Source organism: Pseudochaenichthys georgianus, chromosome 19 (assembly GCF_902827115.2).
Source record: "Pseudochaenichthys georgianus chromosome 19, fPseGeo1.2, whole genome shotgun sequence".
In the NCBI taxonomy this organism is placed as follows: Eukaryota; Metazoa; Chordata; class Actinopteri; order Perciformes; family Channichthyidae; genus Pseudochaenichthys; species Pseudochaenichthys georgianus.
The window spans coordinates 10,474,085-10,762,442 of NC_047521.1; the positions used below are offsets into that span (position 1 = coordinate 10,474,085).

The window sequence follows — 288,358 nt, forward strand, 5'->3', positions numbered from 1 at the left end:
ATTTTTCCATCAAAATATTAATATAAAATATTTAGAGTGTTAATATGCAATAAAAAGAGGTGTGTCCTATTCAGCCAGTGTAGTTCTTTGACCCAGCATTGATTTTGAGTCATTAGGTCACATGACCTGGAAGGTATTGAAGAAATAGGCTAATTTTCCCATAAATATATTAATATAAAATATTTAGAGTGTTAATATGCAATAAAAAGAGGTGTGTCCTATGCAGCCAGTGTAGTTCTTTGACCCAGCACTGCTTTTGAGTGATTAGGTCACATGACCTGGAAGGTATTGAAGAAATAGGCTCATTTTTCCATAAACATATTAATATAAAATATTTAGAGTGTTAATATGCAATAAAAAGAGGTGTGTCCTATGCAGCCAGTGTAGTCCTTTGACCCAGCACTGATTTTGAGTGAATCGGTCACATGACCTGGAAGGTATTGAAGAAATAAGCTAATTTTTCCATACAAATATTTAGAGTGTTAAAATGCAATAAAAAGAGGTGTGTCCCATTCAGCCAGTGTAGTTCTTTGACCCAACATTGATTTTTAGTGAATCGGTCACATAACCTGGAAGGTATTGAAGAAATAGGCACATTTTTCCATCAAAATATTAATATAAAATATTTCAAGTTTTAAAATGCAATAAAAAGAGGTGTGTCCTATGCAGCCAGTGTAGTTCTTTGACCCAACATTGGTTTTGAGTGAATCGGTCCCATGACCTGGAAGGTATTGAAGAAATAGGCACATTTTTCCATCAAAATATTAATATAAAATATTTCAAGTTTTAAAATGCAATAAAAAGAGGTGTGTCCTATGCAGCCAGTGTAGTTCTTTGACCCAGCACTGCTTTTGAGTGATTAGGTCACATGACCTGGAAGGTATTGAAGAAATAAGCAAATTTTTCCATCAAAATATTAATATAAAATATTTAGAGTGTTGATATGCAATAAAAAGAGGTGTGTCCTATGCAGCCAGTGTAGTTCTTTGACCCAGCACTGATTTTGAGTGATTAGGTCACATGACCTGGAAGGTATTGAAGAAATAGGCTCATTTTTCCATAAACATATTAATATACAAATATTTAGAGTGTTAATATGCAATAAAAAGTGTGTCCTATGCAGCCAGTGTAGTCCTTTGACCCAGCACTGATTTTGAGTGAATCGGTCACATGACCTGGAAGGTATTGAAGAAATAAGCTAATTTTTCCATAAAAATATTTAGAGTGTTAAAATGCAATAAAAAGAGGTGTGTCCCATTCAGCCAGTGTAGTTCTTTGACCCAACATTGATTTTTAGTGAATCGGTCACATGACCTGGAAGGTATTGAAGAAATAGGCACATTTTTCCATCAAAATATTAATAGAAAATATTTAGAGTGTTGATATGCAATAAAAAGAGGTGTGTCCTATGCAGCCAGTGTAGTTCTTTGACCCAGCACTGATTTTGAGTGATTAGGTCACATGACCTGGAAGGTATTGAAGAAATAGGCTCATTTTTCCATAAACATATTAATATAAAATATTTAGAGTGTTAATATGCAATAAAAAGAGGTGTGTCCTATGCAGCCAGTGTAGTTCTTTGACCCAGCACTGCTTTTGAGTGATTAGGTCACATGACCTGGAAGGTATTGAAGAAATAAGCAAATGTTTCCATTAAAATATTAATATAAAATATTTAGAGTGTTGATATGCAATAAAAAGAGGTGTGTCCTATGCAGCCAGTGTAGTTCTTTGACCCAGCACTGATTTTGAGTGATTAGGTCACATGACCTGGAAGGTATTGAAGAAATAAGCACATTTTTCCATCAAATTATTAATATAAAATATTTAAAGTATTAATATGCAATAAAAAGAGGTGTGTCCTATGCAGCCAGTGTAGTTCTTTGACCCAGCATTGATTTTGAGTGAATCGGTCACATGACCTGGAAGGTATTGAAGAAATAAGCTAATTTTTCCATAAAAATATTTAGAGTGTTAAAATGCAATAAAAAGAGGTGTGTCCCATTCAGCCAGTGTAGTTCTTTGACCCAACATTGATTTTTAGTGAATCGGTCACATAACCTGGAAGGTATTGAAGAAATAGGCACATTTTTCCATCAAATATTAATATAAAATATTTCAAGTTTTAAAATGCAATAAAAGAGGTGTGTCCTATGCAGCCAGTGTAGTTCTTTGACCCAACACTGGTTTTGAGTGAATCGGTCCCATGACCTGGAAGGTATTGAAGAAATAGGCACATTATTCCATCAAAATATTAATATAAAATATTTCAAGTTTTAAAATGCAATAAAAAGAGGTGTGTCCTATGCAGCCAGTGTAGTTCTTTGACCCAGCACTGCTTTTGAGTGATTAGGTCACATGACCTGGAAGGTATTGAAGAAATAAGCAAATTTTTCCATCAAAATATTAATATAAAATATTTAGAGTGTTGATATGCAATAAAAAGAGGTGTGTCCTATGCAGCCAGTGTAGTTCTTTGACCCAGCACTGATTTTGAGTGATTAGGTCACATGACCTGGAAGGTATTGAAGAAATAGGCTCATTTTTCCATAAACATATTAATATACAAATATTTAGAGTGTTAATATGCAATAAAAGAGGTGTGTCCTATGCAGCCAGTGTAGTCCTTTGACCCAGCACTGATTTTGAGTGAATCGGTCACATGACCTGGAAGGTATTGAAGAAATAAGCTAATTTTTCCATAAAAATATTTAGAGTGTTAAAATGCAATAAAAAGAGGTGTGTCCCATTCAGCCAGTGTAGTTCTTTGACCCAACATTGATTTTTAGTGAATCGGTCACATGACCTGGAAGGTATTGAAGAAATAGGCACATTTTTCCATCAAAATATTAATAGAAAATATTTAGAGTGTTGATATGCAATAAAAAGAGGTGTGTCCTATGCAGCCAGTGTAGTTCTTTGACCCAGCACTGATTTTGAGTGATTAGGTCACATGACCTGGAAGGTATTGAAGAAATAGGCTCATTTTTCCATAAACATATTAATATAAAATATTTAGAGTGTTAATATGCAATAAAAAGAGGTGTGTCCTATGCAGCCAGTGTAGTTCTTTGACCCAGCACTGCTTTTGAGTGATTAGGTCACATGACCTGGAAGGTATTGAAGAAATAAGCAAATGTTTCCATCAAAATATTAATATAAAATATTTAGAGTGTTGATATGCAATAAAAAGAGGTGTGTCCTATGCAGCCAGTGTAGTTCTTTGACCCAGCACTGATTTTGAGTGATTAGGTCACATGACCTGGAAGGTATTGAAGAAATAAGCACATTTTTCCATCAAATTATTAATATAAAATATTTAAAGTATTAAAATGCAATAAAAAGAGGTGTGTCCTATGCAGCCAGTGTAGTTCTTTGACCCAGCATTGATTTTGAGTGAATCGGTCACATGACCTGGAAGGTATTGAAGAAATAAGCTAATTCTTCCATCAAAAATAATAATAAAACTTATTTAAAGTATTACAATGCAATAAAAAGAGGTTTGTTTAACAAATGCATGCTCTAGCGTGGATTTGTTTCACATTCACTCGATCGGGAAGCTGTCGATTTATTAAAAAGAAAACATTTCTTGTGTAATTGAAAATTCATTTGTTGATGATAAGTGAAAGCCTCGTTTCGCGGAGAAGATCTCCCCGTCGTAACAATAGAGTCTGTCTGCAGACCGCAGCAAGGAGGCGTTTCCTATAGGGGCGTTTCCTATAGGGCGTTCCTATAGTGAACGACGGGAGCCGGCTCTCGCCCGCGAACGAGACGTTTTTTGTTTTGTTTTTGCGGAGGGATCTAGATCGGCATGAAGGCACATTATGCAGTGTGCAATGTGGACATTATCCCGCTTATTACACATGGCCACATTCTCAACAAAGTAACGACATGACTCCCAATAATAATTGAAATGCTTTTATGGATTTAGAAAAAGATTTTATTGATTTAAAAAATATTTTTTTGTATTGATTTAAATTGACATGCATCCGCTAAGAAAAGTAGTCCGTTGTTACTGTTTGAACTAACGTAACAACGGCAGGAACTGCTTCTATAGTGTTTTTGAGGAGCTTTTTGATTACAGATTTGAAAACATCGTTGCTTGCTTTAAAAGTAGCACAATTCATTATGTCAAACCTTGAAAGATATCCCTGCCCTAATGCAAAAAGTAACTGGCAACTATGTCGCCGTAGCTATGATGTCTATGTATGGACCGCTGCGTAAAAAGGAGGGTTTCTGACCCATTACTTCTCTTCCTACTTTTTGTCCCCCTCTTCTCCCCGCTGCAGCCTAGCAGTTGATCTCAAAGCACGCTCCCCTCTCCTGCAGGGAGAAAAACTATATTTATATACTTTATATAGGTTGATACAGTAGCCCCTTTTTTTAAAATAGTTTTTATAGGTGTTGCTATCTGTTTTGTGTAGCGTGGTTCTACAAGCAAGTCAATGCATTAATTGGGTGGTATCAGAGAGTTACACGGGTCTGTAAATGCAATGAAAACAATTGACCACAGCAAATAATTTATATTAAACATGTAATTTTTACTTTTGAATACTTTAGTACAAAGGATGTCTTGAATAATTTAAGTGATATATGTGTACACATATAAATCATTAGTCAAAACAGCGCTACATTTGATTTAATTAAAAGGTATAATATGTGGTAAACTGAAGAGCCCTTTGGGAGCCGAAAGAGCCGGCTCTTCTTGGTGAGCCAAATGATCCGGCTCAGCAAGAAGAGCCGGAATTCCCATCACTAGAACAATGACTTCTTCTGCGAGGATTTATAAAAGCAGCTGGATAAAAAAAGTTAGGAAACGCCCCTATAGGAAACGCCTCCTTGCTGCGGTCTGCAGACAGACCCATCTCCGTCGTAAGGGAAACTGACGCTGCTGGCGGGTCCGCGAATGTCCGTCGAATATCCAACCTAAAACTAAATTCACCGCGGTCCCTATGTAAAGTGAATGAGGCTCTTTTGTCGTGGTGCACACACGCATTTCTACAACGTCCTGCAGTGAGCTTTTATTATATAAAACGTTTTTAAAATCTACTTTATAGCTTATAGTAACTCGCGGGAGGCTTCTTTTATTTTATTTGTATTCATTATAATTTAAATGTTTCGTCAGAATGTATTATGGTGCATTATTTACGAATTTTTGTTCTCAAAAAACAGTGCATTGTGTGTAATACAACTGTGATTTTTATTAAATAAGTTAGTTTTTAAGGAAGGCCAGAGCTTCAGCTGTGTCAAATAGATTGTTCCCTTTAGTTAACGTTTTTTAAAAGAACATTATATTCCTATTTGATCATGTCCCCTTTATTGTATTACGGAGAGCAATGTGAGCATCCATTCCCATTGGATAACGGAGGATTTTACACCCGGAAGTAAGTATTCCCCTTACTGTCGATTGATTTTACAGTGCTATCTGCACTACTCATCAACTCAAAAACACCAGATTATCCTTGTTGATTACACAACATTGATTGGTTTAAATTGTGTACAATGCTTTTGTAATTTTCCCCTTCGATTCGGAGAAACAAATATGTGTTCAGTTTAGGATGGCCGAAGACACTACACTACCCAGAATCCTCAGCTATCGTTTGGGACTACACCATGTGCTTTGCTTGACAAACCCTGTGGTTTGTCCTCAAGCTCTGTGATTGGATGTTGGAGTGGCATTGCGCGAAGTTTACGCCGAGCGACAAACAGCATTTTGAAATGCAATAGGCTTGTTTGAGACAAGCAAGACCTGCGCAGACCTGCGCAGTTGCGATCAACGTCTTGCTAGTGCGTTGCATGATGGTTAGTCATTTTGTCCGACTTGCTCTGGAGGCTCGCCCACATGAGACTTTGAAATCTCGCGGGACAAAGACACCCGCAGCCTTGAGAGCGAGGCGAGGCGAGTTGGCGCAGTTGCTCTCCACGAGCTGCGGAAGCGAAATGCTTGATGGGAAACGGCTCGCTGGTATCTCGAGCTGAGCGTTCATTGGTGGTTTTTACCACGTGCTGCTGATGAAACTCTCCAATTGGCTCGGCAAAAGTTTGTTGTTGTTTTGTGTCAGTTTTATGTCGCCACATCCATTCCCATTTTTCATCATTGTTCCACAATGTTTATCATGATGAAATTAATATCTATATATTTTATACTATACTGCTTACCGTTTTCATACTTTATATATCTTAGCATATTCATACACACTGTTCATACTGCTCACAGGCTGATATCTAGTGTATTCATACCCCACTGTTTATTCATCATTCAATTCATTCTATATGTTATTCTGTAGATTGTGTACATTACTTTCCACTTCACTGCGTGTTGCACCTGGTTAGAAGCTAAACTGCATTTCGTTGTCTCAGTACCTGTAATATGTGCAATAACAATAAAGTTTCTCTTTAAGTTAAATCAAATCATTAAAATAAAATCTATTGTGATGTAATGATTTGGTTTAACCTTATTTATTGAATACATCATTTAAAATGGCAAGATTAAATCAAATTACATCCATGTTGTACACATCATAAAGCTTAAAGTGGCAGCTAAAGAATTAACACAGCAGCAGGTCTGTTCAATTCATGCTCATTCAGCTTCATGTGTGCGGATCTGAAGGGACTGATCATTTGTATCAGTTTTGCAAACATTAAGAGGGAGGAGCATTTCTAATTATGGAACCCAGTCACTGGTGTGGTTCATCATCATGACTGAATTAACAAAACTATATAAAGCAATGGAGATCACCTTTGTCTATACAGTGGGTAAAATGGAATTTCCGCCATTGCAAACCCAGCCAGTCAAGCCGACTCCGAGCTGTCCGACTTAAGACGAGCTGTTTGACACCTCCCCCGGCTGCGATCGGCTACTCTCGTCTACTTTCGAGGCGAGCCGCAATGTGTCTCAAACAAGCCTATGAAACCCATTGACTGCACACTATTCAAAACAGGAATCGAACGTCTCCTACCCCCCCCCCCCCCCCCCCCAAATCATTTCTAAGTAGCAGCCAGATTAATGCTATGGATGTTATTTCAAAGTGCAGGTGTTATGGCCTGTGGGATGAAACTGTCCCTGAGTCTGGTGGTTTTAGTACAGATGTAAGATAAGATAAAATAAGATAAGATGGTACTTTATTGATCCCAATTTGGGAAATTGTTTTTGTTGCAGCAGCATGAAAGACAAGGCATTTTACAATAAAACAAAACTACAAACAAACAAGAATAGAAAAAAAAGAAAATAGAAAATATAGGCTACGTGTTGAAATAGAAAACATACATGTAGATATTATATATGCAAATATACATATTCAAAAATATATGACAATGGAATATGGAATATCAAATATTGAATAGATTATATATGTGTAAAATGTACAGCGAGGTTGTATTAGAGAAACTATGGAGCAGAGAGTTCTCTTCCAGCCAGAGGTGATTTATTGTACAGAGTTATTGCAGTAGGCAGGAATGTGTTCCTGTATCGGTCCTTGTGACAGCGGAGCTGCAGCAGTCTGTTGGAGAAGGAGCTCCGTTGACTGTCCAGCTGCAGGTGGAGAGGATGGGTGGGGTTATCCATCATGGACAACAGCCTGTTCAGTGTCCTCCTCTCCACCACAGCTTCAAAGGGGTCCAGCTTGATGCCGATGACAGACCCAGCTTTCCTGATCAGTTTATTGATCCTGCTGGTGTCACCGGCTCTGATGCTGCCCCCCCAGCAGACCGCAGCAAAGAAGAGTGCACTGGCCACAACAGACTAGAAGATCTCCAGCATCTTGCTGCCCACGTGGAAGGATCTCAGCTTCCTCAGAACATAGAGTCTGCTCATCCCCTTCTTGTACACAGCGTCAGTGTTGATCCTCCAGTTCAGCCCATAAGTGCACTCCCAGGTACTATAGTCCTCCACAACAGCCACATCCTCTCCTAGAATGCGGCTGTTGTGCCAGATGGCAGCAGACAGAACAGTGTGTGGCTGGGGTGATGGGGGTCTTTTATAATCCTGAGGGCTTTCTTTAAGGTTAACCTGGTATTTTTACTCCACTACATTTATTTTAGTTACTTTACAGATTCTGATTAATGATGTGAAATATAAACAACCCTTAAAGCAGACTTTAGTTACACCTGACCGGAGTAAAATTCAGGGAAGGTGATTGTCAAGTGCCAACAATCAGGAGAGATATTTGATTGGAGGACTGGCTTATAAAGCCAGTTGAGTAGCACTTGAAATGTTTTTGCTCTATGAAACCTGATGTACTTATATGATTCTGTTTTCTTCAAGGTTGTATTTTGTTGGTCGAACGCACTTATTGTAAGTCGCTTTGGATAAAAGCGTCAGCTAAATGCAATGTAATGTAATGTAATGATTGTTGGTGCTTGAGAAGACTAAATATTTATCTGCAGATCCCTATAAATTATACATTACTCGTTATTCTCTACAAATAGTTAATTAAAAACTGTATATAATTGCTATTTTGGACATCCCTTTTCAAGATTTCAATATTACTCTAAACGTGTAATAACGTGCTTTAACCAGTAGGAGGTATGGGTTAAAAACATAGGTTAAAAAGCTGTCAAGTTTACAGTGTTAACATAATAAGATATACTGCTGTTTCTGGTTTAGTTTACGACGGATATATTCTGTTATTGTTTTGATATTTGTAACACAAAAGCGATGGAAAAACCCCACAGCAACACAGAAAAGATGGTCTTAACATGAGTAGTTAATATAAACCAATAATATCAAAACAAATTATTACTACTAACTTTATTGTGAAATTAAAACAGAACGGTAAAAGAATAGTTTCCGGTCTATTTTAAATAAAGAACTACGACAGATGTGTAATATTTACAATGCATTCATGTGATGACTTTCAAAGAGTAAAGCAAGCACTGCTGAATAAAGTATGATTTCTCTTTTACGAAACGTTTTTTTTCATATGGAATGCAGTTGGAGGTCAACCAATCACAGATCTTGAGGCAACGCGGAACAATAGCTGAGGATTCTGGGTAGTGTAGTGTCTTCGGCCATCCTAAACTGAACAAATATTTGTTTCTCCGGCCCATTCCCAAACCGCCCCCTACACCCTACCCCTACACCCTACCGCTCCGTTTGCGCGTTCACGCGGAGGGTCCGCCATATTGAGGGCTGTTCCAAAGCAACGAGTGTGGAGGGGGAGTGGGCTATCAAGCACTCAAACAGCGAGTCTGCAGCGGTGCAGACTTGAGACCGGTCTCTACCTGACTGGAATCACGCTGTGTGTGTCCGTCAGGAAACACGCTGTTTACAAGTAGTTCCAGCAAACATCCACTGATAAATTGCGATGTTAACAACCTCATGATAACCTCATATGTTTTTAACTTAGGATCATACCTGTGTTTAGTCTAGAAAAAGGTAAATGTGTGCATTTTAATATAAAGTTGTGTATATTTACAGACCGTTGCAAAAACTAAGAAGCTTATAAACATCAGGTTTAAAACTAAAAGAGCTTTGAAACACAATGAAAGATGTTTGGAGTTTTATTTGAGTTATTCATTTAAACTTTTGGTCTAAGAGATGCTGATTTGAAACCGTTGTTACATACAGTTACGGCATTTCCTGTTTCTGCCGGAGAGAGGGGAGGCCGTCCCAAAGCTTGCTGCGGTAATTTACTCCCTCCATCTGACAGGAGGGAGCCTCGTTGAGCTGCGAGTGTGGCTACAGACGGAGTTCACTCCATCACGGAGGGGTAGGGTCGAGGGAGTGGTTTGGGATTTACGACGCTGAAGTTGGCTTCCGATTCAGAGCATCCGATTCGGCAGTTAAGGGGAAAGTTAAGGGACATTTAATTTACAGCGCTGAGCGAACGATCCTCCGTGTTTGAACCTCTTAAATCGCTGCATAGCCGATTTATTTGGACTGGATGATCCCAGAGGGTCTAAAGATTCTTTATAACCCAGTTTGACATTTGTGAAACCTTTATTCTATTTTTGAAAATACAAACAAGGGAGATTTCAGTGCTTTTTTCGCATCCTGACCACATTAGACCAGGTCCTGATCTGAAACCACTAGACCAAGACTCATCAAATCTGGAATGGATTATCCCACGGAGGCTAAAGATTCTTTATAACACAGTTTCAGATTTGTGAAACCTTAATTCTATTTGTGAAAATACAAAAAAGGGAGATTTCAGTGCTTTTTTTTTACATGTAGACCACATTAGACCAGGTCCTGATCTGAAACCACTAGACCAAGACTCATCAAATCTGGACTGGATTATCCCAGAGGGTCTAAAGATTCTTTATAACACAGTTTCAGATTTGTGAAATCTTTATTTTATTTGTGAAAATACAAACACAGGTGGAAGGCTGAGGCTGCGGCCACACGAGGACGAATTCGGTCGTTTGCGTTACTGTTTAGTGTCATATAGACCGTTCGGCCACACGAGGACGACCGAATACGGCACTAAACGACTGAGGAAACAATAACGGGTCCCAAGGTGGATAGAAAGGCATACGCAACTCTCTGGGGGGTCAAACGGCTCCGTGTGTGCGCCCTATCCGAACATTTTCAGATCACTGATAGTGATTGCGCAATAGCCCCACCTCTTCTGCTCACCTCCGCTTACCCCGCGCCATTGCTGAAGTGTTTCGCCACCAACAACAACAACAACAATGGCGGATCGCAGAGTTGATATCGTGCTCCGGACGCTATTCACCATGCTAGTTGTTTGTGCAACATCTACAGCAATAATGATGAGGCAATAGCCCCGCCTCTCCCCACCTCTGCTGCTCACCCCCACGTCAAAGTAAACTGCACCCTGAATTCAGATTATTTATCTTTCTCTCGACATGGACCTAAACGCGAGTGAAGTCTAATCTGACAGGACGGAGACACGCAGCTCTGCTCCCCTGCAGCTCCTCCCACTGCAGCAAAACACACACTTCAAGTCAGATCATCACCCTTAGCTATTTTAATTACCTCTCAAACTCCCTAAACTAGTTATAAATATGTTTATTTTTTACTGTCGGCCGGGTCACTGATTACTGGATGAGCTGCTGCATGAGACAGACACTGACGCTGTCCGAAGAGAGGGAGGAAAAAGAGAGGCTCCGTGTATTTTATTATTATATTATATAGAGTCGTTATTCATTTGTTTTAAAGCTCAATAAATAACAAAGAAGACCTTTGACCGGCACTTTTATGATTTTGTCCGGAAGATTTAAACTTTAATACACGTTGACTGGCCAAAAACTCTGCCCGGTTCCCTCGGCCCCCACCGCGGAGAATAAACAGAAGGGCAACCATGACAACCATGCTTCTTCGCTGCTTTTGTGGAGGAAGTTACAGCGCCACGTACAGGCTCCTGCAGCTTCTCCAGCGGTTGGAGCTAAACGGAGCGGTCTCGTGTGGGCAGGCACTATCCGGATGACTATTGCGTGTGGACGGAAGCTTGTTTGTGATTGCGTTTGCGTTAATCCTATGCGTTTAGCCGTTTTCGTCCTCGTGTGGCCGCAGCCTGAGGTTGCTGCAGATCAGGATCAGAAAGTGAACCTCCCAGCGGGGGGCAGGGCAGGGCACAAACAGGACGACACTCCCTCCCAGTACCTGCCAGAGGACAGCAAGGCAAGGAGCACAGACAGGCAGAAGGGGGGAGGGGTCGTCACAACATGTTCTTTTGTTTTTGTTTTATTGTTCTGTCTTTGTATTTAAGTATTCCAGTAATGTATGTTGCATGTTTTAATTTGATTGTATGTACTTGTTTAAATGAAATTTGTTTTAGGTTCACTTATAAAATCTGTCCAGGGACAACAGATGAAAAATAGCCTCTTGGCTAACTCTGGCACATTTACAGGAATGTTAATTAATGTGCACTGTCCCTGTTAAACAAATGAATAAATAAATAAAAATAAGTGTATGCTCCTCATTTAGGTGATAATTCTTTAGCTACAAAGTTTTCGTATCTTAAATACTGTTTCATAGCAAACAAAAAAATTAAAGGAATTCAGGCTAACCTTCAGTCTTTCATCCATTTTGAACAGCTTCTGCTGCTTTGTCCTAAAGCAACATATGAATAGCAATTATTTTTCTGAGAGAAGACAGGATTACAATGAACCAACTTTCTCATACCATTGTTACCAAAGTGTTATTTTCTAATCTTGCAATGTTTTTCACATTCCAAGCAAGTACTCAAGAGGACATACTGTAATTAGGTAAACAAAGCTTGTTGCTTAAAGTAAACTTGAACAATGCTAGTTATAGACTATATTTAATTTCCTGTTGAAATGTTTTGCCTGCAACTGTAAATACATTACTGTAAGTTTATATAAGTTACTTATCTGTTGAATTTTTATTTGCAATAAAAAATTATAATAAATTTGAGAAGTAAAGACTTTATTCTTCCTTAATTAGCTGTCCAAACTTACCCGATTTGATTAGTGTAGGTCTAGTGGTTTCAGATCAGGACCTGGTCTAATGTGGTCTACATGTAAAAAAAGCACTGAAATCTCCCTTGTTTGTATTTTCACAAATAGAATAAAGGTTTCACAAATCTGAAACTGTGTTATAAAGACTCTTTAGCCTCTCTAGGATCATCCAGTCCAAATAAATCGGCTATGCAGCAATTTAAGAGGTTCAAACACGGAGGATTGTTCGCTCAGCGCTGTAAATTAAATGTCCCTTAACTGCCTAATCGGATGCTCTGAATCGGATGCCAACTTCAGCGTCGTATTGGACCCAGTGTGCGAACTATACCACGGTCACCGGGGGAGCCGGTGTTGTGTCACATTATGCCTCCCCGTCATGAAATGCCCCCCTTGTCACGGGAACGCGCATTTCTAAATGATACGTTTACGCCTCTAAATGACACGTTTACACCTTAAAAAGATGTTTAAAACGAAAAGTAAACGTTCAGGGTTTTTATTAATGGTAATATTCAGACTGTGAGTTGTTTAGTGGTAGCTCATAGTCTGATTCTTATGGTTTAACTTTCTCTCCGTATTTGAGATGTCGAAATTCATTCGTCACTTCCTTTTCAGTTTTTAATCATTATTGTTACGTCCTGTCTGTATAAACGTGCTTTAAAATGTATTGTTTAATTTTACATAGTTGTCATCTAATAATCAAAATATGTTTACAAATGTTACATAGTCTTTGTCAGCATATTATTATATACGCTATGCGTACAAAATAAAAGTGTGACATTCATGAAACTTGCTCCATTTATTGGTACCAGTCCTAGAACCATACCCTGAAAAATGCTCGAGGGTGGGATTCATAGAAACCTCTTTTGGGGGGGGGGCATTTTATGACAGGCCTGGCCATCACGATATGCCCCCCCTTGCTATCTTACAAAATAAAAGTGTGACATTCCTGAAACTTGCTCCATTTATTGGTGCCAGTCCTAGAACCATACCCTGAAAAATGCTCGAGGGTGGGATTCATAGAAACCTCTTTTGGGGGGGGGGGGCATTTTATGACAGGCCTGGTTTATCATCCGAGTCAGAAATAAAACCAATATGGAGTGAGTGCTAGTCCTGCAATTGTCCATACATTTACATACACAGTAATTAATAATACATGTTGAATGAAATAAAGAAATAAAGTGACCTATTATCCATACTAAAATTGTGTACATTATCCAATTGGGGTTGTTTGCGTGGTGCAGACACGTGAATGTAACAAAGTTAGTGACTCCACCACGCAATGCGGTGTTAAGGAGTCGTGCTGGAGTCACACATTCTGGTGAGATCAGGTTGACATTATCACACATAAAATAAACATTTATTTTGAAGATTTATTAGATTTTTATAGGCAAAGTTTAATATAAGAAACCTTGCAGTCTCCCTGTAGCAGCCAAAATCATATAGAAATAAAACGGATAATTAACTTTAAAAAATACAGCCGCTGAGGCAAGTTAGCAGATCTTACGCAGGGCAATGGTCATCCAAATCCAGACAAGAACCTCCATTTGTGCATTTTATTCCATTAACAAAGTACAATGAACATTGTTCCTTCCTTAAGCCTTTCCTATATGGCTTTCCTTTATGTGGCTTGAAACACCCTGCTAAAAAACCGTTTGCCTACTAGTGCTCTGGCTCCCACCACCCACCTGTCTCCAATATATACAATTACACCAGGTGCTCTAACCACCCAGTGCCCAAAACATGCCTTCAAAATAAAAGCATATAAATTACTTTAACGTATGAGACTAACTAAGAATATATTTACAATAAACACTATAAACAGCAAGAAAATAAATGTTAAACTATTAAATAATATTAAGAGATATATAGCTCCAACACTCCCCTTAGCCCAGATCAAGAAAGAATGTAATGCAGGTAATTGCTCCTGTGGGGATTGTCCTGAATGTATGTAAGTCGCTTTGGATAAAAGCGCCTAACAAATGACATGTAATGTAATGTAATAATTATCTAAAAGAGGTTTCTATGAATCCCACCCTCGAGCATTTTTCAGGGTATGGTTCTAGGACTGGCACCAATAAATGGAGCAAGTTTCAGGAATGTCACACTTTTATTTTGTAAGATAGCAAGGGGGGGGCATATCGTGATGGCCAGGCCTGTCATAAAATGCCCCCCCCCCCCCCCAAAAGAGGTTTCTATGAATCCCACCCTCCAGCATTTTTCAGGGTATGGTTCTAGGACTGGCACCAATAAATGGAGCAAGTTTCAGGAATGTCACACTTTTATTTTGTAAGATAGCAAGGGGGGGGCATATCGTGATGGCCAGGCCTGTCATAAAATGCCCCCCCCCCCCAAAAAGAGGTTTCTATGAATCCCACCCTCGAGCATTTTTCAGGGTATGGTTCTAGGACTGGCACCAATAAATGGAGCAAGTTTCAGGAATGTCACACTTTTATTTTGTAAGATAGCAAGGGGGGGGCATATCGTGATGGCCAGGCCTGTCATAAAATCCCCCCCCCCAAAAAAGAGGTTTCTATGAATCCCACCCTCGAGCATTTTTCAGGGTATGGTTCTAGGACTGGCACCAATAAATGGAGCAAGTTTCAGGAATGTCACACTTTTATTTTGTAAGATAGCAAGGGGGGGGCATATCGTGATGGCCAGGCCTGTCATAAAATGCCCCCCCCCCCCAAAAGAGGTTTCTATGAATCCCACCCTCGAGCATTTTTCAGGGTATGGTTTCTAGGACTGGCACCAATAAATGGAGCAAGTTTCAGGAATGTCACACTTTTATTTTGTAAGATAGCAAGGGGGGGCATATCGTGATGGCCAGGCCTGTCATAAAATGCCCCCCCCCCCCCCAAAAAGAGGTTTCTATGAATCCCACCCTCGAGCATTTTTCAGGGTATGGTTCTAGGACTGGTACCAATAAATGGAGCAAGTTTCATGAATGTCACACTTTTATTTTGTACGCATAGCGTATATAATAATATGCTGACAAAGACTATGTAACATTTGTAAACATATTTTGATTATTAGATGACAACTATGTAAAATTAAACAATACATTTTAAAGCACGTTTATACAGACAGGACGTAACAATAATGATTAAAAAAAAGATTAAAAAAAACAAAAACTGAAAAGGAAGTGACGAATGAATTTCGACATCTCAAATACGGAGAGAAAGTTAAACCATAAGAATCAGACTATGAGCTACCACTAAACAACTCACAGTCTGAATATTACCATTAATAAAAACCCTGAACGTTTACTTTTCGTTTTAAACATCTTTTTAAGGTGTAAACCTATGGTGTAAACGTGTCATTTAGAGGCGTAAACGTATCATTTAGAAATGCGCGTTCCCGTGACAAGGGGGGCATTTCATGACGGGGAGGCATAATGTGACACAACACCGGGATGCCCCCCCCCCGCAAATGCTGATCCGTGCATGAATAGCAACAGCACAGACATAGGCCTATTATATAGAGAAAATCTGTTGCACACGGGGTGGTGCCACAGGTCTACATTTACATGACACGTCCCGATGGATCATGTTCATGTCAACAGATTTCCCGAGCATGTATGGGCTACGCAAACTTCAATCAACTTGATAATAAGTAATCCACGGACCACCAATGTAACGTTTGACTGTTTAATTAAATCAACTTAAAATGTCTCAAAAATGTGATCCACTCACTCCACTGTTGGCTGGTCCAGCCAGCCGGCGGCCGCGGGACCACCGCAGCAACTTCGCCCCCCCCCCATCTCGAGCAGCAGGCGAGGAAGAACAGGTGGAGTGGTCATCAGTAGCATCATCATCATCTTCTTCCACATCTCCTTCGACCTCTACTATGGTAGTTGTAGTCATCAAGTTAGCTTCTCTTGGCTTGTCTTCTTGTGTCTCTTCAGCCCCCAAGTTAACGTTAGCTGTCAAGTTAGCACTAGCACTGACGTTAGCTCCCTCCTCTCTCGGTTCTGTTGTAGCAGCAGTCACAACGTACGATGTGCTACCACCAGCTACATTCGGTTGGTCTTCTTGATCAGGTTGTTTGGCCGTCTTTTTAAAGAAATTGCCCAAGGTACGTTTTTCTTTTTCTTTTCGACATGTCAGCAGCAGCAACAATGCCTGGTAAACATGCAGTGCCAACTAAACGAGCTTGTGAGTGACGGCCCGTCTACACTACAGCGTCGAAAGCTCCAAGCAGCTCCAAGCTGCCCATTCACTTTCAATGGGATGACGTCACGTAGCCGCGCTTTTTCGCCGAACTGAATTGTGGGTAGCCGAGCGAGGCGTCTCAGGCGACCAGAAGTTGAACATTGTTCAACTTCTGGTCGCCTGGACGCCGGAGTAGCCAGCGCCAGCCAATCAAATCCCGTTTCCCAAAATCTGACAGCTGAAGCGCTAGCCAATCAAACCGCGTCTAAGCTGGGAGAGATATCCCGCCGTTCATTTCTATATTTTCAAAAAAAGTCGGAGGAGAAACTAACTATCGCCGTAGCGAATCACCCGGTTTTGTATGACCAGACCCTCTTCACCTCCCGGGATACAAACCGGAGGAACCAGGCATGGAGGGAGGTGGCAGAGACAGTGGGGGAAACTGGTAGGTTTTCGCCTGTTTGGGGAGTTTATATATATATTGCTCGCATAAAATCCCCGGGGGTTTTTGCTTTGTATGTCGGGGGCGGGAGATTCATGTGATTGGTTGTTGGCCGCATAGACATATAAAGAGTAGACGCCGCATCGACCGCTACTGCCTATTGGCGCTGACGAGCCGTGGGCCCGCCATCTTGGACCGGTCACCCGCTCCACTCAGTGTGATCTGTCTGGCAGGCGCAATGAAGTGTCTGCGCATTTTATCAATCATAACTCGCTGAATACAAAACTGATTTTCACGGGGGGGGTTTTCTGCAAACGTCATATATGTAGGCATGATACCGGACACATGATTCGGCGTATTTTAATATTCATAGTAGGCTTAACAGCAATAGAATATTCTGGTATTTGATAGCCTATGTTATGTATGATAGGTATTTTGCAAAAGACACACGATATATAATATATACACACACACACATAAAAAAACACTAATGGTCTATATATGATAGTGAAGCAGATTGTGTAGGCCTATACTCAGCTATTTTAATAAGTTGAAAAATGAAGAAACAATAATACATTATACATAGACAGAAGTTATATATCAGTAAAAATGAATATCTATGTCATAAAAAATGAAAATGTACTTCTACATCTATATAAAAAATGTAAATGTTCAAGTTAAACACAAGAACATGACACCACCCCGCCCAAACCATATTTACACAAAGTTGCTCATGACACCCGAATGCCCCGTGCATGCGGCTCCTCCAAAGCATGACTGAGAACCTCTTTCTCATATCTTTGTTTTTGGGAAACCATCAAAATAAAAACGGGAGATTTGAGAGTCAACACAAAAACATTTTAAGAAGGAGGTCAAGCTTATTTTCTTCCTTCTTCTTCCTAGATAGATTAGATTTTAGATTTAGATTAGGACCCTTTGTGTTTCAGGTGACAAAGACTTCGTCAGGTAATATGCAATGGGAGCCTTCCAATGTCCGTGTAAGCCAACCACCATGAACACAAGAGCCTCAGTAGCAGCATCGGTCTCATTGTTTCCATCACCCATGTCTACAAAAGCAGACATTGACTGGTTATGTGGATTATATTGCACATGTTTTCTGATGGCCATGTCATCCAACATGAGTGAAACACATCCATATTTAGCCTGGTCGTCCTGGCATCTTCTCTCCAGCATATTCAGCATCATCTTGTTCAGGCCAGGCTTGCCATCCACCGAACACAGCCACCTGTAAAAAAATTGAGAAGTAGCTATTTAACGTACTTGCAACCGTAATTTCCAAAAATGAAATTGAACAACATTAAGACTACCTTTTTTTTTTTAGTCTCTCTGAGGTATTTGTATGCCTTTGGACCATGTAGATGGAGTGTGAGGGCAAACTCTCTGTGGTCCTTTGAGTACTCATGGCCCTGCTTTGCCTTGAAGTCTATTTGAAGATCTGAAATTGTATGAGAAAAAATTAATAAGTCCCCTTCATATAATAACAAAGGAGTTTAATAAAGAGTGTAAGAGTAAGATGTACATGAATTTCAAAGTGCTACTTTCATCTTACCGGAGTAGAAATCAAGCCTCTTTGAGTTCTTCATTAATGAGGTTCTTTTCCCTCAAATCCCCCAAAAGACTCCTCACTGTGGTCTCTGCCCTCTTTTCTCTAGCCATGGCATTCTTCCTCTCTCGCTCGAGACTCTCCACTCTTGCTAAAGCTTCATTGAGTCTGGCCTTAAGAGCAGTAGGAGAAGCAGGCGAGACATAGCTATGATCCTAGTAGAGGGATGAACATGGTTTGAGTGATGTTTCACTTCACACACAACACTTTGACACAACTAGAGTATGGCCCACATTCTTTCTTATAGTCATCACCTGTCAAAGCCACTGCCAGCATCGTGTGTGTGTGTGTGTGTGTGTGTGTGTGTGTGTGTGTGTGTGTGTGTGTGTGTGTGTGTGTGTGTGTGTGTGTGTGTGTGCCAGGAATGCATGTTCAACATGTCTTCAATTGTGTGTGTATGGGTTTATTTGTGAGTGTGTTTAATATGAGTGGTAGCAAACAAGAGAGATTTTACTTTGTCTAGGACCATTATGAATGATGTTGAAAATAGAAATACTCACATCATTAAGCTGAGGTTGTGAGTGTGAGGTTGAAGCTTCTGGGTCGTCCTGAGGGGCCACAGTGCAGGCTCTCTTCAGCTTTTCTGCCCTTTTCCGGCTAAAATGAAAAAGCAGACACACACACACACACACACACACACACACACACACACACACACACACACACACACACACACCCACACACACACACACACACACACACCACACACACACACACACACACACACAACACACAACCACACACACACACACACACACACACACACACACACAACCACACACACACACACACACACACACCACACACACACACACACCACACACACACACACACACACACACACACACACACACACACACACACACACACACACACACACAATTGATAATAGAATATTTACATTTATGAATGCTAATAACCGTATGATGATACACCTACTCTTTGGAGGTGAACCGGGAAGCTGAAGATGGAGGGAATAACACCATCTCTGAGTCGGACAATCTGTCCTGTCCTGTCAAACTCGTCCTGCTTAAAATGCTCACTGCAAATCACGGATGACTCGCTTGCAGTGAACCCTTCCCTCTTCAAAGCAACTTCCCACTTCTTTCTCATATCTTTGTCTTTGGGAAACCTTCAAAATAAAAACGGGAGATTTGAGCGTCAACACAAACACATTTTAAGAAGGAGGTCAAGCTTATTTTCTTCTTTCTTCTTCATAGATAGATTAGATTAGATTTTACTTTATTCATCCCACAACGGGGACATTCACTTGTTACAGCAGCGATTTATAAAGTCTCAGTTGGCCATGAACATAATGTTTGCTGGCTACGATTTCGCTGGCGGACATCAATACAGTACAATAATATTCTATTTACAAAATACAACCAATTATAATGTTGAATCTTACTTGTGAAAAGTAATCCCCCGACCCCTGTTCGCAATCGTCCACCGATTTGCACAGCAATATGCTGCACAGTGCTCTGGCATCTTGAAACCTCTGCTGTCTATGGGTAGAATGTCTGTAGGATGACCGGTCCAAGATGGCGGCCGTATTTCTTGCGCCCCAGCAGCCAATGCGGCGTCTACTCTTTATATGTCTATGGTTGGCCGTGTTGCTTGAATAAAATCCCCAAGCTCCAGACACGCCCAGCTCCAAGCTATTTTTGGAGCTGTAGTGTGGACGCTCCGTGAGTGGGTAGTGGGTGGAGCTGCGGGCAGCATACAAGCAGGCGACACTTTTTTCATGAATCATAAACTATAATTTTATTTCACTTATTTTACACCTTTGAAAAAAAAAACATGCCCAAAATGGAATTTATTTGGTCATCATATCAGTATTTTAGAGAGCTCCCCCCAAATTTCACAAACCATGTTCCCAGGGGAGCTCATGTCACCACTAGGGGAGCTATAGCTCCCCCTGCTCCCCTCCAGTTCGCACCCTGATTGGGCTTCCGAATCGAAGGGGAAAATTACAAAAGTATTGCACACAATTTAAACCAATCAATGTTGTGTAATCAACAAGGATAATCTGGTGTTTTTGAATTGATGAGTAATGCAGATATCACTGTAAAATCAATCGACAGTAAGGAGAGTACTTACTTCCGGGGTAAAATCCTCCGTTATCCAATGGGAATGGATGCTCACATTGCATCAAATAGGAATATAATGTTCTTTTAAAAAACGTTAACTAAAGGGAACAATCTATTTGACACAGCTGAAGCTCTGGCCTTCCTTAAAAACTAACTTATTTAATAAAAATCACAGTTGTATTACACACAATGCACTGTTTTTTGTGAACAAAAATTCGTAAATAATGCACCATAATACATTCTGACGAAAAATAAAAATTATTATGAATACAAATAAAATAAAAGAAGCCTCCCGCGAGTTACTACAAGCTATAAAGTAGATATTAAAAACGTTTTATAGAATAAAAGCTCACTGCAGGACGTTGTAGAAATGCGTGTGTGCACCACGATAAAAGAGCCTCATTCACTTTACGGTTGTTTGCGTGGTGCCGACACGTAAATGTAACAAAGTTCGTGAGTCCACCACGCAATGCAGTGTTAAGGAGTCGTGGTGGAGTCACGCATTCTGGTGAGATCAGGTTGGACAGCTCGGTTACGGCTGCAGATCACATGTGCTGCTTTCCATTTACTTTCCTTAAAGGCTAAAGAATGGCAACATATTTTCACACCTAATCTAAAAAATGTGCAACTAACCCCAAACGTTATAGTTCAAGCTATTTTGACCCTGGCATTTTATTTGTTATACCATGGCCAGATTAACCTGTTATTGAGCCAAGGGGGACCCTCCTGACCCAACAAATGATGACCCCCAACCTTAGAGTATCTCGAAGATTTTCATTTAAGTCACAGTCTATTGCTTGATTGAGCATGAGGAACAGATGAAGTATTGCCATATTTATACCTTAACAATTGTTACAAACTGGACATATTCTGAATTAAAGGGGCCCAATATCCTTATTGGGGGTTTCCCTTTCCTATAGTGTTTTCTCCCACATATATAGTTTTACTGCCCCATTAGTTCTGGGACTTATAGTATCAGCAGATGTGGAAGAAGTATTTGGAACCAGAGTACCAGAGTGTCGGAATATACTCTGTTACAAGTGAAAGTCCTGCATTCAAGTACAAAAGTATTTGCATCAAAATATACTGAAAGTAACAAAAGTAAAAATACTTATTCTGCAGATTGGTCCATTTCAGAATAATATACATCATATGTTTTAATTATAATTATTGATGCATTAAAGTTGTCAAAGCTGGTAAAGGTGCAGTTTTAATGACTTTGTATGCTGCAGGGTAGCTTTTGAATTTACTCCAGGTGTAACTAAAGTCTGATTTAAGAGTTAATTATATTTCACATTATTCATCCAAATCTGCAAAGTAACTAAAAGTGTTAAATAAATGTAGTGGGGTGAAAGTACTCGAATTATGAATTGTAGTGGAGTAGAAGTAAAAAGTAGCATAAATGGAAATTCTCAAGTAAAGTATCTCAAAATTGTACTCAAGTACTTACCCCACTTAGTATAAGACTGCATGTTGTTACCAACAGGGTGATGCCAAATCAATCATGACCCAAGTAAATCCCGCTGATGATAGTATGTTCTTTTTCTTAAAGCTTGGGTAGGAACATTTGGGGAATCAAGCCAGAGTGAGTTAGAGATTTAACATGACCCAACCGAAAAAACAATCCCAGTGTTGCGAACTGTAAATATTGGTCAACGTGAGATTTCCATATCTCGGATTATGATGACGCAGACGCCACAAATATGTCAGAACTGGAAACACTGACTAACCAGAGCCGTTTTGGGAAAAGGGCTTAAAGAGACAAGCACTTAAAACGGAGCATTTCAGACTGGTGGTGATGAGAAGTATGCTCAGATACAGTATGAGAAAATTGACGTTTTTTTAAAAACATTTATGTACTTTCTAGTACAAACTCAAAACTGTATGAACCTTAAAATGATATGTCAAGTGCAGTGAGTCAGCCTCTTGGCTACCGACATACATTAGTAATGCAGCTTTGATGTACACAAGCGGTCATCAAATATGTTAAATCCAACCTCATTCTGTCATAAATGCAGCATAATCACTCCTTTATAGTATCCAACTTCTGACAAACTCCATATAACCTAGTACAGCCTGTCCTCCTGTATATCAGATATATAGTGTACCATGACCTACATCTAGACATTTGGCATTACAACAAAAGAGACAAGCGAGATGTGCAAATATTTTATTGGCGGATTGACAGTAGAAGTATATTTAATGTATACACTCTGTGACAGAGGAATAAGTTGACAAGCATAGTAGATATATTCAGAATTATTCTTCAGAGCATGATTTTTTTTAAACGTGGGTGATCAACAAAGAAAATCCTCAAGCACCCACACAGGATTCAAAATAACAGACATCAACTTAAATCTGCACACTCACACCACAAATCACCACATGTATATTTCAGTAAACTAATAATAATGTTTTTATAAGGGCAATGTAAGGAAATAAGATATACTTGGTTCCACTATGAGAGTGAGGAATGTGTTGTTAGAGACCTCTCGGGTTTAAGTACGTGTTAAATGCCTGTTTCAGCTGGATATGCGAATAAAGAAGATGCAGGCAGGATGTAGGAAGCGGACACTTTCTACCGTGACTGTGCTAAGACCACGAGAAAACACATCTCTAAAGCCTCTACCTGTCATGCAGGTGTCTCCTAAAAAGCGATAGAAAACATCCGAGTCAGTTTCGGACAGTTTAAGTATACATTCCACATGTCAACGTCTAAAATAACAGTACTCTGATACAGAAAGAAAATTGCATTGTTTAGGCAGAGTTCACTACGATAATCGGGAAAAGTTTAAATATTCTCATTTCTGCGCTGCTGACCCTTACCACCCAGATATCGTTAGCTACGTTAGCTTCAGTAGAGCTGTCTCTTTCTATCTTTAATGACATTCAACAGTATTAATTTTCCTCGCTCTATTTGTGAGAGGAATCTAGCCAAGCCCTGTCAAAATACTTATTTTTCAGCGCCGAGGAAGCAGCAACAACAGCCATACAAACACTAAAGATGAAGAGCGGGAATACGCACTTTTTGCCTTGTTGAAGCTACACAAGGCATGGCAAAGGCTAACCACTATTTGTAAGAATTTACAAGCGTATATATGGTTAATTTTGTCAAAAATGTTGAAGCTAAATCAAAAGCCAATGGCAGAAAAAGCCAATAGGCGCATTCACACCGGAGTACTTTTCCCACTTTAGTTCCGATATAGTTCCAAAATGTCGCGTTCACACCAAAAAGAGCCGGAACTCAAATTAGTTCATCAGAACCTTTTTTACCTCCTTTTCCGTCCCTGCTAGAGAGCAGGTAAAAAAAGGTTCCTATGTCTGATTGGCTGGGCGGATTGCAAACCACGCAACTAAAGAGTTCTCATGAACTAAGTTATCATGCACCTTTGTGGGAAAAGTACTGCGGTGTGAAAGCGACTAATATCTATTTTCTCTCTGATGAACAAGTCCAAGAAATAAATCCTCTTTAGAGACATTGCCGTCTTATTATCGCTAATATCAGTTTCGAAATAACCATCCACCCTTTGGAAAAGTATTGAATTGCACGAATCATAAACATCTTTCTTTACATAATTTAAAATGTAAATCTAGACACTGGAAAGGGTGATATATACGCAGGTCATAATCTTAATATTCTCTTGACGTAATGTTTAAAAGTCAAATACATTTATTTTTAGAGCAGCGTTTCCCTGGCTCAGTGCGGAGCATTGACAGCTTTGCTCTGGTTGTCCTCGGCGATCTGCACCAGCTCGTTGACGGTGTGCAGCAGGCTGTAGCCGTGCTTCCTCAGCAGCCGCTGGTTAAGCCGCTGGTCTCTGAAGCCCATCTCCAGCAGCATGGCCATCAGGGAAGGGTCCTGCCGGGTGGCCGGGTCGATGCCTCGCTGCAGGGGGGAACCAAAACAGGGATGAGATGGTGAGATACAGGGACATACAGACAGAGTTTACTACGTTTGAGGCAAATATTCTACTATATATTTATTGGACAGCCTTAGTTACATTTATAAAAGTCAGATGTTTATTAAGATAAGATGATAACATGTACTTTTATTGATCCCAATTTGGGATTTTTTGCGTTGCAGCAGCACACACAAAAAAGGCATTGCACATAAGAGAAATTAAAAGAGTAGTAATAAACAATTCTAAAATGTAAACATCTCAAAATATAAATTATTTATAGTATAATTATTATTATAATATATGAATCATGTAATACATTATTTTATTATTATTTTACCTGTGGCTTATTATAATCAGCAACAAGGTATTGTTATATTATTATAATAATATAATGTGTATATTATGAGTATAAAATGCCATTCTACCTAATGAGTACCTTTTCTTTTTGTGCTTTACATGTACATGTAGATGCTGATGAGTACTTTAGTACTGTTAGAATAAAGTAAAGTTTTGAATGTAGAATTTTTACTTGTAACTGAGATTTTCAACATATTCCTATTACTGCTTATACTTTGTAAAAGGTCTGAGTACTCCATACCTAAAACAGAGCATTTGGTTAATGGAACGTGTTGGCAGCAGCTTTATACTTTATACTTATTGACACAATTCAGGGAAAATATGTGGGGTCACAACGGTTAATGAACTTCTGGTCTGACTCACTACACAGGCGAGTAGCTACTGAAACAATACCAATCATATAATTCCCGAGCTCTCAAATGCACTTTTAACTTTCATTTGATTAAATGTTAGGATTAACAGCAGTTTGTCAAAGTTGCATTCTTTTCCCAGCTGAGTTACAAAAGGGCAATGGAAAAAACCTTTAAATGCAACACTGACATTGTTACCTTCTAAAGCTGTTATGATGAACTTTGAGTTCTGACCAGGCTTGGATTTTCATCATTTTAGAGGCAAGGCCATTTGGCCTTTGGTGTCACACGTTATTTCAGGGCAGAAAGGCCACATGCCAGAGCACAAAGGCCATTGAGGGAAAAATTAGGATTTGGAGTTTACAAATAAATAACTTCACTTTCTGATAAGAAATGACATGGAAAACAAATGACTTTTTTAATATCAATAATGTCAAACATTATATCATATAGGCCTATGCCTCCTTAGTATTACCATATACTTTGAATAATTAGTGTTTGGTATGTTTTCCATCTACTACTTCTCCCATTCACAAATCCGAAATCAAATCAAAAATTCTAATAATATGTAACAAATATATTCCATTTCAGAGCAAAAGAAACAGCCTTCAAGGGTCAAACTCTGCACATACATCATTCAGCAGTGCACAGTGAAGCTCCAACATTCAACTGTATGAACAAGCAATACTTTGAAATGCAAAAGTCTGTGTGTGCGTGCGTGCGTCTCTTTAATCAATTCCTCACAGCTCCTCATATCTGTTCAGAAACTAGACAAAAGTTAAAGATGTACAAACCACAGACTGTCTGTGTAATGGCGAATACAGTCACTGCTTTAATTCCGTCTTTAGGACGTTGTTGTGAGTTTGGACGGAGCATCTACAACGTTAGTTTAGCCCAGTGGTTCTCAAAGTGGGGGGCGCAGAGGCATGCCAGGGGGGGCGAGAGACCAGGAGGAAAAATGGATATTGATATTGAAACACAGAGACCCAGACGTAATAGTACTGTATCATATTATTTTCGAATCAATAATTCGGGTCGGCCTTGGTCAAGCCCTTTTGACCCCCCCGCTCAAATGACACCATGGAGGAATGTAACGGGAGTTGACAGGGGACTCACAAGTGCCTATTTTCGGACACTTTTTTTCACTTTTCCCCGGTTTTATTATTTATTTATTTTTTGGCTATTTCACCCGGTTTCTACCGGGGACATTGCCCGGTCTCGGGTGTCCCCCCACGGCCTGTCCCCCCCCCCTCATCCATATATTAACGGATTTTGACCATTTTTGTTGCATTTTTCTCCTCTCCTCTCACTGATCGAATGGCAAACGCGACCCACTGTCGGAGGGCCTCCACGCCGGCCCGGCCTAGTGCCGGTGCTCTGGCGGTCGGTTCCTCCGAACTGCGGGTTCCACTCTGATGGCCAGGAGGGTGTGCTGCGTGTCTCTTCCTTCCCGGGCCGGCCGATATGAAGCGTGACCAAGACGCACCGTCCAGGGGTCCCACGGGTCCCGCAGCGGGGTGGAGGTTCCCAGCTGGAACCTCCCCACCTCCGCCGCGGTGCACCCGGCAAACACGGTTGTTTCTCGAACCTTCCACTGTTGTCTAGCGGGTGTAACTAAAATACAAGATGTCGTATTTATATATATAAATAAATATATATCTATATATATAGATAATAAGTGTCAGTACGATTTTATTTTGTATTTGCGTGCATTTCCTGTTCGGAGAGTGGCGCTGCGGCTGTACTGATAGTAACAACAATACAAGGTGTCCGTATATATATATATATATATAAATATGTATATAATAAGTGTCACGTTCCGATTTTATTTTGTATTTGCGTGCATTTCCTGTTTGGAAAGTGGCACTGTACTGATAGTGGTGATTTTATTTTGGAATTATTAGCGTACACTTCCTGTCCTGAGAGTGGAGGTGTCCTGAGAGTGGATGTCTGCACCGGAACTGTCCTGAGAGTGGAGGTCTGCAGGCAGACCCCTCTCCCTAATTCTGCCCTACGCTCCCAAAAGGGGAGGGGCCTGAAAGGACAGCTAAATGCACAGCAGTCCATTTCACCAGGCCCAACAACAAGAGCAAGGCTGCTACCATAGCATCTTATCGCATCTTATTCGCATCTCCTCCGTTGTGAACGCAGCATAATGCTGTTCAGAAACCACTGTTCTGACGCTTTTAAAGCAACTTCGAGATTTTAACAGTATGAGGGGCCCAAAGGCCATGGTGGCCGTAGGACGTACAATTATTTGTGGGGCATAACGGCCAAACCGAGGGGCTACGACGGCCATGGCCACCGTGAAAATCCCACCCTGATTCTGAAACAGAGCAGAATTAGCTTTCTTTTGATGTCCATTGATGATATTCACTTTCCTTTAAGCTCGGTTTGTTCTAAAAACTCCTCAGTGGATATATCTGGCTCTTTAGTTTCTAAACGCTCCACTAGTTTCACCAGCTGGTAGCTTATTTTGTCCCTCTGCTGTCTGGTGCTGCACAGGTTGTGTAAAGGGGATTTACCAGACATTGTTTGGTTGGAAAAAGCTGCCTGCTATTACTGGAAATGTGAAACAGAAAAAGTGAAGTGAGTGAGAAAACAATTACCTGTCTGATGGGGATCTCAAAATGTTGTTCATACATTAAATCTCTGTGGATTTGTCACACCTTTCATATTACACATATAAGTAGGAGCTGTTGTTATTATAACATATTCCTTCTTTAAATATTATCGATCACATTTTCGCAAAATTATCACACATTTTCTGGGGAAAATGCTGATGCAAAGATCATAAGATCCTAGAAATGTAATATCTCTCACGCATGTTCTCGCCAATGTGATTACATTTATCAGAGGGCCAACTCTTAAAAGGGGCCATATTATGATCATTTTCAGGTTCACATTTGTATGTTGTGCCTCTACTTTGACATGTCTCCATGCTTTAATGCTGCAGCACCTCTTTTCACCCTCTGTCTGAAACCAGAGCCCAGTCTGCTCTGATTGGTTAGCTGGCCGGCTCTGTTGTGATTGGTCAACTGCATAGACATGTCCAACCCCTTATATATCACGTACAATGTGTTGGAGCGCTAGCCGATAACATGTTACTATGTCACGGAAGAAAACAAAGGATTCCGATGGAGGTGTTTCAGGCAAGGGTTGGGGAGGGAACTTTGTGATTTCAGATTTTGCAGACAATTTACATGCACACAAATCTATATAACAAACTACAGAAAAGGGAACACTTTTGAGTTGAAAAAACTGGGGCCTTTTAACAAAACATTTTTTATAATATATTTTGAAATGGAAAATTAATATCATCCACGTGCCCTTCAGTGCGTAATCTTCCCACTATAACTCTGATATACTGTTTGTTTTGCTTAGCATTTATGATACACAAAACAAAGGGTTTCTGTGTGATGTACCTGTATTGAGCAGTTTGGTCCTGTGAAGAGAGCTTTATAAGCGGACGCTGCCACAGAGAGGGCCCCTTTGACAAGTCCCTCGGTGATGCCTCCTTGGCCCCTTGTATAAAGACAGGGATGTGGTTAAGCTGGGTTGTATAACAATATAGCAGAGAACAACATGTTCTAGTTAGACTTGTTTATAACAAAGTACATGTGCATCACATTTCTGATTATAGACTCTGTTAAAAGCCATCAGATCAGGTTGTTACACAAATAAAATATAAAAACAGATGTGTGTCGTCAACACAAAAGAGAAACCAAAGAAGGAATCTGCTTTATGAAAGTGAAATATATCAAATTTTACTCTTTGTTGTATTGCACCTTGGCTGCAAAGCGTTGCTGGGTCTGGGGTTGTATGTCTCAAAGGCACTGGATGCTGAGCCTGCTGATCTCGACAGACCAGATGATACTGCAAAGCAGATTTTTTTTTTAAAAAGAAAAGAAAAAAAGGAACAACACACACATGCAAACACAATATTAGAGGAGGAACAAAGCATTCTGCTGAAGCAACAGATTCTGAAAGCTTGTGTGCGCTCTCACTTCCTGTCTTCCCACAAAGGGCAACAATGTGTTTCCTTTCTGTGAGGCAACACTGAAGTCAATCCACCACAGTCTTATTTATATAACACCCAAAACACACTGGTGAAGATGTTGTGCTGATATTGCTGTGTCATGCCGAGTGGTTTTATGCTCCACGTGTGCCAGTTTGTACTATGACACTGATGTGCTTAAAGCTGGGCGGACAAACAGTGAAACTCACCATTTAGGTGGACCCTCGGTTGATGTGGCTCATATGGATCACAGGCTGGAGGACTGGGATCCTCGGCCAGGTACAGTGCCTCAGACCTGAAGCACAAATCAGTCGGTAGCAGGCAGAAGAAGAAGAAAAAACGAATAATTTAATGCTCTATTTAATCCCAAATTACTTTTTTTTTAAGTGGCAATAGACAAGTTATTTCCTTTAACTTATTGTGAAGTAAATGTTGATCGCAAAATGTAATAGGTAAAGAATAATGAAACCATCCGTGTTTAGATTGGTTCCCTAAAAGTCTAGCTTTCAAAATGGAATTCTGCCTGACCAGGTTTGATCTCTTGGGGAAATAAATGTACGCACAAAGCCGTGGAAAACAAAATGCAGAGTGCCGTGTGCAAAGTAGCATGCATTAGTTAAACGACGCTAAGGGAAGTTGCAATATATCGTCATTAATTAACTTTCATACTGGGTTCCCATAGGGATGGTCATGTGTATTTATACTTGACATTGTTAACGAGGAAAACGAAGACATTTCAACCACAAGAACAAAAAAACGGACAGAAATCGAGCTTAAATATTGATTCACATCAAAAAGTTAGTTCCACACATGCTAAAGACCATTTGTGTGATCTAACCTGGGTGAGTAGAGTGTGGGGGGGGGCAGCAGGGGGTCAGGCAGCACTGGTGGAGGCACCACTACAGGCGTGAGCGTCACGGCGTCCAGGGTTTGGGAGGCGCACAGCATCTGGTTCACACTGCTGTGGGGGGGGGGGACGGGCGGGGGCCACGTGTTCACAGACAAATCCTCTGCATCCACCGCCTCCTGCCTCTCTCTCAGCGGGGCCACGTCATCCGGCTCCGAGTTGGAGTCTTCCTCTTCTTCCTCCTCCTCCTCCTCCTCCTCTTGCAGTGCGTCCGGATCGGCTGGGGTCACATCATCAGCAGCAGTGGAAGTGGGGGGGGCGGGGTCCGGCTGCGACATGGCGGAGCTGTACATGGACTCCCCCAGAGGCCGGCTGGTGTCAAAGCAGTCTGGGAGGACGATGATGTAATCGTCGCAGGAGGAGACTGAGGAGGTCTGACTGCTGACCTGAGACACAGGAGGAGAAGATGGTGGATGTGATTACATTAAGACAACTGATGTGGTTAGAAGGGAAATGTGGATCTGAATTAATAAAGCAACTCTTAAGTTGCCAGAGAAATGTTTCAGTTTAAAAAAGGTTAAACCCTCACCTCCTCCCAGTCTTCTCCTTTAGTTCCACCCTCCTCTTTCTCCTCTTGAATTTCTGCCATGCTCTGCATGTCATCAATGACTTCTTCATTCTCGATATCACGATGTGAACTCGTATGCAGGTTTTCATTTGCTGGTTCCAGCAAAACTGAAAAAAAAGGCAAAAACCCCCACAAAATTAGCATCTAACAATTGCAGATATCAAACTGTCGGTGTGCAATTAAAACCACAGATGTAATACAAATAAGTTCATAAACAGAATCCTGGAAGTGTTCCACTAACCTGGTCTGGTCTCCTCTTCCTCTGTGATCTGGTTGAAGCCTGTGTTGACAGGCAGAGCTGAACTCTCCAGTCTAACAGCACAGATCTCCTCACTTCCCTCCTGCACTATCTCTGTCGTCTGCTCAGCCTCTACAACCCTCTCCAAGCAAAAGCTGGTGCCCCGCGACACAACTGGAAGAAAAGAAGGGAGAAAAACTAAGTGTGAGCACCTGATTATACTGCACAAAACAAAGAAACACTTAATTTCTGAGTTAAATTACTTTGGCAACAGTGTTTAATAATAACAGTAATGAAAATACGGATTATCAATAAAACACAATGCCATGATGTTGTAAAATAAATAATATCCTGTAAGCCTTACTTGTCAAAAAAAAGTAGATAAGATGGTGCAATGTGACCACACAGGAGGTTACCATTGATCTGATCATGGGTCTAATGCCCTTAGAGTCATGGGTCAGTAATATCATGACTTTGTTTTCTTTGTTTATTTTATTTAAAGGACAGTGCACATTAATTCACATTGCTGTAAATGAGCCAGTATTAGCCAGCAGGCTAATTTTCAACTGTTGTCCTTGGCAAGATGTTAACTGACCACAACAAGACTAGAAAATAAAAACATAATTAAATAGAGTACAGCAGACAACATCAGTACACCAATAAATAAATAGCAGTTCAACAATAAATAAATAGCAGTACAACAATAAATAGGAACAATAGTACAACAATAGAGAGGAACAAACAAACATGCAAACAGATGAAATATCATCATACCTTGATTCAGTTAAAAGTGTTCACATTTTTGATTGTTTAAAAGCCAGTTCTTATGATTGTGGTTAAATGTATGATAAGAGGTGTTATTCCTGATCTGTATTGGTATTGTGTTCCAGAGTGTAGATGCCCTCACAGAGAAACAGTGTTTGCCAAAGGAACTGGACCTAAGAGGGACTACACAGTCCCCTCTTAGGGCAGACCTTGTGGTTCTACTGTTTGAATTGACTCAGCTTGTATTCACTGAATCTGTATAAAAGCTGACTCAGTTTGAGTTGTTGCTCTGGGCTGTAGAGACTTTTGCTTTCTGAAAGCTCCAAAGTTGATAAAAGATTCAGAAGGACAACTCTTGGACAGTTCAATTCAAGGATTTCCACCACATAACACAGTGTGATTAACGGTCTCATTCTCACCCTGAGGTTTGTGGCTGCTGTGCTGGGCCCTGCGCAGGGGTCTGTGATCAGGGCCCTCCTCTAAGGTGAGGGAGCGGATGACAGTCTCACAGAGGAACTGGGCTCCACTGATCTCCTCCTCCCGGTCCTCCTCCTGGACCAAAGGCTCCAGCTGCTCCTTCTGCTGCCTCAGTTTTACTGCTTGACCAAATACAACACATATTAAACGAGTAATCCACAGATTTACCAATGAACTTCTGTAATGGACTAATGATGTACTGATTTATGTGGCAGAATCAGAGATATCTTCTTCTTTATTCCACACATTATTTTTCAAGAATAATGTGATCTAGCGACTCCATTAATATGTTATGCTAGCAGTGGCTAATGTTATGCTAGCAGTGGCTAATGTTATGCTAGCAGTGGCTAATGTAGCCTTCAGCCGCTAGCCCAAAGATAAAACATGCTGGATAATTTTTTTTACTTGAGTTGCATTTCCTTGGGAAGCAACAGACAACTTCATGTTTACAAAATTAAGAACACATAACTCAGGATTTTTTTTACACAATTATAACACAATCAGTCTTACCAAAAAGCTTTCTGACCCCTGTGACCTCTGCGTCTTCTTTAATCTGGGAATTTACGGGCTCCTCCAACACTGGTGGATCATGGGGCAGAGGAGATATGCAGGGAGTCAAATCTACATTCAGGAAAAGCAAACACAACACATTTTACACATTAATTTAGCGATTCTCAAACGTGTAAGTGTAGCCATTTTTTCCTAGCAAAGCTAAGGGACATTTTGGAAGGGAGGAAGTGGCACAAACTGCTCTCTTTCAACTAATCTTCTTTAAAATATTTCTCACCAACAGGAGTGTTGTTCGGAACCTTCTCCAACTCTTGCACAATATTTATATCCAGCAGCTCAAATGACAGTAGATCCTATAAAGAAACAAACGGAAGACATGTATGGAAGGCAAAGGCTGTTCTGTCAGTGTGTGCGATCACAAACAAAGCAGAGGTATTGGCTGAAAATACATGATACGGTAGATGTATGGCAGATTCTTTTTGAGCGTGCACCTGTGCAGTGAGCAGGTCCACGGAGGGGAAGTAGTAGTCTTCGTGGTTCAGGTCTACAGAAAAGACAGGGCCGCTGTCCTTTGACCTGACCTCCTCCTTCTCCACTGGACTCTCCTCCTCCTTCTGAAGCACACACACAAGCACCATATCATGAGTATCACTACAGTGTGCGTTCAGAAAGTTACCATTACATTTTAAAGAGTAACCCAGGTTTAGTGTCACTATGAATTTAAGGGTTCCACAATGAAAAACTCACAGACATCCTGTTTCTAATGAATACCCTAGAACCAGACACATCTGCTTTGAATTGGATTGTTTCTCTAATATTCGCTTTTTTGTGAAATAGTGTAACCTCTTTACAGCCCCCAACTAAAATGTAGGGGAAATCTCTCTTTGGTAGAACTGCTAACAACTCATCTGAAATGTGTATTTGTTTTTTTAAGTAAAACGCTAAGCGATTTGGATCCTGTGTCTTAATAAAAAAAATTATAAACCTAAACGACAATGTGGGGTGTAAATCTAATCATCATCGATTCAATATCGTTTATGTAAAGTGAAACCATTGAACGTCTTAAGATGCGCTTTTATTTTGACATTCCTTTGCCTGTCACCATTTCCGTCCAAGTGTATATATTTTACACAGAACCAACCCATAAGATTGTGAAATAAAATGTCAGCTCCCTTTTTTTATAAACAAATATAAATTATTATGTCAAACGTGAGTAAGATATCATCTCAAATCGAGCCCCTAAATCGGAAATTGTGGCAGAATTTGTGATTCTTCAAGCAAAGGATGGGTATTGTTGTCCAAAGAATACAAAAATATATTGTTGGTGTTAAAAATGTGATAACACCCCTCAATGTACCTTATCATTGTATCTGTCAAATAAGTCCAGCCGAAGTATAACGGAGCAAAAAATTGATATACTCAAGTAAACTACCAGAAAAATCGGTACAGCACTAGTTACAGATAATAGCAAATCTAGCATGCCAACAGTTAACATTCTCTCTGCAGTTGTACATTGTGTCATTGGTTATCAGACTTGCCAGTGGTTTGCTCTGATGCCCGGGTGCGTTCCGGCCGTCACCGAGGTCGACTACGATGCTGCACCAGACCCGGGGGCCAAACTGGCAGCCGCAGTGCGCCAGCCGCCAGTGGGAGGTGTACGTCCCCTCCATCACGGGGGCCACAAAGGCCACACTGACCACTCCCACTTGTCCCGGCAGCAGCAAGGGGACCGGCACCTCCTTCCTCTCCTCTGACGCCAAGCCGAGGTTTCCCCACATGAACACTAGCTGGGTGCACGTACACACATACACAAAACACAAAATAGAAATACACATGCGAAAAAGGCACAAGGACAACAGCATGCAGCCAAAGTCACTCAGCAGAAAAATAATAAACTCAAGTGAGGGATACCCACACACACACACTCTCAAACAATGACGAAGACTTAAAAACTTAAATAACAAAACTGAATTAACTGAATTCAAAAAAATCGAGATCTCAGGCGGAAAGGGCATTAGTAGGATTAGGCTGGGAAATACATTTTAGCTGGTGTTAGTGGATAAGAAGCTGAGTAGGGACTCAAAGTGGGAGTGAAGCAGAGGGGCCTGTCCTCTCGGCGGGGTGGAGCAGTACCTTAGTCTCTGAGGTCCAGCTGATAGTGCCCGAGTTCCTCATCTTCCAGTATTTGATGAACTTGGTAGCAGGCTCCAGACGGGTGCCGTCCGGCAGATTTTCATCCAGAAACAAGGCAGCCATAGTAGGAACCAAGGACGTGTTCGAGACCCCGGGACCCCTAGTTTCAAGTGTACAGAGCATTGTTGAAAATAGCCCTGGTTTCTTATAATACCCATCTCTTTTGTTCTCTATGAATCAAAAAGCAGGACCCCCAGATTTTTTTTTGCAGCTCAAAAGCAATTTTTCTTAGAAAATCTATGAAGCAGCAGCAGCAGCAGTTTCACATTGAGGTAGTTCCAACATTTTCCACCACCCCAGAGCAGCCAGCGACACACTCATACAGACTAGATTACAAAGATGGCATATTTTGATTTCTTTTCTTGGGAAAAAAGGACTTTTATTGCATCCATGCTGGGTTTGAGGTACCCAGCACTGGCGGACGCCCTTCCCACATGGCGCTTACTCTGGACTGGAGGTCTGGGGATCAGGGGCCGGGGCAGGGACGGGACCTTGGGCTGGACCTGAGGCAGTTTCTGTGGCAGCAGGGGGGGACAGGGCTGGGACCTGCGTGGACGTGGAGGCCATGTTTGTCAGGTTGGCTCTGCCTGAGGTAGAGGGCCCACTCCACTGCAGCCCCCTCTTCTCCAGTCTCAGTTTCTTCTTGATTTCCTTCACTTCAGCTCTGAGCTGCCTCCTTTCAGCTTTGAGGCGCTGTCGCTCGGCCTTGCGCACAGTCATGTCTCCTCGCCTTGGGAACCTGGTTTGAAATGTCATCAGGAACACCTATTTGTTGACTATCAAAAGTTTATTTTCCAAGAACAAAAACACATACACACTTAGAATTCATTATTTACGGTAATCTAGCTGCTAAAACATGTTTGCAGTCTTGCTCTGCGACTATTTCATATATATGTTTTCCTCCAATAATGCAGAAGAAGTGATAGCAAAAAGGGCTAGCACTGTTGCAAGTAAGAATGTCTTATAGTTTCAAGAAGTGGGAAGATTGATCCTCGCTCTTGGGCGTTTACCTCAACTCTCCCGACATGCCATGCTCAGGGATGGAGAGAGGTGTCTTGGTTCTCACGAGGTTGTGGCTGGGGTCATGGCTGTGTCTGCACATCTCACACAGGATGCAGGACGGGCATACACTGGCAGGACACAAGCCAAGAAAAAGCAATTATAGGGATACTCATAAAGATGCTTAAAGAGCACGGAATGCAGGAACAAGTTTGACGTAAACAAAGTGCAAACTTAGAAGAAGGCACAAAGGCCTAAAGGACCACTAAACATTGTGTATGACAATATCTGTGACATGTTAAGATCATCTCTGTTGACTCATCAGGTGAAACATCACTTGGCTCCTTCTCATTGTATTATCATGTGTTCCTACCTGCACTTGTAGGCCCCTTCAGAGGTGAGTTTTTTGCAGCTGCTGCAGTTGGGGGTGTAGCCCAGGGACCCACTTGAGGTGGAGGGGCCCGGCCCTGGCCCTAAAGGACCGCCACTGGCTTCAAGCGGCCCATCTGGTGATTTGTGGGTACAACACTGGCCAGAAAAGTCATTGCACATCCTTTCCACCACCTCTTTCACTACCTCATCTTTAAACTATGGAACAAGAAGGGGAAAAAAAGAGTTTGATTTATGTTGTTAAAAGCTGGAGATACAACAATATTAAGTTGAAGTTAAAAATGTTTTATTGATATCTTACCTTCTCCATGTACGATCTAAACCACATGGGAGGTGGTTCATCTTCTGGCTTGTTCCCCTTGTTGTCCTTTGCTGTGACCTGTATCAGAATACATCAGGAGGTGTGAAGTTAATTTTCTAGCATATTTGAGTTGAGCTTGACTTTCATTATTAGACACAAACTGACCACACAATTCCCTGTAATATGTCAATCATTGCCAGATAAATGCATAGGCAATGAAAGACTGTTATCTGTCCTTAACATTAATTGGGCTTTGCTGAATTGCATGGTCCCAACCGGATTCGAACCTGGGTCTTCTGCATGGGGACCAATCAAACAGAATAAAAAGAAATAAAAGGTTGTTTATATAAAATTGGAATCTAAAGGTTATGGCTGAAGCTTTAACATATAATGTACAGCCCGATAAAAGCTATTTAAATAATAATACTACAAGAGATGAACCACAGCGGGTGCTTAAGATGTGTTTCTAGACTATTACTGTGCCTAACAATGCTAACGAGACGCTGTAAACACTGCAAGTGTGAGAGCATGTAATGAGTAGAAAGAGGAAGGAGATGGGAGGAGGAGAATCTGTGAGTTTCCTTACAGCTTCTCGCTCCGGGGTGACCTGTGTGCCTTTATCCACCGTTTTGACCTTTGATGGATACGGAGGAGCAGGCCGGAGGTCTCCTTTCAGCTCCTTCACCTCCGTCTTCAGCGGGCCTCCACAGGCCTGACCCTTCATCTTGTACACGTTCATGTGCAACTGGTTCCCCTGCTTCTCTGCACTCTGTGTGGAAAACAAGAATGAAACACATACCACAGGAGACACAGAACATTTGATAAATTGAATAAAAACAATAAGCTAAAATCTTGACTATGCCAAAAATAAACTTATAAGGATAAAATATAAAAACACAGCGTAGTTGTTGTTGGCACAATTCCCCTGTAAATAACTATTGGAATGCTGCTAGACTGGTTTATGTCTTAAGGCAGGTCACACAATACATGTGATGCGTCACCTCATATTTTGTCACATGCCTGGAGAGTAACAGTCACGCAATGCAATGTTTTTTAATTTTCTCATTCACGCAATAATGTTTGACTGAATTCTACTTCCACTACAAACGTCACTTGATTCCCATATCCTGCATGATCTCTTCAATGTTCGAATGACTTGTGAAATGTGCCTTTAAATCTCATCTTGTCTTTAATATGCGACAGAAATAAAGCAATGCCATGTACCTTGATGGCTTCTTCATATTCATCTGAAATAAAAACGCAACAACAGAACATTGATAAGTAACAATTAGTTGCACACATATTTATGTAAAGTACACATATTTCCACTTTTTATATGAATTATTTATAAGTATTTGTATATTGTTGGTAAGAATTGTGTATTTTCTGTTGTCGTCTTCGTTATTCCGCAGTAAGAATTGTAACTTTAAAAAAGATCATATCAGGTATCATTGTTGCTCATATTCTACTTCAAATACATTATGAAATGAAAAGATAAGCAAACAAACGTTTTCTTACCTTGACTGTTTATACAAATCTGAAAGAAAAGAGTGAATGAGTTAGCAATATGTCAATGGATTACGCCTAAAGATCATGCAGGTCAAACATTATGATCATTTTATCCTAAGTCTACAAATCAGTGCTGGAAGAAGAATATAAATACTGTTTTACAGGTGAAATTCATGAATTAAAAATGCTACATAGCATAAATATTATCAGCACAATGTAAAGTAAGAGGACTTACTGTATAACAAATGGATATATATCATGATAGAGAAAGGCCCAATTCAGAATAATAAATTGTATAAATGATTGTCAGTGACACATTAGTATCCACATCTCTTCAGTGTTGTGGCTGGTTAATGTGGGGCCAGTTGTCATAACTCTATATATTGGGTAGCTTAATATATAATAAGTTATAATAAGTTATTAGTTGGTTTTATGTTTCGTATTAATAATCTAAATCTGGAAAGTATTTGTATAAAAGTGGTTCAAAATGTAAACAATGAAGTAGAAGTACCCAAAAAGTGTACTCCTTTACATTACTTGAGTATATGTACTAAGTTGTAGTTCACTACTGCTCCCTTACTTAGCTAATAACAATCTTACTTAAGTGTGAACTAAAGTATTCTTATATTTGTTAACAAACTACACGGTTTATTTATGCTGTCCTATTAATCAGAATCGAAGTAACTCAACCTTTTAAATAAATGAAGTGAAGTAGAAATGAGTATATTGCCTTCCCAAATGTAGACATAAAATAGCATAAATGTACATAACCAAGTATGGTGCACTTACTTATAGTACATTTACCAAGTAACATTCCTTCAGTGGTAAACACAACACAAAGGACACATACAGTATTTGTATACACTCCCTTACCTCTTCATTATCCTCATCAAAGTATTTGATTTGAAAGTGGTTGATCCCAAAAGACGCTTTGATCTGAAATGTATATATTTAAATAATTGATTATCAAACCCCGAGGAAAAATATATTTTTTGAATCAGATTTGTGTTCCTCACAAGTGTAAGGAAAACATCAATAATGGCAAGCCGAGAAATACCTTTACAGTACAGCTAGCTAATGTAATTGTCCTGTAAAACGCATAATAGCAATCCTAACCCTCATATTCAGGGTAAGCATTAAACAATAACCACGTATGAAAATGTTGTCGCAACAGTATTGCCTGTCCTTCAGGTGGTCTATTGTTTACGTGTCTAGGCCATGTCTGGGCCTGCTCTTCACCAAACTGCGCCAGCGTTTAGCCAGCACGCTCAGCTAGCAGCAGCTTACCCAGGCTTCAACGGACTCCCACTCCAGTTTGTCCAAATCCTGAGCCAGAAATCTCTTCACGTTCCCACGGAAATTTACTTTAATCGTAACAGGCAGCCCCATGTCAGCCGTTTATGAGCATATATTGGCTATCATTTGCGGTGACACCGGCCTATTTGATCCCTGTTGCCCTCGACTGTCTTTTCTTGTTTACATCGTCAGCTGCGTCGAGAAAAATACGGTGACGTTTTCGCGCAGGCGCAGTCCAAACATCGAGTCCCTTTCTCCTGTCGCGTGTCAACAACGTCATCTTTAAGCTCACAAAGTGTGTCTGACAGGTAAAATATCCACACACACGTTTCAAAGGCCAATTTAATGCTATTGGAACACTCTTTTCTTCACCTATTTGATCACATAAGATGTCTTCGCTCCTCAAGGTGGACAATGAAATTAAAACCAAGGTAAGGTTTGTGTTTCTGGAAAGCCCAGTTGAGGTTATACGACGTGTTGTTGCTATTGCCTGCTAGCATGTTAGCCACGTTTTGTAGCATGATATGAGAACTCAAGCTAACAGCAGCTAGCTATCTAAAAGCGGCTAACCGGCTTGTTGCCCGCCTGTTGGAATGAACTTGTCAAACCTCCTAACAGGTGTTGATACACAAAGACAATACGCTTCTTGTGTGGAAGTTAACGTTGCAGCAATGTTTGTGAAGAGGACATGCATTATATAGGCCTGAGCTCACAAGTGAGCCACTTAAACAAGCTGCCGCTCACATACCTGCGTTATGTTAACAAGGGATATAGCTTTAAATTGTAATAGTCTACTGACACACTTGCTACACCTAGACTGTGTATGGTCATAAGTAAAAAAACAGTGCATTTATTGATCATCCCAAACCTTACTTACCTATAAGTATTCATCAACAACATTAACTAAATGTATCGTATTCCCTGTGCAGTAACATTTTCTAATCATTTTAACTTTAAATTATATTAGGCTAATATTACTAATGCATTGATGTGTATGTTGCGTTTACCTGCTGTTGAAGTTTAAGGTTATGTACATTTGTGGACCCTTGTGTTGTGTTTTTGCAGGTCGATGCTTTCAGGGAACGTATTACTTCAGAAGTAAGTAGTGTCACATTAAAAAAAACACAGCAAACATACTGCCATCAAAACTATTCTGGTTTACAAGTATCTAAAATATTGCATTTCTTTTAGGCAGAAGATCTAGTTGCATGCTTTTTCCCAAAGAAGTTGCTGGAACTCGATCACTTCTTAAAGGTCAGTTGTACTGTATTTCCATTCAACTGAACACACATTGATGAGCCTTAGATCTGTGCACATCTTGGTTAGAAGTGGGAGATTTGGGGGTTTTCACTTACAAGGAATTTGCCTTGGTGTGTAACAATAAAAAACATACAACATGGCAAAAAGGGTTTTTGACTAATCAAGTAAGTAACATCAAGGTGTTTCATTAATCTCATCCAAAATGTATACAAAATCCAAGAAGCAGATATGTCATTACAAACTTGGAGAAAGACACTCATATAAAAGGTCAAAACTGAAAAAAATGGTTTGTCAAAATTATTTATCAGGCGATACATTTTTTATAGTCCTACAGTATATATTTGTATATCACCAAACCCTTGATGTTGCCAAGAGACCGATAATTATTTATAAAATAACAGCTAGTAAAATTGTTGATTTTCAGGATCCAATCATAAACATCGCTAATCTGAAGGAGATACACTCAGAAATAAACCTGACTGTGCCAGACCCCATTCTGCTCTCAAACCTCCAGGACGGATTAGAAGCTGTGAGTCTCCATTTTAGAGAATAATTAAATCCTCAATAACTAATGTGTGCATGGCAGAGGGGAGTGTGTAGCCTGATCCTGTTTGTATCTGTTTCTCAGCAAAATGCCAAAAAGAGAAAGCTTGAGGATGGAGGTGGGGAGGACAAGGGTGAGTACAAGACTATTAACTAGGTCAAATAGATTTAAAGGGAAATAATTCTACTTACTTTACTTTTTTTCTGGATCAATGGACACCATTCATTATTTTTTCTAGGATCAATAATAATAATTTAGATGTGAATAATTCTGCTGTAAATAACAGCCTTCTTATGTTTGGATATGAGTGGTGTCTTTACTTTATTAGCTCACATCAAAAGAGAAACTTTTTCTTTCTTGCAAGGAACTAAAACGCATTTTACAGTTTGTTTTTTTCTTTCGCTACGGTAACACTTCTTTGCTGATACATATACCAAATGTTCCTGCTTTCCTGTTTGAAACGTAAATATTCTCCCCTCCTTTCTCTCTTCCCTGTGTAACGCAGTGACTGGCACCAAGGTCTTTGTCATGCCTGGTGGGATGATGAAGAGCAACGGAACCCTTGTGGATCTCATTGAAAAAGTCAAACCAGAGATCAGGACACTCATAGAGAAATGTAACACAGTAAGTAATGTCTCTTATATCCTGTCCCAGGGTCATACTCCTGCGTCAGAAGCTGAATGTTAAAATACCAACAGTAAACCTACATGATATAGCTAGACATTTGTAAAACAAGTCTAAGACTAATATAAGGTTATTGATGGTGTGAAAACTATTCTGAGTTGCCAGGCTTTTCTTAATTCAAAACTTACAGTTGCTAAAGAGACTTCTAAAAGGGCAAGCTATTTGTCTAATGGCGCGTTTCCACTGCAGGCCTCGCTCGGTTTGGTTAGGCCTTATTAGGCCCGGCTCACTTTAATGCTGCGCTTCCATTACAGTTTAGGAACTGGGGTAGTTACTATAGTAACGCAGTGTAGGCGGAGCCGTGACGTCATCTTCAATGAGAGCCCCAGAAAAACAACACAGCCGTTAGCTCTTAGCACTCAGAGCTCACAGCTCTTCATATCTGTTCAGAAACTAGACAAAAGTTAAACAAGTACAAACCACAGACTGTCTGTGTCATGGCGAATACAGTCGCTGGTTTATTTATGTCTGTATAGGCCGTTGTTGTGAGTGTGGACGGTCGGAGCATATATAACGTTAGCTTAGCCAAGCTCCATTTAGAAAACACGCATTTAAAAAGGGTTTTTCGCCTGCCGTCTGTCTGCAGACTTGTCAAAGCATTAATTCATGGTTTTTACTAACCGGTATCAGTATGTTGTTACTTCGGCATCATTTAGAAACGTGTATTACAATTAAATCACGGTCAAATATGTTCATCTTGTTGTAGTTGTAGCCCCCTTGCCAGCGATTCTCTCTCTAGTTTAGCATACTCAGCCCGACTCAGCCTGGTTGTTCCTGGCCCTAGAACCACGATTTTATGGGGCACGGCTCGGCACGCTTAAAGCGAGCTACCCGCTGCAGTGGAAACGCGTCATAACTGGTTGAACAACTTGTCTAGCCTAAACGTATTCACATTCAACCTGTTAATGAAGAAAGTTATTGTTAGTATTTAGTGGCCACCGTTTCCAGACAGTTACTGCAACTGTTGTGGACATGATCAATCTACGTCTATACTTCACTGTGAGCCTTACAGATGTTGCATCTTTTTGTTCTTAGCATTTTTTTTGTTCTTCTGTAGGTCAAAATGTGGGTTCAGCTGCTAATCCCCAGAATAGAGGACGGCAACAACTTTGGAGTGTCAATCCAGGAGGAGACGGTAGCTGAACTCAGAACAGTTGAAGGGGAGGCAGCATCTTACCTTGACCAGATATCAAGGTCTTTCAAATTCCTAACCATATTGTTTGCTGGTTAATGTCAAATGACTTAGATGCTACAGTTTATTTTCCTGTGTTTGATTGTTAACTTGTTCTTTATAATTTATAATTTTTAGCAATGTTAACTGTCTTCTTTACTTCTAGATACTACATCACAAGGGCAAAGCTCGTTTCTAAAATAGCAAAATATCCACATGTGGTAAGTAAATATTTTTGTTAGCACTTTCTGTCTATGAAAAAGGGTTGATTTTGGTAGAGTTTCAACATTTTTAAACTGCATTTTCCTTTACTGTTGGTTCTCGACACTGGCATGCTGATAAAGTCACGATAAGTGTTTAATGAATCTTTTGTGCATGTGAATGCGGTTTTATTCCAGGGCGAGAGTGGCTGTCCCTCCCACAAACAATGAAAACTTCTATAGAGAGAATGTAAATACATTCAATGGCTATTACTGAAAAATTGTATAAGATAAATACATTTTTAAAAAATGGGTTTGTTACCCTGAACATAAAATATAAAGCAGTAAAGAAAACAGAAGTTGTCTGGCCCTTGTGAGATTGTGTCTAATTTAAGTGAATATGAGCATGAATATTGATATTTGGATAAACTTTATCTTTTTTATTAGGAGGACTATCGGCGCACAGTAACTGAGATCGATGAGAAGGAATACATCAGTCTGAAGATCATAGTTTCTGAGCTCAGAAATCAATATGTAAGTTATTATTTCTATTTCTCATATCCACTGAACAAAAATATAAATGCAACACTTTTGTTTTTGCTCCCATTTTTCATGAGATGAACTCAAAGATCTAAAACATTTTCTATATACACAAAATAACTATTTCTCTCAAATATTGTTCACAAATCTGAAAAAATCTGTGATAGTGAGCACTTCTCCTTTGCCGAGATAATCCATCCCACCTCACAGGTGTGGCATATCAAGATGCTGATTAGACAGCATGATTATTGCACAGGTATGCCTTAGGCTGGCCACAATAAAAGGCCACTCTGAAATGTTCAGTTTTATCACACAGCACAATGCCACAGATGTCGCAAGTTTTGAGGGAGCGTGCAATTGGCATGCTGTCAGCAGGAATGTCCACCAGAGCTGTTGCCCGTGAATTGAATGTTCATTTCTCTACCATAAGCCGTCTCCAAAGGCGTTTCAGAGAATTTGGCAGTACATCCAACCGGCCTCACAACCGCAGACCACGTGTAACCACACCAGCCCAGGACCTCCACATCCAGCATGTTCTCCTCCAAGATCGTCTGAGACCAGACAATCGGTCTGAGACAATCGGTTTGCATAACCAAAGAATTTCTGCACAAACTGTCAGAAACCGTCTCAGGGAAGCTCATCTGCATGCTCGTCGTCCTCATCAGGGTCTCGACCTGACTCCGGTTCGTCGTCGTAACCGACTTGAGTGGGCAAATGCTCACATTCGATGGCGTCTGGCACGTTGGAGAGGTGTTCTCTTCACGGATGAATCCCGGTTTTCACTGTTCAGGGCAGATGGCAGACAGCGTGTGTGGCGTCGTGTGGGTGAGCGGTTTTCTGATGTCAATGTTGTGAATCGAGTGGCCCATGGTGGTGGTGGGGTTGTGGTATGGGCAGGCGTATGTTATGGACGACGAACACAGGTGCATTTTATTGATGGCATTGTGAATGCACAGAGATACCGTGACAAGATCCTGAGGCCCATTGTTGTGCCATTCATCCACGACCATCACCTCATGTTGCAGCATGATAATGCACGGCCCCATGTTGCAAGGATCTGTACACAATTCCTGGAGGCTGAAAACATCCCAGTTCTTGCATGGCCAGCATACTCACCGGACATGTCACCCAGTGAGCATGTTTGGGATGCTCTGGATCGGCGTATACGACAGGGTGTTCCAGTTCCTGCCAATATCCAGCAACTTCGCAGCCATTGAAGAAGAGTGGACCAACATTCCACAGGCCACAATCAACAACCTGATCAACTCTATGCGAAGGAGATGTGTTGCACTACGTGAGGCAAATGGTGGTCGCACCAGATACTGACTGGTTTTCGGACCCCCCCAGACACCCCAATAAAGCAAAACTGCACGTTTCAGAGTGGCCTTTTATTGTGGCCAGCCTAAGGCACACCTGTGCAATAATCATGCTGTCTAATCAGCATCTTAATATGCCTCACCTGTGAGGTGGGATGGATTATCTCGGCAAAGGACAAGTGCTCACTATCACAGATTTTTTCAGATTTGTGAACAATATTTGAGAGAAATGGTTATTTTGTGTATATAGAAAATGTTTTAGATCTTTGAGTTCATCTCATGAAAAATGGGAGCAAAAACAAAAGTGTTGCATTTATATTTTTGTTCAGTGTAATATTTGTTTGAGTCAATGGAAGTATTTCAACAGTAAGCTGTATTTTCCACATGGTCTCTTTTATTTTCTGTGAAGGTAACGTTACACGACATGATCCTGAAGAACATAGAGAAGATCAAGAAGCCTAGAAGCAGTAATACTGAAGCGTTGTACTGATGTTCATACAGCCATCTCTGCCTCCTCCACCCTATCATGCCTGTTGAGCTGCAGTAGCCCTCGTCCGCAGGACTACAACTCAACTTTCACCGACGGTACAATCATCACCACCCAGTACAAGGACAAAGCATCCATACACGGACACATGTTTTTGTTTTAAATATAAAATATTGTTCTTGTTTGAAACCCTTTGATGGAAAATGGGGAAATAGATCATCGACAACAAAAAGCTCTATGTATTTTTTAATTTTAATTAAACATTTCGTCCTCAGCTCCATTTATATCTCTTAAAATAATTCAAAGCAAAGTGGTTTGTTTCATGTCCACTGCTTTACTGAATTGTCCTTTTTATTTAAGTCTTCTATTTGATTCTTACACCATCTTTCTTGTTGCACATCCATTATAGACTTGAGGATACGCAGCACGAAAGCTGTTTTAGTTTTTTCTCCGAATGTTATACAGTACACAGTATAATAGTAACATCTGAATACTAAGCAGGTTTTAGGTCTACATGCTTATTAGTTTTCAGTGAAAATTCCCGAATCACCAAAGCATCTCTTATGTTAAGGCATTGATGTTACTGAATAAAACCTTTTGATAAAAGAACTACGTTTGGCATTTATGTTTTTTTATATATATCCTTTTAGATATATAATGAAGATAATTTTATAGACACATGTAAAGAGGTTTTAATTAAACGTTCATACTGTAGTTATGGTTTAGGCACACAGTAAAAAAAAACATGTAGCTATGTTTTCTCTAGACCTGCAGATGTCACTGTTGCTCTCTTTGCATTAGCAGAAGACACAAAATATACAGTTTGTATCCAAGATTGAGATAATTTTATATTGTGCAATTTTCTTTGCAATAAATGCACATTTATCTAAATGAAAACGTTTATATTGTTAAATGCCTTGACATTTGGATGTAAAGCTATCTGTTGATTATAAATGCTCGGAGTTCGGGTCAATATTCTGTTGAAAAAAAGTTCCATCACATCCTGAATAATTGTTGAATGCAGTATCTTAAGAAGAAGCTGTAATAATACATCCATTAAAATGAAGGCACTAAAGCAAAGGACTCTTAGTGGTAAAGATTCAAACACTGCCTTATCATTTAAAAGTCAACTGATGTAAACAGGGTAGTGTTGCTCAATGTTTCTGACGCAGTTGTAGTGCCTGTCCCCCCTCTGTCTGTTTTACCCTCCCACAATCTAGCCTGCTCTAGAGCGTCACCATATAGATATGGCTTCATGTGATAAGCAGCGGAAACACTTAAGAGGGACCGCAGAGATAAGAGAAAACACACTTGGGATTTGCAGTTGGGAAATATCACTATCCACAATGATTATGTCACCAAAAGATTTCTCACTTTGACCCTGTCTACGGTATTGTGCACAGCTAAATTAAACCACATTGGCATAACATAGCATAGCAGACTAAATCTTACAATTTTGAAAATGACAATATATAACTTTGGTATTTTAAGAAATGTACATGATAGGAAATAATGTAATACTTGTTTTATCATTACTTCAATTACTTAAATTGACATCTAATTGCCCTCAGTTTATAATATTATATGCACACTTCCAGAGGTTCGTCTTTCTCTGCAATCCTGTTGATCTCACGTACATCCTTTAATAGCCCGAACGTGTTTCTTTTAGAGCCTGAAAAAACACACTGTTACGTATTCTGCCCCTTGACCCTCCATGTCCCACCCGAGAGCGCATGGCTGTGGTGAAAGGCTGTGTCACTATGTGGGACTGCCGAGTGAAGGGAACATGCTCTGGTTAATATGTAATGGTTGTTCCTGAAAGAGAATTAATCAGTAGGCTATTAGTCTGAGACATTCGGAGAAATCCAATTGGGGAGCCCAGCAATTGTAAAATAAGCACAATTCTTTATAGGAAACAAATGGTTATAGAACAGTTGTTAAAACATAATGTATTGATCATTTTGCTGATGAAGCACTTTTGTTTTCTGAATTTCCAACTACGTTTGTATAAAAAATCTCTAGACTATCCAATAAAAGAGCCTCCAGTGTAGAGCCCTTTTCAGGGAGAAAAGACAGTTGACCAGACCTTGAAGGCCGAATTTAAACAAAAATGAAACATCATTTTATTTCACTTTACTGTCTGCATCTAAATTGTTGAGCCTGTTAGCCTAGCTTAGCATAGAGATTCGAAACATGGGGGGAAAACTATATTGGCTTTATTCAGAAGTGAAAAAATCAGCCAACCAGCACCTTTTGAAGTTCAATTATAATACATATTTCATCTTCTTTGCTTAATCTACTAAAACCAAGAGTAAAAGGTAATTTGAGGTTTCACCATGAGGTTGATAACCAACTAGCGTATTACCAAAAAATGGCATGGACTGACGAAAATAAGAGATTTATATATAGTGATGCAAACAGGTATGGTGAGAAAAAAGAGAACTATTCGAAACAGCGTAATATACCATCTGACAAAGGCCTGTGCTATAATGCTTAAATTAACTGGCTATTCTTTATAATATACTCAGATCAATAGGAGACAGAGATATTAAGTTATAAATCAAGGGTTTTTATTATTATTTACAGCAGGGGTGGAGAACATTTTTCTTTTAAATTTTTACAACATCCTGCGAGGGCCGTACAAATGATTGAACTCAACCTCTGCTTAAAAAAACTAAAATCACAGCCCTTTCATTTGACCTTTCTTTCATGCTGTGCAAAGAAAAAGCAACCTCTTAATCCAGATATTTTACCATGATTCGCGCATGCATGCATGTGCACGGTTGTGGCATGACCACCAAAACAGAAAGATATGGACACAAGATGTGTGCAAATGTATTTAGTTTCCTGTCCATGTGGACATGATTTATCCTAACCTCCTCTAGGGGGGGTCCGGGGGCATGCTCCCCCGGGAAGATTTATTTTTTAAATATTGAAGTTAAAAGCATCAATCTGGTGCTCTTTGAGAGCAACATTATGAGATCTATGGATACATCTCAACACCCATGAAACAGAAATGTAAGCAGATTCTTCTTTTTGGATATTTTCCAAATCACTCCCCTTTTAAAGGTGGGGTAGGTAAATTTGAGAAACCGGCTCGAGATCGCTAGAATTTGAAAATACACAACCGGAGAAAATCTGCCCCTCCTCCAACACACACATGACCAATGAGGGCACGAGATAAGTTTGTGCCCCGATGGAAGGCTGACAGGCAGGTTGGCCATCCAATCGATTGGTTGTACTTTTTACAGTATTACGGCTTCTACAGAGGCAATTTTTTTATGGATTTTTTGTCAAAGCACTTCAGATATTCATTGCTATCGGGATGTTAAGAGCATTCCATGGAATATAACAAAAAGTGTATCTCGAGCCGGTTTCTGAAACGTACCTACCCCACCTTTAAACTCTATTCTTGTTATTTTTAACAACTTTTTTGTTACTGTCATATAGTATTTTATACCTGTTTTTCATTTAGTCTCTAATGTCTCATTAATAACTATAATGATCATATCAAGGTGTGCCTTAACCTCACTGAGCTTTGGTTATTTGAGCCTTTCAGGAGAGAGCTCTCCTCCGCCTGGTTGTAGAAAAGCTCTTTAAATTCGTTAGCATAGCTAGCTAACCAGATGCTAATAACAACAGATCGCTAGTGATGGCAGTTTGACACTGAAGCTTCGAACGGAGCTTCAACCCTGGACTTCCTATTCCATAGTAGCAGTGCTTCGAAGCTTGCTTCAAATCACGTGACATATGACGTTCGAAGCAGCAACTGCTTCAAATCACGTGACATGTGACGTCCGAAGCAGCAACTGTTTCATTTCCTGAATGAATCACTTGACTGGTTCGCGGTCCATTCACGCGATTCAATGCACTGCCTCGTCTCGATTCTGACAGGTGACAGGTTGAAACAGTTTCAAATGTGAGCGCTTCAACACTTTATAACCGCTCTAAACAATGCGCAATGTGTGGGTTGTTGTCGTAGTTTGCGTTGTTGCTGTTGAGTTGTTGGTATTGCATTTGAATTGTAGTATCATTATAGAGCAAGCCATTTCGAAACACTTCGTGGAGAAATTGTGAACAAAAAGACAATTATCAGTAATATAAAAACAGTTCAATATTTCAAGGAATATATAGCCCAGTGGGTAGAGCCGGCGGCCCGAATGCGGCGATGTCCTCGCGCAGCTGGTTCAAAGCCTGGAATAGATGTATTTTAATCATTGCTTTTCAACTTTAATAACTGATAAAAGGCCCTCTCCTCCCAAACAAATGTCCAGCACTCTCTAGTCTCTTCTCAATAACCCAATACACACAATTATCAATCTTTATTTGCAAATAGAACATGATATTCAGTCTTAGTGTGTGTGTGCATCGAATATTTTTCAAGGCAAAGATACGTTAAACCCACTGCAGCCTTGCACTTCGCCAGGAGAGGTCGCTGTAACTGAAGCTTCGAGAAATGAACCTATTTCCGACACAATTGTCCAAGTGGTTCGATGCTTCATTCAAAGCTTCATTTTGCCATCACTACAGATCGCCACTGTGCTTACAACTAAAGACACAGCCACGCAAACACTGTGGTGTGTACGGCTCCTTATGGGTACTGCAATATTTGAGGAGCTGGAGTGGCGTTCCGGTGCTCTCCGTCAGCACTCTCGTCCAGTGCTTCCCAAACGGTGTGCCGCGGCACACTGGTGTACCGTGAAGCAAGTCCGGGTGTGCCGTGGGATTTTGTGACAACCATACGTTATTATTGCAATATACAACTACACAGAAATAATATTTTTTTTATTTACTATATCAGTACTTTGTAGGTTTATATGTACGTAATCTGCGCGATTTGCGCGTCCACATCTCCACGTGCAGTGCTGCATAAACATGGCTGAGTCAGCAATAACTTTTGAGGGGTGGAGGTATGCCCATTATTTTGAGTTCGTCCGAAGAATAGACAGGAATGTGACGGTGAGGTGCAAACTGTGTCCAGGCCAGAAGCTGTTATCCACTGCTGGAAACACCACGTCAAACCTCAACACACACCTGCAAAGAACACATGCTAAGGTGAAGCTACCGCACACGCTATTTGTTGTTTGTTTATATAACGTAGTCTGTTCTTCTTCTCTGTCTTCCGGGTTGTTGCCTGTTTTGAATGACAAATACACACTACCGCCGCCTGCTGGAAAGGAAAGTTATTGCCACTCACGCATGCGCAGTTCGTACGTGCTTGGCGAGTAAAGTAACGAGTAAAGTAACGAGAAAAAGTAACGAGAAAAATGTAATATATTACATATTACTTTTTTTAAAAGTAATATGTAATATATTACATTTTTGTAGTAATGACCCCATCTCTGGAGTTGGCGTTCTCTACTCTGATTTACATGAAGAACAACAGGAGGTCACGGCTCTCTGTTGAACAGGACTTGCGAGTGGCCCTCTCCTCAGTGCCACCACAAAATTCTGCGCGCCCCGACAGGCATCTCACTAATTTGTAAGTCGGCAAACATATTTACAATAGCACATGTTTCAATGCTGATTGCTGAAATGTTACATTTATAATGTGTAGTTCAGGACCATGGACAATGCAGCTTCCTTGCATTGACAGTTCTCTGTGCTGAATTTCTGCTGAGTTTCCTTTGCCTCATTTTTTATTTTGTGACCTGTCTGGTTTAAATGAGTGTGTTGCTGCTTTGATTAAGCCTAATTTGATAAAGTTTCAAATAAATTTCTGAAATATTTCGTAATATAGTTGTCTTTGTCACATTTTATTTGGCATTAGTAAATACTTATGCACATTTACAGATATTTTATATGATATGAGTGATAACACGTGTTATAAGGGCTATTTTGCACAATCGGTGTGCCTTGAGATTTGTACTTGTCCTTTGGTGTGCCTTGGGCACAACAAGTTTGGGAACCACTGCTCTAGTCTACACTCCTTTCAGACGAGACATAACCACGTTACGCTCGTGTTGTGTTCATGGAACCTGTCCTTGGCCAGGAAAAACAGGTACTCGCTTGTTTAATTATTTTGCGGTCTAGATTTCTTCTTCTTTTTTGAAGTGAGAAGTTGTCCGTCAGTCGGACGGACAACTTGTTATTAGCATCTGGTTAGCTAGCTATGCCTCACTCCAACCAGTGAGGCAAAGGCACATATTTATATGATCATTATAGTTATACAAATAAAACCAGGTATAAAATACTATATGACAGTAAAAAACAAGTTGTTATTAATAAACAACAATACAGTTTAAAAGGAGAGTGAAAATATTCATAAAGAAAAAGTAAATCTGCGTACAGTTCTGTTTCATATGGGTGTTGAGATGTATCCATAGATCTCTTCATTTTGCTCTCAAAGTGCACCACATTGATGCTTTCAACTTCCCGGAGCATGCCCCCCCACACTTAAATCACGTTCACATGGATAGGAAACTAAATACATTTGCACACATCTTGTGTCCATATATTTCTGTTTGGTGGTCATGCCACAACCGTGCACGTGCATGCATACGCGAGTCATGGCAAGTTATCTGGACTAAGAGGTTGCTTTTTCTTTGCAAAGCATGAAAGAAAGGCAAAATTAATGGGCTGTGATTTTTAAGCAGAGGTCAATAATTTGTACGGCCCTCGGAGGATGTTGAACAAATTGAAATGGCCCTTGCGTGGATATCAGTTCCTTTAAGCCTTAAAGGAACTGATATCCACGCAAGCACATTAAACAAAGTCCTAAAAGTCAAAATGTCCTTGTGCATTAAACACGAGGTAGGCCTACACATAGAAAACAAATCTAATAATTGACTTTAAACAAGAAGTTGTTCCTGAATCACAACTTCTTGTCATCTCTATTTCCTTTGCAAATCCAGAGCATAGCCCAGGGAACCAGAGTGGTCGGGATTAAAAGTGCAACCGCGCTTTTAACAAAAGACAGGACATAGTAAATCATGTCATAATCAGAGGCAAATGTCCATCCATCCAACAGCTGGAGCATAAATAGGGAGACAATAATACATCCAATTTTAAAACCGGTGCTTGTATATTTCTTAGTCTCAGTGTTGAGGGGCGAGTGCAAGCCGAGGCCCAGGCCGAAAAGCGTGCCCATGTTACGCAGGAGGCTGGCGAAGGGCGTGGAGTCCATGTGGACCCACTCTGCCCTCACACACCACTTCTGGGCTTTTTCAAACGTCCACAGAAGGTCCACACCCACAGCTGTAAGCAGCAGGTAGAAGCCAACAGCAAATGAGGTCAAGAAGAGAGTTGTGTAGAAGTATTTCTTCATGCTGGCGCTGTAGATCAATTTCTCCTTCGAGACAACTTCAGCAACAAGTACACCTGACACAAAAACAGAGAAGGTGATCTGTTTAACAGAGGGCCAGAAGAGCTTCATAGGATTGTAGGTGCGTAATGGTTTGATTGCACATACTTCTCACTGATATTTTTTACCTGAACACATCCACACTATTATTTGTTAGATAACTGTAGCTACATTTGTATGGAAATCATGATAGGCAAAAACATAAAAACACGTGTCGGATTATGAAGTATTTAAAACAACAATTTGAATCCCTGTTAATTAATTCACCTTGAACCTTGATTTTAAAGGTCCCATGTCATGCTTTTCCGGTTATTACCCATCCCCTTGTGTGTTATGTAGCTTGTTCTGCATGTAAACGGTCTGCAAAGTCACAAACCCTCAAAGTACACCCTGCAGCGAGTAAAACGGCTCCAACAAGCCGTTTAGGACAGAGAGTGAATACACATACAGAGATGCTGTATGAGAAACCAATGTAATTTTAGAAAATTGCACAATATAAATGTATTTTAGTAGACCTCAACAATGGAATTATGATCAGTAGAAATGGCCATGACATAGGACCTTTAAGAGTGCAGGGATACATGAAAACTCACCTGGTAGAGCCTCTCCTGGCCAAAATGAGTATTACAACAACAAACACTTGATCCTGAAAGAAAAACACTTCCCAAAACTCCATCTATTTTCACAGATGGAATCAAAGTAGCTAAGAAAATGCATCCTACCTCTTAAGTCATAAACACAAAAGAGAAAACACTGAGGATCAGACAATATCTTTTGTATCTCACTTGCCTCTTAGGACTTCCATATGCCATACATTGTTCATCAACACAAAATGTATGACTGTTGAATATTTCTGGCAGACTTACCTGTAAGGACTCCAGCAACAACCTGGTGGGGGAAGTGTGCAGCCATGTAGACCCTGGACATGCAGACCACCAGCACTACCAGCAGCATGAGCGTCCACAGGCCTACCTGAAATAATCTGACAAAGAAGGAAAACTGAGCAAGAGTGCACGACAGATTATTAATGTTTCAAATAAATAATTGGTTGTATTTCCAAAGTCTCACTTGCACAGTAAAGGGGGGCATCGTTTCTCTTTGGCAATAGCTAGTAGCGCCGTCACCATCACATACCAGACCCCAGCTGCACCCATAGCATGACCTGAGGGGCTTCCTGTAGGGAACAGACTTACTGTCAGACTTCACCAAATCAATATACATCACATAATTTGCATTGGATTTTCAGAGAACGTTTTTCAAATTATTTTAAACTTAGATCTCTTAGATCTAGATTTACAATAATTTCAAAGTCAACGCCAGAACAACTTGTTTTAACCTAAGAATGATGATTAGATACTATTTGAAAAGGACCTTTGTTGTGTAACCTCTATGCATTAAGTGCGTTGTGTGCCGGATTTTCTTTTTTTTTAAATTGCGGAATCCAAAGTAATTTCCTTCACAAGCGTTTTAAGATACAAATCACTACAAAGTGCCAAAGGTAGTAGAGTACCTTTTTATAACCTATAGTTATCACATTAATTCAAAGTGCAATGCAATGAGTGTCTGCCAAACACTCAAGATATTATCTGGCAATCAAGTACTTTAAGTGGAACTATGCCAATTTTATAAATTCATACATGTTACTCCTATGGTCTGATAAAAGTATCTCGAGTCAAATCAAGCACTAGTGTGCTTAAACTCAAATTTGTTGTCGTGAGGTTATCGGGTATAAAGTATTGAATCCCTCTAAAGACAATTTTTAGCTCATTTGGGTATAAAAAAACGAACAAAAAACACTTTCTTTGAGTGAAATTAATTTGTGAGGATCTTCACAAATATTGATTGAACTCTCCTAAACCCTGCAGATATCATATTGGAGTTCTTAATTTAGTTGTGCTCCCCTTTAATTATCAACAAGGCTAATGATGACTTTGCTAGATAAACCATTCCATTGAGTCAATCGTTTTTTCAAGACAATAACAATCATCACGTGATCCACTGCAGGTCATGAAGTGTACCTGGTCCAGTCTCACATGTTATTGGAAATTGCTGCAGATAAGGGGCCGGTCCCGCTCCATAAAACCGGGTCTCATGGACCCACCAGTACGGCCTCTCCCCAAACAGAACCCTGTCATGAAAACAACAATAAACTCAAAATACAACATGTATTTGTATGCGTTTCAATAGGCATTACTTCCAACAGTTGTTTACCATTTCAGGACCAAGTTGAGCCAGTCTCCGAGGACGGCCACCCAGATGAGCCTGAGCCCCGTGTCCCTCCGCAGGTGGAACCAGATCGGGAAGAAGCAGAAGAACGTGGTGTGCAGGTCGGCCACTGTGGACGCCAGGCTGAACAAGCCCTTGTGTCTGCTGTGTGTGGTCTGCAGATGGACCACCAGCTCTACCCCCCAACTGTGGAGAAGATCCATGATATCACAACCTCCTGCCTGAGGCTAGTGCACTAAATCTGAGTCTAGGTTTCTAAGTTAGGTTGCTGCCAAGCTCTTCCCAGGCAGGCAGTCCCCTCTGTGCTGCCTGTGTGATCCCCATCGGACTTTAATCAAGGCTAGCACATTTTGTTTGCCTTTGGGACAGTGCAGACAGGTTCCTTAACCTTTACCCCCCCCCCCCCCCCCCCCCCTTGTTCTAAAATCCATCCAACACAAATCAGTCGCCGCCCCTCTGACATATCACAGATATCTAACAAAACCCTTTGTTTTGTAATCCCTCTGTTTATAAATGAATATGAAGTAGCTTCTGTTCTGAACTCATACTTGTGAAATCCATTGATCTTGGCTCACATTTGATCCTGGGTGTGCAGAGTGCGTAATTTGTGTCTTCCTACTGTAGCTATTTTAAAGATAAGATCAAATATGAGAGGCAGGTCTCTGCAAAACCTGTTGTCCCGACAGACTTGTACACAACCGAAAACCTGCCAAGCTGCTCCTTCAGTTTTATCAACAACTATCTCCTCCGCTTCAGTCCAAACCCAATCATTGAATCATTGATCTCCTTATGTAACCTACACATGGCTGCCTCCACCAGGAGATCAGAAATCACAATGACATAACTGAACCGTGATCATTCAGTGGCTGCATACATGAGAAATAAAGAAAAGGACATAGCTAATGTTTAATAAAAAAAATATCATGCAGTCAATTGAAAAGCAAATGCTGTTGTGCAAGTTCTTTGATTTGTTCACGATCCATTTATTTATTTACACAATTGTGAAATACAGCCATGAATTGACTTCCTCTCTGTGCTGCGTACAGTAGTTCCGTGTCTAAAAACTATTGACGATTTGTTTTCCCGCTATCTGTTCAACATGTTTGTGTGACAAACCTCCAAAACTCTCCTGTCTCCGGGTGTTTTATTACGTGTAAGGTCCAAAGATCAGTGTGAGCATGCGTTTAGGCGGTGCGTCCCTCAGGTATAAAACCTACCAGCTGTGTTACTGATAGTAACAGTCCTGTATTTGTCACTCACACAGCACCAGACTGAGATTTCTCTCCCTTCCTCTTGAGGTAAAGATGAACGCTTTAATGGACTCCATGTCAGGTTTTGGGGTGAGCACCACCCACTACCTGCAAACAAACTTTAAGGATGCCCAGGGTTTGTTTCTCTGGGTCTCCTGGGTGGCAGACCTTAGGAACACCTTCTTCATCTTCTTCCCTCTTTGGTTCCACCTGCGGTCTCCAGTGGCCATCAAGCTCATATGGGTGGCTGTGATCGGAGACTGGCTCAATTTGGTGTTCAAATGGTAAGTCAAGTAAATCTTTCAATTAGAAGTTTTTCAACATGTTTTTAGACCATGATGGAGTGTATATTTATGTCGTCTTCTTCAGGATTCTGTTCGGTGAAAGGCCTTACTGGTGGGTCCATGAAGCGGATTATTATGCAAACACAGTTCGTCCTCACATTGAGCAATACCCCATCACCTGTGAGACCGGGCCAGGTGAGAAATGTCCCTAATGGGTTGCTTTTATTACCCCAACTCCTCAGAAGTTCCTGGAATATCATCGTAGATTGGTTTTTACAAAATCAATGTACCCACTGTACTTGGGTGCAATATAGGCTGCAGATTTTGTTATTATTTAAGGACCCATCTTGCTGTCATTTACAATTGTGCTTCATTGGTGCACTTAATTAAATTACCCTACACCAGTTACCACACAGTGCGTTCTTAGGACCTTTGGGCAGATAACAGCTTTGTTCTGTTCTAATCTAGCCTTTTAATCATGCCCAGGTATTGTCTTGAAGGAATATGTAATCAAACCTTTTACTTAAGTGACAATAAAGCATTGAATAACATATTATTTTCCGGTAAAGTCATTCAAAAGTAAAAGTACACGAGTACTATCAGTTCAATTTTTAGGTTCTCCATAATATAAATAGAACTTAACTGATTTGAGAAAAAACCTATAATTGTTCTCAAATCTTTAGAAATATTTGAATAATTGTACCACTTTTGGTCATCTGAACAGTTAAGAGGTGAATTTAACAATATTACATGGCATATCCTTTATAAGCATAAGCTACTTCAGAAAAAAACTCAATTGTATTTTACAAGCTTAAATTGTGTAAGAAGAACTATAAAATAGCTTGGGTACAGAGTAGACCTTGAGTCCATGTACAGTACTAGGTTACTTTCACTGCTGTTTTTAAAGATGTTCCTTATTTTATTCTATTTATTAATTCTCTATGAAACAACCAAAAATGCTGAATGAACAATGTAGTCACTATACTTGAGTGAGTCAGCCACTGATACCCCCCTCTCTGTTTGTGTTACAGGAAGCCCCTCTGGCCACTCCATGGGAGCTGCAGGAGTCTACTACACCCTTGTGACCTCCATCCTCGCCATAATGATCACCAAGAAGAAATTTGGAATCAAGAAATCCAGCAACAAAGATTGGTGAGTCAAACAAATTAACATTGTACTCATCCATGTCTGCGTTGTTAACCATTTGATTCCACCCTGAGCTTATCATTGTGGACACACTATCTGTCCTGAGCTGTGGTTGATCATTGACTCCTGAGAACCATGGTTGGAGAGTGGAGATTATATGTGGCTTGTTTTGACGTCCAGGCAGCTGAAATTCTCATGACCAGCAAGAAAGCACTGAGTTAATTGTTATATTGCTTTAAAGGATTGACTTGCTGTCTTGAATCTAAATTGCTGATTCAAACTCAAATGAAATGTGTTTTTCACAGGTATCTGAAGGTTGTTTTGTGGACACTGTTTTGGGGAGTGCAGGTGTGTGTCTGTCTCTCAAGGGTCTTCATCGCCGCCCACTTCCCACACCAGGTCGTAGCTGGTGTTATAACAGGTCAGTGGCCTTCTAGGGATGAGTATTGTTTAGAAAAATACAATACCAGTACCAATACAAGTACTGATACCAAAAGAGTTCTTCATCTTATACAATTCTCCGCTAACTCATTTGATAGCCATTATGTACATGGAGCATTAGGTGTTGTTAAAAGCATCCAACTTATTGAAATATTACATTTTTACCATGCTCAACTTGACTAAACCCCACAGGGTTTTAGCCTCCTGCGGTTGTGGGCCAATCATACTTACAGTAGCATCTAATCAAAGAACGCCTGCGCTGATTGGTGGAGAGCAAAACCAAACAATTGGTAGATTCATTTTTTTCTAAAAACTATTGAATGCAGGTATTGTTTGACTAGTTTTGTTACTTGGTAATATTTTATTTAAATCGATGCATTGCGGTATCAAATACCAATGTTTTATTTATATTAACTGTATTGCGTACCCTATACCTTAGGATTACTGATATCTTAGTGGTATCCGGTACTTTATAACTCCAAATATTAACCTGGATATTCCATTGTTTTCTAGGTATAATCGTGGCAGAAGCCTTCAACAGAACTCAGTTGATCTACACCGCCAGCATGAAGAAATACTTCTACACGACTCTCTTCCTGACTTGCTTCGCTGTTGGCTTCTACCTGCTGCTTAAAGCTATGGGTGTGGACCTGCTCTGGACCCTGGAGAAGGCTCAGAAGTGGTGTGTGAAGCCAGAGTGGGTTCACATGGACTCCACGCCCTTCGCCAGCCTCCTGCGTAACATGGGCACGCTGTTCGGCCTGGGTCTGGGCCTGCACTCACCCCTCTACACCGAGACCAAGAAGAGCAGCAGCTCGGCGGTCAAAGCGCTGAGCGTCATCAGCACTCTGCTCCTGCTGCACCTGTTCGACTCCTTTAAGCCTCCCACGCACACCGCAGCACTGTTCTACCTGCTGTCCTTCTGCAAGAGTGCCACCGTGCCTCTGGTCACCGTCAGCATCATCCCGTACTGTGTGAAAGGAGCTCTGAGCCTGCAGAACAAAAAGGGACTTTGAGAAAAGAACTCGGATTGGACACACTTACATGTGAAGGAGTCTCTTCCGGATCAAGAAAGAATACGTTCCTCTGGTGCTTTTGTTTTTATATGTCCAACTGTTCCTCAGGGAAGAGCCAATAAGATGTGAATTGGTCACTTGTGTGATTTGGACACTCTTTGTGACATTATGTGAAGCACTTTCCAGGATGCTGAGTGGCACCAATTATGAGTTTAGCAAAATATGATAATTCAATTTGTTGAGTCCTGGAAAAAACAACAATGAACACACACGCTGCACTTGTTGTGTTTAACCTCATCTTAAAGACAATGGCCACCGCTCACAGCATGGTATTTCAACTGTATTAGTAATGTATTTTAAATGTTATAGAAAGTATTTTTGAAACTGTTTTAAATATTTTTAATAAAAAATATATAGAAAATGTATTAAATGACTTGGCTCATATTCTACTTTATCATGAGTATTTATCCATTACCACCATTAATTGATCCAGTCCCATGGAGCAGACTCCACCTCCCATGGTGAAAGTAAACAACATTACTATCACTGAATAATAAAGTTACTCAGGTCAAATAAAAGATAAATCAGTAGCAAAATTAACCAAATTATCAAAGGTGACCCTTTTCACAGTATTACTCTTTATTTGAATTATAACTATATCAACTACAAAATAAAGATGACTGCTGGGAAACTATACCTATCATTTTACATCCTTTTTCTATTTATTATTTCTATTTTGTTTCATTAAACTGGATCTGCAAAGTAACTAAAGCTGTCAAATATTTAAAATTAAATAGAAATACTCAAGAAAATAAACAGTACCTTAACATTGTACTCTATTACAGTACTTGTTTAAATTAAGCCACTTTACACTTCTGTTTATACAAATAAAAAAATGTAAAAGCTCCACCCCTAAAAAAACTAATTGTCACTCTATCTTTGACCCCCCCAAATTAATCCTTCCTTAGTTTAATTTGCAACATTTTCTAATTTCTTTAGTAAACAGAAATGAACACACACACATGGCCTTCTTCCAAAAATCCCTTTTTTAATGGCCTAGAACATTTGTAAAGATAAATATACCATTTTGGCACAGACAGAGTGTGATATAATCATTAACTCAGCACCAAAGCCCTGGCCTTTAGCCTGACCTGCTGCGATGACATAGGCGCACACGTCATAGGACTGTCTAAGGCTGACAGTGCAAGATGAACATTCAATATTTGTCTGTTTGTGTTTTTTCGAATGGACACAAAACATCCAACAACACTGCGTTGTGCAAGACTGTGTCACTACTGCTGTTTTTCAACCCCCATGGGCGTATAACGATAATTAGTTTCTTCTTTGGCACAGACATTCAAAAGGCCCCGCACTACCTATTCTGCATATATGAACTGGGGCCCTTTCTCATTTCATCAAATCCCCCTCCTCGACTCCTCGACTCCTCGGTCCTCCGGTAGTGACCCGGAAATGAATTTCAGCGCGCCATGTTGAAGGACATCTAATTTCTCTAAATGCACTTCGACGACCGAGGATCGGGCGTCATAAAAATATTTGATCATAAAAATATTTGATCTTTTCACCGCTGCTTTGACACAATCATCTGTAATACCACTTGTGAACAGAGGGTGGCGGTGTTTCACCATCTAGCTTTAGATTTACCATGCAGAGGAAGAAGAAGACCCGGAAGCACTGAGCTTGCTCTTGTTTGTGTTGTTGATAAAAGTGTGTCTGCAGGTGCTGTTGCAGCAAAACACAAATGTTTCGATGTTAAAAAAGTATTTTTAAGACTCCAGGATGTCCAAACTGCAGGCGGTGAGGGCGCTGCTGGCGGAGAGACTGTCGGCGGCCGCGGAGCAGATCTTCAGCTCTGAGGAGGCAGCAGGCATGTGAACCACACATTCAACACACACGTTATTCACCACCAAGTCAACTAATCATCATGAAATCAATATGTTCTCTTGTTATCTCCCAAAGGAAAAGTAACGTTAGTACTTTATTTAAAATGTTGAAGTTATAAGCTACATGCATTAGTTTGTAGATTATAACTATAACAAGTGCTCAGATGTTTTTCTTAAGCATAAAAGAGTGTAGAAATACACTACTGCGAGTCAAAGTGCTGCATTCATATGTTGCCTACAGAAGTAGTACAAAAAGCAGTCTTTATTATGCACATTACGTTCCTCAAAATTGTACTTGAGGGCAGTACTTGAGTAAATATGCTTGATTACTTTCAATTGCTGGGTGTTTTGCTTGAGAATGTCAATGTTCTGCTACGTTTAACTTCTACTCCACTTCATATTGGATACCAGTATAGTACTTTTTACACATTTTTGATACCATAAGTTACTTTGTCCTTCCAGATAATTAAAAAGGTGATGTATCAATCAACTGCAAGATAAACAGTAACTCATTCAAAGTTCTTCACCATATACAATAGTGCAACTTTTGTATTGATATGTAAGATATAAACTGGAACTGGATACGTTGTGTGACCTTTTTTTGTGTATGTGATGAAACTTTAAGTTAAGCAGTTTTTTAACTGCACCAAAGCTAAATATGTTTTGGAATGACATGATAAAATAAGTATTACAGTGGACATACATACAGATTTGTTCTGTTTGGAGCAGGAATGGTCAAGATCAAGAGCTTGGGTATATTATGCTCATCTTTATTCAAAAATGTCACCAATTTTAAGGATAAACGCATAACTTTTTAACTAAACCAAACTGTACTTTCATCCTAAAATCCACACAAACTTAAAAAAGAAAGAAAAGTACTGAAGTACAAAACAAGCCTCTCTGGTAAAGGGCAAATTAATGAATTATATATGGGGAGCAAGGATCAGCTGAATTATTCTGTCGTTTGTTTATACTTAAAGCTATTTCTTTCTTTTCTCCCTTTCTCCAGACATGCCTTCTGAACAGCACAGGGCAGCTGTACACAAGCGGCTGTCGATGGTTGCAGACGAGATCTTTAGGATCCTGGAGGACATGATGGGAGAATACGAGGCACGAGTGACCGAATCCCACCAGGAGAGCCAAAGCCAACCGCCCGACGTCATGCTTAAAACTGAGACAAATGTACCCAGCTCAGGTACATTACATAATGTTTAAACCAAAAAATGATTTATAATTGTACAGTTATATATACATACAATTTGTTTACCATCATCATTTTATTAATCATTATGCACAGCACAACAAACAAAAGTGAAATCATGAAGTTAGTTATAGATGAATTACACACCCATGCTAAGCATTTATGTTTGTGTTTTATGTAGAGTATGAATCTTTGATAATTACCATCCTTAATGTGTTAAATTTGCTTATTCATTTACTCAGACATTTATCATTGACTAGATTTTCTGGTAAACATTTGTGGACAGCTTTGCAAAGATAAATAGTAATCTGTTACATTTGTGATAGATCTAACACGCCTTTTTGAAATGATTCCAAAATATTAGGGCTGTCCCGAATACCATTTTTCGGGCTCCGGATATTCGGTAGTAATCAGCAGCGAATATTCGGCCCGCGCAGTAACCCAATTTGTGTTCTTTGAAATTGAAAAGGATATGGCATTGTGTTTGTTACTTTCGTTGCAGTTGTATATGTCTCCTATTTATGGACATGCTTTTATTTTGAAGGAGAGGTAGCGCTGTTGACAGGAAGTTGTTGTTGCTTTGGAAACAACGTGACGGAGATTAACGGAGAAAAGTAATATCTACATATAAAGACGGAGAAAGTAAACAATAACGTTTATGGTTAAGTGTTAGCACCCCCCGAAGAGGCACAAGCTCTTACGTTGATATTGGAGATTTCAATCAATTCAATTTGAAAAAAAAACAGGGAAAAAACAAACAAAACGAATATCCGAATAACGAAATTGAAACCCGAATAGTACTCCAACGAACGAATACTCGGATATTCGGGTACAGCCCTACAAAAAAGCGTGAACGTTTGACACAATATATATATATATATATATTGTGTCAAACGTTCACGCTTTGTCGACTTAAGGAAGTGTTGCAGAATAGAGATCTTTTTGTTGCTCATGCTCCCACAGCTACAAGGGAATATTTGTTTACGGTGTCTGTGTTTTTATGCAGTTTACAATACAACCATGCTGAATTTTCTCTCTCATTTCCCATTAGAGAGATTGACACTCCTTGGGTCAAACACTGAAAAGGATGTTTCTTCTGAGCAGAGCAGGGCATCCAGTCTGCTCCAGAAAACATTACATTTAAAGTTTAAAGACGCCTATACAGACACAGACTGTGATTTAATCCACACTGGGCACTCATATAACCATCAAGCACAGAGAGCAGAAAAGGGAACCTCGACTATGATGGAAACGGAGACACAAAGTAACCCTAAGGTTCTATCATCGAACAATTCAGAAACTCCAAGTGAAGATAATAACAGTGAGATAAATGAAAAACATCTCAAATCACTTCAGAGCCATAGTCGGGGCGAGGATTGTTGCCAACTGTGTGGAAGGTCTTTCCTCAATGGGGTCATTGGGAAGAAAATAAAAAAACATAAAAGGAACAATTTCACATCCAACAAGAGCCCGACTGCAGGACAGAGTTGTTGCAGAGTGTGTGGAAAGTTTTTCCACTACAAACGGTCTTTTCTGAAACACGTAGTTACGCACAAACAGAACTCCGATCTTTGTGGAGCCTGTGGGAAACATCTGGACTCCGACGAAAGCCTGGAGGTGCATTTACAAACGCACAAGGAAGAAAACATCTGCAGGGATTCAGAGGAGAAACAGTCAGAGGCAGAGGGCTCTGGGAATAAAGAGGACAGTGATGAGGAGTGGAAGGACAGTGAGGAAGGAGACAGTGAGAAGGAACAGATCAAAGACCGACCTTGTTTACGAAAGTCAAAAACAAAAGGAGCTAAAGATTACAAGGCTTTATCTAATCCGAAATACCTCTGTAAAGTATGTGGCAAGTCTTTCTCCTACAGAGCCTCGTTTGTGAGGCATGTGCTAGAAGATGAGGAGGATGCAGATGTTTGTGGCGTGTGCGGGAAACGTTTCAAATCCGAGGAAAGCTTGAGACGTCACCTGCAAACCTACATCCAGACGAATGATTGTGAAGTCTGTGGGAAACACTTTGACGGCCACAAACAACTGGAGATGCACATGAGGACCCACACGGGAGAGAAACCGTACATCTGCACCGTGTGTGGGAAGGCGTTCGCTCAAAACGGAAATCTAATGGGACACATGAGAGTCCACACGGGGGAGAAAAGGTACGTGTGTAGCGTGTGCGGGCAGAGCTTCAGCTTTAAAGAGTACATGATGGCTCACATGAGGATCCACACAGGAGAGAAACCCTTCCTCTGTAGCGTCTGTGGGAAAGGATTCAGGCAGAGGGGGACTCTGAAAACACACATGATGATCCACACAGGAGAGTCCACTCACCGATGCAGCGTGTGTGACAAGAAGTTCTATAAAAGCGGAGCACTAAAGATCCACATGAGATCGCACACCGGAGAGAAACCGTATCTGTGCAACGTCTGTGGGAAAAGCTTCACGGCCAGTGGCTCGCTGACCAAACACATGGGCGTCCACGAGGGGGAGCGAGCGCACAGCTGCAGCGTCTGCAGGAAAGGGTTCACAAGGAAGGAGGATCTGAAAAAACATGTTCAGACTCACCCAGAGGAATCCACACAAAGTCTTTAATGTTTAAGGAGAAGTTCAACATTTTGATAATACGCTAATTCACTTTCTTTTCAAGAGTGAGATAAGGATATCAATAACAAGAGCTGAACTCTGTAATTTTCCATCTTTTTAGTTGCTAGGAGTTGCATTTTTTTCTGTCTTTTGTGATGGTAAATATATAATATTGGTCTGTTCATCATAAAAAACCCAACTCTTCACTATTACCTACAGTTGTGTTCACAATATATTCATTACATGTATTGCTGTTATTCTGTTTATCTTGCTTTACCCTTTTGATTAGTTCTTAGTTATTCTCTTCATGTTTGATCAACATTAAGTGATGTGTCCATTTTCTATAATCTCTCTTTTATGTTCTATGCTGCAATCTTGTTCAGGACTTCTCTGGTTAAACAGAGATGTGGTTAGCTTTGTTTAGCATAAAACTGCTCGTGGGAAACAAATCCAACACATCCAAAGCTTGAGATTATATGACTGAAACGGAGATGGCAAGTTTTTCCTAAATGTTGAACTATTCCTTTAAATGGTAGGCTACATAGCAAAATGGTTTGATATTCAATTTGAATGTTATTTGTTTTACATTCATGAAACTGTGAAGGAACACCATCATTTCTAAAATAATATTTTACAATGATAAGTCCTGCTTTATTGGTATGCAGTATGCACACTACTTGAAGAAATAATTCAAAATCTAAATGATTTCGTTTTTTCTGGTGTCATTTGTAATCCAACTTTGCTGGTTTATTGAAATGGTTTTAACATTAACCTTGTGCCTCTTCGGGGGTGCTAATACTTAAATGTAAACTTTATCTTTTGATATCGCCGTATTTAAATGTTGATATCCGTTAATATCTAGATTCTGTACTTTATCTCTGTCAAGTTTTTGCTTTGGGAACAGTAACTTCCTGCTAATAGCGCAAAGTTGCCTTCAAAATAAAAGCATGTCTATATAAAACAGGAAGTTACGTTAAGACATGTATGCAATGAAAGTAACAAAAACAATGCCATCTCCTTTTCAGGTTCAAAGAACACAAATTGGGTCATTTACATATTCCTGCTTGGGGCGCAGAAATCTTTGGCCATTGCCAAATCGTTATAAGTGGTGCATGCGCAGTCCGCACCTCTTCAATACAAGTCATAGGAGCAGCTCGGGGCGCACCAAGCTGCGCCCAAAGCAGCTGTTGACACTGCCAACAACTAGGGGGCAGCAGGAGCACCAGAGTGAGTGATTGACGTTTGAATGAGAGAGAGTTAGATGGAGACGGAGTGTAAACAAAACCTAGATAGCGAATATGGAGAAGGAAAATGATGTTTAATCACTTAAAGAAACACCGTTGAGAGGAGGACACTTGGGGGAAAGCTGAGAGTAAAAGAGCTCGGACCTGGGGCCTCATTTATAACGCTGTGCGTAGGATTCACATGGAATGTTGCATACGTAGTAGAAATCCAAAAAATAGGTACAGACATTTCCTGACATTTTCCGATTCATCAAACATTGCGCACCGGCGAGGAAAGTGCGTACAGCACTTCCTACGCCGGTTTCCCTTTATAAATCACAACCGACTCGAAATGCGGTGCAGCTTTTGCGGGCTTCACGTAACGCCCATATTTGCTTATAAATAGTCAAAGAAACACCCATTCATTCATGTTAACTGACTGCATGAAGAAGATCGCAGGAAATGACGACAGAACAGCTAAAAAAGACATCTCACACCATGTCAGATTTTGGTTATTTTGGGGAGGTCGAGATAAATCATATTGTTTGGTGGATGCAGTTTGAACCAGAGTAGCAGCATGGAGGTCGGATCGTCACCAAAATAAATAAATAAATGGCCCGAAAAAGGTTAATGACAAAATAAATACTGGAACTCCCTCCCAGATCAGCTGAGATCTGCCCCTTCCACCGAGGTCCTCAAAACCGGCCTTAAGACCCTCTTCTTTCGGCAGGCCTTCCAATAAACTTTGAGCATGGTACACCTGGAGTACTGCCATTTTTATCGCTATCTCCGACTTTTATTTTTGTACTCTGTACTTTTATATTTTATTTTTTGATTTCTTATTTTTATTACAATTATTTGTTTAATCTCTCAAAGTGTATCAGTATCCCTTGTTGTGAAGCACTTCGAGATTTGTCTTGGCAGATGAGAAGCCCTATATAAATTAAACATATTATTATGAAATACACATAGGCCCTTTCTCATTTCTCGAACTCCCCTCCTCGACTCCTATCCTCGATACTTAGTCCCGCCCACAGGAGATGCGAGCGGAGGAGCCGAGGAGGGGAACCGAGGAAAGAGGAGGGGAAGCAGCAGGCGGTTAGAGAAATGAGAACTCCTCTCCTCTGAGCGGTCATATTAAAGAGACGTCCATCAATGATGACAGGAGGCACAGCAGCCCTCTGTCTGATGGACAGATGTGTTCATGATGACTTATATATTTACTTTGATTCATTCACAGTGCGGTATAATGAGACAATAACAGGCTACAGATGCGGACACGCACACACACATATATATGTGTATATATTTATATAAATAAATACAATTTCAGAATCAAACAGAGCACTCTCATAACTCGTAACACTATCAGAGACTGGATATATCCCCCCCCCTCTCCCCTTTGGTCGCTACAATGAGGAAAATAAATTACGGGCCAAAAGTTGTATTTACAAGTATTAAAAGTAAGCAGAGGACACCAAACCAACAGACCTGTCTGTCCGCTGCATCTACGCACACACTGTACCACACACACCTACACACTGTACCACACGCACACACACGCACGCACGCACATACAGCTCATAAAACAGGCTACAGCCGTTGTGTATTTTATTGTGAAGCACTGAATGGTTTTAGAAAAATATCGACTCTTTGTTTGTAGATATCTACTACTAAACTAAAGCAAATAAAGAGAGTAGGCCTGTTATACTGAGCGATATATATTATACACACTGCTCTGCTTTCTGCAAGGACCTCACAGCTGTTCTCTCTGTAAACATCGCGTCGCGATGAAAGCAGTTTCTAAAATAATATCCAGGGGATGCATGCAGAGCTGTCATTGGCTGAGATAAGTCCGGCCGTGCGTCACGACTCTTTGAAACATCTCTGTTCCCGGAAATGCATCCGCGAAGGAGCCGTGGAGGACCATGGAGGACCCATCAGTGTATCCTCGGTTAGAGCTCCTCCAGAGAGCCTCCTCGATGCTCGATGCTCGGTCCTCGACGTGCATTTAGAGAAATGGGATGTCCTTCAACATGGCGCGCTAAAATTCATTTCCGGGTCACTACCGGAGGACAGAGGAGTCGAGGAGGGGGATTTGATTAAATGAGAAAGGGCCATAGCCTTCCTCAGGCAGTGTGTTTGTACCGGGGACAGGAGACACCCCCTTGATGAGAAACTTTAAGAAGTGAACGGGGAATCCCCCCGGTGTGGAGTCATGACGACTGGATCTGAATTATGTTTTTGTATTTGGTGGTTTGTGTTCCAGCTGTCGATCAGCTGTGCGCAGCGTCTCCACTGCAGCCTGTGCGTCTCAACCCTATATCCACCAGTTAAAGGAAATACAACTAATGTGTTGTGTTATATTAGCTGTACAATTGACCACATATGGTGTTCTTAGTTTCCATACCTCCTGTGTTTTACGAGCGACTTATGCAAACGGCATAAAACACGATTAAACATGATAGTATATAAAACCATGCTCATATCTACAACCTGAAATGCAGAAACGGCGTCAGTTTAGACGTAATTCTGTCCTTCTGCTTACCGCATCATTTATGAGAAAACATTTCATAACATTAACACAACAATATTCGAGGTGGTTTTCAATAACATATCCGTATTTATTTATTTCTCCAAGTTATGTTTTTGTGTGCACTGAGGAGTCGCAAACAGGCGTTTGTTTAATCATTTTAATATTGGCTTTAATCAATTTGTGAAAATGAATTCTTCATATGTGATAAATGAGAGGTAACATTTTATTTATGGTATTATTTCCACATATTTCTCTCCATTCTTCCTTCTGCCAATGGTGTCGCAGTTTCTCGTCTCTCCCGTTTTTGTGCTTAGTGCGTAGCCTACGCATGGGTTAGAGTTTGCGTGGAGGGCCGCACATTTTCCCGTCAAGTTAGTATTTTATAAATCGGAAACATTGCGTAGAAACTGGCGTACGCCATTTTTTGAGCGTATATCCCTTTATAAATGAGGCTCCTGATCAGCCTGACATAGGCAGGAGTTAAGGACAGAGTTTGTACATGCTTTTTAGTTTGTTCTGATATGTGCTTTAGTCACTCACATCTGTCTGGATCCATGCTGGTTCTGGTCCTGACGTTTGAAAAAAGGAGGCAGGGGAAGCAAAATATAGCACTGGTGTTGCTACAGGTAGTTATAGCCTTCTTGCTAAACCAGCTCCTTGAAAAAGAGCACGTATACTGCCTTCCTCTGTCCTTAACTCCTGCCTATGTCAGGCTTGTGAAGCTGTCAATTTTGGCTCTGGGAAATTGTGATGGCATTTCTTACTGTTTTTCTCAAATTTCTACAAACCAAGCAATCGTGCTGCTTTTAAATTAACGTATTAGTCATAGTAAACTAATATAACAGTAACAGGGGGAATTCTGAGTATTGCACAGTGTAGTAGGGCTGCACGATTTTGGGAAAAAATCTAATTGCGATTTTTCTGACAAGTATTGCGAATTGCGATATTTATTTTTAAGCGACCCAACGGAAGTTTATTGTAAAATGCGGCCATAATATGGGCTCAGAACAGTCTCATAATACACCCATGCGCACAGAAGGATTCACACTTGTATTTCATGATCCGCAAAAGGATTCACACTTGTATTTCCGGATCCACACTTGTGTTTTTCAATGCACACACAAATGTATTCCGTTTCATATACATGTAAATAAAATCCAAATACAGAAAAAAGTTTTACATATGTATTTTTGATCCTCACATATTTGTTTTCCGTTTAAAACCTCTGAATCTGCAAACACAAACCGCTTCCTGTGCACGGATCGCTGTGCATTCGTGTGTGGGTTTTTTGAGACTCCCATGACGGTCAGCCGATTCGTACTTGTAATTATTTCTATCTATAGCCAATCAGATGTCTCCTCAATTCTAATCACATGAGCACGCCCCCACGAGGGTAGATTTCTTGCGTTCATGACGTAGCGCTTCATGTACGCATTTTGCGCAGTCCGGAGCTGACAGCTCCATGGAGCCTGCCTGCAGGCGCTAATCTCAGGACACCTCCACTCTCAGTACAGCGCCACTTTCCGAACAGGAAATGCACGCAAATACAAGCCTTTATATTATTAAGGTACAGCGTCACTTTCCAAACCATTGATGAATGCTTGTGTACACAAAAACGGCAGGCAAAACCGTTTTAAATGTGTGTTTCCTGTATGGCGAATACAGCTGCTTTATTTATGTCTAAGGCAGGGGTCTGCAACCTTTTTGACCAAAAGAGCCATTTCGCTCCTTTTTCCCCAAACATTTTTTGTCTGGAGCCGCAAAACATATTTCATAGTTTTTTATTGTTATATCTGACAAAAACTACAGTTTTTTTGCATTTATTAGGCTATTTATTACATGATATAAAACTGTTAACCTCTAATAAGAAACAAAGAACTTTTATAAGGAGAATTAAAAATACACAGGCCTACTTTAAAATAAATTAAACACAGCACTTGGGGAGTCCTCTGCACATTAAAATGGGCCCACTTTGAAATAAAACAAAACATATATCTGCACCCTAAAAAGAGTTAAAGGTAGGGTAGGTAAGAATGGAGAAACCAGCTCGAGTGCGCTAGAATTTGAAAATACACAACCGGAAAAAATATGCCTCTTCCTTCAGACTTTCTTACAGAGCCCCTCCTCCAACACACACAAACGCGCACATGACCAATGAGGGCACGACATAAGTTTGTGCCCAGATGGAAGGCTGACAGGCAGGTAGGCCATCCAGTTATTTTAGCCGGGCCCTCAGATGATTGGTTGTGCTTTTTACAGCGCTACGGCTTCCAGAGATACATTTTTGTATGTATTTATTGTCAAAGCATTTATTATATTCATTGCTATCGGGACGGTAAGAGCATTCCATGGAATATAACAAAAAGTGTTTTCTGAAATAAATTACATACCCCATTGAATTATGACTGAAGATCGTCAGCTGTCTTCCTCTCCCGTGTTGTTCTTCTATACGTAAAGGCTGCAGCACCTTTGACAACTTCTCTCACATATCAAACATACCGGTAAACCAGCATCGTTTGCTGTGAAAGCAGATAACTCTGTTGACACAGAATTAAATCCTGTGTTCCTCCGGTACTTTTCTTTGATTTATCCATAGTTCGCTCATCGAGCCGGGGGTCAGGTTATTCGCCTCCAAGAAAAGGCGCTCGCGCGGGACCGGAGCAGGATGTGACGCATATTTTAGTTGACCTAATTCAAACCGTTTTGTTTTTTATTTATGTGTCACAGTATCACCTCAAAATACAACATACGAAACATTTTCAACCATGCAACAAAATATAAATAGTCCTACAAATACTTTTATTTTATTTCCTTCTTATTTTTGTCTAAGCTCAAGGGAGCCAGAGCAGAGGGCTTAAAGGGCCGCATGCGGCCCGTGGGCCGCGGGTTGCCAACCCCTGGTCTAAGGTTAGCTTAGCCTAATTGATCAGTGCACTACGAAGCCAGTGTTAGACAGTGATCTGTCAACGGGGGGAGCCCCGCCGGTCATTATCAGCCGATATTCACTCTTAATAGTTTGATCGGTGCTCTCTATAAAGGCCAATCAGGAGAGCTGGATCTGATCGATATGGACATAAACGCGAGTGAAGTATAACCGGACGCGAGAGAGAGATCAGATCAGCTGCTGAGTCTGATGGAGACACGCTGCTCTGCATGATCACCTGATGCTCCACCCTCTGTTTAGCGAGCTGACCGGACTGCGCAAAATGCGTATATATGAAGTAATCTTACCCTCGTGGGGGCGCGCTCATGTGATTGGCTTAGAATGAAGGAGACATCTGATTGGCTATAGATAGAACAAATTACAAGTACGAATCGGCTGACCGTCAGGGGAGTCTCAAAAAACCCACACACGAATGCAAAGCGATCCGTGCACAGAAAGCGGTTTGTGTTTGCAGGTTCAGGGGATTTAAACGGGAAACTAATAAGTGAGGATCAAAAATACATATGTAAAACTTTTTTCTGTATTTGGATTTTATTTACATGTATATGAAACGGAATACATTTGTGTGTGCATTGAAAAACACAAGTATGGATCTGGAAATACAAGTTTGAATCCTTCTGTGTGCATGTGTGTATTATGAGACTGTTCTTAGCCCATACCATAACTCCGGCTAGGAAGGTCGTATCAACATGTTACGAGTCACGAGTGAAATAACTAAACTTACATGAAAACTTCCGTTGGGTTGCTTTAAAGTCAAGCTTCAGTTTAAGATTCACCCTGTCATAGAAACATGTGATGGAGCATTACTAACCTGACTCAGATGCTTTGTTTCACCAAACCATCTAGGAAAGCTCCATTGGAAGCCATTTGGAAAGGGCAGGCACTTTCAAAAATACTTGGCAGGTGATTGGATCAATCTGTCTATCACCTTCTATCATGGGTCACTTCTGATTGATTAACCTGGGAGGATCCTGCGGTCCTGTGTCCTGGATCGCGAGCGCTGGATCTTGAGTCGTGGCTGTGGTCCTGGATCATAGGTCCTGGATGGATATCCTCATGGATTCATCTTCCTATTATACACACTTGCATTTCCAAACATTTGGACTACCTATGTTGCAAATGTATTATCTTTTCAATTTACACACGGCATCTATTGCACGTCTGTCCGTCCTGGGAGAGGGATCCCTCCTCTGTTGCTCTCCCTGAGGTTTCTCCCATTTTTCCCTTTAAACTGGGTTTTCTTTGGAAGTTTTTCCTTGTACGATGTGAGGGTCTAAGGACAGAGGGTGTCGTATTGTCATACTGATATTCTGTACACACTGTGAAGACCACTGAGACAAATGTAACATTTGTGATATTGGGCTATATAAATAAACATTGATTGATTGATTGATTGATTAACAATGGCTATATGTGAAGCACAGCACTTCTGATTGGTGTGGATGACTGACACACAAGAAGAAAAAAAAAAAAGTAAAAAATAATCGCAGGCTTTGCGATTTGATAATTGCATCATTTCAAATTGCGATTTCGATTTAAAATCGATGAATCGTTCAGCCCTACAGTGTAGTACTCGTACTTTTACTTATTAAAGTATCAAAATACTTCCTCCACCCCTACCAGTGATAAATCCAACGCCCTCACACGAGAAAGGCTTTTATTGTGAAGCTTCTCGACGGCTCCTACTTTAGATTTTGACAGCTTCACATTTAAAGTTCAACTGTGTCTTGATAACAACCATGACATTGTAAAACATAACAAACACACAAAGATCAGTTAAACACCATTTATTTTTCTGCTTAAATAATGACTTGGATCATCCAGTGTAGGCTATGTTGGTTCGTCATACATGTTGGTACCAGATTCATCATTAACTTAATGCTTAAGGTGGTTTCGTATGAAAAAAGACATACAGAGAGAAGAAATTAAATTTCACAAGAACCGTAGATCAGATTTCTAACAATGTGAGATTTAGCCATTAATACAAATTGGATAATGGGGCTAAAAAAATTACATTCTGTGTTCTTATGTAAATACAACCTGTTAAATAAAGATAAAAGTCATCAAACCGTCAAAATAAAAGTCCCCTTTTTAAAATCACAGCAGACCTAAAAGCTTAAATGTAGACTCCTAGTGTGCATGATGGGCTTACATATAGACATTTGTATTTGATGTTTCACACACACAGGACTGCTAGCAGTTAGGAGAAAACACAACGCTCTGCAGGTTACATCGGGGACAACGTCAGCACCTCGCTGTGCGTGTGTTTACATTTTCATAAAAAACGGTTATAGATGACACATGGTTGGGTTATTATGAGTGCTATCAAAGACAGAAGTACCATCTCTCTAATTGTATTACAGTGTATTTGAATTAGGAGGAAAAATAAAGGAAAGCGTTTAAAATAAGGTGACGTCACATGCAGCAAAATATTATTTCTCTGAAGACAAATAATGTTCCACAGGAAGTAGATGTTGGCTTTTGAAGAAACGTCCTTTTAAAATCAAGCAAGTATTATTTTTTTTCCATTCCTTTCTCTTTACATACAGCTTTTTTTTGTTCTTTTTTAAATTCATTTAGGAAGAGCGTGTCCGGTCGCACTCTCAAGGCTACTCAAACAGTGTCGACCTCAATACAAACGCACCGACTCGGCAAAGCTTCCACTCAAATCAGTGCATAAACAATCTGTGAAGCTACTGATTTCTATTTTTTTGTTTTCATTTTATACAGTGTCATTTATATACAACAAAAATCACCCATTTACTATTATATTTCATTTAAAAAAAAAAAAAGAACCACATGGCACACCCCAATACTGCGGGTCCAGGAGGAAAGAATAGACCATATAAGGCGAGTGTCCGAGAGAGAGAGTGAATCCTTATCTGTCAGCGTTTAGTTTTCCTTGTTCATGCCATCTTTGGTCACACACGCCTTCCATTGGTTAAAGATCATGTGAGAAAGCTCCAGCTCACGTCCGTGTGTGTCTCTCCCGTGTTGTTTCCAACATTGAGTGAGTTGTGGTGACATGCTCATGCGAAATCAAAGAAAAGTTTAGCTTGTTGTCTTGCTGAAAACCATGCGTTGTAAGTGAAAGCTTCAGACACGTTTTTGGCCGATTGACGAGGCTTCCAGTCTTGTCTTTCCTCCCAGGGCGTGTTTAGAGTTGCAGATGGACCTCATGGACCTGGAGGGAGACACATTACATTAACATTTGAGGCTATACTGTAGTTATTCAATGCCCCAGAGTTAATAAGATCTGTTAACGGGCTGATATTCTGCAATCGTTTAGTAGGTCTTAAATTGGATTGAATTTGATCATTCATTTGGTTGATTTTCCAAAAATAAATGACATGAAATAGCTACTTCCTGCTTCTCAAATGTGCTGCTCCTGTTTTTTTATGAATATAAATGTAATATATTTGGCTTTCTGGTTGGTTAAAAAACGGCTATTTGAAATATAGATGTAATGCAATTTTATATACTTTCTGACATTTTAACACTAAATATTAAGGAAAATTAAATCGATATTGAAATTGAAAGCCAGTATGCTTCTTTTCTGCTTCTTTTTCAGCTAGTTACAAAATGTGTTGAACATTTCCAAAAATACTAATTTGATATAGGTTTAACACAGAGGGACAGTTTTGTTGTATATTTATCTAAAAAAATTCTAAAAATACATATCAGATTAGAGTGTCTTAAAGGTGGGGTCGGTCATTTTGGAGAAACCAGCTCGAGTACAATAGAATTTGAAAATACACAGCCGGAACAAATCTGCCACTTCCTTACAGAGCCCCTCCCCCAACACACACAAATGCGCACATGACCAATGAGGGCACGAGATAAGTTTGTGCACAGATGGAAGGCTGACAGGCAGGTAGGCCATCCAGTTATTTTAGCCGGCCCGGCTAAAATGATTGGTCGTGCTTTTTACAGTACTACGGCTTCCACAGATGACTTTTTTTTCTGTATTTTTTGTCAAAGCACTTCAGATATTCATTGCTATCGGGATGTTAAGAGCATTCCATGGAATATAACAAAAAGTGTATCTCGAGCCGGTTTCTCAAACTTACCTACCCCACCTTTAAGAGATTGATGTTTATTATTATATTCTTACCTGCTTGAGTTGAGTGCTCTACTGTTATGACTGACTCTTCTTCCCTTGTTTCTTATTGGCACTGTCTCCAGGCTTGGCGGGGGGAGAAGCATCGAGTTTGGTCAGAAGAGAGAAAAACAAAGAAAATAAAGTTAGAGTGGTGCTCCGACTAAACATGAAGTGTGTTAGTGAAGCGCAGTGGAGCTGTACTACTGCAGAGGAATCACAGGAGGCATGCTGCAAGAGAGGCGGGCTTAAGGAGAGAAAAGGATGTTAGTATTACTACTTCAAATCACACGTGCATAAGCACATCTTAAAAGAAAGAAGAACTGTATTAATTTCTCTATGGTAGTACTTATACACGTAATATTAGTATTTCTCAAACCACAGCAACCTGCCATGGCTGTTGTTGGACATCAAACACTACTGAAACACTGCAGTACAGAGGAAACACACACACTGCGACTCTATTACACAGCACTCGACACACAGCTCAGTTTAGTTTAGTACTGAGATCAGACTTCACAACAGGAGCCCAACCCTACAGATATGCACAACTCTTTATGTATTCTATGGTCAAGTTTAATATGATCCATAACCTGTCTTTGATACAATAGTTCCATCCACTATTGTATTGTATTGAATATTAGGAGTTATTTCAAGGACACGATCAGCAGGCGGCTCTATTCCTCTGGTCAGGTTCCATTGAAACCAATGCAGAAAGCGAGAGCTCGACCTGATGATACCATAATAAACGCCAGTCCAACCAAGTCAAATGAAAATGATGGTGGAAAACCTAATGGAAACGTAATGTGGCTTTTAAATAGATTGCTGTAGTCTGAAGTTTAGGTGCCATTATCTTCTCATTTGATGTAGTGGCTAAAGGAAAAATATCAAAGGAGAAGGTAGCTTAACTAGCCTGTAGCTAAGTTGTTTTTATTGTATTGTAAAAAGTGCTCTATATGCTTAAAGCAACAGGCCTGAGCTCGTCCTCATTTGCCTCCACTAGTTTACTTCGGCTCTTGACTGTGACGGATCCTTCCCATTCCTCTGAGTGCTCACACAGGTAAAGCTTCATGCAGGTGTAAGGAGGCGCGGATAGTTCAGGTGAAGACGTTTGACGGTTGGTTTTTAACCCCAACCTCAGTTTTCTCTCCAGATTTCTCAGCCTTGTTGGCATGCCGGGAGCGCTTCCCCCTCTTCTTGCTCTTCCCCCCCTTGGATCCTGAAGAAGAGGCAGCATCTGCTCCACCTGTGGCTACACCATCACCAACACCAGCTCCGTCTTCTGTAATAATATCGCCTTCACTTTCCCTCCTCTCAGCCGTGTTGTACACACGGCGCACCACCTTTCTGATCACCTGTAGGGCAGATGCATGTCATGGGGAGGGAAGCAGGAGAGCATTATGTGAGCAGGCATAATGAAAAGGAGGGAGAGGAGGAGTGTGTGTGTGTGTGTATAGTAGAGATGTTAAGATTCACCGATTCGCATCGGTGCACCGGCATAAACGTTCAAGATGCGAGTGCACCGGTTGAAAGAGTGCACATCGGCTACAGTTTGGGTTGAACCGGGTTGAACTCGCGATGCATCGATTGCGTAGCGTCTTTGCATCGGTAAAAAACCGATTCATTCATATAAAATCCCCTCATCTTGTCAACGCTCAGCAGAGACGATCTTTGATATTTGCTTCGCCACTACGGAGGCCGAGAGTCTACGCACACGGAAGTTGAGGAGAAAGAGAAACACAGCGCACCGAAAAATACCTACAAATCAAACGTTTGGCAACACTTTGGATTGTTCAAGAAAGACGGTGTAATAATCCTTTATGCTATATAGTTGACCGCAGGTCATGGAGAGTAATAAGGTATCCGTAGACCTTTGTATGAGGTATCTTTATTACTCAACAGGTCCACAGCCATGATACATAGATCCGTCCTAGATGCGGGCTTGCATACACACAGTATCACTAAATAAAGGACTGGCTTAGCCAGTTGAGCAGCACTTGAAATACTTGGCTCTATGAAACCTGATGTTCTTATATGATTCTGTTTTCCTCAAGGTTGTGTCTTCCTGGTCGAATGTACTTATTGTAAGTCGCTTTGGATAAAAGCGTCAGCTAAATGCAATGTAATGTAATCACTCCGCAGCCGCACCCCATCAGTAACGTCCTGATGGTATATGTGCGCGGCACTATATACTACAGACGGTCAACTTGAAAAATCGCTCGCAAATTGTTAAAGATGCCGAGCCGCTTTAAAGTACACACGTAGTACGAGGAACTTAGCGACGCACATAAAGAGGCGACATGGGGTCTGCGGCTGAAAAGAGAAACCTGAAAGTTAGACATATGAGTTAAATCACTCAGTGAGGTGTTCGGTCAGAGAGAGTGGTGTTTAGTTTACAGCAGCCTGTGACGGCCAATAATAATTTAAATGTCTTCCTCACTGTAAGCAGTTATGAAATACCTGTTTGTGAAAGGTTATTGGTATTCTTTATTGTTCATATAGAACCCACTGCTTTCTGCTCACTGGTGAGTCAGCCTATGAATGAGTGTTAAGCACATCAGGCTGGCAGCTGTATGGGCATGGCACTGTGGTAGTTGTTATTTGCACATTGTTAATCATGAGCAATGCATCCTGACATTGTTTTACTGTGAGGTGTTATATCAATCAATCAATGTTTATTTATATAGCCCAATATCACAAATGTTACATAATACAATTGTACTGTACTCTGGAGAGCTTTTAAAGGTACAAAAGTAAACGGCATGATGGGATGTGCAGTACCAAATACGTAAAGCACTTTTTTGTTAATGTATGATTTGCTGCATATATAGTAAGGAATAAAACAAAAATCCTCTGTCGTACCATATTGAAGTATCATTATGTTTGCATCGTGTTGACTCGCATCGTATCGCACCGAATCGCATAATGTTTAATCAAATCGTATGGAACTGTATCGCAATAGGGGTGAATCGTATCGTATCGCATCGCCTGGTGTTTCAAATGTATCGTTAATGTATCGTATCGTGGCAACGTATCGAGATGCGCATCGCATCGGCCTCAGTGATGGAGATGCACATCCCTAGTGTATAGTAACGTGTGATACAGCCTGTATGTTACTGTGTGAAAGAGGCTGTGTGTTTTCTGTTGAACGACTGTATTTCAACCCTTTTCCCTTTTCAAGCAGTTCTAGTTAAACGTTTACGTATCAATTCAAAAGAAAAACGGTCATGTTATGCAATTTAGTAACACCAGATAATAATAAGAACCATGATAGTGGTGCACGGCATCTTGTGGCCGAAATGAGTATTACGAAAACAGATATGATTTTTTCCTACCCGTTTTTTAGAGACCGTAAATGAAAAGATACACTTGCCTCTCGGGGCTTCTGTAGAAACACTTCTGTTTGTATTTGTGTGTGTGTGTGTAAGCTGTCGGGTAAAGAGGTGATGGATGAGGATGGGGATGGTTACTTTTCTGGTGACCAGATCCCCGTCTTCATCTGTGAACTGCTCCTCCGTCACAGACTCCCCAGGAGTGTTTCTGGCTTCCTCTCCCTGGATGAAGGGTTAAAGGATGAGTGAAAGGGGGATGAAAGGGTGGAGTACAGGTCGGGTAAAGTTTCGAGAGGTAATCTTGTTGACATTCATCTGGTTATTTAGAATAAAGAGAATATACGTCTGCCTGCTACAGAAGATGGTTTTCAAAGTGCAGTTTCCTTTTAATAAACTCTCAGATAGATAAAAACATATGCTATAAATTAAATCTTTGACCATGTTAATCTGTGATGCAGCACAGAAAACAGAAAACAGAAAAACATGACTTGTTACAATACTTTAAAGGTGTTTAAATTCAATAAAATGTTGATTTGGCAAAGTAATACTTTGGAACCAAGGGATGAAGGTGCATGATACAGGCTCAACATGTTAGCAAGGCTCTGAAAACAAGCTTCAAAATGCACACCTGCAATTTTAAATGAAGGTTCAATCTAGTTATGGATAACTAACTGTTAATCATGACACATCTCAGAGACCAACAGCATTAAAGGTGGGGGAGGTAAGTTTCAGAAACCGGCTCGAGATACACTTGTTGTTATATTCCATGGAATGCTCTTAACATCCCGATAGCAATGAATATCTGAAGTGCTTTGACAACAAATCCATAAAAAAATGTCATCTGTCGAAGCCGTAATACTGTAATGGAAGGCCTACCTGCCTGTCAGCCTTCCATCGGGGCACACACTGATCTCGTGCCCTCATTGGTCATGTGCGCGTTCGTGTGTGTTGGAGGAGGGGCTCTGTAAGGAAGTGGCAGATTTTCTCCGGTTGTGTATTTTCAAATTCTAGCGATCTCGAGCCGGTTTCTCAAACTTACCTACCCCACCTTTAAGTGGAGAACAAGTGAAAAAACCTCCTGCCATGATGATGAGTTCTTCCTTCAAACTCATGTCATGCACAATAAAGGAAAGCCATGAGTCACTGTCAGCTCAGCTGAGGCTCCATTCACACAGAGACAGATTGCCTGAGCAGCTAACTTTAGTCAATCGACAACAAAATGAATTGGTTTAAGTTATTATTTAGGAAGTTCTCAATTTCAAGCCTCTTTAGTGTCCGTACATGCTGGTTTTATTCATCTTATAAACTGAATATCTTTGGGTTTTTGAAGTTGTTGTTTTTATACACCAATCGATCGTTCCATGAATCTAGAAAATATTCATCAAATCAACTTTGAATGAAAATAATTGTTAGTTAGATAAATGTGTTTTGTACAATAAATGTAAGCATCAAGTTGATACTGTTATTGCTCTTGAATCAAGAGTGGGCAAACATCTGAGAGCTCTTGCTCCAGGGGCACACGAGCGTTGCGACCATCAAAGTTGGGTTTTTACATACTTTAAGAGATGTTCTGCTCCTGTGGAAATCTAGCCTCATTATACGCACACATAGTATAACTCTCTTGATTTGAGCCAAACGCACAGCACAACCAGGAAGAAACACCACACAGCTGGTGGATCGCACCAGCAAGCAGTGAGTAGCACTTCATGCTAAAGCAAGGCTACACAACCACATACACCAACCCCCCACATACACACTGGCCTATGCACATAGACAATGTTTCCATCCACACAAAGCAAATCAATTGGATCTATCATCCATAACTGTGATGTTAATATTAAGTGTTGGTGCAGATCCAGATAATAAGTTGAAGATGGTAATTCTCCTGTCGGGTGCCATAAAACCATTTCCTGAAGACGCAGGACAACAACATTATGTAATTGGAATCACGGTGAACTTGATGGAAATGTGGTATTTATTCAGGCATTTGTTTGACTTTTTTGTGTATTTTATCTTAATTCAATGCATTTAAAAAAAATCTGTGTGATATTTAAACTTCTTGAATTTGAACTCTCCAAAAAACTGTTGGATGGAAACACTGTGTATGTTACACTCTCTGCCACACAACTACAACACCAAGTAAAAAACGATCTACTTTCACTATAAAACACACAAATGCTGAGCACACACCAGCACAGCCTTTACATTTTTGTTCTGTTTCTGCAACTGGCGCCTCTACACACACTTGTTTCGGAAAGCTTTAAGCATGTTCACTCTGCCTGGAGCCGCCACACAGCAGGCTGTACACACCTTGAGTATGACCCGTCTGCGGAACACCCTGGTGGTGACAATGGTCTCCCCATCGGAGCCGGACTCATCTATAGCACTCCGCTGATGAGGGCAGTCCAGGAGCATTGTTACAATAAGGACCAAGTGTGTGTGTTTGTGTGTGTGTGTGTGTGTGTGTATGTTCTTTACTTTATGACTTAAAGGTAAGTTAAAGCAAAAAATTGGAGACATTTGTTTCCAAAAAAACCCTTGACCTTGAATTATAACAAATGCTATTTGGTCCACAATGACATGAGCTTTCTTCGGGAAAAAAACACATAGTTCAATAATGACACATGAGTCCGCTAACCCCTCTGTTTTAAAGAGCGACTCTCACCTGGACTTTGTGCTGGGACCCTTCTCCTCCCTCCTCCCGTCCTCCGCTTGGTCCCGCTGTGCTGCTGTCCTCCTGAGATCCCTTCCTCTTGGCTTCCTTTTCCTTTCCGTCCCTGACGGTGTCGATGTGACCTCCATTTTGTCGGTTGGCCTTAGCCGGGGGCTGCTCCAAAGAATCAGCCAGACTGTCGGGGCTGTGGGGGACACACGTGGGGAGGAGATTCAATCAGACCACCAAACTACTCACAACTCGGTGTTTACTAAACATTATTATATTCCATGATACCCACACTATATCATGTCATATTTGATTAGTCTTTTTGTGTTGGGTGGGGTTCCTTATCTGCTTCAAGGGTTTTAAGACAGAGGATGTAATATACTATATATAGTATTCCATAATATGTTTCTACACTATACTATGTTATAATATGTTACTACCTTTCAGCTTATCTGATGTCAAATCATAATTATGACATTAGCCCAATTATTTATAATATTAAGATATTATGTTTGCATTTGTATCTTTAATCAAACCAGTCACCTGTGCTTGGAATTGCTGTTCCCAAATGCTCTTGAGAAAGTTATATTTTGTGTTAATTTATTCTGCGGTATATCGGCCACGACACTCTTGAAGTATTTCTTTTTCCAGTCCAGTGACACATTTTAAGGTTAGACAAAAATACGTTACGTTAAAACTAAATAAAACCAGATAAAACCAGATCCTACCTGCCCTCCTCGGTGCCGGGGCTGAGGCCGGGGGCTGCTGACTCGGCGGTTGCGCCAGACGTCTCATTTCTCCAGCCTGGAACTGAACACACGTCTTTTTCTGCTTGGTGCAATTGATCGAGAATAGCATTCATCCTCTCCTCTGTCATCTCCTCGTCCTCCAAGCCTCCTTCCAGCTTTATATCGTCCAGCAGACTCTGCAGCCTCTCCGGGGTCATCTCCTCCTCCTCTTCCTCTTCTTCATGCCTTCCATTCCCATGAGGTGTTTCTGAGGCGGCATCCTCTCCCTGACGCTCCAAACACCTGGTTCTTCTGCCTTCAGTTCTTCCTCTAAGGCCTCAGCGTACCCCTGTGGTCCCTTTCCTGATTGCTCCACTGCCCTTCTGTCATTATCTGGCCTGTCATAATAAACCAGCCCTGTCTTTTCTTCCTTAGAAATCTCTACTTCTCCACTGGTCAACGCTGTATCTTCTGCCCCAACGATGGGGGGCTGAGCGACACTGGAGGTGGGGCCTGGGGCGACGGTGGGGGGGTTACTGCTGGAACTACTGGTGGTCTGAGTGAGAGAGAGGTCGCTAGGTCTAGTAAGCGTGATCTTGCAAGGGGAGTCTGCGCTAGCTTCGCCCTCACTAAAGAAGTCATCTGGGCGAAGAGGGGTGAGGGGCTGGGAGTTCAGTTCTGTGGGGGTTTGCAGTTCCAGGTCTATATTGTCGTATCCTGGGTGGATGGCAGGAGTAAAGGATTAGAGGGTGAAGGGATGCAAGAGGTAGGGAAAGACAAACACAGGGAGGAAAGGAGGGGAGGGAATGAGGGGGTAGAGCAGTGGAGGTGATGATATGAGAAACACTTGTAACATCTAAGGGTAGCATATGTTCAAAAGTCACACAGAGAGACCTTTAAGCTGCATTACCTTGTTTTTTTTGGCAACTTGGATCAGAAGCTATAAACAAAACATTGACCTTTTATCACCTTATAAAGCTGGAATTGGGAACTTGCTAGCAAACAGTTATCTGTCTACACATGAAGTAGAAACAGCGTAACACTAGCCCTCATTCTGAATCGTATTTATGCTCCAACCAATAGTTGGGTATCAGCAAGTGTTTAAGGTCCTTTCCCACTTGACAGCTTTGTAGCCATTGGATGCTCCACTTTGTTGACTAGTTGGCCGCTAGGTGCTAGCTGTCAGCTTTGGGCAGGTAGTTTACATTAATGCATTCACTCTTTCCCCCCTTCTTTTGATCTGGCCAATCCTTGAGAAAATACCACTAGGTGTTCTTTACCTGCTAGTTGCTACCTTTTCCTGACTGGTGCTAGGTTGGAGGCAAACAGTGGGTTTGTTAGCATTTTGACAATAATAGCAGCTGCCTTATGTTGACTGTCTGGGTTGTTTGTCCTGAAGAAACTTCCAACTATTTTCAAAAGAGTTTAAAAAAAACGTTATGTAAAGGTGAGAGGAACGGTAGTGGAGGGGGATTATTCTCTACTGACGACCACACAGCAAATATCTTGTGAACATAGTGGAGCATTAAGCAGCTAATGAGCAATATGGTGGTAGAGACCAAAAACAGAGTGAATACAAGCTAACTGACCATTAATACCAATCGACATGAATGGGAATGTCCCCCCATATTTGATTAATATGTAATAAACAACTGTTTTGCTTTGTTAAGAACTTGTTCTGATGCCTCCTAGTGGTCAAAAAAGCAGAAGAATAAATGCTGCTTTAAGGTTTTTCTTCATTCAACACATGGAGACTCCTGTGTGACTTCGAACTTTACAGAGTAGACACATGATCAGATCACAAGATGAAAACGGAGAAACCAAAGTACCAAAGACAGAATATAAACAAATAAGATTGAAACTTGATCTGTATCTCATTTATATATTTGAACATGAACATTCAGTCTGTTTTATGACTGTTTCACACTGTTTTGTTTTCAAACTGGAGCTTAATTCAGCCACACCTTTTGTTAAAGCACTTAACCCTAAAGAAGCCTGACTTCAGCTCATCATCTCAAACATTGTGTGAACGTTAGAGTATTAGACAAAGCTTAAAGTAGAATTCAGGTAGGTTAGTTGTGTTGTTTCAACAAAAGGCAGAGAGGAGCAAAGCAACACACAGGCCTCTAAATGTAAACTTCAGGGACAGAGCGATCCTTCCTGAAGTAAGAAGGGATGCCAGGAGGGAGGGGAGAGGGAGGAGGGGAGGGACGAAGCAAAGGGGGAGAAGGTGAGTGATGATTTAGGGGAGGAGAAGGGGGGCAATGATGTGGGGCAGAAGGAAGGGGAGGAGAGGGTGAAGGTGAAGGAAATAGTAAGGGGGGAGAAGTGGTAGGAAGTGGAGGAGGAGTGGAGGCACATATGAAAGATGGAAAGTAGGGAGGAGAACGAGAAGATGTGGAAGAAGGGGAAGAAGAGGGAAGAGGGGGGGACAATTTAACAGTTGGAGGAGACGGAGAAAGGGGAAGAGACTCAAGAGGGAGAGGAGAAATGGAGGAAGAGGTAAGAGGTGAGGACAGACTGGGGGTTAAGGCAGGGAAGTGACAAGAAATGAACGGAGGAAGAGAGAAAAATGAGGAGCAGCTAAAAGGGCTTTCAGGGGAGGAGGGGGGAGGTTGGGGGTAAGAAGGAGCAAAGACGTGAGGGAGAACAGGAGCGACAGGCAGGACGTAAATGGGAGGTAAACAAGAGGGAGACGGGAAGTGAAAGACAATGGAGGAAGTAGGGTCAGCAGGAGGAAGGGGGAGAGAGAAAGGAGCGATATGGCTGGGATGAGAGGGATGAAAGGAAGAGAAGATGGAGGTAGAGGAGGGAGGAAGAAGAGCTACAGGCTGAAGGTTTTGACAACACAAGGGAAACGTGGGAGACCTTAGAAGTTTCAGAGCTATTACAAATATTCCAACCACAAGAAACAAAACGAAACAGAAAACAACCGTTAGACAAGACTTGGATGAAAAGACAGATAAATGCACAGACAGTGAGGTGAGCGATGAAGTCTTAGTGTTTGAGAAGCGGCAGAAGCAAACGCATTGCACACTACTGTCATGGGATTGCTTATCTTACGGGAGATAAGCAGGAATAAGCTCCTAAGTGAATAGCGATAGCATCTTCCGGAACAGTGGAGAGAGAAATAAGGGGGGAAATATATTGTCTGGCTTTGTCTTGCATCAGGACAGGCTTTGGGATGTAGGTCAAGTTTGTTGAGCTGAAGATTCATTTTCTTAGAGGAACTAAGAAGTAGGACAGGCGCTGGGAATGCTGAAAGGCTGGGTTGTATAGGCAGGATTTTTTAAATAATGAGATTCATAGACCAAATGTCCCCGGAGTAAACCCACACTCTCTAAAGACATATTTGGCTAGCCTTCAAACTGCTGTGGTGTCCTAATTCCATAAATAATCCTAACATACAGTAATTACTATATATCATGTATTTTGTACTAACAGGAAGTTATGTATACACATTACAATATGTCACTTAATACATATCGAATGCCACTACCAATTAAACCTCACAAAAAAAACAATTAAAAAACGTTTTGAAGTGTTTTTCTAGCTGTCTCAACTAAATGAAATCAAATCTTTTTGTATGTGCTCCTACATTTCCTTTGCAAATGTTTCATCTTCTGTGCAGCACCAAGTATTTGTGCATGCTTTTGTAAGTACAATATTGTAGATTAAACACAAACTCACAGACTGATTGTTTTGAGTTTACTAATCTAGATAAATAGCCTGAATGTAATGGCACCTCACACTACAGACTTAAAATCGACTCACACAAAAACACCAACATTCCCAGAACAAATATTAAAATGACCTTGTTGTCCTCAAGATTAAAGTGATTTTGAAAGGGCAATATGGGCGGGGACATGATAATGCAAATTGATGTGGATGTCATCCATTCAGAAGCTACACTGAGATCCAGAAGCTGCTGAAGTTAGCATAGGTAGCCAGCGGTGAGAATTAGCCGGTTAGGGGTGTTTAGCGCTGAGGAGGGAGGTTGCTGAAGGAGTTAGTCACTCAGAAGCAGAGGAGGAGGAGGAGAGAGGAGGAGGAGGAGCGGCGGGGAGTCTGCTGGTCTCAAAGCAGGAGAAGCTACAGAGGAGTGTAGAGGCTGGAAGGCTCCGAGGAACCCAGGAGATGAGAGGTACAGTGCAGCTAACAGCAGTAACACAGAAGCATCAATATACACTGTACACTTCGAAAAAAGGCGTTTCATTTTCAACTCATCTGTGAGCGTCACCTAGGACAGAGCGCATTCATACATCAACGTGAGCAAGCGCTCGTGCATCATGTGTTGAAAAGGCTGCACCCATTTGAAGAGTGCCAATATCATTCGAGCAGGCAGCCTCACACAGAGCCAAAGCCATGCATGTTGTGGGTTTTATCTGTTAAATGGTGGCTTCATTTGAAATTATCTTTGCAAAAAGATCCACTGCTTTCATAATAAAGCAAACGTAACGCTGACCTTTGTGTTAAGATGACTTTCAGAAACACAAGTAGACAGAATGGCAATGAGACCCATTTCAGAAGTATGACTCAAAAGGTGCCCGGATAAAACTGTAGTTAAATCTACAGACTGTTGAAAAGTGTTGATCCGATTGGTTTCATTGACAAGCAAAGGAACAACCTTGGAGAAATGTGTGGTTGTTTGCTGTTGGAAAAAACATCAAGTCCATAATTGATGCAATGGTGGATGAAGTACTCAACAATAGAATACGTTAGTCCTCATGCAGCAGGGTGGTTCCAGTCATTATCATATACATTATGTAGTTATTATCAGCAATGCATTACCATTTAAAGAGCATTTTACTGTTGCAGTTTGACAAACAATTTTTATGGTATATGCATTTTTTGTAGTTTAAATATTAATCTGTTAAGTAATTGGTAACTTCAGCTAACAGAGTAGTAAAAAGTAAAATATTTCCCTTTGAAATGTAGCTGAGTATAATGATGAAGTAGCAGAAAAGGGAAATACTCAAGTAAATGGTACCTCAAAGTATACTGTAGTACTTGAGTGCATTTGTTCCAAAGAAATGCAAATGTGCAAATATCTGAACAAAATATCAATGGTCAGATTGCATTGTGGGTAATGTAAGCACCAGTAATTGACTAAAAATAAGAACGCTGTGGTAAAAATACACAATATCAATCAACTATCTGTAACAAAAGGCACATCGTCATCACATGTCTGAAATGCCCCTCATTGCCTCTGTCAGATGAGCAGATACTGGTAGCTGCCACATTTAGTTTTCATTTAAGAGGATAGAGAGAAAGTTAGAAAGAGGGAAAGCCTTGCCATGCTGCTTAAAGCAAGCATGCTGTTATTAAAAATAGCTTGTAGTATTAATGTCTTGTATGTATTTTCTAATAGCATATGACAGAAATTGAAATCATGAACCAAGGCCGTCAACATTCTGACAAATGAGTTTCAACATAATTATCAACACATTCATCAGATGGGAACGAGACAGCGGTTCATTAGCTGCTTACATTTGCTTCATGATCATGCTTTTTAACCGTTTACAACATACGTACTAAAAAGTCTCATGTACCCAAAATGGTACAGATTTTTATCAATAATCACCCAAAAATCTATCACTTGCCATTAACGTTCCAATGACTGAGTGCTTAAGTTAAATGCACTGCCCAGTGTTGGAAAACTAACAAGCTGAGTGGGGTGACTAATCAATAAGGACAACTCTAATGCTATTACTACCTGATGGTCCATTTACTGATTTGCTCAATGAACCTGCTGGAGCATTAAGTATTTTCGGTTCAAGTTTGATTAACTTCCATTGTTTGGTCAGGCCTGATTGGTTGTAGTATTATTTTGAAGTTGGACTATCTATCTGAGAGAGGAGGTGAAGAAGGGTGAAGGGATAGACTGAGAGATAGACTGATAGTTCAGCTAGGGTGGGCTACACTTTACCATCGGACTGATCCGGGAATACTGCGTTATCATCGGCAAAGCAGCGTGTGCCTGAAATGTTACCGTAGTCAAATATGGGCCCTTCCAGCAAAGTCACAATATCCAACCGATTGATCTTAGTCAGCACCGCAGTTAAAGCATCCGCTAGGGAGGAGAGAGACGGAGACATAGCATTCACAGTCATGTTGTGATACTATAAAAAAGTAATATTGCCAGCTATATTTATTAATGGTTTCATAAAGTAGCAACCAATATGTATTCTCATTTACGAGAAAAACTAGATATAACCTTGAATGGCAATAGCATTTTTCTGTGTCACACGAACAATCACTGCTTACTTGTGGCGTTTTTACCGTCCCTGTACACCCATTTCTTAAGGAGCATGAAGCTCTGTGCTGTCAGGGAGTTGGGGTTCTCCACTCTGATAAAGTTGATCTCATCCACAGAGAAATCCATCTCCCTGGCCAGCTCTGGAACAACACAAACACCAGAAATATACATTTTTTTACGAGAAAGTCAAACCATGCAAATGCCATAATTTGTTGATCAATGGGTCGACATTACATGAATCTAATTTCCAATTCCTGCTCCTCGGATAGCCTTATTTCCGGTTTTTCATTGACACATGCCACACCCTTTTACCAAGTTTGGCCAGTGGTTTTCAATAATTCTGCTGACTAACAAACTGACCAACCAAGCCACGGTTATAAAAACGTCTGCACTGTGATTTAGTCACTATCTGACAGAATCACAAATCGACTTTGCAATAGGGAACACAAATGCCTCCACACATGCAGATACTTTAGAAAACAGAGTTATCTGATGACAAGCTGCGGACTGAAACATTACGTGTGAGGTAAACAAGTTGCTGCCAAAGGGATTTACACAGGGTTACGTGTGTAGCAATGCAGAAAGACAGAAATGATATATGGAAGAAAAGATATATGGAGAGCAAGGCTTTCTAAATTATATTTCAGATATGCAGCAATTATAATTCCCCTTCCAACTGATCTGTTTTCATGTAACAAATACACGTGATTGCTTATGAAACATAGGGGCTGGACATATTTTTATCGGATGAAAAAATATCAATACTTGTGTGAATACGTAAATATATTTATATTGCCAAACACTGTGCCAAAACCTAATGAAGGCTTCTCGTACAGACAAGCATAAGGGCTATAAATATTAAACTGCGAGAACATTATGTTCAGCAGATCGTTCACTGCTGCTCTGCAACAGGAACACACATTAAATATGGATTAGGTTCCACTCACCCAGTCACTGCATCGGACAGACAGTCACACAACTATTCCCACTCATACGCAGTACAGACGACGCCCATGTACACATGACTGCTGTGCACACACACGGTGACGCCCACTCATCTCCACACACACACACACACACACACACACACACACACACACACACACACACACACACACACACACACACACACACACACACACACACACACACACACACACACACACACACACACACACACACACACACACACACACACACACACACACACACACACACACACACACACACACACACACACACACACACACACACACACACACACACACACACACACACGCGGGGCAGTGCTGCAGTGCAGGTGGTCAAGCTGGGACTAAACTGCAGAGGCCACACCCTATATAGCTGCTCATAAACAAAATCATCCTACTATGGCTCTTACAGATTTCAACACAAAGATACATGACATTCATTGCTATAATATATTTTCCCTTGTAAAATGTGAAACGTAATAAAAATGAAAATGTATGTATGTGTATGTGTGTATGTATGTATGTGTGATGATGCTTAGTTTTCAGTCAAATTCAAACTGAGTTTTGACTATTTGTACTACTTTCATGCTCCAACGTGTTCTGACGACGATGTTTTTGACTCTAAATGCCACTGCAGTACTGCTCAGTTAAAACAGTTGTGACCACCAGATGGCAACACACACTATAACACTGTTTGTGTGAGAGCTGTGCACAGTCCAGCTCATTCTTTTTTGACATACGTGGGTGTTCTTCAAAATTCACATGCTGGATATGCAATGCGGGTATCAATATCTAATCAGTGCATGTGCTGGATGAATATTTCAGTTGTTCAATGTTGTATCAATTAACTTAATCCTATTCTTGCTTTACAATAGAATAGAATTGGAGGGATGAAACCCTCTTTAATGGTCACACATGCAGAGCACACAGCACACAGGGACATTTGTTCTCTGCTTTTAACCCATCCTTGTACCAGGAGTCTACTACTAGGAGCAGTGGGCAGCTATTGTACAGCGCCCAGGGAGCAATGGGAGTGAGGGGGGAAGAGGGATGTCCGGTGCCTTGCTCAAGGGCACCCTACAGCTCCCAGTCCAAGCCCCTACTGACTGAGCCACTGCCGGCCTTAGTTCTGAGGTTGTTGAACATGAGGTGTGAAGAAGTGAGATGTGTGTAGACTCACCAGTCCAGCTGAGTCCGAGGTGGTCGGCTACTATTGCCATGCGAAGGTCTGTTCTCTCACAGGGACTCTGAGGGCCTGTGCGAGGAAGCATTGAAGGGCAGGACACAACAATTAACATGTTATATGATGTCGATAATCCCCCCCAAAACTAAATGTTGTTCTCAGTATGAGACACAAAAAATTACTACTCTAAAATGGCTACATAGAGGATCCATGATGAAAGAAAAAAGATTGGGATTGTGAACTGAAAGTTTGTCTGTTTCAAACTGAAGACATTAATGTTGTTTAACTACATGTATAAGCACTCCTAAATACCTAGTTAATGAGTTTTTGTTTTTTATGTGATTTTCATATTAAACCCTTGTGTTGTTCACTGAACAAAAATAAAGACTAGCTTTAGCTCACCGTCCCAGGTTTCACCTCTAAGAGAGAAAAACAAAGTTTTTCTGGCCAGACTCCTCAATGTTTTAATTTGGATAATGGAGGCTAGGTAAAATAAAAAGCTTTTGGATTTTTTTTTTGGACATTTCTTTGGACACAATTCATTTTCTTACTGAAAATGATCGCTACCACTCACTCTGATTTCAATATAAACTGGATCCAGAAAAGTGTTAGCTTAGCTTAGCATGAAGACTTAAAAGTGGGGGAAACAGCTAGCTAGCATTGCTCTGTACAAAGGCGGAAAGCACTCTATCTACCAGTACATCTAAAGCTCATTAGTTAACACATGATATTGAATGTGTTTAATCAATACAAAAACAAAATAGTAAAAAAAGAAGCCGTGGTTTTTCATGGGGTTTGGTGTAGGATTAGGAGTATTTACCAAAAGTCTGAACTATTCCTTTACGTTTTACAATGGACTCTTTATAGGGGTATTTATTTTACTTATTTTTCTTTTAATTACTACCTCACAAAAGATTGAGTATTGTACTGTAACAGTGGAGATTATCATACCATACTAACCAGAGTAGCTTTCATACTCTGCCTAACCAGGATACATAAGTCAATATATATGAAATATCAAACAAACTTCTTTTTGACTAGCTCTAGTAAAGAACATCACTGAGGCAATTAAGACAATAAGAGATATGTTTAAAAGCATGAAGATCGGTGAGGCCAGAAAAGAAAAAAAAGTATTACATTTTCCCACTAAAATGTTTGACAACAAGTAGTATTAGTATGAGTAGTAAAGGTTTAAAGAGTTAAAGAGTTTTGAAACACATCAATGACAACAAACGATCTACCATCAGGCAACATTCCCTCACACTGATAAAAACAGTTCATGGCTTCAACTTGAAATCAAAAATAATCTAGCCGCACCAACTTTTTCTACCGACTGACTACACGGTTGTGCAGCCGACAACTATTTGATAGGCAAGTTCAGCCGATGAATTGGTTTCACAGTGTTTTTAGAGAGCAAAAGTATCACAAAATGATTTCTACAAACCAGGCAAGCAGACCAAAACAAACACAAGGTCATATTTTCCCAGAAAATCTTTTTACATCTACAGTAGGGACCTGATTAATGTTGTGGGTGAAAGTGAGCGGTGTGGTGTCATCATGTGGTGAGGTGCGAGGCTAACTTGATCTGTTGAGTGATATGAAAGTGAGAATGTGTGTGGCAGCCTATAGGACCCCACAGTGACAGAAAGGAGTAGAAAGTACTCTTAACTTAGCCCCTCAAGTGTACTTTCTTGCAAACCAACACTGACAACTAAAACGAGTTGGCTGATTTTAGAATTGTAGTTCTTGTGCATCGAAGACTTCCCTATAGTCTGATGTAAAGCTCCCACACCATGAGGTAATAAATCCACCATCCTATTACGTATTCAGACAGCCCTTACCCTAACCGCTTTAAATCATCATCAGTCAGAGAACCAGGGACAAATATTGAGTGTTGCTGATTCTGTTATCGAATCATAGCCTTTACCTCTTTGTCTAAATCAGACAGCACAGGACACAGATAACAAGAACGACAGGAAGAAGAAGTGACAGCTACACTTACAACGTCACATCACAGGGCACCCACAACAGCTACATGCATATCAGAGATAAAGATAAAGATGTTTAGAAAGGGTTTACAAACTAGTCTGGTTATCTGTGACAGGAGCCGTGATTGGTTGATCAACCTGATTCCCTTCCTCCTTCTGCTCTTGCTCCTTCCCAAGTGTCCGCCTACTCTTCCTCCTGCTCCTCCTCATCCTCCTCTCACTGCTGGCCTGCTCAACCTCAGTTCTCACATCTCTAGCAGATGTTGTTGATGTGGTGGTGCTGGTGGAGGTGGAGGTGCGTGAAGGGCGGGAACTTCTAGAAGCTCTAGATGGTTCTGACAAGGAAGTGTTCCTGGTAGTGCTGTGGCTGCAGCTCTCTTCGTCCTCAGTGGGCAGTGTTTTCCCTTCTAACTTTCTTTCAGCCTCCTTGGCAATTCTTTGGTCCAAATGTTTTCCTGCCTGGCTATTAACCAACCTTGTTTTAACATTTTTTGAGAACACTGCACTGTTTTTTCTCCTTGTCTCATTTGTGCTACTTATACCAGCGGTTTTTACTGAACTGCATCTGTGTTCAGTACTCAATCTGCCTGTACTTGGTTGTTTATTACTCCTGTCTGTTTTAGGACTTCTATTACTAACCACAGATTGAGTTTGAACCTGCTTTTTCTCCTGGGAAACAGAGGAATTCTTCATGGCTTTCATTACTGGAATTCTTGATTTAGGAATGACATTCTTAAAAGGGTCTAGTCTTTCCCTGAAATTATGAATTGAATGTTTTCTTACATGATCTTTTACTACTTGTTGACTTTGACTGCATATTTTGTGGCTAGGCGCCCATAATGGTAATCTGGATTTGCATATCTTGCCTTTGACCTGTTTGGCTCCTGGGTTTGTTATTGCTATACTGGTATAATCCCTGCTGTTTTCTAGCTGGCTGAAAGATGCTTCTATCCTGCTGACCTCCAGCAGAGTTGACCCTGAAGCAGACAACAAGTTAAACGCAATACCGCCGCCCACCTGAATGATGTCTGAATGGACACAATGGGAGTCAGGGATGTTTCTACTGGCTTTGTTGCTCCATGTTTGGGGATTGCTAATCTGTTGTGAGGGTGCAGAAGACGAATCTGCGCTTTGGTAATAAGTGGGATTTTTCCAATCCAAATGGTTGGAAGTACCTGAAGGAATTCTTTGATTAGTATAATAATCTGTGATGCCTGATGGTCTATTATTCAAATAGTTATCTGTCACACCTGATGTATCAAAAGTAGGATCATCTGTATAGTTTGAGGTTACAGAATAATAACTATCTACAGTTGTCCCTGAGGTTGTGTCATTAGAGTGACCAAAGATGTTTGGTATTCTACAATTAGAACTGCTATTTGAAGCATTAGACGGTTTATCAGTCGACACCTTGAACCCTGTTCTAAAGGTGGAGAATGTTGGCTCCATGTTGGAAGTTGAGTCTCTGCATGTGGTGTAACTGGCAGTCGGATTTGATATTTCTAGCTGGACAGTAGTAGTCTGAATGGATATTTGAGGGATTAGTAAAATATTTGTGGGATCCTGAATATTAAAGTCCCCATGTTGCAAGGAGGAATCAACCTCTGAATCCCTAACCCTGTACCTGCCCGCCGAGTAGTAATGCTCACCAATCTGAAAAAACTGGAGCCTCTCCTCCACCATGTCCCTCTTGCTCATATCAATCGCACCACTGCGTGTCATCTCGAACATTTTCCCTTCATGGAAGGGGAATGGGTTTGGCTCGCTCGTCGGCGTACTATCGTCTGTTGGTGTTCGGGCTGGGGTAGTGTCTGGTGTTGTAGCCTGAGACTGGTCATCCACTGCCAGTCCAAAAGGCTTAGGCTCACCATTGCTTCCCTGTGTCCCTCCCATGTCAACAACTTCTTCTTCTCCACCTTTACTTGACCAGGGGTCAAAGTCCAGCCCCTTTGTGGCAACAGTCTTAAAAGGAGAGTTAAACTCCTCTTCTAACTTATAACTGAAGTAAGTGTCTGAAAAGCCCTCCTTATCTGACTTCTTTTGTTCTTGACCGTTCACCCCATCCTTACTAACACCATCAGGTGACCCACCATTAGGGGGGGAATCATTTTTGAATGTGTCCTTTTGACATTCCTCTGGGGTTTTCTCCTCTTCAATAACTTCCAGTTTGGTAGGAGGAAAAGAGCGGTCTGTGGACCTAAATGTGTCTGTTGCCCAGACGTCTCTCCGACTGTCTGGAAGGCCAAACAGATGTAAATCTGCCTGCTCACACAGTCCATCATCCTCATCTTGAAGTTCATATCCATCCAGGGAATCTATTTCTGTTGCATCTGTGTCATGAGAAAATTCTGCAGTTGTGGCTATAGAACAGTCTGTGATTGACTGGTCATTTCCATTTTGTTCATAGTCATATTCCTCTCCTTTGCCATTAGAGCCTTTACAACCATTGGAACCATTAGAGCCATTTGTCCCACCATTAGATTCCTTGTTGTTTCCGTTTTTGTCATTTTTTTGGGGTATTGAGGCCTTTTCTTTCTCCTTCCTCTTCTCTTCATCCTCAGCACCTTTGATACTAAGTTTCTTACAAGGAATTGGTTGAAAGATTGACCCATCATCATCTTCCTCTTTATCATTTGATTGACTGTCATCTTCCCCTGGGGACACAGGCGAAGGAGGTTGGATACGTATTATTGGCTCTGTTAGCAAATGCTTGTCATGTTCTTCCTGTAAATTCACCTCCATCATTTCTGTCTCAGTATCTGAAGAGGCACATGAACCCTTCCTTTCTCCGTCTGACTTTTCTGAAGAAGAGTCCAGAGGAGGAGGGGGAGGGAACTCAATATAAGCAATACCTTTGTCTTTTGAGACCTCTTGATGCTCATGCTCTGTCATTCGATCATACTTGCCATGAGCTTCTGTTTCTTGCTGGTTGGAATCATCAACTACTTCCTGCTGGTTATCATTATCTTTTGATTCTTGCTCATTAGCATTTGCAAGGTCTGCTTGGGTGCTGTGAGCACTATATTTGCTTTCTTGTAGGGCCTCTTTAAAAGAGAAAACAACGTTGCTTTGGTTATCTTCCTCTAATTCTTCAGATACCTCCATGATAGGACTGGGTTGTCCTAGCATGAATCCCATAAAGCCATCAGGGCTCTTGGTCGTGAGATCATAGCTGACCTCCTCAGAGCTGGGGGTCTCTGGTGTAAGGGGGCTTTTCCTTGAGCTATCTATGAAAGATACCTGTTCTAGTGCATCATCGTCAGGGCTTATGGGGCCGAGGGCCAAATTAGATTTCTGCTTGACTGCGTAAAGTGCCCCCTTGGCTTCCCTCTCTGCCTGCCTTCCGACCTGGACACTGACATAAACAGGTAATGTTTTGATTCCTTTAAAATGATCTTTGGTTGTAGTAGCGGGAGGGGTCATGACTTTCTCCAGTGTGTCTCTAGGGCTTGAAAGGTTATTCGAGTTGGAGTCTCTGGGTGCATTATCTAAAATTTCAAAAGTCCGATTTTCATCGGTTTTTATTGGGGTTGTCACAGGGCTCGTCTGTATTTTGCTTTTAGATAATGTAGGTATCTGTGAAGGTTTTGTCTGTTTCTTTGTGAGGTCATTATCCAAAGTAGAAGGCCATCTTACAGGAATTTGGGATTCTGTCTTTTTCCTAAGGTTTTTATTCAGTATTTCTTCTGTGTCTTTTCTTAAAATCTCAGCTATCGCTTCTTTGGAAGCATACTCAGTGTTTGTGACTTGTTGACACTTTGTAGCATCACCATTTTTCTCTAATAGTTTGGTATTATTATGGACAACAGCGGCCTGGACCTTTTGACTTTTATTGCTTTCTTTGATGTCCCGAGTAACAGCGGAAGATATATCTTTACCTTGAGTAGTTGCTTTTTGACTCTCAGTTTCACAAATCTGTCTTTGCAACGGGGGCTCTGCAATATTTTTATTTGGTGACTTGTCTCTTGTTTGTTTTGGGGCTTTAGATGTTGGCGATTTTAAAGCAGCTTTACTGTCTGTGGCAGCACATGTGTCCTTCTCTATATCCATTGCTGGGGTTACTTCTTCTAAAGTTTCACATACTTTTGAAGTTGTTCCTCCAGTACAAAATTGATAAACAGGAAGTTTGCTATCCTGTAGTTTCTTTACTGATGGTTTTGGCTGCACAGGAAGTTTGCTATCCTGTAGTTTCTTTACTGATGGTTTTGGCTGCACCGGGGGAGGGACTTTGGTTGGACTAGACTGGGTTTGTTTCTGAGCTTCAGATTCAAACTTCATCCTCACAGCACTGACTTTGGATGTTGATTTTACATTAGAGGGTGAAGAGGGTTCAGACTCACTGGTTTTTCTTTGTGGTTTAATTGTATCCTCACTGCTATGAGGGAGCTTGCTTTTCTGGGGACTGCTTGGTAAGCTAGAACTTTTATTTTCTGTTGTAGTGGTACGGTCAAACATTTTCCCAACAGAAGGCTCTTTAAGTTTGCTTTTATTGAAGCCCTCCTCTGCTTTAGGTTTCTGTAGTGTTTTCTCAGGGGTACTGCAAGCTGAGCTAGGCCATGACCTGGGTTCCTTTGGCTCTCGTCTCACAGGCTTTTTCTCAGGGGACTGCAATTCATCATTGAGCTTTTCTGTTTTGTCACGGAAAAACTGTGATACCTCACTAAGTTTTTCTTCAGCTTCCTTTACAGTTTGATCCACCCTATCCTCATAAAGAAGCTTATCCCTGCTCCTGTCATGTTTGTCCTCTGTAAATCGCATCCAAACAGCATGTTTTGGGCTGCCCTGCTCTGTGGAGTAATGAAGCACTGTCACCTTATCAAACTGAGATGGTTCATCCCGCTGCACAAATGTACCAGATATTGGGGACCCATCTTTTGAAGACTTAGAAGCAAACTCTCTTTTTGGGCTTCCATGTTGCTGACTCTCAGCACCACGGCTACAACTCTCCTTAGAAACTTGGTGGCGTTTTTTGTCAGTCACTATTGCTGAATCCTCTGTGTCAGAGTGAGACAGTGATGATGTTTCAAGTTTCTCTGAGAGGAGCATTTTCTCAGCAAACCTATATGACTCGCCTCTGATTTCTGATAGTTCATCATCACAGTATTCTATGGAGTTCTGGCTCAATAGTTTTAGGGCTTTATAAGAATCATCTGCTATCAACTGGGCAGAATTTGGGCGACTGTCCTCCTCCTGTGGCACTGGAGTGTTGACGCGAGATGTATCTAGAAAGCAGGGCAGGGATTCCTCAACAGTAAGCTCCTCCTCTTCCTGTTGGGCTTCATAGTCATCCGTTAGTTCCTTAATCCCATGGTCACCTTTGTAGACATACAGCTCAGGGTGTTTCTTGGTTTCCCTGATAATAACCTCAGTCGGTTCTGCTGTGCTGTGGCCCTTTTCAATATGAACCTCAATTATCCTTTCGACTTTAGGTTTAGATTTAATGTCTCTGTCAAGAAACCTAGGAGTCAGCTCATCACCTTTGACTGCATCCTGACTAGCCGTGTGTTCAAAAAGGCCTGCCAGATCTTTAGATGGGTCCCTACCTGACTGGAATGCTTTCATGATATCTCTAACTGACATACCTTCTTCTATCATCTCTGCACAATCAGTCAGTTGGGGCTTATGATAGACCATTCTAGTAGTAGTAGTAATATGAGTTTCCTCTTTAAGACACACACTTTTGTTTTCTTCCGGTATTTTCATTTGTAAGGCTTTCATGGAGCTCATTGAAGCTGCATCCGGCTCTAAAGAGGGGAAAGCACATGCAGCTTCCTCCATGAGTATAGGCCCACAAGGATCATCAAGTTGTTCAAAGCCCCTCATATGGACCGCTTCAGGCCTGGTTTCAGTAACAGAGGGAGGAATGGGCAAATCTGTGAATAAAGGCTTTGGTCCTGTACTCTCTGCACTCTGAGGAGCAGAGGGTGTCTTCTCACTCCTTGTCTCAAAGCCGCTGTCTGACAGGGGACTCTTATCCTGCTCGTGAGAGAGGTCCTCTGGGGACTCCAAGATAGTGTCACTCCCTTGATATGATGACTCAGAAAGTTTACTTAGGTCCTTCTCTGATGGAGACCTGAGCATGCCTGAGACAGGCGGAGGCATTTTGAGTTTGTGCTCTTGTATTGACATTGATGGTTTAAGAACACGTTTCTGTTTTTCTTCCCCTTCCCTTTTTGCCTCCTCCTCGTGCCTACTTTTCAACTCTGCCATTCTTGAAAGAGAGCTGGCGCCAATATCATTTGTTAAATAATCTACTACTTTACTCAACTGTAAGTCTTTGCTTGAAATGGACTGCGGCTTCAGCAGGAGAGTGTTTTCCTCAAAAGGAGGGTAATTGTCTGAGTGGGCATAACTTTGCGCCTCCTCAATTTCATCTTTGGAAAATTCTTCCCATTCATCCTTAGATGCTCTGTCTTTACCTGCATTAACCCTACTCTCAGTCTTGATATCTTTCTGTAATAGCCTACAGACCTTAACTAAGTCTTCTTTAACTTTCTCCACTAGCGTAAATGGCTCCTCATCCTCTAACTTGGTTTCTTTAGGAGTGCCAGTTTGAGATGTTTGAACTGTTTTAGCTGCAGTCTGTGTGTCAATCTGTAGGATAGCCGTCATTCTGATCAGATCCTCTTTCATGTCTGCTACATCTTTTAGCATCTCCTGGTTGGAGGTTCCCGTTGGGTGGATGATGGGCGGCGTGATAAACGGAGGGGATTTAAGTTGGGACTTTATTTTTGATCCAGTAACACAGGAGGACAAAGAGGAAGAAAATGAAGATGAGGCACGGGAAGAATCAGGCAGTGCCATTTTGAGAGACCCTGGCCCTGGTTTGATAGGGGTCTCTGGAATGACTAACGAAAACACTGGTACAGTTAGTGTGTTAGAAGAAACTGCCAAACTGGAGGAGGCGGCTACAGATCTCAAAGAACCATAAGCAGCGCTTGCTGCTGCAGACCTGCGTGAGGTGGACACCGATCTAATGGTGCCATAGCCTGACACAGAACAAGAGTCGATAGCTTCATTTATGGCTGCGCTAACACCAGAGGTTGCTGCTTGGGTGGTGGCCTGTATTCTCTCCTGAAGGCTGCTACTTCTCTCCGAGAGATTGCGAGACGAAGGGGAGGATGGTGTGGAGGAAGAGGATGCATATTTAATTGGAGAGACTGATCCATTCATCGTGGACAATTCTGAGGAAGCTATGGTTGTCTGTCCAGTTGAGGAGAGTGATGAGAGGGAGGTTCTTCCTCCTCTCGATGCAAGTGTTGAATCTACAGAGGTTTTTAACGAGGACAGGCCTGACATGCTTTTAACAGAGGCATCTGTCACAATTGTGGACCCAAGGGCAGTTTTAAAAGGCAAATTAGAATTGTACAAGTTGTAGGATGACTTTGGAGATGCTGGAGCAGTAAGAGAAGCTGATGACCTCTCTGGTACAGAACCATTTGGTATGGAGTGAAGTGGGGAAGTCCTTGATGTGTATGCTGAAGCAAGGTTTTTGATAGATGCTGGGTCTGTGGCAAGTTTACATGGGCTTCCAGAAGACACAAAGCTGGCAGACCCCTGTACAGGGTACTGACCCAGCTGGACAACAGTTTTAATGGGTGAAGGCATAGTCCTGTAAGACCTGATGGGGGATGAGAACACATTGTCATCAACGGGTTTAACTTGAGTAGCTGGTGGTGGTGGTGGAGCTCCCAGGGTAGTTCTGATTGTTGCAGCGCATGCAGGTGAAGGGGAAGATAGGGGCCAGGAGGTTTTCAATGGAGAAGCAGCTGCTGAGCCTGCCGGGGAATCGGTACATGTGAGGGAACACCCCACTCCGACTGGCCTTGTTTGGCCAGGGACGGTAATAGGAGCAGTCGACCATGGTGGGTAATGTCTGGTTGGAAAGACAGGTTTGTGAGGGTAACCAGCAGGCAGTGTTCTTGCTGTTGTGCTCCGCTGCTCAACGGCCGTTTCTTCAGGTGAATTTAGAAATAAAGATAAAGAAGGAATGGAAAAAAAATAATAACAAAAATGTGGAGTTGTAAAGGTAACATAAAATGATGTTGGGGAAGGAAAAGAAAGAAAAAATGTGTAAGAAGAAGAGATAAGAGGAGGAATATTTGGTCAGTGTCCTGGTATCAAGGAAGGAAAAATTGCAGTTTTATGATGTGCTGATATTTGAGTATTGATTGAAGATGGAGTTATGAAAAGAAACGGTTGTGTTTCCGTGTGAATTCAGGATTAGTACATGACTCAAACAGCGAAAACAACATAATGAATAAACGCAACAAAACTCAAACAGCAGCAAAATAAAATCCTAAAGACAATGGCTTGGACTGACAATTGAGAACATAAAAATGGTAAGACAAATGCCCCAGGATCAACATAAAAACAACTTCTCTCTTTGGACTTCTGATGTTCTGAACATCAGCCTATGGGTTCTGGCTCTAATTTCAATCCGCTTCTTAAAGTGCCTTTTATCTGTTTGGTTCCAACGTTGAATGAAAGGTTTTAGAAGACAATTTAGACACTATGATACAACATAGCCAATGGCCTTCAGAAGTTTCCATTTTTCTATAATTATACAACAAAACAAATGACAAAATGTGTTTTCCAAGACCTAGGTGTTGGCCCATTTTGTCATGCAAGATTGATAAGAACTGGTGACAAGCACAAAATGTGAAAAACTGGAAGAGACGCCCAAAAGAAAGCCAAACTCAAGACCTCCTATCATGCATGTGTATCCCACAAAAAGCTGCTACATCACCACAAAGCCAAATGAACTCAGAGGGGACAAATGAAGAATAAATACAATTTTACTTTGACTGCCTCTCAAATGCCAACGACATTGTGATGGTAAGTCAAAGAAAATGTTTGATGTTGCTGTAGGACTTCAAAAACTCAGCAGTGGAAGGCAACCACACAAACCCAGAAGAAATACAACTCACAATGTGGGCAAGCACAGCACAAAACCAACTCATTGACTCATGCAAACATATGTACCATGTTGTAAACAGGCATGTGAACAGTGCATGTTATGTGGGATGAGAGATATGCATTTATAACATTAGGTAAGTCACATCGGTCTACAAATCGGTCACGCATTTTACATTTGAATTAAAATTGTTAATAGACGATCTTATCCACGAAAATTGGAATAATTAAATTCATCAAAGGTGTTTGTTAGTAAATATGTCAAAACTCACTCAGTGCAGGCTCGGCCAGATAGCTGTAGCGCTTACGTAAGGCTAGGGATGCAAAGGTATGACGTCGCTCTGGCTTTTCAGTCTGCAACAATAGCAAACAACACAAACACCTATTAGTTTAGGTCACCCTACATTATACGGTGCGGCCAAATGACAAACATTTGGACCTTATCAATGTCAAATTAAAGCTAACCCATTGGTCTGCATTTTTTGGTATTAACATACAAATGTTTAGTACGCATATTCCAATTTAACAAAATGGTCACTATGCCAAGATAGCCAATTTAGCTTAAGTTAGTCATGATAACCCTACAAACTCTAAATGATAAGTACTTAAAAGTGCAACATTATTTTGGTAACGTTACTAAAGGTTAAAAAGGACAATATAAGTACAACTAAACTCCAAACTTACTTGTATTACACACTGTAAAGCGGAAGGAATAAGGATTGGACATACCACACGTCGTTTTACGATATTTCATGCAAACCCTAGCAGCTAAAGGTTGCTTTAAACAAGGAAACTTGTATTGTTCCTTGTAGAAGCGAAAAAACATAAGGCTATGATGAAGCAGGGCCGCGATAGATCTAGCGCAGAGGACAGCAAATGGTGGGGAGGGTGTGGTTTACCTCGTCCTCGGCATCTGACTCCATTTCCTGGTTCCCAAGATGCATTGCAGAAACAGGGGGAGTAACATAATGGAAAAGCAGGGGAAAAGAAACATCAGGGCGTGAAAAAGGAGTGATTGACAGAAGCTCAGAAGAGAAGCCACTTTAGCAAACTCAGCAAACCAAAACCAAAAAACACAGACTTGACAACACCAAACAAATAAAGTGCCAACACTCAGCAGCAAAAACAGCAAATGAAGTCAAGCCACAAAAAGCCAGCCCGATAATTAAAAAAAAGCCCTTTTTGCACAAAGCGCTCAGCCAAAAGCTTGTCATCCAAATCAAAAGATACGTAGGGACGACATGAAACAGCCAATGAAAAGAATCCACTGCATAAATAACTGATTTACATAGAGAGAAGCTTTAAACAGATAAAAGACACAGGCGGTGGTTTGGCCTTCATCCATCCGTTTAATGGGGCCAAAGTACCCTAACCACGAGTATGGTCATGGAGGTGAAAACAGAAAATGGTGAGTTCAGGTTACCTTACCTTTTTCACTGCTGGCAGTGTGATGTTCAGGTTGCAAACGGCAGTTTGTGGAAGGCCTTTTATGGTCTTACACTCTTTGAGGAACGTAAGACGACCGCAGGGTTCCTGGCTGGGGTCTCTCACCTGAGGAGAGAACATTGCTTCTTTATGTACCTTGTTCCTATTTTAAAGGGGGCACTGTGGATGTGCTTCAGTGTGTAAACCCTACACCCTAGAACATTCATTCTACCACATAAAAGTGCATACTTTATTTTTAATGTTGTCTTTTTTGTGTTTTTTACCAAATACAATTGTGTATGTCAGCAGTTGTCAGCAGTATAATGTATTTTGTGATTTTTGTGGTGTATGTACTGTATATTTCTCTTTTATTTGTGCAGCCAAGTAGGTAACGGAATAAGAAATGTACCCTTGAAGCATGTACTACCTGGAGGCTATCCTGTTCATATTGTGAATATCTTACAAACTGTAAGATGTATTCATAAGTTAATACTGTATATACTTATTACAAACTGAGTTATGTATTTTGGTAACTGCAGCACATGTCATACTGTCCATACTGTACACATTCTGCTGAATTCATATATACCTCTTACTGTTAACCAACAAATAGGTGTACAATCATTTTTGAACTACTGCTCATTGCACTACTGACCGGATGATAAACTGCACTTCATTGTGTGAGGTGTGCAATGACAACTACGGTGAATCTATATACAAAATCTCAATTTGATAAAGTTCCAAAATGCCACATAAAGCACATACCATTTCTGTATTTTCTCTTGTTTTCACATTTTATCTACTGACATGTTTTGCTAAATGAACATTAGTGGAAATATGACTAAAGGAATATATTTGTAAGTAATGTTATACACATTGAAACCTGCTTCCGTAATTTCAATTAGTGGTGTTCTAGTTCACACACAGCAAGAATAGTTTTTACGCACATGTTGCAAGGGGATTGATTATGGAGAACATGAGGTTAACGCGTCAATCAATGAAGCATTTGTCAGGGGCAAAGGGAACTAAGTTACTATACCCCGTGGACCTTTGTTTATTGTATTAAAAGCTACTCCAGCCTGAGAAGTTTGCTGGTAAAGAGTGTACATGCAGTACCTTGACACAGAAGGGCAGACGGTTCTCCTTGAAGGCGTAAAAGTTAAGAACTAACTGCTGACCACCTTTAGTCAGAGGAGCCACGTTTCCATAGCAGTCCACATAAATGGGCCTGCCTTCCAGAACCTGAGAGAGAACATTATAGGTAAGAACGTCTTATCATGTGCAAAAGAAAAGTGGATCACTCTTTGAGTATTCATTATAAGGTTTCAAAGTAGCCCTAAGTTATAGGACTGTTCTCAGGCCACTTTGACTCGAAGCCTTACACTCCTTTCTGTTGCCTTTATAGTTATGCTAGTTATTTATAATCTTGGAAAAAACAGCTTTACATATTGTTTTACATGTTTTAAATGGAAACATATTCACACATGAAACTGTAGCTGTATAAATAACATGCATTTGTTGAACTAAATAATTAATAAAATTTATAATACCATAATTTCTGTATTTACCTCTATGTCCTTGCTCCTGGCCACCTCCTCAAAGTTCTCCTGCTGCTCCAGGGTCTTATCCACCTTGTCGTCTGTCATACAGAAGCACCTCAGTCTGGACTCCATTGGGTCGTTGGTCTTAGCAAACACCACAAACTTGGCCATGTAGGGCACGCAGATGAGCTCCCTGTACAGCTGCATGGCCAAGCCCACCGTCTCTGGGATCTGGTGGCAGTCGGCTAACCAGAACCTGCACAGATGGAAAATAAAATGATTTTAGACACAGATGTTAATACAACAGATGGAAAAGAGTGTGCATGTAGTCTGTGTCTCACCTTGCAGACACATTAGTGGTGAAGGAGACGCAGTCATTGACGAACGTGAGAGGAGTGGTGCCAGTGATGTCTTCCCACTGTGCAGGGGACGTACCACCTGGAAGATGAATAGAAAGAGTTTGATTTATTTTTCGTCATCATATATTCTTTTGACAAGCTTTTTTCTAGTTAAGTTAAGATGAAACAGTTTTTATTTTATGTGCCGTTGCAGTTCAAAGTAGGAAAGACTGCAAATAAAACAACATGTAAAGAACAAAAGTAATTGATCAGTTGCAAAAAGAAATGTAGACCATGCAAGAACTAGGTTTACAGTCAGTGTAAAAAAAAAAAATACAAATAAAGGTCCCCTCCAGACATTTGTATTAAACGTATTAAGCTATGCATTATTTTATTTTTTTTAGTCAATTTATTGAACATGTCAGAAACAAAAACATACAACAATAATATATATATTTTCTTTTTTTTCTCACTCACATTAATAATTATAACAAAGTACAACAACAATAATTCTCAAATAGTCTCGGTCATGTTCAACAGGGGCAAGAAGAAGCTTAAAAAAAAAAACTTTTCTGGTCCTACCCCCTCTAGCATATATATTTCTTATAAATAAAATATTAGATCATCGTCATCAGCGACATGTTTGTCTTGTTAATTTGTTTGCTTTTTGTTTTTTTACAAAACAATCAGAAAGAAATTACTTTTACAATTACAAGAAATAACAACAAATGGGATTTTACAGGTCCTGTTCATAACCATTAATGATTTGGCTCCTAAATATTACTTTCAGTTTAGATAGACTTGTACAATATTTCAGTGCATCGTTACAGTTATTCCACAGACTAACAGCTTTTGATGAGATGCAATGAAGTTTGGCATTTGTTCGTACGGGTGGTTTTTTGAAAATGCAGTTTCCTCTCAACATGTGCATGCTTTCTCTCCGAGTGAAAAGTCCCTGGATATTATGAGGTAATTGTTGATTTGCGGCTTTGAACATAATTTGAATAGTTTTATAGTCAACCAGGTCTTGTAGTTTTAGTGTTTTTAGTTTGATGAATAATTTATTTGTTGGTTCTCTGCACGTAGTTTTATGTATAACTCGTATGGCTCTTTTTTGCAGGATGAAGATAGGATGTGTATTTGTTTTATATGTGTTCCCCCAAACTTCCACACAATACATCATGTATGGAAGTATTATTATATAGTATTATTATTGTAAATGTATGTCAAATTTAGTTTTCATATTTAACAAATTAAATGAGTAAAGACAGTCCACAATATCCCAAAAAAATCACTTCACAAATCAATGGTCCTCACAAAGATAGCCATATGGGTTTTTCTCCGGAGGTTTTTCCTTGTACGATGTGAGGGTCTAAGGATAGAGGGTGTCGTTTTTTCTCATACTGATATTCTGAACAATCTGTGCTGTTGTATTTGCTGTAAAGTGTCTCTACTGTAGGCTATTTGTATTATATGTACAGCACTTTGGCTCGACCAAAAATCGTTTATAAATGTGCTATATAAATAAAACTTGATTTGATACAAGTACTGTCACACACACCTGTGATGCTGCAGAGAAGGCGGAGACATGGCGTACAGTCTCCTTTGTAGCCGTTGGTAAGCCCCTCCCCTGAAAGAGGCGGGACTGGGATTGTCATGGTGATGGGTTTGTGGAACTTCCTTCTTCTGGGCTCCACGGTAACGATGGGGCTGAAGGTTGCCCGGTTACCGAGGATTTTCTTCACAGTGTCGTCGGGTGCCGGCTGGGCCTGGGAGAGAGGGGATTAAGTAATGTGTGTTTAATGTGTGTGTATGTTTGTTTAAAGCTTCTGAGTGAAAGACAAACTGATATAGGTATGTTTTACTTATTTAAGACTAAAATGCCCAGAATTTAAGCTAACTTAAACTATAAACTAAAAAGACTGATTAAAACTAACAAGGACAATTGACACTGGACTTAGAATTTTTTTTTTAAACTAATCTAAAGACTGTTATTTTGTATATATTTATTGTTGTGTTTTATCTTAATGTGTGCATATGTGTAAATGTGTCTGTTGATTGTATATATAGAGGATATACATATTTATACATATGTGACCTGCTCCATCGAAATCAGTCGCATTGACCCGAAGACACATTTTGAGTTGTATACACTGTTGGAAAGAGGAGATTCCTAGCTTTCTAATGATATCAGGATTGTTGTTGTACTCCAAATATTAAGCAAAATATGTCACATTATATAATGACTGTCACGAGTCATCATTTTGAGAAAAAGGCCTTCAAAGTTTCCTCTTCTCTGGAATCCATCGATCTGATTGATTATTAGCAAATGATCAAAATAGTACGGAGGGAAGATATTTTCTTTTGGATTACTGGGGGAAGCTCGCGAGTGTGTGTTTATACGTGTGTGTGTGTTTGTGTAATTTTGCGTTTGTGTGTATTGTGTTTGTTTCCCGGGGAAAACACTCACGAGAAACACCGGCTGTTGTTATGCCTGCTGTGACGTCAAGTTACTCCGTTCTCCGCTTGTAATTATGCCGGTACAAGCTTCAAAGTTGTATTTATCATCTTAATATGGGGCGGTTTTGGCGCAGTGGTTAGAGCGTTGATCATTAGATCAAGGGGCGTTGGTGAACTCCCGCCTCGGCCGCCGCTGCGTCAGGCCGTTGTGTCCTTGGGCAAGACACTCTACCCGCATTTGCTCCTGTGGGTAATGTTACATGTCTAATATGTGTAATGTGTAATTGTAAAGCGCTTTGAGCACCTGTAAAAGCGCTCTAAATAAAAAAATGTAGTCCATTATTATTATTAATTTGCCGAAAACAAGTTTAATATTATGAAAGCCAAGACTTTGTTTAATTGAAATCAGATGAAAACAAACTGTAACGGACCGTGCCGTGTTATCTATGATTACTATACGCCTTACATTCATAATGTCAGCCGGAGGGAGGGGGAGCGGCGCTGTGGAACAGCAGAGTGGCGAGTGAGAGCTGTCATCTTCCCTTTACAAGCTTCAAAAATGTATTTATCGTGTTATTTTGGAAATAAAAGTTTCATATTCTGAAAGCCAAGACTTTGTTTATTTAAAATCAAACAAAACACCTGAACCTCGAAAAACTATTTTCTTACGCGAATCCACGTTTATTTTGAAATGAGCCGTTGCGACTTCCGACTGATTTCGATAGAGCGGGTCACATATGTATACATATTTGTATATTTGTATTATTGTATTTTGTATTCGGGATTGTTGGAAACGTTATTTCGTCTGTACAAACCCACAGAAAGATTGACATTAAAGTTGACTTTGAACTCACCTGCAGTCCAACTTTTATCTTCTTGGTTAGCGCCCCCTCAGGGAAGGAAGCTTGAACCAATGGGACGCTGCGGCTGCACAGAGTTCCGCCCTCTGGTCCCATCTGATTGGTCTCCTGCCGGATTCGAGACACAACAGCAAAGTACTGTGGGAAGTCCTTGGTGATGATGCGGCAGATTCTCTTCCTCTCCAGCTCCTCAGGACTGTCCAGCTCTACAGGGAAGCAAAATACACAGTTTACAATATATAACATGTGAAATATAAATCATTTATTTTCCCAACCTACAAAACAGCTCAGTTTGTAGTACTTCTAGAATCAGACATGAGTCTGAATCTTTCTAACCTCCTTAAATAAGGTTGGTCTTGCTTAACATTTGATTGTCAGTCCGCAGGATTAGAGGGAAACTACTTGTCATGCATCTTGGTGGATGGCATGCATTCTTGGTCTACTCTCTCCAAGTAACTTACTCTAATTACATTGTCTTGTCAATCTATCAATGTTTATTTATATAGCCCAATATCACACATGTTACATTTGTCTCAGTGCTTGTGATTACATAACTTGCATCCTTTTAAAAACAGTACATAATAGGTAAGTACAGAGACTCTGGCTAATACATTTTCTACAAACAAAAACTAATGCTCAGAATAATTGACATCGTTCTGTGATGCCATATAATTCTACATAGAGGGACTTAAAAAGCACTATATCAATTAATTTGAAAGAATAAAAACAAAACAAAAACTACTTCCCATGTTTTATAATTTGTTAAGACATTACATATCATTTATAAAGACTTTTGAAAGAATGGTTTAGGAAATGTTATTACCAAATCACCTTGACATAAAAAAGACTTGGCTGATTGGCATTATAAGACAAAGTTTTGACAGAAAAAGAAAGAAATCTGAACTTGTGCTTCACCTTCCTCCATCCCACTGAGGAGCTGCCTGAGGTCGTCAGTCTTGTAGTCGTACACGTGCTCCTTCCAGCTCTCTCCGTTCTCGCTGCGCAGCAGGATCAGCTCTCTCTCCTGGCCTCGCATCGAGCCAAAATGAGGGATCTCCACAATCACAGGCCTGGTGAGGAGCATGTCATGAAAGCAAGATGTAATTAATCGTATTCGAATGCAATGGCAGGTGACGGGTAAACCAAGAAAGTAGAGGTTACAGTAAGTTGCTAAATCAAATCTGAAATACAAATAATGGAGGATACATCATACATAGGGGGGTGATAATCACTAATGAAAGATGAAATCCATTCAGATTGTTAATTCTACAAGGGAAATATGAACAAGGAACATTAAAGAACGTTGATGTCAGACACACACTTTACAGGTATGAATGAACTTTGGTTCTGCTGATGACAGAGGATCTTTAAAATGATAGCGGTGGCCGTGCTGCAGTTGAAGGGACACTTGCAGTGTGTGTCATACAGTGTAAGGCATGAATTGATATGAAATAGATGGAGGAGTGAGGTGAGAAAGCTGCACAGCCCTTATTCAAACAAGGCACGATGGCAACACAAGAGAGAAGGATGAACGTACTCTAGTCTGAGGACCATTTTTACCTCAGAGTAGAGAGTACAAAAGGACACACAGAGGAACTATAGTTATTGATCATTCCCTTGGCAAAGTCACAAAATTATGTTTTTAAGTACTTTTTTCTCAATCAGCATCTTTCTATGAGTGATAAAGTCCTACATTAACTATATTCACAATTTTCTGCCAAAGTTAAATGAATCTAGGTTGTACACAGACCGTCTGTGTAAGACGGTGAAAAGGTACCTCTTTTGTAAACCTGTAGTCTAGGGAAAAGGTACTCAAATATGTAACTCATATATACCACAACAGTGTAGTAGTAATACTCAGTTACAAGTACAAGTCATGTGTCAAGTAAAGGTAAAAAAGTATTAGCATCAAATATGCTTGCAGTATCAAAGTTAATCAATCACTTGTTCGGAAATCGTGGGAAAGTTTTAACAGACTGCTAGCACTTTTTGACTTTCTAGTTCTGTGCTGTTATCAATTGCTCTAAAACTAGAGTTCACTTTAAAATAAATAAAAAAGGAAATAAAAAAAAAGCTACAGCCTTCTGCTTTAATAACATTTGCTTTAATAAACGATCATTAAAACCTCATGTTTGGATCGCATCTTGCAGGTTCAATGCCAAGTAGTTATTCATTTAAATGTATCATTTTATGTTATTACTATATTATATGAGTCTCTGTAAATAAATTACACAAACATTTTGTGGGATGACATACAACTGAACCTAAAAGGTGAAGTAAAGTAACAGCGGTCATGAGAAGCAGGATGATGCTCGGCTTGAGGAGGAAAAGGCTCATGCCCAACAAGTGCAGTCAAGTCCAAACAGCCAATCAAAACTTCTTATTTCAGGATCGTCATAAGCCCACTGAAAGGTTCTGAAATAAAATATATACAATGGTCTCTGAATGAAAGTGGCTTGAAAATAACCGTCATGGATTTAAAGGGTAGTTTTAGGAAGAATTATAAAATATCAAATGTAAAATCTATATTTTATGTCTCACCCTATAGATGTTATTAAGGCGAATACAAATCATACAAATGACTTTATATGTAATAATAGTAACTAATTGTCCTCACTTCAAAAGGTTAATTACGTCATTGATTTCTTCCCAAAAATACATGAAACCATGTAGCAGTAAAGCTGTATCCTGACAAATCAATAGAGATGGGTAAAATAATCATATCCTTCAGCATGAGTCAGCCTGGGTCATGTTGCTTCCTCGGGGGAGGTGGGAGGTACATAAAGGAGAGGAGAAGGTGTGGGGGGGGTGCTATGTTTGGTTCCTACCCATCAAATCTAGTTCCTCTGGGTCCCAGCTGAAGCACTGGACTAACCAGGCTCTCGCCTTCACTAAGGGCTGGCAGCTTTCTGGGAAGATGTAGTTTACTGCGTCCACAAGATAATGAAAAACACGCGCACCCCAACATATACACACACTTGTAAAGTCAGTAACAGCACACACTGCAGAGTTGTATCGTTACATTAATTCCTGTTTCTATTGTCCAGCACTCATCAGGGACAACAGCAACAGCAAATACACACTCACAATAACAGTTTGTGGTTGGTATACACACATGGTGTATCTAATATTAACAAATGTAATTACTTCTGAAGATAATACGCTCCGGTGGAAAAACTATTTAAATTCTGTTCAGCCATTTTCTATTACCAAACAAGGTTACCAAATGGTGATTGAGCAGATTCATATTGAAAGCATTTAATTGTTGAAACACAAGCAACTTTTATCATGAGTGAGCTTGACGTTGGCCGCTGTTGTTCATTGAAAATGAGCGTAAAAAACAAGACAGCAAAGACGTAATGTGCGGCATTTTTGACAGCTGTTAGAAATTACATTACAAATATTGCAGAAAGTAATGGAAGAATCAAGAGCAGCCAAAGTGAGCAGTAAGAGGAAGAGCTATGGATGCGAGGCAGCAAACTTTCATTTTCACATCCTCCTTTTTGAAGCATCGAAAACCACATTTGCTGTTTTCACCAAATAGGGTGATGCCTGATTCACTAGGACTGTACGTTTAGGGATTTCAACTTATAGTAGAAAAAAAGTAATATTGCAGTGTAGAAAACCTCTGTTGCATTTGTCTATTTAAAAGCATAATCTTTTTACTTTTGTTTTTATTTATTTTTCATAAAATTAGATGAACTACACCAGTTTTAAAACGAGCTGAAATAGTAACAGAAATGTGTGTCTGAAAGCTGCAATCTAATTCAGAACTATCTTTGGACATGCAGACACACACAGTATGTTGCATTGCATTAACACTGTAATTATGCAAATGAAACAGGAGTGAAAGCATGTTCATTCAGTTGAGACAAATCTATCATCTCTGTTGGCTTTGACAAACTTCCTGACATAGGGTTGTAATGTATATAAAACTAAAACATGTGCACTTTTCATTTTCTTCCCATGGTCCTTAATTTTCCACAGTTTACATCCGTTAGCAATGTTGCCTTTACTTTGCCAATGTCGGGACTTAATGCTTGAGGGTTATCACATTGCAACAATTACACTTTAACTGCAAATTACACAGCATGTATTCCACCTAAACATGCACATAGACTCATTCACACTTTAGAAATATAACGCAGATGGCGTGAGATGGCTATGGCAAGAAGCGGAAGGAATAAGAAGTCAAGTCCCGAAAAAAAAGCAATTAAACAAACAGCAACACTATTGGTGAGTTAAAAAAATAAATGTGAGTCTCACCCGAGGAACTGAGCTCCTGCAGGACCGACTTCAACCAATCGGCTGGCCAGGCCTTCTCCTTCCACCATCGGAGGGGGCGTGGCCAGTTTGTGTCTCTTGACCAGGCGACAGGTGATCCTGGTGGGCGCCGTGCACTTCCTGGGCGGGATGATGATGCGCATGCCGTTGTGACGACTCCCTCTCATGGAGCCACCTCTGGCGTCCACCATGAAGCTGACAAGGAACCTGACAGAGGAAGAGGAAAGGAAGAAAAAGGAGCAGAGGAAGAAGAGTGAGAGGAGATGGTGGAGCAGAGAGTGCAAAGTGACAGAAAGATGGATACCAGATAGACGGAAGGGTATAGAAAAGGAATGGAATAGAAAGTAACACACGTCAATTAAACGTCGGCATTGATGGAGAGGGAAGAGCTTTAGTTGAGGTGAAATCCCTTCTCATGCCGTGATCTCCAAAACACACACAAAGTGTAAATGTGAGCAACAGAGATAAAGATGTTTCAGAAGAGTTTTCTGTGTTGGCTATGGCTGCCCTTGAAAAAGTTGGTGGTTACAGTTAGAAAACACCAACTTTGCCAAGTAGATGTAACAATATCGCTACATTAAAGTGCTTATTCTTCAGTGAATATTATTACAAGTGGATGAATTACCCATAATGCCAACACAGGAGCCTCTGGTGTAACCTGTGTGTCTTATTCATACAAGGTACAGTAGTCCTGTGTGTAACTCATTGTAGAAGGAAATACCATAAAACACACACTGCACACAAATCCACACCATGCAACTTGGTGAACAATATTTCATGTTAGTTATATGTAGGTTTTGAATAAATGATGTGAATATAAATGTCATTTTGCATCCTTTGAAAAGTATGATTCCGACGTCTCAAGTGAATGTATAGATTCTTCAAATACATGAGGTATCACACATGGTATCTGTAGTTGCAGTGTGTTAATCTTGATTTGGACTGTATTACTAATATTTGCTTTCCATGTTTCTCTCATTAAGATCCAGAGGCGCAGGAGGTCTATATCAAAAAGCCGAGGATCTCCTCCTTTCCAAAAAAAATGGACATGGTGAGTAAAACCATTAAAGCAATTTCACGTTAATAAATAGTCAGTGTTTGGCCAATGCTGTTTGGCTACCGCTTACTTTTGCTCAGCTTGTTTCTCCGATAACTTATTATCCAGATGTTCGATGACTAAAATCTGCCATCCAGTTCAAATATATAAAACATATTATAAAGAGGAAAATAAGTTTTAAAAGTATTGTACAAATGTACCTTAAAATGTGATAAAAAAATAATTTAACCAGACATTTGAACATAAAAGTGTCACATATTATACGTTGAAGAGATTCACAAAGATTTCCTCCAAACAAAAGGAATACACACAAGGTCCAAAAATTCGATCTGTTACAACACAGTTCATGTGTGAGGAGAGCAAACACAGATGTTATGAGTGAACGGAGAGGGGGGGGGGGGCGTGATGTCACCAGGAAGTAACAACAGACAAGGTGGAGGTGACAAAAGAGGGCAACCAATCACAGTCAATCACCTGCTGTCGTACTGCGGGAGCGGAGAGGAAAAACTGCAGGATGGACGACAAAGCAACGCAGGAGTGACAGGTCAACAACAGAGCTTTGAGAGGACCGCCACCAAGGAGTCCTTTAAAGAATAGCTCGACACTTTGGGAGATATGCTTATTCGCTTTCTGGCCGAGGGTTCGATGAGAAGTTGAGCCTGTCTTTTATATATTGGTTCACAGTTATCAGCCGGTTAGCTTAGCTTAGCACCAAGTCTGAATTGTAATTTGCTGACTATTGATAATTAGTGGTGTAAAATTGTGTATGCAATGTGTTCCAATTTCAAAGTACTGTATGTTGATTTGTGTACGCCAGAAATGCCTGGATGTAAAGAAGATTAGCAGGAATTTCTGAGTATGACACATGAATTCACAGGACATATTTAACTTAGACTGTCCAATGGCGGACTGCAAGAAAGCTGGTTTAAATCATTAACCAATAAAATAATAACGAAAGATTAAGGTGCGGTCACGAGGATAAATGCTCACATATACAAAATAATATAATTTAAAACCTTTAACAATTTAAATGTGCATTGATATAATACTGAAATATATAAATTCTACGGCAGCTCGGAGAAGTATTGCTTTAAAAGTTACTGTCAATAAATACGACAAATTGCTTGAGTTAAGGTAAGTGTGAAATGACATCTTCAAATGTTATTTAGTGCACAGTATTTAGTAGATACTAATTAAGTTTGTATTGATGGGATTTCAAACACAACCCAAGTGTGCTTTAGAGGTGCTGGGTGGATCTTAGAAAGGATCAATGTTTTCCAGGTTTCAAGTCTTTTGCGCTAAGCTAAACTAATTCGCTACTTTCAGTTGCCATTATTCCTTTTCAATTTACTGGACATACCTGTCATCGAACTCTACGCCAGAAAACTAAGGGCATATTTCCGACAATGTCAAACTTTTTCTTTAAATTTCAGATCCCTAATTTCCGCATTTCTCTGAGTCACAGTGGGATCTGTTGCGGCGAGGCCAAGGATTTACATGACCTTTAGCATCAGATGAGCACAGTTCAGATTTTAGGGTTTGGTTAAACACGGAGAAAAGCTGAAGCCATCAGTTTCTAAGGTTACATGTATTTGCAGACGGATTGAATACAGTGACTACGGAAATAAGTGAAGTGTAACTTTTGCTAACAGACAGAGGGGGAGAAGAGAAACTGCTGCAGGTAGGGGCCATTTTCTCAAGGGAAAAGTAAATGAAAAAGGGAGACAGACAGAGAATATACAGGTGGGAGGAAACACAGACAAGCACATGTCTTGTATCCTTCTTGATCCACTTTAAAACGTGCTTACCCCGAGTGTATTGGCGAGGACACTATGTTGACATTATCATGGGCGTCTGGGGTCCAACTGTATCTCCTCAGAGAGTCGTTATCGCAGTCCTTAGCCACCGCCAGATGCTGTGGAGGAGACAAGGTCATTGCAATGCATTAGTGTGTGTGTATGTGTATGCATGTGACCGACATTGCATGTGCAGAAGAATAAATACATAATGTATGATGAGGATGAATTCGTGCATTTAAATTGCCATGAAGTATACAAAACAAATATGAAAATGTGTTGATAAAGTCTGACTCGTTTCCTTAACCTTTAGTTTTATTCTCAAGAGCTAGCCGTGAGCTCTGATATAACATGATGACAAGGCATTTCCTCTCAAGCTTATTTCTAGTTTCACCTCCTCTGGGGAAGGTGGCATCAACACTAGTACCGCTTGCAGGATTTATGGCTGAGTCATAACATTATTTCTATACTCCGGAGACGGCAGCAGCTGTCGTTATGAAATAACTGTATGAGTACCCAAGCAATTAAAAATACCATCTATACATTTAGTATATTAGTGGGAAAAAAGGAAAACATTACCAGAACAATAGTCTTTTAAATAAAAGAAAATCGACTCCTTTACAGATGGTAAGAACAGAAAACCAGCACCATATGTTTAAAGTAAATTGATGCACTTGGTAAAAACAGGTCTTTAAAAATAATTTTACGGCTAATTAATGCTAAAATGCATTAATAAAGACACAGTTTGCTGACTTAAAAATGTAGTGTTTTATTCCCAAGAAATAGCCATATGTCATAAAACGTCAATGGAACTGTTATGAGTGTTAACGTTTGTAATAATTATAAACACCTATATAACAAATGTTAATGAGTTGATGACAAAACATTGGAATTCCTACCATATAAGATGAATCCAGTAAGTATGTCTCAAATTATTCATCATCAACACATGGATAAAGAACATAGTAACAATGAAGAGAAAATTATGAATATACATATACATGCTTTGATGAAGAAAAAAAAATACACCACATATAAAACATGATGAAATGAAAAAGTGTGAATGACATATTCTCACATGCACTTAAACGTCTACCTTGTTGCGTTTCTCTACAATGAAAGACCTCTCCTTACAGAGCATCTGGAGCAGCGTGAGAGGAGACGAGCTGTTATTTAGCAGCTGTTACATTCACACATCATTAAACCATGTTTCTCTGAATTACATTACTCAGTGTAGCAACACTGTCTGTCACACATTTGCAGGGAAATAAATTGCATGCATACTTGAACATGGCGAGACTTCTTCTGAGAAAAGCTTTAAAGTTCTCCGCCTAATTCTTTTCATAGGGAATGTAGGATACAATATATTTGTAAATAGATTCGGAGTTTCTGGACCTGTCTTCCAACTGTTTGAAAGTGCAATACTTAAAATATGGCAACTACTGTATTGTAAAGCATTGTGGAGTTTGACATATTTGATGAAATAAATAAAAACATCTGTCACCAAAAAGGAATTTAAAGACGATTGTTTCTGTATCATGTATCATTTTGGCAATGACATTTTCTAACAATAAGCAGTTATTTCTAATGCTGGGAACATTTCTAGTTTTTTTGTAATTTACCAGGGATCCCACTCGATTCCCTCATATCTAATAACCCAACACGACATAGTCTGAGAGACGGATCAATGTTAATAACCATTGGACTCTCTTGAGGCAGGTGGGACATTAACAATATCTAACTGTGGGACACGCATGCAGACAGCAGTATGTCTATTTACTAACTATTACTAACAAAACAATGAAAGACATTTTGAGTCTTGAAAACTATTAAGGCTTAGATTTTGTTGTCCTTAAATTCACAGAAGTTCAAGGTTTTCAAGGACTCATGGAACTACGGCTACCAAAACAAGAGGCTTTATCCAAACCATCTTTTTTGATTCTAGAACTAATAATGCTTATAGATGGAGAACAATATCATTTATATCATGACACTAACGAAGATATTTGATAAGTCTTCAAAGCAAACTCATAAGGAGGTAGAAGGTACTGATGCCAGGCCTGGTTGGGTTGTTCTTGGCTCATGCGATATACAGTAACCCTCTAAAAAAGAAATGTCACATGAATTCCAACTTTACTTTGAAAAAGCCAATGTGCTGCACCCTGAAAGTAAGTGGTCCATGCAATCCCTCGGAGATAGCACCACTCGCCACTGATCCCATTTCCTCTTTCAGTCCTATGTAACAGGATTGGCCGTTTTCACGTCAACACAACCTCAGGTGTAAGAGGATTGGTTTAACCTGGCCTTTCACAAAGCGCTTAGTCAGCATGGCACATTTAGAGACAGAACTCTCTGTCTCTTGTTGAGGTTAATGACCTGTGGATTACTGAGCAGGAAAGACATTTAAATTAATGCTAACATGGAGAGAAAAAAAAAAGAGACACCAAGAACGTACCATGTCCTTGCCAGGTGCCAGCATCTCCTCTATCATCATGCTGTCCCGTGTGAAGGAGCTCCGATTCAACGTGTTGGACCTATCAGAACTGAAGGAACGCAGGCTTGGTGGGGTTGCCGGTTACCAAGACAACATTCACAATGATGGAGAGGGGAGGTGCAGAGGAGGGGGTGGGAGGAAGGTGGGGTGTAAGGGGGGGGGAGAAAGTGAACAGAAAAAACAAACATAAACACATTAAATGCATGCAGCTTCCAGGAACCTGACTGTATGCCACCAGTGACAACAACAACAACAAAAACAACCACATGAAGAAAGAACGATCTTTAGGAGAGAACTTAAAAGTGTTTCCATTGCTAGAAAGAAGGCAGTGGTGCACAAAGGATACTGTATGAGGCCACAACACCAATTACAAAACTGTAGAAATCCAGATGCAAATGCAGTTGACAATGTAGATTTTCCAAATAACATTGTTACAACAATTCCTAGGGTTTGCACCAACTTCTTTTGAGCCTCTTCAGTCTCAGAGGCTACTCACATCATGCCAGCACACACTTCGAATGCCCTGAAAGCCTGAGGGTAGTAGAGTAGCTAATGAAAGCTAAGCACACTACTATATGATGGACAATGGACACAGCATGAGGACAGTAGGCTAGCTGACAAGATGAAAAATAGGCAGATGATTAGCTGCTAATTTTGTCTTACACTTCTGTCCAAATACAGTTGTCATGGACGATGAGCTGTGTTGTTTATGAGACATTAGTGAGATTAATTAAGAGCATTCCCAGGCAATGACAACAAAATGAATGTTTGCTTAATGTCTCTACCGCGGTTACAGCAGCTCTATTTGCTCCACATACTATAAGTAAACCGGTGTGAACCAATTAGCCTGTGCTCAGAGGAGCTGCTCTGTAGCGCAGCAACTCATTCTGACAGGACAAATCTGTGGAAGCACAGAAAGGCCGTCTGGCAATATAAATGATATATATTTAAATGATATTATCTCAAGATTGCAAGAGTCTTTTGCTATCTCAAAATAATAAAGCAACTTCCTCATAATAGAAAAGGCTATACCTTTGGAAAACAAAAGGTTGTATTGTTCAGATAACGATCCCATTACCAAGCGATCACAAATTATTTTCACATTTAATTTGATGATCTCTAAGATATTAATTTCTCTATAAAAATGTTTTTATATTTTGAAAGACTTAAAATGTCAAATGTAATAATAGATGAAAGCTCAATAACACTTTGTGTAAGGAAAACATGCAATACTATGATATTTGTATACAACAAAATAATTATATTATATATAATTAATAGATGTAATCTATCTAATAGATACAACATTCAGGTTTGTATTGTTAATAAAATATTGAAATAGTGGCACCAAGATAATTGATGATGGTGTACTTTGTAAAAACTGATATTGTTGGCGAAAAATAAATAAATCATCCTATATTTTCAATGACTTTTTGTAGTTTCTTTTCAAGCTAGATATATCATTATTATTAAAAAATATATTGTGTAAATTAAATTAATAATAAATTAAAACAGTTTAAATGTACATTTCCATAAAAGAAACAAACAAAACATATATTGCTCAAGAAAAAATGTGCTCGACCACAGACAGTAAGATGATTCTTTACTGTTCCTTACATGACACTAAACTGATGTAGGCAATAGCTATTGCCGACAGATATATCAGTTCAGGCCCCTGGAAGCGTGATGAGGGAAAACTCTGCACATAAACCAAAATAATGCAAAGCTCCACCTTTGTGGCTAACGCACAAAGACCCAGGCGGTTATGAAACAGTCGACACAGTCCAACACAAAAGCACATTCATGGAGCTGCTCCCTCACAGGCAGGGAACACAGCACAACTGTGTTCAAATGAAGGCATACATGACATATCACACAAGTGGACCACAGTACGCAACACAGGGCCTGATGTCAACATACAAAAGTGTTAAAACAAAAAAGATCTGGCAACAATCATTGAGTTAGTAGTCAAACATTCACAGTAAAGATTTATTTCAGTTGACCACTGGAGTCTGGGGAGGGGAAGGGGTGAAATGTGGGAAGGGGTTAGGTATTGGGGGGGGGCTCGTCATGCCTTCAGCCTTACCTGACTTTGGGGCTAACATTAAGAACGGACATGAGGAGAGAATAAAAGATCATGAACAAACAGAGAAGTGGAGAGATGCAGAGAGGAGAAGGCCAGGTTGGTAGAATCATGCCAAATGCTGACTGACTGACTGTCTCACTACCTGACTGACTGACTGACTGACTGACTGACTGACTGACTGTCTCACTACCTGACTGACTGTCTCACTACCTGACTGACTGACTGACTGACTGACTGTCTCACTACCTTACTGACTGACTGTCTGTCTCACTACCTGACTGACTGTCTCACTACCTGACTGACTGACTGTCTCACTGACTGACTGACTGTCTCACTACCTGACTGACTGATTGACTGTCTCACTGACTGATTGACTGTCTCACTGACTGACTGACTGACTGATTGTCTGTCTCACTACCTTACTGACTGACTGTCTGTCTCACTACCTGACTGACTGTCTCACTACCTGACTGACTGACTGTCTCACTGACTGACTGACTGTCTCACTACCTGACTGACTGATTGACTGTCTCACTGACTGACTGACTGTCTCACTGACTGACTGACTGACTGATTGTCTGTCTCACTACCTTACTGACTGACTGTCTGTCTCACTACCTGACTGACTGTCTCACTACCTGACTGACTGACTGTCTCACTACCTGACTGACTGACTGTCTCACTGACTGACTGACTGTCTCACTACCTGACTGACTGATTGTCTGTCTCACTACCTGACTGACTGTCTCACTGACTGACTGATTGTCTGTCTCACTACCTGACTGACTGTCTCACTACCTGACTGACTGACTGACTGTCTGTCTCACTACCTGACTGACTGTCTCACTACCTGACTGACTGACTGACTGACTGACTGTCTGTCTCACTACCTGACTGACTGTCTCACTACCTGACTGACTGATTGTCTGTCTCACTACCTGACTGACTGACTATCTGTCTCACTACCTGACTGACTGTCTCACTGACTGTCTGTCTCATTACCTGACTGACTGACTGTCTGTCTCACTACCTGACTGTCTGTCTCACTACCTGACTGTCTGTCTCACTACCTGACTGACTGACTGTCTGTCTCACTACCTGACTGACTGTCTCACTACCTGACTGACTGTCTCACTACCTGACTGACTGTCTGTCTCACTACCTGACTGACTGACTGTCTGTCTCACTACCTGACTGACTGTCTCACTACCTGACTGACTGTCTCACTACCTGACTAACTGACTGTCTGTCTGACTGAGTGCCCATTAACCTGCCTGGTATCCACACTGATCACTGTCGGACTACAACTTTGAGCACACATACCATTTATGACAAATCACCTTATGAACTCCCAATATTCTGGAAAACATCAGTGCTTCTTCATCTTAACCCCCGACATGTCATCCTGCTTCAAATCCAAACTTGTAAAATACATTGAATACAGCCTTTACAGCCTGTAACCATGATGTCATGGGATATTTTTGGCAAGAAACTTAAATATCTATAGTTGATGTTTGCAATATAAATTGGTATTAGAGAGGGAATGTTTGACCCGTTTACCTTTGTAACATGAACCTGCAAACGGTTATAAACGAGTGTAGGTTGAAGTACATGGGATGTACTGTTTTGTTTGAGCTTTTTAATAAGCTATCAAATTGGGTATGGAAAGACCTGGAATTACTGGCATTGGTTTTGACTACTAATTTCTGTTATTGTGAAATCTTGAACTTGCCAATATTAGTTAACAAACTTTAACCAACCTAGGTCACATACACAACGTACTTAACTGACTTATGTTACTTAAGTTAAGTAAACAACCTATTTATTTAAAGACAAACTATGACTTAAAGCTAATAAAGTAAGTATTTTAATTCACATTGTTCACCAAGTGTTGGACATTGGCTTAAAAAAAGCCTTCAATCGGGGGATAAGACTCAAAATAAAACTTTAAAATGGTGGGCCAAAAGACATATGGACCATGCAGTTACTTCCACACTTTATTGGGTGTGCCTGTTTTGCTTTAGGTGATGTCCAAAAGGATAATGCATCAAAAATGTTTCATGGCTTTCACTGACAAAACTGTGGCCAACTAAAAACATCCATGATGTTTTTCTTTCAGCTAAGAGGGATTTTTATAGATAATTCATTTCCTAAATCGACTGAACACGAAGACATTTGAACTCATTTCTACAGCGGACCAGCAATATAGTTAAATGTATACACACACACACACACACACACACACACACACACACACACACACACACACACACACACACACACACACACACACACACACACACACACACACACACACACACACACACACACCACACACACACACACACACACACACACACACACACACACACACACACACACACACACACACACACACACACACACACACACACACACACACACACTCACACACACACACACACACACACACACACACTCACACACACACACACACACCACCCCCCCCCCCCCCCCCCAACCCACAGTGTGTTTTATTGTAACCTGGGGCTAAGTGCCATGAAATCGAACATGTTTCTCATTTCCTGTGGCTCAGTGTCCGTGTGTGTGTCACTGTTCAGATATTCAATAACCCCTCCCTCTTCAGCGGGGTTGCACAAACGTCAATAGTTTTGTGTGAGCGAGAAAGTTCAACAGCCACAGAAAGCAAACTATAACCTCCCACTGGTGAGAGGAAAGTCTTTGTGCCGGGTCAGAATAATGTAAAGCCTTACTTCTTCTGTACAATACGAGAAGAAAAAAGGAGCTCCTACAATACCACTGAGAAACAAGTCCAATAAACTTTGAAAAAAAAGTCTTTAGCACATCTAAGCTGAGTGTATCTATCAAATGCATTGCTATACCTTGGTACAGTGTAGTAACTATAAACTAAATGGTGAAAATATCTAGCATATCACTACAATACATAAAAAGACAATTTCTATTAGCCCAGACACTTCCTGTTAGAGTAGCAGCTAACAATAGTTCCCCTTCATTTTGGATTATCTGGCTCTTTGATTCCTACCATTGTCAAAATACATTGCTAAAGGGTACTGCAGGAATAAGTCCTAAAACATGGAGATGAGTCAACATGTTTGAACTTTGGGTTCCCTCGTATTGAAGTTTTTGATGACTGAAACAAGTTTTGTTGTTAACCCAATCTCAATACGTAATTTTTCAAGTCAGTAAATACCCTACTCATGAGCATTGCAATTTTAAAGCTTGCAAACTAGTGGCTGAATGAGAATACGGTTGTTGTCTAGGACAGTGTTTTTCAAAGTGGGGGCCCCGACCCCCCGGGGGGCCGCCAGGGGGGTCACGCAAAGTTTGAGGGAAAGGGGAATCTTTTTTTCTTTTTTTAAAGTTACATTTCTTTTTTAATTTTTAATTTTAGATGTTATTAATAACTGCATATCTATCAATCTATGTGTTCTTTGATGCCAATCTTTTAATATTTTTTATTTATTAATATTTTAAATCACACGACCGCCCTTCAAGCCAATCAGAATCGAGCTGCCGCTACTGAGAGTGAAACTGAGTATCTGCTCAGCTTTTGGAGCAAGTGAGAGCTAGTGAATATTTCGCTCTGCAGCTGGATGAGAGCACGGATGTAGCAAATATTGTCGTTTATATATATGAATATAAATATGTTTATTGTTAATATTACTGTTGAATATTATATATTATAAATAGCTTTCAAAAATGCTAAAAATATATGTTAATTGTTCATATTACTGTTCAAAATTATATAATATTATAAAGAAGGAAATCACTTTAAAAATGCTTTAAAATATGTTTACTGTTGATATTACTGTTTAATATTGTGTTAAGAATGTTTATAACAGAAGACACAATCAATGTAATGAATGACAAACAAAAGATAAATACAAAAAAAATTTGAAGAATAACTGATTATTAATTATTAATACAAATATATATTAAGAAAATGTATTAAGCTGTATGATTAATTTGTCATATTTTCCATCATAATATTATCATTTAAAAAATAAATTGCAACAGGGGGGTCCCCGCCAGACGATAATGCTATATGGTGGTCCTTGGCATGGCAAAGTTTGGGAACCCCTGGTCTAGGACATTAAATGTCATCCCGCCAAAAACAAATCCACCTTTAGCTAAGTGATGGTGACGTTGAGGACATGTAACTAGGTGAAGTTAGTTTATAGCCAAGCCTTAGCCATTTGCTTCTTCAGATAGCAGAATCTGAAAAGTGTTGTTAATTACATTACATTTCATTTAGCTGATGCTTTTATCCAAAGCGACTTACAATTACCAATTACAGGGACATTCTCACTGGAGTAAATAAGGGCTAAGTGCCTTACTCAAGGGCACACTAGTGGTGGTGTTCCTGGCGGGATTTGAACTCACAACCTTCCGATCTTCAGCCAACCTCACTCTCCATTAGACCACCACTATCTATAGGTCTGGTGATTATCTTGCTGGACACAACTTGTACATATCATTAACCTTTGTTTGCCACAGAGCTCATTCTCTTCAATAATCCAAACCAACTGGGAATGAAGGGAAACCGATTGTTTTTTTTGTGAAGGGAACCAGGGCGATGCTAACTTCCCGGTTGGTTAACAGAAATAGGTCATCACTAATGCACTCTAAAAGGTCAAACGTTCAAAGTGCCGGAGTTCAATGAATGTCAACCCTGCAAGCTATATTAAATAAGCTTTGTTGTGAAAATGCTGTGACCGGGCCTATACACATCAGAAACATCAATACACGTGTCATTTGTTATTATACGTCATAGCAACTGATATACGTGTACATTCGCAAACATAGACATAGTCACACTATAGTTTATTAACTGTGGGAAAGGTCATAGTGGGTCTTACCTCTGTGAACGCGCTCCAACGCTGAAGCCCATGTAGCCCTCCTGTGGGAGTGAGTCGTCCCCCAGCTCCCGCAGGTCCTGGGGGGCTAGATATTTGTCTGTGTCCCCCGTCATTGCATCATCACCTGCAGGTTGAAAACACACAGGGCCGAAGAAAGGTTACAGAAAGTAAGCGTAATTGATTCTCTGGCTTTTTAGTAGCTATAATCTTCTTGTGACTGTTTCATTAAACCGATCCACATTTAGCTGTGGCAGCCTAGCACTGGCTAGAGTGGGACATTCTGTGAGTGCAAATGGAACTTATTGGCTACTCATATGTTTTTAGTTTTTACCGTCCACACACAGACCATTACAGAGTAGCACTTTTTAAACAGACAGATCAATGCAGCCTCTGCCCCGGAGGCCGTTTTCCAGGTCAGCTGCGGTCCAACACACACACAAAACAAAAGTCTGTGCTGTCACTAAAGGCTTTTTGTCTCAGTCCCCAGATGACAAACAAATGTTAACAGTAAAGCTTGCAAACAATAAATCGTGCTGCTGTCAGTAACTTTTCCTCTCAGGTTATTCTAGTGAGTTAACTAGGGCTGCAACTAATGACAATTTTCAATGTCAATTAATCTGCCGGTTATTATATCAATTAATCATATGGTTTATAAAAAGCCAGACAATGGTCCATCCTAGTTTAAAAAGATCTGTGGTGATGTCTTTAAAAGTCTTGTGTTGTCAGTCCAAAACCAAAATATAGTCACTTTATTATCATTTAAAAAAGAGAAAAGCATGAAATCTCCCTATTTGAGTGAAAAACCCAGTATATCTGACATCAACCCAAGAAAAATCAATATCAAAATAGTTGGTGATTATTTTGCTTTCCATCGATTACTTTGCAAGTCAATGAACTGCTCTAGCATTAACAATAAAAGCAATACAAGCAGGTTGACATCTCTATGTCTGAGTAAAGTGACTAACCACACATTTATGTAATGAATGTTCCTCTTAATACAAATACCCACAACAGAAGTCCATGTCATCACAGCAAACAAATCACTCAAGCCATAGAAGAAAGCTGTTAAAACATACGTTAGAGCAGGGAAACAGAGAGCAGCATGGTAGTCCTCTCAGAGTTACTGTAGTACTGATGAACCGCACAGTAGAAACAGAGAAGGCAGCAGAGGAGGAGTTACACAGTGGGAGAGGGGAACAAGTGCATACAGGCGGAGGGACGAAAAGAGAAAGAAAAGGAAGGCATTCCAACAAACCACAAAGCTCCGGAGACCCCCGCCTCACCCTCCTGTCCCTTCATCCCCTGCTGCTCCAGCACCCCTCCCCCTCCCTGCACTTTCTCCATAACAGACCCCAACTGGCTACATTCCAGCCTATTCTCATGTCAGCCGAAAACTCACCTCCTGCTTTGAAGCACTTCATTCAGCCAGGAGTCCAGTTTGCAGGACTTGCACCCTGAACTCACTTTTTTCACAGACTACCTTTAACTTTCAGTCGCTCTATCTCCTGCACACACTCACTCACACAAACACTATCTGTCTCTCTCTCTCACAGCCCAGCGCTCACACAAACAGATCGGCTTTCTCCCGCCTACCCACCCTGCTCTGGGATTATCCAGTGTGTGTGTGTGTGTGTGTGTGTGTGTGTGTGTGTGTGTGTGTGTGTGTGTGTGGAGGGGGACAGACACCTAGAGCTCACTGCAGGACAGAAATAGTAAGTGGGTGTGTGACTCTCTACCTATGCAGTACAGTATACCTGCTCTCCTGTCTTTTATTTGTTGCTTTGTTTTGTTTATCTTGTTTGTCACTTCCTTGCTCTACCTGTCTGTCTGCTTGGTTATCTTTCTATCGGCTAACTGGTACACATACTTTGCCTTCTATGCTCCCATGTACAGTATATCTTCATCCTACCTGCTGCTGCTTCTGTGTGCCAACTACCACGTCTAACAGCTTGTGTTCTTCTGTCACCTCAGGAGGAAGCAGTGATTGCAGGAACTCAGACAGTAACTCTGCTTGGATTTTGCATCAGGGGTTGACCTAACTGCTTGACTGTTTTTTCTAAATGGTCAAATAATAAAATTAAGAGAATCAACTGAAAACAGACTGCTGTTACGACCAACATTTTTAAACCAACCAATCTGAAGGTAGCATTACAACGATGCAGAATACACTGAACTTTGCACCATAGACATATACAGTGCATATAGGTCTATTAGTATGTATACATTGGTTTATGAAGATGGATTGAGCCAGTTGTTGATGTGTCTATACTTGCATATATAAGCTTTGTATATATACGCTTCACTGGCCATACAGTATGTACATAATATAAACATATCCCTTAAAAAAAATTATTCTTTAATTCTTGATTTTCATGTATATATTCTTTCTAATTTCGAGTTTAAAAACTCACTACACTAATTTGTTACCTGGCCTCAAAAATCATATCAAGTCTCAAGTTGTTTTATGGAAATTGAGAGTCTGTTTATGTCCAAAAATGAGTTAAAAGTTGTTGCTTTTTTACAAGGATTATAACACAACTAAGATTTAATTACTCAAGGTTTCCAGAGTTATATCAAATTGAAACTTTAATATTTTTGCCTTTCAAGCACTATTTTTTTTATTAAGTCTGACTCGAGTCCAATTCTATTGATATCAAATGTTCTTAGTTACAGTCTATTAATCAGTTGCCATTTGACAAATGAGTAGGTTTCTTTCTTACTAACAATCTTTCTTCTATTTTTCTTCTAATTGCAAGTGTTATATTTAGTATATGAAATGTCAAAGATGAAAACATCTGACCAATTTTAGATCTTAGCCTGAAAGCAACCCTGGAAACATATCATTACACAAACGATCAATTATTGGAATAAGTAAAAACCTTGGCATCAAATATAAACCAACATGTGGCAAATCTGTTATTGCCTTAAAAATAGTTAAGTATCATATGATTCAGATTTCCACTACATATAAATTAACTTTGAAGCTTTGGGGAAAAAACTCATTTGAAAGCAGTTCTTAAAAACTGTAGAGTGTGTGTGGGCTGTCCTGATTTAGAACTGTGTGTGTGTTATTGGAGATGTTAATCATTGCTGTTACTCAGCTGGTATGTGAGCTTGGGAAAGTACGTGTGGTGTGTGTGTTCTGTATGTGTGTGTGTTTGTGTGCCTAGAGTTACACTTCATAGATATATTTAGATCAGAAATGAAAGATGGCTGCTCTGCTTAAGCAACTCAACAGACAATAACTCGCACAAAGAATTTGGTTTCAGGGCAAAACGTGCGTATTACATACATATGAAGTTCAGCTGCACCACTTCAAACTGGTTATTTGAGTTAGTTATAGCAACACCACTCTCTTTTTGACTTACAGGAATAGCTGATGCAGATATTTCCAACATCCATCTCTGTTCAAATAAAGCAAAAATAAACCTTGAACCATATTTGTTTGAATTATTTTCGAAATATATTTACACTTTTTTAATTCATGCACGCAGGAAAATTACTGACGGAGACATTACGCTGCATTAAAATGCTTATCCAATGAAGTTACAGAGTGCCTGTTTATATTTCCCTTTTCCTTCTATTCCTCGTCTTTCTTTACTCGTCCGATTCATCACACTTTTATCTCTTTTCTTTTGGTTTTCTGCTTTCTACTCATCTACTCCAAGTGTGGGTTACTAGAAAAACACACTAAATATTCAGGGAAATAGCGATAAATCATGGGACAGGCCTACACTTTATGAGATCCTGCAAAGAACAGTCTATGTAAAGATCTATGTTAGATATATAACTGCAAAATATATTGTAAATGGGATCTGAAGAAGTTGTCTCGAAGCCCTGAAATGTGATTTCTGCAGGCTGTTGACATTTAGAGGCCATAAAAACTGACATGTGCGGACGGCATGAAACACGTAAGGTGACAGAAAGCCTACCATTCTTTACCATCAATGCTTTAGCAAAAACACCCGAGGGCAACATTGAAACCAGCTATTGATTGAAAATCTCACTATATCAATTTATAGTTTTTTTTCTTCTCATTAGGGAAAGTCAGTGAGAAGTTCAAGTTCAGCCGCTTTTCACCCACACACACACACACACACACACACACACACACACACACACACACACACACACACACACACACACACACACACACACACACACACACACACACACACACACACACACACACACACACACACACACACACACACACACACACACACACACACACACACACACACACACACACACACACACACACACACACACACACACAGCTGACACCGTGTTTGCTTTGGTCTAAATGTGTGAAAATACAATGGAAGCGTCGCTGACAAGCCCTCCGAAGACAAAGGATCGAGTGTGTGTGTGCCGTCTACTCCACGGCATGAAAAGAAATCTGTCACACACTCCAAAACGCCATGTGCAGACAGTTGGTATGGCAACGGGGATAAAATAGCATATTCCCTGCATTTCGACGCATTAAAACACTGAAGGGTTTAACAACAAAACAGCATCAGAGAGTGGAAGAGGGAAGCAGCAGCTCAATACAGTCGGGTGTAGCGCACATGCACATTTCCCTTGATGTAAATAAATAACATGAAAAAGCTCAATTATATCATGGTATTTGACTAGCTTCAATTGAATAAAGCACATGTAAATCACAAAAAAGAGCAACCAAAGATTGGAAAGAACCAAGGACTGACAAGCAAAATGAGGTATGAAGGAAGTAAAGATTAAAAGAACAAAACAATGAAGAAAGATGAATAATACCTTCTTCCACATCAGATATATAGTCCTCTATGATCATTTCGGGGACATTGGCTTTACAGACTGTGTGATTGGGATGGAGGAAAGGGTTAGAGGAATAAGGGAACCAAAATATATGGAAAAATTATAACAAAATAAAGGCAAAGAAAGAATAGAAAACAAAACAAAGTTCATGTCCAGTGGCTGGTTAAATAAAGGCTTGAATCATAATTGTTGCTAGAATGTCAAATAAAATAAAATATGTTAACGATGGAAAAAATAAAACATATTTCTATTGAATAACTCCACAACAACAACAAAATGTTTCCATAACAACAGTAGGGAAACCAGTACCGGGACTAAAATCCCAAAAGCCAAATATGACTCGATGTGAGATTTTAAAGACGTAGGCAGTCTCTCCCTGATGTTGCGACTAAAATCAGGTTGTACAGAGAAAAACTGTTTAGATGCATTTCAAGTAAAACCGATTCAGACATCAAAAAGGTATAAAAATGAATCCTTACCATCGTCATCGGACATGTCCAGCACCTCGTTCATGGTCTCTGGAACGTTCATCTTGTGCTTCTCTGTAACAGTCTGTCGAACAGAGGCCCAACCGCCAACACAGTCAATTATTACAGAAAAGCCTTAAATGAATGTCATTACTCATATGGACATGTATGTGGAGGTTCAATTAACACAATATGGTGTACATTCATACAATAATTGAAAGCAGTAGCTTTAATGCACCATTATGTCTCTTGCACTATTTAATTACTTTTTTTGTATATTAAACACAAAGGAGCATCACAAAGTTTTTCTTTATAACAGTGCTTTCATTCATTAGTTTCAATTGCATCACCTTTGCCCTTATTTTAATGGATGTGAAGTTACCATAACAATGTCATTTACACTTCCTGCAGATATTTCACACTAAAAACCGACCAGGGAAGAAAGTTACCATTTGAGCCAATGGTATGCTTTACATGTAAACATCAAACACTATTGCAGGAAATCATGAGTGTCAATGACGCGAGTTTGAAAAACCCGACAAGATTGACCAGGAGGAAAATAGTTAGTGTGTATTTTCCACAGTAAAAAGATTATGTAACAGCGAAGCAATAGCAAATTAAAGAGCAAAACATAATAACTAAGAATACATCTCAAATATAATATCGTTTTGATAACGGCCTTATATGAGAGTTCACTCTGTTAAAGGAGCCCTATTATAAGTTTGACATATGTATTTAGTGTCTCTACTGTGACCTGTTTATGCTTTAAAGTTCAAAAAGCTCTTTATTTTTCTCATACTGCCTGTGCTGCAGCACCTCTTTTCACCCTCTGTCTGAAACCAGAGCCCAGTCTGCTCTGATTGGTTAGCTGGCTGGCTCTGTTGTGATTGGTCAACCTCTTAGAGATGTCTCGCCCCCTTAGCCTAGTACAATATGTTGGAGCGCTAGCCAATAGAAGTGTGAGTGATGTCACTATGTAGAAGTAAACAAAGGAGTCCCATGGAGGCGTTTCAGGGAAGAGAGAAACTCCCTCTTTGCAGACCGTTTATATGCACAAAAACCTATATAACACACTTATATAACCAAACTATACATTGCAGTTACTGTTAAAACACATACACACCTGCGTGGTGAGAGTTTCCTCTGTGACTACTTTGAGCGTGTCAACGACAGAGATGTAGCCGAGCCTCTTTGCAATGGACAGAGCGCTGTTCCCATTCTGGACATCAAAAAAGGAAAATTAGTGACTTATTGATTTTGAACGATAATAGAAAATCCAAACTATTCAGTACTTGTTGTGTACAATAAACCCTTAAACATCATAAGGTACTCAATGTGTGGAGATGAGTATTTTGTTCTTCAGTTAGTATCTGGATACAGTGCAGATCTACAAAGTCAAGATATTTGTAATGTTTTGTATAATATTTGTCTGAGTCAGTGTGTACTAACAGCTGTGAGTTCGTTGGGCGATGCGCCGTGATGAAGCAGCAGGTTGATGATGTGTGTGTGTCCCTGCTGTGAAGCCTGATGGAGAGGTGTGTAACCGTTCTGCAAAGGAGAGAAAACAGACACAGTTAGAGTCAAAGAACACTGCCAACAAAATACCCTTTTAAATGTACTCTACACCCACTGACATACACTATCAGTGACACACATCGAATATTTCTGAAAATGTGTTAAGATCTCTAAGGCACAAAGAAATAAAGGAAATATGTGCACTGAATGTTTACCTTGGTCTTAGCGTTGACCTTCGCCTGATTTTTCAGCAGGAAGTTGACCATCTTCACGTTGCCATAGTGACAGGCCACATGGAGCGGAGTGTATCCCAGCTGATGACGGAGAAAATCATTTGGGGATTAGCAAAGAAAGCAACACCAATCATTGGTGTTGTAATTGTCCCTTATTGCTCTGCTTGAAATGTGTTTCATTACACTTTATGAAATGGATAACTTTGATCCCTGCAGGGCCTTGGAGACATTTCATATCAAAACTGAAGTGTTTTCCAATTGACAAGGGTCTGTCAAAATATCCACAGTCCAAAACCAAAATAAATTCAATTACAGTGACTAGCATCTAATCCTCACATTAGGGAAGCAGTGACTATTTAGTTTTTTCTTGACTAAAGTGTTAAACCATGAAGACAACAAGACACTCATACCTTAGTCTCAGGGTCTAGAGTAGCTCCCTGGTTGACTAACACCTCAGCAACGTTGACTTTATCCTCCTGGGCAGCCAGGTGGAGTGGGGTCAGACCGGACTGAGGATAGAGGGATAAATATGAATCAAATATAGGGATAGCGCAAATAAACAGAGCTCAATATGTAGACAGAGGGAGACGGAGAGTTTGAAAAACGGATACACAAGGAAACAGTCCACGTAATCAGATGAATGTTTTTCTACTCAGTTCTCGTACCTTATTGCCCATATTGATCGGAGCGTCTCGGGCCAGCAGCAGCGTCACTATGTCCACGTTGCCTTCCTGTGAGGCGAGGTGCAGAGGAGTGATGCCCTGGCGGGTCACTGTGTTGGTGGAGGCACCGTACTCCAGCAAGGTGGTGGTAATCTCCATCTGATTCTTCTTAGCGGCAATGTGGAGTGGTGTGTAACCATTCTGGGTACAGAGAAGAGAGTTATTTTCTTTGTTTCTTACACTGCCATCATTCACTTACATATAGCTCAAATCTAATACAAATCAATTTAGAGAAAATACAAAATATTTTAGACCCTCCAGAAAAACGCGATTCTGCGATCGCAGAATTTACCGCATAATCAGCTAAATGGCGCAGATTTTTAAAAGGCCGCATATTTATCAAAAGGCCGCATAATCCCCGCATTTTTCCACATTTTCCGTGAAGTAGTGATGATGATGATGATGATGATGCGACGTCATCAGTTTGCGCATCACAGAAGGTAAACAACACCGTAGAGTGAACGTGTGGAACTCTCACGAGAGAGAAAACACCAAGATGAAAAAATCTAATCCATCTCATTTACCGACGAACATCTCTGCTAAAGACCGGGCAAAGCAGTACCCCGATGTCTTGCACGAAAGTGGGGGGAAACTATTCTGCACCCCGTGCAACTGTGTGTTGGAGCATAAGAGAAAATCGACGGTGACGACCCACTTTGATTCATTCAAACATTCGAAAATGCTTTCTGCTGCTGCGGACAAGAAAGCCAAACAACTCACGTTCACCGAGGAATCAACCTCCAAAACCCTTTCGAGGGCTACAAGAAACGAGGTGAGTAGCCTGCAAGATTGGAGCTGGTCAGATAACGAACGAGTAAATGAAAACAGAATGAGGCGGAGAAGTGTGTGTGTGTGTGTGTGTGTGTGTGTGTGTGTGTGTGTGTGTATGAGAGAGAGTGTGATTAAAATAGCCCAATTTCTTTTACAATAAATAAACATTGAATGTGTTTAATTGAATAGTAAAGGGGTTTAACGTTAGTGGCAGTGAGAGAGAATAAATAAGACAGCCCAATATAACAAAAAAAAATTCTTTATGCATATTCAGCATATTTCGCAACTTCCCGCAATTTCACCGCATAAAATCACATAAAACCCCCGCATGTTTAATCGCATAATCAAGGATTTTTGCTGGCGTTTTTCTGGAGGGTCTAATATTTGATGCTGATAATAATATATATGACTCATATTTGTCATATATATCAACCAAAGGACCTATTTAGCTTAGGTTAGCACAAGAAACACCCAGCATGGCTCTGTTCAAAGTTTACATCTACCAGCGCCACTGAAGCTAACATATATAATATTTTTTTCTTCTTATCTGTGCAAAAACATTAAGATTCGGTTTTAAAGAGAATTATGTGACAGGCTATATTTTTGTAGGGGAGCGGTAACCTTCTGAATCAAACTTAAATTGATAGAAAGTCAAAGAAGTTACTGCGCTAGTTTTCGGTCTTAATGCTAAGCTAAGCTACGCTAACATGCTGCTTACCGTAGCTTCATACTGACATGACAGTGTGGTTGATTCTGTCAAAGTTTTTTGTTTGACAACTGTAAATATGTTTTTTTCTCAACTCAGCTAATTCAACATCAAGTTCATGATATAGCCATATATTGCAAATGAATTATATTTATGTCTACATTTTGCAGCTGTTATACTTTAACTGATAGAGACGGCTTTATCCTCTTAGACTATTTATTACTAAGTGGTGTATAATGATATGTTAAGCACATATAATTACAGCCTATGTCCAGGACCTAAAGTAAAGTATAAATTGTGTCTAATAAAATAATCACTAACGTCATTGTATGTCCAGGGATTGCCTGAGAACCCTGACTATGTGCGTAAAAGTGATTGGGGCCTAGCTAATTTCAGTGGCAGCCCTCTCTAGATGGATGCTGTTGGAGTGAAGAGGGGATTCCAGCCAGCCAATCACAATGCAACGCTCAGCTATAGTGCATGGTGTAATTGCATGTGGGCGACTGAAACTAGGTCAGCCTGCTTTCATCCAGAGCCAAAGAGAGTGAGAGAGAGGTTTTGGTGCTTCAATGCATTAATGAACATTCGATGTGGCGCACTTTGACTGGCTCTTACCTTTGCAGCGGCGTGCGGTGAAGCTCCCTGGTTGAGCAAGAGCAGCGCCACCTTCTGGTTATCATAGTGTGCTGCCACATGCAGTGGAGTTAGTCCACTCTGAGCGTACACACACAAAGATTGTTAGAACGTGATAAACATACAGTATTGTGCAGTGATGAGGAGAAAAATGTGAAAGCTTTGAGTGGAGCTACAAAACAAACATGAAGGCAGCTAATTTATACACATGTGAGTTGCATAATATTATAAAACATATTTACTGTAGGTTTTTTTTTTATGTGGGAGCTCTTTTTGTGCTCTTAAAGCATCATTCTCTCTCATACCAGTGCTTCAAAATGCGTTACCTTCCCAGCAGCATCAGCCGGAGCGTTTTTCTGCAGCAGCAGGTTGGCGACTTCGATCTTTCCGTACTTTGCAGCCACATGCAACGGAGTGAAGCCCTTCTGCAGAGACACAACGAAATGACAAGAATGTTAAACCAAATGTATCACAAACTCTGATCCAATTTTTACAATTCTTGTTAAAACACTTCAGTTAATAGCCACTGAGCCATATGGGTTTGACTACTTATAATTGAGTCATTTGCAAGGTTATGTCATGACATTACATGAGGAACTGATTATTTGGTGCTTGAAAATGATGAAACTGAATAAGGGCCTAGGGTGTGGAAACGAGTGTTACATCAGATTCCTGGGCCATGAGGCAATGCGGAACCATGAACACACTCTGTCCAGATAGAACTGGCTCTGTGTGAGTGTGCACATGGGCATGTTGAACGAGGGGACACATCGTTAATGGGACTTGACAGAATCCAGGCTTCCTAGTTTAAAGACCCTGAATATCATAATATTACATTTCTGCCACTAGGGGTGTTTGTATCATAACAATAACAAAATAAGCAGTGATAAAGTAGCTTGGGCCGTTGTTCTCCCGTTTAATGCCCTTCATTGTGTTTATTTGTTAGTCTACAGATTTTATCTTTCACTGTCAACGTGTATTTATGTTACTTTTCAGTGATTCATTTTTTTCTATTTTGAGTGTTTTTTTTATTAGTTTTTCTGATAGCTTAACATCCAGATTTCTGATGATGTAAAAGTGTCTTAAAACTGGACAACGTACAGACAACCAATCAGAGTCATGCACAATACATACATCACCATTAAAGGTGACCAAAAGAATCAAAGATTTATCTAGATTTATAAATTGTTGGAAACGTTTCAAATTTCAGTGTCAGTTTACAACCGTAACAAAATTGAAAAAATATGTCTAGTCATAGAAGAAACTTTAATGCAGAAAACGTAAATATTGTACCCTTAAGAAACTTTGACCATCACAAACCTCCAATTGTGATCAAAAAAGTCAAAACTGTGGCCATCATGTGCTCTGTTGCGGTTTAAATGGATGTGAGGAAATGAATGATGCACAAAGGCTTTTTAAGCTCTGGAAAAGTTACTTTGACACTCACTTAGTGGCAGAAAGTCAACTAAATCCTATGGTCTTCAATCCAAGTTCTTTTTTGGACCTGCATGTGTCTTGTCAGTGTGTCCGTGTACAGTATGTGAGCAGAGGTAACAGTAATCCTCTTGGTCTACTTCTTCGAGCAAATCAATGTAACTTGGTCATGTAACTTCTTATCAACCTATCAAAATAACCAATATCCAAGACGTATGCATCCCCACAAATCAGACTTACCTTGGTAATGATTCCCAGACTGGCTCCTTGGTCCAGCAGCGCTGTAGCGATGTCTTTGTGTCCCTCCCTGGCAGCCAGGTGTAAAGGAGTGTATCCAGAGCTGGTGATGGCATCTGGGAAAGCTCCGTTTGTCAGCAGCTGGTGGACGATGTCTGGCTTACCAAGACGGCTTGAGATGTGCAGCGGTGTCTGGTCGTCCTGGTGACAACAAACACAATGTGTTAGTTGGCTTTACAGATCAACAAACTAATTAAAAAGATAAAATGTATACAGGAATATAATAACATTACAGGATAGAATGTAAAATACAAATAAATTGAGTCAAATAAAATGAAATACAATAACAAAGTACCATCAAATGTAGGACCCAGGAGGGCGTTTAAGGGCAGCCTGAAACCAGCCCTTTATTAAAAAAGAAGGTCTCTAGCCTATAATATTTAGTAACATAAAAGGTCAAATAAAGGAAAAACTACAATGTGCCTCTAAAACGCAGAGGAGCGGAAGACTAAAGTATGGAAACAGTTAGTAAAGCTCATCAAAACTACATTTTGTTTAAAAGGAACATTAGTTTTCTGAAGTCACATGAGTACTACCTTGGCCTTGGCATCGACCCGTGCTCCATTCTGGATCAGATATTTGACCACATTAGACTGTCCGGCCCTCGCTGCCATGTGGAGCGCTGTCTCCCCCCTCTGCAACACACACAAGAAAAAAAGGAAATGATAGTTATTCCCAAGTTTGAATATTCTAATCCATAAAAACTCTCCTTATGTTAAGATGGGAGGCAGAAAGAGGGAGAGAGAGAGCCCCCTTCCTCTCCACACCCAACCCTCCATAATGACGTCCCATAATGCTCCGTTTCTACGGTAACCTGGCCACAGACACGGCGTGGGCGACCAAATTCTTGGGGTTGAAGAGTTGAGCATGCAGAACTCTTTCCCCTCTCTGTTTGCTCATTACCCACTTTGTCTCTTTCAACTCTTCCTCTCCCTATCTCCTTCTCTTCTGTCTCTCTTTTGTTCTTTCAATTAGTCAACAGGGTCGGTAGTTAGAGTTTCCAGCTCACATCAAAAAGTGTTTATTGAGTATGAGAATGAGAGGTCCTCTGGTTACATACACATGGCATTAATAGACTTCCTCTCCTCCCTCCTGAAGTACGTTGTCTGTTCCAATGACTGTGCTTTCTATGTTTCATTATCAGGGATCCCCCAAGCCAAGGACTTTCCAGGTACAATTCCCTTAAGTTCAAGGATGCAACATGGCATAGTTTGGGACACGATAAATAGTTAGACTTCATACAGATTTGTTTTTTATCCTAATTAGCATGCTCTACTACTGTAAAATACAGCAGCAGTGGATGAGAAAAGAGCATATTGAAATATTGCTTTTCTGTTGTTAATGCTTGTTGAAGTATTGTATACATTTATAAAGGTTTAATCTCTATTATCGCACAAAATATTTCCAGGCCTCAAATTACCAAACATTGTAGAATTTCAAGGATCCAGGGGAACAATGCAATATATTGTTTTAACTTTTCATTTCAGTTCTTATACGCATATCATCCCTTTTTGAGTGTCAAAAGTTATCATCAGTCATTTGAAGCAGTGATTGTGGCCACTTGACAAATGAAGGACATTTTCACACTCTATTTTAGCTCTATTTTTGGTCTCCACCCACTCATTTGCAGCTAAATGCTCGACTATGTTCACCAGTTAGCCTGTAACTGCTGTTGAGCTTTTAAGTCAATCGTGATGAAAACAACTGTGAACCTAACATTTGAACCCGAACAGAAAAGTCTGATAGATACACAATGAGATTGGCAATTTATGAGGCTCCGTAGTAAATATAACTCATTTAAACCACTGCCTATCATAGAAGAGAAACTGTACATATGGCAACTGGGAGGACAAAGAAGGATAAAAGAAGAAGGAAGAACTTACCACATTGCTTGTGTTTGGTGAAGCCCCGTGGTTGATCAGCTGGTGCACGATGTTGTCATGTCCCATAAACGCTGCAACATGGATTGGAGTCAAACCGGACTGTAGAGCGAAGAAACACACAGAGCAAGGGAGAAATGAATGGAAATAACAACAGAATTTACTGTTCTAAAATCAAGCAGAAATGTTAAATAGGAGATACAGTTTCAGAGTATAGAGTAGTAATGTGTTTGAGTACAATCTACATAGTATGATGTACTTAAATGCAGTAAGTATACTTGGTTACGTTACACCACTGTGGAGACAACTGTATTTAATATGATTCTGATGTCATTATGTTTTAATGACACACACACACACACACACACACACACACACACACACACACACACACACACACACACACACACACACACACACACACACACACACACACACACACACACACCACACACACACACACACACACACACACACACACACACACACACACACACACACACACACACACACACACACACACACACACACACACACACACACACACACACACACACACGTACCTCAGTGACTGCCTGTATCGACGCTCCATGCTTCAGAAGTAGCTCCATCACCTTGACTCTGTTTTTCTTACAGGCAATGTGCAGGGGGGTGAAACCATTCTAAAAACACAGGAATTTAATAACAAATATAAACATGTTAAGTTTAAAAATACTCCAAAAACAGTTTGTGTGGGTTCCCATGCAGGTTTTGCTGAGCTGGTGGAGGATAAGTGTGGAGCACCGAGTGGAACATACAGTACAAAGTGGGACTTTCTTTGCTTGTTCCCCCTCTTTCCTTCCCTTTTTTCTTCTTCTTCACTTGTCTGCATATAAACTACACAAGCATGTGTGGAAATAATTAACTGGATTTTAAGCTGTAAAAAAAGACTGAGTATGCTGCACTGAAATAGATACTTTTATGTACAACTTACTCCTCTCTTGCCAACGTTATACACTCTGCCCCCTCCCTCCCTCCTCGCTTCACTTTGAGGTTTCTGGCTCAATCCTATGACTTCATTTTCCTCTGTGTCCTTTTTTTCCATCTCATTCTCTCTAACTATAAAGTCCCAGTGCTCTAACCACACCCAGACTTCTCCCATTACAGCACAGAGATGGTTGTCTTACACCAACACAGTATAAGTGTCTTTTTAGTCTTGTTTAACTTGTTTACTTCCTTCATTCATTTCCTTCACGTGTCTTTTCTTCTTCATTAAAGTCTCTTATTACTCTCTTTTTGTTATAAACAGACACATAGTTGAGATAGTGGGGGAGGTGAGGAAGAAAGGAAAGAAAGGAGGGAGAGAGGAAATGAAAGACTTAAAAATGAGGTAGGATATTTTTGGTCGGTTGGGAGATGAAATCCTCGAAACACTAAAAGGCTGCCACTACAACAACCCGGAGCAACACTGCTGCTTTAATCCATCTATTTTATACTTTGATTTTTCTTCATTCTTTCCTCTCTAAAAACCTGTTTGTGCATATCACTTTTTCACAACATGTCTATAATATTCATATAGAATCCCTGAGGTTGCTGTAATAAATGTGTTATTTAAGCTAATGCCAAAGTGCCTTAACTTGCATTCTGTCCAATAGCCAGCAGGGCGGGTAAAAAGAGAAGTAAGGTAAGAAGACAGATTTTGTAGAAGTCTAGGGAAAAATGACCCTATTTTTAACTTGATTAATTCCCTTAAAGGTGGGGAAGGTCATTTTGGAGAAACCAGCTCGAGTGCGCTAGAATTTGAAAATACTCAGCCGAAAAAAATCTGCCACTTCCTTACAGAGCCCCTCCTCCAACACACACAAATACGCACATGACCAATGAGGGCACAAGATAAGTTTGTGCACAGATGGAAGGCTGACAGGCAGGGAGGCCATCCAGTTACTTTAGCCGGGCCAGCTTCCACAGATGAAATTAATTTATGGATTTTTTGTCAAAGCACTTAAGATATTCATTGCTATCGGGATGTTAAGAACATTCCATGGAATATAACAAAAAGTGTATCTCGAGCCGGTTTCTCAAACGTACCTACCCCACCTTTAATATACTTTTCATTGACCAGTTTATAGTCTTAAACACTAGTTTAAATCTTTTTCAATAAAGCATAAAGATCCTTCTGTGAATTATATTCCCCTTTAGAGCAAATAGAAAATGAAGCAGGGTATGGTTTGATGTACCTTGTTGTTGAAGTGTCACCAATATAGCGTTTTACGGTTTGGGTCTTTTTTAGTCTTAGAACTTCAACCCATTGGAAGTTTATTTGGTGTATTCGACTATAGCTCCAGTCTGCCATGATACTTCTGTTTGCTAGATGGCAATGGCCAATAACCAAGATGGTGACAGTCAGAATGAAAAACTCAAGACTTTGAAAGGTAGTCCACACACCAATGGCTACCTCACAGTGACATCATCTACATCAGTGGTTCTCAACTGGTCAGGCCTCGGGACCCACTTTTTCCTTTGTCAATAAATCGCGACCCGAAATGTTGAACCAATCAAATCTATTCAACAACAAATTGTGCTGTAATATATACGCTTTTCAGCATACAATATTAATTAAAGTGAAGTCCAGTGCATATATCCCTTCACAGAACTAAAGTATGCTTTAAAAAAGGTTTAATGAGATGATGGAATCAAAGCTGAACTGTATAACATAAAAAGGCACACATGCTGAAAACTTAACCCCAGAAGGGGGGTCTGGGGGGATTCTCTCCCAGGAGATTTTTTGAAATACTAACTTATAAACTACGCATTCTGGTACAGTACACTCTGAGAAGAAAATAAATACATCGATTACTACCCGACATATTAATAATATTTGATGCCATTGTTTGTTTTTCACTTTGTTCTGACAGCTGAACTTGCTGCTCCACACAGAGAGAAGAGCAAAGACGTGTGAATTACCTTAAATTGTGGGTAAGGGTAGATAGCCCCCATTGTTCTGTGACCTGTCAATCATCAAACCGGGGGGTCATATTTCATTAGGTGTTCATTTGTATCTGAAGTTGTACCCATGGATGTATAAAGAATAGTTCTACCGCAAAGTTATTCTCCGGCAACAATCTTGATTCTGATTGGCCAGAAGACTCGAAAAAACATCAGCAAAGAGGTCCAATGCCTATTGCATGCACAGCATTAGAAAATCGGGCCTTCAAAATAAAAGTTTGACTTTTTTTTCTCAAAAAAAAAAATGATTTAAAAAGAAAGAATTCTATTTATTTTTTCTTCACTCACACATCTGCGGCCCACTCGAAACGGGTCCGCGACCCACCAGTTGAGAACTATAGGTTACTTACGTAACCCCAGTCCTCAGAGTAACATGAAGTGAGATGTCTCACTATGGGATGCGCCTCATCGCGGAGCAAACAGAAGCATCAATCTCATTACGCCAATCCTGATTGGCTGGTGATCTTGACGTCAGCGTCAGGGAATTCACCCCCTATAAGTAGCTTGCGCCACACCGCATGCGTCATTCAAAATAAGCACCACTTCTCGCTTCACCATAGCAAGGAGGGCCGTCTGGTGAGACATCTCACTTCATGTTACACTGAGGCTGGGGTTACGTAAGTAACCTATAGTTCTCATTCATAACACTCCGTTCGATGTCTCACTATGGGAAATTGTAGCTCCCGTATTGCCAGACGAGCCTCTCTCGAAAATTACCAAACCAACCAGAACTTTAACAGGTAGGGCTCTGACTCAACCAGGTGCCCAGCACTGCTTGAGTCACACTGGGAGTAGAACGTCCAGACTGTTAAGAGGCGGACAAAAGTGAGCGGCGAGGACCAGCTCGCCGCTTGCACCAATGTCTTGGATGGGAGACATCCTGGACAGAGCCCAGGATGCAGCCAGACCCTGAGTCAAAAGAGTTCGCGGACCCGAGGGTGCCTGCGAACTCTGACTCGTATGGGCCCCAAAGCAATTGCTTCCACAAACCAGTGGGAGAGCCGTTGCTTAGTAACAGGCTTGCCCTTATAAGGGTTAGCCCAGGACACAAGGGGTTTGGTCATTATGACGAAGCACCCTTGATCCGTCCCTGTACGTGCGCAAAGCACGGGCTGGACACGGCAAATCCGGCCGCTGTTCCCCGGAGGAATACAGTGGCGGGGAGGATGCCTCAATGTCAAATATGGTACCTGAACCAACCGCCTTAAAATAAAGGCAGGGTTGGGCTTCAACCACACTCTGTTTGCCCTGGGGCGAACCGAGTGCCTGAAGACTATACAGATAGCGCATGAGTGCCACTGGCTCGCTTGGCAGCTGCCAGGGTCAGCTTCATGTCACACTGTATTCAGATTGTACCACTCACGGGCCAGGCTCATAGAGCCAAGCGCTCTGGGTGTGGGTGAAAGATCGCCCCCCCTGCTTGGGACAGTATGTTCCTGCATAGTGGGAGCTGCCATGGCTGCCCGCACAGCAGCAGATATATCTCCGCTAGCCAGTACATAGCTGGCCAGTGCGGAGCTATCAGAATAAGTGTGTGGCGTTGCTCTCTCACTCTGGCCAGAGTTGGAGGTATCAGAGCCAGGGGTGGGAACGCGTACAGAAGGCCCGGGGGCCAATTGTGCGCGAGTGCATCCACGCCTAACGGAGAACGCAAACCCCCTTGGCGGTTAATATACGATATTGTGGTCGTCACAAGGACGTGATGTCCCCTGAGGAAAGGCAGAAAGCGTTTTAGGGTGAGAAACACCGCTAAAAGCTCCAGGTAATTTATGTGCGCCCGCTGGAGGTCTCTGCTCCAGAGACCCCTCACCGGGCGACCTTCATAAAACCTCCCCAACCTGTCAGACATGCGTCCGTGGTGACCACTTTCCGTGAAAGGACAGCACCCATAGGCACACCTCGTACTAGAAAAGTCGGGTGCAGCCAGTGGCGCAGTGCCATTACGCATTTCACAGTAACCATCACTCTCTTAGTGATGGTTAGTTTTAGGGCGGCCACCCAACTCCCTCATGTGTAAGCGTCCCAGTCCGACGACCAGGATGGCTGACGCCATGAGCCCCAGCAATCGCAGGCATGATCTGAAGAGAACATGTTAGCGCAGCTGGAAAAGAGCGAGACAAGCTCTGAAAGCTTTCACTCTTTCCGCTGACAAAGGAAGCGAGCTGAAAAGGGCATCGAGTTCAGGTGTAACCCCAGGAAGAGTATAGTCTGCGCGGGGCACAACATGCTCTTCTCTGTGTTTATTATTAAACCCAGGTTGAGCAGGTGCTTTATGAGGACATTTGTCTGCGTAACAGCCTCCTGCTCCGACTGTGCGAGAAGCAGCCAGTCGTCCCCGTAGGTCGCCAGGCGAATACCCTGTTGTCTTAACGGGGCTATCGCGGCTTCCGTACATCGTACAAACACCCTTGGACTGAGAGACAGACCGAAGGGAAGTACACTGTATTCATAACAGATCCCCTGAAATGCGAATCTCAGATATTTCCTGTGTGGGTAATATACTGGGATGTGGAAATACGCATCTTTCAGGTCGACTGATGTAAACCAGTCGTTTTGTCGCACGAGCCGCAGCAGAGAAGTGTGAGTGAGCATTCTGAATTTATATCTTTTTAGATATTTGTTCAGAGCCCTCAAATCAAGTATTGGCCGAATTCCGTTCCCTCCCCGTTAGGGAACGAGGGAGTACTTGGAATAGAAGCCGCCCTGACTCTGCTCGGCGGGTACAATAGATATAGCTCTCTTTTCTAGGAGTGAGAGAATCTCTCTCTCCAGAATATGGGCTGACTCTCCTCGGGCCTGCGAATGCAGAATGCCCGAGAAGCGAGGGGGGGTGACGGTGACTTGAAGTCTGTAGCTCCGTGTAACTGTCTTGAGAAACCCAAGCAGATGTCGTGAGCATCTCCCGCTGTATGCTCCTTAGAGCCAGCTGAGATGTCACGTCTCTTCCCCTCTGAGTCTCTATTTGTTGTGTTATGGGGCCCTCCAGTGTCTGAGCACTGTGGTGCCCCATTTCGACAATCCCCACCGCCACAGCGCATGCGTGTGACGGTGGTGCCTTTACAGCTCCAGCCGGCACTGCGCATGCGCGTGGCGGTGGTGCCTTCACGACCCCAGCCGGCACTGCGCATGCGCGTGGCGGTGGTGCCTTCACGACCCCAGCCGGCACTGCGCATGCGCGTGGCGGTGGTGCCTTCACGACCCCAGCCGGCACTGCGCATGCGCGTGACGGTGGTGCCTTCACGACCCCAGCCGGCACTGCGCATGCGCGTGACGGTGGTGCCTTCACGACCCCAGCCGGCACTGCGCATGCGCGTGACGGTGGTGCCTTCGCGACCCCAGCCGGCACTGCGCATGCGCGTGACGGTGGTGTCTTCACAGACCCGTCAATTGTCCGCCCTTTGAGAGAGGCCGTAGCTGCTCTCAGAAGGGGAACAGTTGACGGACTGTTTATTGTTTTTCTTTTCATTTTTTTGAGCTGCACCCTTGGCTCGAAGCCTGGATGCGTCAGCGGAAAATGTTTTATGACAGAAAAATCAATAAGTGTGTGACATGTGTTTATGCGGACTTGAGGATGGTGTTGAGGCATCTCTCGAGGCGGCGGGAACACATTTAGAGCTGGGGAACCGTAGACTTCCAGCTCTGTCACAGAGGGGAGAAGGAGGGGCTGTCACGCCGCTCGCTTCTTCTTCCTCGACTGCTGGCCGAAATTCTGGGTTGGCTGCGCCTGGGCTGCAGCCGGAACCGGAGATTTTCTAGGCCAGCTCGCCCTCGTCCCCTGCCTGGGCTGGGGACTCGGGCGGACTGCGACCTCTGCGTTTTCGGTATTGTGAACCGAGCAGGGTTCGGGGCAGCTTGGAGGAAGGGCTGCCGCTGCGAAGGCAGCGGCTGGGCCATATATCCTCACAGAGCTCCGCTTGGTATGCGGTTAGCAGTGAGGAAACGTTCAGAGCCCTGGCGGACAACGCTGCGGCTCTGTAGGACCGTTCAGTCATGGTCGACTGGAAACGGTCCACCTTCGCTGGCAGCGTGGGGTTCCTGCTTGGTGACGGGCCCATCCTCGGTAGGAGGTGGGCTGCCACCAGCAGTTCCATCGGCAGTATGCGGAGCAGGCCGAGCCTCCGCGGTCTCGCCGGGAGCTCCCGCCTGGTGAGGCGTGGGGCTCCGTTCCCGTGTCTCTTGCCGCCACCGGGTCCCGGCCTGACACGGCGTGGGATCCCGGTTCCGCTGCTGCCGCTGTTAGTGAGCCCCAGACCGACACAGTGAGGGGCTCAGTCTCTGCGGCGGACGCCCCCGTGTCTTGATTGCCAAACAGCGAATCAGTGGACATGAGGGAGTCCTGTTCCAACAAGCTAGCTTGGTGTGCTAGCCGTCGGTGGAGGCTCTTTCGGGTGAAACGGGCACACTGCCCGCACGAGCCGGGGTTGTCGATAGCTTCCTGGGCGTGTTCCAGCCCGAGGCAGGACAAGCAGACCTGGTGTGAGTCTGTGCCTGCTATCTTCAACCCGCAGCCGCATGACCGAGCCTCCGAGTCCCTGACTCCGCTGGTGTGAGGGGGAGAGGCGTCCATCTTGTTCGCCTCGTGGCGTGGAGAGGACCCGCTCGTAACAGGTATGTCGTTGAGAGAAAAGTGTTACCAACCCGTCCTTACTCCGGAGAAAAAGGGACGGTGTCGGTCCTTTGTTCTCAAAGAATATTGACTGGTGTGTCAATATACTTCTAATCCTTTTCTCCTCCTTGAGAGAGAAAAAGAAAAGCGTCATCAGGTGTTTGAATGACGCATGCGTCGTGGCGCAAGCTACTTATAGGGGGTGAATTCCCTGACGCTGACGTCAAGATCACCAGCCAATCAGGATTGGCGTAATGAGATTGATGCTTCTGTTTGCTCCGCGATGAGGCGCATCCCATAGTGAGACATCGAACGTAAGTGTTATGAATGAGAACCACTGATCTACATAATACATACAGTTGAATAGGTTGGTAACACTTTTGAGAAATGGGGGCAAGATCTGTCTATCATCCCATCATCTTAACCCCTTCTCTGTTTCTGTCTATTTTCCTGAAACGTTCTGTTCCCCCAAACAAATCCAGACTTGATAATTAACTATTGTTGAGATGATTTCCAAAGCTTGAGAGCGTCAACTGTCTTCCGGTCTTAAATCATTTTATCCTCACCAGAGCCTTGGCGTTGGGGTTGGCCTTCTTGTCCACGATCACCTTTGCCACCTTGTAGTGTCCGCAGTGTGCCGCCACGTGCAGCGCTGTCAGATAGTCGTTGGTCACGTCATCCACAGGCACCTCGTGGTGCAGCAGCAGCTGGACGCAGTTCAGGTGGTCTCCCTGGGTCGCCATGTGGAGCGGAGACAAACCGTTCTGTAGGGAATAGGGTCACCAGTTAATAAAGCTGTAGTTGACATCAGTTGTGGAATGACATTTAGTACAGTTAATCAAGTACAAATTATATGTACCATTAATAGACCACCAATCAACAACTATTTATTATTATTGATATTAATAATTTTTCATGCAAAAACACATCATGGTTCTGGCTTCACAAATGTGTAACCAAAGCATTTTTCCTTGTATTACTAAGTATTGGGAATATTGTACTACAGGTTGGATAAAGCATTTTGATGGTGTCAATATGATCTCTGAGAAATTATGATTGTAGTTTTTACTAATTTCAGAATTTCTCCAAACCAAACCTTGGATTGAATAATAATGGAAATAAGATGCAGGTGAATCCATGGAAATAATCATTAGTTAATTCTTAGAAAATGGCTCCACCTCAACGAACTACAATAGAGTGGTGTTAGCATTTTTACTAGTCCTTTTGTAATTTCTTCACCATTTACTAATTCGTCATTGTGTAAGAGGGTTTGTCAGAGTAGATGAGCCAGAGTCAAATTGAAACAGTAAGTAGAGTCATAAAAACAGGTGAGAAATAAAGAGACACACAAAGGTTGGAGGTGTACCTTTGTCTTGGATAGTATTGGAGCTCCTCTGTCCAGCAGCATCTCCACCACCTGCTCATGGCCACTCCTGGCTCCACAGTGGAGAGGAGTCAGACCGTCCTGGGAGAAACAAACAGCACAGGCACAGTTCACTTCATACTATTATTAACAGTGTCCCTAAGCAATGCAATAAAGCCTTCAATGCACGGGCTAATGCACTGCAGGTCACTTCCAAACCACTGTAGGAGGTTTTTGGGTGATATTGAATTTGAAGAATGATATGGTGGTCTATAGGTTGGTAGAATCCCTTATCAAAACAAAAGGGGGACCCACCGTTTGACTTGGTGTAGATGATGATATAATACTGTATGAGTACTATTGTATTGGAGGATAAATGGACAAAGCTCGGGCTCTTGAAATACTTTTTTTGTTCAAAGATGTGAATTGATTCAGACGTAAGGGGCTTTTAAGTTTAAATGTTTTTTATTCTATCTGTCTTTTGCTGGTCACTAAGTTTATAGAAGTATATTGCTGAATTGATGGAGACCTAACAAATATTTACGTTAGTAAAAAAATGTAGATTGTTGATGCGTTTTTACCTTGGTTCGTGCATCTATCTTGGACCCTCTCTCCAGCAGCAGCCGCACCATGTTGCCGTTCCCACGTTTGGATGCTACGTGCAGTGGTGTTATGTCATTCTGAGAAAGAAAAAAGCATAATTTCCTTATTCAGCCACAAAGACAAGAAGACACAGAAATGTATCACCCATTTCAAGTCATATTTGTTTTAAGAGAAAGGATAAATAACAATAGTAATACTATACTAAATGTCCTAACTTTGTTTTTGCTCACATAATGTCAAGTAACTTAAAAATGAATAATGACATTGTGCATTCAATGGGCTTCCAAATGAATTTTAACTGAAAATGAAACCTTCCAACACATTCCAGACAGCCTGTCCGTGTCTCCAGCATTTTAATACATCTCCCTTGTCTAAAATGTGCCTACTCGACAAAAAAGGGCTCTATGTGACAGTGGCTGTTTCTCAATGTCGAGGAGACTTGCTTGGTAGCACATGTATGCTGGGCATTTAAACAGTGATTCGGCGCCACTCGATGACGTATGCTTGAAAATAGTGGCTCTGGAGCAGCTTTACTCAACATTGAGAAATGGCCAGTGTAGGAGGAAACTAGATAAATATCCCCCTCTAGGGGAACATTACCAGTCAAGCAGCTTTAGCCTCAAAGTGGTTTTAATGTTCTAGTTTTTTCTATAGGGGTAAAGAGGAGGGGGAGGTTTCAATAAGACACTCTTCTGCACTGTATTATTGGACATGGTACAATTGTATCTTCATATTTGTTTGAAAACAGACTGATACACAGTGATGTTTGCAAGAATCTCTTTTAAATAAGGTCACACAAATATAAAATAACCTAAATTATTTGACATTTTCTACAATAAATGCATGGATGGATTTCTGAAAAAGGCTACTGGCCAACAGGTAACAGGAACTGGTGTCCAAAGTGTCAGGAGTTAGAGACAAGAGACACAAAAAGACCACAAAGAGACTCAAAACAACTACAAAAAGACACACAAATAACAACAAAGACACAAACCTCAAAGAGAGGCATCACAACTTCAAAGAGACACACAACAACCCCAAAGGATTTGCATCTTGCTTCTATGTTGAACAGTCTGTTCCAAAATCAGTCAGGAGTCAATCTAAAAGGACATGGCTGGCTTTTATTCTAAACTTTATATTCAGTACATTCAGTTAAATAACATCAAAAATTAGGACTAAGTATTAAGTAGTTAATTCTAAATAAGTTAAACATCTTCTTCTACCCCTGCTTATTTGGGACATACTCAAACAGCCATAAGCCCAGCATCCTGCTCCTGTCTGTAGGATCCTATAGCACACTGACATCTCGTATATGTTCTCCAGCAGAGTGACAGGCACAGCTGCAGGATTACGTGTGTACATGTTAGATTCCTGCACACACACCGTCCCGCCCTCTCATATGAGAGTCGTACAGTGAGTGTTTGCAGAAGCCCTGACTTCAAAAAGGTGTGTGAATATGTGTGTGTGTTTGCCTTCTTTGAAGCAAAGTACCTACCCTTGCCTTGAAGTCCACAGCTGCCCCTCTGTTCATCAGGAGTGTTGCTACGTTGATATTGCCGTAGTGAGCCGCAATATGGAGAGGAGTGAAACCGCTCTGAGGGGGACGAGAAACAGAAAGATAGACACATTAAATTAAAAGAGAGAATAAAGGAACACAAACATAACTCTCTCAATGAGCTGCAAGCAAAGCATATATTAAATAGCAGCTTGGCCAAAAGCAGGCTAATAGAGCAGACGAAGGTTGAGCAGAAGTCAAACATGCTCTGAGTCGTGGGTTCACATCTTATTAGAAATACTCTTCTACTTCTCTTGAGTGATAGTAGCAGCGACATAGGTCAGCTGTGTAGTGGTTAGAAGCACAATTATATTCAAACATAGCACATTGAGCTCCTGTCAAATAAGAAACATGCAAAGGCCATTATTAAAGTGTCTATTTAGGATTTGTCTCGATTCCTTCATCAACAAAAAAGAATCTTGCAAATCTTGACATGCTTCTGCATTAATCAAAGACAATATTGATTTAATAGGAAGTATGTTGTTCTAAAAAGGATGCTTTGAAGGAAGTATTTGTTGGAAGGCTTGACCTAAAGAAACCTTTAAATGAGTCATAAACCAGCTTAACTCATGTACATGGGTTCAAACTACTCATCCAAAATCATTCATTTGTTCAGATCTTTTTTAGACTTAATAAATCACTTCCATTTCCAAAGCAACACATAGGAAAGGTCCACATGCTATTACAAAATGAAACCAAGAAGCTACTTTACAGAAAGCTGACTCAACTGCTTTCTGGGCACTGTGACAGTTAAGCATTTTTTCAAAGGACAGTCAGCATAATGTCACATTTGTAAAAAAAAAAATGCAATTTAATTAAATCTACTGGCATGCTCCACTTTGTCCTCTCATTGGCAGCTAAATGAGAGCCTTCGATGGCATAAAGCACTGACATTTAATTTAACTGAATTCAGACAGAAGCAATACAGTCTACACAATGTCTTAAGCAGTGTGAGAGCAAAAGCACTTCATAGATGTGTAATTGTAACTGGAGTAGGATCACATTACAGAAAGGTTCTTCTGTGGGCGGAAAAAGGTAACGGGGGGGAAAGAACAAAAACATCAACTCTGTGACAAATGTAATTATAACTGCTAAACACATTTAATTAGCCATTTACGGTAAAGAGGTTAAAAACCTAGAGAGTGATGGTTTAATGATCTGGAGCAACACATGCAAATCATTTTCTGGGCAGACCGCAGACGAAAAATTACTTTTTCATCGTTGAAAATTCAATATTGCAATATGCTAGTTATTCTCTTAAAATACATAAAAAGAGCAGTGTCATATCAGGCAAATACTCTTATTCTTGTTAATGCATGAGTTGGACAGACATATCAATATCATTCCCATGTCTGTATGGAAGATATGAAGCAAAGCCAGGATTCAGTCTGGTTACAGCTACTGTCGGGGGTGACTCCCAGGACATCTATTTTCCAATTACATTTGTTATGGATCAAACAAATGATATATCATGTTCAAGTTGTAATGCTAGGCTAAGCTGCTGCCTTTAGCTTCTCCTTTACCACACAGATATAAGAGTGATGTCAATCTTCTCATCTTACTCTGCAAAATAGCAAATAAAGAGCATTTCCCAAAATATCAAACCATTCCCTAAAGTCTGAGCAGAAGGCCTAAACCTTCATATGTAGGCCTTCATACCCTTAGCATGTATATGAACAACAATTGCAGCAAAGTGTTCACTGCTGCCTTTTTCATGTTAAAAAAGACATTCACAAAAAAAAAATTCTGATTCAACGCTTCAATCGATTTAAATGGAAATTAGGCTTTTTTTGCATTAGACAAGAATAACTACCGTAAGCATACCATACATTAAGAACCAGTTCTTTGTTTTCATTAGAGATGTAATTCCTTATCTCTTTTGTGTCAATGAAAACTGATTTTCGTGAAATAAAGGAGGAGAAAACAGTATCTCATGTTAAAAATGTAAACAAGTACATCAAAGTGCAGAACTCCCAACAGGACTGCTGTTGTATTGATCAAATTCGGCTTGATCGGCTCATAAGTGAAATGTTTCCTAAAGCTCTATGTATATATATATATATATATACAGTATATATAAAGGTATCTCTAATGGCATTTATTAAAACTCTGCTAAGAAGCTGCAAGCCACTGGATGCACATAGAGCAAATTCAAAAATGCGATGCAGATTTAAAAAAAGCAGGTGCACAGGTGAGACATTGTCAGCAGCGAAAGCTTCATGCCAGCATTTACGGTGCATGCCAGCAGAGAGAAGGCTTTGGCTTTGCAATGGTGACCATGAGAGAATACTGAAAGGAGAGGAAGGAGAGAAGACGACAAGAGAAGATGTACCTCTGTTGCTCTATTCACCATCATCTAGAAGGGAAGCGGTAGGGTAACAATAGGAAACGAATAGGAGGAGGAGGAGGAGAGAATGGGGTGGTTAGTGCACCACAACAACGACAACACCAACACCACGGCTTCATCAAGCATAGGATGGACACATGAGAAAATGTTGGGAGTGATGAAAAGGACTAAAAGGCAAACAAACCGAGGTACACACAACCGGATGATGGACTGAGACTCTCCCTTAAAGGTCCCATGTCATGCTTGTTTGTGTGTGCGGGTGCAAGTGGAGCCTCGCAGATGGGGGTGCTGCAGCCCCCTCAGCAACCCCCCCTTCCCGCGTCCATTCGTGATGTCTCGCCAACTGGGTGCCGCCAACACGGCACCCAGACCCCACACAGCATTCTCATCTGTTTGTGCTTATTGGTGTCATTTTAACGCCATTGTAACACATAATCACTGATGTTCTGCTGTAACGGTGGTGGACTCATCAGCTGACCAATCAGAGCAGAGTGGGCGAGCTGACCAATCAGAGCACAGTGGGCTCACTGGGAGGGGGGGCAGGAGCTCCAACAAGCCGTTTAGGACAGAGAGTGAATACACAGACTATACAGAGATGCTGTGAGAAACCAATGTGAGTTTGGAAAATTGCACAATATAAATCTATTCTAGTAGACCTCAACAATGGAATAATGATCAGTAGAAATGGGACCTTTAAAGTCGGTAGGTGGCAGAAATGTATTCCTCTAATATAAATTAATGCTGTACTTTTCTTTATAGTTTAGTTACTGTATATTGTTACAGATTTAAATACTTTTTTCCAGAGAAAACATGTTTTAAAACATGACTTAAATGCTTTCATTATTGGAACCAAAAAAAAAAAATCACATTCGATTTAATTTTAATAACAGAAGAACAAAACTAAAAAGTATTCCTCCTTCTTTATTCCCCATGATGCCATGAATAAATTCACTGCCATGATATCTAATATTATAAAATTATAATACGTCGTATTTCAAAAATCACTTATTGCCCAAAATTATTTAAGAAATGGAGTAAAACTGCAGTACGTGGCTAACTTGCAGGTCCAATCAAAATATAACAATCAAATAAATATAAAATAATAAACAATCACTTTCTCTGTGAGAGAAGATGATTTGTGGTCCTGTATATCGTGCGGAGAGCATACCTTGGACTCAACGTCAGCGTTGTGGTCGTTCTGGAGGAGGAGCGCGGCGGCCTTGGTGTCGTCCTTCCGTGCAGCGATGTGTAGCGCGGGGAGGCGAACTTTCCCTTTAGTGTCGTTCTCCAGCAGCAGGGAAACCACCTGCTCGTGGCCTTGCTGCAACGCCACTGCCAGAGGAGTGAACCCATCCTGTGAACCAAATACAAGAGGAACATGTAAATACTTCATGTTAGCTGCTAACGGTTAGCAGCAGCCAAACTGAAGAAAGCAAGTTAGGTTGTGTTTCAAACATTCGAAAAACACATTTTGACAAGTTGGTATAACAAAATAAACCAACAATAATATTACATTTGTCCTGCAAACAAACAACTCTCCATTCATGAATGTACGAGCAACTTTTTTAATCTTCACTTAATATCTAAAAAGTAAAGAATACACTGTCACATTACATTTTGTTCAAGGATTTAACAAATACATTAAAGAGATGAAGATCACCATTTTGTGATCTCTCCAAGGCTTTTAGAATGTATAACCTGCCTTTAGTTATGACCCTCGTGACCATCACGGTCATCACTTTTCTCATTTAAAGATATTAGAGAGCACATTTTAAAGTCCGTAAGTGCTCAAGCAGTAAATGAGTGGAAGTTAAAATTGACTTTTTTCGAACTGTTTTCGTAGACAAAGATTTAAAGGGCTCGTGACATGCTTTTCCGGTTATGACCCGTCCCCTCGTGTGTTATGTAGCTTTGTCTGCATGTAAACGGTCTGCAGAGTCACAAACCCTCAAAGTACACCCTCTCTAACACAGAAAAGACATTGGACATTTTCCATTTTTTTCTTCCTGGGTATGGTGACGTAACCATACCCAAATGGACCAATCTGCGGAGCCGTTGCGTCCGCGGAGCCGTTACGCGGATTTCTCAGCCTGAGATGGTGGGACGCGGCGAGGCTGTGAGTCTGTGTCTGAGCACACACACAGACTCACAGCCAGGCTGCAGGTGTGTGTGTGTGTGTGTGTGTGTGTGTGTGTGTGTGTGTGTGTGTGTGTGTGTGTGTGTGTGTGTGTGTGTGTGTGTGTGTGTGTGTGTGTGTGTGTGCTATTCTAGTAGACCTCAACAATGGAAGTATGATCAGTAGAAATGGCCATATCATGGGACCTTTAACATCTATTACAGTGGTTTTAGAATAAAATAATATTACACAATTCTCCCTCTGCATGTTTCACCTTAAGCTAAATGACTTCTTTAGGTTAATCAGTTCAGATAACTTATTCCAAAATAGTATAATTATATATAACATTTTAAGATCTATCGCAGTGACTTGAATAAGTGGCCATTGAAACTTGTTAAACTATTATTAGATTAGCATGAAGGTGGACCTGTGTGAATGGGTGTGATGCCCCTGTGGGTCCATCAGTAGAAAGGGTGTGGCTGTTCTGTCTGTGCTGCATTATAGGCTGCCTTCATTGCACTGATTGCAGTAACTCAGGGCACCTGGGTCTGGTGCTCTGCAGCTATTTGAAGCCTCTCTGCTCCTGTCTGGGCTCTCTGCTTCTCCCTGCAGGCACTCCGGTTTTGTTGAGTATACTATGAGTTTCTTCAGTTGCTTTACTTTGTGCACTTCAACACTCTCACACACATACATGTCCATACAATCCTCACCCTGCATTTACATTACTGATACCACTGACATCCACACCTCATACTTTACTGGTTTTGACTTAATTTGATTTGTTTGTCCTAAATAAACATATTTTGTTAACCGTCAACATGGTGTGTCTCCTTTTTGTTGTGGCCTTTTGAGCCGGGTCATAACAATGGGCTTTAACAAGCCAAATGGCCTTCTAATAACCATTTCTCAATATAGGCATGTCAGCTCATGCTCTAAAGAGAGTCTAAGTGCTTCAGTAGGAGTTCAGTGTCTCGCTCAAGGACAAATCGAAAGGAAATGCAGCTGCTAATGGGCACAAACTGAGAAGAAAACAAGACGACGCCAACTGCATCCTACTGCAAACATATCCATTCACACAGGCAGTATAACAAATGAGAGACACAGCAGCAGAGAGCATGAATCATCAAAGAAAAGGAAATATTTCTCATACATAAAAACAACACTTGTGTTTGTTTGTATGTGTGTGTATGAGGACGGGCATGTGTGTGTTTACACAGGATGCCGACTGTCTGGATAAAACCAACTCAGCATCACTACACTCACACATCAAAGCTGAAGCTCTCCTTATGGAGATCACACACACGCACAGGAAAACAAACAGTCGTAATCAGAGCATCTCCGCAGCACACCCACGGGCAGGCGGACATGTTAAAATGCATAAATGTAGCCTTTTTGAGAAAGTCATAAGCATTCCCTGCACTGCCCTCCTGTTTCCTCTGCTTTATTATGGATTCAGGAAAGGCACTGAGACAGTTTAATGTCCTACAAATACTTTAAAAGCAACCACAGTGAACAGACAACGCTGAAAGTGGGGTTTGATCTTTATCTTCAAGCATGAACACTTGCAATGACACAGCACATTTTACCTGATGTGTTTGAAAAACATAAATAAACTGTAGACAGGACAGTAGGACACTCAGTACATCTTTCTTGACAAGTCATTAATCATAAGAGAAATAAATAATAACAAATAGATCTGCAAGGGTGACCTTCATACTACAGAAACATGAAATCATAAATAAAATATGTCGATATCACTGCAGAATATCTTTACATATTTTGTACTGTTGGACGAAAGAACCTGCAATAAAAAAGATAAATTGCAGACGGATGATTTTTAATAAACAAAGGATTTCTGTCCTACTCTACCTCGTGCTATGCTGAAACGGTTAAATATGAATTATTGAACACCGTGAGTTGCTTCAAACATGGATTTATGTTTGCCCTCATGAATAATTCATCCATGTCTCCTGCCAGAGGAGACGGTGGGGCAGAGGAGGCAGACAAAAGGAGGAATGATGGAGGAGGAGAAGGATGGAGAAGAAACAGGAAGATAAAAGGAAAGCAGAGTAGGACAGGGACCCTCGTGGTGGTTTATTTTGAGACCTAAATACACCGTCCGCTGACCCAAAATATTATTAGAGCACCAAATGTGTATAACTACGCAGCTGAAAAAAACACCACTTTACTCCTGTTTGAGTCATGTTTTCTCAAAACTGCAGTGACTAGCTTGTAAAGGTTTTATGGACTTTCAAAAAAAGAACACAGTATTTATGGTTAAACAAAAGATGAAGGTCTGAAATTGCACCATTTCAGAATAGTGTATAATCATTAACAGGTTAGGGCAGGGGTGCCCAACCTTTTTTTAACCGAGAGCTACTTTTAAATTTGCCAGTCTGCCGAGATCTACCAGTCCAAATAGAGAGGCGTAGCCATTACTGACAGCCTACTACCAGGTAAATACACACTTCTACTTGTATAAAACTGACCTTTGTACGATGAATACTTCATAAAATACTGCAGATCCTTTATCTCACCTCTTTCTAATCTATTATACACACATACAAGTATTTAACTGAAGTTAACAGTGTTGTTGATACAGAGTTGGAGTTTACTCACACGTCACACTAATGTTTAAGAAACATTGAACAGTGCTGCCACATATGACACAGGAAAAAACTCTGAACCCTTTCTTTGCCATTATTTAAAAATAGTGTTGCTACAAAAGTATAAATTAGTCTTACTAATAAGACAACTCAGATATGAAGCTACACAGGAATCTGCTGCAACAGTGCAATAAAAAAGACAACATTAATAGAATCAAACCCTTTTTTTTGTTGCATTTTAGTAGATTATAAAAATAAATGCCTTTTAAAATAGGATGCAAGCAACACTAGTTTCTTAACCTGAATAGACTATAATCAATTTAAGTTTGCATTCTTATACCATGTTGTACAATAATTAGAATGAATAAGTTCAAACAAACTCAAACTTACAGCTGATTAATAACGGTATCTAACTTGAGTTTTTATCATATCAAAAACCTGTTGAAATGCTTCTGTTATTTTTATTACGCATCGGCAGCCTCCAGGAATGCTTCTTTCACAACTTTGCCGTCTTTGAAAGACTTCATGTGTTTCGCAATAACCTGACTGACACGATAAGATGCTCTGGTAGCAGCCTTGCTCTTGTTGTTGGGCCTGGTGAAAATGGACTGCTGTGCATTTAGCTGTCCTTTCAGGCCCCTCCCCTTTTGGGAGCATAGGGCAGAATCAGGAGGGAATTCCGTCTTGTAGCGTTTGTGCACTGTTTTGAAATGTCGCTCCTAAATTACCCTTCTTCGATAAAGCCACGCTCGCATTGCAGATGAGACAGATGGACTTTGAATTGGAATAGATCTATACAAACATAAACATCCTCCCACTCGGAGTGAAAATTATATATGTTTTGCTTCTGCCATAATTGCGGTCTTGTGTGTGTGCGGACTGTCACTTCTGTTGACACGGACAACGTTAGCAAACTAGTGCCCACTGCGGACCAGCCACGCCCCGACACACGCCGGCCAAAGTGCATTATTCTGGCACAGGAAGATTATGTTATAGGACATTAACGATAAAACAGAATATTGTTGTTCTATTTTTAGACACATCTCGCGATCGACTGGGAATCTCCCCGCGATCGACTGGTTGGGCACCCCTGGGTTAGGGTATGATAGCTTCTTCAAGTCAGGATCAACAACAATGTGTAATGCTGGGGTCAAACCTCAACACTTTTTGACACAAATCTGTCCATTGCACCACGTTTCTCATAAACACATAAATGTTGTTTATCTGATTTGTATTATTATCTTGCTATTTACCATATTCATTGTTTGAAATGTTCCCGATTTATATTCCAATGTGGCTTATTTTAGAGTTACTCTTACTTATGATTAGGTATTATGACTTTAGTTCATCTTACTGATAACCCTTTTGTAGAAAGTTACATTTCAAATGCAGGAATTTTACTTGTAAAATCATATTTCAGATGTTTGTTTAAATAAGTAAAGTATGTGAGTACTTCTTACACCCCTGCAAAACGGAAATAGTTTTGCTATATGGTATCTGCGGAACTCTGCTATTTTGTTGGCACTATAATCAAACTATAAACATACAGAAAAACTTGTGAAAATATGCATTGGCTTCACAAATGTGTTTTAGACAGAGAGAGTTTTAGTGGCAGTTGGCTGTCTGCCGCTACTACAGCAGAGCAGATGATGGATTGTACTGACACACTCACAGCGTAGCACTTGCTCACCCACTGTCACACACACACACACACACACATATCAGACTTCAGTTACGTCAATGGTTCCGTCCTCCAGAGACAGTCAAGGTCACTCTGAATGAATACTTCGTCATGTTGTGTCTCTCTTTTATTCTACCCTAATCATCTCCTCTTAAATTAAGCAACAACTTCATGTTTTTCCGCTTTTGTCTCCTAAATGAGACACTAGTTGAAGCCACGTGTTCACCATTTACAGAAGTATGCCATACATAACACTGCAGAGTAATGACAGGAAGTCGAAATAAAGGGTTGTGATAACGGTTAGATATTTAAAGCTGTTTTGTGCAAATAGGAGTTTGTTGTGTATGCGTTGTGTATCATCTGTTTGTGCTTGTTTAGGTACCTCAGTGGCGATGCTCTGACTCGAGCCGTGGTCCAATAAGTAGTGCACCACGTCCATGTGGTTCTCCTGCGCCGCCATATACAGCGGAGTGAAGCCATTCTGGGAAACAGAGAAGAAGAAAAACACTGAATCAAACCAAACGTCATGTTTTTTTAAGGTGCATCACACCACTCCTGTCTGTTTATCGTTAGTAACTATTGACTTCTGCTGTATCACCAAGAAGTCAACATGTACTCGAGTGCATTGTGTTCATCAAAGTCAGGTATTTAATTTACTTTGTCAGCCAAAAACCGACATTCCCACTAGGGTTTATTTAAATCTATACATGGTTTCTCTATTGAATTTCAAAAATGTGCTTTATCATCATATTGTGCTATTATACATACAGTACTTTTAGCATCAGATCCCAAATGACCTCTACAACTACAACAAGAGAACTACTGTCCCAGAAGGCTATCATGAGTACAGACTGTCACCTCCCTGCATACCTCACACCTGATAACAGCAAAGATAAAAACAGATGCAGTGCTGCAGTTGAAGTGTATGTGCGTGTGTGTGTGTGTGTGTGTGTGTGTGTGTGTGTGTGTGTGGGGTGCGACACTTAAACAAGGCCAAGAATACAGATCTCCATAGCAACACGAGGATCCAAAAATCACTTCACTGATGTCAATGCACCAACACAATCTCTTGTAATATATGTCATTGCACCTTCACAGTCAAAATGCAGCGATGACCGAAGACGCAGTGGAAAATAAACTACTCCCACGCAAAGTTATATGATGAGGCCCTCTGTTTTGCGAGCGTTGTCGTCGTCGTCGTCGGGGGGTGGCGGGGGTGCTAGTGGAGCCTCGCAGCGGCGAAACCGTGCCGCACCACACTGATTGCACTGCAGAAGCGCATAGGTGTGTGCCGCATTTTCGGCTCAGTTGTGGCCCCCTCCGCAAGATGAGGCCCCCTATGCAAGGCGAGGCCCCCTACGCAAGGCGAGGCCCCCTACGCAAGGCGAGGCCCCCTACGCAAGGCGAGGCCCCATACGCAAGGCGAGGCCCCCTACGCAAGGCGAGGCCCCCTACGCAAGGCGAGGCCCCCTACGCAAGGCGAGGCCCCCTACGCAAGGCGAGGCCCCCTACGCAAGGCGAGGCCCCCTACGCAAGGCGAGGCCCCCTACGCAAGGTGAGGCCCCACACAGTCTGCATGATCGGCCTGTAGGGAGGGACGGCCCTGTGTTTACATCTTGTACGGTTGTGAAGGTATTGTGGTGAATTTTAATCCTTTTGAACATGAGGTAGTATTTCATCTAAGCCTCTTGTGGACAAACTGAGTATTACAACAACAAAGAATACACATTTTCCCTACCTATTACATTAATGTGGATTATATAATTTGTTCAAGTATTACATTTTCCTTTTAATGTATTGTGAAGTAGCTGTGCAGACTTCTGAAAACATCAACGTGTACATTATAATAAAAACATTGTTTATTAATTTACCAGCCATCTCTACACACTACTTTCCTTATTGCGCTGTATTCTTTAACAAAAATACAACTAAATATGATGTTTTAATAACTTTCAGTTTAGAACAAATCATTATCGCTGATCAATTCCAACGTCATCTTCATTCTCTCAGCAGCTCTGAGGCCTGTACTAATGTAGAGGAAACTTCTGTGTAGAAATGCAAGGGAGTCATCGACTCAGGAAGGAGACAAGGTAGAGCAGGAGCTTTGATGTCAGACCGCTGATGATTTATTTGGAGTTTCGGCCAGAGCATTCACATCACAAGTCACAGCAGTCACGGTGAGACTGCACGGGAGAGTTGCCACGTCAATTCTGGAGCGCCTCTCTCTTGCTAGCCCATTTAACTGGTTTCACAGAGAGTAATCAACATGTTTTGATAAGATAGCTTTAGACAGTTGGGCACACTGAGTTACCTGCGTCCGCCACTTATGGCCTCGAATATGTCATACCCTGGAGTCCACAAACAACAAAGAAGGAAGTGTCCCAGTCCACCCACAACAAAGACCATCTGTGACCTAGTATTGACCGGTCACAGAATGGGAACAATAACATTATTGGCTGAAGCAGCCTGTGTCCTTAAAGGACATAAACAGACGTCAAGGTTGGTCCTGTACGTCACATCTAGGAGTCTAGGATAATTATTTCCCTAACAACTAAGAATCCAGTTCAACATACTGTACCCTGGATATGTTTGAGTTACCCGGCTTACCTAATCCAAAACAAACGCGCTCTCGCTAAACGGTCCTACAACGCTGGTTATCAACTCGGTAACTCAAGCCCGGTGTGCCCTATCTAGTTATGTGCGCGTTCACATGAAAGGGGCGGGGCTAGCAACATTTGACCAATCACAAACATGAAGAAGCGCACTGACAGCACAGCGTCACACTTCCCTGAATGAACTATAATATTAGACATATGAAGAAGTTCAACTTTAAACATCCATGACTTAAACACTTTATCCAGGATCAAAGCCACAGAGTTGCACCTACGAGGTGAATACGGCTGGTAAAAAAAAAGTGTTTGAATGCGTACATTAACAGGTTTATGATATCACTGCCAGAAACGGCTCAAGAAGCTGACTCAGATAAGGAAATATATTATACATTATGATGTGATATGAATGATAATGGGATACATCGACGTCTGCACTCACAGTGCCGCGGACTGTAGGTAATGTTACTTTGATCTGGTTACTTCTGTTAACTTGTGGCAGATATTTAAGTAAGCTTTCTTAACGCTAATGTTATAATAGTCAGATTGCTCTGAAGATGGGAGGTGATATTCTATTAATGTTCACGTTCACAGTCGGTGATTTTTCCTGGCCGTCTTTCCTGCAACGGCAGTTTTTCTGTATTTCCTTTATCCTGTAATATGACTTGATAGCTTTAAACTCCGCACACTGAGCTCTGATTGGTCAGCAGGAGGTGCTTTTACTGAGTTGATCTCTTAGCCTGGAATCTAACCTGCTCCGGACCAGGCTAGCCGTTCAGCATAAGTTACCATGGAGATCTACCCCGCTAAGAAGTGAACCAGCGTCCTAGGACCGGAAACCCAGAGTTTTCCCTGAAGTTAGCTCGCAAAGCGAAATTCCGGCTTCTTCATACAGGCCTCTGAATTGTGTGTGTGTGCTGACGATTGAATGTGGGCCAGGAAGCACTGCAGAGCTGCTGACACACACACACACACACACACACACACACACACACACACACACACACACACACACACACACACACACACACACACACACACACACACACACACACACACACACACACACACACACACACACACACACACACACACACACACACACACACACACACACACACACACACACACACACACACACACACACAAGTTGTATACGCATTAATCTGCATGAAAGCACACACTCAAACGTGGATTTCCAACAGAGATCATTTGAAAATTAGAGAGCTTTGAGGGGTGTGTGTGTGTCTTACCTGAGATTGTGCATTGACGTTGGCACTGTGGGTGACGAGTTCCTTCACCACGTCGTTCTGCCCAGCGAGGGAGGCGATGTGAAGAGCTGTGTTTCCTTTCTGCTTTGAAACACAGGAAATACACACTATAAACTTTCTTTTAATAACTTTCAACTTCAAATCAGATATGAGTACATTTTATATTTCTAATTGCATCTTAATCACCCCGGGATATCATTATCTCAGAATATGTCTGCTCTGAAATCATAGCAAAGAAAAAGTTCCGAACTTGCCTTAGGGTCATGATCTTTATTTGATTTCTGTTATCATAGTAAACCTGAAGCTGTAGTTCCAAATCACTTGATAATTATTAGAAAATGTTGAGTTAGAAAACCCATGAAAATAAGCTTTTCCATTCTAAAATACAATTATTATTGAAATGTTTTTGATCTTTATAGTAAAATAAACTTCTAAGATGTATTTTAATCCCATGAATGTGGTACTAGATGGCAGATCAAATCCGCAATAAAAATGCGACACACATTCTGACCCTCAGTTATTTCAAAGCAGTGATATCTTAAAATGTGTACCATTTTCTTTGTCATTTTCTTAATTGCAATTAGATAATATAGGAAATAATCATAACACAAAACACACACACGAAAAAGAAATTACTTAAAATGTAAAGGGTAAAGTGGCTCAGTCAGTAGGGCCTTGTACTGTGAGCCGTAGGGTCGCCGGTTCAAGTCCCCTAACAGGCCCTGCCGTGGTGCCCTTGAGCAAGGCACCGAACACCCCCCTCCCCCCCACTCCCATTGCTCCCCGGGCGCTGTACACTAGCTTCCCACTGCTCCTAGTACTAGGATGCAGAGGCAACATTTCACTGTGTGCTGCATGTATGTGTGACAATTAAAGAGGGTTTCATCCTACAATTCTGTCCTGTATGAAAAATCTTATTCCTACATTAAATAAATTATTTAAAACTTGCTAGAATCACTACTGAAAAATCAGTCAGCATGTTCTTTAACATAATATTAAGACATTACTATGAACGTGCAGCAGGAAGGGAGAAGGGTGAGCGGTCTCAGTCAAGAAAGTACCCTCTTACTGTATAATGTACATGCAGATTGTGTTAGAGTTGGTATGAGGGTGAGTTCCATATACTGAACCTCTAATGGATGCACCTGTTGTGTGTGTGTGTGTGTGTGTGTGTGTGTGTGTGTGTGTGTGTGTGTGTGTGTGTGTGTGTGTGTGTGTGTGTGTGTGTGTGTGTGTGTGTGTGTCAGCAGCAGCTGTTGCCATGTTGTCATTCCTGCTGCCAATGGGAACTCCACATAAACACCGCCCCTCATTCCAGGATCGAGGCTGCCCTTTCTCTTTTCCTCTCATGCTGCTGCACTGCATTAAGACTAGAAAGCACAATTCATGCAGGCTTATGCAACAATATTTGAGCACATTGAATTTGCCAGCAGTTTCCTCCTATAGACATAATATGCAGAAATGAAGCAAAAGCTGGTGCTTTCCTGTTCTGCTTTCCGTCAGGTTTATATATGTCTAAACCTGCATTTAGATTTTTTATTTAACGCTGATACAAGCATCAAATACAACAAAGATCTATTATCACTTAATGAAGTTGATATAACAAATTTGTTAAAAAACAGATGCCTATTTACAAATTAAACGGCATTCATTTGGATGTATAAGTCCATCCACTTTGCTCCAAGAGTTCAGAATGTATGAAACAAATTGACCCAAAGAAGGGCTGCTTGCTGCCTTTGAACACATTGCTGATGGTGGCACTCAAGCAGAACCGTAACTTGGTGCATGTGGGCCCTAAAGCCAAAACAAGAACTGAAACACGCCAACACTTTTTGGGTTGGGTCATACATCTACATGGGTTTGTCACTACTAAAGACATCTCTCTCATTCTAGTCTTTTGATCCATTCTTAATGTAAACATATTAAATATAGGCACTTTTCCATAATGACGGTAACGGATCAGAACAACCCTATTCCCTCAGCCATATTCCTCCTGGAGACCGCTGCCAGTATAACCCTGGTTGTAACTGTATCACCGACATCCCTATACTGTACATCCCCCATATAAACATGGGTTATTCAACGATGGACTGTTGGAATTGTTATAGCGGCAAGCTTTTGAAAGTGTTACTGATGTTTCCTTAGAATATACTCTAGCGGTTCACTAACAAACATGAATGAAACATTTTAGAGCAGTGGAACAGCAAACTAAAGGAACAGCTCACTAAGAGCTAGGATGCTAACATTGATAGTGAAAAGGAGGACAGTAACCCAGAAGGTCGTACTAGTTAACCTGTCTTCAACTTGAACTAGACTGGCATCCAAGAGGACTTGAGCTTCAGCTAGAACAACAGCCACCTGTCACACCCCCACCTCCAGTTGATCACCATACCGACCTTTGCAGAGGTCCTGCCCAACACCAAACTGATGACAGAGACCTTGTGGCAGGTACTGTACAAGTCCCAGCCTCCGCACACATGACCTCTATTGTCTGCCAATAACCCCTCTTTAGCGTTTGTAAACACTGTCATTTAGACCATGATAACAGCATTCTGAACAAATGTCAGATCAAATATTTAAACTATTAATATTAAATATTAAAGTATCTGCTTTACTTGGGTCAGCGTTGTCAGCAAAGTTGTCCAGTTAACTACACAACAGATATTGTGTGTATACAACTTATTGAATTTTCTTTGCTACGTGAAACTGCATCAGTGTCATGTAATTAAGATTATGTGGGAAACAAATAACCACAAGGCCAAATGATTCCTTCATCAGTTCACCAAACTCCTCCGTTTACACGCAGCCATTCATCTCCTTTCCTGCTGCTTCAGCAATGTGACTTTGGGAAGGAGCTGACGCAGCACTCGACAGTATGTGAGGGATCGAGTGTGTTTGCACTCCTGGGCAGCACACACACCTTGGTAGCTGCGTCCACGTTGGCGCCGTGCTTGATGAGCTCAGCCACCACCTCCACGTGGCCCTCCTTCGAGGCCAGATGGAGAGCATTTAGACCATTCTGGAGAGAAAGAAAAAAAGACATTAAACCCTTTTGTTTGTCTTTATTGTGAAAAGAATATTAATCCTGTTCAATCTTCTGCTCTTTTACTTAGTAACACTTTAATGCATCAATAATTATAATCAAAACATATCATATACAGTTTATGACTATGAAAGTGGGCAATATGCATAATTTACTTTTGGTACATACGTTTATTTTGATGCAAATATTTCTGTATGTCGCCGGACTTTTACTTGTAACAGTAGGTATTCCTACACTCTGTAACTTCTACTTTTACTCAAGTACGAGATCCGAGTACTTCTCCCACCTCTGGAGCAAGTTAACTCTTGCTAATAAGCAGAAGACGCACAGCTACTGTAGGGCTTCTATTAGTTTTGCAGGTAAGCCTTTTAAGTTAAGAACCAAATGGTAGATAAATGTCGACCTGATGATGACCCAATAAGAAATGTGAAAAGATCACCAAAGTTATTCATCTCGTGAAATCATTAAAGAAGTGTGGAGCTAAGGGCAATAGTGTCACATGGAAACAGTGTTTATTTATTCAGGAGCCAATGCAAATGTGGGAAAGTATTTTTTGTCATTTTCGGTTAATCACCACTTTAATGCCCCACAGACCTTACTGGCAGCTGCACTGTTGTAGTACAAGATACAAACAGACCACCATGAAGTGCAGGTAGACTCTTGTTCCCTTAGAACTAGACGTTATCATGCTTCCCACCTGATTGCAAATATTGATGTCGACTCCATTCTTCAGGTAGTCCAAAGCTTTCTCGAGGTTCCCGGCCCGAGCTGAACGCAGATAACAGGCATTTATATCCGTCTGCAGGACACAGAGAGGAGCATGTTGTCATCTTTACTTCACAAAGGTCAACGCAGGTACAGGAATACCAAAGAAATGTGTATGTTAAATTAGTAAACAAACCATAAAGATTTCGTTCGGGTTAAGTGAAAATAAAAAAGCGTTAATTATGTAAAGACAGCAAGAGCTCAGAGCTTGTTCTATGCTAGTTATTATTTGGGATGCTTAGTCAGAAGCTGATACTTCATCCATGTGAATCCCTGCAATGAGAGATAAGTTGAATAAATCCTTAAAAGGCACGTATGTTAGTAGCTGGACAAAAACATAGGGTACCTTTCATATGGAAAGCCTTTTTAGAAGATGAATAAGAGCTCAAAGAAAGTTAAGAGTGAAAGAGAACATGCCTGTGTGTTTTTCAAAATCCAAGAAGGCTGCTTAATCCAAGCCAATGTTGATAGGAAGGTTATACAAGGTAGAAACAAGGAATGCCTCAGAATATTTAGATTTAAAAAAGGAATACAAACAGGCCTAAAAGCAGACCATTAGTGAGTCCCTGATTTCATGATTGCAGTGCAGAGCTCCTGTGAGCCACACCCAGACGTACACAGTAACACCGGAGGAGGAGCACTCTCCAATTACCCTCTGCTCATGTGCCAATTAACCTAGCAACCCACCTATTCTCTGGAAAGCACACACACACACACACACACACACACACACACACACACACACACACACACACACACACACACACACACACACACACACACACACACACACACACACACACACACACACACACACACACACACACACACACACACACACACACACACACACACACACACACACACACACACACACACACACACACACACACACACACACACACACACACACACACACACACACACACACACACACACACACGGCTCTTAGTTCTGCAACTGGGCTCATTCACAAACCCTCTTTCAAGTCAACTCTAGCAGGGAGCTGAACATATTACATATTAACATATACATTTGCAGAAACAGTCAACATATTATACAAAATATTCAGCGGTATTTATGAATAGATATTTGTCCAAAAAGAGGGTCATTCTCAATCAAAGACAAACCAGTAAAAGATGGTTATCTTTGTAGTAAAGATAGAAACAACTATATTATGTATTGACTTTCCAGGGTTCAGTGGAACTGATTTACTGAACAGATACAATAAACACATCTGGAATGTGCTCCTGGAATACTGCAGCCATAAAAACATGAAGGCTTTGCATTAAAATAACTTCGGCTTTGTGGGTAGTTTAAATAGAAGTGCTACAGACAGTCCTGTCATGCTCACTGCACCATGATCTGTGTTGTTGTAGACAGATTGTTGCTAAAGCTGACAGCTGAGCTCATTTCCCACTGACTGAATGGATGTTATCTGGGTTCATCACACACACACACACACACACACACACACACACACACACACACACACACACACACACACACACACACACACACACACACACACACACACACACACACACACACACACACACACACACACACACACACACACACACACACACACACACACACACACACACACACACACACACACACACACACACACACACACACACACACACACACACACAGTGTTTCTGGTGTCAGCATCCACTCTGTGGGGCAGAGACTCTGGGGGCTTATCCGACGCCATGCCATCAGACACACACACACACACACACACACACACACAGGTTTAGTATGTGTATTTGTGTGTGTGTGTATTTCACAAACTTCCTGAATTCAGCCTATTTCCATTATTATAATGAACTCCATTGGTGTCTTTGTAAATGTTTCTGAATCTTATTTCTTTATTTATTGTATGACCCTGTTGAATTTAAAATGTTAACGTGGTTTTTATCAATCTTCTGTAACAAGGCTAATGAAATCCCTGGTAAGACGTTCATGTGTAGACCGTCCCTACATCAAGTACATGCTGCACCAGTATAACACACATAATATACATTAACTTTGTTGTTATGAAACAATAAAACTTGATTTGTAACTGTTATGAATCTGTATAGCTGTAGAGTGAACAGATATAGGTCATGTTGCAATGGAGTCAGTGAGTTAGGTATGGGCTAACTATGTACATGTGTCCTATAAATATAATGTATGATGTCCTTTATTGTTTTATGTTTCATGTGGAACCTATATGCTGCTGGTCTCCCTTGAAAAAGAGATCTATGATCTCAATGGGACCGATCTGGCTAAATAAAGGTTTGAAATGAAATGGGCTAAACACTGGAACATTAGCACCATTACCAGTATGCTAAATTGGCTATTAGCAGTTCCTTTATAACATACCCATTAGTTTACGCATAGCTATCACTGGAGTACTTTGACACTAAAATACATTATAAAAACATGATTATTCTGGCTGAACCTGTCACCGTGGTCCTGCCTGACTCATCACACTACTTCCCTGATGGCTCCCACAGGATTGTTGACATCCTCGTGGATTCATCTTCTTATTACAGACACATGCATTTCATTTGGTCTACGCTGTAAAATGTATTATCTCTTCGATGTACACACGGCATCTATTGCACGTCTGTCCGTCCTGGGAGAGGGATCCCTCCTCTGTTGCTCTCCCTGAGGTTTCTCCCATGTTCCCTTTAAACTGTGGGTTTTCTCTGGAAGTGTTTCCTTGTACGATGTGAGGGTCTAAGGACAGAGGGTGTCGTATTGTCATACTGATATTCTGTACACACTGTGAAGTCCACTGAGACAAATGTAACATTTGTGATATTGGGCTATATAAATAAACATTGATTGATTGATTGATTATTCTCAGTGACGCTTATATGAAGTGTCTATTTTTTGATGACTTCAAAACATAATTATGAATGTTTCTTTACCATGGACATCAGAGATAACAATAGATCACAGCCAATCTAACCAAATTAGGAAAGTGGTATATTTAGCCACAAGTTGATATACAGACATTATTTTTCACTTATATTGCATAACTTGCAATATTTAAGGGACTGAAAAGTGGTTCAGACTTACATTTGATCAGACTGATTGCATAATTATCTCCAGCTTTATGAATACGATGCTAACTGCACAAAGAGTGGAAGTGCACACTTAATGAAAGGTGCAGCAAACAAAAGGACTTGAATCTGGCCTTCAGTATCACAGTGGAAAATGTTGGTTTGGTAACAAATAACACCAGCAACACAAGTGGAGGAAAAGGCCAGCAAACGTTTCTTATCCACAATCAAACCTTTGGTGGGTTTCTGTCTTATGAAAGCTACGCGCTCTGTGAGGCGGCGTGCTGTGGAGGTTCTCTAAACCCTGAGAGAGGTTGTAAGGCACCATGCCAAGCCTTTTGAGTTCAAAGTGGCACCAGGCTCGACCGCTCATAACTCAGAGCATATCAGAATACCAGTTTAAAGCATCAGGCTCTGAGGAGCCAAAACGCACAGAAGTCCAGCTGAGAATTTGCCAATCCACTGATAAAACCAACAGCTGCACATCAGATTTATTCATCACAATCAAACTAAAGATAGCACTGAAGATATACATATTTTCTTATCTTTTTCTGTTAAATAAAATAAACCATTTGAATATTTTCCTCTTTAAAAATACTAGTTTCCTGATTAGAACTGCTAATGTGGCACTTCACGACCCAACCGTTGATTTTATTCAGAAACATGTGGGAGCCCGGTTTTGTATTGCTTTACAACCTCAACAAAAAAGTTAAAATAAGAATAAAAACATTATTCAGGCAGCTAAAGAGAGAAAAGGGAAGGCATATTGCCACTTGAAACATACATAAACGTATTGCTGAGCAACAACAGACAGTACAGTATGCAGGTACAGTAATGTTAGGTTAAGAGCCCATATAAACTTTCAAGTACAAAAATAGAACCAATGAAAGTGTCTTCCCAATGAAATGAATGCTCCTGCTGTGATTCCTGCCATCAACTCTTCCTGCCTCTCAGGTTCTCCAGCTCTGGTGCTATGCCACATTAGGTTATCAGTCTGAGCCAGGAATGCATTTGTCACTATGTTGTTTATCACATTAATATCGTAACGTCCAAATTAGTAAGTAAGTAATACAATTGAAGCAATTTAACCATTTGAGAGCAGCTATGATAATCCATTGTGGAGGCCATGTAAAAAAGCAAAACATGTGGTTTCAGACAATTTATAGACCAAAACTTGGGCTTTTCTACCATTTCGATATTTTTGGACATTAAGGACTTTGACCAACTTACATTTCAATCAATTCATTGGGGCCAAAATGAACACTGATAGGAAAAAAAGACCGCAGTTCAGCAAAGCTAGTTTGAATAATATCTTGGTTGTTTGCAGCAGCAGAGTTACAACTTGTGTTCTCCAGTGTAACTTTATTTATCCATGAGGGATATGCAAAGAATGCTACGGTGGCTCTTTTTCTGGAACACGCTCATACAGTTACGCACATTCCAACATGGGAGCTGCCCCCCCAACCAACAACACCGCTGCGGGACGAGCCTGTTACTCATTCATATCACCAGACAGACAGAATGATATAGTGAACAGGACAGCCTTTTAACTGACTGAAACATCACATTTCTATCAAACTAATTTCAACACTATAATACATTGAATGTAATCCATGCTAGGTTTGATTTGGCATGTCATACAAATGTGGCAAATTTCCAGCAAATATCTGAGGTGACTATCAATTAAATGACTGCTTGGCCCCCTGCAGTAAGTCAGTGATGATAGCTAGCTTTTACTGCATACAGTATATCACATATCACCATGTTCAGGGAGACCTTTTCCAATCACAGGGGCTCATAACGAGTCTGTCTTTCTAACTAAGTGGATTCACTTATCATGAAAATTAACTAATTCAAAGCAACCATTTCTAACATCAATCTCTCCCTGTTTACTCAAAACGTTATTATGACCTTCTCCGTATTTGCAATGTAAGCCCCCTCGTCCACTGAACAGTATTCTACAGTTCTCCTTTTGTGCTATTTTGTCCCTGTTTTCCTCTAAAATGTATATGTTAGTTCTTTCCTTTTGCTCCTTTCCCTCTATTATAGAATCAATGTCATTCCTTAGTTCTTCCTATTTGCTATTTTTTCCCTCTTTTCCATTCAATGTTATCTTTTTTAATCCTCCTTTCCCCCTAATTGGTCTTGTTCAATGTTGCTCTTTTATCCCTGTATTCCACCAAATGTCCCAGTCCTCTTTTTTTCGGCTCTTGTATCCACCTTTTTCTCTAAATGTTATTCTGTAGTCCTTTTTGTTCCCTATAAATCCGCATTTCCCCCTAAATTGTACTCTTCAGTTCTCCTTGTTTGCTCTTTCCCCCCTTTTCCACATACACACATAGAGGATGCACCACTGTCCAAGGTCAGGTGCTTCCATACACATCACTGTGCGACATGAAAACACAACACTGTATATACAGGTTCATACAAACGCAATCAGCAGAAATGTTTCAAATGTTGGTCCAAGTAAAGCAGTCAGGAATGCAAATAAGCATTCACGCACACACGCACACACACACACTGCAGCAGAGTGGTGCAGCACAGTTGCCACTGCCACCCGTCCCATCAACGACCCCTCAACGTCTCACCTCACCGCCACAACATCACTAAATCCTACACCGGCTGTAAATTCCCCAAATCCTGTTAGCATGACTCAACGCAGCAGGACAGGAGAGTCTGTTTACAGTCGCAGAGCTCCTTGACTTTACAGTAGAGTACACACGGTAGAGACTTACTTCAGCCAAATAGTCTGCTGCCTCCTCCACTGCCATGTTTCTCAGCCTGCTGCTGAAAGAGTGAAACCTGAGCACTCAATTACTGTTGCAGCTAGCCATAGCCCTGGAAGCTAGGGGAGAGAGGGATGGGGGCAAGAGAGGAGGAGGGACGATCTATGGGTGAGTGAGGGTGAGGGAAAGACAGAGAGAGAGAGATAGGGGCATTATGTCACAGCTAAAAATACCTGGCTTGCAGTGAGAAAGTCCAGAGCATGGTGGAGAATGGGGGGGAGCTAGGGGTGAGACAGGAGAGTTTCCGGCGTTAATCTCACACCAACTCTCACTGGAACAACACGGGATCAGAGGACAATGAGTCTGCCAGCCACTTGTTAAAAGTAGAAAATGAAAATCAAAGTTTCCTCCTTCTGTAGTCTGTGCTTTACTTTAGGACAGATAAGAGGGAAATATTAAATTGTACTGCCTATTACTACTTACCTTTTAGATTTGATTTGAAAAACATTTAATTATCAGGTTTTTCAAACTTTACCTACTCATGATTGAGAAGACTATAAACTAAATTAAAGAGAAATGTATCTTTTTGCTAATTTTAATAATAGTTTTGTTCCATAGAGGATAACTTTTTTCACAAATAAAGAAAATAATAAAGAAATGTCCACAAATGAATGCATATTTTTTTTAATCAGAACTTTTTTCCTCTCGTTCAACATCTCAAAACCCACCAGATAAATGTTGTGCATGTAATCATTTACTAATAACATAGTTACTGTTTACACATAATTTAAAAACAGTTTTACACTATTGACTATTTATGTTATTAGCGTTGTTTAACAATAAATACATTTTAAATGTAGCAATGAAATTGGCCCTATTACGCTTCTTTGGGGTTTTCCCTTCCTGTAGTGTGTTATGTATGTTTCTGTGCATGTAAATGGTCTGCAAAGGATCAAATCCCAAAGTTTCTCTCCAACACACTCCCCCTGCCTGAAACTCCATCGGAGTCTTTCTTTGACTTTCGTAACAAACTGACAACCCTACATAACACTTCTATTGGCTAGCGCTCCAACACATTGTATGTGATAGGCGAAGAGGTGGGACATCTCTAAGCAGTTGACCAATCACAACAGAGCCGGCCAGCTAACCAATCAGAGCAGACTGGGCTTTGGTTTCAGACAGAGGGTGAAAAGAGGTGCTGCAGCACAGGCAGTATGAGAAAAATAAAGAGCTTTTTGAACATTAAAGAAAAAAATACAAATATGAAACCTGACAATTAGCATAATAGGGCCCCTAAAAAATTACATTTTTGAAATGAAGTGTTAATATTCCATAAGCTTTTCCTTACCTCTTTCAAATGACCAAACACACACACCTACTAGTTCTCCCTAGGAATTATATTTCCACTATTACCACTACTATTGGCAGTTATTACATACAGTATATATACTTGGCTCTAAAGACTCCACTAGGCTGATTACCCAACTGTATTCAGTATTTCAGACTATAGCTCCACAGTTATGATCCTATATGTGTGTCTGTGTGCATGAAGGGAATACTCCCTGACATACGATATCTGCATCCACCATCCCCTACATGGTTTACAATAAACGCAGAGACTGCACGCCAAGTAATCTCCAGCAACCCATGTAACTGTACCCCGACTGTGGAAGTAAAATCTCTTCTAGTCTCCCTCTAGATCAGGACCAGCAAGCCAGGATGTAACCAGACACATGCTGAGCCATAAAGGACGGATTAGCAGGATCTGGATTCCTCAGGTATTTAAGATGCAAACAGCAGCAGTTAACCTGGTAAAAGGAGAGCCAGGAAGGATTCAGGTCAGCCTGAAGATGACTTCCTCAGTGAGAGGAGCTGGTCAGTACTGAGGCTGTGAGTCAGAGCTTATAAGGTGGTGAAGTTCACATCAGTGTCACAGTCTTGAAATCAAGTAAAAGCCTATTTGTTAGAACTGTCCAGCCTATATCACACATACCATTAGCTCCTTCATATTAGAAGGACAAAATATGCAGTTTTTTCTTTCGATAAATAGAAGCTTTTAAAACAATTACAAATCGCTGCTGAAAATCACTTTTGCGATTTGACTGGGTCATGGTTAAAGTTTGGGCACAAAAACTACTCGCTTGGACTTGGTGAAAGATGCCGGTTCAGTTTAAATAAAATAAAAACATGTTTGCTTGTTCATCTTCCAAAGTAATTTCAAAATTAATAAATGCAGCTTCGACTATATCATCACCATAGATGCAGAACACAACATTGAGATCATGAGTCTCAAAACAATTTGTTTATTTAATAAAATGTTTAAAGCAAACAGTTTTTCAAATGTTCATGCTATTCTTCATGTAATGCATTTAAAAATCTAAATAACTTTTGGTGTTAGATATTCATTTGTGTGATTTCTCAGTAACTTAATGATTAACTGAAGTAAAAATTGACTAATTGATATAAAATTAACCTATTACAGTTGTTTGGTTATTGCCTGTTATATTCTAGTGAGAATGTGTAATTGCATTCAAAATGTGTTATTCAGTCAGAAAAAGAGCCGACTCATGACTGCAACAGATTACAGGATCAATGGCAGTCACAGCCACTCGTCCTGTTAAAGGCTGCATTTGAATAGTCCAAAAATCAGCTCCTAAGTTCTAACCCTATCGTCTATTCCTTGTCCTCTGAGTGAAACGTCACGGGGTTAAGGGATAGTGGACAGGAGAATTCAAAAGGACTTAGGAGAAGAGACTGCGGTACTTTAGAGAATCCGAATGCACTTTCACTATCCGACGCGTTTATGATGCGCCAGTGGAGGTCATAAATGTGCGTCTGCTGCTGTGGGGAAACTATGGAAACCACAGTTTTCTATACAGCGGACGACAACATGGATGTTTAATAAGAACGAGGGACTACTGTAAACTCATCTGGAGACTCTGCACCGTGCTCTGATGCTGCTGCTTTGCTTTATGAACGTGGACAACAGAGAAACATATTCTTCATGACCAAAGTTGGAATTGAAATAAAAAAGGAAAGTGAAACTTATGCTCGTCACCCTCTCCCTCCGGTCCACATTAATACACATGATCCCAATACGTATGATTATATGAACTATGAAAAGATATTAAAATCAATACAAATGTATTTATTATAAACGTTAGTCCTTAACATCTATCACTGCGTATATCACCATTCAAACATCTTTTAAAAGTTGAACAAACTCCACACAGCTCAGTGAAATGTTGACTTTATTTGATAATTTCAGTAAAAACTAACGTTCATATTTCTCTTTTTGATTATAATACTGATGAACGTTCAAAACAAAGCACTTTGGCAACTTACCACATACGTTTTAAAATGCTTAATAAGCACCGTAACTTTCATGATATAATTTCTGCGTCATAATCGTTTGTTTCCGTGAACGGCCGACTGTTGTGTGACGCAAATGCTGCGGCTGCAAGGCATTGTGGGGCAGCATTTTCTCCTCTCCTTTCGGTTAGGGAGGTCCAGTGGTTCCTAAGCTAAAGGAGGTTATAAAGGAAGTTTGAAACCTCCTTTCCTTTAATTCAGAGAATTCGAACGGCACTTATCATGGCTGCCACTGAGGGACTTCCGGGTCATTTCACTCGGTTAGGAAGGTTCCTAAGCTAAATGGACTATTCGGCTGCAGCCAAAGTCTCCTTGAGCCTGAATCCTTCCAATCACTTTATGTCAGCCTCGCCAGAGAAATCATACAAAAAAATACACTCACTACTCAATTTGTAGGCACTTTAGCATCACACTCAAGCATCCAAGAAATCTGAGAATCATTCAGTGCTGTGATACCCTCATTACGATCATTCATAATGCTGTTTAAAGTGGACTAAAATAAGACTTACAGTATGGTCTAAGATAATGGTGACAGTTAAATATAGCAGAGTATGGACTTATATTTAAGCCTGGGTTTGGACAGAAGGGTCTGACATTGACTGTGTGTACCCCATCCCTCTTGTTCAGGTTTAATGTGACATGAACAAAGAGTAGATCGACAATTCTGCAGAAACACAGACGGTTAGGATTGGAGGACATACCAATTGCACGCCCACTTCAGTTTTAAAGACTTTATTTACCCTCCACAAAAATGCATGATGAGTGTAAGCTGTAAGAAAGAATGAATGTTTTTTTCATTAAAGCTGTACTAATTGCCTTACTGTTTTACCTTGGCCAACCTACCTAGCCAAACCAAGAACTAGGAGCTGAGGTTGGAGATCGTGGACTTTGAGGGTCAGAAATTCTACGGACATGATCTCTTGCCGGTCCAGAGACGGAGGGATACCAGCTATACCTTGGAATGTACACCTTCTGCTTTTTCTATCACCCAGTCAGGGTTGGTTAGAAGTGTTGATATTGAAGTGAGGAAAACTTTTGGCGATGTTGGCAGACAGTGGCCTATAAACACTCCTAGAGCTTCAGCTAGAAGAGGGAACACCCTTTTTTGTGCACAATATAGCAATTCCACTTATGGAGGGAACAAATTATCTTGAATGATTTATTGACAATGCACCACAGTTTTTTTGCCGTTTGACTGTCCAAGCTGTTGTAACAAACTGTTATGGATGAGATGATTTAGCAAATTGGTATGGAGAGTTTAAGCTTCCCTATGGACGGAGATGAACACTTCCAAAGGTCAACAGGCTGAATTACTTCTCGGCCACATATCGGTTAAACGGTCACTATAACCCAACCACTCATTGGTTTTCCATTGAACTATTCGGGGCTAATGACGATGGATTTAGTGAATTACTATTCTATGTATTAGAACAAATTAGTATTTTCTAGGTTGTTCTATTAGGGGACAATGGACAGAAATGCACTGTTACTGTCAAAGATCAAGATGGTTGATCTGAACTGCGCCAGGATTGCCTATGGAGGATTCTGGTTGGAAGTGTGTTTTCGGGCTTTACTCAAATAGTCTCAGACAGACTCTTTACCGGGGGAGTTTCACCCTGTGCAGCTGATGTACAGAGGAACATCTTCAAAGGGCTCGGTTCCTCTCTGAAAAACATCACGATGAAGATCAGATCGCTTGCTGCTTAAAAATGGAACTGGGTCAACCTCAATGAAGTCAAGACTCACCGCGCTCAGCTTTGTTGAACCGGTGCATCACAACCAGCCGGATTAGAAAATGTCCAAATAAGATAAAACGTTGCTTCTGTTGGACTATCGCTGATTGTTTTGTCAAGAAATCAATTAATTTATTTCAGTGTTCAAAGAGAAGCGGGGTAATTTGTCTCTTCTGTCACTGCAGTTTGGCAAAGGCTACCCCCAATAACTTCAAGCCCCGCACACACACACATACCGACACACACCAGTTTAATGATCCGTCGATGGTGCTTTATGACATCTGTGAAAGGGAGGGAGGTGTTTCCATGGCAACTGAAGCCCCTACATTTGCACTGCTGCACTGGGTACATTGGATCTTGAGGGATGTAAAGAACCCATTGGTGTTAAAACTATAACCACTGACACTTGGATTAACCTAATACAATCATTTGTAATTATTGCAGATGTTGTACCATCGCCTATGAGGGACTTCTTCACGGCTGAACAATTTTTTTGTATTGTATCAACATTCCAATATAGCCTACAGCTTTTTCTTTCTTTTTCATCTTAGAAGGTGCAATGCATGTCAAAATGCTAATTCAAATCACAAATTCTCTTTAAGAGGATAAAATACCCACATAACATTCTACAGACTTAAAAAAACATCTTTGATATAGGATAATGAGGATTAGGGTGAGGGTTATTCTCTACCGTAATCCTTATGTTTCAAAACAAATGTAAAGAATGATGTGACATGATCACTCCCCTTATTATTGCAAATCATATCCCAAGTGTTAAAATGATCACAATGTTAGTTGTGTATGACACTTCAACATGTTTTTGATGTAGCTAACAAAACTTGTATCAACAGCAATTAACCATATTTTAGAGGCTGGAACATGAATGTTTGACTAACGTCGATCAAATGATAGTGGCAGATCTGTTGTGGGAACTATAAAAAGTGTTAATAGTAATAGTCTATGTATTTGGTAAATTTAAATATTGAGTGCACTGAAGTCCAACATGTGTGTGCATGATGAACAAAACTAACACACACCCACACAACAGGACATAAACACACTCCCACATCTTGCCTGGTTACAGTCATTAATTCCCAGGTCCACTATCAGTCCCTAGTGGTGACTCAGCAGAACTACTGCATCTGCTGCACTGTGACGACTGTCCCAGTGCAGTAAACAATATCCACTTTTAACAGTTTGTTTAAAAGAAAAGAGATACAATTACACAATACTAAATATTAATATAATCAATACTGTTATCAATGTTGTATATATAATTGGTTACATAAGAACAGATGCAGTCCCTCTCTGAAAAAGCACACGTCATTTGGACTTGTATATATTATGAAATCAACGGGGAATGGGTAGATTTAGGTGTGTGTGTGTACGTGTGTGTTGTCCTGCTTCCGACTGGTGCTTCATTCTGATTGGTCGCTTGGCTACTGCAGTCTCAGCCCTCTCACAGCTGCACATGAGAGGAGGATAAAAACAGAGAGTACAAACTCTTCAACTACTCTTACTGCTCTTTGCTGTCATACTTCACTGCAGATTCGTCAGAGAGAGCCTCATATCTACAGTATGATCCTTCATATATGTATAATAATAAATCTGCCATATTTCAGTCCCTTTTGAAGATATTCAACTCCAGACATCACAATTGTGCATCAACAAACCCTCCCTTCTTTAACTAGTTCCTATAGTCAGCTGCAGGATTCAGTCCCTGGTTAGGGCTCCCTGTGATTGGCTGGCAGATTGTCTCTGCTGTTGTCTCATTGGATGAGAGCAGATGATGCTGCTGCTGCTACTGGATTACAGGCACTGTGCTGATGTAAGGCTGTGTGCTTCTCTACGTATGTATGTATGCACTGTATGTGTATGTATGTGTGTGTGTGTGTGTGTGTGTGTGTGTGTGTGTGTGTGTGGTGACTGGTAATGTTGACACACTATGGCAGCCCTGAGGAGAAATCAGACAGAAACACCAAAAGGCAGATCATCGATCATTTCTTCTACCTAAAGCACACACACTCTGCAGCGGCAAGACTTCACTCTTGCGTAAAAATGAACTCTCTTGCAAAATAAAACCCCCAAAATGAGGTCCATAAAAGAAAAAGAAAAACAGGTACAGTAACAGAAAGGAAAAAAGCTACAGTAGCACTGCTTGGTTAATCTCTTCTGACAGAGACAGAGCGCTGGCCATGAATAAATTAACATCTGGCTGGGACCAAAAGCACATACAGCACACACAGAGAACACACAGTGCACCAACAGGGCGGGATGTGTGGTGGTGCATGTCAACAACCATACCCCTATGTGCACACACACAGAGCCTAGTTTTATGATATTTGCAACACTCTGCCCCATTGTCACGCAAGGTGAAACAAAAACAAACCATGAAATTAGGAGCCAAAAATACAATGACACATTTGTTGTGGGTATCAGTCATTCAGAGGTTAACAAGATAAAGAATCAAGTCATGCTAGCAGCTCAAAAGGCTGACATCAGCAAGCTCACAATGACAATGCTAATTGCTTTGGTCACATTTGTTGTATTGCTTTAGACTTTTTAATTAACTTTCCTTATTATTTTGGATTTTCCACTAAGCTTTAATTTTCACTGAAACATTGAACCCTCTAGAAAAAAATCATTCTGAAAAATCCCGAGTGGTAAATATCTGTTTTCCACTTTCTGGCACTCTTACAAATTAAACAGGTTACGAGATAAAATATATAAATTAATCTACAGGAAAAACAATAAGAGCAGAGAAAGAGAAGTACAGTAGGAGCATCGTCCTTACACTACAGCTAATAGAATCCGAAGGCAATTAAGGTATTGCTCAGAAAATCAATAGAGCACTTTAGTCGTACGTCCCACATCAGCATGGCTGCTTCCTCTCTCTGCTGACTCTCACGCCTCGGGCCACACGGGGCTGTGGGCCTACATTCTCATTATTCTTTCACTTAAAGAGAGCTGAAGTGAAGCAAGGACTTCTGGGTACAGTAGGAGTTCAGCTGAATCCAGCCATGAGAATATACAAACAACCTCAAGTCAATTGTTAGTTAACCTTTCATTTTCTAATGGTCTTTAAGAACACCATTTCCCAGAAGCCCTGCATTTTTCCATGCTAAACGTCATGGTTGTTCTTTAATGTACTTTAGTTTTGGATATATTATGGTCATTTGAGAAGGTTAGATTTTTTTTTATCACATAGGTTTCAACTTCAATAGTGCTGGTGGGTGCCATACAGGAAATATAAAGTAAACCCCAGAGGCATGCGTTATTTAATACAAACAAGAAAATGCTGAATAAAAGATCAAACTACAGAAGCTTTGAATTGTTCAAACTTGGAATCAGTAGTGAGAGTACAAATACATTTCATGTAATTGTAAGTTTAATCAATGAGGTGCGAGATTTCTATTGAAAGATGAAGAAGTGTATACAGCTTTATAATGGAGAGAGGAAGAATAAAACATGGAGATGGAGGCAGTAGGGAATTGTGTAATTGAGGACAATGTTTTTGGCTCCATGAATCCCGAGTGGCTGCACATCTCTGCACAATGTTAGTGGGCCAGGACATGAATAAACTACGACACCCTTAAAAACCCCTCTCAGCACGAAGCAAGAATGCAGCGTTAGCTCAGAGTCACATAGTAGCCCACTAAAGTCCTGTACAGCCAGGTGCTGGGGAGTACTGGGGAAGTCATACACTACAGCGTCCGTGCATCCATCCCATCTACTGTAAATACTCCCGATAAACCGTAATAGAGGAGAGGAGATTGAGACTTATCCCAGCATGCAATGGGAAAAGCCGGGGAATCACCCTGGATCAAGCCCATGTGGAGCAGTACCATGTGAGGTGGCTTCAGCATTTTAAAAACATTCCAATAGACAATCTTTACAGAAAACCCGTTTGAATGCTCCAAAATGCGGTGGAAAGCAGCCAAGTATATTTACGTAATCTTCTACGTACAATTCAAACCAACTTGTACTTCACCTGAGGGTTTTAACATTATGCAACTTTATACTTCTTATCCGCTACATGTAGTTTTTACTTCACTACATTTATTCACCTGTAGTTACTTAGCAGAAAAGTATTTAAATTATAAGGCTTATTTTTGTAACTGAAAGCCCATCTTGGTTGCATAGTGAGTAATTTATGCTTCATTACTTATTCCATTAAAATGTAATGGACATTTCAAAATGTGTGGCTTGCTGCAGTTTTAAATACAACTCGAGTAGAACTTCACATTGACTTACAGTAGTAACACATTTCTTGGTGATGCAGAAGACTAATTAAAACTAAAGATGTAATGTGTATGAGATTCTTTGTATTGTTTTGTTTTAAGGACAGCTAATGACAGCAGTGTTGAAATCGGTTGGTCCCATTACTACTTCCAGCACTTTTCAAAGCCCTCTCTACACAGGAGCTGGATCCCTTCTATCTATACAAGTGACTAAGACAAGCCTTCTCTCTCTTCTGTGTCCAAACCTCTGTCTGTCTGTCTATTTCTGTCTGTCTGATCCAGACAGGTCTCCTCCCTGCTTCTCACCTTCAAAATGTCTGCTACCGCCCGTTACACAGACTCACATCCTCCTGTCTGTGTCGTGACTCTGTGCCATGCTTCATCACCTCACCCACTGAGAGCTGGGTTGAACATAAAACATCCCTGTCCCCTTGATTCTCCCCGTCTCGTACGATATGCCAGCATTTCACTCGATGAACAACTATGCAGTATTTATACGCCTTGTTTGCGGCTCATTGCCACCCTGACATGCAAGACAACGTTTAGTTGCTTTTGTTCTGCACACAATGTCAAATGAATCAAATCAAGTTTTATTTATATAGCACATTTATAAACCATTTTTGGTCGAGCCAAAGTGCTGTACATAAAATAAAAATAGCCTACAGTAGAGACACTTTACAGCAAATACAACAACACAGATTGTTCAGAATATCAGTATGAGAAAAACGACACCCTCTATCCTTAGATGTCCCAGATAATTATTCAAACAAACACAAAAGGAGAACCGATGTCAGTCTATTACAGGGTCCATCTTAAGCACTTACAGCATAAAACAAGAAAAACATATTTAGGTTGTGTAGTGTTGTTTTTAGAGCAGTGTTTCACAAAAGATAATTACAAAATCACATTACTCAAAATGTGTTTTTCTCTAAGCTTTCGGGACAGTGGCCCCTACACACGGCGGCGTGCGTTGGCGGTGGGCGTGTCTTGAGCTTGGGGAGTCAACGCGAGCAACACGACCAACAACCAATCACATGAATGTCCCGCCCCGGACATACAAAGCAAAGCATTCATGCTACATCCATGCTGGCTAAATATACTGTCTATGCTTGCTAGCTGTCCATTCAAACGAAGTACACTGGATATAAACTCCCCAAACAGGCGAAAACCTACCAGTTTCCCCCACTGTCTCTGCCACCTCCCCCCATGCCTGGCTCCTCCGGTTTGTATCCCTGTATGTAAAGAGGGACTGGTCATAGAGTACCGGGTGATTCCCTACCGCCACGATAATTTTCTCCTCCATTTTTTGACATATGGGAAATAACTGCGGTCTGGCTCTCCCAACATACACGCGGTTTGATTGGCTAGTGCTTGTACTGTCAGATTTTCATACGAGGGATTTGATTGGCTGACGCCTCCGTCGAGGCGGAAAAAGTAGAACATTGCTCTACTTTTGCAGCGAGCACCGCGAGAGAAGCTACGCTTTGCTCCCACAATGCAGTTCGGCGAATCGTGACGTCACCCCATTCAAAGTGAATGGGCAGAAGTGTGTAGGGACACCGGTCCTGGCTATTTTGAATAATGAGTAATATGGTTATTTTATTCAAAACAGACAATGTTATCTTTCCTAAAAGTGTAATGCAAGATTCTACATACTGTATACATGTACAGACTACAGAAATTATGGAAAGAAATCAAGTAAGAATGTAATTGGATTGAAAATGATATTTCATCAAACAAACACATTGGGATTACCGTTTGTCAGTCTATTACAGGTTCTATTTTAAACACAATTTATGACCAAAAAAAAAAGCATATTTTTGTTTTACTCGGTTGACATTTATCGCTATAAAACTGCTACGTATAACTTGCACACAAATAAAGAAGGAGGAGATGTATTCAATAGGCTGTGCTTAACACTAATCTGGCTGTAGAAAGGGAAAAGACAGTGGTGTGTTCAGTGAAATGAAGATGTGTTTAATCTGCGGGTGTGTGGTACAGTATGTGTGTGGGTATAAATGAATGGGAATGGCCCAGTTCTTGGTGCCGATCTTCCACTTAGTGAGAGAAAAGAGAGCTGCAGGGAGGCAGAGGAAAGGAGGATAAAAAGCCTCGCTAACAACATCCTTCTTCTCTGTCTCTCTGCGTGCCCACTCTCCCATTTCCTCTCTTTTTCTGCCACTTCATCAATTGCTCTCTTCCATCTCTCTTTGCTCTCTCCATTTTAATTTGATTTCATCCTCCTCTCTCATCCCTATCTATTTTTTGCAGAATGTTGGGGATGCATGCATGCCTCTCTCCCCCCCAGCAACCCCCTCCTTGCCCTACCCCGTCCACCAATCACAACGCTTGGAAGGCTCTGCACCAATCATGTGCCCCCCCGTGAACATTAGGATGTGGTGCCGCGAGGGTGGCATATAAACATGAGTGCCTTCCTATCCAACACCGCTTTTCCAATCTCCCCTCTTCAAATCTCTCCTCCTCTAACCCTCTGCTTTTCTTTCTGAATTCATCTCAGCTCTCTTCTCTCTTCAGCAGCTGTCTACCCTCCTCTACTCCGTAATGGAGTCATTCTATAATTCATAACGCTCTCTCCTCGGTTAGGTCACTCCTTTTCAACTTTGTCATCTGTGCAGAGTGCTGTCAGATTGTCAGTGTCGGCATCTGGTGCGATACGGCTCTTGTTTGGATGCGTTACATGTGTTCATGGCTGATTTTGTCCCCGGTTATTTTAAAGGAGCCTGTATTATTTTAACTTTTAGGCTCATATTTGTATTTTATGCCTTTACTGAGACAGGTGTACATGCTTTAATGTTCAAAAAGCTCTTTATTTTGCTCATACTGCCTGTGCTGCAGCACCTCTTTTCACCCTCTGTCTGAAACCAGAGCCCAGTCTGCTCCGATTGGTTAGCTGGCCGGCTCTGTTGTGATTGGTCAACTGCTTAGAGACGGCTAAGCTTTAGTATGTTGTCCTTTGCAGACCATTTACATGCACACAAACCTATATTACACACTACAGGAAAGGGAAAACCCCAAATAGCATAATAGGGCCCCTTTAAAGCATTATTTGTTAAATTGTTCTGAAAGATATCAAATAATGTTTGATCTAAAAGGTTTATTCAGTGACCACAAATCAAGCGCTCACTGATCAGTAACTTAACATATTTCTTGATATATATTTGTTCCTGATCTTTGTAATTATTTACTCAGATCACCCCAATACATTGCCTCAAATTTCATATGTTGAACACAATTTAAAAATCACCTGACCCCCTATGTCCCCACCAAAAAGTGGCGCCCTTGCTTGTTCTCTGTTTTAAAAGGTATCTTGAAAGGAACACATGACGCGTTCTTCTGATGACAGAAATAGGTTTCCTCAGCTTGTGATGAGTGTTTCAGCTCCTTTTCTGTAAGTGGCAACACAAACTGCCACAATGGAGAGGATGAAGGAGAGGGTTTCATGTTGACAAGTCGCTGATGACTTTCTTTTATAGGACTTTTATCGAGTCAGTTCTCACATTTGCTTTCATCTGTCAACATGCTCTACTCGACGTCAAACAGAACGACGTGGTGGTAAACGTCTGCAGCTATATCATTGTTACTGTGACATTTATTTCTTTGTGATTTTATATTTCTACACACAATTGATATTACTGCTGCACAACCATTGACCTTTTGCAGGTAAAGTGATTGATTGAATGTTAGAAGAGTGGAGTAGAAGCAGGAGGCATTCAAGCTCAACCTTATTTCCATCATCAACTAATCTGCTGAGTATTTTCTCTAGCAATCAATCAGTTGGGTACTGAAATGTGAAGAACTTGCTGAGAAAGAAACAAGGATCTTAAGCATGCTTTCTTGAAGCATTAATTTGAACAATGAAGTGATCATCACAATATCTGCAGATCCATTTCCCCTCTACTAATCAACTTAACATTTCAGCTGTAAATATAGTACAGCATCAATGCTAAAGCTAACCTGCTTAATCAATGCATATATTGTAATTGTATTACATCGCATAACAAAAAGAACATTACATTATGACTTTGTACTGTACTGTTTGAGGCAGTGTTGCATAAAAAGTTATATGGAAACAATAGGCTGTACATTTCAAGGACAACCCCTTTTAATCACAATAAAAGTAGACTGAATTATTTTGAATATGAATTGATAGGAATAAACACAAACAAGAAGTATAAGGAGTGAATATTTAAATGGGGGTGGTGGCATATAGGGGACAAGGAGATGTAGAGCAGCAAGAACAAATGGCTTCCACATATGAATCTTGGCTTAAATAAGTGTCAAGGGATTAAAGTACAATGCCTGGTCACAAGGGACCTGTGTGTGTGTGTGTGTGTGTGTGTGTGTGTGTGTGTGTGTGTGTGTGTGTGTGTGTGTGTGTGTGTGTGTGTGTGTGTGTGTGTGTGTGTGTGTGTGTGTGTGTGTGTGTGTGTGTGTGTGTGTGTGTCCTGCTTCCTCCCCCCCAGTCCCAGAAGCAGAAGTGTGGCAGAACAATAAAGCCTTCTGCCAGCTGACAGAGATGCAGGGAGGGGGGCATTGAGAGAGAGAAAGATAAAGAGAGATGGGGGGGTGGGGGGTGGCAGAGTGGAGGCTTTAGATAAAATAAAGAAGCAGCCAAAATTGAGTCCATCTTAAAGATACACCACAGAAGAAGCAACATTTCCATCCCCCCCTCGCTCCAATATAGCGGACATCTAAGTCATCCCTGTATCAGATTTTTGACTTCCTACGAAGTGTTGACGCAGTTAAAATCTTCAAAATGGATAATGTAATCTTCTTTTTAACAACTACATCTTTTTCTCATTTGGTTGAAATTGCTTTTTCCTCAGCGCTCCGAGCGCTCTGTGAATCTGTAGGAAGACAGAGTGCAGCTGAGGCTGATGGGAATGTCATTACATTTGGTCATAAGTGATAAATTAAAATGATGTGTATGGCAAACTATCCAAGTTTTGCATCTGGAAGCTTTTTCCTAGACTTTAATCACGTTGAATCTCCTTTGTGTTCCATTATCGGCATCTGCGTAATGCTTTATATATCATTTAGGTAGATGTAACATTTAGGGCCATCCCCTTCTTCCTTTAATTCATCTGCATTATTGAACTTAAACTCATTTGTATTTTATATACATAAATACAAATCTTATTAGGAGTTTGCGTCTATGTGTATGGACGTGTGAGTTCATTTAGACAAAGGACACAGTAGAGGTGAGGGAAAGCCGCCATCGATTGCTCCAGAGTCTGAGTCACACCATCACTTAAAGCATGATATCGAAAATGAGAAAGGAAGAAATCTGGAGGAAGGGAAACAATGCCAACAATTCTGACTGAGTGTTTGCATTACACTTCTTTGCCTTGAAGACCATTTGGTTACACACGCTGACTTGGTTCTGTTGCCAATGTTGACTCCCCGCTGACGGGAATATTACCCTCCTCTACTCCCTTATGAAAGGTCAGCACACAGATGGCTTTTTGTACAAATATCCATATTGGTGTGAGAGTTTTCAAAATGAATAATGCTTAAATTCAGCAGGAGATGCCCGAAACACTGAATATTAAAGACTGACATTTGCTGTTTTATCTCACAGACAGTCTACCGATAGAGTACAAGCGAGTTAGTGCACCAGCTAATCAATCTGAAAAGCAGGACAGACTGCAGTGCTACAGGAGATGTAGAAAAAGATACAGCAGAGCTTGCAGTTCAATAGTCAGCTAAATGTTTGTTTGAAGCATGCAGCTAATAGCTCTAATGGTAGCTGTTGCTGCTGTATTTGTCTCAGTAGGCTACTCTTAATGTATGGACTTTGTTTCTCAGTTTCCAATAATAAGCATAACACAAACCATACTGAGAATAGCACTGGTAACTTGAATGCATTTGTAATCAATACAAAACAAAAAGGTACAAATTAAAGTTATGATATTACATGTAGTGTGTTTATCATTTAAAAAGGTATAGGGCCTACATGCAACTTAAGAACACAACTGCTAACAAACTAACTATTTACAAACAACTTTTTATTAGGGGACTTTAGTCATTTGTTTCCCTGCACAGCCTGTACAGCCGGTAGACATGCTAGCAGATTAGCTCGCTAGCTATAGTGCTAGCTGCTAGGTTGACCAAAAGCTCACATGACCGCCCACATTTGTTTTTATGTATGGGTTAAACCAACAGGATCAATTGTGTGAATACGACAACTGTATACGTATTGTAAGATTTCATATTGTTACTTTTTTAAAGCAAGCCAGGCCAAGCTGTTTGCAAATGCCTTAAGTATTTAGGCTAAGCTATGCTAACATATCCTGGCTCTCGTATATTTTTGAAAAAGTAAAACAAATCTATATTTCCCAGATTTCTTTAGGACACAAAGAGGGAGTAGAGAGAGCTGAGAGATAAAGGAGGGAGTGTCTAGCGTATTATCTGTTCAATCATTGTCTGAGAGGGGGACAAAAAGCCAAGAAACAGTATAATAGGCAGAGTGAGTTGAGCTAAGGCAATACTAAGAAAGGTATTGAGGTGACGTGATCCGAGGATGGAGAGGATATTTTTTGCACTGTGATGCCAAGAATTGTCCCCTGGCAGACAGCGTTATAGATTTACCTTGAGTGAGCCCAAGATAGCTGATACCCTGCCTAAAACATTACGCTACAAACTGAGAAACTGCTGATGTCACCCAATACAGACTATAGTAGGCTACAGCAACACGTTTCCTTCACCTGTTGCCTTAATAGAGAAACCGTCTGTTATCACACCGGCTCAAACTCAGCCTCAAGGTCAAACCTCCCTCTTCCATTCTCTTAGCATTCAAGCTATTCAGATTCCTCAATGTAAGAATTTAAAAAGAGTGCAGCCTTGAATTCCTCTCAGTGTTTTATGAAGCAACATAGTCTCACGGCATTTCTATTGATTGGTGTTCACCAACACGATTTTCGCATTTTTTTCTTGTCACACAGAACGATTTTAAAAGCAATGTAAATAATAACAAATTAGAAGGAAAAAGAGATTTAACAAAATACAGATGTTAGTATTCTGAGACAGAACGATTTTAGAAGCAATGTATTCATATTGGTAGTATGTGTCGTGCTTGCACCAAATAATAACAAGTTGGAAGGAAAAAAAGATTATAAAAAATACAGATTTAGTATTCTGAGGCTCTGAGCCCCATTTATTTTCCTGGCGGATGGCAAAAAAACTCGAACATTATACTATTTAAAATAAAAGGGTTAGGTTAGATATTGAGTAAGAAAATGTTTTTATGAACCACACAGCTTCCGGTCTTCCAAGACCCGACTGGACAAAAAGACGTGGTGCAGGCACGAAACATACTACCAATAGAAATACATTGCTTTTAAAATCGTTCTGTGTGACACGAAAAAAATGCGAAAATCGTGTTGGTGAACACGAATCAATAGATTAAATTCATTTCGTGACTATAACACGAAATGTCGTGAGACTGGGTTGGATGAAGGCACGTCATTATGCAGCATATCTATTACACAACCCACATGCTGAGGAGGATCAAAGCATTCAAATCGATGCCTGTGTAAGAGCATCTAATGTAATTTACAAGATTGGTAGAAACCATGCCAAAACAGGAATGGGATTAATTACAAATCCATTATCGTTTCCTTGTCCCTAAAGAAAATACTTCTTCGACAATCACTTATATAATATCTAAACATCACTTAAAAACTGGTAAAGGGGAGACTGTTCTCACCACAGAAACAACACAACTGTAAATTGTTTGTTAAAATGTACCTGACAAGGGCATATTATAATCTTAATCTCTATGCAGCAATGGCAAAATGACATTATTATATTGCTGGTTGGGAGAACCAAGTTTTGGAAAGCCATCAACAAGAAAAATGCATGTAAAAAGTGGAAGTAGTCACCACAACGTTAACAATGGGTTTGTGGTCTATGGTTTTGAAGCCTTGATTTTGCACTTTTGACATCACTATCTTGTTTTTTTGGAACCAGAAGTGACAGAAAAAAGGGTGGGGCAACGTTTTTGGGTGAGAAAATTGCTTAAATGTTCTTGCCTAAAGAAAATGAGAAAATAATTAAACTTCTTAAACAAAAGCTGGGACAACACCCAAACTGGACAACAGTGTTTGGGGACCTGTCAATCACAAGGGAACCAGGCATTACATTACATGTCATGTCATTTGTTAGACGCTTTTATCCAAAGCGACTTATTAAGTACTGTGGACAATCCCCACAGGAGCAATTTGGGTTGAAGTGTCTTGCCCAGGGACACAACGACATGCTGACTGCAGTGGGACTCGAACTTGCCGCCCAAAAGGCAAAAAAGCTAACGATTGTCCGTTTGACTCTAAATGGGATCATCACTTACAAAAAATACTGAATTGAAGACTGGCAGTCAAGATCATATATCTATTAGTAAATTGTTTGCGGAGGTAATACATTACTAGACTTACAAGAGTCATAATTACTACAAATGTGTCACTTGAACATAAACATGTTTTATAGCATTTGTTGAGTAAGCATTATGCTTGCTTTAACGTTAGCCTCAGTAGCTGTTGTAACAGATGTTACACATGCATATGCCACTTACATTACTTGTCAAACGCCCCCACCAAAGTATCTAGGATTTACACCAACGATATTAGGGAACCTGATCAAGTGAATGAGGCAAACTGTAAACTCTGGGTGTGACGCAGCATTGGGTGGAAACCTGCATCCCCCTAGAAATAGCTCTACCGGAGAGGCTGGTCAGATAGCCAAGGATAGTAATCAAAGTATTCACTCTGAACATCATCAATATCTTTTCTTATAAGATGTTTGAGAGGGTTACACTCGTTTAATTTATTACATTTTTTAAGCAGTGGTACATTTTAAGAAAAAAATTAAATTCTCTTCCGGCTTCTCCAGCACTTAACTAGTACCACACAATCCTCTTGACTTGCTGTGACCACGAGAGGTGACCTCTATATCAATGTTGACCTTGATGCAAATGAGGTCACTGGTATTGACTGTTTGTGACAGGTGGCTAACCCCAGACTAATGATAGCCTGGGTTAGTCAGTATTCACACACACACAAACATATACAAATGCACACACACACAAATGTCAGCATGTACACACTCAAGCAAACATAGACAAGTTATTAAAACACTTTTTGAACTGTTTTGTCAAATTAAGTTGCATTGAGAAATAATATTGATTTCAAGTGTGACCTATTGATCATCTTATGCATGTTTGTGTTTGTGTGTGTCTTAACTTTGTCCTTGCACAATGACGCATGTGCACTCGCACACACAGATACACACAAATAACTCACACCTATCCGCAGGGCGTGACTGTTACATTCACACACGTTTTGCTTTACAATATCCTGAAAACACACTTTATCAGATGAAGGGGAGATTATGCAGGGGAGGTGGGATTTTAAAGTGTTGACATAAGGAAAACATTTCTCATACAAGAAAGTTAACATGGAGATGGAGAGGGGTGACTGAGGACAAGACACACACACACACACACACACACACACACACACACACACACACACACACACACACACACACACACACACACACACACACACACACACACACACACACACACACACACACACACACACACACACACACACACACACACACACACACACACACACACACACACACACACACACACACACACACACACACACACACACACACACACACACACACACACACACACACACACACACACACACACACACGCATCCTATCAAAGAGAGGTAAACCTGAACATATACGGTGGTTCTATTACAAAACAAAAAGTGTGTCAGAGTGATTAATGGATGCTTTATTATTTTTGGATAAAAAAAAAAAAACTAAAGACAACAATGATGTGAATCCAATGGAAACATTTTAGAACTCATCAGGGAACGGTCTCTTTCACATGTTAATAGCAACACCGCTGCCTAAAATACCAATCTGCCCTCCATAGCGTAATCCTGTTATCTTTTTCTTTTCTTCCCTGTCTGTGCGCTCTTCTCATCCATCTTTCTCTGTCTTTTTCACCCTCCCACCCCACCTCCCAGAATTCCCAATGGGACCACCCTCTTATCACACTGGGTGTGTATGTGCGTGTGTGTGTGTGTGTGTGTGTGTGTGTGTGTGTGTGTGTGTGTGTGTGTGTGTGAGTGAAGAGGCTGCATCATGACAAAAGAGACTCCACCAGACCAATGCGTCTCAAGCCTTTCTCTCTCTCCCCTGTGGCGGCTCTCATTCCTCCATTTCTTTCCTGTGTTCCCCAATGCCTCCTTCTCCTCTTTCTCTACCTTTTTCTTCAGCTCCCGGGAACGCTTCCTCGCTGCCTTCTTCTTCTCTTTCTCATCATCCACAGCGTTGATGTTCTCATCCGCCTTTTTCTTCAGCTGCGAGGCGGCATGCGCCATGCTGCTCCAGTGCAATTAATCCTCACAGGTGGAAGGAGGGATGAATGGATGGATGGAGCGTGGACCCAAAGTCTCCTCTTTAGCCTTTTCTTCCCAGCTCCTGGTTATCTTTGTGTTCCTCCTGTATCCTCAGCTGTGATTTTGTCAGGGAAGGAACCCGGCTCACAGGTGTGTGAGAGGGAAGGCTTTCCCTCTTCTCCTTTACAAGATTCCCCTCTTTCTTTTGTTCTGTTCTTCCCTCAGCAGCTATCCACTCTGCTCAGACGCAAAAGTCCAGTTCAGGGCAGGGCACAGACAGCACTCCTCAATCTCCAGCGCTGTGAAGGCTTCCACTTCTCAGCGCTCAAAGTGCAAAAACAAGTGCAAATGATAGAAAATACAAAACAACTATTTATTGATATGGTCCACAGCAAGTTGAGATGGTCCCTTTTGATTAAGAATAACGAATATGAAAACAGTGACAGGTAGAGTTCCAGGGTTGGAGGTCCAAGAAGGGGCTCAATATCCAGCCCCTATTCCAGCAGAGTGCTCTGTGTGATGGATAAATAGACTGCTGCCTGTTCCACTGGTTCCCACAGCCTGCTGCCTGCACCTGAGCCCTGAGCCATCCTCTATGTACACGCTCTGTCCGCGACGTCTCGCCGGGACATGTGAACATGAGGGGAATGACGGTGGAAAGGAGGTTGAGAAAGGAGGAGAAGGTGGGGGCGGATGAGGAGGAGGAGGAGGGGTGAGAAAGGAGGAGGCAGAGAGAGGTAGAGAGAGCAGCTGGGACAGCAGAAAAAAAAGGAGGGAGTAGGGATGAATACCTCTGCTTAGTACCAGCTGGCTTTGGCTGGGAGATGCAGAAAGAGAAAGGGAGGAAACACACACACACACACACACACACACACACACACACACACACACACACACACACACACACACACACACACACACACACACACACACACACACACACACACACACACACACACACACACGGTGTGGAGAGTGCAGTAAGTGTGCTGCCATGATGCTCTTGTTATAAAACTTATATTGCTCAGCCTCTTCCCTGCTTGATCACAAGTGTTCTTCTCAAAACAAGAGCTGACGAGGAATTCATCTCTCACAGATCTATAGTGTGTCATAAGAGTTTTATATATTGTGTAACTGTCTGAAGTGTGTATTGTAAAATGATACAGCCATTAATAACAATCAATAATCAGCATAGAGATCTGAAGCCTAATCATTAACTGGTAATATTGAAATAAACCCAGAAATATTGTCTACATATATTGGCTTTACATTGCTTTGTGTCAAATCTGCAAAGTGTATGTTTATGTCGGTCCAATTGTTTCCATTTCTTTATTGCCATCTTTATATCCTGTAAATTATATAATTGTAATGTATAAACTCCATTTTGCTGTTACATTGCCATAGTGTTGTCACGATACCAACATTTTGGTTTCGATACCGATACCAAGTCAAGAATTGCGATTCCGATTCTTTTTCGACACTTTTCTTAAAAAAAGGGAAACACGGAATATCGGCTTTAAAATTAGGAATAACAGATGATTTTAGCAGTCAGAACAACTAAAGCAGCAGTGTTACTAAGAACAGAAACACCAAAGAGTCACATCTAATATAAATATATATAAAAGCATTTATTTTAATTGTGTAGCAGTGAGTTTAACATTTTGGCAGCACTGTTGAGCATTTTGAAAATGTATTTTCATGCCTCTGTGCAAGGCTTAGTCTTTCTATCTTTATAGTCACTGGTGTAAAGTAACTAAGTTCATAAACTCAAGTACTACTTGGGTACAATTTTGAGATACTTGTACTTTATTTAAGTATTTCAATGTTTCTTTTGCTACTTTGTACTTCTAATCCACTACAGTTCAGAGGTACATGGTGTACTTTTACTCCACTGCATGTATTAGTGATGACTACTTTTACTGTCGCTACTTTAATACTTTTACTTGAGGAACATTTTGAATGCAGTACTTTTACTGTAACAGAGTATTCCTACACTCTGGTGCTTCTAGTACAAGACCTGAGTACTTCTACTTTTACTGTCGCTACTTTAACTATATTTTGATGATAATACTTTTGTACTTTCATTTGAGGAACATTTTGATTGCAGGATTGTTCCTACATTCTGGTACTTCTACTTTTACTCAAGTACAAGATATATACTTATACCACCTCCGTTTATAGCCTATGAAAAAAACTAATAGAAAACGAAGGCTAAAGCTACGTTAGCAGATAGTGATGCTAGTTTGCTCGTTAAATTTGCTCAACGATAATATTGCGACAGAAAAACGTTTCAGTGCACATCACGCTCTGCCGCTCCCACAGGGAGCTATGCTCTGAACACCTGAACTGCCCGTTCACAGACTTCTGGCGTCTTGTTTGTCAACAAGCCGAGGCGCAGCGGCAGTTGCACTCCCACTTGCAGCCATGCTTCTCGTTTTCTCACATGCTCTGGCAGCTAGCGCGTGGCCGTGTGCACGAGAGAGGGGAGGGACTTAGAACGTGCTTGAGAGGAGCGGGACTGCAGGCACGGCTGCAGTGCAGGGAGTGGAAGCAGAGCGCTGAACACACACGGCTCTTATTAAAACGGCGCTTTCTCACCGGAGTACTTTTCCCCGTCATTCTTAAAGTACCGATACTAATGAAACGGAGGAATCGTACCGTTTTTAACGGCAGGGTATCGCGGTACCTTTCAAGTATCGGTACACCGTGCAACACTACATTGCCATGAGACACACGTATGTTTAAGTGAACTGGATTAAAGTGAGCATTGCCTTGCTTTAAGGAGGCAAATGACTATTGACGGCTGATTGATTAAAAACAGTTGCAGTTAGTTAACTGGATGCGCGGGGCAGGAAGCAGCATACAGTGAATATGCAAATAGTTTAATTGAAAATGACTTGGGAAAACCTAAAACATAAAGAATGTTGTTACATGCAGGCTGCTGTGCACTTATGGATATAATATTAAGATTCTGATGCATTATTCATAATAAACCGATATACTCTGATATGCTACAATCATACCTTAAGGGGATGACATTATAATGTCTCTGCAATTAGCTACCTTAGGGGGGAGCTCCAGCCCTAAATTAATGAAAAATAAAAATCCAAAGTGTTGCCTAAGGTGACAAAAAACACATTGAAATATAACAAAGCATCATGAAATAATATCAGTGAACAATTTTAAATGGCAAGATGTTCTTAGAAGATCCTTACATTTTTCCTCGATGTAATTTACAGTTTTCAGTTTGTGTGTGCTTATCAATGCATCGCTGCATGTTTTTAATGTATCATTGTGTGTGTGTGTGTGTGTGTGTGTGTGTGTGTGTGTGTGTGTGTGTGTGTGTGTGTGTGTGTGTGTGTGTGTGTGTGTGTGTGTGTGATGAGTGCTGGTATGAGCTCATGTCGGTAGACTGCAGCCTTTGCATATTAACAACAACGGAGAGGGGATGGGAAATGTGACAGTACAGCAGGCTTGCTATTGGCTGTTTGGGATGTGAGAGGGCTGTAATTGGCTACCTGGAAAGGGAGGTCCCACCCTTAACCTCACAATAACAAAGAGAAGAGGAGAGGATGTGTCAACAACAAGCGTTTGATAGTAATTACATCTAGTATTATGGTATTTAAAGTGGTAAATATGGTAAGAAGAGCCTTCTGTTGGGCTTGGAGACGATTTATCACAGGAATAATATCACGGATGTGTGTGTAACCGTTAAGCATAACTGCCAAGCTGCTCTACAGCGTGGGGCCCAGATATTTCCCTCTGGGTGTGAGCCAAACAGTGAGTGAACATTTGGACATGACATTAACTGCAGTGTGTAGTGTAAACAACACTCTACATGTAATTGACCTGTACATGAACACCATGTTATTATCTCCTCTAAATAACACTCAAGCTAATCGCCCAAAAGATAATAGATGTATTACAATAAGTATAATCCGTTTCTAAGGTCAGTCGGTCCAACATTTTGTTCTCGACTGAAATATCTTGACAAGTCTTGGATGGATCCACAAGAAATGTTTTAAAGAGATTCATAGTCCCCAGAGCATGAACCCTTCTGACCTAATCCCCTGATTTTCCCTTTAGTGCGAACATTTTGTCTCAGCAACAACTGTTAGATATATTTCCATGACACATTCATGTCACTGTAAGGATGAATTGTAATATCTTTGGTGATTTATTAACTTTTACAGTTTAAATTGTCCAATACCTTTGAGCTGCAATAATTAAAAATCCCTTTCAGCACCAGGTTTATTTTGTGTTTATTGCAAATTATCTAAAGTTTGCCCGTTAGCACGTTATTCTAAGATAGTTGATGTGGTATACATGCTAAACATTAGCATCTTAGCATGCCAATATTAGCAATAAGCTCAACGCACTGTAGACCTATTGTGAAATGAATGTGTTTGTTTCTGAAAGTGAGGTCATAAGAAATATTGTTATGCTAGTGTTAGAGAAACAAACGATTCCCAATTATAATACTGAAGGTAAAAGGAATACACAACACCACAACAGCAAAGTAACTAGAATGATAAGCTGGTTTAAGAGCTCAGATATTCAACTAAACCTGACAGATGCTGTTATCTGTATACAAATAAGAAGATGTATCATGATGTCAACATGGTTACCTAAAGTTGACATTATCTTCCCTGACGTGTGCTCACTGTTTTGTGACATGTGCTCAAACAGCCTTAAAACACAAAGTGAAATGTTGGCCTGAAGCTAATCGCAGGCCAAACTCCAGTCACTGCACCATAATAAGTCATCAGTCAGTGAAAGGCTTCAGACAGGATTTATTGGACTAATCCTTTATTATCTCCATCTGTAAGAGGAGCTTATGATGTGGATGTACCATCCTTTAAAGGCTCTCGGTCTGTCCTGAAACTGGGATTAACAGCAGGTGATTCCTCTGTACATGGATCAGAAATTATAAACGAGCCCGACAAGAGATGATTATGTTTAAAGGTTGAAGACTTTGGCTTGCTGTCTCTGGTGGTGTCTTCCCAGCCATACTTGACTGTCTCTTTCCCTCGCAGTGTCTCTGTTCAAAGGAAACTGCAACCTCAGGAGTAATGTCAGGCTCCAGATGTGGGTCAGCAGCAAAGATGCCAGTGTTGCTATATTTCTTTTTTTATTATCCGCTGCCTTCCTGTTCCCTTTTTTCTCGTTTCTGCTCTGTCTGTCCTTCATCAATCTTGCTGTCCCAAAACAATGCTAATGCTAACCATCGCCTGCAGCAAACTGCTCAGTGCATACAGCCGTGCAACTGCAGTTAATCAAGTCCTGGGTAAGTGTGTGTTACTGGCCTCCGCAGGGGAGGAACAATACCGCACTGTTGGAGAGGAGGAACACTGTGTGGCCTTCAGGGGGAATCAGAAAAATGAGGCTCTTTTCATGGATGTACTGTAACAACTTCATGTAATATTCTCAGTTGGAAAGTTGATGTGGCATTTCTGATATGTTATGTTGCCAACCAAAGGTCCAAAACCCAAATATATGAATATGATTGCTGCAATAAATCAGCAAAAATCTACATTCAATAAGCTATAAACAGCAAAAATAGTTTAATATTGTTGCTACAATGCTACATTAACGATTTATCGACTAGACTTCTTGTTTCGCAAAAATAATATTAGAGATTGTTTCTAGCTAAATAAACAACATCAGGTTTTTTAACACGGTGAACTTACGACCTGCAACCAACAAAAAACCTGATTAAGAGATATTATTTGTATCCAACTATAAGTTGAATAATTTGTGTTTGTTTATAATCTTGATTTAATGTCAGAAATGTGAAAAATACCCAACAATACAAAACAGTTAATGAGTTAAATATGGAAAATGTAGTTCTGTTTCGACTAGTCTGACTGTGTGCATCTCAAAGTGCTGCTTTATACAGGGGTGTGTTGGAGGTTTATATACAGATATACATGATCAAAAAAGCAAATATATAGAGAACATTTCTCCAACAGTTGAAACAATTAATAAGTAATAATAACAATAATACACAATTAATTTTCTATTGTTTCTCTATTTGAACAAACAACCTGATCCGTCAAGCCTTGAATACGGAACACAACATAGTCAGGTGCACAGCACGCTTAAACACAGTGAGCACACAATCACACAGAAACCACTGGAAATGACTCTTATGAATGTTCTCTAAATATTGGTAATCGGAGGCGACACACACACACACACACACACACACACACACACACACACACACACACACACACACACACACACACACACACACACACACACACACACACACACACACACACACACACACACACACACACACACACACACACACACACACACACACGTATTTCAGCATGGATCCAAATGTGGACGGTTGGTTGTTGTTTGTTTGTGCCCACAGCTTCCAGGGGCCTATACTACGAAGCTGGTTCAACCTAACCTGGATATGTTTGAGTTAGCCGGTTGGCCTAATCCAAAACATACGCGCTCTCGCTAAACTGTACTACGACGCTGGTTATCAAGTGGATCGCTCAAGCCAGCCGTGTCCTATCTAGTTAGGTGCGCGTTCACATGAAAGGGGTGGTATTTGGAGCATTCGACCAATCACAAACATGGAGAAGCGTATGACAGCACAGCGTCATACTTCCTGAATGAAAAGTGAACTTTAATACTAGTCAAAAATGAAGCAGTTAAACTTTAAACATCCATGACTTAAACACTTTATCCAGGATACAAGCCACATAGCTGCACCTGCAAGGTGAATACAGCTGGCAAAAGAAAAAGTGTTTGAATGCGTACATTAACAGGTTTATGATATCACTGCCCCGTCTAAAACACGATCTGACTTCAATTACATTTGTCTCGAGTGTTTCGTCAACTTATGTGTTGCTTAAAATAATACTTCTGCATACAGTATGTGACACTGTGAGTGTTGCACGGCCAGATACGGCTCAGCTGACTCAGATAAGGAGATATATGATAGATTATGAAGTGATATGCCGCGGACTGTACTTAATGTACTCTGATCCGGTTACTTATGTTGTGGCCGATATTTAAGTAAGCTTTCTTAACGCTAATGTTATAATAGTCAGATTGCTCTGAAGATGGAGGTGATATTCTATTCATGTTCACGTTCACACAGTCGGTGATTTTTGCCGGCCGTCTTTCCTGCGACGGCAGTTTTTCTGTATTTCCTTTCTCCTGTAATATGACTTGATCGCTTTAAACTCCGCACACTGAGCTCTGATTGGTCAGCAGGCGGTGCTTTCACTGAGTTGAGCTCTTAGCCTGCAACCTAACCTGGTCCCGACCAGGTTAGCTGCTTAGCATATATTACCATGGAGATCTAGCCTGCTAAAAAGAGAACCAGCTTCGGATGACCGGAAAGCCGGAGTTTTCCCTGAATTTAGCCGGCTAAGCGAAAATCCTGCTTCGCAGTATACCCCCCAGGTTCACAGTCAAAACCTGGGTGAAGTTGACCCTATGAGTTTACCTCACCTTTATTTGTCTTTCTGTTAATCACTACAATAAACTGTATTAAATTGTTTACACTACAATACTTAATTTTACATTTGTTGTCCTATATATATATATATATATATATATATATATATTAGGGATGGGAATTTGAAAGCAAATGTATATTCGACCCTCAAAAAACGGTTAACCGATTAACCGAAATGTACATATCCTAAAAAATGTGGGAAAACATTTTACAAAAAAAAAAATACATCTTCAAATAAGTATAGAAACCAAGTCGAATTTGTCAAATGTATTGAACTGGTGATCACAATTTGAACAGTTGACAGCTATTGGCCTACAGCTTTCATGCTTGAAAACTGAACTAACTGACTGCTAGGGTTAACTTTGATTTAAACATTTGTAGAATACTAAGAGCTTTATTGAGTAGGTGTAACTGTATTAAGGGTTAAACTCGTAACTTTATAACTTAGGGTTTAATGTAATTGTAAAACCATTGGGCCACTGAAAAGACAATAACAACTCAGGAGGGAGCCAGTCTAGATTTCCTTTTGAGGGCCCCCAGCTGCAGAGAGTTAACTAATTAAAGGGACGTGGCCCCACAGCTGTGAGAACTCAGCAATCAGGTGTCCATTTTAGGTAGCACTTTCCTGGAGCGTCAGACAGACGAAGACTGACAAAGACAAAGGAGTCCTGCTGGAGTCGAGGGCTGAAGTCAAATAGTCCATTTAGCTTAGGAACCTTCCTAACGGAGTGAAATGACCCGGAAGTCCCTCAGTGGCAGCCATGATAAGTGCCGTTCGAATTCTCTAGAATGATGAGAATGATAGAAAAGGAGGTTTCAAACTTCCTTTATAACCTCCTTTAGCTTAGGAACCACTGGACCTCCCTAACCGACAGGAGAAGCGAAAATGCTGCCCCACAATGCCTTGCAGCCGAAGCATTTGCCGTCACTCAACAGTCGGCCGTTCACGGAAACAACCGATTATGACCGAGAAATGATATCATGAAAGTTACGGTGCTTATTAAGCATTTTAAAACATAGGTGGTAAGTTGCCAAAGTGCTTTGTTTTGAACGTTCATCAGTATTATAATCAAAAAGAGAAATATGAACGTTAGTTTTTACTGAAATTATCAAATAAAGTCAACATTTCAGTCTTTACTGAGCTGTGTGGGGTTTGTTCAACTTTTAAAAGACGTTTGAATGGTGATGTACACAGTGATAGATGTTAAGGACTAACGTTTATAATAAATACATCTGTATTGATTTTAAGATCTTTAGTTCATACAATCATACGTATTGGGATCATTGGTATTAATGTGGACCGGAGGGAGAGGGTGACGAGCAGAAGTTTCACTTTCCTTTTTTATTTCAAATCCAACTTTGGTCCTGAAGAATATGTTTCTCTGTTGTCCACGTTCATAAAGCAAAGCAGCAGCATCAGAGCACGGTGCAGAGTCTCTAGATTAGTTCACAGTAGTCCCTCGTTCTTATTAAACATCCATGTTGTAGTCCGCTATATAGAAAACTGTAATTTCCATAGTTCCCCCACAGCAGCAGACGCACATTCATGACGTCCGCTGGCGCATCATAAACACGTCGGATAGTGAAAGTGCATTCGGATTCTCTAAAGTACCGCAGTCTCTTCTCCTAAGTCCTTTTGAATTCTCCTGTCCACTATCCCTTAACGCCGTGACGTTGCACTCAGAGGTCAAGGAATAGACGATAGGGTTAGAATTTAGGAGCTGATCTTTGGACTATTCGACTGCAGCCAAAGACTGACAAAGACAAAGGAGTCCTGCTGGAGTCACGAGGGTGGCAAAGAGGAGGCAAATCCTACTTTGATTGAGTTAAGTGTCGCTGGTGTTTTATGTTATTTGGTTGTTTAGCCCCTCAGGCTATAATCATGTGTATTTTCTCCATTCCTGTTTATGTGTCTTCTCGCAATTATCACTGGCCCCGTGTATCTCCTAATCGATATAACCGGCCTGCTCTCGTCTATCCCACATGCTCCACTGACATCCAACATCTAGTTTCAGGCGGCCTGTGGAACTGCAAGTCAGCTGTTCCTAAGGCTGACTTCATCTCTGGCTCCGCCTCCCTGCAGACCCTGGATTTCCTTGCTCTCACTGAGACCTGGATTACTCCATCCAACACATCCACCCCAGCAGCTCTCTCCACAGCATATTCCTTCTCCCATACACCAAGACCCACTGGCAGAGGAGGTGGCACTGGTCTCCTGCTCTCTCCCAAATGGAGCTTTTCCCTCTTCAAGCTACCTAACTTCACTCCTTCCACCTTTGAATTCCATGCCGTCACTGTGACCCATCCTATACAACTGACCATTGTTGTTCTCTACCGTCCACCAGGCGCCTTGGGGGACTTCTTGGAGGAATTAGATAATCTCCTCTCACACATCCCTGAATCTGGCCCTCCTGCTGTACTTCTCGGAGACTTCAACCTCCAGACGGGGAAGATAGACGAACTAACATCTCTGTTAACCGCCTTTGCTTTCTCACTGTCTCCGTCCCCACCAACTCATAAAGCTGGCAATGTCCTTGATCTCATATTGTCAAGGAACTGCACTACTTCTAACCTCTCTGTAAACCCGCTCCACACCTCCGATCACTTCTTCATTTCATTCTCTTTACCCCTTTCCAAACATAACAAACTAATCTCTTCTAACTCTGCACCTGTCCGCCGTAACCTTCGTTCCCTCTCCCCCTCTACCTTTGCCTCATCGGTGCTCTCAGCCCTCCCTTCCTCTGACTCGTTCCAACTCCTGCCTCTAAACTCTGCTGCGGAAACTCTCCTCTCTACTCTCTCATTTGATTTTTTGATTTTGATATACTTTATTAATCCCCGTGGGGAAATTGTTTCTCTGCATTTGACCCATCCTAGTGTTAGGAGCAGTGGGCAGCCATTTTGAACAGCGCCCGGGGAGCAGTGTAGGGAACGGTGCCATCCTCTCTGGACTCTCTCTGTCCTCTCACATCTCGGCAGGCTCGCCAGTCCCCTCCTGCTCCCTGGCTAAATGACGCACTGCGTGCTAATAGAACCGTCCTTCGGGCAGCAGAGCGGAAATGGTAGAAATCCAAACACCATGACGACCTCCTAACCTATCAGGCTCTCCTCTCCTCTTTCTCTGCTTCGATCTCTCAGGCAAAAAGCACTTTCTTTCAAGATAAGATCCAATCTTCCTATTCCAATCCTAAAAAACTATTTTCCATCTTCTCCACCCTCTTGGACCCCCCCAAAGCCCCTCCCCCCTCCTCTCTTCTGTCAAGCGACTTTGTCAACCACTTTGAAAAAAAGGTTGATGATATTCGCTCTTCTTTTTCTGACTCACCTCTACTCACCGCTGGGTCACCTGAGCCACCTTCAACCCACACACTAACCTCCTTTTCCCCTCTCTCGCCAAGTGAGGTTCTTACCCTCATTACCTCTGCCCGCCCTACCACCTGTCCTCTGGACCCTATCCCTTCAAACCTCCTTCAGACTATCGCTCCTGATATTCTACCTTTTCTCTCCCATTTCATCAACACTTCTCTAACTTCTGGTCACTTTCCAAACAGTCTCAAGGAGGCAAGAGTAAACCCTCTCCTAAAGAAACCCACTCTCAACCCGTCTGATGTTATAAACTACAGGCCTGTCTCTCTCCTCCCGTTCCTGTCTAAAACACTTGAACGCGCTGTCTTTAAACAACTCTCCTGTTATCTCCATCAGAACAACCTTCTGGATCCGCACCAGTCTGGTTTCAAGGCAGGTCACTCCACATAAACTGCCCTCCTTGCTGTCACTGAGGAACAGGCACACGGCTAAAGCAGCCTCCCTCTCCTCTGTCATCATCCTTTTGGACCCGTCTGCTGCATTCGACACGGTGAACCATCAGATCCTCCTTCACACTCTTCAAGAACTTGGAGTTTCAGGCTCTGCACTTTCCCTCCTCACCTCATACCTCAAAGACCGTACCTACAGGGTAACTTGGAGAGGGTCCGAGTCCGACCCTTGTCAATTAACTACTTGTACACAAACTCGCTCGGATCTGTCATTAGCCCGCATGGTTTTTCATACCACTGCTACGCTGACGACACCCAATTCATTCTGTCCTTTCCCCGCTCAGAGACCCAGGTCGTCGCACGCATCTCTGCTTGTCTAGCTGACATCTCTCAGTGGATGTCTGCTCATCACCTCAAGCTCAACCTTGACAAGACTGAACTGCTTTTCCTTCCGGGAAAAGATTGTCCCTCTCTTGACCTGACTATCAACATCGGCACCTCTGTTGTTTCCCCGACTCAGACTGCAAGGAATCTGGGCGTGATCCTAGATAACAACCTGTCCTTCACTGCAAACATCGCTGCTACAACCCGCTGCTGCAGATACACGCTTTACAACATCAGGAGGATGCGTCCCCAGCTGACCCAGAAAGCGACACAGCTTCTGGTCCAGGCTCTCGTCATCTCACGCCTAGACTACTGCAACTCCCTCCTGGCTGCTCTACCTGCATGTGCCATCCGACCTCTGCAGCTCATCCAGAATGCAGCGGCTCGTCTGGTCTTCAACCTTCCTAAATTCTCCCACACCACGCCGCTCCTCCGCTCCCTTCATTAGCTTCCGGTAACTGCTAGAATCCACTTCAAGACAATGGTACTTGCGTACCATGCTGCGAATGGATCTGGCCCTTCCTACATCCAGGACATGGTTAAACCGTACACCCCAGCACGTGCACTCCGCTCTGCATCAACAAAACGGCTCGCTGCACCCTCGCTGCGAAGGGGACCCAAGTTCCCATCAGCAAAAACACGTGGGTTTGCTATCCTGGCTCCAAAATGGTGGAATGAGCTCCCCATTGACATCAGGACAGCAGATAGCTTACACACCTTCCGGCGCAGACTGAAAACTCATCTCTTTCGACTCCACTTCGAGCGATAGAACTATTAACAAAGCACTTATATACTAATAAAGGACTGGCTTACCTAAAGCCAGTTGAGTAGCACTTGAAATGTTTTTGCTCTATGAAACCTGATGTACTTATATGATTCTGTTTTCTTCAAGTTTGTATTTTGTTGGTCGAACGCACTTATTGTAAGTCGCTTTGGATAAAAGCGTCAGCTAAATGCAATGTAATGAAATTAATGTAATGCTTAAAACATAACTTGGTTTTTAAATGAAAGAGGGATCATACACGAACAACATAACGGGTTAGGGTAACGTAACCCTATTACAACAGAGATCAACAACCTATAACAGGGCCTATGCACAGAATTCAGCTATTCAATACTTATTCTTCTTTAAGAATGTGAGCATGTCTACTCAGGGGAGAGGAGGGTGCGGAGGCCATTCACAATCAGGGCAGCTGTAGAGAAGACCCTCTCAGCTGGAATTTGGGCATAAGATGAGGTTTGAGTCTGCGTGATATGCGTGTAGGGAGGGGCAGCAGCCATATCATTGGCTCGAACTCACTCTGATGTATTTGGACATAAACACGAGTGAAGTATAACCGGACGCGCGAGAGAGAGAGAGATCAGCACCTGCAGCTCTGGGGCCGGTGAGGGACCGGTGAGCGGAGCAAAACACACCTTTAGACTTTACACACCTAGCTATGGCACTGTCATATACATTGAATTATTCCATTTGATAATATGTAATCAACTTAGGCACCCCTCCCAAAAAAATAAAATAGTAATTTGAATAATTCGAATATTTTATTAATCGTTCCCATCCCTAATATATATATATATATTGTGTTGCATTGTTGGAGCTCTGGACTTAAGATTGTCATTGCCATTTCTACACTGCAGCATCTGTGCATATGACAAAAAGCCCTTGAACCTACCTCACCTAGTGAAAATAGTGAGAGAGTAACCAAGGACAGAACAATTAGGAAATTATATGCATTTATAATGTGCAAACACAACAAATAAACATACATTTAAGTGGATACAGTATTGGGACAAGAAGTGCACAATGTTACAATATGCACAAATAAGTAAATGAGTGACTGAAGCTGATGTTGTATGTTTCTAGTGGTGTCTGGCTCCCTCTAGTGGCAATCTCAGAGTATCACAGTTTTACATCGCAAATGTCATAAACACCATTAATTATTTATGCATACATGATGGAGGGAATCTTTTTAGCCCTTACATTACAGTACTGTAGAAGATCATGAGTGGGAAATCATTCCAATAAATGTGAGTTGCCTCTTAGATGGATTCAAATACATATTAGAGCGTTTTGGAGATCTGAAAGTGTGTGTCAGTGTGCTTTACTATTGTAGGTGTTTTTTTGTATTTATGTTTACTTACTATGTGTATTTGATGCAGTTCTTTTTATGACCACTGAGAGGCAGCATCGCGCCGAGAGAAAAGAGAATCACAGTTAGGAAGCAAGTGGATTGTTGTTTTAAACTCACTTCCTTAAACTGACATTAAAAGTTAAAGTAGTATTACATCAGAAATATAGCTTTTCTTCAGTAACACTTAGCAATGAAAAAGTATCAGTCAAAGCCAGTCCCACTACTCTAAATGTTATATTTACCTCAGGTTTGACGACACAATTATACTTTGAAGACATTTTTATGCACTGACCCCAGGTGACCCTCATAACTGCTGTGCTGTAAACAGATTTAAATTGCAGCGGATGTCCAATTTAATTTGGCATGTGCTGCAGTTAGTGCTTAATTAGAATATAGAGCTCAGACCTGTATCAATAAAGCCTCTGCACAGCACTCCACTTAGCATCTCCCAGCTGACAGGAACACAAACAAATGCCAGCTTTTAGAGTATAGTGTTACAGTTTGTGCACTCACTTTCCTTTAATATGGAAATGGTTGTCCTTTTATGTAATAATATTTTGTACAACATGTCAAACATTTCCTGCTCTGTGGCATTGTACGTCATTTGTTTCCATCTATTTTCTTCATTTTGAATTGATGTGATTGTGCTTGAAATGTAGTTTTAACCCACTGATTTGAATAAAAAAAGTACGTTGATTTATTATGTTTCAAATGTTGCATCATGGTATCAACAGGTAAAGGACAAATGGTCATTTTTGTTCGCTTTACTATATACCCTAAAATATTATATTTTTTCAAACAAACCATTAACACACTAGGCTTCCTTCAGCTTCTCTGGCTCTCTGTATGTATCTATGTGTACACAGTATGTCTTTGATGTAGCTAATCGTGTTAGCATTCTGTTCCATTGCACCTTTGTATTCTCCAGTCTAATTAAAGCCAACATCCCTTGTTAAGACACAAGAGGAGGTGCAACTGTTTAGGCACTGAACATGCTTCAAAGTTATTATTAAATGTTTCCACCTGCGCATAGCACCAGGTGGGTGAGGACTTCAGCATCAGGACATTAGCATTGTGAAATCTGATGTTCTTTTAAAGTTCCCCTCAAGGAATTTCTTTCACAGATCTTTTTTACATTTTCCGGGATTTGTTACACAGTTTAGTGTACTCAGAGGCACACATATATCAGTGTTTCCCCTAGGTTTACTGTTTTAAAAATATATTTTTTAGATCCTCTGGAGCAGAGAGAGGAGCTGTGGATTATTGTTATTGATTGATGCATCAGTGTTTCTTAGGATCAAAAACACTAGACTCACAACTTAAAATGAAAGCGTTTAGTTTATTTAATAAAAGAGCACATGTTCAATGTGAGAGTAGTTACAGATTATTTGCAATTTGGTGCTATATATATATATTGAAAAAAAAGAATAAAAAAAAAAGTATAACTTTTTTTTAAAAACACCTTCAATTTCAGGGGGGGCGCGGGGCTCCGTTGGTGGGGCGCAGCGCCCCTCCAAGACAATGGTAGGGGAAACACTGTATATGCTGATAAAGTAACAAAAAAGGTATTGCTAGTTCCAGCTAATGCAATCCTTTTGGGACAAAACTCAAAGAGCTGAGCTGCACTAGAGGCATGTAAAGCCATCTCACCTTCCCTGCTTCGTGATTTATCTCTCGTCTCTTTGAGCTTTTTTGTAACCAATATCAAGCTGTATTTGTTCCTTATCTTGTCAAAACACGGGTGAACCTGCTGATTGTTGGGTCTTATCGCAAAGGACAGGGCACGCGGATGTCCTTTTGTTAAACGGCGATGCTCCTGCAGTTGTCAAGTCCGCACCCTGACAGCCTTATTGCTTCATTATTTGTTTAGTGTGTGTGACGGTGCAGACAACCTTGCAACTGTTACACCAATGATCTAAAACAGAAAGAAGGATAGGGGCCTATGTTAGGCCAATCTACGGTCAGTACAGGCGACAAGATGCTTCGTCAATGTTGTTTGATGTTTTATAAATGAAAACAAGGTATTTGTCTCTCAGATCAATGTGTGTGAGAGTAACAGCCTTCGGTGAGTTCAACACCTCCTCATGGCATCCGTGTGACAGTGTGTGTGTAAGGTCAAGTCTGGTGTGATTTAGATAGAGTTAGGTTTAAGCATATATTTCTGCGTAACCCATTAAAGCTAACAGCTTGCTCTGCTGCCCTTAAGTGGCCAACAGAAATAATGTTTTAACACCACATAGGGACATTGAGCACATGCAGGTAAAGACCAGTTATAATGAACTTGAGATGTCTTATGTAAATGTCTTAAATCTCGTGTTTTTGGTTTGTTCGTCTGTTTTTCAGTGTGATTTCTGGAAAAACGACATTCATGAAACTTGATGAAAGGGTGTAGCATGAACACATGAAGAACCCATTACATTTTGGATCAGGTCCAAATCACTTGGCGGATTCACAAATGCTTTTTTGCGTCAATGTTGTTTCCACATTACCACTAATGCAAAAACATGCCTGGGTGGGGTTCTGTGCTCACAGATTGCCGTTCTAGTTTTGTATTTTCTTTATATCATTTGGTTTCCAAATAAATTGTTTAATAGTAAAACATTGGATGTCAATGAAAGGCAGGATATTTTTCCTTTACATTTAAAAGTTATTATAAATAAAATGTCCGTTTTACTGCATAACCAACATTTATTAAACTTAATTTAAATATGTTTATCATCAGCTTTCAAGCACCAAAGCAATTTTTTGTAATTTGTGTTTTTTGTAACTTTTTATTATTTCTCATGATTATCAACTCATATTGGTCTGGCTCCCCTTTGATGTGACTCAGCTGTCACTAATTAGAAGTGTTCTTATTGTTTAGACGTTACGTAATGACCTTCCTCTGTTCTGTCTGATATTGTCTCAGTTACTCCCTCTCTCTTGCTGTTTCTCTTACACTTGATTTATTTCTCTCTTCCTCCTTCAACTCTGACCAAGCAGAATTCAGATATCCGACACCCTACAAATGGACTTAAAGACCGGATAAGGAAACATTTAAGTGTGGAATACTCTTACACTGAAGTGGCAGTTGGATGGTGATGCAGTCGGCCTGCAGGATTAGATCATGTTGGAGCAGTTTGGGTGTGGCCTGCCCAGACGCTCCATGAAGAGAGAGAAAAGCCCATTACTAAGAGGTGATGTGGGGACTGGAGACTGCTGCTATGGTAGAACTGATACATGCTCCCTCCCTCTGTCCTCCAGCTGATTCATGCTCAAATGTCAAAGCAGGATAATCACATGCGAATAAAAAACTGCTGCTTGTCAAACGACCTCTGGCCTAAGATACAGTATGAGACATTATGGAGGACGCAGATGTGAAAGATATAGTGTGATGTGATTTATTTTTTCTGTAGTCTACACATACTATTAATACTTGGTTATTGATTATTAATAAGAATAAAAACACATTATAATACCTTAAAGGTGGGGTAGGTAAGTTTGAGAAACCGGCTCGAGATCGCTAGAATTTGAAAATACACAACCGGAGAAAATCTGCCACTTCCTTATAGAGCCCCTCCTCCAACCATGGATGTATAATAAGAACTGGATACAGCGTGGGAGGCGGGGCCTCATTCATTCCTATGAGAGTTGCTCAATGGCGCATGATGACAAAATGGCTCAACTTTTGAGAGAGCGAAACGTCACAGATTACCCGGCATGCCTGAGAAGTACCCGTATGTGCACTCAGAGCATGCACAACTTTAACCACGCGCGTTCATGACAGCATGGTACTGGATTTATATTAACGAGGCGGCAGCTAGCAGCTAGCTAGTAAATTATGCTAAATTACACATCAATCGTTATGTACTTTTATATTACGCTGACATCAGGATCTAGTGATATCCAAGCAACAGAGCTTCATTTAGCATGATACTTGTGTGGGTTGTACATGAAACCACTTGGTAATATATAAAAATATATATGTTGAAGCCTGTTATGATCAATTGTGAGTTAAAACTTTATCTAAAAAGTAAAGCTGATGATGGATTACTGTGGTGGAGTTAAAATAACAATAGCCTATTTCTTTTTTAAATGTGATGGAGTAAACGGATAGTAACTGTGATTATTCATGTTAAGTAGCCCACAAGTAACTAAAACAATTGCAAGTGCAATAAGAAGCTACAGGAACGTTAATCTACGTTGATAATATTAACTTTATTTAATACAACATTTACAGTACAAGATTTACATCATACAGTATAATATTTTACAAATGATGAATTACAGCAAACATGTGCAATATATCCATTATTACAGCTCCGTGGGCTGGCAGTAAGGCGATATGGTCCGTTGTTATTGTGCATCCATGGGTAAAGAGAAACTCATGTAGTGCTGAACACGTAACATGAACGTGCCGGGCAGCGCGGTCCCGTGGGTTAGATGCGCGTTCATAATGCCGAGGGAAATAACTCTCAGAATAACGTTATTAGCACATTTTTACAACTTGAGGAACGAATGTTTTTAATAAGGGCTATACAAGTGTTCATACTGGGTAGTTTATTTAGTTTAAAATAAATTAACCAACGAGTAACAGACCACTCTTTCCCCATGTAAGTCAATGGGAAAAAGTGTTTCCGGGCCCAGCAACCTAAAGGAAGTGTAGTACCGCCGTTTGACGAGCACGAATATTCTCATCAGACTCCGGCGCACTTCCTGGGGGCTTGCCTCCAACACACACGAACGCGCACATGACCAATGAGGGCACGAGATAAGTTTGTGCCCCGATGGAAGGGGCCGGCTAAACGGATTGGTTGTACTTTTTACAGTATTACGGCTTCTACAGATGAAATTTTTTTATGGATTTTTTGTCAAAGCACTTAAGATATTCATTGCTATCGGGATGTTAAGAGCATTCCATGGAATATAACAAAAAGTGTATCTCGAGCCGGTTTCTGAAACTTACCTACCCCACCTTTAAAGGTCACCTATTATGCAAAATCCACTTTTTCATGTCTTTCATACATAAACATGTATGTAAAAAGATTCTCAGTTTTTGTTCTGATCCATTTATATAAAAACCTGTCAGAAAATGAGCTGATCAGATTTTGGCCAATTTATGATGTCATAACGATTTATTGGCTTGTGTAACCATTAGCCAATCACGAACCAAGGTAACCCCCCCCCCCCCCCCCCCCCCCCCCCCCACACACACACCTTATCACCTGAATCTCCTCTTAGAGCACCATTGTGTTCCTTTTAACCAAATATCTCTCAGAGGGGTGTGGGGAGGGGCTCCTTATTTTCATCTAAAGTAACAGACAGAGAATCAGCACCTTTGAAACAGGGCTGAAACTCTGACGAAGCAGAATTTAGATATCTGACACCCTACGACACTTCTGAGACATGTTCTGTATATATCTGAGACCTATAATATATGGATGAAAAACAGTATAATAGGGGACCTTTAAGTATGTCGATGCATTTGTCGAGATGACATTTGAGCTGGGAAATTAATTAAATGATGATCAATTACCAAGAATAATTGCAGTAATAGCAATATTATAGTCAACACTTTTACTAATTAGTAACAACTAACTCAATTATTGACAATCATTTCTGCATGACTACTGTTACGTCCCAACTAGGGGAAAAGGAATGCAACACACACCAGTATGTAATTGGTAATAATTATAAGTAGTTTTTAGTGCTGTCAAAATTATCGCGTTAACGGCGGTAATTAATTTTTTGAATTAATTGCGTTAAAATATTTAACGCATGTGCAGAATGGCCCGCCCCGTACGTGCCACCAGTGGCAGCGCCAGGGTATGGCTGGGGTAGGCTACACCCATACCAAGAAATGGCTTAGCCCCACCATGAAAAATGATGTTAAAGTAAGCAAAATAAAGTCTGCCAACTCGCGGAGTGAATTGCACAGACAGCAGTTAGTAAGATTGATTTCAGTAGCCACGGTTTTGAAAACTTTTGTCACGTAGTGATCGTCTTCTCAATAGAACATCTTTGATAACGGCGTGGTGTTGTTGCAGGAAGTCCCGACGGAGAATACTCTTGCTGTAGTACAGGGCAGAGCCATATCATAGTAATAATATGGCTCTGGTACAGGGGTGCACATAACTGGTACGCAAGTTATGTGCGTAATCTGAAATGCGTACCGTCACTTGTGTCACAAAGCGCATTTGCGTACCGACGTACTTGTGAAGCTTTTCCAGAAGGCGGTTAGATCACCGGACGACAGAGTCGGTCTCCGTGTGCACAGACAGGGCTGCTGTTAACGTCGGTCTGTACAACGGAACTGTGCCAAAACTACGCCAACCGGCTGCGGAGGGAGACTCCCCCCTTCACTGGAGAACTGCGCTAAAACAGCTGATCACAACGTTCACACTCTGTGGTCACGAAGTACTCCACTAGCCCCCCCCTCTGTCGACTTTCCTGAAGTACTCCCCCGTTGATAGAAATCAACACGTAATGAATTAAGACCCCACTGTTTGATGATTTATAGGTGTGTGGGTTGTCTTTCATTTTGACACGCAGAATGTTATAATAAACATAGATACTGTATGTTAAATTGATATATCCGCCTTCTTTCATTTATCTTTCCATTCCCACAACAATATACATAAATAAATGGCATATTTTGGACATAGTTCGAATGGTGATTAATCATGATTAATTAATTTTTAAGCTGTGATTAATCTGATTAAAAATGTTAATCGTTTGACAGCCCTAGTAGTTTTATTACAGAACAGGGTGAAACAAAAAGGAAGGTATGCAGCCTGAACAAACAAAAGGGCACAGGTTGATAACCAAACAAAAGGAGGACTCTAAAAAAGGAGTCTAATGGCATACAGGGAAAATAAATACTAACATAAAGAACGAAACAAAACTTCACTTTAAAAGTGGTACAACTAACCAAAGAATCTATACAAAACACAGCTAAACTAAAGCATCAATCACCGAATCCAAAACTACTCTAACCACTAACTAATCACACAAGTTTAACCACCGTTCAACAGAACTCACTAAGGAGCAAGTAGCGAGAGGCGTCTGTTCACTCAACAGAGCATCCTGAGTGATCATTGTCCCCAAGCTTTGTATACTAGTAATCTCCAGCAGGTGTGCGCCGGCTGTGCGCTGCAATTGGAGTGCGTCGGGCCGGCGTGCTCCAATCGCAATCTTCAGGGGCGGACTAGGAGATGGCAGCCAATGACGGGAGGGCAACCGCACAGCTCATTTACATAGAACACACACAGCTGAAAACACTCAGACGACCAGAAAGGCAGCAGCCGTAACACTACCAATAAATAAACTGTAGTCTGAGGTGTCACTGTGAGTATGATACATAACTTATTGGATATACAAACAGTGTGAAGCTTAGGGCAATCAAATAATACAACTTACTTTTAGAAAAACGATGAGATTTACACCCTTTGTTGCTGATTTGAAACAAAATATATATCATTTTTTTAGATAGTTCTATAAATGTAAGCTTCATAATTAAAAAGGGCTTTGTAGGAAAACATGTTTGTATTGTTTAAATTACGGTACAAAAAAAGATGTTCTTTAAAGGCCAGACTGCTATAACCTGTCAACATTAGCGAACTCCCTCTCACACCAGATACTCCTAATTGTGTGTAATTGGCTACAAATCTCATCAGGACCAATCAAGGAAGCACTACTCAGCAGTGAGTATCAACAAGGTGCTTTGTGAGGATTAGTGTGTTATCTCCATGGAGACTGATGAGGCTGATGACAAGTGATACTGAGATAAAGGTGACAAAAGGGTGGAGGAGTACAACGCTATGTGACGACAAATCAGGAGACTTCAATACGACATGACATGATATATTCCTCCCGTACAACATCTTCTTCTGTAACTCTATAACGAGAGTTACTGGGACAAACCCAGAAATCAGAACGGGTAAATAAATAAAAAGTAAATAAGTAGAAATGTGGAAATATATATCAAATCAGATTTGCCCGTTTGGGTAATCATTTATTTATCTGTAACTGAGGTCACCTCCGGTCTCCTGCTGGCGCTCTGCCAACTGTCTCCTTGGCAACCGGATACACGAGCCACAAATAGCATCTCACTGCCAAGTATCCCTTCGCCGTGCAGGGGTCATATCAAACCACATCACAACCCTTCACATTTAAATTCCCTCCACAACGACAAATAGATCTAATTCGTTAGAACAAAAGGCAAACCAATTAAAAAAATCCTCTTTGTTCCTGATACATTTTGTTGGCAATTTTATTTAAATGTCTTTCTTTTTTTCTGATAAAAACATTTATTGTTCGAATAGTTTTTTCCATAGAGGGAAAAAATGTAAATGTAAAGTAAATTAAGAGGATTTAAACAATCTTTATACATAAGCAGTGATTTAACTTTTGGTAATTTAACTACTTGTTATCAGGGCAGATACTAGGGTCCGTTTTGTCTGGTTAAAAAATAAAATTGGTTTTAAGAAAAACATAAATTAATGTATGGAGGAGAATTGTATTTTGTTTTATTTCATTTCATTAAATTATGAAAATGGATTTACCCACAGATTGTTTTGTTTTTGGACTGTGGGATATGTTAATGGTTAAATTGGGTATGTTTTCTGGTAAGTTACAGCTCTAGATTGTGGTGATAAATAAATATTAATTAAAAAAACAATATGTTTATTTCATGTTTTACAACCACAACCTTATGCAAGTTTGATAAATTCTGAGTCGACTCGATACAAGAGTACAAGTATTTTTGGCCAACACAGCATTATCTGAAGCCTTTTTCAGGCTCAACAGCACTGAGGGGGGCACAGGGATCACTCAGTGTAATGAGTAAACTTCAGAAACCCTCATGTTAAATTACACAGAATTTGAAAAGAGCATGACACTTTCAAGTGTTCGTCTTTGGAGAACAAATCCTAATTCCTCCACAAACACTCTTCTGAAGCTGTGCTCTAATCCAGTGATTCTCAAACTTTTTTCAATAATGTACCCCCTTTGAAAAAGAAATTCAGCCAAGTACCCCCTGATCAGCGCAAAAACTATTTGTTAGGGAAGAAATGCCTATATAAAGAGGTACAGTCAGGGGTAGACATTAAGGGTAAAAAGCCACTGGCCCTCCGGGCCGGTGGAATTGTATAGTCACTGGCCCCACCATTGTAACCACTGGCCCGGAGCATTCGTCCAAAAAAAAAATCGACTAATAATGAAGAAAATTAACACATTTGTTGCAATAGTAGCCTAATTTATGCACTAACTACATTACTACAACATTTGAACAATCAGTTCTTCCTCATTTTCCTCAATTGTTCATATTTGGTTTATTCAAATAATGATATTGTGGTCATTTTTAAAAAATGTCTGCTATTATTATGAGTATTATTATTTGTATAATGCGCTTTCTGCCTTCCTGTCATTAGGAGTTAGACATGTAATGGCTATAGATTAGATCCTTCATTATCCTAAACTGCTGGGCCATTTCCCTATAGCCAATACCTTTATATTTTCTACTCTTCACTTACTTGTCAGCATAGGTCGGCATTGATGTACAGAGCTGACAGAAGACCTTGTTTATATTGGCATCATATTGAGAGGTGCAGTGACGCATCCTAAAACCAGGAAGTAAGCTGCTGGTTCCCTCGACAAAAAGCAACGGGATTTCTCCACAGGGTTTTGGAAAATAGCTGGAAATAAGGTCTGTGGAAAACAAACCTGTTTGATAAATGCACGTTTTGTTCAGCCGGATAATCTCCACAAGTCTACCCTACTTTTATAATTTTCGAATCATAAATCGATAGTTACGGCTGTAACTACGGTTCTATGAGTCCCGGATGACCGCCAGAGGCGGTGCTTTAGCACTGGATATGTCCATCGCGCGCATGCGCAGCTCGAGTACCAATAACAACAAAGTCACCTGTGACCCACGTGACACCGGCTATATCAGCCGGTATCGTCAGAGGATCTGTTCCCCGAATCTTCTCGCGAGCACACAAGAATTCTGAGTGACAGGGAACTCTGGCGGTCATCCGGGACTCATAGAACCGTAGTTACAGCCGTAACTATCGTTCTATTTCGTCCCTACTGACCGCCAGAGGCGGTGCTTTAGCACTGGATGACTTATACCAACAATGTCATGAAGAATCCAAGCCCTTGCTCACCACTGGAAGCAGCGGAGCTCGGCAAAAAGACCACGCCCAAAGAATGGGGAGTGGCGACATTGACCTGATGACAACTGGAGAATGTGCCAGAAGACGCCCACGACGCCGCGGCGCAGATGGTCTCCAGGGGCACCCCTCTCAGGGCAGCCCAATATGTTGAGATGCTCCTTGTAGAGTGGCATCTCAGCCTGATGGCAGGGGGCGGCCACTGGCCCGGTAAGCCTGTGAGATGGTATCGACAACCCAGTGGGGCAGCCACTGGTTAGAGGGCCTAACCTCCTTTAGTGCCGCCAGGGCAAACTCAAGAGTTGCTCCTCCTGCCGTATACAGGCAGTAGCCTTGATATACGCCCTTTGGGCACCCCCAGGGCACAGCAACTTCGATGTGCCGTACTCCTGAATGTCAAAGCGTGCCAGCTGGGCAGGCTGATTGAAGTGGGTTTGTGGAAGGACTCCGGGCGGGAATGCCACATTTGCCCAAAGGGCAACGCCTGAGAGTCTCACCTCGGGCATGTATTGTTTATGGAGAGGACATGCAACTCCCCGAATCACTTCCCTGAGGCTATGGCAAGCAGAAATGCTGCCTTCGTGGGCAGCCACCTAAGCCCCACCTGGGCCAGGGGCTCGAAGGGAGGAGATGATAGGGCAACCGGCAGCAAGGGCAGGTCCCAAGCCGGAGCCCTCGGGGTGCAAGGGGGACGCTGCCGTAAAGCCCCTCTCATAAAGAGGGACACCGACCTGTGGCACCCCGCCGTGGCGCCGTCGACCCGAACATGTCGGGCAGAATCGCAGCCACATAAATTCAGAGTGGAGTGAGAATGTCCACTATCTAGAAGGGACTGTTGTCTAAGCAACAATGTACATGCTGTCCCCAAGGAACACGCACATTCTTGCCCCCCAGTTGGGGTAGAAAGTGCATGAGTGCAAGCTGCACGACCTGAAGCTCTAGCAGGTTGACCTGGCGCGCACTCTGCTGGGCAGACCGCTGACCCTGAACGGTCCTGCCCTGCCGCACTGCACCCCACCCTGAGAGACATGCACCTATGGTGATGGTCTCCTGGCGGGATGGGATGGCGCCCATGGGCACGCCTACCAGGAGATAGGCCCTGCCCCTCCAGCGTGACGGAGAGTGGAGCAATGCTGCGACACCCTGACTTCACTGTGCCTGTGCCACTTGGCGTCCAAGTGAAGGCTGTTCAGCCACATCTGCATGGGGCGCAACGACAGCGGGCCTAAGGGCCCAGCGGCCGAGGCAGCTGCCAGTCTGCCCAAGGGCCGGAGGAACTGAATATAAGGCACCCTCTTGCCCGGCCCACGTGGAAGTAGGCATCCCTCGGTTGAGAACCACTCCACCTGTGCGTATGCAGTAGTCAGCATATAGAATGGCAGCACCTTCAGGAATCTGTTGATTCCTCTGAGGTCCAAGATCGGGCGAAATCCGCCGACTTTCTTGCTCACGAGAAAGTATGCCGAGTAGAACCCCCTGGCTAAGCAGAGGGTCTTACTGGGTTGATTGCGTCCTTGGACAAAAGGACGGACAACTCTTGGCCCAGAGGTAGGGCCCCTGCCGGATCGCTGACGACTGTCAATTAGACCCAGCCGAAGGTGCTGCGGTCCGTATCCCTGGGTTAAGGTGAAAACCACCCAAGGGACGGAAGTACAGACTGCCCAGAAACTGAGCTGCTGCTGGGAAAGCAGCCGCCGACCACCCCCGGGATTTCAGGGCCCAGCCCCCCGGACCCTGGAGCCTCTTGGGGGGCTCCGGTAAGGCTCTGGGGCACGAGGCCGCCTGGAAGGCGGGCGACATGGGGCACGAAAGTCATTGGGAGGCGGTTGAGTGGGCTGCTAAGACCTCTGCAGACCACCCCTGTAATCCGGCGGCTGAGTGCGGCTGCTAGAGCGGCCCCTGGGCCTGCTGGGAGGGGGCACAGGTCTGCGAGGACCCGAGTGCTGCTGCCTGGTCTGCCTAGCTTGGGCGGCACGCTCCAGTGCCTCCAGGGCAGCTGATCTAAACAGCTCCCCTGGCTCGACTGGTACGCTACGGAGGACTCTCCGTCAACCGAAGGAGGTGCGTCAGCCGGAAGCGGCCGAGGCAGAAGGGGCAGCGGTCGTGGCCGTCCTCGGGCTCAAGAGAAGCCATACAGGCGCTACATGAATGAACCATTCTGTAGGTAGCCAGATGCAGCGTAGCCGGGAGCGGGTGCGGGAACACAGCCTTCACCAGCTACCTGCTTAATGGAAAGAGTAGAGCGTTGCTGCTACTCGCCGAACAGAAAGAGGGATGTAATTACACCCACGTTACCGGCAGAGGGAGCGGGAGCGAGAGCACTGCCTTCACCTGGCTGGATTAATAAACACGGCAGTTCAGCGTCTACCAGGAGCGGGGGCGAGAACACTGCCGGCTGAGTTAGAGACGAATGCCAGATGCAGCATAACCGGGAGCGGGTGCGGGAACACAGCCTTCACCCGCTACCTGCTTAACGGAAAAACAGTTCCGCATCTACCAGGAGCGGGGGCGAGAACACTACCTTCACTGTTTGAGTTAGAGACGAATGCCAGATGCAGCGTAACCGGGAGCGGGTGCGGGAACACATCCTTCACCAGCTACCTGCTTAACGGAAAGAGTAGAGCCGCTACTCGCCCAACCGAAATAGGGATGTAATTACACCCACGTTACCGGCAGAGGGAGCGGGAGCGAGATCACTGCCTTCACCTAGCTGGATTAGTAAATAAGGCAGTTTACCAAGAGCGGGGGCAAGAACACTGCCTTCACTGGCTGAGCTAGAGGCGAGTGCCAGATGCAGCGTAACCGGGAGCGGGTGCGGGAACACAGCCTTCACCAGCTACCTGTTTAATGGAAAAAACCAGGCAGTTTAGCGTCTACCAGGAGCGGGGGCGAGAACACTGCCTTCACTGGTTAAATTAAAGACGAAGGCCAGATGCAGCGTAACCTGGGAGCGGGTGCGGGAACACAGCCTTCACCAGCTACCTGCTTAACGGAATAAACAAGGCAGTTTAGCGTCTACCAGGAGCAGGGGCGAGAACACTGCCTTCACTGGTTAAATTAAAGACGAATGCCAGATGCAGCGTAACCAGGAGCGGGTGCGGGAACACAGCCTTCACCAGCTACCTGCTTAACGGAGAAACAAGGCAGTTCCGCGTCTACCAGGAGCGGGGGCGAGAACACTGCCTTCACTGGTCGAGTTAGAGACGAATGCCAGATGCAGCGTAAACCGGGAGCGGGTGCGGGAACACAGCCTTCACCAGCTACCTGCTGAACGGGAAGAGTAGAGCGGTGCTACTACTCGCCGAACAGAAAAAGGGATTTAGCTACATCCGCATTACCGGTAGAGGGAGCGGGAGCGAGAGCACTGCCTTCACCTAGCTGGGTAAAATAAAGAAGCTTAACAGTATACGCAAGACGTTAGCCGAGCGGCTGCTGCTAACGATCAAGCGAGATCAAGTCAAATAACACATGTTTAAGACCAGATAACTAGCTTCTAAAGAAGAGAACAGCACAGAGCCGTAGTTACAGCAGTAACCATGGCCAGGGCTCACACGGCATCTAACCGTAGTTACAGTCATAACTATGGCCAGCACTTACACAGCATAGCCGTAGTTACAGTAGTAACTCTGGCCAGTACTTGCACGGCTTGGAACCGTAGTTACAGTAGTAACTATGGCCAGTACTTACATGGCTTAGAACCGTAGTTACAGTAGTAACTATGGCCAGTACTTACACAGCATAGAGCCGTAGTTACGGTATTGCCTATGGCCAGTACTTGCACGGCTTGGAACCGTAGTTACAGTAGTAACTATGGCCAGTACTTACGGCTTAACTCCGTAGTTACAGTATTAACTATGGCCAGTACTTACACAGCTTGGAACCGTAGTTACAGTAGTAATTATGGCCAGTACTTACGGCTTAGAACCTTAGTTACAATAGTAACTGTGGCCGGTGCCTAAAAGTGTCAGCCAACGGCTGCCCACTAGACAATATAATATTTGGAGGATGAAATCCTCCTTAATGGCCATACATGCAGAGCACACAGCACACACAGTGAAGATTGTTCTCTGCATATCATCCTAGTGCTAGGAGTCTAGTACTAGGAGCAGTAAATACAACGATATAGCGCTACTGCAACCATACCATGCGTTTAGCGGGAGCGGGAGCGAGAGCACTGCCCTCACCGGCTGAGTTAAATAATGAAGCTTAACCGTACATGCAAGGTGTTAGCCAAGCGGCTGCTGCTAACAATCAAGCAACCAAGTCAGAACACAATGTTAAGACCAGATAATTATCTTCTAAGAAAGAGAACAGCCCGCATAGAACCGTGCCTGGTTACAGTAGTAACCGCACATGCCGAGCACACAGCAGCCGCCGTGAAGATGTTCTCTGCATATCATCCTAGTGCTAGGAGTCTAGTACTAGGAGCAGTAATACAACGATCTAGCGCTACTGCAATCAAACCCTATGCTACCGGGAGCGGGAGCACTGCCCTGAGTTAATAGTTAAGCTCAACAGCAATGTGTTAGCCAGGCGGCCAGCTGTTTGCAGAGAAATCCCTCAGATCAAACGTTCAAACCTGAACGCTGTAGGCTACAAAAACGTAGCCACGGTACCCTCGCACAGCGAGAAGATGAAAGGAACAGATCCTCTGACGATACCGGCTGATATAGCCGGTTTCACGTGGGTCACAGGTGACTTTGTTGTTATTGGTACTCGAGCTGCGCATGCGCGCGATGGACATATCCAGTGCTAAAGCACCGCTTCTGGTGGTCAGTAGGAACGAAATAGAACTAATGATAGATTATATATTATTATAACTCCATTGATCAAGCTGGCTGAAACTTTCTTTCCCTCTTCTTCTCATGCTCCCTATCACTCTCCTTTAACTCCTCCGGTGACTTTTTTGAAGATTCTTTTTTGCACGGCGCTTGGCTGGTTACCGCTGGTATTAAAAACATTTTGGCGAATGGTTAGGTGGCGCGATAGTCTGTAGTGAAGGAGCGCGCTCCCGCTCATTAACATAAAATAAATCTCACGTACCCCCTGCAGTACTCTAACGTACCCCTAGGGGTCCGCGTACCCCCTGCAGTACTCAAACGTACCCCTAGGGGTCCTGCTCTAATCCATGTGGAATGATAACCCTCTCTGACATTATTAAAGGTTAATTAGACTTGAACTTCCCATTATAGACACTGATAGCTCATCCTAATCCATGACACACACACACACACACACACACACACACACACACACACACACACACACACACACACACACACACACACACACACACACACACACACACACACACACACACACACACACACACACACACACACACACACACACACACACACACACACACACACACACACACACACACACACACACACACACACACACACACACACACACACACACACACACACACACACACACACACACACACACACAGAAAACGGAAGCAAGGGTAATGAGAAAAATGATGAAGGAGGGGAAAGAGTAGATAATGATCTTGTAAACTGTATATAACATAATATATGTGTCTCTCTATAAAAGGGATGGTTATGACATTTTAATTCCATAACGTGAGATATATTTTCTTGCTGGGGTGTTTGGACTAATATAACATGTTATGCCTAAACCTTTTTTTTCTTTTCTGGATATGCGGGAATATTATGGCACAACTTTAGACATTGGTTTGTTTGTAGCCCTACTGGGTTTTACAGTATATTGTTTTTTTTTCAATTTGCGCATAAAAAAACAGAAGGAAAAACATTTAATTATTGCAAACAATTGTCTGTGCTTTGCTGAAGTGGAAGAAGGTGGTATAAGAATAAAAGCCAAATGAGAAAAAGTGCATGAATGTACTGTATATATTATATTATAAATATAACATTTAAAAAATATCAACATTTAAATCAAGTACACTACATAATTACTTGATTTGTGTAAAAAACCTAAAAAATAATATCAATAATATGTAAAAGTCACAATGTCTAAATGACATGTTATATGGATCAAGGTCAAAATTAGACGCAGATGCCGCACTGACATTCATATTAATCGTGGTCATAATATAATGTTAGTTTTATAGTACTTCAGCTAAAACAAAGTGGTTATTGCAACTATTTGTGCTCGAGCTGTGTAATGAAAGTAATCATTTTATTGATCATGTGTGCTGTTTTTGTGCTGATTTGACATGACAGATATTAGTGTGTGTGCATGCGTAAGTGACAGAGACAAATAGGCCAAAACAGTAAAAGAGAGACGTAGCTCCTTTGAATGTGTTCTGTTTGTTAGGAGGATGCTACTCATATGAAACAAAGAACACAGATTATGCGTGTTTGTAACCTGCGGCCTTAGCTCTATGGTGTCACATGACATGATTGCAGATGGCACTATTAACTGTAAGCAAACACAGACTTCACCAGTAAAACACACACATGCACACAGTGATGACGTGGTCTCAGTGAGCGGTCTCAGGACCAGCCAGTACACTCAATATTCTCAGAAACCCCTCTCCCTTCTGCTTCTCTTTTACATCATTACAACATCTCCTCCTCTTTCTTCCTTACTTTACCCTCAATCGTTTGTACCATTTAATCTGCCTTCAATAAAGGAGGCAGTGCATCCATACAGTAGCATCTCACTGACGCACACAGATCATTTAGGGCTTCCATGGTAGGATGACACTTCCAGTTCCCATCACCCAAAGCATGATGGGAACCATAGCCCTAAAACATTATTGGTGACAAAACCCATGGATATAAGTATTTTTTTACAGGAGCTATTTTGTGACACCACTGAGGCTCAGAATATACACTGAACAAAAATATAAATATAAACACTTGTTTTTGCTCCCATTTTTCATGAGATGAACTCAAAGATCTAAAACATTTTCTATATACACAAAATAACCATTTATCTCAAATATTGTTCACAAATCTGAAAAAATCTGTGATAGTGAGCACTTCTCCTTTGCCGAGATAATCCATCCCACCTCACAGGTGTGGCATATCAAGATGCTGATTAGACAGCATGATTATTGCACAGGTGTGCCTTAGGCTGGCCACAATAAAAGGCCACTCTGAAACGTGCAGTTTTGCTTTATTGGGGGGGTCTGGGGGGGTCCGAAAACCAGTCAGTATCTGGTGTGACCACCATTTGCCTCACACAGTGCAACACATCTCCTTCGCATAGAGTTGATCAGGTTGTTGATTGTGGCCTGTGGAATGTTGGTCCACTCCTCTTCAATGGCTGTGCGAAGTTGCTGGATATTGGCAGGAACTGGAACACGCTGTCGTATACGCCGATCCGGAGCATCCCAAACATGCTCAATGGGTGACATGTCCGGTGAGTATGCTGGCACGTATGCTGGCACACACGTGCGCACGCACCTCTGCAGGTCCTAGGAGGAGCACGGTTTAAGCCCGGCGCGTTTTTGGTTGCGTTTCCACTAAGGGTAGTACCGGCTAGCGGGTACTTTTTGACAGTTTTTCTGGCTATCCCAAAATCGAGGTTCTTTCCGGGCCAACAACCGGACTGAGTATGCTAAACTAGTGAGAGAATCGCTGGCAACTACAACAAAATGAACATATTTTACCGTGATTTAATTGTAATACACGTTTAAAAATTATGCCGAAGTAACAACATACTGATACCAGAGATACTGAATGGAGATTGGCAAAGCTAATGTTGTATGTATGCTCTGACCGTCCACACTCACAAAAACGGCCTATACAGACATAAATAAACCAGTGACTGTATTCGCCATGACAGACAGTCTGTGGATTGAAGATGACGTCACGGTCAGACTCGGTTCTACGGCGGGGGGTGCATAGCACCCTCAGTTGAGTCATTATGCACCCTCGTTTGAAAAATGAAAAAAATGATAAGTGAAAAATATTACACAGTGATACATCATCATCATTGACTGCTGCTTACACAGCAGTCAATGATGGACATCAGAAAATGGTTAAAACAACCAGCCCTTATCGCCAGCAGTAACACTGCATCTACTGCAGGTAATAATAGTTCAGAACATGGGGACATTACGTTACCCGCGGCATCTGTCGTGGACACTAACGTCCTCCCGCCCGACTCGCCGGCTTTGCCACAGCCATCTTCGTTGCCTCAAACACCGCCACCCCTCGGCGGCCCGCAAGTGCCAGAGGACCTCGGCAAAACCGAGCCTGTCCAGCCCAGGTATATTTAAAAAGTACCCAACTCGTCTGTACAGTGGGGTAAGGCGCTCATTTTGCAGCTCATAGTTTCAAAATAGAGATTGGCTGGAATATTCCTGTAAAAAAGATGCCATCTTCTGCTATGCATGTAGACATTTCGGTTCAAGTACGTCAGATGCCTTCACCACAACTGGCTACAACAACTGGCGCCATGCTCTTGTACGTGATAAGGGACTGGGAAGGCATGAATCAAGCAAAGAGCACATGAAGTCAGTGGCTTTGTGGAAGGATAGGCGTGCAAGAAGTGAGACTGGTTTCCACTCTTGTAAATGCAGCACAACTGGAGAGAAACCGCCTCTTTTGCCCCTTTCACACCAGCGCCTTTTCAGCTCCGGCTCGGAGCTAGAGCCTGAAAAGCGCCGGGTTTTCCAGTTCAGACCGGAGCTGCGCCGGCTCTTAGCTCCGGAATCCGCTTCATTTCCAGCTCCAAAAAATTGTCGGTCCAGAGGCAAGAGCTTTGGAGCTAAGAGGTGACGTCGCTTACGTCTCTCTTACGTCGAGGCGTGCAGGAAACTAAACCCACCTCCCATGGGTCGACTGTTATGCCTGCCTACAAGCAGTAGTGCGCCTATAAACACACTTTATAAAGTCAGGCAACACTAACCAGGTTTCGTGTGATTCTGTTTATTTGTACCTTACTTTGACCATCCGTTCGCTGTTATCGATCATTGTGGAGAGAGGCAGACGTGTTGTTTTGTATTATTGCAGCTATCGGATGCAAGTAGTCAGTTTAGCTTAGGTTGCTATGCTAACATCACCCGTTTTATACCAGAGAAACTTTCATAACAGCGTTGTGATACCAAACAGTGTCAATTCAGACTGACACACATTCACTTAGGCTAAGGGGAACTGGGGATATGCATCAGCTGCTTGTGTGAGTCGGACAGTGAATACTTTAGAGCGGCCGCTGCAGTGTGAGCTAACCGGGAGCTAACGGGAGAATAAACTCCTGTGGAAGAGCAGCACTGCAGCGGTCGGTAAATGCTGCAGAAACACATGAATAAACAATGAACCACGGCACTCTGGAGCAAAGCATAAGGTTGGAGAAGTCGTTATTCAATTTATTCTGGCTTCGTGTGATTAAAAGCAACACGATCATCGACCCGACGCAGTTGTTGTTGTTGTTGTGAGCTGCCGTTGGGGGGCAAATCAGCGATGTAAACGGTGACGTCATGACGCAGCAAGGGCAGCTCTGGGGCGCCAGTGAGCGGTGTGCACAGAGCGGGAGCTGAAAAGGGAAACCGGAGCTGAACCAGAAAAGCTCCCGCTCTGAGCTAGAAACTGAAAAGCGCTGGTGTGAAAGCCGCATATGTAGCAGCTATTGTGAACATAATTCAATTTATAGCTGTAAAACAGTTGCCTTTCCGTGGCTCTGTTGATGCGTTGGATGCAAGAGGCGAGGGGAGTTGTGGTATTTTTCTAGCAATGTTGGACTACACCCTTCAAAAGATTTGTAGCACCAAAATTAAATCTGTTTAGAGTTCTCTTCTGTTTCATATGGGTGTTGAGATGTATCCATAGATCTCTTCATTTTGTTCTCAAAGTGCACCAGATTGATGCTTTTAACTTCAATATTTAAAAAAAAATAAGATCACCTTTGTACACAAAAGCTGGCAACAGAGGAAAAGCTGGCTTTGCTAACCAATGTCTTATTTGCCAAACCAAATGTATGTGAAGTATGTAGCCATGCCAACATACTGGTTTTGCTAAGGATTTAAGAGTGGAGCCAAGAAAATACAAACTTTGATGTTGGGCCATAGTATTGGCTAACCAGCAGCCACCGTCTCATGTCACAACTGAGTGGTGCAATGATCACATATTTGTGTAGGCCGATCCGGATGTTAGCATCGCATGGGGTCTCTCGACAAAAAGCAATGGGATTTCCTCGTTGGATTTCGTTGATGCATAAAATAAACTTTGTGGCCAACACACTTTTATGATATTTAAATGCAATCGTCAGAAATAAATAGCTATCGCATGCTGTAACCAAATTCAATAATGGTCGAATGTCTGAGCGTCACCACCGATAAGCTTAAGGCAGACTCCTGTACGGCGTGATGACGTTTGGAAGACAATTTAGTCCTTTTTTTTAGGCAACTGCCGTAATTATGACACATTGAAGCCTCACACATTCATGAATGGAAAATGTTCTAGTAAGCTTGTGTTCTTCTTCCATTTGAACAAATACGTTAAAAAAACAATGACTTTGAGATGAAGGTAATAGAATTGGAAAAATGCTAAGTCTTCTCTGGGTTTTTAGGAATCATTAGTGCATTTCCTTATGCCAGACAACTCTATGAAGTGGGCGGGTTCAGATCAGGATTCAGGTGACTGAGGAGAGGTACATTTGACAAAAAACATTGTATATTACTACTTAAATGCTGATAATAACATGTCTAAGAATCCTCATTACCTGAACATAGAAAATAGCTTTCTTGGCATGACATGTGGTAACCTAAGTATACCACAAGCCTGTAAATAAAGTGTAAAAACCAATGTGGGTTAAGATGTCTGACCTGAGTGACTGAACTGTCCATATTTCTGCCTGGTCTTTGTATAGCTTCTCTCTAATGGAAGTAAAAGCAGTTGGCAATCAACTTCCTGGCAACTTCGATATTAAGATAAAACAATGATGAACAACAAAAGAGGCGTTGAAGGACTGAGAAGGGAGGAGGTAATGGTGGATGTGGAAATAGAGTACAAAGGATGAGAAAGAAAAGAGATATGAAATGAACATGCGTAGAGAAAGTGATTTGAGATAGAGAAACAGACAGCCAGGGCAGACTGGATGACGTTCAGTGACAAATATGAAGGAAAAGAGATAGATGCTTTCCTGTGAAATGATTACATCACCTTCTGCATGCTCCTGTTGCCATGGCTACAGAGTCACATTAGTCTGGCACCTTCACTTAGCCTTTATCTGAGCTCCATCCATGAACTCCCGGCTTTTCACTTCATTTTATTTCAATGAAAGAGGGTCTCATATCGGACTATTCTCTCGTATCAAAGATATGATTTAAATGCACTTTGGAGATACGCCAAGTAGTTCTGCATGGCAAGCTTAATTACAGAAACACAGTTTGGTAAGAGGCCAATGTGGTAATGCACTTTCGGTAACTGGATCTCCTCCATGTTTCCATTAAAGGTCCCATGTCATGCTTTTCGGTTATTACTCATCCCCTTGTGTGTTATGAAGGTTTTTCTGCATGTAAACGGTCTGCAGAGTCACAAACCCTCAAAGTACACCCTGTAGGGAGTAAAACTCTAACACAGAAAATACCTGTCTATGCTGCCCCAGAACGCCTCGTTGGACATTTCTCTTTTTCTTCCTGGGTACAGTGACGTGCCCATAACCAAATGGACCCATTGATCCAAATGGACCAATCCGTGAAGCCGTTAAGTTACGTCCGCGGAGCCGTTACGTTAAGTGTGTGTGTTCGGGCTGGGTTTCGCTGTCTCGCAGACTGCCACTGGGCTCATAGGGAGGGGGGGCAGGAGCTCCAACAAGGCGTTTAGGACAGAGAGTGAATACACATACTATACAGAGATGCTGTATGAGAAACCAATGCGATTTTGGAAAATTGCACAATATAAATCTATTTTAGTAGACCTCAACAATGGAATTATGATCAGTAGACATGGCCATGACATGGGACCTTTAAATGAGCAGTGACTGTGCTTATGCATCCCCAAATAAATGGTGTTTAGTAAGAGGTACAGAGGTCGCAAAAAATGGCAAAACAGCTCATCAAATACGGGAGATTGGAATTGAGCTGTTCACAATAATATAATTGAACTACACAAGCTTGATTTATAGGAGTAATGGCCCCATTTGGACCGTAACCAATGCTTTGAACTTACGCACAAGTGTGACCACCACATGAGAAGCACAGATCCAGGTTCAAGCAGCTGCGGAGTTTATGTGATGAAATGTCGGAGAATGGATGCAGGTTTCTCTTAGAATTGTCTGATCTGCTGTGCACACTTTTTATAGTCTAAATACATCATTGATAGTGTAGCAACTTGTGTCAATTGAGTTAGTAAGTGACAAATATTAAGCTCCGTATTGATTTGCTGCCTGAACCAGATTTTCCCAAGAAAAATAAATGATTTTAATAATGCTGGTCATAGGTTACCATATGACTGCATTTCTTAGATCAATTTATTGAAATAATCTTTAAAGGTCTATGGCGGACCATTTAATCAGTTTGTGAATATTTGTATTCATATTTTTATATTAGCACAATGTAGGCAATGCTTGATATAGGTACTTTTCACATTTTAATTGTGAAGTTCTATCTTCTTTTTCGTCCAAACCACAGCACTGAGACTGCTCTTGTAAAGGTCTTTAATGACATCCACTTAAACACAGACAGTGGCAGAACTTCAGTGTTAGTATTATTAGATCTCAGTGCTGCGTTTGACACTGTTGACCACAGCATATTACTAGACCGACTGGAAAACTGGGTGGGACTTTTGGAAACAGTTCTAAATTGGTTTGAATCCTACCTAAAGGACAGAAACAACTTTGTTTCTATAGGTAAATACACATCTGAGTTGACAAATATGACATGTGGGGTACCTCAAGGCTCCATCTTGGGGCCTCTTCTCTTTAACGTCTACATGCTACCACTGGCTCAGATAATGAAAAACAACAAAATAAGTTACCATAGCTATGCGGATGACACACACATTTACGTAACAATTTCACCAGGAGACTATGCTCCAATTCAAACACTGAGTAAGTGCATTGAACAAATCAATGACTGGATGTGTCAGAACTTTCTCCAATTAATACAAAGATACAACTGAGGTAATGGTTTTTGGAGCCAAGGCAGAACGTATAAAAGTTAGCGCTGAGCTTCAGCCTGCAATGTTCAAAACAACAGATAAAGCCAGAAATCTAGGTGTTGTCATGGACTCTGACCTGAGTTTCAACAGTCACATTAAAACAGTTACTAAATCAGCCTACTATCACCTAAAGAACATATCTAGGATTAAAAGACTAATGTCACACAAGGATTTTGGAAAAACTTGTCAATGCTTTTATCTTCAGTAGACTGGACTACTACAATGGTGTCTTCACAGGTCTCACTAAAAAATCTATTAGAAAGCTGCAGCTGATTCAGAACGCTGCTGCTCGAGTCCTCACTAACACTAAGAAAGTGGCTCACATCACTCCTGTTCTGAAGTCTTTACACTGGCTTCCTGTGTGTCAAAGAATAGATTTCAAAAATACTGCTGCTGGTTTATAAAGTACTGAATGGTTTAGGCCCAAAATACATTTCTGACCTACTGCTAAATTATGAACCATCCAGATCTCTCAGGTCTTCAGGGACTGCTCAGCTTTCTGTCCCCAGAGTCAGAACTAAACATGGTAAAGCAGCGTTCAGTTATTATGCTCCAAATATCTGGAACAAACTCCCAGAAACCTGCAGGTCCGCTGCAACTCGTACTACTTTTAAATCCAGGCTGAAGACTTTTCTTTTTGTCGCTGCTTTTAATTGAACTGTTCATATCTTAGACTGCACTTTAACTTTTATCAATGTATTTTTTCTTTTAATGTTTATTTTATTAGCTTTTCTTTTTAATGTCTTTCGTTTTTTGTAAAGCACTTTTGAATTGCCTTGTGTTGAAAAGTGCTATATAAATCAAATGTGCCTTGCCTTGCCTTCTTTAATCCCATTTAGAAAGTTTCAACCACATTTCCTTTGTTGCAGAATAGTTTTTCATTATTACCAGGTCAGGACCCAAGAGCTCTACCTTGTGGGAGCTGTTCACTATAGCAGATAATAAATGAATGTGCCACAGCGCTGTATTGCTGGTGTAGCATCTAAACAGTGATCTATAGCTGACACTCTGCCAGCTTTTCTGCAAACCTTCTGAAACTGCTACTGCTTAGTCAGTCACTATAGCATTAAGCTAATTCACCTGTGGAATTTGTGCACATTTTACATTTCACTACTTCAGTGTATTACTAGAGGAAGCATGTCTCTCAGCAATAACCTTATTCAGCAAAATGATTTATTACCTGCTACACCGGCTTCAAATTCAAGCTGTATGTTTGGTTTTCATATTCCGAAGTGAGCCTTGGGAATAAGCTATAAAAATGGCTCAATATGTTCGCCACTGTGCAGAAACGCACTCGCACAAAACTCACCTTTCCTATGTAAGCTGATTCAACTTAACCCTTTTAGCTTGGATTAGAAGCACAAACTGTATCAAACCATGTCATGTTCATTGCTTCCTTTGTATTCATAGTGAACTCGGTAGAAATAACTGCACACATAACTCTTCCTGTTGTATACAAATATTCACTCCTTGCTATTGATTACCATTACATCACTGGCCTTTGCACCACAAGGCAGAGTGGTTGTAATAATAACATGGAAAAACCTGTAATTAAACTAAAAATTAATGCTGATGTGAGAAGTAATATAGTTAAAGTCAACTTTATTGTCAATCTCAAAATATTTGAGTACACACAGAAAGATCGAAATACTGTTTCCCACAGTCCCGAGCAGCCACTTCAAGACATACTTACAGAAAAGGCCATCACCTACAAAGAAAAGACGCACATTGATGAAGAGAAGATAAATAAATACCTAATTAAAAACAAGGTAACAAGCTTAAAGAAGAGAGAAATTAAACATTTAGGCACAAATAAAAAACTAACTTCGTGAGAATTTAAAATCTAAAAGGTGAACAAATATCTATACTGACGTGAACTCCATCCATCCATCTTCTCCCGCTTATCCGTGGTCGGGTCGCGGGGTAGCAGTTCCAGCAGAGGAACTGCTACCCCCGCGACCCGACTACGGGCCAGTACTGACGTGAACTGAAGTGTTTTATTGTATCGTTGACGACAACACAATGTCTACGTTGGTTAATAACCAACAAGACGTTACGGAAACTACAATCTATAATATAACGTGTTAATGTGAATATGCAGCTGCTCTCTGTTTACCAAGCTTTATAGAGAGTTTCAGCTCAACGTTAGACAGTCAGAGCCACAACTGTATTGTTTTGGTTGACTTTCTAGGCTCTCATATTGAAGTATTTACTCACAGCAGGCAGTTTGTCTTTGTTAAAGAGCCCTAAAAACCTAATGTACACTTCCTGCTCTGTAGCAAACAGACATTAGGAGAGTAGCAACGTGGAGCTAAACATATTAGCGAACAAGAGTGACTAATGAATCAGAGAAAGAGGTCTCTGCCTCCACCTTCCAATAGTATATTTTATCTTCACATTATTATAACTTTATGTATTGTTACTGGAATTGGATTTTCACTCTGAAATATCAATATTCAGATATTGGTTTTAAGAATCTAGTATCTGTCAGGCTCTCTTACACTAGAAATATAATATGATCAATTGCAATATTACGATGTGATTGACCCTAGCAGTTATTTATAAACTTTATACATTCTCATCAAAGCTAGTTGGTGTTGTTGTTATCATTTCAGCACAGTTTAAAAAGGAAACCAAGAAAGCTAAATAGTTTAAATATGTCAGACGGTTAATTGACCTTCCATTCATCAAGCAGATGAGCCAACAGGAACAATAAAAGGCTGCAGAGGGATTATAAAATCAACGTAATTACAAATGGATGTTGCACAAATGCTCCTATCCGCTGAGGATTAGCAGTTGATTAAAAGCATAGATCTTAAGAGAGGAAAGGCCTGCAGTCCTGGGCCGTAGACAACTGCTGAGCAAGGCAAACCCGGCGCAGTAGATCTGGAACTGAAACCCCGAGTCCTGGCCAATGAGTACTATCTCACTCCATTCCCCCCTTCTCTGCCTGAACCCTGGTCCAATTACCTCATCATCTCTATCAAACTACTCGTTGTCTATAGGTGTGAGTGGAAGGGATAGGGGATTCAAAGGAGGGATTGACAGATTTCTCAGCAGAATATCTGTTTTGATTGATATTCGCTTAATAAGATGACCTTAGCCAATGGCTGTGGCCAATGTGTATCTGTCGGGTTGCATCAATTTTGCGCTGGCAAATAAATGATGTATTGTAACTGGGAAACAGGAGTTTATGTTTCACAACAAGAATGTTTCTGTTGCCTATGTTTTGAACAATTATTCATGTTGTTTGGGTATTTATTGCAGTGGTATAACCATCCATTGATCTGGATAGATTATCGATTCAATTCAACTAACCAGGTGAAATTGATTCGAAAGTGAAAACATTGATAACACAGTTAGCAAATGGTGCTAGCAGCCTAACATAGCTATTAATAAAGACTGTCAAATAATATTTGAGTTGCTTTTTGTGAGTCATAAATGTAGCAAATTGTGTTGAATAAGCACATGATATCGTCTCATATCTATCACAGGATGCTGAATCATATTGTAATCGTAACCAGGCAGACATTTTGAGTTTTGATGTTATTCACAAAATATATATAGACTCTATAGAAATCTATATATTGGGAAAAGTTGTATCATTGTTAAACGAATCAAGCATTGTGATTACATTTGTAATTTACACCCCTACAGTATGTCTAGCAGGCTAAAAATATTTTTAAAGCTATGATAATGGGCGTTTCATACCAGTGTATGATTACATTTGTGCCCATTTATAGACAGTGTTATGAAGAGTAATCCTTATTTTTTTGGATAATAAAAGTTATTTGGTTTACTGGCGTAAGAACTGGAAATAAATAACAAAAAAAGAAAATATACAACAATGACAAAAACATCTACATTCAGCCAAAGAGTTGTATCATTGGTATCAGCTCAGAGTATCAGAAGTGCTGCATATAGTAAAGTCAGAGACCTACATGGAACGTAGCATGCTAACAGAGCCTCATCCTGTTCCTGTGAAGAGTGAGAAAGAGAGCCAAGTGCAGCACTCTGCTCCGCGGCTGCTTCAGCAAAAACACAATATGTTGGCTCTAAAGGAGCGCACTGCCAGCAACCCTCACCCCAAAGAATATCATCAGATTCATTATACTGCTTGTATCTACCAGCACAATAAATAAGGGAGGGGGTGAAAATCACTGCATGATGAATTGGAAGAAAATTGCAAAGCGCAGTGAACAAACGCTGAGTCAGACTCTGCACCGGCTTCGTACCTGCTTTAGCGTGTATTTTTTTGTATCGTTCTTTCATCTTAATCAACTGGTTTCATTACATTTTGTGCGTGGGTCTTTCTTCTGGAATTCAAGGACTCTCGGCTGACTCAGCAGGTTAGAATAAAAACTCTACCCTAACAATGTAGAGTAGTGCTTCTTGAATTAAGCTCTTGACCTTTGGATGTGTATTATTCCTGCTACTGTAACCTTTTTAGCAGAGGACAGTCCTTCACTATTAAAATGATCTTTTGAAAGAGTACCTGATAATCAGAATGGCCATTTTGGTACCATTCTATTAGTATTACTATAAGTCCCTGTTGTAATTTTAGAGTTTAAAAGCAAGATATAAGGATCTCTTTTGATACAAGTGTCGCCCAATGTTTCCTAAATTAATAATGAGACGAGGTGAGTCTAAGCTAGACAAATTCCTGGAAGAAAACCAAGGCCACTAAAAGTGCAATAATGGTCTGAGCATTAATGTATAAAAAAACCCAGTATTAATGATATTTGAAAATATATATATATAAATTACCCAGGTGGGTGCGGTGCTCTTTGGCGCTGCTAAGTGCTTTTCCTGTATTTACTTGAGCGGTAAATCACGCTACAGGGTGTTACTCGAGTATAAAGTTTGTCTGTGCAAGCGAGCAGTATTTTCAAATGAGACACCTCATCAGTTAATGTTACACTTCCTGCCTTCAGAGAAGTGCCTGCCATACGGCACCGATAGTACAACCTGGCCAATCTCTATCAATGGCTTGTAATAGTGCCTGGGGAGTTATCGGATTTCCCTGGCAATGTAAGTCTCAACAGGAATGATGAACCGTGAAGAAGGGCAGCTAGCTCCATGCTCGCAATATGCTGTGCACTGCGCATTCCAGCTGGGATTACACACGGGGTAGAGTAACCTGTCTGACTCCATCCCCTGCAGGGAGACCAAACTCAGGCCAAAGTTTTCGATATACTCTCAAGTAGCCTTTAAAGTGTATGAACAGGAACACTGCACTAATGCTAGAATCTTGAATGAGGAGAGTCAGACTCCATAGGGAGGTCATTCCATAAAAGGGGATGACTTGTTTTTTTCACTCCTGACTGGAGTTCAGGATTTAAGAAGATCATCAGAGGCCCCTTCAAGTCTATCTGACATGGATAGGTAGCCAATAAATGGGCAATCAGCCTGGTGTAATAAGTATTCTATTCTTAGTTAAGATACTAGCTGAAGCTTTCGTCACCATTGGAAGCATAAAATAAAAACCAATAGCAATACTGTCTGATACAGGTAAGGACATGTGCTGTGGCTACTAGCATACTAGTTGCATTGTAGGTAATTAAGGAAACAGGTTTTTAACAAAGAAGTGTGGAATAATAAAAAAAAAAACAAGACAATACTTGTTAGATAATGCACTGGTAAATCAGCGGAGCTTTAAATGAAAATAAAAATAAGTAAGATGTATTCAAATGGTAGTTACCATCTGCTTTAATTATGGGGTACCTGGGCAATATGTACGCCAGTATTTAAATATAATGAATTTCAATTTACACCATCACAGGAGGTTAGTTTGTCCGGTATTTTGGTTCGTTACAAAATATTGTTGGATAATAAACTTTACATATTGTTCGATTGTGCTTTAGGTCGGGTTTAAGCCCTAGGCTCTGGAACAGTCTGCCCCTCCATGTGAGGTCGGCTCAGACCCTAGGGGTTTTTAAATCCTCACTGAAGACACCCTTCTTCTCTCTGGCCTTCAAGTCAGAGCTGAGTACGACACCTGACATTTCCCTGTGTTTTGTTTTTATATTTCTGTTGTAAATTATTGTCTTTTCTTGTTATTGTAGTGTTAAGTGTTTTTATTACATGTACAGCACTTTGGCTCGACCAAAAATCGTTTTTAAATATGCTCTATAAATAAAACTTGATTTGATTTGATTTACGGAAGTTTGTCATTACTGGAATCAACAGCTATTAGCATGACTCGACGCAAGACCTTAGTACATTGAGAAATAACTTATGACAAACTTTTCACTTCCACATACAGTAGAGTGAAAGTTCAGCAGTCAAAATATAGATTCTGGGCAGAAATATTCCCTTTTTAGTAGAGTTCCTTCCGACAGCACATGGGAATCAGGTCCAGATAATAAACATTGTTCATGCTCACTTACATTTTAAGATCAAAGAGCAGCCAATAAAACATTTCCTAAAGAAGTAAAACGCATGTATTGATCTGAAATGGCTAAGTATAATTTCAGCTAATAACACCTTCTAGTATTTTCTTACTCTCCACTTTGGATAAATCAGATTAGCAGTGTGCTGAAGCTACCACTTCATGCCTATTGAAAGCATTGACAGTATTGACATTAGAGGGTGTGGGATGAAAATGACTGAACGTGGGTAGTCATGTTACATAAGCAATAGTCCACTCCTCTTACAAAAACAGCAGAAAAACACTGACACACCATGCATATGTGTGCTGCTCACCTCCCTCTAACAGATGGGATGTTTTATTCAATGTCATGTCATTATGAGAAGCTAGAAGCCGTTGCTGTGGTAAAAACAGCAAATACTTCAGATATAATAAATGCTATTGTTGATCTATATTATTTTAAATTATTTTTAGATTATTAAATCACCAGAACGCCGACACCTCCTCATCACTCCACCGATCCCACATTTTATTTTGTGTTGCCATAAGTTAGTCTCTCTGCGTTCGTGCGCTGGGCTAATGCTAATTTTAATAACGCTAATGCGAGGAAATAAAATGGCGGCTTCACAAAAACTTTTCAGAGTTTTACGGGGCGTGGTTTGCAATTCACCCAGCCAATCAGAAATTGGAACCTTTGTCTCCCCTGCTCTCTAACAGGGACTAAAAAGGGGTGAAAAGGTTCCCGAAAAGAAAAGATCTTTTTGGTGTGAACGCAACATCCCAGGAAGTATCGGAACTATTTCTGGGAAAAGTACTCCGGTGTGAAAGCGCCTATATACACTGAATTCACACACCTTGCCTAATGTTTACAATGCAGATCATTCACATTATGTCAATACACATTTGTTACTGCTGCTTTACCCAGTCTATGCATGCAATAAAAGAAAACTGGAAAGGTGTCTAAATTTGAAATATATTCCAAATCTTACCCTATGATTATTTTACAGAGTAATCTAATAAACCCCGCTCCCAAAAAAGAAAGAAAAAGGAATGATGAATGGAGCCAAAGAGCAGTCACTACTCGGCCTCTGTCACCGTCATCCTGTTTCCCTCCTCACTTACAAGACTTCACCACAGACAGGGATTTGAGTTACATATGAATAGCACACACACGCAGACTAAAAGCAGGGTGGGACAGCACATATCAATGTGTTTTCTTCCTACTAGACTCCAGTTCATCCAGTTCAATTATCACTGAATAACATACTCTGAAGTCCTCCTGTTAACACTAAGCAACTGGATACTTGATGTTGAGCAGAATGCAGTTCCTCCACCTGATGACTAACCTCCACAGCTCCTAACACTTCCTCCTTCTCCCAGGGGGCTTTGGTTGTCATAGTTACAACCATTAACACACCTGCTAAGCTGTGAGGTCCCTCATGTATCTTGCTCTCTTTTATAGACTTCACACCAATACCCAGACCAGAGGCATGTAACTAATTACATCAACGGGGGACAGATAAGGACAAAATTATGACGTAAATATGGAGGATCACAGTGTGTCCTGTTTTTTTTACCCACCATTCTTATCTTGTTCATGTATTTTTCTATTTACCCATAAATTAATTAAACTAACCATATATTTGAAATGATTAGCTTCATGTGAAACTATCTGGATACATCCATCCCTCCATCCATCTTCTCCCGCTTATCTGTGGTCGGGTCGCTGGGGTAGCAGTTCCAGCAGAGAGCCCCAAACTTTCTTTTCCCTGGCGACATCAACCAGCTCTGACTGGGGGATCCCAAGGCGCTCCCAGGCCAGCGAAGAGATATAATTCCTCCACCTGGTCCTAGGTCTACCCCTTGGTCTCTTCCCAGCTGGATGTGCCTGGAACACCTCCCTAGGGAGGCGCCCAGGTGGCATCCTAACTAGGTGCCCGAACCACCTCAACTGGCTCCTTTCGACGCGAAGGAGGAGTGGCTCAACTCCGAGTCCCTCCCTGATGACCGAACTTCTCACCTTATCCCTAAGGGAGACACCAGCCACCCTGCGGAGAAAACCCATCTCGGCCACTTGTATCCGCGATCTCGTTCTTTCGGTCATGACCCATCCTTCATGACCATAGGTGAGGGTAGGAACGAAAATGGCCCGGTAGACAGAGAGCTTTACCTTCTGGCTCAGCTCCCTTTTCGTCACAACAGTGCGGTAAAGCGACTGCAGTACCGCTCCCGCTGCTCCGATTCTCCGGCCCATCTCACGCTCCATTGTTCCCTCACTCGAGAACAAGACCCCGAGATACTTGGGGTAAGGACTTATTCCCTGCTTGGAGTGGACAGTCCATCGGTTTCCTGCTGAGAACCATGGCCTCAGATTTGGAGGTGCTGATCCTCATCCCAGCCGCTTCACACTCGGTTGCGAACCGATCCAGTGAGTGCTGAAGGTCGCAGACCGATGAAGCCATTAGAACCACATCATCTGCAAAAAGCAGTGGTGCAATTCTTAGTCCACCGAACTGCAGACCCCCTCCCCACGACTACGCCTCGAAATCTGATCCATGTATATTACAAACAGGATTGGTGACAAAGCGCAGCCCTGGCGGAGGCCAACCCTCACCGGAAAAGGGTCCGACTTACTGCCGAGGACCCGGACACAGCTCTCGCTTTGGGAGTACAGAGATTGGATGGCCCTGAGTAGAGACCCCCTCACCCCATACTCCCGCAGCACCTCCCACAGTATCTCCCTGGGAACTCGGTCATACGCCTTCTCCAAGTCTACAAAACACATGTAGACCGGATAAGCGTACTTATCCCCCCTCCAGGATCCTTGCGAGAGTAAAAAGCTGATCCGTCGTTCCACGACCAGGACGGAATCCGCATTGTTCCTCCTCAATCTGAGGTTCGACAATCGGCCTGACCCTCCTTTCGAGTACCTTAGAGTAAACTTTCCCGGGGAGGCTGAGTAGTGTGATGCCTCTGTAATTGGCACACACCCTCTGATCCCCCTTTTTAAAAAGGGGAACCACCACCCCGGTCTGCCACTCCTTCGGTACTGTTTCCGACTTCCACGCAACGTTGATGAGACGTGTCAACCATGACAGTCCCTCAACACCCAGAGCCTTCAGCATTTCCGGGCGGATCTCATCCACCCCCGGGGCTTTGCCACTGTGGAGTTGTTTGACGACCTCAGTGACCTCCCCCCGGGAGATTGGTGTTGATCCCCCGTCATACTCCAGCTCTGCCTCTAACATAGAGGGCGGAGTTGTCGGGTTCAGGAGTTCCTCAAAGTGTTCCTTCCAACGCCCTAACACTCCATCAGTTGAGGTCAACAACGTCCCATCCTTACTGTACACAGCTTGGATGGTTCCCTGCTTCCCCCTCCTGAGGTGTCGGACAGTTTTCCAGAACAACTTTGGTGCCGCCCGAAAGTCCTTCTCCATGTCTTCTCCGAACTTCTCCCACACCCGCTGCTTTGCCTCGGCCACGGATGAGGCTGCTGCCCTTCGGGCCTGTCGGTACCTTGCAACTGCCTCGGGAGTCCCCCGGGATAACAAATCCCTGAAAGCCTCCTTCTTCAGTCGGACAGCTTCCCTGACCACCGGTGTCCACCAGGAAGTTCGAGGGTTACTGCCCCTTGAGGCACCTAGGACCTTGAGACCACAGCTCCCCGCCGCGGCTTCGACAATAGAGGCTTTGAACAATAGAGGCTTTGAACACCGACCACTCTGGTTCAATGTCCCCAACCTCCACAGGAATGCCAGAAAAGCTCCGCCGGAGGTGCGAGTTGAAGGCCTCCTGAACTTGGGCCTCCTCCAGACGTTCCCAGTTCACCCGAACTACACGTTTGGGCTTACCAGGTCTATCCAGAGGCTTCCCCCGCCACTCGACCCAACTCACCACCAGATGGTGATCAGTTGACAACTCCGCCCCTCTCTTTACCCGAGTGTCCAACACATACGGCCTCAGGTCCGATGATACGATAACGAAATCGATCATGGACCTTCTGCCTAGGGTGCTCTGGTACCACGTACACTTATGAGCATTCTTATGTTCGAAAATGGTGTTTGTTATGGCCAATCCATGACTAGCACAGAAGTCCAGTAACAAACCACCACTCCGGTTCAGATCAGGGGGGCCGTTCCTCCCAATCACGCCCCTCCAAGTGTCTCCATCATTGCCCACATGTGCGTTGAAGTCTCCCAGCAAGATTAAAGAGTCCCCTTCAGGAGCCCCATACAGGACTCTTTCCAGGGTCTCCAAGAAGGCCGTATACTCTGAACTGCTGTTGGGTGCATAAGCACACACAACAGTCAGAGTTTTCCCCCCCATAACCCGCAGGCGTAGGGAGGCGACCCTCTCGTCCACTGGGGTAAACTCCAACAACGAAGCACCTAACCGGGGACTTGTGAGTATCCCCACACCCACCCGGCGCCTCACACCTTGAGCAACTCCGGAGAAGAATAGAGTCCAACCCCTATCCAGAAGTAAGGTTCCAGAGCCGACGCTGTGCGTAGAGGTGAGCCCAACCAGATCCAACTGGTACCGCTCCACCTCCCGCACAAGCTCCGGCTCCTTCCCCCCCAGAGAGGTGACGTTCCACGTCCCCAAAGCCAGCTTCTGTCGCCCGGGTCTGGTCCGTCGAGACCCTCCGCTTTCACTGCCACCCTTCTGGCAGCGCACCCGACCCCATTGCTGTTTCCCGTAGGTGGTGGGCCCGCGGGACGGAGAAGCGGAGGTGTTGCCCACGTTGCCTTTTCGGGCTGGGCCCGGCCGGGCTCCGTGGCAAGCCCGGCCACCAGACGCTCGCCGACGAGTCCTCCTTCTGGGCCTGGCTCCAGAAAGGGACCCCGGGCTTCCTCCGGGCCGGGTATCCTCACTTCTTGTTCTTGTTTCTTTCATGAGGTCTTTTGAGGTTCCAGACAACACAGCCCCCAGGTTCATCAGGGCACACAAACCTCTCTACCACGGTAAGGTGCTGGTTCTCTAGAGATCTGGATCCAGTTTAGCATTAAAATATAGATATTGACTGCCACATATTGAACTACATTTTGGAGCAGATCTAATTAACTGGGCGGAAAAACACTCTGTTGCGCTCTCCCAGTGCCCTGCTAGTTTTTTGTTTTTTTTATTGCCATCATAACAATTTTAACAAATGTTTGCTTGGTCACAGCTAAAAAAAACTAATCTAAAAAAGAACAAAATTACTAAGTAGGATATCACAGCCAATGTTGCAACAATGAAGCATCATTAGAAAGAATTGGCCACATATTAACCACCTTTATTGTTGTTAAAACCAAATCCAAGTAAAAAGAATCATTGAATTCAAGACAAGCGAACCAGAAATGCTAAAACTAATTTCTTAATTGAAGGACTCATTCCTGCACCTCTAACCTCTCAGCTGACAGTCTTATTATTGACATGAGGCTTCATCTAACTGAAGCATTAGAGCACTCCTGTCACTGAATATCTTCACTCCTTAAATCACACCCACATCCAAGCACTCAATTGTTCCTTTTGGCCGGATGTGATGGTTCTTCCCGGTTACTCAAGCACATTGTGCATGTTGTCCTCCACATCAGTGCTACTGTTTTCACTGTGAATCACACATTCTCTGTGTCCCTAGCAACAGGTGGAGAGTGGAGGCAACACTTATCTCATCAAAGCCAAAATAAATGCTCCTATATTCTTCTTTTTCTACTTTCTGTTCTCTCTATTTATCCTGTCTACTCATTCCCTGAATAGACGTCTTTGATTCCTCCATTGTCCTCCTCTTCACTCTCTGCCTACCCTTCTCTTCAGCTACCTCCTCCATTTTCATCTACTTTACTCCACTCTTTCTTTTCATCTGCTTTTGCCATCTTCTCTCCTCTTTCCTTGCCGACTGTCTGTTCAGTGCAGGATCACAGCGATACAACAGTCATATCAAATCAGTCGAAACGCTGTCTCTATCAAAACATTCCCTTTCTTTCTTTATTTCTTTCTTTCATCCTCACCTCTCTTCTTCCTCCATCCTTGCTCTCTCCACTCTTCCTCCCCAACCTTGTTTGACTCCTCCTCCTCTACTTCTCTGGTATTTTCTCTCCACCTCCCTCTCCTCTCTGTAGCGTCCATTTGCATTCCTCAAATACAAAAATAATCATTAATCTCACCGATACGTTAGAACAACACCAATTCTGAGAGCCTTGCCCCTTCCAAAGGACATAGCATCAATATTAAAGATGTACTAAATCATATAGGCTACACTTTATGCTGCCTTCTTTGTCTGTTTAAAGAGCCAAAAACACCTGTTACACTAGATAGAGAAGACTGTGGTGTGTGTGTGTGTGTGTGTGTGTGTGTGTGTGTGTGTGTGTGTGTGTGTGTGTGTGTGTGTGTGTGTGTGTGTGTGTGTGTGTGTGTGTGTGTGTGTGTGTGTGTGTGTGTGTGTGTGTGTGCGTGCGTGCGCACGTGCGTGCACTGGGAGACAATTAAAAACAGCTGACTAAACATAGGGCTGAATCTTATAGAATAAAAGGTGCTTAGCCAGTAGCTTTTTTCACAGCAGAGAAACACACACATACTGTACACACAGTGCATAGAAACCGTAACCCACACTACAACAAAGCAGAGTTTTCAGATAGAAGACAGAAATGTAAAGTCCTCAATGTGCCAGAGTGTCAAACTTAAACTTTGATAGATTAAAATGCATAGATGGCACTGATAACTGAAAGCTTTTTGCAACCCGACACCTTTCTTGCTACTTTTCAGACCTCTCTCGCTACTTAGAAGGGCCAAGAAGGGACAAGCTACAAATGTATGGCAGAACGGCAAAACCACTAAGTGTCACGTAAATGAATGAAAGATAACTTTACCAATATGTAAATAACCTGCAAACCTAATGCTAACCATCAGGTAGCAAGGTTGTTAGATTGGTCAGCTTTTAAAGATGTCCTTATTAAATGAAATGTACAACCTTGAAAACGAAATTCTAACGTTGGAGAAAACATTCCATTATAGATACAACAAAAACATAGTGTAGGAAAGACAGTAATTCACCAGCTTTAGACTACTTTATCAAGCCAAAGTCATGTAAGGTTGCTGGAAGTCAGACAATATTCAAAATTAAATCAATTCATGTATTGATTCATTTCACATAAAAAGAAACAGAGTATGCCAGGAGATTTAATACGATTCCCATTAGTAACAAAAAATCTAACAAATACTTCTAAATGTCTTTTTTCTCATTTACCCCAAACAGAAACCCTAACAAATCCAGCAAATATTCTCTAAATAATAACTTTTACTGATTCATGTTCTTGTTTAGATTGTGTTATACAGGCAAATAACACAGACAAACTCACTGATATCCGGCAGCTAATGTAGAACTGTAAATCCTGTCTGCATTTTAATCACTGAACTGGCATGAGAAGGCATTTGCTGCATTAGCATCACAACTAAATATTGACATATTGGCTCCTTCGTGTTGTAAAGATGCAAGATTCATCAGTAAATGAAAAATGGTGTTAACATGATTGTACAGAACATGGTATTAGAGCAGCTGGTCAATATAATTACATTTGTAGGATGATACAGCTCTTTATTTGTGGATGCTCATTCAAAAACAAGTCCCCTCTTTCCTCCCACTTTCACTCGTCTAATTCTTCATCCCTCTGATATTTCTCCACATCTTCTCTGTTTCTAACTCTCAACCTTTACCTTTCACCTGATCTCTAATTTCGTACGTAATGTCTTCTCTCCCTTGCCCATCCTTCTCATTTCTGTATGTGCCTGATTACTCTTGAATTTCTTATCGTCTGCTCTCACTGAGCATATTGAAAGGTTAACAGGTGTTTAATACCTGCAGTCACACTTTGTGTTGCAACAATATGGTTCATATTCAACCTAAGAAGGAAACCATTGGAAATTAGACATTTGCTGGATACAAATAATCTCATAAACAAATAAATGGAAGTGTCTAAGCTACATCACCACATCTTAAGTCTCTGTATGGGTTATTTCAATACTTAACTGTACACAATGGCCATTCTAAAAAAAGACTATTTGACTCCATTTGGAATGAATAAACTGCCTTTTGTGTTGAATATCAGAAGAACAAAAGCTGCTACACCACGGTAGTGCTCTGTCATCAAAAGACCACAACAAAAGAGCTGCTCCCCATCAACAAAAAGCACAACTTCCAAAGGCGATAAAACTGAAATAAACCCGTTAAATTAGATCAAAAGCATCCTAAATATGAAATTAGACACATGTAAAAAATATATGCTAGAGCTTTTGTTTGAAAAAAAAACACAGGTCTCCCTTTCTGGTAGAAAAACTGACATGTTTTTAGTTTTTGTTTCAAGCAGCCACCCCATGTTGTTTACAAGTCATTCTTTACCTTCTTTCCTTTCTTCTTGCGGTGCGCTGACTTCCCCGTAGCTTTGTCTTTAACCTCCTCGCTCATTTCAGCAGCTGCGAGGGTGAATGTGTCCAAAACAGCTGTGTGTATGAGTCCCCAAAATAAAAAGGGTTTAGTCTTTTTTAATCCAGCATGAATGAGCGGAGAAGAGTGGAGTGGCGGCCACTCTCAACGTGCACAGAAACCAACTCGCTCAGCTGCTCACACCCACTTTCTCACACACACACACACACACACACACACACACACACACACACACACACACACACACACACACACACACACACACACACACACACACACACACACACACACACACACACACACACACACACACACACACACACACACACACACACACACACACACACACACACACACACACACACACACACACAGTCCGCGAGGAAAGGTAGCCAACTAGACTGCCTGTCTGAAGCGATGGCGATACACGCATACTCTCTCTCTCTCTCTCTCTCTCTCCCTCTCTTTATCTGATCTATCTCACACGCTTCTCCACTACCTGTCAGAGCTGTGGTTGACTCCCACACACTCCACAAGTGAGAGCGGAGCAGCAACAAGCTAGCTACGGGGCTTCAGTTTATTAATAGCAATCAATATCGGCAGTTTGTGTGTGTGTGTGTGTGTGTGTGTGTGTGTGTGTGTGTGTGTGTGTGTGTGTGTGTGTGTGTGTGTGTGTGTGTGTGTGTGTGTGTGTGTGTGTGTGTGTGTGTGTGTGTGTGTGTGTGTGTGTGTGTGTGTGTGTGTGTGTGTGTGTGTGTGTGTGTGTGTGTGTGTGTGTGAAGAGAGAGGATAGACTCTTTATCAAGTTCAGAAAATGTGCTTGTCCATCTATGTTTGTTCCATCTCTAAAATGTAGAGGACCGTTTTGGAAAGTGAGGTCCCGTCCTCAATTCAAAGAGCTGTTAGTAGAGCATTCCAAATCTTACTTTAGAAGATAAACATAATAAACTATAAACTAAGCAAAATAAATGTACGTCTACGTGTTGATATTTTCAAAAGCTTAGTATTGTAGCTACTGTATGAACCATGAAAAGGAATCTCTTTAATGTCCTGGTTGATTAATCTCTAATAATCAACAGGTCTTCCTACTTGAATGACAGAATAGCTTATTAGTCAGGGGGCCAACACTGATATTGCAACTTAAGTAATCGCTTTTGGGTAGAAGCTGTAAACCTATCCAGTATTCATGTTTAACCCCTTGACATATGGCCTAGCTATGTTGACATCTTTGAAAATGATTTTTTTGGTCATTTAATCATTGTATCATTGTAAGTGGTAAAATCGGACCTTTTTTCACAATGCTGCCAAATTAGTGACAATTTGCTTTGTAATTTCTAACAATTTTGTAATATTATCCCTCATTATATCTCCTGTGAAAGTATGATCTTAACTATTGATTAAAAAAAAATCAACCAATGGTAAAACAATATCATAGCCTACCACATGGGGTGCTGTGGGTTGATACAGCAAAACACAGCAGCAATGTCAGTGAAGCAAAAGAGTTATACAGTTCAAACTAATGGGTGGTATTTGAGATAATAAATAGTTTGAGTCTGATATTGTCGACTAAATAACAGTTACCTCCAGATTCGACCACCAAGTGTTGCCAAAAAAAACAGGTATGCTAAACCTTTTTCCATCTACAAGCTAGCTAGCCCATCTGCTAGCTAGCTAGCTAGCAGCACAGATCATTCCATCTTTTCCATCACAATTTTTCACTTCACCAACAGTCAAATTAAGGAGTACTGTGTGCAGATGAGTTTTTGTGAGAATGTGTACTGGTAAAATAGCTATAGCATCTATTACACATGTATATAGAACACTAGAAGTTTAAATTCAGCATGCTATGAGGAACTTGTGCTGAAAGTTGGGGAGATTCAAGATCTCCTTGTACAGTTTCACAAGGCCAATGAAGACAAGCCAACCTTTACCTTCTGGAGACAGTACATGGACCTTGTGTCTATTCTCCTTGTATTCACCCAGGCACTGAGATGTGGTGAATGGAACCTGTTCATGTCAGCCTTCAAGAGCATGATGCCTTGGTTTGCTGCGTATGATCACACCCATTACACAAGATGGGGTGCTGTGTTCATAGCAGACATGGAACAGCTGGCACAGACAGCACCAGAGGTCTACCAGGGCTTCCTAGATGGTGATTTTGTAGCCAAGGAGACCAAACACAGCTTCAACGAGGTGCCTTTTGACCTTCGCCTTGAACACATCAATAAAACGGGAAAGGTTGCTGGAGGATTAATAGGCATCACTAGAAATGATCCAGCAAGAAACCGTTGGTCCATCACCTACAATGAACGTGCATCCTTGGCAGAGGATACCAGATCCCTGTTTGGACTGACACATGATGACGACGATGAGACGCACAAAGACTGCCTTCAAGAGGGATAATCACGATGTCATTCAACTTGTTGATCAGTTCCAGAGATACAACGTCTTCCAACAAGAGCATATGTATGATTTAGTGTCCCTGACAACTGGTGATGTTGCCTCAGAAGAGATACTGAATGACCTTACACATGCTGCAGAGTCTGGCAAAAAAACTATCACTGAGTTGGTGAAAAAACGACTGGGCACAACGAACACAGACTTCCACGCCAGTCTCACCAAGAGAAAACCGAAAACATTCTCAAGCCTATACAGCACAGATACCAAGCTTGAACAACTCAGATCTAAGTGTGTGAAGCCTGACAGGGATATTTTTCGCCACATCATTGTATCCATGGAGAGTGGCAGAGAGGTCAACATGGATGAGCTTCTCCAAAAAGAACTGTGTGCAGTCCCCCTGTCACTTGCCACAACAGATTCAGTGCTCAGGCCTACAAACAAAGCTGACTTAGCCACCATACTACAAGCTGGTGCAAAGGAAACAGAGCTCAGTCCATCTGTTATGAGAACATGCACCATCATTGATGGAATGGCCTTAGTAAGAGCCATGGGAAAACCTCACAATGCATCAACCTTCGGGGAATATGCAGATGTGTTCACACAGAGAGTTGCATCTAATCTACATGGGAACGTCACCAGAGTGGATATAGTGTTTGATCGGTACCAAAAAAACTCCATCAAGAGTGGAACAAGAACAAAACGCAGCACTACTCAGCGAAAGGTTCGCACAATTGTGAGTAGAGATGTAAAGCTACCTGCTAACTGGAATAGCTTCATTGAAATGGATGAAAACAAAGCCAACCTTACCCATTTCCTATCAACTGAGCTTGAGAATCATGTACAGCTTTATGATGAGGAAATTGTTATCAGTGGAGGGTTTGAGGATCCTGAAAAAGTCACGTCAGCAGCTGAGATTGATGTATCTCCCCTACAAGCTAAACATGAAGAAGCGGATACACGCATACTACTACATGCAGCTGATGCAACAATGAAAGGGTTTCAGAGGCTCATCATTCAGTGCCGAGACACAGATGTGTTGCTGCTACTACTTGTATTTGCAAACCAACTAAGCCAAGAAGTTTGGATGAAAGCAGGAACAGCTAAGAAACCACGCTACATCAGAGTCCATCAAATCACACTACCAAATGAGATGCTCGATGGTCTGTTGGCATTTCATGCCATCACTGGATGTAATACTACGAGCCAGTTCACCAGAATTGGAAAAAGGACAGCATGGAAAGTGTTCCAGCAGTACCCGCATCTTCTCCACAACTTTGGTGAGGATGAAGTACCAAGTACCACTTCCCTATCCTTGGCAGAACAGTTTGTATGTAAGCTTTATGACCTTAAGTCAACCAGCAACTCGATACAAGAAGTTCGCTGCGCTCTCTTTCGAAAACTTAAAGCCATTGTTGATACATTACCACCAACAGAAGATGCATTGTCAATGCACCTCAAGAGGGCCCACTACCAAACGAAGGTTTGGAAACAGTCACTAGTGACACATCCACAACTGCCCTCACCAATCAATTGTGGTTGGCAGATGATGAATGGTATGCTGGTCCCCATGCTTCTTACCAAGGAACCTGTACAATCCCAATGCGTACAGCTGACAGTGTGTGTATGCAAGGAAAGTGGAAGTCAGTGCAGTACCAGACAGTGTCTCTGTCGCAGAAGAAGACTGTATTGCAGTGGGGCGTGTGGATGTGCTCGTGCAGCGTGGTGCATGAACTCCAATGACATTCAAGAGACTAACGGTGAAGAAACCGATCTTTATCTGGATGTTGTGGTGCGGCCGCCAGAAAAAAGCACATCATCAACGAGATCTTCAGTGTGCGATGCTCAGCCCTCCACATCAGCACGTGTACTGAGGGCGCAGGGGCGTACAGATCGCCGTCTGTAACCAGCAAACATTGGCCTGTCCTCATCCTCGTAGACACCAGGATTCTAGTGCCCCACACTGCCTTGACTATACCTCGTCTATAAATTGCCCTCCCTCTTCCAAAGAAACACGCCTGTTGGCTTGAACATGCCTAACCCCTGAGTTGCTCTGGTTCCTTCCGACCCTAACACTGGATTCATTTTATTGTTTTAGTTTTTATTTAATGTTTTATGTAATATTTTGTATACATACAATGGTTCCATTACTGGGAAGATGATCCTCAGTAATCCAGAAAAATAGTTTGTTTTATCATGGTATCCAAGTGTATTGTCAAAATACAACATTAAAAAGTCAAAAAGCATTAGCACGAAAGGTCACCTCGAGAATCATATAGATTTCCGCTTGGACATTACATTATTCAAACCTGTGTAGTATTGCACTGTATGAAATTACTGTGCTCTAACTTGGCAAAAGTACCTAGCATACATTGGAATCATGATTCCTAAATTATTTGGGCTACTATCTCATGTTTCCAAGCTGATATTCACTCTAAAAACATGTTTTCTTTTAGGCGGAAATTGAATTTTTGACTTTTTTTTCAATGGTCTAGCTCTATTTTCTCTGACACAATAACATCCATTTACATTCTGACACTTCTGCAGCCATCCCACTGCTGTCACCTTTCTTTTGATACCAGGATTATCTATATGGCCCTTGTGATTGGGGAGATATTCTATATTTATTGTGGGCATGTCATTTCGAGCAGGCAATCTGGAAAAATTGGCCTGAAATGGCCTCTAAAAGTCACAAAATAATTTTTCAAACTTGTCAATCACCCTAGAACATCTTACATAGGTCCCCTCTTACCAAAAAAATATGTTGACAGCTTCTACCCAAACATGGCAGTGTTAACGGAAGCACTTTTCAGGATTGCCCGCCTGACTATATTGGCAATAGCTACAAAAAACAACAAACTATTTATTTCGCACATTGTGGAATGGTCGCATTTTTATCACATTGCGGACCAAAACTGATACAACATATTTGCTTTAGTAAAAGATTAAATAAAGCTAAAGTAAAAAACAAAAAAATATAAAATAATGATGTTTGTGATACAGCTAAAGTTACTTAGAAGGATATGTACATATGTGATTAAATTAGGTAAATTGGTTTCACACAGGACACAAACAGCATTCTCCAGGTTGATATATATATATATATATATATATATATATATATGACCTATATATTGATAATAGAATATTATTATTTAATACAAGTAACTAAAGCTTTAAAAATGAATGTATTGGAGTAAAAATGTAGCTTTTATAATACTTGTAATCAATCCATCCATCTTCTCCCGCTTATCCGTGGTCGGGTCGCAGGAGTAGCAGTTCCAGCAGAGAGCCCCAAACTTCCTTTTCCCTGGCGACATCAACCAGCTCTGACTGGGGGATCCCAAGGCGCTCCTAGGCCAGCGAAGAGATATAATCCCTCCACCTGGTCCTAGGTATACCCCTTGGTCTCTTCCCAGCTGGACATGCCAGGAACACCTCCATAGGGAGGCGCCCAGGTGGCATCCTAACTAGGTGCCCGAACCACCTCAACTGGCTCCTTTCGACGCGAAGGAGGAGCTGCTCAACTCCGAGTCCCTCCCGGATGACTGAACTTCTCACCTTATCCCTAAGGGAGACACCAGCCACCCTGCGGAGAAAACCCATCTCGGCCGCTTGTATCCGCAATCTCGTTCTTTCGGTCATGACCCATCCTTCATGACCATAGGTGAGGGTAGGAACGAAAATGGCCCGGTAGACAGAGAGCTTTGCCTTCTGACTCAGCTCCCTTTTCGTCTCAATGGTGCGGTAAAGCGACTGCAGTACCGCTCCCGCTGCTCCGGCCCATCTCACGCTCCATTGTTCCCTCACTCGAGAACAAGACCCCGAGATACTTGAACTCCTTCACTTGGGGTAAGGACTCATTCCCTACTTGGAGTGGACAGTCCATCGGTTTCCTGCTGAGAACCATGGCCTCAGATTTGGAGGTGCTGATCCTCATCCCAGCCGCTTCACACTTGGTTGCGAACCGATCCAGTGAGTGCTGAAGGTCGCAGACCGATGAAGCCATCAGAACCACATCATCTGCAAAAAGCAGTGATGCAATCCTTAGTCCACCGAACTGCAGACCCCCTCCCCCACGACTACGCCTCGAAATCTGATCCATGTATATTACAAACAGGATTGGTGACAAAGCGCAGCCCTGGCGGAGGCCAACCCTCACCGGAAAAGGGTCCGACTTACTGCCGAGGACCCGGACACAGCTCTCGCTTTGGGAGTACAGAGATTGGATGGCCCCGAGTAGAGACCCCCTCACTGTTCCTCCTCAATCTGAGGTTCGACAATCGGCCTGACCCTCCTTTCGAGTAAACTTTCCCGGGGAGGCTGAGTAGTGTGATGCCTCTGTAATTAGCACACACCCTCTGATCCCCCTTTTTAAAAAGGGGAACCACCACCCCGGTCTGCCACTCCTTCGGTACTGTTTCCGACTTCCACGCAATGTTGACGAGACGTGTCAACCATGACAGTCCCTCAACACCCAGAGCCTTCAGCATTTCTGGGCGGATCTCATCCACCCCCGGGGCTTTGCCACTGTGGAGTTGTTTGACGACCTCAGTGACCTCCCCCCAGGAGATTGGTGTTGATCCCCCGTCATACTCCAGCTCTGCCTCTAACATAGAGGGCGGAGTTGTCGGGTTCAGGAGTTTCTCAAAGTGTTCCTTCCAACGCCCTAACACTCCATCAGTTGAGGTCAACAACGTCCCATCCTTACTGTACACAGCTTGGATGGTTCCCTGCTTCCCCCTCCTGAGGTGTCGGACAGTTTTCCAGAACAACTTTGGTGCCGCCCGAAAGTCCTTCTCCATGTCTTCTCCGAACTTCTCCCACACCCGCTGCTTTGCCTCGGCCACGGATGAGGCTGCTGCCCTTCGGGGCTGTCGGTACCTTGCAACTGCCTCGGGAGTCCCCCGGGATAACAAATCCCTGAAGGCCTCCTTCTTCAGTCGGACGGCTTCCCTGACCACCGGTGTCCACCAGGAGGTTCGAGGGTTACCGCCCCTTGAGGCACCTAGGACCTTGAGACCACGGCTCCCCGCCACGGCTTCGGCAATAGAGGCTTTGAACACCGACCACTCTGGTTCAATGTCCCCAACCTCCACAGGAATGCCTGAAAAGCTCCGCCGGAGGTGCGAGTTGAAGGCCTCCTGAACTTGGGCCTCCTCCAGACGTTCCCAGTTCACCCGAACTACACGTTTGGGCTTACCAGGTCTATCCAGAGGCTTCCCCCGCCACTCGACCCAACTCACCACCAGATGGTGATCAGTTGACAACTCCGCCCCTCTCTTTACCCGAGTGTCCAAGACATACGGCCTCAGGTCCGATGATACGATAACGAAATCGATCATGGACCTTCTGCCTAGGATGCTCTGGTACCACGTACACTTATGAGCATCCTTATGTTCGTACATGGTGTTTGTTATGGCCAATCCATGACTAGCACAGAAGTACAGTAACAAACTACCACTCCGGTTCAGATCACGCCCCTCCAAGTGTCTCCATCATTGCCCACATGTGCGTTGAAGTCTCCCAGCAAGACCAAAGAGTCCCCTTCAGGAGCCCCATACAGGACTCTTTCCAGGGTCTCCAAGAAGGCCGTATACTCTGAACTGCTGTTGGGTGCATAAGCACACACAACAGTCAGAGTTTTCCCCCCCATAACCCGCAGGCGTAGGGAAGCGACCCTCTCGTCCACTGGGGTAAACTCCAACAACGAAGCACCCAACCGGGGACTTGTGAGTATCCCCACACCCGCCCGGCGCCTCACACCTTGAGCAACTCCGGAGAAGAATAGAGTCCAACTCCTATCCAGAAGTAAGGTTCCAGAGCCGACGCTGTGCGTAGAGGTGAGCCCAACCAGATCCAACTGGTAACGCTCCACCTCCCGCACAAGCTCCGGCTCCTTCCCCCCCAGAGAGGTGACGTTCCACGTCCCCAAAGCCAGCTTCTGTCGCCCGGGTCTGGTCCGTCGAGACCCTCCGCTTTCACTGCCACCCTTCTGGCAGCGCATACTTTTAGTGATGTACAGAAAACATCCAAACGTTTGGCATTCATTTGTTTTCAGTGTTGTCGCAAAGATACTTTCAGGCATGAAATGAGTATAAGTTCACTTAAATGTCACTCATGATCTTACTAGAGTAAGAGCAGGATTAAGAGAAAGTGATAGACTACTGTTGAGCCTAGCAGGATAAACATGCCTCAAAAGCCCCTTCCAATTACACCTCCTCCCTGTGTCTCCTCCTTATCAATAATGGACAACGAGTGAAGACCCCTAGTGGAAGATCAATATATATATATATATATATATGTATATGTATGTATGTATGTATGTATGTATGTATGTATGTATGTATGTATGTATGTATGTATGTATGTGTGTGTGTGTGTGTGTGTGTGTGTGTGTGTGTGTGTGTGTGTGTGTAGTGGAGTATGCCAATGTGAGCAACGTTGCCCAGTACAATTAAAGCTGTATCATCCATTGAGAAGCATGGGGACTCTAGGGTTTGTTTTCAGGGCTATTCATTATTGTTGCTCTTTATATGGAAAGGGCACACACACTCACGGCAAAGAGCAATGACTCATGTGTGTATGTTTCTCTTTTGCTGTTTTGCACACACAAAGATGAAATACCAAACTGTATTAAGGGTGTCTATGCAAAGATATCCATGTCAATATGCAGAATAATGTCACCTGCAGGCATAGTATAGCTGAATCACTGCTTTATGTTTTCTTAGAGTCAATATTTATAGAGAGAGACAGGCTTTTCATGTTTACTGTCTTTCCCTGTTTGAACTGAAGAAGCTAGTCTGACATCTGGTGGCCAATGCTCTCAATGACAACAACAACAATCCATTACATTCTAAAAACCAATAAAACGGCATGATAAAATGTATGCTCTGACACAATTCCATAATAAATATGAATTGCACAGACAATAATAATTGTCACAGTATATATTTTTGGGAATAAGTATAATATCAAGCAATGTTCTTAATACACAGTTTGTTTTTGGTGTTTTCCTCAGTTATGAGCTTCTCCCTTATATCCTTTGAGTACTTTTATGTTGAACCAAAGTGTTTTTAAGTGTACTTAAAAAGAGTACTAATATGTCAGAAAAAAGTGAAAATGTCCATCCCAGTTTCTCAAATTCAGGAGAAAGTCTTGACATGTCTATTTATGTCAGTTGGTATTCAAAGATACTCAGTTTAATAAAAAATACAAAAGAGAACATTTGCGAGCCTAAAAACAGCCTTTTCAGAATGTGTTTTTTAAAACAAATGACATTTCATTTCAGCCTCATGCAACAAACAGAAGAAAAACCAAACAGCCTTAACAATGTGTTTTCCTCTGTGTTATAAGTCAAGATGGAAAACCCAACATTAGTACAATAAATATATATCATTTGATTCACATCTATTTTCTTATGGGTACAATTTCAACACATTATGTTCTGTCTTACATCCACCTCTCTTCCTTTTCTCTTGTTCAAGCCCTGTCTCTCTGATGTCTGATGTCTGATGTCACACACACACACTCACACGCACACGCACACACACACACACACACACGCACACACGCACACACACGCGCACGGCTAATATTCTCTATAAATCAGCCATTAAAGGCCTTCTGGAAAAGGGAGTGGTTTTATGCCTCCATAACCATAAATTATAAAAGGGAAAATACAACCGGTGGTTGGTAAGAGCCAGTGGGTTGCTAATGGTGCCATAGCAATCAGCAAACAAGTATTCAAATGGTTATGGAAATGTAAAGATACGGAATAGAAAGGTAAAAGCGTTTTTTTTGTCAGCTACGGTTAATGTATCTAGAGAGGAGACAGATGGGAAGCATCAGACAGGAGACAGTAAAGAAGGAGGTCTATCTTTAGCTACGTGTTTATACTGTGAGATTTGTAGGTTACATTCCTCATCGTGGCAACGACCATCACATGCACGTTCGCAGTAGACAAAACAGTAAGGTTCTCATGTGCTTGGTCGGTTTTTGTCAGAGAGGGTGTGAACTTTGACCGCAGAAGCATTTCACAGAGGGGTGTGTGTGTGTGTGTGTGTGTGTGTGTGTGTGTGTGTGTGTGTGTGTGTGTGTGTGTGTGTGTGTGTGTGTGTGTGTGTGTGTGTGTGTGTGTGTGTGTGTGTGTGTGTGTGTGTGTGTGTGTGTGTGTGTGTGTGTGTGTGTGTGTGTGTGCTTGCGTGTGTGTGTGTAAGGTTATTACACAGGTGGAGATTTCAATAATTATTCCACTGTCAGTATCATCTTGAATCAGTTTCTCTAGCTTGTGCATAGCCTAACAAGGCAACAATGTCAAACACACACTTTTGTTGTCATCCATAACGTGTGACAAATATATCAAGTTGGCATTGAACGGTAATTTCAATAAATCAATCATCATGTTTTTTGTTACTTCAAAGAGTTTGTCAGGACCAAAATGACTGTACAGAACATGCACTCAATGAACTTGTTTGTGCTTGTTATCATCTCCAAACACTTGACTATCAGAACTAGTCAAAAGCAAACTATGAGAAAGGATAAGGGCACTGCCGGGGTTTCTTTGTTTTCTAAATCTCAAACTATTATCTTATTTACAATTGGTTAGTTGGATCATTTTATTAGCGTGTTTATTTCTCTGTTTCGGTGTCAGTGACCTCAATGTCTGTGCGAACACTGGAGGGTTGTTTGTACGTGTTTGTGTGAGATGTGGTTTGCACCGAAGCCTGTGATTTGTGCGTGAGTGTTTCTAACGGGCATGGCACGCTTAAAGCGAGCTCTGCACTGTAGTGGAAATGCGCCATTAGAGAGACCACACGATCAGTGGGTTTGACATAGATGCTGATGTGAGCTAATGAGCTGCTGGCTCCATACCATGGAAGAAGACCAGACTTGTACTCTTGTTTTACAGTAAATCATCAAATCTGTGATGCTCTTTGCACTCCAGTAATGACTGTATTTTGTAACCTGGGATCAACTTTATGTTCCGTGCAATTTCACTCCCACGTACAGGCCTGTTCCTTCTTCAGTATGTGATGTTCACGTTCACCCGAAATGCCTTCTTATAAACCCTGAAGCGCAGGTGTGAGCTTGTTGTGGGTTGTGAATGCAGCTTGTGAAAGTCCCCAGTAATAACAATACATTAAGCAATAAGCATTAGCACAATAAAAAAGGATCATCATCCGACTTAAAAAAAATACAAATGTGTGGCAGTTTTAGGGTTTGATTGCAGGTTTATAAAACACTTATAGCAAGAACCTCAAAAAGATCTCTCTGTCAAATATTTGTTCTGGTTTCCTGACATCTCGGAATGTCAATCCAACCATAGCCACCTGATAAGATCAGTGTTTCTTGTAAACGATGCCAAGAAAAAAAATCTGTAATCTGTTGTTTGCCTCCTTCCCTTCTTTCCACTTATCTCATTTGTCCTTATCCCCTAGAAAATATTAGCTTCACACTACAGCGGATGTCTAAATATTTGCCCTTATTCAACTGTACTCAACTGTAACACATGCACACGATCAGTGATACTCTCTGCATATTAATATCTGTGAATACAATCTTGACAATGACCAGCCAAGAGGAAATGAGCCTGTAGAGCCATGGCAATACATGAATCACGATGGAAACAACCAAAATATGGCATGATTTGCCATGACAACCACATAAACTGCGAGCATTATGTTGTTTGAACCAATAATCAAATCAAGTTGTATTTATATAGCACATTTAAAAGTGATTTTTGGTCGAGCCAAAGTGCTGTACATGTAATAAAAACACATTACTAAAATCACAATAAAAGACAATAATTTACAATAATAACAGAAATATAAAAAACAAAAACACAGGGAATAGTCAGGTGTCATGTTCCGCTCTGACTAGAAGGCCAGGGAGAAAAAGTGTGTTTTTAGCGAGGATTTTAAAACCCCTAGTGTCTCGGCCGACCTCACATGGAGGGGCAGAGTGTTCCAGAGCCTGGGGCCAGCTGCTGCGAAGGCTCGGTGACCTCGGGTTTTGAGCCTGGTCTTGGGCACTATCAGCAACAGCTGGTCAGCAGACCTTAAAGCTCTGGCTGGGGTGTAGTGATGGAGGAGTTCGGCTATATAGGCCGGAGCCAGCCCATTGAGGGCTTTGAAAACAAATAAAAGGAGTTTAAAATCAATTCGGAACCGAATTGGAAGCCAGAATTGGGGTGATGTGGTCACGCTTTTTGTGACCAGTCAGAAGACGTGCAGCTGCGTTCTGCACTAGCTGCAGGCGTTTCATTGAGGCCTGGTCCATACCCACATACAGAGCGTTGCAATAGTCCAGTCTTGGGGTTACAAAGGCATTAATAACTAGGGATGCACGATATTGGTTTTTTGAAACCGATACCGATAACTTCCTGCTTTTCAAGACCGATACCGATACCGATAACAATATAATATATATTAGGGCTGTCAAGTTAACGCGTTAATAACGCAAAAAAAAATTAACGCCACTAATTATTTTAACGCGATTAACGCATGTGTATTTTCTTCCTCGGCCGCCCCGTAGTTTCAGAGCGCATCGAGTTTAAAATACCATCTACAAGCTGATGCTGCTGACAGCCCCGCTCCTGCCGCCCGCTTGTGGCAGACCACACTTCCACGCTCACCGGCAGGCACCGACTGGCCATCGGGAGGACCGGGAGGGTGTGTGTGGCCCGAGCGAGCGACCTTACGTGCATTACCGTACCGCAGTGTGAACGCGGCTATTGTTGTTGTTAGCATCTGGTGCTAGCTAGCTGCGCTAACGGATATAAGGAGCTGTTTAAATGAAAACAGAGGAGCGCTCTATCCACACAACTGCGCCGAGCACTTGACTTTAAGCAGGCAGCCAGACAGCGGGACATTGTACGAGAAGTCAGCACACTCATGATTGCAGCAACATGATTGCAGCGTCCAGGCAGCTCCCGTTCGAGCATATGCCTTGAGTTGCACGTAGCTCCAACGATCACACGCACGCACGCACGGTACATTTAGAACAGATAAAAAATGTGCGATTAATTTGCGATTAATCGCGATTAACTATGGACAATCATGCGATTAATCGCGATTAAATATTTTAATCGACTGACAGCCCTAATATATATATAACTTTGAAATAGTCCCATACTACCGACGACATGTTTGTTTACTGTCCTGGCTTCACGGCCGCACACCATTTACGTCACAGCCAGGCATGAGTTAGGGAGCGCTGGATTTGTGAAAAACTCCCCTCTTCCTAAACCACTAATACCACAGTAGCCTACTTGCAGAACGGGAGGAGCCGAGTGAAAAACAAGCGCCCCTCATCCCAATCCACCCACACCGCAGTATGTTTTTCTTTTTTTGTACCCAAAAAATATATTGTATATTATCGGGGCTATTAATACTTTTATCGGGTTTATCGGGATGACGTCATAATTCCTAATATCGGGCCGATAATTATCGTGCACCACTATTAATAACCCTTTCTAGATCTTTAAAAGATAAATATGACTTGGTTTTGGCCAATAATCTTATTTAAAAAAGCAGGATTTGACTACGGTGCTGACCTGCTTGTCGAATTTAAAAGTGCTACTGAAGGTCACTCCAAGATTCATGACAGAGGGGAGGATGTTTTTATTGAGAGAGCCCAGAATATCAACCGGAGAGGCTGGAGGTTGGGGTCCAAAAAAGATGACCTCGGTCTTGCTCTCGTTGAGATTAAGGAAATGTTGGCTCAGCCAGGATTTAATCTCTGTTAAGCAGTCCATCAACTGCTGTAGTGAGTGTTTGATATTTGCTTTGAGAGGCAGATAGATCTGTACATCGTCGGCGTAGCAGTGGAAGGGAATATTGTGTTTAGTGAGAATTGAACCTAGGGGCAGTATGTAAAAAGTGGATGGGGCCCAGGATAGAGCCTTGGGGAACCCCACAGGTAAGAGGGGGCTTTAGCAGAGGAGAAGGCACCTAGCTGCACTGAGAAGCTACGGTCTGTCAGGTAGGACCTGAACCATGCAAGGGCAGAGCCTGTAATTCCTGCGGACTGTTCAAGCCGTGACAACAGGATGCTATGGTCCACAGTGTCAAAGACAGCTGTCAGGTCTAACAGCACCAAGACTGCTCGGTTACCTGAGTCGGCGGCTAGGAGCAGATCATTAAAAACTCTTAAAAGGGCTGTTTCAGTGCTGTGCATGTTTGAAGCCAGACTGAAACGTGTCATGGATGCCATGCATGGTTAAGAACGACTGCAGCTGGACAAAGATTACTCGCTCCAGGGCTTTAGATAAAAAAGGTAGCTGGGAGATGTGCCTAAAATTTGCGAGAATGGAGGGGTCGAGATTTTTCTTTTTATGTAGTGGCTGGACCACGGCATGTTTGAAGGCAGCTGGGACACATCCTGAGCTAAGAGAGGTGTTTATTAGTAATAAAATACTTGCTCCAACTGATTCGAAAACATCTCTGAGAAGGCGAGAGGGAATGCTGTCTGAGGTGCAGTTTGTCGGCCACAGGTGCATGACTACATCCGAGAGAGAAGAGAGGGATACAGGCTCAAAGTGGTCGAGGACAGCAGGGCACAGAAAAGGAGCAGGATCTGGGGTAGCATTAGTGTGGGCTAGCCTAAGTGCAGATACTTTTTCAATAAAAAAAAAAATGTAAGAAACTTATCACAGAGAGCCGGTGATGGCACAATAGAAGAAACATCATGGGGATTAATAATAGAGTTGAGGACATTACAAAGAACCTGAGGTTTATGGCTGTTTTTTGGAGATTATCAATCATAACTTTGGAAAAACGGCACCATTTCCCAATATATCAATATTTGTGAAATTATCATTTACTCAAGTACTGCGCTTAGTGAGTTACTTTTCTGCTCGTTTATACTCATACTGTACTTCCCTTCATTTTATAGGCAATACTTTTTACTAGATCTATTTGATCACTTAATTTACTTCATATTAAGACTTATAATATAAAATATCAATAAATACATTATAATATACAAGGCCACAGACCTCCGCCAAATGCCTAACCCTAATCAAACTGTTTTGACGTCAAATGTTTTAATTAATTTCTAATACAACGTTTGGTCTTTAAAATCATTTAGAACAAAGTAAAAAGAAATTCCATAATTTCTCTAATTCTAAAGTTTTCTCTTTAAATGTCTCCTTTTGACACTAAGACATTCAGTTTGATATGATATAAAACAGAGGAAACCATGTCATCTCCATGGAAACCTGTTTAAACCTGTTTTTGTTATTTTCTATTCATTCAAAATCACCTTTAACAATTAATTAATCATCATAACGGTTGGCAATTATTATTCCGTAAATCGACAAATCAATTATTTGATTACTCGTTACTGTATTTTGCAGTGCATTTAGGAATTTTGTAAAATTCTGCAAAAAATATATACATTTCCATCCTTTTTTCAACATTTCAACCTGGGAAAACCGGTTGTGTTTTATCTGTTTCAACCGGCCAATCAGATGAGCCTTTTTCTGCAACACCCCAGATAAACACAAGTTAAGTGTCGGAGGAAAAGGTTAACTAATGCTCGTAAAGTCAAAGAGCCTCCTTTACACAGAAGAGAAGGAATCACACAGACAAGCACGCACACGCACTCGCAAATGCACGCCTATTGAGAAAGAGCAGACACACAAACACCAGTCACAAAGAGATGGACTTTCCAACGTCCCTTGATTTACAATCCGTCTTTGTCTCTCAGGACCGGCGCACTCACACAATGCTAATGGCAGCAAAAAGGCCACGGTTCCACGCCTAAAATGGTCTCATCGCCAACCGCAGTGAGCCGCACGGTGACAGCAGCAGAGCTGGAAAGTTGGATCCAGAATCACCGACTACCATCGAGCTGCGTTCTCTGCCCAGACACTGACAGCTGCAGCGTCTCCACTTCGCTGAAGCCTCTTCTGCCATTGCTAGACACATATATGATGCTCAAACAGTCTTGTATCATCAGAGTATCATCTAGGGGAGCTGGGCCAGTGATGAATTTGTTTGTAATGCTGTGTGTTTGATTAACTGATGTTTCATTTGGCACTTTCAAATCATGTAATGTCCACTTGTGTGTGTTAATTAGCAAAAGGGATATTGCTGGTTGGGTAAGGCAAGTTTATTTATATAGCACTTTTCAACACAAGGCAATTCAAAGTGCTTTACAAAAAACGAAAGACATTAAGAAAATGGCATTTAAAATCAGTCATTAAAAAGAAAAGCTGAAATGTTTTATGTCAGGTTACAAGGTTTAATTGTAAGGAAACTAGGGCTCCAAGATATTGGAAAAAACTGACATTGCGATTTCCCCCCCCCCCCCCCTAAAACATACAGGAATTGAAGAAAAGACCGTTTTTTTTTCAGTAAACCATCCTTTCTTGAACTTTAATGCTATACAATTGGTATTTTTTTAAATATATTTAACCGGATGAAGGATTTTAGTCACGGACGTCTGGATCTTAAAGGAGACCTATCATGCTATATTTAAATGATATAGTGTATGACCATACCTATATAAGGTATATTTATACATTTTATTTTTCAAAATACCAAACGGATCATTTTTTAGACATGCCTCGTTTCGCTCATTTTCGCTTTATTCCAAGCCCGTCTTTGAAAATTCTGAGCAGCAGCTGACCACGCCCCCCTGCAGAAGAGCAGGCATGAGCCGGCGAGAGTCACGTTACCATGCTTGCTGTGATTACGAGTGTCGAATAAACATGTCATCTCAGAGCAATGCATGTGTTCAAGCATACTATCAATTTGATCCAGAAACTGACCCTGAAGCAGCGGAGGTTTTGGTGGAGGTGCAAAAATCTCGGTTGCAGCAGGACGTTTCTGAATGGTTAGCTGAAAAGCTGTTGTCCCTATTTATTTTACTCTGTTACGATGCTTGCTCCTTATTCCGTTCATATTTTGGCTAATTAGCAAGAATGCAATGTGTAGTTTGTAACGCAAAAACAGCGATATATATATATTTATAAAGGGAGACATTCATATTTTCAGCATATATACAATGGCCTCATTGCGTTTAATAGTTTACAGTCCTTTTCTTCCAACATCCTGCAACAACCGTTGGAAAGTTGAATAACTTAGGATGATAAAAAAGTATAACTCCAACAACACCTCAGTTGTCAGCAATGTGTGTAGTTTCATGTGTTTTTAAAAGCTCAGTTATTGACTTATTTGTGCAAATTGCGCCACGACGTCATTGTACTATTATACATACTATACAATACAGCAATAGCATAACACACCCATGTGTACGACAAAAAGGTCCACACACACAACCTTATGCTTTTGAAATCAGAATATTCTTTACCCATCCAAACATGAATAATCACGACACATTTTGATATCAACTCGAACTTTATTGTCAAAATCAACGGTTAAAAAAACCCATACAAAAAAATCTAAATGTAGCCTACTTGTATTTTGTATAAATGACACTACATATTTTTACAGAAGCTTTGTGAGCTGGTGCTGGGGCTTCCTTGGACGCAGGATCAGAGTGGTGATTCCGGCCTGCGTTGTCCTCAGGATACGCAGGGAGTTTCCTGATCTGTGAAATGTCGATGTTGGGTTCAGACAGCAGCCAAATTGAACCGTGTAGCATACCCGGCGATGACCTCCTCCCTGTCAGGTCGGTCATAATGGTGCAGGGTCCACAAAGACTTGCTCGAAAATGAGGTCCATCAAGTTGGCCACGTAGGGCTGTGCAATGGTAAAAAAAGCACAACAAAAAATGTGGTTTAGATTAGTATATGCATGTAAAAAACTGAAACTTCTTAGCAAAGCTCTCTATTTAGCAAAGCTCTTTGCTTAGCCTTTTCCAATCTGAGTTAGTTTTGAACCGTAACGTGCATGCTGTGTTTCTGACTCAATGCAGGTGATGTGTTGGAGAGGGGCTGAGCTCAGTAGACTCACTGTAATGAGTGCTAGCCACTAATTAGCCTGTTGCTAGAGGTAAGGCCTTGTCAACAACAACAACAGACCGACGGGGCTTTAGCTCAGTTTTACTCGTGGTGTGTCCCCCCCCTCGCATACATACAGTGTTGTATCCTAACACACCCCCATTTATATTCATGTGCGCAAACAAGTAAACACACAAAAGCTTTTACATATAACGCTGCAAAACACGGCATGTCTCATTAGCGTAGCTTAGCTTACAGATCGATGATATCTGATCGTTCTTACAGACTACAATCACAAAAGCGTTTACATATAACGCTGGAAAAAACGGCACTTGCCTACAGAAGATTACGTTTGTTATTATAACTTACTCAATATGATTGTAGAGGATACAAAATATTAATAAATAGGAGAATAAATACTTGTGTTATCGCCTAGGGCGTGGCTGTACAGCCTTCACACAGATCGCCATTACGGCAGTATGTCTGAACATGTTAGCAAATGCCTGATAATTCAAATGACAAAGCAAAGACTGCGGAGCGTACAAAATAAAATGCTACAAAAATATATAAACACCTAACCGATTACTATTTGGGTTTGAGGCGACATTGATGCGGCGAAGCTACATGCTACATGCTACAAGCTAGAGATAGCTTTATCAGGAAAAACACCGCTAAATAAAAACGTACAGCTTCAAAATTGGATGTGTCCTCACTGGCCTGGTCCCGGATGGTTGGTATTGATCCCGGGTTTAGCATTAGTTTGGAGGCATATCCGTGTTGGACTTGAGACAAGTTCATAAACATGTCCGTCGTAAAATGTTTGGAACACACAAACAGAAATCTTCCGTGGTCTTCTGGCACATGTCCCTTGTAAATGAAGTCTAGCCACAGATTCATTTCTTTTTCCACTGATGGCATCGCATGCAGTCCCCTGTCCCGAGTCTTGCAGCCAACAACAGCACAACGTTTAACTGGCTTAGACATCCTGGCAAGAGCAGGCAAAAACACAGATGTGACTGGGGTGTTGATTATTTAGCCTGCCGATAGCCTATATGCGAATGAGAGGTTTGGCAATGCACGTGGCCGTGGCTCATTCCCCTGATAGGTGGAGAGTTGACCAATAAGCGGAGCACTTCTTTGTGACGTAGAAAAGTATTGGAATGTGGATCCGTTTTTTTCAGATCCGTTGCAGCCCCTTTTTTAGAGATTTGGCGAAGGAGGAAAATAGAGAGGGTTGTGTTTTCTGACACTTGGTGAGTTCCCTGGAACACCGAGGACACATATTCATGTATAAAAGACGTACAAAGGTGCATTTTGCATGATAGGTCCCCTTTAAGTTATCAGAGCAACAAGCTGAGCTAGCTTGGTTAGCTGCGCCGAACTGCCCTGGAGAAACACATGAAACTACTTTATTCAGTGTTTTTACCTTTAATCACGGGGTTCGTTTGCTTTGGAGATTTGATTGGTGGTTTGCTGTGCATGCAGAGCCTGCATGTCACTCACTCAAGTACCCCTGACATGAGAGCCGCGCAAGTTTTCCTTTTGTAGCAAGCAGCAAAATATTTGTAACATGACGTGTTTGAGTTAATTTGCCTACGTAATATCGCAAGTCCTTAAAATCGCACGTCCTGCGATGTGAATATCGCGCATGCGCATATCGCGATTATCGTCGCGACACGATATATCGTGCAGCCCTAAAGTAAACATACTTTGTGATAAGAGTGTGGATTGTTTAAAGACCAAAAGGTAAACAAATGTGTGAAAGCTATATGAAAGGATACGTTCAAGTTAAACAATAAAGACATAGTACATTTCATTACTTTTTCAATTATTTTAAATCTTAAACACCAAATAAATCACATAAAAAAAACGATTAAACTTACTTTGAAAGTTGTTTAAATATAAATAAGATTGCTGCTACTAATAATATTTTATATAATATTGCCGCTGCATTGATTAACTACAGAATAACATAAAACGCATACATTTTAATGATAAAAACAAAAGAATATATTTGTTGTATAGTTAAAGTGTATTTTCCAGAAAATTCAGGACCTTAACTTGTAAAAAATTACTAATTCACACATTTTATTATTTCTAATTTAACTTAAAAGTATGTAGGTGTTTAATCTATCACTGCATCATGCACAATTCTTCTTATTTTAATTAAATATTTTACTTAATTTATCTTTTATTTTAGAATAGAACAACCGTCACAATTTCCCCGGGATAATAAAGTGTTTCTGATACTGATTCTGAGTCTGAGGTTCCCCGATAGTAACCTACAATAAGGAACCCATTCTTGGAAACACTGACCCACATTCACCCTCTTGTTAACCCATTCATAAAGATATAACAGAAGCACCCCTCCCCCCCCTCTACTGTATAACACCCTGGTGTCAGTCAGTGCTACGACCCTATGATTCCCGGTCATGCTGCTTACACACTGGTGCTCATTCTTTCATTGATCCGTCCATTCTTTCAATGTGCAGATGCTCTTTTGTCAGTCATGGTGCCGCTCACCCAGAGTGACTTCTCCATCTCATATAAAGATGCATTATAGACCAAGAACCCTTCCTTTCTCACACTTCCTTTAACATTCATTGAAATTGAAATACAGAGAACCATTTCTTTGGAACAGCATACTTCCATCACTACAATCAACATCTACAGTGTTAGATTCAGTGTTATTCAAAACACATCTAAAAAGGACTAGAACTAAATATATTTGTATGTTAAAGGTGGGGTAGGTAATTTTAGAGAAACCAGCTGGAGTGTGCTAGAATTTGAAAATACACAACCGGAAAAATGTCATGTTTTGTAACATTAAATAAGATAAAGATATTTTATTAAAAAAAAGAAGATAATTCCCGATCCCCGATTTTTTTCTCCGATTCCGATCTTTTGAAAATCACGTGATCGGCTCCGATCCCCGATCATATGATCGGATCGGGACATCTCTAATTATAATGAATAAATAACTTAAAACCTGATCTCTACTCTTAAAATGTGTCTATCTTTGAGAATGCAGTTGTTTTTGTTATTCTCAAATATAAAAACTAGTGGTGCATGATAATTATCGGCCCGATATTAGGAATTATGATGTCATCCCGATAAACCCGATAAAAGTATTAATAGCCCCGATAATATAAAATATATTTTTTGGGTAAAAAAAAAGAAAAAATACTGCGGTGTGGGTGGATTGGGATGAGGGGCGCTTGTTTTTCACTCGGCTCCTCCCGTTTTGCCAGTACTGTGGTATTAGTGGTTTAGGAAGAGGGGAGTTTTTCACAAATCCAGCACTCCCTAACTGGAGCTGTGACGTAAATGGTGTGCGGCCGACCGGCCGTGAAGCCAGGACAGTAAACCTGTCGGTAGTATGGGACTATTTCAAAGTTTCAGAGTTAGATAGTTCGCTTGCTATTTGTATTAACAAATGCAATGCAGAAGTTCCACGAGGAGGGAAAAAGGCAACGAGCTATAATACTTCAAACCTGATTAGTCACCTGAAACATCGCCATCGCTACGATGGTGTGTTAAAAGCAAGAACTTTATTTGGGAAAATAAATATGGTCACTTTGAAGAGTCAAAACTGTTCTTGGCCTTGTTTTGTTCATAGTAGTAATGCTCATGTCATTTGCTCATTACTAGTCTTTTTTTTACCACCAGGTGTGCAAAAACTACAGGTACATTTAATATATATATATATTATATTATTATCGGTATCGATATCGGTCTTGAGAAGCAGGAAGTTATCGGTTTCAAAAAACCAATATCGTGCATCCCTAAAAAAAACTGTTTGGTTAATGTATAAATGCATTTCTTTGGAATGAACCATTCTTTATAATGTCAATGTTTAACAGCTTAAGTTAAATACATCGGGTTAATCATTACTTTCTGACTTGTTATCGGCACCTTTATAACATGTCCACATTTTTACAAGTGCCTGTAGAAAAAAACAATGATCATGATTAGAGATGTCCTGATCCGATCATGTGATCGGGGATCGGAGCCGATCACATGATTTTCAAAAGATCGGAATCGGGAGAAAAAAATCGGGGATCGGGATTATTTTTATTTAATGTTACAAAACAAAAATGACCATGTTCACGTCTTAAAGTCATCCTGAGGCCTTTGTTTTGATTTAAAATGACACAACATCATGTATGTGTTGCTTCTTTTGGGCTTGTTTTCAGACCTGGTTGCTTATTTCTCTGAAATCTGGCAATTATCGGGACTATTAATACTTTTATCGGGTTTATCGGGATGACGTCATAATTCCTAATATCGGACCGATAATTATCGGGCCGATAATTATCTTGCACCACTACTTTTTATGCATCTAAAATGATGACAATATGCCAATTACGCCATTATAGCTTACTGCAGGGATACTGCAGTAAGGCAGGGTGAACATTCTTAGTAAACAGAGACATCATATACTGACATTTTCTCTAGTGTCTGGGAATCCTTGTTAATAGCTACTATTCAGTTCTAACAGCCTCTGCTCTGTCTCGCCACGGCCTACTGTGTATCTGGCTCAGCTAGTCACAGACCAACACACACACACACACACACACACACACACACACACACACACACACACACACACACACACACCGATGCTAACAGACAACAGTTGGTGAAACACATTCTAATGCTACTAACTAACCTGACATATATCCATGCTTCAACCACCTTCCCTCAGTGTGTGATAATCTTAAAACCACCAACGTGTGTTTACCAAATGACAGCCTCATCCTCTCCACAAACAAACACTTTACTCGGTGACTTGACATTACCTCACCACAACTGAGGTCATGTTTACTCATACCATCACAATCCCCTGCACTGAGAGCCAGTGTGGCTGATTCAGTAAGCGTGCTCCGATCATCCAGCATGCTGAGTCAGCTCAACTACACTTTTTAATTGTGCACTAGGAAAATGCTCATGCAGTGTAAAGGAATACAAAATAAATAAAACGCAGACTAGGCCACCTTTTGTTTTTTCATGACCTTTCATAATTATTTTTACAAAATTATTTATGTAAGATTTTCAAAACTGGTTTTATAAATTGCTGTGTATTAGGCTCATAATCCAAAAGCAAAACATATTAAGTTTACAACAATTAAAAACTGCAAAATCCCGACATTTTAGCGGCTGAAAGTAAATATTTAGCATTTTTTTAAATAATCTATGTCAGATATATGTTTATGATCAGTCAGATACAAATATATATTTGACATGATACATTAGAGCTGTAACCCTCAATTTATTGATTATTTGACTGTCGGAAAATGATCTACCAATCATGATAAGCTAAATAAAATGCCGGTTTTGGACCGTTGGTCAAATAAAATGAGACATTTGAGAACATTATCTTGAGTTGAGGAAATGTTTTAATTTCTTTCTGACATATTATGGACTAAACATCATTGCACCCGATGATATAATTCCCAGAATTTTAAGATCTCAAATATATCAGTATTGCTAATAGGCTCAAACATCTAAAATCAAAAGTGGCGCTACAGCTGAAAACAAATGTTTATTCTGACATGACACACCATCATCATCATTCCCAACAACTAGCCAAACCATGCACATAAATATGACACCAACAGAAGACATTAAATGAGGACTAACTTTCTGATCAGATGCAACCGTATTGGCAAAAACGCTTTTACACAAAGTTAACCTTTTCACTGTGTTGATAGCATACAAGGAGAAAACACTTCATAATGTATGTTTGACTCTCCAGAAGGCTCTGTACTGTATGTGCAAACGGCTCTGCAGGTGGGGTGTAATCTCTTTGTTTTCCATTTGCTTTTGACCAGGACTTAGGAGGAGTCTCATCATGTTTGCTCTGCCACACAGTGCCCTGACAACAGGCAGTTATTACCACCACCACTCAAACCTTCCATTACCATTACAATCTGTGGTCAAACATTAATGGACAGATGGCAGGAAGCACAGACAGATAGGCGCACAAACAGGCAATATAGCTACAAGAAATCATCACACACTTATCATTTCCTTAAAGGACACACAGATCAGGGAAAGGTGAATGAACTGCCTTTAAAAATCATTGAATCAGTACTTAATACTATTCTTTATAGGTGTACACAATTAATTGTCACTGAAAAGTTCCATAACATGTTTCAAATATAGGCTCAGGAAAAATGAAAGTCAGTTGGTTTCTGGTAAGAGGCCATTGTTTAAACCCTGTGATGCATTTCCAAGTTTCACTTCACCCTCTCTACTCAGCTTCAAGAAGATTCCTTTGATACAGTTATCACCTACCACATTAATATGGTAAATCAACTCGAGCATTGATCACACCGACATCCGAGAAATGATACAACAAAGTCTTAATGATTTGTTCAAATATGAATGTTGGCAACAATCTCTTGAGGTTGCTACTTGATTAAGTGACGGTGCACCTTTTAACTATTTGTCTACACAGTCAGAAGAATGCTTCGATACTAACTGCCAAAATCGTGGGTATACATCATTATATTTGCCTTATGTCTTAAGTTTCATTTATTCATCCATAAAATCATGGATTTTACATCTCTCCCTCATTATTAACCAATTTGGTTTGCATTACACAGGATAGAAATACTCATAGCTAGTTTAAATATGTCACTAAGTGGACAGTTCCAAGACTAAGAAGTGATGACCAGTCAAAACTACATGTTATTCTGCTGATCTGGTCATTTCAGGAGGAAAGCTGGCATTTTTACAAGCAAAAACTGCAAGCCAACAAACAGTGTGGGTAATAATTCCTGTACGAGGAAAGGTACGCTAAGAAATTAAGATCGAAAAAGTAAATACTGACACATCAGGATTGAATGAAAAAAAAGCCTCAGCAGACTGACAGACATTTATTGACAGGTCATTGTTGATTATTTACAGATAGCACAGACTGCTTGTTTATTTTCCCGCTGTAAAACACATTCTTCCACCGGGTCAAGGTTAACACTGGTATGTACGACTGATATACTGTTCATCCAAAAGAAACATGGCAATCACATTTTCCCATGGACCTAATGCCTATGACAAGTTGTCCAAAACATATTTGGTTTACCATCAAGAAATAGCCTTCCCATTATAAATGCTGAATAATCGTACATTTACAGTTTAAAATTATACTTCAACGGTTAACATAAAAAATGTTGCAGATTGACTTATCGATTTGATTCATTGTCAATCTCCCAGCTCTAGTGCTAGTGGAGCCTCGCAGCTGCGAAACCATGCTGCGCCACATTTTCGGCTCAGTTGAGGCACCCTCCGCAAGACCCTCCGCACCCTACGCCAGCTCGGTCTGGGACCCCTACACTGATAAAGACAGTGATGCCCTGGAATCAGCACAAAGAAGAGGTGCAAGATTCATTTTTGGAGATTATGAATGGGACAGCAGTGTCACAGAAATGCTCAAGCGGTTGAACTGGGTGGAATTAAGTGAAAGGCGGCGATTGGCTCGTTTGGTTCTCTTCTTCAAGATTGTCCATAACATCTCAGCCATTGATGCATCAATGTACCTAGAGCCAGTTAGAAGAAGTGCAACCCGCAAAGCCAATTCTTTGAACTTTGAGCACATTTTCGCAACTAGTGACACTCTTAAATACTCCTTCTTTCCGAGAACAATCAGAGAGTGGAATTTGCTACCAGAAGAAGCTGTCATCGCAGAAACCGTGGAGTGCTTCCGGCAAATTTTAAGAGACATTTAGCGGGGATCATCCATCCCCCACTGAGCGTGATACCTCTGGGTTCTGCTCAGTATTAATCCAGATCCAGATCCAGATGAGGCCCCCTCCGCAAGGTGAGGCCCCACGCAGTCTGCATGATTGGCCTATAAGGAGAGACGGCCCTGGCTATGCAACTAATGTTTGAACTACCATATAGAAATGAATGGGAATCAATGGCTGCCTTTAACAAGTGCAAATACAGTCATTAAAATGTAGTGAGTGAAACAAATATGTATAGGGATATGTAGCCTATTTAGGATGCTTAAACTAGACTTATAAAAAACACACTAATAATTGTCCTTTAATTTAAAATAAAGCTTTGTATAAGTAAACCGAGTTTTTTTCTGGGTTGTATGTGTGTGGTGCAGTATTTCAGGTGACAGACAAATAAATCCTCACTCATTCCATAGACTCATAGCAGGCCAAAGTGAAACTAACGTTATCAGTGAATTTACTTAATTCAATTTCAAACTTAACCGGGAAAAGGATAATAAGTCAACCCACAATACACAGCCAGCCTTCTGTTACAGTAAGAAGATGCTACTATTTGCATTCCATAGTAAATTACCCGTATATAAATAGCTGTAATGGAATACTTTCATGTTTTTTTTGTATTTGTCCATGCAGAGGAGAATAGGACACAGTAACACGCTTCTCAACGTTTGTATTTTACAACTTTAACAAACGACCACAAACCAAACAGGAGGAATAACGCTCACATTAAGCATGAAAAATGTCATTTTTAGCAGTGCAGGACGAACAGTCTTCAGCTTACCTGTTCCTCGTCGTCACCTGTGGGGGAAGAAGCCATGTTGAAGAAGCTGCTCCGGTTCACAGGTAACTGTGAAAAAGGAGTTGGGAGGAACCAGCTAAATCCTTGCACCGACTGTAAAATAGTGTAAACGCGAAAGAGGAAGCGACATTTGAGTGCAGCTTCAGTCTCTGGCTGAACTGAAGGGACGTGTGTCTTCAGGTGTCCCGCAGCAGCCTGGGGAGAGAGCGGTGTGTCCCGGTGTAAACCCCAGGTGAAGCGGAGCGAACTCCAGCTGCAGCCCTGAGAGACTGAGAGGAAGCCGCGGGAAAACTCAACACAGGGGGGCAGTGTTGTCAGGGGAGCTGCAAAGAGTAGGCGAAACCCAAGGGTATCATGTAACTAAGTACATTTACTCAGTTAGTGTAGGCCAGTTTACGTACAATTGTGAGGTATACGTGTACTTAGTAGTAGGATACTTTGAGCTCATGTACTGAGTATTTCCATGTATCGCTTTATAGCCACTTCTACTATAGTATAGTAGGGGAGACCAGGGAAGATTGGGACAGAGCTATTTTCTGGGTCTTTGAAAGTCACACAAAACTCAAATGTAACGTCAACATGTTGCCTTCATTGACCAGCACTAATTGTTGGACAAATGACGTCGATTTTGTACTAATTGTAATGTTTGTAATAGGAACAGTGCTCTCTATAAGGAATTATAAACATTCCTTATAGGCTTTGTAGCTGCATTGATGGGAAAAGTACTGATATGTTTCCAAATTTCTGAGAGTTTTGCAAGTAAGTCGTTTGTTTATATTGTTCTTATGATACAAAACTGCCATGTTTCCATTCATTATTTTCAACACTACACAGACACTGGTAAATGCTAAAGCTAAATCAGCACATGTAATGTGTGTGCTGTACCACATGAGGGAAGTGTGTGTAGACCATGGTGGGGTCGGCAACAGGCGGACCCAGACGCCGACCTATACGGACCCGGAGCTATAATCAATACATTAATAGGGGATTTTTCGGCACCTCCCGCTTTTTTCACGCTGATTTGGGTGACTTGTGTAATTCGTGGAGAACCGAAGAGTTTTCGTTTTGGGGGCATACAGTCTATGTTTGGGGGTGGGGAGTCCGTCCGTCAGTCCGACTGACGGACAACTTCTCACTTAAAAAAAGAAGAAATCTAGACCGCAAAAATAATTAAACATTGAGTACCTGTTTTTCCTGACCAAGGACAGGTTACATGAACACAACACGAGCGTAACGTGTCTTCACGTGGTATATGTCTCGTCTGAAATGAGTGCTGACAGAGAGCACCGGAAGTCCGCTCCAGCCTACCCATAAGGAGCCGTACACATGCCGCAGTGTTTGCGTGGTTGTGTCTTTAGTTGTAAGCACAGTGGCGATCTGTTGTTATTAGCATCTGGTTAGCTAGCTATGCTAACGAATTTAAAGAGCTTTTCTACAACCAGGTGGAAGAGAGCTCTCTCCTGAGAGGCTCAAATAACCTCAGCTCAGTGAGGTTAAGGCACACCTTGATATGATCATTATAGTTATTAATGAGACTAAATGAAAAACAGGTATACAATACTATATGACAGTAACAAAAAAGTTGTTAAAAACAACAAGAATAGAGTTTAAAAGGGGAGTGATTTGTAAAATATCCAAAAAGAAAAATCTGCTTACAGTTATGTTTCATATGGGTGTTGAGAGATGTATCCATAGGTCTCTTCATTTTGCTCTCAAAGTGCACACATCTTGTGTCCATATCTTTCTGTTTTGGTGGTCACGCCACACCGTGCACATGCATGCATATATGAGTCATGGTGAGATATCTGGATTGGTTGCTTTTTCTTTGCACAGCATGAAAGAAAGGTGAAATGAATGGGCTGTGATTTTAGTTTTTTTAAGCAGGGGTTGAGTTCAATAATTTGTACGACCCTCGGAGGATGTTGTACAAATTGAAAGGAAAAAGGTTCCCCACCCCTGCTGTAAATAATAATAAAAACCCTTGATTTATAACTTAACATCTCTGTCTCCTATATTGTCTCTGAGTATATTATAAAGAATAGCCAGTTAATTAAAGCATTATAGCACAGGCCTTTGTCAGATGGTATATTATGCTGTTTTTTTCTGTTTCGAATAGTTCTCTTTTCTTTCACCATACCTGTGTTTGCATCACTGTAACCAATGAGCACCTGCATGTGTGAATGAGAATGGCCCTGACACCATTTCAGCCCAGATTTACAAACTCCTGGCAGGACAATAAGCTCAAGCTCAATTCTCGCACTGAATTTAAAAAAAATGAGTGAGGGACTGCAATATAAGAGGGAAAGAAAGAGAAACTTTAAAACTGTTCAATTGTTATGATGTGTAAAGACTGATATTGTTCTATAATCATCTGAAACTGTTAAGTCATGATGTGAAACGGTTAACAAAGAAAAAGGGAAACTCAAGCTGCTGCTACACTTTATTTTATTTATCTAAAATTAAGCACTTTTAAGATGCACATATTTTCAAAAGCTATTTTATTTATTTTCTCTATTTTATTTTTAAATGCAGCCCGAGAGGAACATTACACATATCCACAGTATTTACTCTATATCTGTATAGTTTAATGTTAATTGACAATAAATATTGTTGTTTTTGAATTGTACTTTCTTTATTTGATTGGCAGTCAGTTGTTGATTACATGCAGACGTTGATAAAGCTACAGATCACTTCAATATATATCACACTAATTCATAAAGCAACTTTTTTGATGTTCCGGACCTTTGCATGGGGAGATTTTCTCTAACTGGACCTCGTTGAATTTTAGTTGAATACCCCTGGTGTAGACAAACAAAAAACTGAACGTTTTTGCTTTGGTTACGATACGATACGATATACTTTATTGTCCCCGTAAGGAAATTTGTTCTGGACTCCGGCGTCCTGCGGTTGAACTTTGTGAATTGACTAGCTACATCAATTGACACCATTCCGAAATGTAATCCTTCCATAGATATTGACCTCAAAGTGAAGATTTTGATGAGCATGTGCACAATTGTCAGAAGCATAAAGTCATAAAGTTGTCCTAAATGTATAATACCCGCATATACATTTTGTCTGGTAATTTTCTGATAAGTAACTCTTCCTTTATTCCACTAAGCTCTGCTTACAACAGTGTAATTTTTAAGCTGTGTACTTTTTTTAAGAATCAGTTTTATCATTCCCTTTTTATTATTTTACATTCATTATTTATATATAAAAAAAGATTTCATGTATGATTAATTTCTTAACCTTTTTTTTTTTAACTTGACTTCAACCCACACATTTAAGCATGGGTTTCCTGTTCTGTGCGATCTCCAGCTGCTCCACAGGACTCACAGGTCAGAGTTCACCTGTGAGCAATGTTTTCATTTGGTCAAAATAAACTGGGTTGAACCGTGTTTTGAAATTGAGAAGTTATATTTCCAGTATGTTTCATCACCATTTAAAGCACATTTACTGCCACCAAACTGCAGCATCACTTCCAGTTTGTGATCACCGATTACATCTTTGAATTTATGCTCTGTGCATGAGGACCCTTTTAAAAATGAGATCAGCATCTCAAAGGGGTTTATCCTATAATTAAAATGTGAAATCAAATACACATGAATAAGACCAGAAAGTTGACATTACATTATAGATGCTTTCTTGCATCGAACAACTGGGACTGTGAGAGGATGATTCACTCAGGCATTGTAGCCAAAAAGCCTGTCCAGCTAACCCCCAGGATGCACTGCAAAACATGTTCTGCACAAGATGAATAAATCATCTTATTGTCTTAAATGAATTAGGGCTCTGTAGCCAAAACACTTCTCAGATGTTGTTTGATTCAAAGACAGGAAACCAGATGGTGGTGTAATCGTTTATTAGAGGTTAGCGTACAGTTTGTCGATCTGTGGCTGGAAGAGGTTTTTGAGCTCGGTCCTCTTGGCCTTCAGGGTTGGCGTTAACAGACCGTTCTCAATGGTGAACTGCTCTGAGTGGAGGTACACCTCTTTTACCTGCAACAGGGAGGAAGAGAGTGCAGATAGTTAACAGTTTGGAAACAAGATTCTGTAAAACATACAAACTGAAAAAAAGCTTGACTTTGTTTAGAAGTTGTTGATCTGGTAATAAGAGACAGATTTGGGGGATTTCTGGTCAGTGAGGAGGAAATGAGTCAAGTCTCTGACGTCTGCATGGTCTTGAACAAAACTGAACAAACACTGCTCTTCTTAACCACTAGAGGGTGAACTGAGCTAGGTTTACAGAAATGTACAGCACCAGTTAAACCCAAAGTTAAAATGTGTAAACCTAGCTCATCCAAAAAAAAACTTTAAATGGTAAGAAAAGCAGTGATACTGGAGGCGTGTGGCGCAGTGGATAGAGCGTTGGTGTTCGGATCAAGGGAGCACAGGTTCAAACCCCACTGCAGTCAGCATGTCGTTGTGTCCCTGGGCAAGACACTTCATAAAAGCGTCTAACAAGTGACATGTAATGTAATTACCTGCTCAAAGGACTTGAGTCCTGCTTCTTTTCCCAACTTAGTCATGTCTGACAGAATGGCTTTCTTAATTTCCTGTAAACAAAGAAAAAACATCACCACGGTTAGAAGTACTCCAATAAAAAAACAGAAAAACAGAACACACTGTTCTAGTTTAATTCCCAATTTGGTTGCAGGCATTGTGTTTTATGAGTTTTAGATCAAGGAACAAGACTAGTGATAATGATCATGTTTACTTCTCTGCTGGAGTTTTGGTAGAAAAGTAAAACATACCAAAAGGAGAAAGAAACTGAGTACATTTGTTCAAGTACAACTTTTAGGTACTTGTACTTCACTTGAGTATCTAATTGTATGCTTATTCTTAACACAATTCCAGTGGCAAATATAGTACTGTTTAACTACTATGTTTCACTACATACAAATGGTATACTTGAGCCATTCAGACTTTTAAACAAAGTAGAACTAAAATATATGTTTTATGATTTAGATACAACTTTATTGATCCTGCAGTTAAGTTCATTCAAAGTATATATATATATATATATATATATATTATTATTATCAACATTCAACTGATTTACAACTGATTTACTGTATCAACAATCAAATTTAACATGATTATTCATTGGTGACATTTAGCAAAACGAGTACTTTTTATACATGTACTATATTTACATGCTAATACTTAAACTTTTTATATTTCTACACTAGTTATTATTTTATTTGAGTAAAATATCAGAGTCATTCTTGCACCACTGCTGCACACTGAACTGCATTATAGTGTACCAGATTGTTTGTCTAAAGTTAGTTAGAGTTCTACAACATGAGACAAAGGCCTCCTACACGGAGAAACATTACCGTGTTTTTGCAGAGTTCTTCAATGGAGCCTTTGCACCCAAGACTCGTTGCCAAACCTGGCAGGGTGTCGGGATCAGGGACCACGATGGCGATCAGGCAGGACTGCACACACAGAAAACTAGTTGAGTTATCAGTCAGGGTGTGTGTGCTGACTGTAAAGATGCTGCTCTTACCTGTAGACTGTCTCCGTGCACAAACACTTGGGCCACAGTTCCGCTGCGTCCGTACACGTTCTCAATCTTCTCCGGTGCAATGTACTCCCCCTGAGACAGCTTGAAGATATTCTTCTTCCGGTCGATTATTTTCAAAACTCCACTCTATTGTACAGTCAAATAGGAGAAATCAACAAGTTTCTTAAACCTTTTTTCATTTATGGAGCTCTTTAATTCCACCTTAAATCCCCTTGGTCACACACTGAATACAATCAGCCGATAAGACATCAGGGCTTCATCCTCAAACACACTGCATCTGGTTCATGGGAGTCTGTGGTTGGACTGATTCAGTCGGTGGTAAATGTGAACCAAACTCATTTACATTGTGGAGAAACAACATTTACTGGAATCTTCCCGTTATCTGGGTTTTGGTTCTTACCGGAAGCCATTTCCCGATGTCTCCGGTGTGGAGCCAACCGTCCTTATCCAGGGTCTCTGCAGTCGTCTTTGGGTCCTTCAAGTACCCCTTGAACACATTTTTACCCTTGATACACACCTGAAAGAAGAACAATAAATACATTATTATTTAATAATCTAATTTTGCATGGTCATATAGCTTGTAAAAGTGCAGTAAAAAATATTCATTAACAATTGTTGCTAACTAAACTGAAATATTAAAGTCTTTTAGTTTTTTTAAGACTATTGAAAAATAGAAATACAAAGTTTAATGTGTGGTGAATGGTTTTGTCTTCACAAAAAGGCAGCAATACAAGATGGTGATTAAAATAGAAACATATATATTCAATATGTGCCTGAGACTAATCAGGTTCTAAGTGAATCAGTGATAGTTTTCCATTACGAAATACATCGAAAAACTGCTAAAAGATAATTCGGCATACTTTTCTCTGTTGGATGTTGCCAAAATATAAATAAATATAGGCTAAAAACTAAATCAACAGGGTTCAAGCAATATGGATCTTCCCTAATTCCATTATCTTACCTCTCCTTCTCCATTTGAAGCAAAGTAGTTCATTTCTTCGACATCCGCCAACTTCACCACATTACAAGGCAGCGGCCCCCCAACATGCCCTGTTGGTAAAAAGATTGTGTTACAGGATTTCTTGCCTATAAAATAACCAAATCTCTTATAGTATTTAAAGTTATATGAACATGTGATTTATAGAAAACTGAATATGAAGAAATTAGACCCTTTAGTTAAGTGCCAAAAAATACACTGTAAAAGTAAAAATCCTTTATTTTAAAATAGTATTCAAGGACAAGTACATTAGTATAATCATTATTGGTAATTTGCTTGTTTCCATTATCAATCCATATATTAATGAATGCATTGCAGAGGAATACAATATATTTCCCTTGGGTTAAAGTATAAAGTCAAAGTCAAATGGAAATACTGGAGTACACATTTGAGTTACTTGTTTGAGTAGAAGTTTCCACTATGTTTATATGGCAGGTTTAGCTTTATATCAGAGTAGGACATGTGCGGCAGGTTAGACTGCATACCTGAGGTGGCGTCTCCCGGCATGGTGAAGGTGCAGGCGGCGGTGCACTCCGTCTGTCCGTACGCCTCAAAGATCTGAGAGGAGAAGCCCAATCAGAGAGATCAAAGATTATTCTGACAGCATGGAGCGAGGAGATGAACGCCGTTGTGGTTCAAACTACCTTAAGTATGTGACTGCTCTTAAAACTGGGTCGAATCGGCAAAACAAAGTGGCCAATTCTGATCACAGAAAGGTTGCATTTAGGGGATTGAATACAAAAATGTAAGGAGGTCAATCTAAAGAGGTGGGGAGGGAGGAAAAGTTCTGACATATTTTAAAAAGCTTGATTTGCACAGTGGAAAACTACGTGTTGCAAGAAATAAATAAGTAAAGATATATAGAGAAGAATAAATAATAAGGGGGGTATACGAAAACAAAATAGGAGTGAAAGTGAAAATAGAACCAGTATACCAGAGAAATTAAGACAAAATTACACCAGACTCAATTATAATATGGGAAGTGTTACAAATAATATAGAAACAAATATATAACTACAATATAGTGTGTATAAAAATACGTAAACAGTAAAAGATAGAATACATAATAAAGTATTATAAGTATTAAAATATAGAAAATCAGTCCAACAGATGTGATTCAAAATCAAGTAAATAGGACCCACTTAAAATAACACATTTCCATTTAAATGTACAGTAACAATGCTTCTTACCTGGCAGCCCAGAGACGCCCTGAGGAAGTTGAGCACAGATGTAGAGATGGGTGCTGCCGCCGTCACCATGACCCGAACTCGCCCCCCCAGAGACTCCTGCAGTGAGGATAGAGCGTGCTCAACATTCACCGACTTCCTGTTCTCTATACGTATCTCTGTGTGAGCGGTGCTGTACCTGGACTTTGTGGAAGATGAGTTTGTCCCAGATGCTGTCCTTCCTGACGATGCCCTGCTTCACTTCAGCAAACTTCCTCTCCACAGCGAAGTTCAGCAGCCACTTCTTGAAGGAGGTTTGGGCGCTATTATGAACCTGTGGATGTTTGATTACAGCATTTAATATAAGAATTGTGGGTTGATGTTAAAAGCGGATTGAGAAGCAAGGGGTAGCCCATGTGTCTAAAACAATTGCTGGAGGAAGTATTGAGATCCTTTAGATCAGTAAAAGTTGAAATACCTTTAAAAAAACCTGTGTTAGAAATTGTTTGCGATGCAAGCATGTCATACAAATCAGGAAAATGTTCTTCAAAGCAAAATGAACCCTATGACATATAGTACATATTGCATCATTTCAATACTAAACTTATACCATGAATGTAAAAGCAGGATATTCCTGTTATAGTTTGTTGTGGTGGAACTAATTTCTAACTTTGAACTAAAGATTATTTTTATCTTGGATACATCTTCTGATTCTTTCCAACATGAATCAATTGTGAGAAAATGCACAATACAGGTCCTCAGAAGCCAACTTGATATTTTAACAATGTTTGTTTTGTCAGTAGAATAGTCTGAGATTCAAAACAACATCTTAGAATTTGTGAAGCTCAAACCAGGAAATAGCTTTAAATGAAAAAATGTGAAAGCACATCAAATGAATCTTTAGTGTACAGTTATAAATGTATATTTCATTTGTCACAATCAGCTGTCTTAGGAAGTCATCCTTGCACCCCCCCCCATTTAAAAAAAGAAATGTATATTTCATTTAAAACGCTGTTGATCACTGACTTTGTCGTAGACGCGGTTGAGGAGTCGAGGCACGGCGGGGAAGATGGTGGGCTGCAGCGCCATCATGTCGTCTGGCAGCAGTCTGATGTCTCCCTGGAAGAACCCCACCTTAGCCCCAGCACCATACATCACCACCTACAAAAAAACGGAAAAATTCAGTCATCCTCAAAAATCTATTAGTAACACAATGACTTCAAAAATGTCATGGTCAGATCTCACCTGTACCACTCTCTCGAACATGTGTGCTAAAGGCAGGAAGGAAATGCTGACATCCTGAGTGGTGGGACCACCTGCAACCTACGGGACACAGAGGCTGTTAGCAACACAGAACTATATAACACTTCATTCAAATATGGCATCTAATGGTTATTAAAACATACCTCTATGCTCTTGATGACACCCGCAACATCAGAGACCACGTTCTCATGGGTCAACATCGCTCCCTTGGGGTTTCCTGATAAAGAGAAGTAAAATATTTCACCTTTCATGACATTACATTTCAGGTAACGAACAGGTAGGTTTTATAATGACGATGACGATGAAAAATATATGTTAGAGGGGGTAGGACCAGAAAAGTTGCCGTACGTTGAACATGAACAGAGACTATCTGAAAAAAAATGTTGGTTTGTTATTATTTGTTTTTTTGGTACTTTGTTATAATTATTAATCTGAGTGGAAAAAAAGAGAATATATATATATATATTATTGTAAAAAAAAATTGTTTCTGACATGTTCAATAAATTGACTAAACTAAAAATAATAACTTAGTTGAAAGACAGAACACACAATGCACGTAGCGATGTAAAAAACAATAAATAAAAAGAAGAGGATGGACCATCGACGTGGCTAAAAGTAACCACAGATAATAGCCTAGCTTGCTTTTCATGATTAAAATGCTCCGTCACATGTAAGATGTAATGATCATGGAGACACAGGACTGTTTTTAATGACAAATTCCTATTCTTTAGGATTTAAAAAAGCCTTACTCAGCTGATAAATACGAAATGTCTCACCTGTAGTGCCGCTGGTGAAGCAAACAATACTGAGATCCTCTGGCTTTGGTGGCTGTTGGAACATGAAATGACCACATTAGAACAGCATGCAGCTTGTCAAATCTCATAAAAATGGATTACATGAATATATCAGAATGACTTACAATTGGCTCTTGGTGATTACTCTTCCCCAAAGCCTGGAGAACAGAAGAAAACAGGCTTTCAATAATGTTGATCCTACAACTTAATGCTTATTCAGAAGGGAAACACAATCTCAATTGAAGCCAGTATAAACACGAGCAATGACTCTGCACTTATTTGTGTTAAAGTGTGGATGGAAATTAGCTCAAAGCTAAATCTGGCACTGTTACGCTTGTCACATTTTAATGTTTTAAGTGTTCATTCCTGTGCACTGTCCCTGCCAAATAAACGATTAAATAAATAAATTACCTCCACATCCTGCATGGACACGATGTCCACCCCACACTTGGTTCCCCGCTCGACCAGCTCAGAGGGGAAGGGGTCCATGATGACGATGGTTTTGAGGACTGGAGTCTGGCCTTCCTCTCGGCTCTGCAGCAGTGTTTCTGCTTTCTTCTCATTGTCGCACAGCACTGTGGAGATCTCCGCTGAAAAAAGAAACAAACTTTTACCGTAGTACCATTTAAATTGACAGTATAGAAGAGGCGAAAGTGGATAAAAGTGCGGTTAGGGAGAAAACACTTACATTAGGATTAAAAAACAATGTTTATAAGCTACTGCATTTTCCCTGCTCTTTGTCTTGTGATAAAGCTTCCAGAAGTGATATCAAAAGCCTAGATTGAAAGTGCGGTCGAGGTTAATAAGTGTGAAGAGATTACAGATCCCTAGAGGGGGGGGGGGGGGTAAGCTACTGGACTCTGTTATTAGCCGCATTAAGAGTGCAAGAGAAGCTCCAATTACCTCGGTCGATAATGAACACGAGAGCTTCAGGACCCAGGGTGTCGTACAGGGGAACTGCTACCATGGAGTAGGTGTAGCAGGCCTGTTCGCCAATAATCCACTGCAAGGGACCCATATAACACAGAGACAGCCTTTACAGTATTGTAACTAACAAATAAAAACACCTGTATTCCCGTTAGCACCGCCCACACTCACCTCAGGTCTATTCTGCGCAAAGATGCCGATAAAAGTGTCAGAGTTGGGCTTCAGTCCTTTATGAAGAAGCCCTGACCCCAGGTGCTCCGCTCTATCAGAGACCTTCAGGAACAGGAAGTGGAGTAAAGGTCAGCAAGGCTTTACAGCAGTTCATATTTACTTTGTTGTTTCTTAAATCTTGCTGTTTTTTACCTGTTTGTAATTCAGCCACTGGTACGGCTTCCCAGTTGTTCTGTAGCCCAAGCATGGTCCGTTACCTGGGAATGAGATGACTTTAAAGACCAGACACTACAGGTAAAATTGCTTCCTCTTTAAATCTAGCTAAATAAAGGTGTATATTTTACTAACTTTGCCTATTTGTGTCTATATTTCTCCCATCAGTTACCAATTCACAACACCTCATCAGCATATTGAAACATAACAAAAATAATAGTCTTAAGTAATTAACTAGATTCCCATCTTTATTCTGAAAGTGTTTACAGAGGGGTTTGTTAATATGCCATTTATAGCCTAAAAATGGGGTTCCTAAAAATGTGGCAAAACGGTTTCATTTTCTTAAGGGTTTTATTATGTTCTAATTCATGGAGTGATACAAAGAGATCTCCAATATCACCTGAAACCTTAAGGCCCTTCTGGAAGACCTCATAGAGTGTCTTGGCGTCTTCATGGTAATACGAAATGAGGTTGTTATTATCTTCAAGCAACATACTCTTCCTCGCTCCATCCTGAGGACAACAAGCAACATAATAAGGATTAGAATATCGTTATGGAACCTTTTAAAACAAAAGCTGAAGGACAACAAGGAAAAGAATGAACATGAAAACAGAGATAAAATGCCAAAAAGCACCAAATAAGATTACAAATATATGTATTGAATATTCTATAGAATGCATAGTTGGAAATAATAAAAAACAAAACATTATAATGAGAATAATCAGTGGTGGAGATAAAAAAAATACAAAGTACCTCAAGTGAACTTTCTACCAATCAGTGCTAAGGTCTCAGGAACTATATATGAAGATGAACTATTGACCTCTTGGACATTGTGTGTTGCACTTCTACTACCAACACTCTGAATGGACAGCTCTCTACCTTGATGCCCTCAGACTGGTGGTGGAGGTCTAAGAGGCTGGGCAGGGGGCTGGGCCGTGTGTGCAGGTAGAACACGACGGCAGCTGCCAGGGCGAACAACGAGACGATGGCCGAGGTCGGCAGGGGCGAGAACAGAAGCTGGAGCAGGAAGTCCATGGTGGAAGGTCTGCTGGGATGCAGAGAAGTGTGAATTAGAGATATTAGCACTTTGACACATATAGTTGTCAACTGTTTAAGATGTACAGTCTGTTTTGCCATCCTCAGCTCCTTAACACTTGGTTTTGTCTCCATACTGTAATAATAACTAGAGGTCAAAGTCAACACGACTTGTGCAACACTTATGATAATCTCTGCAGATAGAGTCCCCGACACGAAAGATAGAGAAGTCTATATGTACAGTGATACAGCTGCAAAATAGTGAGTATTTCCGAACACTGTTAAACACATGGTGGAACAAATAAATAGTTATTCTCCTTAAAAAGCATTAACTAAAAATGTTCTTGACCTTTGACACAGATTGGGTCGTGTGTCACATTGTGAACTACACTGAGGTCAAGGATAATCCTTTTATGAGTCTGATTGGGAACAACTCGTTTTATGGTATCAGAAAATGATTAATCTATTATTTTCCGATACTTCCATTTGTCTTTATTTAATAACACAATGTGATTTAAATACATTTTGTTTATTGTTGATAGTATTGTTATTTTGCAGTGTGGACCCCAGGAAGACTAGCAGCACTTTATATTTTAAGTGAAGAAAGAAAGAGCACCTGTTTGCTTGCACCATGAAAGAAAAGAAGCAGCTTATGCAAGTAATATGAAAATATAACTAAAGGATATTATATAGAAGGAATCTCAAATCAAGCAACATAAATCAAGCAAAGACATTTTTTCCTTACGAATGCAGAGCGACGGTGTGCATGCGCGTAAAGTCAAATACTAATGAGAGAGAAAGAAGGGTATATTCAAATATATCAGTATTCATCAGTTTGTTTATCAGTATACATTTGAAATGTATGAGTGAGGTAGACTGATGTGCAAATTGCAAACAACAAGCAAAATTATTTCCCATCTTCATTATTATTGATGAATGCGTAATGCCACAGCTTTCCTACCTGCTGCCGGTCCTCTCAGGTGTTCCACTCCGCTCTTAGCTCACAAGCAGGTGTGTGTGGTTTGTGTGAGCACAGCAGATCTTCCTCCTCTGCTCTGAGGAGTACAAGAGCTCATAAAGACAAGGTCAGAGGAACCTTTGAACCTTCCACCTTCACTTACACTGATAACAAAACCTGACATTAAACTGCTCCAAGTTGTACATCATGATATTAAAGTGTGTATGTTGCAATTTATTATACATGTATTTCAAAACCGTCAGCTCTATCAACCTTTATTTTATATTGCTTTAATTTCAGTCAAGATAACGCTCATATCTGAGGCGATGTCTGAGGAAGTGAGATGCTGCAGCTGATGAAAGGTCAATAATCTTATCTAGCGTTTAACGTATACAAAGTCCTCACACCTCAACAACAAAACAAACCTTACAGTTATCTTTGAAAAATAGCTAGTATGCATGTTAAGTAAGTTAAAGGTCAACCTGAGGTCATACAGCGCCGCAACTCTGTAAGTGCAAGCCATATGAATATGTAAGCGCAACAGCGGTAATTAAAGTTTAAAAGTCTCAAAAATGCTACAACTACTGTCACAAACTGGATGAATGCGAACTATTTTGTTAAAGGAGGATGAAAGCGTAATTAAGGAGCACTATTGGAGTGACTTTGATGGTTATTGGACTCAGGATTAATTCATTTGGATTCCCGCTGTATGAAGAAATTAAAGGACGGCGCAAGTGGAAACAATTCACAAAGGGATTAAACTGTTTAAAACACATGCTCAAAGTAAACCGGATTTTGCCGGATTCAAAAGTCGTAAATAATCTACAAAATGGAGGATACCGATCTGATCGGAGCAACTGTGTCTAAATATGTTATTTGGCCTCAAATCATCTGAGGCCTGGCGCCCCCCCTGCGATCTTTGGCGCCCCCCAGGTTGGGAACCACTGGGTTAGATGGCTGGCTGTCTCTGTTGTGAGTGGTCAACTGCTTAGAGATGTTCCGCCCCTTAGCCTATCTCATACAATGTGCTGGAGCGCTAGACAATAGAAGCACATGTGTTAGGTAGTGATGTCATTATGTTACAAAAAAAAACTAAGGAGTAAAATTGAGGCATTTCAGGCAGGGGGGGGGGAGCGTGTGGGAGAGAAAATCAGAACACAGGGCTTGCACCAAAAACCTATACAACACACGAAAAAAAGCATAATAGTGTCCCTCAATAACATTTACAACATATTTCAACACCCCTACAAATTACATATTTCTCAAATGTTTTCATTAAAATCAGACTCTTCTAGAATTAAGACCAGCCAAGTCTCTAATTGTGAAATATTTGATTAAATTGTACTTTCTTGAACACTGAAATGAATTTGATTTGAATGAAAATAACCGTCTAGTAGACTTTCTAAACATATTTTCCAATGATAAAGGTTTTTTTCCAGGTCAGAAATGTGTTATCAGCACATACAGTAGGTTGTGTCGGTGTAACTTCATGCCTCAATTAAAATAAAAAGGAAAGATAAGCTGGAATTGCACCTTTGATCAGACTGATTAAAAAAGTAAGACCATGCAACTTTTTCAGGACAGCAGTTATCGTGGACACGTCACAAATAATGTATGCTAAAATCATAAAAAGGGGAGTTTTTTTTCTTAAAGACGGAAAACGCTGCAGCAATATCCAATACAAGTTAGTATGGTATGTTTGTTTGCATATTTCTTCCTTGTTCTGCCTGTGAATCTATCTTTTAATTAATGTCATCTTTTACAAAGCAATTCTTTGGTTGTCCAATCATATAAACAGATGTCACCTGAATGTCATGTATGCATTTTAATGGTGTCTCCTGTAGGATTTGATTGTGCAGGATAAAGTTGAAGGTAAAGGTTCATTAGGAGAAACTGAGGTTACCTGGTGGGATTAGCAGAGGTGCTGATATCTCCTGGGGAAGAAAAGCAGCTGAAGCCAGAAACACCAACAAGCTGCCCACCTCTGGTCATTAGCACCTGAAAGTGCACTCAGTTGTGTGTGAACTTCTCTGTGCCAGCGAGCAGGGCTCAACCTGCCTCATCAGGTTTCTGCAGAGAAAAATCCCAGGGGGTCATCAGCACACATTTCACGTGTTTTTATTTGCCGTAATTAAATTAGCCTACATTCTGATTGCCCACCCTCCTCATGTATCTGTGTGTGTGCTTGCGTGTGTGTGTGTGTGTGTGTGTGTGTGTGTGTGTGTGTGTGTGTGTGTGTGTGTGTGTGTGTGTGTGTGTGTGTGTGTGTGTGTGTGTGTGTGTGTGTGTGTGTGTGTGTGTGTGTGTGTGTGTGTGTGTGTGTGTGTGTGTGTGTGTGTGTGTGTGTGTGTGTGTGTGTGTGTGTGTGTGTGTGTGTGGGGAACTTTGACACTGGATTTATGAGGGGTAACTCTAAAGGCAGACTGGTTGTAGTAGCTTTGGAATTTACTGATGTATGCTTAATACATTTAACAGGTGATTTATTTTGCAGTGGAATAACTCATAGATGTTTTACTTAAGGTAAGGTAGCAGTACTACAGTGTAGAACAATTGGAAATAGTAGGTAACTTCTGCATTTAATATCAATTTTTTTGATATAAGGATATATTACATGTAATTAACAAAACAACAGATAAGATACTAAGCAATCATAACAACAGGAATATCTCAAATCACCTTAAAACACGAGTCATGAAAACAACTAGTTTTAAAGTTTCTACATTTATCTATAAAAGAATTCCCATGCTGCATTCAAAACTTCACTTAAGTAAAACTACTAAGTGAAAGCATCAACATATACTTAAAGTACCATAAGTAAAGGTTAATGAATGAATATGTATATCACTTTTATGTTCTAGTTGCTTAAGGTGGACCTTATTTTCATTGGTTTATATACTGTTTGGTAGTTAGATAAAGTGGCTTCTGGTTTTATTCTTTGTTACTAATCTAGGTGTATGATATTATATAAGATTTTGAGAAATGTAGTGGAGTAAAAAGTATAATATGTGTCTTTGTGGAGTAGAAGTAGAAAGTAGCAGAAAATGAAAATAATAATAAGTACCTCAAAGTAGTAGAGTACTTCAAAACAGCACTTGATTAAAAGTAGTTCTTACACAAATACACAAAAACGTGTATCTTATACAAACCTGTCGTTTTGGAATCAAATAAGAGTCACATGCTATTTTTGACCAAATAATATTAATGTAAAAATAAAATAATAAAATGACTATACAGTTAATGAGATAAAACGCTTCTACTTTAATTAAGACATCAAATTCAAGCATGGCTCTTTGACCGTGATCCAAGATGATACTATATTAAAGAAAAAAACAAAGAAAATAATGCACTCAATGCCCTTTTGGACCTCCCACCCGCCTCCACATATTTACATGTTCTCCTCCCTATCACACAGTTGGATGTTGTCTATTTAAACCCTGTAACATGGATCACCTAATAGGATGGAAGTGATGATGAGGGTGGTGTATTCTCCTGACATGAGGCTCATATTGGTGCTGCACTTCACACTGACAGCCGCCACCGTCACCAATAACGACACCAACGGGTCTAACAGGCTGATCATCGGCTTCCAGGCTCCCTGGAACATCTCGTTCCCCTTCAGCGCCCTGCGGCTGGGCTCCGCCCTGCAGATCGCCGTGGAGAAGGTGAACACCAACCCCTCCTTCCTGGGGAACTACAGTCTGGATTTTGTCTTCAAGGACACAGACTGTAGTCCTAAAGTTTCCCTGGGAGGATTCATTCAGCAGGTGTGGAGCGAGAATGTGTCTGCGCTGTTTGGTCCAGCGTGTCCCGAAGAAGCTGAGGTATGATCCATGTGATGCGGAAATTGATAATTCTTGCATTAGATGTTTTTATGTACATTTTTTTGTGGAAAGTCCAAAAGGTAATTACATTTATAAGGATAAAAACATGTTATATAACTTTAAATAGTTTTTATTCCTAAAACGTTTATACTTTTAGCAAAGTAGCCTAATGGTGAATGCAGGAATTCAATTTCTTATTTGGTTTTATTGTTCATTATTAAACATAATTGTTTTTTCTTTATTAAAGTGACAGCGTATATTTAAAAGTAATTCCCCAGAGTTAGAAAGAAACTGATGTGCATAAGTTGTTCCTGGGAAGATAAACACAGAGAACAAGCACATTACATTCAACAATGTTTATCAATATGAGATAATAAATAGAATCAGTATGAGAAATATAATAAATACAAGATAAATATTAGCGGTGACCCTTTGGTGCTAATTTTAGCCAAAGCTTGAGGCTGGTTTTAAACACTGCAAATCTTTAATCTTTCTCTCTCTTTCTTTAGTTGTGTATGTTTACATGGTGATATTTCTAATTATCCTTAAGTAAAATATCTAAATACTTCTTCAACCACTGGGTAAAACTGGAATCTGATCCGCTTCTCTTCATATTCTCTTCATGGTGAAGGTTTACAGATGTGTTACACCTGGCTCAAACCGAAGCACATTCAGTGGAAGGCATGTGTTTTCAAATCATGCTGCTGTAGATTGTAAATCATGCAAAAAATGGGAGAAAAGAGAAAAAAATACTGATATGATGTGCTGAATCTGGTACAGTATGTCCTTAGTTTTCTTCCCATTTCTGCATGATTTATACTCTGCAGTAGCATGGTGTCTTCTACAATTATTTCACCAGGAAGCCCTCCAACTTTTCATGGAAAATTACTTTTAAAGATCTTTTGTGGATTCCTAAAGCTTTTTAAAACATTATTTCCAGGTCACCGGTCTCATTGCATCGACATGGAACATCCCCATGTTTGGATTTGTGGGTCTATCCGCTAAAATGGACAACAGTGACATATACGATTCCTACATCAAAGTCGTGCCGCCTCTTAAAAGAAGCTCGGAGGTCCTGATAAAAACCCTGGAGTTCTTCGGATGGAGCCACGTGGCGATGATCGGAGGGGGCTTAGAATCGAACACTTGGG

The 288,358-nt window shown here is 41.1% G+C and overlaps 9 protein-coding genes and 1 long non-coding RNA gene across 16 annotated transcripts in view; 4 read left to right on the forward strand and 6 right to left on the reverse strand.

The window, feature by feature from the left end:
* Positions 1-17,327: 17,327 nt before the first annotated feature.
* Positions 17,328-20,100, reverse strand: LOC139435818 (uncharacterized). Its single transcript, XR_011645016.1, has 6 exons — positions 20,016-20,100; positions 19,547-19,739; positions 19,108-19,204; positions 18,554-18,762; positions 18,312-18,439; positions 17,328-18,229 (listed from the first exon to the last, which is right to left on the reverse strand). It is a non-coding gene; the product is annotated as an uncharacterized lncRNA (long non-coding RNA).
* Positions 20,101-22,852: 2,752 nt separating this feature from the next.
* nbr1a (NBR1 autophagy cargo receptor a) lies at positions 22,853-39,674 on the reverse strand. 5 transcript variants are annotated; one of them, XM_034108014.2, is made up of 22 exons: positions 39,469-39,674; positions 39,055-39,117; positions 38,191-38,209; positions 37,897-37,919; positions 37,259-37,441; positions 36,673-36,750; positions 36,355-36,569; positions 35,993-36,112; positions 35,428-35,721; positions 34,923-35,082; positions 34,328-34,576; positions 33,281-33,403; positions 33,067-33,142; positions 32,790-32,900; positions 32,222-32,401; positions 31,041-31,211; positions 30,761-30,906; positions 30,163-30,617; positions 29,534-29,619; positions 29,095-29,182; positions 28,732-28,831; positions 22,853-24,583 (listed from the first exon to the last, which is right to left on the reverse strand). In XM_034108014.2, exons 1-22 carry the CDS (start codon positions 39,568-39,570, stop codon positions 24,395-24,397), a joined length of 3,231 nt encoding a protein of 1,076 aa, XP_033963905.1. In that variant the 5' UTR covers positions 39,571-39,674; the 3' UTR covers positions 22,853-24,394. The 5 variants fall into 5 exon arrangements, with proteins under 5 accessions (XP_033963905.1, XP_033963906.1, XP_033963910.1 ...); XM_034108015.2 differs by having other exon boundaries at positions 32,222-32,398; positions 39,469-39,673; XM_034108016.2 differs by having other exon boundaries at positions 24,455-24,583; positions 29,078-29,182.
* An 86-nt stretch (positions 39,675-39,760) lies between these two features.
* On the forward strand, positions 39,761-46,288 carry psme3 (proteasome activator subunit 3). 2 transcript variants are annotated; one of them, XM_034108020.1, is made up of 10 exons: positions 39,761-39,908; positions 40,543-40,575; positions 40,669-40,731; positions 41,162-41,266; positions 41,366-41,414; positions 41,787-41,905; positions 43,023-43,159; positions 43,303-43,357; positions 43,784-43,870; positions 45,602-46,288. In XM_034108020.1, the coding sequence occupies exons 1-10, from the start codon at positions 39,867-39,869 to the stop codon at positions 45,680-45,682; spliced, it is 771 nt and encodes a 256-aa protein (XP_033963911.1). In that variant the 5' UTR covers positions 39,761-39,866; the 3' UTR covers positions 45,683-46,288. The 2 variants fall into 2 exon arrangements, with proteins under 2 accessions (XP_033963911.1, XP_033963912.1); XM_034108021.1 differs by lacking the exon at positions 45,602-46,288 and adding an exon at positions 43,535-43,586 and having other exon boundaries at positions 43,784-43,868.
* Positions 46,289-51,877: 5,589 nt separating this feature from the next.
* g6pc1a.1 (glucose-6-phosphatase catalytic subunit 1a, tandem duplicate 1) lies at positions 51,878-55,551 on the reverse strand. Its single transcript, XM_034107719.2, has 5 exons — positions 55,194-55,551; positions 55,001-55,110; positions 54,051-54,156; positions 53,849-53,964; positions 51,878-52,999 (listed from the first exon to the last, which is right to left on the reverse strand). Exons 1-5 carry the CDS (start codon positions 55,409-55,411, stop codon positions 52,494-52,496), a joined length of 1,056 nt encoding a protein of 351 aa, XP_033963610.1. The 5' UTR covers positions 55,412-55,551; the 3' UTR covers positions 51,878-52,493.
* An 884-nt stretch (positions 55,552-56,435) lies between these two features.
* g6pc1a.2 (glucose-6-phosphatase catalytic subunit 1a, tandem duplicate 2) lies at positions 56,436-59,744 on the forward strand. The gene is made up of 5 exons (XM_034106819.1): positions 56,436-56,742; positions 56,828-56,937; positions 57,774-57,894; positions 58,194-58,309; positions 58,843-59,744. The coding sequence occupies exons 1-5, from the start codon at positions 56,513-56,515 to the stop codon at positions 59,343-59,345; spliced, it is 1,080 nt and encodes a 359-aa protein (XP_033962710.1). The 5' UTR covers positions 56,436-56,512; the 3' UTR covers positions 59,346-59,744.
* Positions 59,745-61,031: 1,287 nt separating this feature from the next.
* On the forward strand, positions 61,032-65,242 carry LOC117464862 (gastrula zinc finger protein XlCGF57.1-like). The gene is made up of 3 exons (XM_034107584.1): positions 61,032-61,230; positions 62,256-62,441; positions 63,499-65,242. Exons 1-3 carry the CDS (start codon positions 61,143-61,145, stop codon positions 65,037-65,039), a joined length of 1,815 nt encoding a protein of 604 aa, XP_033963475.1. The 5' UTR covers positions 61,032-61,142; the 3' UTR covers positions 65,040-65,242.
* Positions 65,243-73,505: 8,263 nt separating this feature from the next.
* On the reverse strand, positions 73,506-192,300 carry LOC117464691 (ankyrin-3-like). Its single transcript, XM_034107264.2, is given in 48 exon segments — positions 73,506-74,917; positions 75,848-75,919; positions 76,969-77,187; positions 79,303-79,386; positions 81,475-81,555; positions 81,830-82,022; positions 82,555-82,858; positions 82,861-83,271; positions 88,484-88,627; positions 88,822-88,953; positions 90,965-91,039; positions 94,605-100,910; positions 102,144-102,225; positions 102,771-102,797; positions 103,300-103,422; positions 104,413-104,538; positions 104,865-105,093; positions 105,179-105,275; positions 106,737-106,944; positions 108,490-108,701; positions 109,411-109,565; positions 112,762-112,986; positions 115,645-115,751; positions 118,088-118,190; positions 125,093-125,216; positions 130,369-130,441; positions 131,480-131,575; positions 131,806-131,904; positions 132,087-132,185; positions 132,515-132,613; positions 132,770-132,967; positions 134,919-135,017; positions 135,263-135,361; positions 136,611-136,808; positions 137,204-137,302; positions 138,551-138,649; positions 139,111-139,209; positions 146,705-146,902; positions 147,505-147,603; positions 148,083-148,181; positions 149,600-149,698; positions 151,992-152,015; positions 153,175-153,360; positions 158,792-158,890; positions 162,272-162,370; positions 165,210-165,308; positions 166,030-166,131; positions 191,542-192,300. Coding segments are annotated over 47 exon segments (12,393 nt in total). The 5' UTR covers positions 191,659-192,300; the 3' UTR covers positions 73,506-74,917; positions 75,848-75,871.
* LOC139435861 (serine-rich adhesin for platelets-like) lies at positions 93,043-94,592 on the reverse strand. Its single transcript, XM_071206856.1, has one exon. The coding sequence runs from the start codon at positions 94,402-94,404 to the stop codon at positions 93,043-93,045; it is 1,362 nt and encodes a 453-aa protein (XP_071062957.1). The 5' UTR covers positions 94,405-94,592.
* Positions 192,301-274,196: 81,896 nt separating the features above from the next.
* acsl5 (acyl-CoA synthetase long chain family member 5) lies at positions 274,197-282,428 on the reverse strand. Of its 2 annotated transcripts, XM_034107672.2 has the most exons (20): positions 282,273-282,428; positions 281,794-281,905; positions 281,373-281,437; positions 281,181-281,282; positions 280,986-281,085; positions 280,494-280,672; positions 280,208-280,240; positions 280,065-280,116; positions 279,432-279,505; positions 279,271-279,348; positions 279,052-279,186; positions 278,225-278,359; positions 278,050-278,145; positions 277,345-277,417; positions 276,824-276,912; positions 276,263-276,379; positions 275,845-275,988; positions 275,672-275,773; positions 274,817-274,888; positions 274,197-274,331 (listed from the first exon to the last, which is right to left on the reverse strand). In XM_034107672.2, exons 1-20 carry the CDS (start codon positions 282,426-282,428, stop codon positions 274,197-274,199), a joined length of 2,049 nt encoding a protein of 682 aa, XP_033963563.1. The 2 variants fall into 2 exon arrangements, with proteins under 2 accessions (XP_033963563.1, XP_071062784.1); XM_071206683.1 differs by lacking the exon at positions 282,273-282,428 and having other exon boundaries at positions 275,845-275,934; positions 281,794-281,899.
* A 4,416-nt stretch (positions 282,429-286,844) lies between these two features.
* Positions 286,845-288,358, forward strand: part of gucy2g (guanylate cyclase 2g) — a 9,760-nt gene continuing 8,246 nt past the window's right edge. Inside the window, exons 1-2 of the mRNA XM_034108105.1 lie at positions 286,845-287,207; positions 288,148-288,358. The exon at positions 288,148-288,358 is cut by the window's right edge and continues 138 nt beyond it. Of these exons, the coding sequence (XP_033963996.1) occupies positions 286,845-287,207; positions 288,148-288,358 (574 nt within the window). The remainder of the gene's footprint in view (positions 287,208-288,147) is intronic.

Coding starts and splice junctions, on each gene's coding strand:
- nbr1a (XM_034108014.2), bottom strand. CDS start 39,570: ATGGGGCTGCCTGTTACGATTAAAGTAAATTTCCGTGGGAACGTGAAG. Junction 31,212..32,221: donor CAGCAGCCACAAACCTCAGG/GTGAGAATGAGA, acceptor CTTTTCTTCCAG/TTGTGTCGCGGGGCACCAGC. Junction 28,832..29,094: donor AGCAACGCTTTGCAGCCAAG/GTGCAATACAAC, acceptor TCTTTATACAAG/GGGCCAAGGAGGCATCACCG.
- psme3 (XM_034108020.1), top strand. CDS start 39,867: ATGTCTTCGCTCCTCAAGGTGGACAATGAAATTAAAACCAAG. Junction 40,576..40,668: donor GGGAACGTATTACTTCAGAA/GTAAGTAGTGTC, acceptor CATTTCTTTTAG/GCAGAAGATCTAGTTGCATG. Junction 41,415..41,786: donor TGGAGGTGGGGAGGACAAGG/GTGAGTACAAGA, acceptor TGTGTAACGCAG/TGACTGGCACCAAGGTCTTT.
- g6pc1a.1 (XM_034107719.2), bottom strand. CDS start 55,411: ATGGATCTTCTCCACAGTTGGGGGGTAGAGCTGGTGGTCCATCTGCAG. Junction 55,111..55,193: donor CTCAACTTGGTCCTGAAATG/GTAAACAACTGT, acceptor TTTTCATGACAG/GGTTCTGTTTGGGGAGAGGC. Junction 53,965..54,050: donor TGCCCCCCTTTACTGTGCAA/GTGAGACTTTGG, acceptor CTTCTTTGTCAG/ATTATTTCAGGTAGGCCTGT.
- g6pc1a.2 (XM_034106819.1), top strand. CDS start 56,513: ATGAACGCTTTAATGGACTCCATGTCAGGTTTTGGGGTGAGCACCACC. Junction 56,743..56,827: donor CTCAATTTGGTGTTCAAATG/GTAAGTCAAGTA, acceptor CGTCTTCTTCAG/GATTCTGTTCGGTGAAAGGC. Junction 58,310..58,842: donor CGTAGCTGGTGTTATAACAG/GTCAGTGGCCTT, acceptor ATTGTTTTCTAG/GTATAATCGTGGCAGAAGCC.
- LOC117464862 (XM_034107584.1), top strand. CDS start 61,143: ATGTCCAAACTGCAGGCGGTGAGGGCGCTGCTGGCGGAGAGACTGTCG. Junction 61,231..62,255: donor CAGCTCTGAGGAGGCAGCAG/GCATGTGAACCA, acceptor CCCTTTCTCCAG/ACATGCCTTCTGAACAGCAC. Junction 62,442..63,498: donor GACAAATGTACCCAGCTCAG/GTACATTACATA, acceptor ATTTCCCATTAG/AGAGATTGACACTCCTTGGG.
- LOC139435861 (XM_071206856.1), bottom strand. CDS start 94,404: ATGGAGCCAACATTCTCCACCTTTAGAACAGGGTTCAAGGTGTCGACT.
- acsl5 (XM_034107672.2), bottom strand. CDS start 282,428: ATGGACTTCCTGCTCCAGCTTCTGTTCTCGCCCCTGCCGACCTCGGCC. Junction 281,438..281,793: donor GAAGGGCCTTAAGGTTTCAG/GTGATATTGGAG, acceptor TCTCATTCCCAG/GTAACGGACCATGCTTGGGC. Junction 274,889..275,671: donor AAGAACTCTGCAAAAACACG/GTAATGTTTCTC, acceptor CTTTGTTTACAG/GAAATTAAGAAAGCCATTCT.